Here is a 288,358-nt window from a genome sequence, read left to right as displayed (position 1 = left end):
TCGGGTGCACTTCAAGATTTTGGTTACCACCTTTAAAGCGCTCCATGGCTTAGGACCCGGGTACTTACAGGACCGCCTGCTGTTACCTTGTGCCTCCCACCGACACGTACACTCACACAGAGAGGGCCTTCTCAGGGTGCCGTCCGCCAAGCAATGTCAGCTGGCGGCCCCCAGGGGAAGGGCCTTCTCTGTTGGAGCTCCTACGCTCTGGAATGAACTTCCCCCGGTTTACGTCAATTGCCTGATCTTCGGACCTTTCGGCGTGAGCTGAAAACGCACCTATTTATTCAAGCGGGACTGGATTGAAATTTTATTGGGGTATTTATGTTTTAAGATTTTAAATGGTTTTAAAATTTTGGCCACATTATAATATTTCTTTTTAACTTCTTTTTAATGTTTATATATTGAATTTTTACTTGGCTGTACACCGCCCTGAGTCCTCCAGGAGAAGGGCGGTATAAAAATCGAAATAAATAAATAAATAAATAAATAAATAAATAAATAAACAGTTAAAGGGACTGGATATACATAGCCAGAAGCTAATGGGAGATGTGAGGTTTTTAAGGAATAGTTAGGCAATCATTTGTCTCAGATGATATCACTATCTGCCATGGACAGGTAGTTGGACTAGAAGACCTCCAAAGTTCTTACTGTCCTCATGATGATTCTGTGAGATGTTTGAGGAACCACTCTTGATAATCACTGAAAAGCCCTGGAAGACTGGCAAGATCCTGGAATACTCAAGAACAAATGTTTTCCCCATTAAAAAGCAAACCAACAAACCTATCAGCTTGATGTCTGTACTGGATAAAGTCTATGGAGATTCTCAGTCATCCAGATCATGGTTGTCCCAAAGGTGCCTTTTCAAGAGGCAACTGGACTTTCTGGGTTTTTTTTTCTTTGAAGACATTCTTCTTGGATGAGAAGTGAAATGTCTTCAAAGAAAAAAACAGAAAAACTAGTTGGCTCTTGAAAAGGTCTGGACAAGGTCTTCAAACAGATTATCTTCAAGGTCTTCAAACAGATTATCAAGAAGCATGTTTGTGAAGACATGGATTAGCATCCTACATTCAATATGAGCAAGCAAAATTTTGTCACAAACAAGATTGTGCTGGTATAAACTTTGATAGAGTTACTAGCTTACTAGAAGAGTGGAATGATGTAGACATTCAGCAGAGTGCCTTGTGATATTCTCCTTAAAAGTGGTAAAATATGGACTAAAAGTTCTACTGCTAGATAGGTTCACAGCTAACTATATGGCGTGTGTGTGTGTGTGTGTAAAGTGTGTTCATTAATCATTCTACTTCATCTTAAAGGGGAGCATTGAATGAATGGGGCTCTTAGAGGAAAGTATTGAGTGAAGTGCCTTGAATCTTGAGAGGTTCAATGTTTTTTATCAATGTTTTGTATGAGGGTGTTTAAGGAACACTTACAAAGTTTGCAAGTGAGGCAAAACTGGGAAAGGTGGTCAATATTTGGGAAGGAAGAGAGATTAAAAAAGAACTAGGCAGGCTCGATCAAAAGGATGAAATAAATTGGATAAAGTTAAATTGGAGAAATGTTTTGCAATTGGGAAATTAAGACATAAGGCATAAATATAAGGTAGGGAAGATTTGTCTTGGCAGCAGTATAAGCAAAAGGGATCTGGTCTCCAAGTTGATATTTCAGGCTAAGAAAACAGGAGAACTGATTTGGTAACTAGTGAAACAGACTGGCACATGAAATGGAGAGGTCCCCTTCATTGGAGACCTTCAAATAGAGCCTGGATAATCATCTCTCAAAGAAGTGATAAAGACTTGAGTGATAAAGAATTGAGAAGGAGGCTGGGTAGATGTCTTTCAAAGTACGCTTTGAAAGTATGCTTATTGTTCATCTCATGGATGGAGGCTCAAATAGGCCTTCACTTTAGAATCAATTGATAGAGGTCAACCTACAAATATTTTTAATTGAACTGATTGCAATTTTAATGACCCAGTATTAATTCAACCAAAGATGGATAACTAGGAAAATTTTAAAAAGATGGGCCAGCCCAGTGGTGGGTTTCAAAAATTGTTACTACCAGTTCTGTGGGTGTGACTTGGTGGGCGTGGCATGGCTTGGTGGGTGTGGCTTGGTGGGCATGGCAGGGGAAGGATACTGTGATATCTCCATTCCCTCCCCACTACGGGTGAAGGACACTGCAAAATCTCCATTCCCACCCCAATCCAGGGAAAGGTTACTGCAAAATCCCCATTTCCTCCCAATCAGCTGGGACTTGGGAGGCAGAGAATAGATGGGGGCGGGACCAGTCAGAATTTTTACTACCAGTTCTCCAGAACCGGTTCCGCTACCGGTTCTCCAGAACTGGTCAGAACCTGCTGAAACTCACCTCCGGGCCAGCCCCACCAACTTTTTGCAAGCATGATTTGCAAGGACAAATGACTGTTAGTCAAACTAAAACTACAGCAGCTCTTTATTGCCTTATAATAATGTCATGTACAAGTGAGAAGAAAGGAGAGAAGTCCAATTTTAATGGTAAAAAGCTCATGTGGAACAGAATCTTCTCCTTCCCTACCAGTTTCTTCCCCTCCCCTCATTTCCTGATGTTCTTCTCCTCAACTGAGCTTCAGTAACACTGGTGGGATAGTTCAGCACTCTTCCTCTGTTTTGCTATTAAATTCAGGCTCTCCTTTCTCCATTCCAGGAGATAAGATAATTATAAGTTCTAAAATACCTTTGCATGTTTGGCTCCAAGCACATAAAAATTCATCTATTTTGTATCTGGGCTTAGTTTAACCATCTGCAGTTTTATGATTTAGTGAAGCAGATTACATCTTTTGTGTTATGGTGTATTTATAGCATTTAAAGCTGGCGTAGAGAGGGTTGGACTTCAAAAATTTTAGCAAGGGTTTTCTGCCTGGTTGCTGGGTGGGCATGGCCATGGTGGGCATGGCCTAGTCGGCCACCTGCACCACGGCGGGGGTGGGGGGTTTGCCCTCCCCGGGCTCCGGAGGCTTTCCTTGAGACTCCAGGAGGGCGAAAACAACATCCCCAGGTTCCAGAGGCCCTCTGGAGGCCTTCCTGAACTTCCAGTAGGTCCTTCCCAAATTTCACCTACCCCGAGCCTCTGCGCGTGCCCTACACTTACATACATCCAAAACAGACTCCTGGGAGGGGCAGGGGGGGTGGAAGTGGCCAGCCAGGAGTGGGATTTGGGGGTTCTCTGAACTGCACAGAATCTTAGCTAGACATTCTCCCAAACACACACACCCCTGCAAACTCCCAGCAGCCCACCCCTGGGCATAGGGATTCAGACATCCAAAAGCAGAGATTACGTGTTGTACATCCTTCTTTTTGCATCCCATCCCATCCCATCCCATCCCATCATTGAACTAACAGCGATTGATGATACATCCTGGCAGGAAAATGACCCATCTAAGGCTAGACTCCCAAGGCATTCTTCTCGGCAGAGAGAAAGCTTCAATTTTAGAAGCCACCACCTTTAATTTTATCCAAGGAATATTTTTTGGGGGTTAAGGAGCTGTAAAGCTATTTGTTCATTGCTTTCATTCCTTAGCTCTTGTTTTCCCAGCATCTTTGGGGGTCGCTTCTTCCAATTTTTCCTTTGGTCCTTTCAATATTGTACAGTATTGTTTGTAAGAGTGCTATGAATTATATCTATATATATGTCCGTCAAAAGAACAAAGGTTCTTTAGGGAAGTTCAAGTGGCTACAGTCAGACTATTTCCACCTTTGCAAACGGACTTGGTCTCCCCAAAGGATAAAGCAGAAATGGGATAGGAAAAGCAACTCATTTTATGTTCTCATGTCTGGGCTATGACCAACTGTTCCCTTATCTGGAGCTGGCAAGGAGGGAAGAGAAACAGGATGTGAAATTATACTGAGCTTCCTGTTTCCTGAGCTTATCCATCTTGTCAGAAACTGATTTTGATCTGACCAAAATATTCTAAGCTTTCTAAACCAAACACAGTACAAAATAAACTTACCCTTCAAAATTAATAGACTTAAGTCCAGTGGAATGTATTAGGGATATAGGAAAAGACAGACATAACCCACTTACACTTAGGTAATATAACCCCACATACTCCAGTCCTTCTGTAAAATGGTGCCTTTGTGGACTACAGTTTCCATCAACTGCAAGTATGGAGTGAAGTTTCAATTCTTGCCTTGAGTTTTTTCTGAATGGCTGTCTTCCCTATTTTTCTTCTAACACACATGGAGGCAGGACGATCAAACCGCCAGTTTTCTGCTGGCGTTTAATCCTTGATTACTGCCATACACAAACATTACCATGCTACTATTTTATAAATATCATTTCAAAATGGATTAATAACTGATTAGCACTTTATGAGACACTGAAAGTCTAATGTATGCATTACATACCTCCTAGGGGTAGAATGTATGTTGGTTTGCATGATAATTTCTGGATTGGATAATTTAGCCTACAAAGAAGATGTCCAGGATCAGGGATGTCTACAGGGATGTCCCCATTTAAACCAGGGATGTCCACAGATTGTAATAAAAATGTCAAGATGGTGGTTGCAATGGTATGAGTGAAGATAGTGTACCAGTTACCATCTTTCCTAGATTGGGGTGGGGGGGAGTTCCAATAATAGCTCATGCCCTAGTCATTTGATATTGGATTTACTGCTATTGTGCTCTATGACCTTAAAGCCTACCCAGAAGCTTTAGCAGGTCCAGAAGCAGAATGGGCAATGATGGTGATCCCTCAATATGCTCATGTAACACCTCTGCTTCATGAGTTGCACTGATAGCCAATTTGCTTTTGGGGGAGATTCAGGATGCTCATTGCTACCTATAACCTTGTACATGGCATATGGCTTGGTTACATGAGGGACCACCAGTCTCCCACAATCTCTGCCAATCCAATCTGTCAGGATTGGCATGCTCTGAGTTCCATCCATTAAACAATGCCAACTGTCTAGACCCTGGTCCCTGGTGTGCCTTTTCTGTAGCAACATCTGCCTTAGGAATGAGGTTTCCCCTGAGATACCATACTTACATTTCAAAGGACCCTAAAAATGTGGCTCTTTGCCCAGGCCTTGGTAAGAACACTTGAGGTCTCTTTTCTCCTTTTCCCATAGGGGTGTGTTTTCTTTGCCATTTTTCTTGTATTGTAACTTGTTTTTAAATGTTCTGCAATTTGTAAATCCACCACAGTCATACACATTTAATAAATTCTACATATATGACAATAATCTATAGGAAATAGATGATTTCATGTAGCTTGGTAGAATATTAAAGATTGGGGGGGAAATAAATGTTGATACGTGCAAATGCCTATTTAAAAAAGTGATGAACAGTCTGTGGGAAGGAATAAATGAATGTCAGTTGAAATAATAAAAATTGCTGTGCATACAGTAAGAGCATGTTTCTGCCCACTGTGTTATATGGAGGTATTAGTTGAATGTGTCAGGAGAAACCTGCAATGAATCTAGTACAAATGGGCACTGTTCCCTCTAAACTGCGCGCGTGCGCAAATGCGCACTGCTGACACGGTCTCCGCGCACAGAAAATCTGTCCTGCGCAGCTAATCAACGCCTGTCAAATGACGTTGATTAGCTGCGCAGCACAGATTCGGCTAGCTAAAACTTTTAGCTAGCCAAATCTGTGCTGCGCAGCTAATCAACGTAATTTGGCAGGCGTTGATTAGCTGCGCAGGACAAATTCGGCTAGCTAAAAGTTTTAGCTAGCCGATTCTAACTAAAAGTTTTAGCTAGCCGAATCTGTGCTGCGGAGCTAATCAACGTCATTTGACAGGCGTTGATTAGCTGCCCAGCACAGATTCGGCTAGCTAAAAGTTTTAGCTAGCCGATTCTAGCTAAAAGTTTTAGCTAGCCGAATCTGTGCTGCGCAGCTAATCAACGTCATTTGACAGGCGTTGATTAGCTGCGCAGCACAGATTCGGCTAGCTAAAACTTTTAGCTAGCCGAATCTAGCTAAAAGTTTTAGCTAGCCGAATCTGTTTGATTCTTTTAATAAATCATGTGACTTGAATGGATGGATTTAATAAATGAATAATAATAATAATAATAATAAATAAATAAAATAATAATAATAATAAATAAATAAAATAAATGAATGGATTTAATAAATCATGTGACTTGAATGGATGCGATGCTGGCATGACCCGCACGTCTGATGTTGCTCACAGTGGTCCAAGGGACCGCTCAGGGAGTTAGTGTGCTTGCTCAGACTCGTGAAAAATTAGAGGGAACATTGCAAATGGGGTAATTAAGGGGTGTGGTGACACAAAAAGAAATAGGGTCAAGAATAAATGGATACAAAATAAATATGGATTCCACAAAGAAGTGGGTGACTAACTTGAAGCAAGTATCTTGTGGTGGTTTGGTCATAAAAAGAGAATGAATAAGGATCCAATTGTGAACCAAATACGTGAAGAAAGACGGAGCCAGTTTGGTCTAAAAATTAAGGCACAAGGATAGAAAGCCAGAGACCATGAGTTCAAGTCTCAGTTTAGTCATGAAAGTCAACTGAGTGACTTTGGGCCAGTCACTTTCTCTCAGCCCAACAACATGGGATTGTTGTTGTGAGGGAAATAGGTGGAGGAAAGTGTGTTGAGAATACTTGTTGCTTTATTTTGTTTAAAATAATAAAGGTGGGATACAAATAAATAAATATAAAGGAAGGAGAAAACCAAGAAAGTCATTCGTTGAATGGCATTGCTGAGGCCTTCCAAAGAGACTAAAAGGACAAGGCTTAAGTAGTGCAGATGTCAAAATTGATTTGTGAGTTTTAAAAAAGTATAATGAATTGGTAAAAGTATAATGAATTGTTATCTTTGCTTTCCTTCTCTTATTTTATGCCTTTAATTTTCCTTCTTCTTAATTTTCCATTTTCAGACTGTTGCTTATTCCAAAAAAGAACGTTCATGTATGAAAAATAGATGTGGAAGTTAAAAGTTCATAATTCTTGTTTGCAGTAGAGACTTGAGTAAGGTTAAATGGACAGAAGAAGGCTATTGGTGTTCAGGACTCAGTAGACGAAGGATGCAGATGGCCGCTAACCCTTCCGTTCTAGTGGGCCCATCCACCCACTTCCCTTTCGGTTGGGGACCCTTTGACTTTCACATATTTTCAAGGCTTCCTCTTTGGCTTAAAGTGGGAAGTGGCTTTGTATATTTAGTGTAGCTTAATTTTTGATCTTTTTTGGAAAAAAAAAACAACAACTTTGAATTCTGGAGAATTCAGCAGATTACATGTCTTCCTTTTACTGTATATCCGAAAGGCGAGAGGTGGAGGGGAATAGTTTTAGTGTCCAGATAGGGATGGGAAAGAAAAGTAAAAAGAAATAGGAGAAAGATTATTTTAATAGTATTGCTTAAGGATTGTTCTGTTGCCAGAAAACTTAAACATTGAGACAAGGATAAAGAGTAAAGATTGAGGAAATAATGGAAAAATCTTCACATTTCAGAATAGAATACAGAAGTATAGTTGGAAGGGACCTTGGGGGTCTTCTAGTCCAACCCGCTGCTCATTATGATTGCGTCTTCTAATGCTTTTTGGATTCAGAGTGCAGACTAACCAAAGAAGAGAAGATAGATTAAATAACATATATGCAGAAAGAGGTAAATATCTTTAGAAAAATGAAGTGAGAGGGAGAGAATGGAAGTAAATCTAAGTGATAACTATTGAAGAAAACAATCTAACCAGGGGTGAAATTTACTTACCTTCCTTAACAGCTCGGAAGTGCACGCACCGCACACATGCATCACATGCGCGCACAGACCTTCTGCGCATGCGCAGAAGATAAAAAACACATTACTTCCTGGTTTTAACCAGGAAGTAATGACACCCGGGCGGCCATCGATGCTCCGCCATCGTTACTGGATTGCTGAACTACCAGCCTCAATTGCTACCAGATCACATGATCCGGTCCAATCTGGTAGCATTTCACCCCTGAACCTAACCCAGTTTGGCTGTTTGATAACACCGCTATTGCAATTGCCCAAGACTCATAAAAGAAAATTAATTCCAAGGTTCCATTAGAATCAGCTAATGTTAGACAAATCAAAGTGGTAGCAGATCCATTGACCCTAATTTCTCGCAACTAAGTATTGGAGGAACTATATATACTCATTCACTAGCTGTGGCCACATAATACACCAAACCACTATATATAAAGACCTATATATATATATATATAAAGATCATCTGAACTCAGGTCTTGGATTGGGTAGAATGTGAAGTATTGTTTTTCCACCCAAAGTTTGTTCCTGGTTATGTGAATAATGACTGGAAGCAAACTTTTCAGTTGTAACTAAGGTGGTTATGTACTCCCACTTAATAGAGGATTATTTATTTATCTTATATGCCACCTATCTTGCCTAGAGCAGGGGTCCCCAACCTTGGCAACTTTAAGCCTGGTGGACTTCAACTCCCAGAATCCCCCAGCCAACGAATTCTGGGAGTTGAAGTCCTCCAGGCTTAAAGTTGCCAAGATTGGAGACCACTGGCCTAGAGGCAACTCCAGACAATTTACAATCAATTATTATTTAGCAAACAATGAGAATATGACAGACGAGAACAAAAGACCCAGGAGCAAATGGGCAACCAGCGCAGCTCACAGAACAACAGTGTAACATGAGGCACCTTTGGCATCCCAAGAACAGTCCAGGTGACTGCATTCTGCACCAGCGGTAGCAGACTCCTAATCCAGAAAAGAGTGCAACTGGCACACAACATGAAGTTGCGCAAAGGCACTCCTGGCCATGACTGCCACCTGTTCTTTGAGCAGGAATTGCAAACCTAGGAGAAGCCACAAGTTGCACACCAGGTCTGTCTGGGGCAGTGTAACCACATCTAGAACTAAAGGTAATGAAATCCTGGATCCTGAAACTCCATGCACCCAAAGCTACTCAGTGTTACTAGGGTTCAACTGAATTGTTTACAGTTCATTTGAAATCTGATTTAAGATTGAGTCCTTATGACAGAGATCATCAAGAGAATTGTGAACCCAACCTGCCTTCCCCAGACACTCAGCTGTAAGTCACATAGACTGCAGATATTCTGGTATATACCGTATATCAGGGGTGTCAAACTCAAGGCCCAGGGACCGGATCTGGCCCATGGGGGTGCTTAGATCTGGCCCACGGGGCCACCCTGGAAACAGTGAAGGACTGGCCTCTGGCAGTGAAAATGAGCTCGTGAGGGCTGTGGCTGGGCCTCCCGAGCTCTGTTTTCATTGCCAGAGGGCTGCAGGAGGCTGTCGCAGGTAAAAATGGAGCTTGGGAGCCCGTTTTCACTGGCAGAGCGCTTGAGCCACCACTGGCATCCCCAACATGAGTGACATTGAGCTGGCCATGCCCACCCTGACCACGCCCACTCCATCCCCCCAAGGTCAAACACAATCCTGATGTGGCCCTCAATGAAATCGAGTTTGATACCCCTGCTGTATATCCTTTTGTCTCAAAAAGGATCCTCCTGAAGAAGGGTACCCAACATTTAGCAGGCTCTTCTCCTGGGTCCCATCAGATAAAACTCCTTATGGGACCCATTCAGAGGTGAGATTCACTTACCTTCCCTACCGGTTCGTAAATGTGAGTGCGCACGCTAGCTTCACCTGCACGCGCCACCTTCCGTGCATGCTGAGGCTTCTTCACATGCTCTTTGCTTGCATGTGCCTTCCATGTATGCTCAGAGCATCCAAAACGTGGCTAAATAGGACGGCATTACATCCGGGCAGGTGAGCGGGGCCTACCGCAAACCAGACAGAATCCCACCACTGGACCCGTCCTTTTGTTATTGCTTTTGTGGTTTTAAACTTTATACGCTGCACAGAGTCATGGGAGATGAGCAACTTTACACATTATTTATATAAATAGCAACTAGCATGGTTAACTATGCTGCATTTCTATTTAAATAATCATTATTCTTTCTAAATTTGCAGTTTGATATAGAATGCACAGTTTAAGAAATATGTGACTAAATATGATAAATCCAAATATCTTTTGGTTGATGCATTTTTAAGTTACTCCCTAACTGTAGTAACTCTCTATCTTTGGAAGGCTTTCATCTGGATTGTGAAAAAGTCAGAATTTGCAGAAATGGTGACACTGACTTGTTTGAACAGAGAACAAACAACAGAAACTACTTTGTAAGATTAAAAGCTCTTTTTGTTGGAAAAAAAGAAAAAAAAATGAATTGATGATTTTTGGATTTAAAGATTAAGAATAACAAGGACTAAATGAAGGGGTGAATTAAATTCTTAAGAGGAAAGAGACAATAATGTAATTATCAGCTGAAAAGAAGGTTGGAAGTCATTTATGTGTTTCTTAATTTTGATTTTCTTTATATTTTCTTGCACCATTCTGGGTTCCCCCCCTCCTTTTCCCCTTTGGTTTCTTTGGTTTGTTATTGTATGAAAATATTTAATAAATAAATATATTTTTAAACACCTTCATCTGGGAAATTTGATGACCAGTGTTTGTTGTGGTGGTGGCAGTTTAGGTACAGATTCTTGAATTAGATAGATTTCCCCCTATTTTAGTTTTACTTTGCCGCTCTTTGATATGTTGCTAAATTAATGGATTTTGTTGGCTTGCTTATTTATAGGGATTGACATAACTAATAAAGGAGAATATTTGTAGTTCAGGGTTGAAATGAAGGTTCCTTGGTGCTCTGTTAGTGTGGTTGAATTGACATAAGCTGTTTTGAATATTGAAAAATGGAACAGCCATGTGAAAATGCCCTAAATAAGTATCTAAATAAACATTTAAAGTTAAACATTGGGAACTTCCTGGCCCTGGTGGTTTTAGTGGGGTCTCACACCAACTGCCTAGGAGTTCTGAGGGTTGACATTAAACCAGAAGGCTCTTTCTAAACATAATATACTTTTCCTTTACTGTAAGTGGCTACAAGGGGAAAATTAAACAGCAGTTTAACGTTCTAGTGGTTAGAAGCCAACAAAGAACAAAGAGAGTTTTTGAATGAGCAATGTTAAATGAATGACATACTTAGCCAGAAAAAAAATGCGAAATCATGGTGCTGGCATCTTTTCGACCAGATTGCAGGGCTAGAGAAAGGGGAAAAACTTCCCAGGAAACTTGAAGGGGGACAGGAAAAAGAGCCAATTCCCACCATACTCTTTTCTGGCTCCAGCAAAAAAATAGGTAGCCTACTTTGCTTTGACTGAAAAGCTTATGTATTATTTTAAATCAAGAGACTTTTATTTCTAAATTAATTGTATTGATATTATGTCAAGCTATGGCTCCTCTAGCCATGGTTTAGTGAATAAATCATGGCTAGATTTGCAAAACTCTCTAAGCTATAAAAGGTAAAGGTTCCCCACGCACATACGTGCTAGTCGTTCCTGATTCTAGGGGGCGGTACTCATCTCTGTTTCAAAGCTGAAGAGCCAGCGCTGTCCAAAGACGTCTCTGTGGCCATGTGGCCGGCATGACTAAATGCCAAAGGCGCACGGAATGCTGTTACCTTCCCACCAAATGTGGTCCCTATTTTTCTACTTGCATTTTTTACATGCTTTCGAACTGCTAGGTTGGCAGAAGCTGGGACAAGTAACGGGAGCTCAACCCATTACATGGCACTAGGGATTCCTAGTGCTGCCGTGTAATGGGGTGAGCTCCTGTTACTTGTCCCAGCTTCTGCCAACCTAGCAGTTTCAGAAGCCCGTAAAAATGCAAGTAGAAAAAATAGGGACCACCTTGGTGGGAAGGTAACAGCATTCCGTGCGCCTTTGGCACTGAGTCATGCTGGCCACATGACCACGGAGACGTCTTCGGACAGTGCTGGCTCTTCGGCTTTGAAATGGAGATGAGCACCGCCCCCTAGAGTCGGCAATGTCTAGCACGTATGTGCGAGGGGAACCTTTACCTTTACCTTAGGGATTCGAACCGCTGAACTGCTGACCTTTCAATCGACAAACTCAGCGTCTTAGCCACTGAGCCACTATGTCCCTCTATATATATACATACATACATACATACATACATACATACATACATACATACATACATACATATGTACGTACGTACACACTCTAAGCTATAGAGTATAGTTTACAAGCCATAGTAGCTTGGCTTGCACACGCCACAGTAAGCCCCAAACCAATCAGCAGCATTTGGCTATAGTCAGATGATGACTTTTCAAAATTTTGAATGTTTTTTTTATGCTTTTAATGTGGACTCCTCTGAGAAAACCTTGGTCTTGAAAGGCTAGATAATAACATTGAAGTACATGAAAATAAAATCTTCCTCCTCCTTGAAACCACCAGATATCCAGGTGAGTTGAATGCATGTACTTTATCTGGAAAAGCTTTCTTCAGCCTAATCTGAACATAAGTGATGAATTTGGTGCTTTTCTGCCACTAGCTCTCATTTCTGGTGCTCAGAATTCTTGTACAGCAGAAAGCCTTTCGAAATAACAAAGGCTTGATGCTGAGTGAGTTATTATAAAGATGACATTGAAAAGAAGACAGGAAATTCGGATTGACAGGTCTGCCTACATGTTAGTTCTCTGTGTTTCTTGTAAAGCTGTGATGAGGCAAGGATGCATATTTGCATTCAATCCCTGACCCAAACTTCCAAATTGCTAGAGACAGAAAGAAGTCAGGTCAATTACACTCATTTGTCTATCTGGCTTTTACCGAAATCATTCAGACAAGGAAAATTGCATTAGGTTGATTCTCTAAGGTATAATTTAGGCATGAGATGTTTACAATCAGGCCTCATTTACATTACTTCAGAGGGAGGAAAGATGGGCTTCTGTGAGATATTTCAATTGGTGGGTAATTTGCCAGTCTAAACACTTACATTGCTGCACTTAAGCAAATAATGGGACAGATTTTGCATATATAAATAATGTGAACAGCCCCCATGAATACTTGGGATTGAGGAAGTGGGGGGAAAATATGTTATAGAAAGTATGAGTATTTGTAATAAAGTGTTTGTAGACTGAAGGCTGAATAGGCATGAAATAGGAATGTGCACATTAAAAGGTGCTGTGATCCACAGCTATACTTTTGGAAAGAGTAGACAACCTGTGCCCTGTTTGGTCACCCTTTCATAAGTCACTATTTCCTTAATTAAGCTGAGAAATAAAACAACCATGGGTGGGCAAAAAAGCAGTGGGAGAGGGAGCAACTTCTGACTTCCTTCTGGCTTCCCCATTGACTTTACTTGTAGGAAGCTGTTAACTCATTCTTCCTCCTCCTTCCTCCTTCCTCCTCCTCCGTGGAATTCTCTGCCACTTTGCTAAGGGGATGGGGAACAAAGACAGCCATGGACTCTGAGGAAAATTGCATTCCTCACTTCCCATCCCGGCATGTCCCCAATCCGCCTGCTTTAGGGAGAAAGAGAGTTCATTGATTGATTGCCGGTGGCTCCCAACCAGCCCTGCCTCATGTCATTCCCTCATCCTTTATTTATTTATTTGTCGAGTATGTATTAGATACATATATATATTTATGTATGTATGTATGTATGTATGTATGTATGTATGTATGTAGAAGCATGTATTGAATACATAAAATGAATACAATTAAAGGGAACTTTAGGAGAGGGACAGTAAGCACACCAGTGCTCTTTTGCACGCCCCTTACAGACCTCTTACAGACACGGAACCACTGATTGGTTCAAAATTGGGAAAGGAGTTCGGCAAGGCTGTATACTATCACCCTACCTATTTAACTTATATGCAGAACACATCATGAGAAAGGCGGGGCTAGAGGCATCAAAAATTGGAATTAAGATTGCCGGAAGAAATATCAACAACCTCAGATATGCAGATGATACCACTCTAATGGCAGAAAGCGAAGAGGAACTAAAGAGTCTCTTGATGCGAGTGAAGGAGGAGAGTGCAAAAGTTGGCTTGAAACTCAACATTAAAAAAACTAAAATCATGGCATCCGTCCCTTTCAATTCCTGGCAGATAGATGGTGAAGAAATGGAGGTAGTGACAGATTTTATTTTCCTGGGCTCCAAGATTACCGCAGATGGGGACTGCAACCAAGAAATTAAAAGACGCTTGCTCCTGGGGAGGAAAGCTATGGCAAATCTAGACAGCATACTAAAAAGCAGAGACATCACCCTGCCAACTAAAGTGCATATAGTCAAAGCTGCAGTTTTCCCAGTTGCAATGTATGGCTGTGAAGGTTGGACCATAAGAAAGGCTGAGCGCCGAAGAATTGAGGCCTTTGAACTCTGGTGCTCGAGAAGACTCCTGCGAGTCCCTCGGACTGCAAGGCGAACAAACAAGTCCGTTCTAGAGGAGATCAACCCTGACTGCTCTTTAGAAGGCCAGATCCTGAAGATGAAACTGAAATACTTTGGCCACCTAATGAGAAAGGAGGACTCACTGGAGAAGAGCCTAATGCTGGGAAAGATTGAGGGCAAAAGAAGAAGGGGACGACAGAGAACAAGGTGGCTGGATGGAGTCACTGAAGCAGTAGGTGTGAGTTTAATTGGACTCCAGAGGATGGTAGAGGACAGGAAGGCCTGGAGGAATGTTGTACATGGGGTCGCAATGGGTCGGACACAACTTCGCAACTAACAACAATACAGACCTCTTAGGAATGGGGTGAGGTCAACGGTAGTTATATCTTCATTGTTAAGATATTTCAAATTTCAGCCCTCATTCCTGCTTGCCTTTGGCCAGCTTTGCTGCCAGCCAATTGGGTAAGAAAAAAGAATATGGCCCTCCCATCTTCCCTTATTTCATACAACCTAGGATTTCTGGGCATTGCAGTCGAAAGTGCCTTGGTGTTGAAGTGGTTACAGCTTTCCCAATTTTCATCCTCACAGGAGTTCCAGCATCCTGGAAGGTAACCATTTCAGTTACCTTGGTTCAATAATGCAATAGGCAATGAATGGGGGTGAGTGGGTAGAGATGTCCAGTTAATTAAAATCAATAGAAAGAGAACATAGTTCAAATCAGCCTTCTTTAATCTGATTGCCTCCAGCCCCTAGACTGCTGTGTTTCACATTTTTCACCCAAAACATGTTGATTCAAATGTGCATTATAGGGCCAACTTCATTCCACCGAGATGGCTGTTTTCAGAGTGTCAAAAATTTCAGAAGTTGCAGCCCCATCATGTCTGAATATGGAGGAATGCTACTTTAAATGCCAGTTTGGTTGAATAGGTTAAAACACTAGGCTAGAGACTGAGAGACTGCAAATTCTAATCCCACTTTAGCCATGAAAACCATTGGGGCCAATCACTTTTTCTTAGGCCAACTCACCTCACAAGGTGGTTGTTGTGAGAGGAGGAGGGGGAGGGGGAGGAGGAGATACATTCGGGCCTTGAGTTGTTAATAAAAATAATAAAAGTGGGATATCAATATAAAGAGTTTTAAGCAAGGCTACCCAGGAGTACCAAGGAGGTAACAAGTGATAGGATCTCAATGGAATGAAATTAGCCCTAATGCATAGTCAAATAAGCTTGTTCTTGGTGACAGAACGTGAAGAACAGCAGGAGAGATAAAATCTTGAGGTTACACTGGGTCAGACTTGAGTCTTTAAAAACATTGACATTACAGCCAGCTTGTGGTTCCTTCCATCTGAAACAATTCTAATTTATGCCAGCTGCAAAGGTCTGTGTAATGTTGATATCCATCCAGTGGGACCTGACCTCAGACTGCTGGCTAATTTTTCATCATTAGCAACTCAGTTGTGCTTGGGATGTTGTGTTCGGAATGGCTGTTCTAGTGATGGAAGGATTTTCAGTATATGGGAAAGGAACTCAACTTCTTGTTGGGTAGCCCTCAGTGTCAGCCATTAAAATGTTATTATAGGACAATCTCTGAAGCACATTTGTCTCCTTGTAGAATATCCAGCATGACAAAATATCCAGAAACAGAAGATGTGTCTCAATAGCTTTCCAAGTCATTTTAGGGCCACACTGAAAAGACAACAGGAGTTTTGCCATAATTGCAATGGAAACTAAAATTTCTTGACTATTATGTATTAAGGTGTAGGACAATTTATATAAAATGAGAAAGAAGTTGTTTGTAGCGTTGTGTGAAGGTGATGAATGGAATTCTTGTTTTGTTTTGCTTTCAAATGGCTCCTGAACCATCAGGAAACTACATGTGCTATTTCCTTTTTTAAAAAAAAAATCTGAGTTTTTTGTGTATACAAGCGCTAGGTGTGGAGAAGGTAGAATGAAGACACAACAAACAAAATGCTCTGCTGAGTGATTTGCTGCCCTAAGTGACCTGTCTGAGATGAACTTAAAGCATTTGTGTAAATAGAAAAGAATAGATTTTTTTTTATTGGCCAAGTGTGATTGGACACACAAGGAATTTGTCTTTATTTATTTATTTATTTATTTTTATTTTTGTCACAACAATATATGTAAGTATCATACAGAAAGGTTATATAGTATATAAAGGTATAAGCATATATATATATATAGGAAGAAGAAAAGAAAAACAATAGGACAGGAACGGTAGGCACGTTTGTGTGCTTATGCATGCCCCTTATGGTCCTCTTAGGAATGGGGTGAGGTCAATAGTAGAAAGTTTTTGGTTAAAGCTTTTAGGATTATGAAAAGAGACCACAGATTCAGGTAAAGTATTCCAAGCACTGATGATTCTGTTACAGAAGTCATATTTTCTGCAATCTAGATTAAAGCGGTTGACATTAAGTTTAAATCTATTGGTTGCTCTTGTATTATTGCAATTAAAGCTGAAGTAGTCTTTGACAGGAAGGACATTACAATAGATGATTCTATGAGTTAAACTTAGGTCTTGTCGAAGGCGACGGAGTTCCAAGTTTTCCAAGCCCAGGATTTCAAGTCTAGTGGGATAAGGTATTTTGTTGTTTACAGAGGAATGGAGAACTCTTCTTGTAAAATATTTCTGGACACGTTCAATTGTATTGATGTCAGAGATATGGTGAGGGTTCCAAACAGGTGAGCTGTATTCTAGAATTGGTCTAGCAAATGTTTTATATGCTCTGGTTAGTAGTGTAGTGTTTTTGGAAAAGAAGCTATGCAAGATTAGGTTTACAACTCTTAGAGCCTTTTTTGCTATGTATTTGCAGTGGGCTTTGGCACTTAGATCATTTGACATGAAAACTCCAAGGTCTTTAACGGGATGGGGGTCATCTGTAAGGTAATGTCCATCAAGCGAGTACTTAGTGTTTGGGTTCTTTTTTCCTATATGTAAGACTGAGCATTTGCTGGTTGAGATTTGGAGTTGCCAAGTTTTAGACCAAGCGGTTAGATGATCAAGGTCTTTTTGAATGATAGATGTATTATCAGTGGTGTTAAATAGTTTGACATCGTCAGCAAAGAGAACACAATTACTTGAGATATGGTCACAAAGATCATTAATGTATAGTATGAAGAGTGTTGGTCCAAGGACGCTGCCTTGAGGAACGCCACTCTTGACAGGAACAGGATTTGATAGAGCATTGCCAATTTTGACCACTTGTTGTCTGTTAGACAGAAAAGCAGATATCCATTTGTGAAGGGGTCCTGAAATGCCATAGGATTTTAGTTTTAGGAGAAGTTTATCGTGTACTACTGAGTCAAAAGCTTTGCAGAAGTCTATGTAGATTGCATCTATTGTTTTGCCTTGATCAAGATTTGTAGTCCATAAGTTTTTACAGTGGAGAAGTTGTAAGTTGCATGATAATTTTTTCCTGAAACCAAATTGTTTATTGGAGAGTAAGTTGTTTGCTTCTAAGTGTGAGGTAATGGATTGGTTGATGATTGATTCCATGACTTTGCAGGTGACGCAGCATAGAGAGATTGGTCTGTAATTTTTGACTAAGCTGGGGTCTCCTTTTTTGAAGATAGGGATGACTGTGGCAAGTGACCAAAGTTTGGGAAGGGAACTGGTAGTGAAAGCTTTATCAAAGATAATACTTAGGAGTTCTGCTATATTAATGGAAAGTTTTTTTAAGAAGTATGCACATAGTCCAGTGATTCCCAAAGTGTGAGCCGCGGCTCCCCAGGGAGCCGCGCTATCGTCATAAGGGCACCGCGAAATATTCAATTAATATCTGCGCCCGCTGGGTCTAACGCTGATGCGCCATTTCTGAAACGTCTAGTGCGCATGCGCAGTTACAAGTCAGATTTCTATTCGTTTGTTATCACCTTCTCAGTGCTCGCATAAGTTTTTGTTTGTTGGGCTAACTTAATAGTGTGGTGGTTAAGTTACTTTTCAAAAGCTATTTTTCTGATCACCCTAAAATGGACAAATTCTTATTAAACTTGAATAATCAAGATAGTGCTAAATCTATAGACGAAGTTCCACAAACTAGTGGCAAGGGTTCCGAGAAGCGAAAACGTCGTAAATATGACGACAGTTACTTGGATTTTGGCTTTACATCAATAAACGAAAATGATAAAGAGAGACCACAGTGTGTATTGTGCATGAAAGTTTTGGCACCGGAATGTATGCTTCCAAGTAAGTTAAAACGACATTTAGAAACCAACCATTCTAACTTTGTTGGTAAACCTCACAACTTTTTTAAAAGAAAGTTAATGGAATTAAAACAACAAAAAGGCAGCATTTATAAACATATGTCAATACCAAATAATGCTTTGCTAGCATCATACAAAGTTGCATATAGAGTTGCTAAGTGTAAAAAGCCCCATGCTATTGCTGAGCAACTGATTCTACCGGCTGCTGTAGATTTAGTGAACATTATGATTGGTGAGTCGGTGGGGAAACTACTTTCAAATGTCCCTTTGTCTAACAATACAATCAGTCGCAGAATTCAGCACATGGGGGAGGATCTCAATGCACAATTAATTGAAAAATTAAAAGGAAGTGAATATGGACTGCAACTCGATGAGGCCACAGACAATAATAAGGACGCACACTTGATTTGTTACGTACGGTTCTTAAATGGTAATTCAATCGTTGAGGACCTTCTCTTTTGTAAAAGTACAAAGGCTCAGGATTTGTTCGAGATCCTGAATATATTTATGGTTGAAAATAATTTAGACTGGACAAAGTGCGTTGGCGTCTGTACTGACGGTGGTCGTTCGATGTCCGGCTCTTATGGAGGATTGCAGGCGCTTATTCGAAACAAAGCTCCAGATTCAGTTTGGACCCATTGCATCATTCACAAAGAAGCACTTGCATCAAAGTATATAAGTCCTCCACTAAATATAGTTTTAGAACGTGTGGTAAATATAGTAAACTATATAAAAACACGGCCACTAAAAGCAAGATTTTTTAAAAGAATGTGTGAAGATATGGGAGGTGAATACACATCTTTGTTGTACTACTGCCACTCACGATGGCTTTCTCATGGGGTGTATTGTCTCGACGCTCCAATTACGGCAAGAAATATACACTTTCCTTGAAGAAGAAAAACATGAGTATGCCAAACACTTTGTAGAAACAGACTTTTTGATTAAACTCGCATACCTATGTGATATCTTTGAAAAGTTGAATGTGTTGAATCTCTCTTTACAAGGAGGCAATATGCACATTTTAAAGTTAACAGAAAAGATTTCAGCTTTCAGAAAAAAATTACAGCTATGGAAACTAAAAATTAATGAAGATGATCTTAATGATTGCTTTCCCTTGTTGCACCAGTTTTTAACCTCCAATGAAATCAGTTTGTCTTGCAATTTAAAATATCTTTTTGAAGATCATTTATCTCAGCTTATCAAATGGTTCGAAAAATACTTTGAAGCAGATAACATTGAAAAATTTACTTGGATTCAAGACCCATTTAGAGCCAAAGCTCCATCAGAATTTACCTCTACAGAAGAAGAATCTCTTATTGAGTTGTCTTGCGACACAACATTGAAGTTAAAATTTGTTAGCATGGAACTTTCTGATTTTTGGATATCAGTAAAAGAGGAATACCCACTGCTTAGTTGCAAAGCCCTAAGAATATTAATTCCTTTTGCAACGTCCTATTTGTGCGAAGCTGGGTTTTCGGCAGTCGCGGTAATAAAAAGTAAATATCGCTCAAAAATTAACGTCGAGCAAGAAATGAGAGTCGCTATTTCCAATTTTATTCCAAGATTTGAGAAGTTGTGCAGCGAACAACAAGCCCATCCATCCCATTAATAATTTTAAATCATTAAACGATGTTCAATAAATTGTGAATTTAAAGCTCGTATTTAATTTATTTTTCAATTAACCTAACCTTAACGATCTAAAAAGTAGATTTCCAAATCCTTAAAAAGACAAAAATTAAAAAAAAAATCGGATGTACCTATTAAGGGAGCCGCGGAAAAAATCTGAAGTGTTATGGGAGCCGCAAACCGAAAAAGATTGGGAACCTCTGACATAGTCCATCGGGTCCAATAGATAGCGATGGTTTTAAGTTATGAAGAGCTTTTCCAACGTTATCTTCTGTGAAATCTATATGAGTTAAGTCACCATAATCATTGCTGGCACGTTTGTGGAATGTCGGGTATGTGTTATCGGAGTTAACAAAAACTGAGCCAAAGAAAATGTTGAAGAGGTTGGCTTTAACTGTTTTGTCATTGCATTCTTTGTTGTTAGAATCTTTTAGTGGTGGGATGGATCTTGAGTCTTTAAGTTTATTGTTAACAAAATTATAAAAGGCACGATTGGAATTTGTGCGCAGAAGGTCCTCTTTTTGTTTGGTGTAGTAATTTGTGCATTCAGTTTTTATTTGGTTGCATATATTTCTGTAGCGGTTTTTGAAATTTGCTAAAAAGCCTTTTTTGTTTCTTTTCCAGAGGGATTTTTTTTTTATTGAAGCTTTTTTATTGATATGGGTAGTTTGCTTTTCCTGATCATGGTTGTCATTTGTGGTACATATAGTTTAATGACTCTATTGATTTCAAGTAGGAAAACTCTATAGTGGTCTTCAGCAGTTATGCAGTTTGCAAACAGATTTTGCCAGTCCAGAAATGAAAGATCGTTGTTTATGAGGTCGTAGTTGGCTTTTTTGAAGTTGTAGATGGGGATACTATTGTTATGACGATTTGAGTATGGACGTATATTGAGATGAAAATCAATCATGCAGTGGTCACTGTTGGAAAAAGGTTCTTTAATTTGTAGTCCATAAACTGAGTTTGGGTTGTTGCAGAAGATGAGATCAAGGCAGTTGTTTTATCTTGTATTGTTAGTTACACGTTGTTCAAGACCTAGGTTTGTAACAGCGTTGTATAGTGTAGTATGGATTGGATCAGTTGTACATTCATTAGTTATCCAGTTAATGAGAGGTAGATTTAGGTCGCCCAGGAAGATGAGAGGGTATGGGCAAGAGGTAGCCCATGTTAGCAGTGAGGTTAGCATATTTGCATGGGTAATGTCATAGTCAGGGGCTCTGTAGCATAGTAAGAATCGAAGAGTGGTGTTAAGGGATAGGTCGCATACAATAGTTTCAGGGAGAGAAAGTTTGTGCATATGTTTGTGCATTTGTCTTGGTGCATATGCTCTCAGTGTACATAAAAGAAAAGATACGTTCATCAAGAATCATAAGGTACAACACTTAATGATAGTCATAGGGTACAAATAAGCAATCAGGAAACAATATCAATATAAATCGTAAGAATACAAGCAACAAAGTTATAGTATGCAGTCGTAAGTGGAAGGAGATGGGTGATGGGAACGATGAGAAGATTGATGAGAAGATCGATAAACCAGTCATCCATTCAATCTGAACCTTGTAAGGTAAAGGTAAAGGTTCCCCTCGCACATATGTATTAGTCGTTCCTGACTCTAGGGGGCGATGCTCATCTCCATTTCAAAGCTGAAGAGCCAGCACTGTCCAAAGACATTTCCGTGGTCATGTGGCCAGCATGACTAAACACCAAAGGCGCACAGAATGCTGTTACCTTCCCATCAAAGGTGGTCCCTATTTTTCTACTTGCATTTTTTACGTGCTTTCGAACTGCTAGGTTGGCAGAAGCTGGGACAAGTAAAGGGAGCTTACTCCGTTACGCGGCACTAGAGATTTGGACCACTGAACTGCCGACCTTTTGATCGACAAGCTCAGCATCTTAGCCACTGAGCTATCGCGTCCCTCTTTATCTTTACCTGGACCTTGAGTTCTAGGCATATCCTGGAACACTTGCTGAAGGGAATTTGCCCAGTTCTGTGTTGTCTTTCATGGTTTAATTAAAACTTTATATTATTTTTTTTCTAGGTTTATTTCCCAATAGTTATGATTGGTCATTTCTGGGCTTTCTGATGTTTTAAATTTTTAATTATTTTGCTTCTATTAGTGCTGCTATGCTCATTTGCCTATTTCTCAGATTTTTTTAAATAGCTGTTTTGAGAGCAATTTATTGTTTTTTTTAATGGACATTATTAGCCTGGCTCCGTTGTAGAGAGAAATGTCTAGCTAAAATGTTTTGATAGCTGGCAAATAAATAAATAAGGCAGTGGAGGCATACAGGCCACACTATCCTTGCTTCCTCTCAAAAATGCAGGACTTAGTGGAGTTTGTTGCTTAGTTCATAAATAGACAACCCAAATCAGAGTTTCTATGTATCTATAAAATATAGCTCATGAAAATAAGATTCAGAAAAACCAGCAATGTTTTTTTATACAGACAGACTACATTGTGTTTCAAAACCAGACAAGAAATCAACTTATTTACAAAAGCACCTGAAGGCAGGACAAGAAACAATGGATGGAAACTAATCAATGAGAGAAGCAACCTGGAATTAAGGAGAAACTTCCTAACAGTGAGGACAATTAACCAGTGGAACATCTTGCCTTCAGAAATTGTGGGTGCTTCATCATTGGAGGTTTTTAAGAAGAGAATGGACAGTCACTTGTCTGAAATGGTATAGGATCTCCTCCTTGAGCAGGGGGTTGGACTAGAACACCTCCAAGGCCCCTTCCAGCTCTATTCTGATGAAATGCCACAGGATGTCCTCTTGTTTCTCTGATTTGTAAATTAGGATCAAAAAGGACATTAAAACAGAGGACTGGTACAAGGAGGATAAGCATAAATCTGCTAATCAGTTTCTCTACTCCTCTGTGTTATACTCATTGAAGAACATAGCATGTTAAATGCAAAATACATTATATTTCATTTCTTAGAGAAGATACACATACTTCAGGCAGCAGCAACACTGTTATTCATTTTGGTTTCCAGAAAAGTGGCTAATTACAAATACAGTCATAGTGTGCCAGGAAAACATGCTCCCTGGCATCTGAAGCCATGTGCAACTAAATTCTTGCCATTTAAGGATGAATTGGTTTATAGTCTTCATGCCTGTTACGTTTCAACTTGCCTCAGATGGCCTACTTCAGTCTGGGGTCTTCTTCAAGCACGGATTATTGGGTTAGAAACACTGTTTTCTGGAATGTTCCAGTCCTCAACCTCCAAGAACATCTGTCAAATGTTTTATTGTCATTCATCCTGAGGTTCTGAAATTAAATCTTTGGGACACCTCACCTATGAGGGACCAAGAAAATGCCTGGGTTATTTCGTAGTCAGCGTATTATTACTTTTTTCTTTAGATTTGCTTGTCCCAATAATTGAAAAAGCCATGGCAGTGATCTATAGCCTATTGACATTGTTTATCATTATAAATGACCCTTCAGTGCTGTTAAGGATATGGTGGGCTCAGTGACAACAGTTCACCACACAGTTTTAATTTCTGTCGAATCCAAATGTATGAGAAGACGGTCACATTCAGAAGCAATGTCATTTGTTTTCTTCCTGTCACTTGCAGCAGCAGTGAATAATGGAGTCAAAGCTGCACTTGATCTTGGCACCAAGCTATTTCAAAAACCTGTGGAAGTTTATTGCTCTGTCTGCTGAAAGATCTTTCAGCCATTTCATAAAACCATGAAAATGATAAACTTATCTTGGCAGAGATCTCTTGGGCTTTACATTATATCATACTATTCTGTCTCTTATTCATTTCCTCAGAACCAAATGAAGTCAGATAGTAAATGTGTAGTTTCCTCTGAAAAGTACAATTATGTATTTTGGTCCCTACTTTTTTTGATAATGTCTGGTAGAACTTTATCATAAGTGAGATAACAATGAAACAAATCAATCAATCAGTAAATTAATCTTGGCATCGGAACCCAAGTTCTATTAAATCAAACTTGATGTCTTGTAGATGTGTTGGGAAGGCGTTTTTTACATTTTCAGGCAGCAGAGTCATTGACTTTTAGAACAGTAGTCCTAACACATTATTATGTCCTGTAATAGCCCGGGAACAGGTAGCCCACAAAATAAGATGCAACACTAGATTTAACACTCAGAATGCTGCCCAAGAGTGAAAAGTTATTGATTTGATGAGGAACAGTAATTGTAAAGCTGTAGTGTTCAAGTGGACCGTATTAGTGGAGGAAAAAATAAGGCTATTGGGGAAAAGAAAGAACAGTCATGAGAATCCACTTTCTCTACAAACTTCAGTGATTATTCAAAGTTACTGTAGAGACTTGGTTAAATGCATTCTTCAGAACAGGAAAGGACACAAGACCAGGAAGATCCAGAGTGGTTAATGAGCTAGTTCAAGATGCTAATAAAGACAAGAAGGTTGTTGTTTTTTAATGGAAATCTTGCCCAAATAAAAAAAAAGGAACAAGCAAACAGTAAATAAAAGAGGCTGGAAAACAGATGCAGCTTGATTAAGTAAAAAAAAAAATGTCTTGGAGCTGCCATGGATGTGCACGCTGCACCTACATCCAGAGTGTGACATATAATGGTGGGTGATCATAGAATCACATTGGAAGGGACCTGCTAAGTAGTCTAGTTCAATTGCCTGTCTAGGACAGGAATCCTTATACCATCCCAAACAAATGGCTGCCCAACCTTTGGTTGAAAACTCTCAGTGATGGAGCATCTGATTCCAGGAAGCAGGTGATTCCATTGCTTAATTGCTTCCATGATCAGGAACTAGCACTAGCACTAGCTCCTAGATTTATATACCACTTCATAGTGCTTTACAGCACTCTCTAAATGATTGCCACTAACAATCTGAGTCCTAATCTTACTGACTTCAGAAGGATGGAAGGCTTAGTCAACCTTCAACCCCATCAGGATCGAACTCCAGCCTGCAGACAGAGTTACCTGCCATACTGCATTCTAACCACTGCATCCCATAGCTTCTCAACCTTCTCCTTATTTTGAATTTGGATCTCCCTCTGTAAAGATCCCATCTGTATTATTTGTAACCTCAGAAGCCATGGGAAATCAACATCCATAATCTTCCTTATGACAACCCTTCAAATATTGAAAGTTACTACCATGTCTCTTCTTAGCCTTTTCTTCCTTAGGGTAAACATACCCAATTCTTTTGATCATTTATCAAGGATTTATCCCCCTCCCCCGCTATCTTCATTACATTTCTGTGCATTCTTTACCATTCCTCAGCTTCTTCTTTTACCGTAGCAACCAAAATTGGATAGAGCAGAGGTTCCCAATCTTTTTCGGTTTGCGGCTCCCATAACACTTCAGATTTTTTCCGCGGCTCCCTTAATAGGTACATCCGATTTTTTTTTTTAATTTTTGTCTTTTTAAGGATTTGGAAATCTACTTTTTAGATCGTTAAGGTTAGGTTAATTGAAAAATAAATTAAATACGAGCTTTAAATTCACAATTTATTGAACATCGTTTAATGATTTAAAATTATTAATGGGATGGATGGGCTTGTTGTTCGCTGCACAACTTCTCAAATCTTGGAATAAAATTGGAAATAGCGACTCTCATTTCTTGCTCGACGTTAATTTTTGAGCGATATTTACTTTTTATTACCGCGACTGCCGAAAACCCAGCTTCGCACAAATAGGACGTTGCAAAAGGAATTAATATTCTTAGGGCTTTGCAACTAAGCAGTGGGTATTCCTCTTTTACTGATATCCAAAAATCAGAAAGTTCCATGCTAACAAATTTTAACTTCAATGTTGTGTCGCAAGACAACTCAATAAGAGATTCTTCTTCTGTAGAGGTAAATTCTGATGGAGCTTTGGCTCTAAATGGGTCTTGAATCCAAGTAAATTTTTCAATGTTATCTGCTTCAAAGTATTTTTGAAACCATTTGATAAGCTGAGATAAATGATCTTCAAAAAGAGATTTTAAATTGCAAGACAAACTGATTTCATTGGAGGTTAAAAACTGGTGCAACAAGGGAAAGCAATCATTAAGATCATCTTCATTAATTTTTAGTTTCCATAGCTGTAATTTTTTTCTGAAAGCTGAAATCTTTTCTGTTAACTTTAAAATGTGCATATTGCCTCCTTGTAAAGAGAGATTCAACACATTCAACTTTTCAAAGATATCACATAGGTATGCGAGTTTAATCAAAAAGTCTGTTTCTACAAAGTGTTTGGCATACTCATGTTTTTCTTCTTCAAGGAAAGTGTATATTTCTTGCCGTAATTGGAACGTACGAGACAATACACCCCCACGAGAAAGCCATCGTGAGTGGCAGTAGTACAACAAAGATGTGTATTCACCTCCCATATCTTCACACATTCTTTTAAAAAATCTTGCTTTTAGTGGCCGTGTTTTTATATAGTTTACTATATTTACCACACGTTCTAAAACTATATTTAGTGGAGGACTTATATACTTTGATGCAAGTGCTTCTTTGTGAATGATGCAATGGGTCCAAACTGAATCTGGAGCTTTGTTTCGAATAAGCGCCTGCAATCCTCCATAAGAGCCGGACATCGAATCCACCACCGCCAGTACAGACGCCAACGCACTTTGTCCAGTCTAAATTATTTTCAACCATAAATATATTCAGGATCTCGAACAAATCCTGAGCCTTTGTACTTCCAGTAATACTTTTACAAAAGAGAAGGTCCTCAACGATTGAATTACCATCTAAGAACCGTACGTAACAAATCAAGTGTGCGTCCTTATTATTGTCTGTGGCCTCATCGAGTTGCAGTCCATATTCACTTCCTTTTAATTTTTCAATTAATTGTGCATTGAGATCCTCCCCCATGTGCTGAATTCTGCGACTGATTGTATTGTTAGACAAAGGGACATTTGAAAGTAGTTTCACGACTCACCAATCATAATGTTCACTAAATCTACAGCAGCCGGTAGAATGAGTTGCTCAGCAATAGTATGGGGCTTTTACACTTAGCAACTCTATATGCAACTTTGTATGATGCTAGCAAAGCATTATTTGGTATTGACATATGTTTATAAATGCTGCCTTTTTGTTGTTTTAATTCCATTAACTTTCTTTTAAAAAAGTTGTGAGGTTTACCAACAAAGTTAGAATGGTTGGTTTCTAAATGTCGTTTTAACTTACTTGGAAGCATACATTCCGGTGCCAAAACTTTCATGCACAATACACACTGTGGTCTCTCTTTATCATTTTCGCTTATTGATGTAAAGCCAAAATCCAAGTAACTGTCGCCATATTTACGACGCCGCTTCTCGGAACCCTTGCCACTAGTTTGTGGAACTTCGTCTATAGATTTAGCACTATCTTGATTATTCAAGTTTAATAAGAATTTGTCCATTTTAGGGTGATCAGAAAAATAGCTTTTGAAAAGTAACTTAACCACCACACTATTAAGTTAGCCCAACAAACAAAAACTTATGCGAGCACTGAGAAGGTGATAACAAACGAATAGAAATCTGACTTGTAACTGCGCATGCGCACTAGACGTTTCAGAAATGGCGCATCAGCGTTAGACCCAGCGGGCGCAGATATTAATTGAATATTTCGCGGCGCCCTTATGACGATAGCGCGGCTCCCTGGGGAGCCGCGGCTCACACTTTGGGAATCACTGGGATAGAGTATTCCAAGTGCACTGCAGTCTGATCAGTGTAGAATACAGCAAGCTATCATTTCCCATTATTTTGACACTATACATTTGTTGATACAGCTCAAGACTGCACTAGCTCTTTCAGCACCTCAGCACACTATTGGCTAATGCTTAATCTATAGCCTATCAGGACCAGAAATTCTTCCTATAGGTAATGTAGACCATGAGCCAGGAATTAAAAGTTTTTTCAGTGACACTGAAGCCAACAGTTCGCCACCAGAATTCTCTTCCATAAATCTAATTTGAAGGTATGGTCAAAACACTGTGTTCTAAACCCTTTTGTTCTTTCTGCCTAGCAACCCAAAATCTTTCTATCCTTACTAGGCATTTTCTGGCATGTCTCTCATCCCAACAGAAAACAGAAAAAAGAGAAAGTGGTCAGTGGGTTATTTGGGTCAGCTTCTTCATCACATGTTGGCTTTTTGTCTTGCCTTACAAGACACTTGCCTTGATATCTTGTCTGGTCTTCAGACTGCTAACTGTTCCTGTGAACAAATCTCCCTTCACAATCACATGTCATAATCACAAAAAAATGTCTTCTGCATTTTTACACAAGTCTGAAAATCTCCCCCTCCTATCCATAGGAGATTAAACTCTTCTCCGGAAGTCTTTATGGGGAGGACTTGAAATTGGTTTTTCAAGGATTACTTCCTGGTTCTGTTCATTCTGAGTTACATGGTGCCAGCTCTCCTCCTCCAAGATATTTACTTTATGTGTAATACTCCTTCATCTGTTCTTTCTGGAGATATTCTTCTGCCATATCCAGAAACTTCTTATCTTCTCCCCATGTGCTCATACATATCTCCAGCCTCTTCATTTTCTCTACCAGCATTGCAACAAGTTTGCACTTGCTGCAGATGCAGTTGGAATCAAATATTCTCCTTCATTGGTAGTTGGAATCTCCTCAGGTTAGAATAAAACCTGGTCAGCAGGTTGATGGTCAGCATCATCTTGATGGTCAGCATCGTATACCCTTCTTTTATGGATCTAGGCGCTACTTCAGATTGTACAAGTGTGAATAGTTCCTCCCTTTACATACTCTCTTGTCTAAACTCTCCTGGCCAAACCCCCCATGCCCCCCACCCCCACAGAACACAACACAATCCCCAAACCAAATCCTGCTGGAACCTCCATGTCTCATGAGTCTGCCGAGTTCTGTACCACATTCTGGCCCAAATGCTAAGAGTGTCCTAGCCTCAGGAGCTGGCCTTCTTCTAGAGTGACCCTGATCTGCCCTGCCTTCTTCCATCAGCTGCTACCAACCTGCTTCTTCTGTGTGGTCTCTTTGTTCTCCTTTTGCTATGAGCTCTCTTGGTTACTCAAGTTCCCCAGGATGGGATCTATTTGGCCTGAAGACGTGAATTTGGTAAGATTAGCTGAAGTCTCCTTCCTTATCCCAGGAACATAGCAATGACCAGGTGGAGCTCCACTCCCTTTTTTTTTTTTCAGAGAAAACAAATGCAAAATAGAAGTTAAAATTCCTTTTCTCATACATTGTCAATTCACCACTTTCTCCTCACATTGGATTTATATACTCTTGGGCTTTCTTTTTATTCCTAACATATGAAAAGAACTCACCTATATCATTTTTGGTATCCCTAACCAGTCTCAGCTCACTCTGAGTTTTGGTTTTTCTGGCAGAGTTCCTACAGTTTCTGGAAACCACCTGTCATTACTTTCATTTTCTACATATGTCTCTTTTTCTCTTCAATATTTTAGAGAATTCTACATTTAGCCTTCCACCATCTTTCCTTCCTGTGGAAATTATTTGCAATTGTATCTTCAGTACAGTGTTTTGTAGGATTTCTTCCTGGGTATTCAGGGTCTCTAAGGATTTGAAGCCATTGACTCTTACTTATCTCTCCTTACTTACTTATCTCTTACTTATCTCTCCTTATCTCCCATAAATTAATTAATAGGTTTTCAAATAACTCCAAGCTCCTGCTTTTATTAGGGCATCATTCGGAACCCTGACAGCTAATCAGTTTGTGGCTTGCCTGTTACAATATAGCCTCTGTTCAATTGGATTTTGCAAGATTAAATATTATTTCAAACTGCAGTCCAATATAGAAATGGAGCAGCCTTCCCTTACACTACCTGTAAAATAAATGTGCCCATCAACACTTGGCAAAAAAAACCACAAACTCTTAAAGGCAGTCCTCGACTTACAACGGTTCATTTAGTGACCGAAGTTACAATAGCACTGAAAAAAGTGACTTATCGTTTTTTATACTTACGACCATTGCAGCATCCCCAGGCTCATGTGATTTACGTTCAGATGCTTGGCAACTGGTTCCTGTTGCAAATCTCCATTATCACTGTTAATGATAACTGTTGCAAATCTCCATTATCATCTCCTTCTCCTTCTCCTTCTCTTTCACCACCTCCTCCTCCTCCTCCTCCTCCTCCTCCTGCTGTCATATCTGATCAAATATGAAATTTTAATTAAACTGAAATCACTCTACAATATATGAAATGATAAGGGTAATATCATCACCTCTTAAAATATCCCACCACTCAGCTAACATGTCCTTTAGCACAGTTAGAGAAAAGCTCTTGACCATCAAATCCTGCTATTCCATCATGGCTTCATTGAGTATCCCCATTGATGGAGTTATTCAGATGCTGCCCTTACAGGGTAGGCTGTGCTAATGGCTTTTTAGATCGGAAAGGGAGATAAGGCAGAAAACATATGTTTTCTTACAAGTATCTTCATTCGTAGGATAAGCTTCACAAATCCCATAGATGTCCTAGAACCCGCATAACCATTCACCATTACAATCAAATTAACAATTCAATTGTTTTGTGCTTCCAAATTAGCAGAAAGCTCGATCAGGGTATCAGAGACCCCAATCCCAGTGGGCAATTTCAACAACTGTATAATCATTTTCTTATCCTTTACCCTTATACCAATACAGTGTAAAATGCTTGACGAAAATTGTGCAAAACTGCAGTGAATACAGCTATTTGTTCTCCCCTCTACCTCTTTACTGACATAGATGGCTCTTAGATGAATGGAGGGAAACAGGAGAGCTGGTGATTAGCTATAGCTTAATTTCCCAGACATTTTAAGCCTTTTTAGTTTATTTCCAATGTGGATACTATAACTTACTTCTAAATCTACCATCGTTATTTTTAATACAGTTAAACATATGTATAATTTATATATTATACATTTATAATGTAAAGTATATATTATACTTTATAATCTAAAGTAGTGGTAGTCAACCTGGTCCCTACCGCCCACTAGTGGGTGTTCCAGCTTTCATGGTGGGCGGTACGGGTTTTGTCCAATACTGAAGCACTTTCCTTTTTTTTAATTTAATTGACTTTTTAAAAAAATTTCATAGCATTATTTAAAAACATTTTCATTAGGTTTTCATAAAATTCCCCATGACAATTTAAATTTCGGAAAATATACTATTTGTATCACCCACGCGTAAGTTTAGTTCATGCTACGTAAGTGAAACTAAATGGCGCTATAGTGCAACCGCAAACAAAGGAGCCTCGTCCCAGAATAGCTTGGCATCTCCCCCCACACCACCCGGCTGTAACAGACAAGCAGAGCTGGTAGCTGGCACCCCCCTGCCCCAAACCCAGTCCACGATGCGCAAGAGGCATGCGCAGACAACGATACACGGTGCATTACTGTGGAACCGGTGGGTGGTTAGAAAAATTTACTACTAACAGAGAGACAAAAGTGGGCAGTAGGTATAAAAAGGTTGACTACCCCTGCTCTAAAGAATAAATAATCTTTCTAGGGAAAAACTGCAGGGTAAAATATGGACTACCAAAAATATTATGACTTGATTAATATATATTGATCATATTTGGTTTTTTGTTTTTAAGTGAGATGGGGGGGAGAGGGAGGGAGAGAGGGAGGGAGAGGGTGAGAAGAGGGGGAGGCAGGGAGGGCGGGAGGGAGAGAGAGAGAGAGAGAGAGAGAGAGAGAGAGAGAGATCTGTATTGTTTATTTCTGTCTGAACAAAACAGAGACAACCCAGTTGTTATAAAACACTTTTTGGGGATTCTTAAGATCAGGCACAACTATGTACATTTCACAGTTCAAGTGACAGAAATAAAAGACCTGACAAAATGTCAACAAGCACAATTTAACTCCCCCCAATCAATTGGAAAGCCAGCTTTATAGCTGTGTCTTCCTTTAAAGTAAAAGCCTAACATGTGCATTGGGGGATGGCTGCAGTTAGTGCCAGACTATTAAGCTATTAAGCAGTTGTCAGATGGGTAGAAAAAGGGAAGCCTCTGTATCAGAATGGGACAGCAATTGCATTCCCTTTCTGACAGCCCTTCTGCTTCAGGCATCCTGGCCTTTGCCTCCAGAAATATGGACGCAAAAGTCAATTTCTCCATTTCTTTTCCCCTGACAACACACTTTGGTAAAGCAAATGCTTCTGCACATTTATTGAATTCCTAGAGAATATTTGATGCCTGTGGATCTGAAGTACTGAGGGTTTGCTTCTACACTTTTACATAAGGCAAATATTGCACAAAACAAAGTTCTGGAGATCTTCAAAACCTTGATATGCTAAAATATCATCCATCTCCTTCCACTTATGACTGTATGATTGTAACTTTGTTGCTTGTATCCTTATGATTTATACAGACATTGATTGTTCCCTGATTGCTTATTTGTACCCTATGACTATCATTAAGTCTTGTACCTTATGATTCTTGACAAATGTATCTTTTCTTTTATGTACACTGAGAGCATATGCACCCAGACAAATTCCTTGTGTGCCCAATCGCCCTTGGCCAATAAAAAATTCTATTCTATTATATACAGTTCTTGCTCTGAAATACCTCCCCCATTTGAAAAACAGAGCACAAGCCAGTAGCTTACAATTCTAAAATATTAAACCCACCTTTAAATGCAGAATTTATTGAAAATCTTGCAAATTCCATAGTTGGGAATCCCATGAGCGGCTACAATTAAATATGTGGTGTAATTTATGCCACAGACCATTTATCATCATACTAGAATATTATCATTGTGAGAGGGAAAAGTATGCAAAAAGTATTTAGAAGGAAAGACTTAAAAATGTTTATGGAAACTCATGACTTACCATGAATATTATCTTTGAGAATGCCTTGATATTGATATGGGATCAATTTTACCATTGGTTAGAAAAAAGATATAAACAATTGATAGTTATGTAAGAAAATAGTATAATTAGAATATTGTACTTGTGAAAAAATTGTAATAGATTAAGTTGAAATGAAGAAAGAAGAAACAACCAAAAAATGGAACCATGAATAAAACACCGAGATGTCACATGGAAGGAATGACTGATGTATTAAAAGTTTGTTTATTATATATATGTTTTCTGAGGTTTTCACGGGTGTTTGTATGTAGGTCTTTGGTTGTTCGGGTTTTCTCCCGTGTAAAATTGGAAGTGTCTTGGCGACGTTTCGACGAAGTCTCATTCGTCATCTTCAGGCTTCAGCTTCGTGCTTCTGGGAGCAAATTTGCTCCCAGAAGCACGAAGCTGAAGTCTGAAGATGACGAATGAGACTTCGAAACGTCGCCAAGACACTTCCAATTTTACGGAGAAAACCCGAATAACCAAAGACCTACACACACACACACACACACACACACACACACACACACACATATATATATATATATGAACTATCAGAACTATCGCCAAAACTGAACACTTTAACAACAGAATAATCAGAGAAGGCATCGAGATAGAAAACGCCCACACAGCATGAACAAACGAGATGATACCTCCCGCCTACCAGCCATTTGAAACCCGCCCTTATTGACAAACGAGTCCCTAACACGAGGAATGACACCAGACCCACACTCACGAGGTCCACACAGGATGTCACCACCACACATCCACCCAGAAAGCAGACCCAAACCCACACTGATCATGAAGCACGACCAAGAAGCCAGACCGCAGCTGCAACATTAGCCATTTCAAACCCCTCCAATCCATACATGCAGCAGATTGACACCCACTATGAAGATGTAGCACGACCACTAACACGAAGCCAAACAACAGCAATGTAGCTCACCAGCTCAAATCCCCCTGCAACTCAGACTAATCTGAGCACAACCAAGCCCCCACCCAAACAGGACACACCCCCAGGCAATCAGAGCACAAAAAAAACCCCATCCAATCAGAGCACAGCCAAGCTCCCACCCAATCAGTTCAAACCCCCACTAGCAGTTAAAAAGGAAGAAACAGCTGCAATCACACATTGCTCCCAGAAGCACGAAGCTGAAGCCTGAAGATGACGAATGAGACTTCGTCGAAACGTCACCAAGACACTTCCAATTTTACATGGGAGAAAACTTGAACAACCAAAGACCTACACACACACACACACACACACACACACACACACACACACACACACACATATATATATATATATGAACTATCAGAACTATCGCCAAAACTGAACACTTTAACAACAGAATAATCAGAGAAGCCATCGAGATAGAAAAATGCCCACACAGCATGAACAAACGAGATGATACCTCCCGTCTACCAGCCATTTGGAAACCCGCCCTTATTGACAAACGAGTCCCTAACACGAGGAATGACACCAGACCCACACTCACGAGGTCCACACAGGATGTCACCACCACACTTCCACCCAGAAAGCAGACCCAAACCCACACTGATCAGGAAGCACGACCAAGGACCAGAAGCCAGACCGCAGCTGCAACATTAGCCATTTCAAAACCCCTCCAATCCATACATGCAGCAGATTGACACCCACTATGAAGATGTAGCACGAACACGAAGCCAAACAACAGCAATGCAGCTCACCACCTCAAATCCCCCTGCAACTCAGACTAATCTGAGCACAACCAAGCCCCCACCCAAACAGGACACACCCCCAGCCAATCAGAGCACAAAAAACCCCATCCAATCAGAGCACAGCCAAGCTCCCACCCAATCAGTTCAAACCCCCACTAGCAGTTAAAAAGGAAGAAACAGCTGCAATCACACATTGCTCCCAGAAGCACGAAGCTGAAGCCTGAAGATGACGAATGAGACTTCGTCGAAACGTCACCAAGACACTTCCAATTTTACATGGGAGAAAACCCGAACAACCAAAGACCTACATATATATATATATATGAACTATCAGAACTATCGCCAAAACTGAACACTTTAACAACAGAATAATCAGAGAAGCCATCGAGATAGAAAAACGCCCACACAGCATGAACAAACGAGATGATACCTCCCACCTACCAGCCATTTGGAAACCCGCCCTTATTGACAAACGAGTCCCTAACACGAGGAATGACACCAGACTCACATTCACGAGGTCCACACAGGATGTCACCACCACACATGCACCCAGAAAGCAAACCCAAACCCACACTAATCATGAAGCATGACCAAGGACCAGAAGCCAGATCACAGCTGCAACATTAGCCATTTCAAACGCCTCCAATCCATACATGCAGCAGACTGACACCCACTATGAAAATCTAGCACGACCACAAACACGAAGCCAAACAACAGCAATGCAGCTCACCAGCTCAAATCCCCTGCAACTCAGACTAATCTGAGCACAACCAAGCCCCCACCCAAACAGGACACACCCCCAGCCAATCAGAGCACAAAAACCCCATCCAATCAGAGCACAGCCAAGCTCCCACCCAATCAGTTCAAACCCCACTAGCAGTTAAAAGGAAGAAACAGCTGCAATCACACATTGCTCCCAGAAGCACGGTTGAAGCCTGAAGATGACGAATGAGACTTCGTCGAAACGTCACCAAGACACTTCCAATTTTACATGGGAGAAAACTTGAACAACCAAAGACCTACACACACACACACACACACACACACACACACACACACACACACACACATATATATATATATATGAACTATCAGAACTATCGCCAAAACTGAACACTTTAACAACAGAATAATCAGAGAAGCCATCGAGATAGAAAAACGCCCACACAGCATGAACAAACGAGATGATACCTCCCACCTACCAGCCATTTGGAAACCCGCCCTTATTGACAAACGAGTCCCTAACACGAGGAATGACACCAGACTCACATTCACGAGGTCCACACAGGATGTCACCACCACACATGCACCCAGAAAGCAGACCCAAACCCACACTAATCATGAAGCATGACCAAGGACCAGAAGCCAGATCACAGCTGCAACATTAGCCATTTCAAACGCCTCCAATCCATACATGCAGCAGATTGACACCCACTATGAAAATCTAGCACGACCACAAACACGAAGCCAAACAACAGCAATGCAGCTCACCAGCTCAAATCGCCCTGCAACTCAGACTAATCTGAGCACAACCAAGCCCCCACCCAAACAGGACACACCCCCAGCCAATCAGAGCACAAAAAAACCCCATCCAATCAGAGCACAGCCAAGCTCCCACCCAATCAGTTCAAACCCCCACTAGCAGTTAAAAAGGAAGAAACAGCTGCAATCACACATTGCTCCCAGAAGCACGAAGCTGAAGTCTGAAGATGACGAATGAGACTTCGTCGAAACGTCGCCAAGACACTTCCAATTTTACGCGGGAGAAAACCCGAATAACCAAAGACCTACAAACAAACATTCGCGAAAACCTCAGAAAACATATATATGTGTGAGTGTGTGTGTGTGTGTGTGTGTGTGTGTGTATGTATATGTATATGTATATGTATATGTATATGTATATGTATATGTATATGTATATGTATATGTATATATATAAAGATATTATAAGATTTGCGAAATGTGATAAAAAACACATTTATCCCAATAGTAAGCTACTAATGCCTGCCCTTCTTCCAGAATAGTTTTTGCTGCTCTTGTTTAATAATAGAGGGTTTCTCTAGGGCTGGTAATGATCCTGCACTACCCTCAATTTAATTTTACAACATCAGATCATTAATAATTTCAAGTGGCTGAGAAAGTCTCTTCTTTCTCCACTCCATCTATGGAAGTCACAATAGGAGGTAGCTCCGTTTACCACCAACTATATAAACCACAGAGTCTTTTGGCCTAGTAAAGGCTAACCAATATGTTATTGCACAAACATTTGCAAGCTGTACCTTGCTTTATTTAAAAGTGGGAACAAAGATAGCATCACAATTCTCCATAGATAGCCAAGGCTTGCTTTCTTCTGTCATCAGATGAGCAAGAGCTTGTTTTTGCAAATCTTTTCATGTGAAGAACCCTGTTCATTGCCATCAATGCCCTTCTGCTTTTTATGTAGGTCAAACTAATCCATTTCTATGCAAGTGGTAATAAAAGAGCTATCATCATAGGACATACAATTGGAGATGGTTTGCTAATCTTAGGCTAATATCACTACTTCCTTCCTGTCATTCCCTAAAAGCTCAGTTCAAGTGTACACAACCTCATTCAAATAAATAAGCACGTCACGGAAGACAATATTTTATAAAACCAAGAAGCTGAACAGGAGAAAGAGAAGTATTTAATTATTTATTTTATATCATTTATACAGCTACCCATACCATAGCAATGACTCTGAGTGCGGTATGTGGATTAAATCCAACCAAAAAAGGATCAGCCATTCAAATAGCAAAAGTCAAGATTGCGGAAATCGTTCCATTGACCAAGAATGACAACAAAAACTAATTAACCAGCAGAGCTCACTCAACCTCTGGGCCCAAAAGCTTGAGGGAACACCCAGGTCTTCAAAGCCTTATGGAAGCCTAACAGGGTCAAGACCCCTCAGATCTCAAGAGAGATGCTATTCCACAGGGCAGGCTCTGTAAGACAGAAGGCATGATTCCTGGGTCCAGCAAGAAGATATTGCTTGGTGGAAGGGACCCAGAGCATAATCTCCTTCTTAGTTCTGGTGGGTGAGCAGAAATAATGAGAAACAGGCAATCCTGCAAACAGCCTGGCCCTGTGCCATGTAGGGCTTTATAAATGATGACTGGCACCTTGCATTGCATTCAGAGGCCCACATGTAGCTCACAAAGCAGCAACGTTATAGGAGCGTAACATGGAATGCCAAGAATTGTCTGCAGCAGTGCATTCTGGTCCAGCTAAACACTTTTCAAAGGGAACCTCCTGTACATTACCTCAAATATGATCTGGATGGCAAAGAAGGAAACTGAAACCGATTAATCACTTTCAAGAGAAAGGTTGGTATACAGGTAGACCTTGACCGACAACCGTTCTTTACCAACGGTTCAAAGTTACAACAGCAATAAAAAAAAGTGACTTACAACTGGTTCTCCCACTTTCAACTGTTGCTGCATTCCCTCAAGGATTCTAGCACTTGGTAGTTGACACCTATTTACAATGGTTGCAGTGCAATGGTAGGTTTCAATTTTTTTTACTACATGTTCTGCGGGTGTGGCTTGGTGAGCATGGCAGAGGAAGGATACTGTAAAATCTCCATTCCCACCCCACTCCAGGGAAAGGTTACTGCAAAATCCCCATTTCCTCCCGATCAGCTGGGAATTGGGAGGCAGAGAATAGATGGGGGCAGGGCCAGTCAGAGGTGGTATTTACTGGTTCTCCAAATTACTCAAAATTTCCTCTACCGGTTCTCCAGAACTGGTCAGAACCTGCTGAAACCCATCTCTGTTGCGGTGTCTTGGGGATCACATGATCATCGTTTACAATCTTCCCAGCCAACTTCTGATAAACAATGGGGAAAGCCAGATTTGCTTAACGACTACTTAACAACAGTAGTCGTTATTTACTTAACAACCATGGCAAAAAAAGGTCATAAAATCAGACATGACTCACTTAACAACTGTCTTTCTCAGCAACAGAGATTCTGATCCCAATGGTGGTTGTAAGTCAAAGACTGCAAGTAGTGGTTAACATCTGAGTAGAAAATCTATGGTATTCCAGGCATTGCTGATCTATAGATCCCAACATCACTATTGGCTATGCTGGCTAGAGCAAGCCAGGTAATTATAGTGCAACAGCGTGTTGACAGTCAATGGAGATTCTCAGTCATCCAGGTCATAGTTGTCCCAAAGGTGCTTTTTCAAAAGACAACTGGAATTTCTTGTTTTTCCTTTGAAGACGCTTCACTTCTCATCCAAGAAGCTTCTTGGATAAGAAGCGAAACATCTTCAAAAAAAAAAAAAAAGCAAGAAAGCCCAGTTGCCACTTGAAAAAGCACCTTTGGAACAGCATGTTGAATTTCCTCAACTCAAATTTATTGTGAACCATACCTTTAAAAGTTCCAGTTTCTTCTCTTCCCCACCCCCCCCAAACCACCAGTAGATATTCCTGGAATGATTCTCCTCTCATTGGGTTCTCCCATTATGCTATACCCTAATATGGTGTGTTTGGTTTTGTCCAGACTAAGTTATTTCATAGGATTGTTGCAATTGGGCTGACTCATACCCCAAGACCCCTTCTTCAGTTGAAATAAAAGAAGTACAGGGTTCAAATGTGAGTGACTCTCAGTTTTTCGGCATCAAGAGCTCACAGCCATGAATCTGTTTTCTTTGCTCCCTGAACGAGAAAAGTTCAAGTTGATTTGTCATATTTTATGAGGATTAAGTGCCCTTCAGTGCAGATAAAAACTAATTGCAGGGCTGTTTCAAATTCAGATAAGAAGCTTCCCAGTGCACATCTCCCAGAACAAAAGAAAGAAGACATTAACTGCTTTTAGCCAGAGTTAAATGAACCACTGACCACAGAACTGCTGGGTTGTGGGTTGGTTGCTTAGCACCATTGCAGCCGAAAAGCTGACTGTCTTTCCGGGATACAATATCCACAGAGACTCATAGTAACCCAAAAGGCTGAGGGCTATCTAAAATGGATTCTTTTTCATTCTTGGCGTTTTAAAGGCAATTTCAGAATTCAGACACCAAGGAGACAAAAGTTAACGTGGCTTTGAAATGGTCAGTTGCATCAGCCAGGTGGCAAAGAAATAAAGGGTCAAGGTAAGCCTATAATGACTCCTAAGTGGAGGAGATGGGTTCAGTTACAAAGCAGATTCTGTTATCTCCTAGAGCTGTGATGGCCAATCTATGCTACGCGGGCCAGAGGTGGCACGCCTCTGAGGGCATGCGCACCATCGCCCCAGCTCAGCCAGCTGGTCGCCAGGTTCCCGAGGTGTGCATGCGCACCAGCCAGCTGGTTGTCGTGTTTCCAGCACTCTGGCGTGCATGTGCATGCCCGCACACCTTCCGGTTGGGGCACTCTGTTCCTAAAATGTTCGTCATCACTGTCTTAGAGGATGTAGAAATTATGTTTCCCTGGGCTTAATCAGTATAGGGCAGCTGCAGTGTCTACAGGTCTATGCTGACATCCAGTTTTTTTCTGAGATTTTCCCACCAAAGATTCTAGTTCAATTACCTTTGTGGGGGTTCCCTCCCCTCCCCTAAAGACTTGCAATTTGATGCCGGCAGCCCACCGCATCTCAATAATGTCCAGCTGTGTGTGCAGAGACTCTTACATAGGTGCTGCTTGTTCTGACCTGCGGCTTTGGTTTAGAGAAGAAGGCAGGGTGGAGACTAGATAAACATCAAGTTGCCCCAGGAAAGGTCATCCATCATCAGCAGAAACATCCCAATGCAGACCATTCAATCTGACAAGTAATGGCATGAAGTTGAACTAAAATATATACATTTAAAGAGCTGACAGATTTTTTTTAAAAAAAAAATGATTTAACGTATCTCCTTATTTTAGGATAGGGCTTATTGACCTTTTCTCTGTTTATGACAAATCTACAAATAGTAGGATGTAAAGACTGCAGTATTTGACCTTTTTATATGAAATTAGAGACAATAGGGAGAGTTTCTCTCTTCTTGACTAGCTCATCTTTCTGTATTACCTCCAGCTTTCAGTTCATTTCCTCCTGTCCAAGTGTACGCCTTGCAGGTACAGATAGGGGGGGAAAGCTTCTAGAAGGATCAATGGAAGCTTTTTCTCTGCTAACAAAATTAATTCTCAGTTTGGCTACAATTCCCCAAGGTATTTCTAGAAAAGGGAGAGAGGAAACATAGCTTGTTCCTCTCTTTTTCCCCCTCTCCTATGTTTAATTGCCATGGGGTACTGGCTAATAAAGAGAGTTACAGCATAAGGGGAAAGAAAGTTAACTCTTTCCCCCAAGAAATCCTCTTTGAGAACAACCTGCCTACAATTAAATTAAAAAGAAAAAAAAATCCATTGACACTCACAGGCACTTAAGTCTCTGGGAAAATTAACCTGGACCTGTGGAAAATTGATTTAGGGCTGGGGCATTCAAGCAAACAATCACAGCTCCTTGCTTGTGGAAAGTACATGAAGGATGTGATTAACCTAGCCTTTGGTCTCTTGCACGCTAAGTTGCCATTTTCCAAATTGTGTATTGTGAGAACAATAAGCTAAAGCCTCCTATGAACCCTGAAGACTCATCTGGCAATCCTCAAACTGGCAGCTTAGAGGCAAGGCTGATTTGCTGCAAGTTTCCTGCTTGGTGTTGCCTTCAACCCAGGGTCTCAATAACCTGAATGTTCATCCTAGCTTTAATGTAAGCATCACTCTGTGGGTTCCTAGAAAATCCCAGCAATTATAATTAGATGTTAATTATTTCACACTTCTTAATTATAATTCATAGTTTTCTACTAACGTGGAGTGACTTCTCAAATAATTTAAACCTACGCTACAAGTAAACATCAGATTGCTGCTACCAGATCTAGCCTGTAAAAATCCAGACAGCCACAAGATGAGAGCAAAGAGGAGAAAACAGCAATGGTGGTTGCCCGGATTTTTGCAGCCAAGCTAGGCAGCCTAATTAAATCAATATATATGGCTTGTGGTCAAAGGCCAGGAGTTTTGCAATCCATCAACATCTGCCACAGGACCCTTAGCTAATTTCAATCCTGGGATGAAATTGAGGAATGGGGTGGCAGTATTTGCTTTCATATACAGAAGCAACTTATTAGAAATTTATATGTGTGTATGTATGTACAGTATGTATGTATGTATGTACGTATGTATGTATGTACAGCAAGGTCAAAGAGTCCCCTGCTTATCTCTATTTCAAGCCATTGAGCCAGCGCTGTCCTAAGATATTCCCCTGGTCATGTGGCCAAAGTGGTACCTATTTATCTACTTGCATTTGTATGCATTCAAACTACTAGATTGGCAAGAGCAGCGGAGAGAACGGGAGCTTACCCCATCATGAGCTTCCATCTGATAAGCCCAGCGTCTTAACCACTGAGCCACCACAATGACATATATCATATATCATATTTAATGACTTACAACAAATGCTTAAGTGTCACAGACATAAGTGATTTTATATACATATACGTATATACATATACACATATATTTATACATCACTTATGTTATATCTGTGGCATTTAAGCATTTGTTCTTAGTCATTAAAGGTCAAAAGTGTATGTAAAATGTTGAATTGTGCACTATATTAAACTTTAAGAATGAATCCCTATATTTGAATTTGAATTCTACCTCGCAATATTGCTTTAATACTTCACCCATTTATATTATGCAGCAAATGTGAATAAATGCTTAAAGCTAGTGTTCCCAGTATGGCTCTAATCATTGACTTAATTGTAGAGGAGTGTCAGGAGAAAGATCAAGCTATTCAGATCTGCCAGAAAGAAAAGCAACATTAGATGACATTGGATGACACTCTACAAATGACATTACACTATGGAACCTCTATTAGTGTGAATGCAAAACACATGTTGTCCAGACTTGAAAAGGTCAAGGATTTATCTCAAAGTAGTGTCAGTGGCATCTGCTAAGTCTAGGAATGAAAACATTTAACTTTTGCAGAGTAATAATAACGAGTGCCCATATTTCTGACCTCCACAAACAGGCTAGATTTGAAAGATACTCATCATGTGTCTTTTATTAGCTTGCCAGTTTGTCTTTAGGAAGAACTGCTATAAGAAGTGAAGAAAAAAATCCACCTTGGACAGCTTTGTGTATTCCTGTTTTCTGACATAAGTCAGCTAGATAGCTCTTGCATAAAGCCCAAAAATATGGCACTTATTAGTTTAATGAACTGCAAACTTGGACAGATTTGGGATAATTGTGTACAAGTTAGGGCAGCCCTATTAATAGGCAAAGCAAATTAAGCACTTTGCAAGGCGGAATTTGGGCCTCTTGAAATGTAAGCAAATTTTTATGATAACTTATTCCAATATTGCATTTTTATTAGGAGAGGCAGAAAGGTGTAAAGCTGAGTCATTTCTGCCTCATACATCAAAAAACTAGAGCTAGCTTTGTATTATGTATTTTGGAGGTGGTCATTCAGGGCATCAAAATTGCAGTATATATAATTTAAGTCTGTTACAAAGGACGTTGGGTATCCAATATTTCTAAGCATGCTGGTTTGCATACTGGCTGTGTTATTCCTAAGTGTAGATGAGCTGATTTATTCACAGTTCTGCTGCAATCTATCAGTTGCTACAAAGCTAGTTTGTGTTTCGAGATACAACTTACAACCATTCATTTAGAGATCATTTGAAGTTACAACAGCACTGAACAAAATGATTTAGGACCAATTTTCACACTTACGACCTTTGCAGTGTCAGGTGATCAAAATTCAACACTTGGCAACTGGCATGTATTTTTGACTGTTGCTGTGTCGCAAGGTCATGTGACCACCTTTTTCAACCTTCTGACAAGCAGTCATTGGGTAAGCCAGGTTTACTTACCCAATGTAAGTAAACCTGGACTGCAGTGATTCACTTAACGAGGAAAGGAAAGGAAAGGAACAAGAAAATGGAGCAAAACTCACCCAACCGCTGTCTTGCTTAGCAACAGAAATTTGGAGTTCAACTGTCATAAGTCAAGGACTACCTGTAGTATGGCACTCTGGAACTTATTTCCCCTGTTCTTCTTCATAAAAAACACTAGGATTTTTTTCCTAGTCACCCAAACCAAAGTATATGTTATAGATATATAAATGTGGATAAATGGAGGGAATAGGAATGGGAATTTAATTGAACTATGAATATAATAGTAATTTATAACAATGCAGTTGTAACAAAGAATCACAAATCATCTTTAGGATTTGCAATTCAAATGTGGTATATAAAAAAGTAGTCATATAATATAAGCTTATTTAAAAAATGAAATAAACCTCAGTCTTTCATGATTAAAATATTTAATATCTTGTAGATATTGAGTCCTTTTAGAAATTCAAACCAAAAATTAAAATGTATCATAAGTGATACTGTAAATTAGATAATTATACCTAATCTTTAATATTAATTCCCATTGAGTTGCTATACCGAGTAGAGCAATATAAGGATTCTAGAAAAGGAAATCTGTATATGTGTATGTATGTGATTGTATTTGTATCAAAAAAGATAATAGCAACTGAAGCTATAATAGTCACATCATTTAGATACAGAAAAATGTTTCTCTCATTTGGGTTTTCCTTAATATGGCTACTTTCAGTCACAGGCAATTAGAAAAGCAGTTTATAAAAAGCAATGGCTTAGGGCAGGATTTAGAAATTGTTATGGACATTTTTTAGAAATGCAATCTTTGATAGGTAATTAGCTTTGACTTTTACTACTTTGTCTAATCAGTTTCTCAAGAACAAATAAGGAATCTGCTTATTAAAACTGTTGCCCCCCTCTCTTCTTTATTAATTGTTTTCAAAAAAAAAAAAAGCCTGAAGCAGTTTCAATCAAAAGTCAACAAGGCTTGATCTCTAGATCTCCAATGACCATCTGGAAAAGATGAGGATTCACATCAGTTAAGTGATAAATTGTTAAAAATACTTAGAATCAGATTCCAGTCATTGGAAGGTCCCACCTCTGACAATATGACGAGACACTGCCAATTTGTGAAAACATACCTTTGGGATTAAAACCCAGGTCTAAGAAGATAGATTACTCTAGTCTGTTATTTAAAGTAATATTTTTATTAGTCTTCTAAACTTATACAGAAATGTGGCCTCAACATTTATAACCTTCTAGTGCCTGGTTAAAAAAAAACTTCAAATGTTCACTGACCTTAACATATTTGGTTGACATTGCTTATATAGGCTGCCATCCAATGCTCATTTATCTTGAGAAAAAGTTTTCCAAGTAGTAACATATATAGGGTCACATTGTATACATTCTGTCTTTGCAGCAAATGCAGACGGTGCAGTTCCTTTCCTAATGAATTCATAGGTAATTAGATCAGAATTTCTCAACTTTAAAATGTTATGGACTTCAATTCCCAGAATTCCCTTACTGATATGCTGGCTGGTGAATTCTGGGAGTTAAAGTTCACACATCTTAAAAGTTGTCAAGGTTGAGAAACACTGAATTAAACAGGAAAAGCTGGTGACAGGCTCAGATTCACCCACCTGAACACAAATACACTCTCCACTCTCCTAGCAACATAACTTAAGTTCTACAGGTTCCTGTTTTGTTCATACTATTTTCATTTTCTAAGTTTTACTGCCATTTTATGTCGATTTTTTTTGTTTCTACCACATATTGTACCTATATGTGAGTTCTTTTTAATTCATCTTTGATGCATTTATATTTTCCTGATAAGCTGTTGGAACATTGCCTGGAAACATAAGATTGCAAGTAAATGGATACCAAGAACTACAAGATTTTGGAGAGAATCATACAAAGTTTTTCATTATATGCTGGATGTAAAATTACAGCAGATGTTATGAGAAAATAAAATTAGATTACTGGCAGTGGTTTGTGATTTATTAATGAAATGTTGTACACATTCCCCTGCCTGAAAAAATGCCCGTCTTTTCACTCAAATGTTCTTTCTGCTGTTATTTCTTCCTCATTGAGTGATTTCCTCCTGCATCATCTTCTCTGCTCAGTTTGCTTTGCAAGGCTCGGACCCACCCATCTATTTAATCCTCAATTTGTCCTCATTATAGTGATTTTGTTTTTTGCAGTAGCTGGTCTTTCTGAGATGCCTTCCCATTCAGCCTTTCTGCATCTTTCAAATATATATAAAACTTCAAACTCACCCTAAGTCACTTTTCATTTTTCCTATGTAATGTTGTATTATCAGCTTCCCCTCTATATCCATGATGGCGAACCAATCGCACACGTGCCCAAAGTGGCATGCGGAGCCATCTTGCCTGATACATGCAGCATCGCCCGTTCCTTTTCCAGGTTTCTGGTGCGCATGCACACGCAACGATTTTTGCTTGCATCAGAGCTGGTCTTCCGTTTTCCAGAGTGAGCATGCACACTGGCCAGCTGATTGGTGCATGCACATGCATGGCAGCAGTAGCCTGAGAGCTTGCCAGCCAGCGTACATGTGCATCCCAGAAATTGCAAGTACATTTTCCTGCATGCGCATGCCCCCAGGCAACTTCTATTCCTGATCTTGGCCCAGGGAAGCACTCGCGAGTGCACACACACACACACACACTAAGTGCTCCCTTTTCAGTACTCGGTGTCGAAAAGGTTCACCATCACTGCCCTATATCAAGCAAGATAGAGTTGAACTTTGATAGTAACTCAGCCAATAAGATTTGGGGGTGTTCATTATGACATGTAAATAAAATGCAGATCACATTGTTCTAGCTAAGGAATGTACTATGTGATTTCTCACGCTTTTAATTATTTACTGCTTCCACATTATTATGGAAGTGCCATAGAGAAAAAGTGGAGGGGAAACTAGATCCATTGCAGAGGTGGGTTTCAGCAGGTTCTGACCAGTTCTGAAGAACCGGTAGCAGAAATTTTGAATAGTTCGGAGAACCGATAGTAAAAATTCTGACTGGCCCCGCCCCCATCTATTCTCTGCCTTCCATGTCCCATGATTGGGAGGAAATGGGGATTTTGCAGTAACCTTCCCCTGGAGTGGGTTGGAAATAGAGATTTTACAGTATCCTTCCCCTGCCATGCCCACTAAGCCACACCCACCAAGCCATGCCATGCCCACCAAGCCACACCCACAGAACCAGTAGTAAAAAAAATTGAAATCCATCACTGATCCATAGCCATTTGGTTATCAAAAAATTGTTATCAGTTTCTTTTCCTAATTCTGGGAAACATTGCAATAATTGAGTCATAATAACTTTTTAAAAAACAAAAACAAAAACTCAGTTAAACCCAGAATTGGCAACATTTATTTAGAAAGCAGCACATGGTTTCTGGAATAAACACCTAACAATTGGGAAATGTCAAGGCAGACAGATGTTGCCAAGTTATTGTATTATTCTTCAAAAAGCAAAAGTAATGTGCAAGAAACGATAATGAACTAAATGGAAGTAGTAGACGCTAATGGGTCTTGCTTGAATTTGACTTTTCCTCCTTTTCTGACAATTTTGCTATTATACGTACTATATTAAAATGTAAACATTTAAATCTTAAGCATAATTATGTAAAAAGCTATTTTAATGATCAAAAATGTCACATAGATCCAAGCAAAACATTTTAAGAATGGAAACCTCTATGGTTTCATTGATCAGAAGCCCATACCCTAACAGACTTTCCATCTTCATTTTTTTTTAGGGTTGGATCATATAAGACGCTCATGGCAGATTAGCAATTTTCATTCACTTTGGTACCAAAAGCAGAATGACATTTAACAATTAGAATTAGTGCAATACTTTATCTTTCCAATTCTAGCATAAGAAGCATTATTTTAATCACAAGTAAAATGATTCTATCAGTAATTTACTCAGTGTCCAACAATACACGCCCTGGAACAATATTTTCCCAATATCACTGAAACGTTACTTATGGTTAAATGTTTCCCTTAAAATATATTTGGTGCTTTGAGTGATTCTTGGCACTAAAAAACCTGGTAGACTCCGTGTAGCATAATAAAAGTTCTTCGTTTAGAATACAAGGACTTCTGAAAGCAAAAACGTGATTCCAATCAAAAATCTCCTCAGGGCCCCAATAAATCACCATCTTGTTCAGTGAAGGCTGCAGCTCTGCACCCTCATGACCAGACTGATTGGACATGATTCCTCTGCTTTTGCAGTGAACTTATGTATTTATTTTATTTTATTTTATTTTATTTTATTTATTTATTTATTTTGTCAAGCATGTATTTTGTGACAGATACAAGTGTAAACATAATTATAAATACATGAAAAGGATATGAATAAAAGAAAACATTAGGTGCACAGGTGCGCTTATGCATGCCCCTTACAGACCTCTTAGGAATGGGATGAGGTCTACAGTAGACAGTCTAAGGTTAAAGTTTTGGGGATTTGGAGATGAAACCACAGAGTCAGGTAGTACATTCCAGGCATTGACAACTCTGTTACTGAAGTTGTATTTTCTGCAGTCTAGTTTGGATTGGTTTACCATGAGTTGGTATCTAGTTTGAGTTTGTATTGTTTTGGTTGAAGCTGAAGTAATCATTGGCTGGTAGGACATTGTAGCAGATGATTTTATGTACTATGCTTAGGTCAGACTGAAGACGGCAAAGTTCTAAGTTTTCTAAGCCCAAAATTTCGAGTCTGGTGGCATAAGATATTTTGTTGCAAGCAGAGGAGTGGAGGACTCTTCTTGTGAAATATCTCTGGACTTGTTCAATTGTATTAATGTCTGATATGCAGTGTGGGTTCCAGACAGATGAGCTGTATTCAAGAATTGGTCTGGCAAAAGTTTTGTATGCCCTAGTTTGCAGTTCAATATTACAGGAGAAGAAGCTACGCAAGATTTGGTTAACAAGTCTTAATGCTTTTTTAGCAATGCTATTACAGTGAGCTTTGGCACTTAGATCATTTGAGATGAGTACTGCAAGGTGGGATTTGTTGATAACAAAGCCCAGGACCAGCCTTTGGAGACTGTTGAGATCAAAAAGGCTTTGGGGAAGAAAAGGCTCAATGCCATTAAGGATTTGTATATTGCTGGAACCTTAGGTATTATTAGTGTTGACAGCACATAAAAACTGCCCGATTTCGCTTTAAGGTACCACCCCTACAAAAATTAAGGCCAATAATACCCTTGAATCTCTGATTTGTCTTCAGCTGAAGTGTTGCATATCAATCAGCCTATTACTTAGTATTTTTATTTCTGATTGTCAGGCCTTCTGGGGGATTTTTTTTATTTTTAGAAAGAAAAATAGACAGAACATTTTCCCCCCAACCATTTTCGCAGAATTGTGCAGAATACCCTGCCTGCAAGAAGATGTTCAAAGAGGCTGTTGTATTTTAGCACAGCTCTTGTAAAAGATGAAAGCACTCTTACAAGGAATGGAGCAGAAATAGGTATGGAAGCAGAAGTATAATAATAGGTTAATGTGGGGGGGGGGGGTAAGGGAGACAGTAAACCATCCAGGCTGTACTTTCTTCTCTCAAATCCAACCCAATCTCTGTATCAAACATTTCATGCCATATGTTTATGAACAAAGGAATTATGTCATGTATATGAAAAGGACCAAGAATAGGATTTAAAATGAATGTTTATGGGCACAAAATGGAGAGGGAGGCAGGGTTGGTAGCTCCTATAGACTGACACTTTATTTTGGTCATTGACCAATACAAATACAATCAGCAAAATGAACAACACAAAGCTGTTCCCTAACAACAAGAACTATTAGCAACCATTTGTGGGCGAAGCTTGCAAATAAGGTAGCAAAATAAATTTATCTTGATTATTTAACAGAAAGTGTCGATAAAAGCTATCAGATTGCCATGGAAATTTAAATAAAAAGGGGTAATCAGCTGGTGGCAAATGTGCTTGTAGAGCTGGCAAATCAGAAGAACATGAGCTGTGGTTTCTATGGCACCCATAACACAGGGGCAGTATTGGGTTTCATTGGGTTTGTCTATATTTTCCTTCCAGGACAGCCCTGGGGAGACAGTTCCTATATGCACAATCTAGTATTAACCCATGGCTTTTTCATCATATTTTTCCTTCTGAAGGTTCATGCAAAATAAACCAAAGTACAAGCAGTCCTTGACATACATCCTTCATTTAATGAGTCTTCAGAGTTACAATCGCACTGAAAAAGGTGACTTAAGTCCTCATACTTATGATCCCCACTGTCACATGATCAAAACTTGGGCAGCTGGCAACTGACATGTATTTAAGACAGTGGCAGCATCCCAGGGACACGTGATCACATCGATGACCTTCCCAGCCTGCTTCCTACAGGTAAAGTCAATGGAGGGAGCCAAATTTGGTTAATCATTTGGTTAATGATTCAGTAGTGATTCACTTAACCACTTTGCTTAACAATTATGGTCCTAGTTGTGGTTGTAAGTCAAGGGCTGCCTGTAAAACATACTCTATTCTAAATGCAATATCAAATCAACACTTTTGGCATAACAGCAATATAATGATTTCATGGCTGTGCTTTTATGTGTTGGAGTATAGACACTATTTCCCTTATCAGTGATGGTCACCTCTCTCTGATATACTACTTTTGAACTTGGCAGTCCAATGCGGAATCCCACACCAGAAAAGCAACCTCCATGATAGAGTCCCAAAGATACTTTTTCAAAAGATGACTGGACTTTGTTTTTCCTTGAAGACTTTTCATTTCTCTAGCAAGAAGCTTCCTTAGTTTTGACTGTCAGAACTGAGTCAGAACTGAAGAAGCTTCTTGGATGAGAAGCAAATGTCTTCAAGGACAAACAAAGTCCAGTTGCCTTTTGAAAAAGCACCTTTGGGATAACCATGACCAGGATGACTGAGAATCTCCATAAACATTTTTAACACGGTCTATGACATTGAAATGAATGATATTATTTTTTTTTTGCATTTATATCCCGCCCTTCTCCAAAGACTCAGGGCGGCTTACACTATGTCAAGCAATAATCTTCATCCATTTGTATATTATATACAAAGTCAACTTATTGCCCCCAACAATCTGGGTCCTCATTTTACCTACCTTATAAAGGATGGAAGGCTGAGTCAACCTTGGGCCTGGTGGGACTTGAACCTGCAGTAATTGCAAGCAGCTGCTGTTAATAACAGACTGCATTAGTCTGTTGAGCCACCAGAGGCCCAATACCACACTTTTCAAGTTTTTCTTTTTAACATGCTGTGGAATCAACATAACATGTCATTCCTAAGAGAGGCTAACTTTGCCAATGAGCAACACTTCCTGCCAACAAGCCTGTCACAAAGAAAAGTGGGTGGTCAGAGGGTGGCATGTCTCTTCGAACTTTAGTAGGGATTGACCTCACCCCATTCCTAAGAGGTCTGTAAGGGGTGTGCATAAGAGCACCAGCGTGCCTAGCTTTCCTGTCCTAATGTTCCCCTTGATTGTATCCAATGTGTATGGTTATTTCATGCTTATACTTATATATAAGTATACATGGATGTGCTGAGGAGTTTGGGCAATATCTGCACGATAAAATCGCTCAGATTTGGGAAGGTTTGGATTCCGAATGGGTAGGGTTGGGCGGGTTGGCGGCGGCTGGTCTTGAGGTTGCCATCTGGGAGGAGTTTGATACTGTGGCTCCTGAGGACATGGACAGGATACTGGGGAGACTGAATGCGACCACATGTTTATTGGACCCGTGTCCCTCCTGGCTGGTGCTGGCAACCCGGGAGGTGACACGAGGCTGGCTCCAGGGAATTGTCAATGCTTCTTTGATGGAAGGTGTCTTCCCTACCGCCCTGAAAGAGGTGGTGGTGAGGCCCCTCCTCAAGAAGCCCTCCCTGGATTCAGTAATTTTAGCAAATTATCGTCCTGTCTCTAACCATCGCTTTGTGGCGAAGGTTGTTGAGAGTATGGTGGCACGACAGTTCCTCCGGTACCTGGATGAAACTGTCTATTTTGACCCGTTCCAGTCCGGCTTCCGGCCTGGTCACAGCACAGAGACGGCCTTGGTCGCGTTGGTAGATGATCTCTGGAGGGCCCGGGGCAGAGGTTGTTCCTCTGTCCTGGTCCTTCTAGATCTTTCAGCGGCTTTTGATACCATCGACCATGGTATCTTGCTGCAGCGGCTCGGGGGGCTTAGGGTGGGGGGCACCGTTTTTCGGTGGTTCTCCTCCTAACTCTCGGACCGTTCGCAGACGGTGTTGGCAGGGGGGTAGAGGTCAGCCCCGAGGTACCTCCTGTGTGGGGTGCCACAGGGGTTGGTTCTCTCACCTCTTCTGTTCAACATCTATATGAAGCCGCTGGCCGAGATCATCCGTGGTTTTGGGGTGGGGTGTCATCTGTACGCTGACGACACCCAGCTGTACATCTCCACCCCTAACCACCCCAACGAGGCTGTTGAAGTGATGTCCCGGTGTCAGGAGGCCGTACGGATCTGGATGGGGAGAAACAGGCTCCAACTCAACCCTTCCAAGACCGAGTGGCTGTGGGTGCCAGCATCCCGGTACAGCCAGCTGACTCCATTGCTGACTGTTGGGGGCGAGTCGTTGGCCCCCACGGAGCGGGTTCGCAATCTGGGCATCCTCCTGGATGCATGGCTGTCATTTGAAGATTATTTGACGGCCGTCGCCAGGGGAGATTTTTATCAGGTTCACCTGATACGCCAGTTGCGTCCCTTTCTAGACCGGGCTTCCCTCTGCACAGTCACTCATGCCCTCGTTATGTCCCGCCTAGACTACTGCAGCGCTCTCTACATGGTGCTTCCCTTGAAGAGCACCCGGAAGCTTCAACTGGTCCAGAATGTGGCTGCGCGGGTGATAAAGGAAGCATCTCATAACTCCCATGTGACACCTCTCCTGCGCGGTCTGCACTGGTTTCTGGTAGTCTTTCAGGTGCAATTCAAGGTGCTGGTTACCACCTTTAAAGCGCTCCATGGCCGAGGACCGGGTTACTTACGGGACCGCCTACTACCACCGGTAGCCTGCCATCGACCTGTGCGCTCCCACAGGGAGGGCCTCCTCAGGGTGCCGTCGGTTAAGCAATGTCGGCTGGCGACCCCCAGGGGGAGGGCCTTCTCTGTGGGGGCTCCTGCCCTCTGGAATGAGCTGCCTCCGGGGCTTCGTCAACTCCCCGACCTCCGGACCTTCCGCCGCGAGCTGAAGACTCTTTTATTCCATCGTGCAGGGCTAGCTTCAATATAGCTTCAATATAATTTAAAATTTTTAATGGGGTTTTATTTATTTTATTTTAAATTTTAGCCATACATTGAATTAGTTTTTTAAATGATTTTTAACTTTTGTTATATGTGTTTTTATTGGCTGTAAACCGCCCTGAGTCCTTCAGGAGAAGGGCGGTATAAAAATCTAAATAATAATAATAATAATAATAACAACAACAACAACAACAACATTATTATTATTATATACTGTTGTGTTTGACAAAATAAATAAATACATAAATAAATAAATAATAAAATAAATTTACTTTTTAAACAATTCTGGAAAACTTATTTTTAGCATGGGGTACGGCATTTACTATACTCACTCAGCCCAGTTTCTCTGAAAGTTCTTTGCTAAAGAACTTTCCTCATCTTTGTTTTTCTCTGAAAAGAGAAGCAGATGGGATATTTTAAAATGTTATTATGGGGACTTCCTTGAAGTCATATTGCCAAAACTTTGTAGGTTTAATGTTCCTTAAAGGGTCAGTCACTCTTGATATTTTCACTCAATTCTGAAAAAACAAACAACCACACAGCTGGACATAAGTAGACAAGGTTAAATCGATTATTGAAGCAAATCTCAAACATTCAGTTTGATTATAATCTTCATGATAGATAATTCAGTGTATCGATACGTACATGTGTATTTGAAAGAAGATCCTTCTATGTATATGAGAGTTATTCCATGAAAAATGTCCTAAGGTTTCCATCCTTATTATTTAGGAATAAAACCACAAGAGTTGCTTGATCTGCATCATTTAACATCATAGGAATTGATTAATCATATTCCTTCTCAGTAAAAGTAATTTTTCCTTAAAACATCTTTCTCCAAAAGCCTTGTCATTTACCTGCACTCAGAAGGAAACAATTATTTTGGTAACTAGGTTTCAAATATAGTTGATAATAGTATACTGTATGTCATTTTGATTTTAACAATTCTTTGAGCATGGATGAATTCAACAAAACAGGAACCACTGGAGCAGGCCAGCATAATTTGAAGCCCTGTGGTGTGGCGTGTGGTGCCCCAAAGTTTCAGGCATGTGGCATTTTCTACCGGACGCTATGAATGTGGCTATTTGATGGAGGTTTTTGCAGAAAGCATTCTGTGTGGCCCTCATTATATCACTGCGTGATGGCTGGGTCAGGTCTCATATAAAGGAAGCAAAATATCTAAAAACAGGTGCATGCTGCCTTCCACCTTGATTACTAGGAATATCAGCAGTGTAAAACATTTTACGATTGCAGGTGGGCAAGATGCATTTTATTTGGTGTGTGACAGGGAACTGTGGGGTAGAACAATGCATTTCTAGCTGGCAGGTGAGCACTGATTGGCTGAGGGACCCCAGGATTCATGTGCTGGCCCAGGAAAAGCAAATTATAGCTGGCAATTGGCTCTTTTCCAGTGCTGTAGAGTAACAAGAGAATAATATCGAACTCTTCCCATATCGTCCCGGGAAAATACTCAGGATGGCCTATTTAGTTTTAGTAACAAAATCAGAAGACTTTGGCAATAAAAAGTCTGGTCTTCTCATAGTGTCTTCAAAATCTAAAAGGTGAAATGCCTCCTCCTAATATATTTCATAATGAATAGCCATAGAGCAGGGCTGTCAAGCTCGTGGGCCGCGGGCCGGATACATCACGCGTTGGCCACTCCCACCCCTGGTTTAGCGAATGGGAAAAAAGTCATGATACATCATGTGACACCGCCATGATGATGCGAGTTTAACAATCCTGCCATAGAACATATGACATTTCTCTACTTTTTCCCAAATTGTATGGCCCTTTTTCAAGGGCCTGAGTCTGTCATCTTTATAACTGTCTGGTTTGGTTCTGCAACCCAACAAGACAGACACAGACTTCAGAGGATAATTAGAACTGCAGAAAAAATAATTGCTACCAACCTGCCTTCCATTGAGGACCTGTATACTACACGAGTCAAAAAGAGGGCTGTGAAAATATTTACAGACCCCTCACATCCTGGACATAAACTGTTTCAACTCCTACCCTCAAAACAACTCTATAGAACACTGCACACCAGAACAACTAGACACAAGAACAGTTTTTTCCCGAACGCCATCCCTCTGCTAAACAAATAATTCCCTCAACCCTGTCAAACTATTTACTAAGACTGCACTACTATTAATCTTCTCATCATTTCCATCATCAATCTCCTTCCACTTATGACTGTATGACTGCAACCTTGTTGCTGGTATCCTTATGATTTATATTGACTGTTTCCTAATATGATTTGATTGCTTATTTGTTCCCTATGACTATCATTAACATTTGTACCTATGATTCTTGACGAATGTATCTTTTCTTTTATGTACACTGAGAACGTATGCACTAAGACAAATTCCTTGTGTGTCCAGTCACACTTGGCCAATAAAAATTCTATTCTATTCTATTCTATTCTATTCTATTCTATTCTATTCTATTCTATTCTATCATTATTTTAGACTTTTATTAGAATGGCTGCTCTTGATGTAATTCATGATAACATTTCAGTGGAGAACCTGAAACTTGAGGATTCACATGGCAGTGTATCTGAAGAAACATGTTTGGTTAGTGCATTTCAGACTTCTTTTCTTCTGTTAGAGATTCACCTGAGTATTGCCTACTCAGGTTTTGTTGGTTGGTGATAAGCAAGAGGTTATTGCAGTATAATTATTTTATTTTTCTGTGCCATTTGTAGTTTATCTTTTAATACACTATAGACCACCTTGTGTTTATTAATAGACTGAAAACACATTTGACATTAATAAACATTCGGTTTTGCATGTGACATTTCAAGTGACTTTTGAATACTCTCTTTTTGTATGGAAATCACTTAGGTGAATAAGAGAAATGGAAAAAAGTGAAACACAAACAAAAAACCTGTTGCTTTCCCTGTTCCAAACATGCCTTTCAGAGTTGCTTGCCTGGGTCGGAACCGTTCGGTTCGCCTTGATTTAATGTGTCTCGTGCTGGTTTCCTTTTCTTCAGCATCTAATAGGACAAAGTGGAACCAAATTAGGCACTGTTGGGGAGAACTGAAGCTGTTAGTGGTCAGGAGAATAAATGGCCTGCCCCCACAGAGATTTCTTTCTTTTTCTTCTCCAAGAGCTCTAATGCACCAATTCAACACACCTTATCCCTCAAAGTCATACAGCACTCACAGGCAATTGCACTGTCCTACTAATTAGAGTAGCAGGTTAGCAAAATGGCAGGAATGTAAGTTATTACAGAAGATGTCACCCACAGAAGAAAACAACTGACCCAAGGTGATGTGACATAGTTACAAAGCCAAGGCAATTCCTTTCAGTCGGGGAATTTGATGGAGGGAAGGGGAGGTGCATCGGTATAATTATGTGCCTTGTCTTCCTTCCTTCCATTTTTTTCCACAGCCACTAAAGAATCCTGCATGTTTTTTTAAAAAAAATATTCATCTACTTGTATCCCACTTTTATATTTTTTACAAATAGCTGAAGGTGGTGAACATATTGAATATAACTTCCTCCTCCTAGTTTCCCCACAGGTGAGTTGGGCTGAGAGAGAGTGCTTTGCCTAAAATACCACCTAGCCAACTTTCATGGATAAGGTGAACTACAGCTCATGGTCTCCCAGTCTCTAGCCTGGTGCTTTAACTACTAAACCAAACATCTGTTGCAACTTCTATTCAAGTATGTACTACTAAGGCAGAAGAACCTGCCACATTTCCAGGCCTCCATAATAAAAAGAGCATGTTTGTGTTATTAGGTGTTATATATTGCATGGCAAAATTCTGAAGAGGATCCGACTTTACTTTCCTACCAAATTGTATAAGTGGAAAGTCAACAGAAGACCAGTGAATTCTATATATTTTCTAATATATAGAAAATATATATTTTCTAATAACTGTTCAATTCTTCTCCTTCCAGTGGCAGATAATAAGGTACCTACATATTGAGAATAAACTAAACTCACTCCATTCCTGCCTCCTGCAATTGAAAGCACTGTCCACTTCTTCTGCAGTATAATCATGTGACAATAGGCCATGACTAGTATATTGCTAAAACAGTGAGTCCAGATGTTGAGCTGGAAAGGCCACTGGATTTTAAATACAAAGTTCTTGAAATTGAAAAGCTATCTTGGAGAGTCAGGAAAGCCAGAATACCCTCAAATGGATCAGCTGTGGTTGTAGGACTGCTGATTGGATCTCAATAGAGATCATGCCTGCTTCCTGTCTTAACTATGAATATGACATATGGTATGCATACCCAGCAAAGTCCTTAGGAATTTTCATGGAAATATTTCAATAAGAATTTCACTGCAACCTACAAACCATAAATCAGATAGACCTTTGCCTTGCAGATCTCAATAGCTGCTTGGGTACACATATTCCATTGGAAATCAAAGGGGTGGGAGAACAATGGTCCTGACAAGGCTTTAACCAATGAATTTATGTAATACTGTAGATGAGAACAAGATGTGCATAAATACAGATGTTTAGTCCACTAAATGTCTACTTCATCAGGTTCTTTAGAAAAGTTGGAAAGCTGCTTTGGATAATACGTTTCCAGTCCAACTAATGCAGAGCGCAAAGCAAACTTTTACATACAGTAATACCATCTGAAAGATAATACATGTAAATAAAATGTTATAAAGCTATTCCACAGTAAATTGATGTTCAATGTATCAATGAAATTCTCACTGCTGCCAAATTTTGTGACAGTATCTTCAAGACTTTGGGGGCTGCAAAAATAAGTCTGGAGGCTACATAGAGTGGCTACCTCTTTGCTTTAGTACAAATCATGAAACCAATTAGAGATTTCTGAAGAACCGCAAGCCCTGAAAAACTCAAGCAAAATTGAGTAAACTGTTAATAAACTATTGAGTAAATGGTAAACTGCATTTTAAAATCATTTCATAGATATCAGTACGAATAGTAAATTGCAATAGATGCAATTTACATAGACTTCTGTAAACTCTTCTTTTGACTCAGTGGTACATGACAAACTTCTTCTAAAACTAAAATCCTACGGCATCTCCGGACCCCTCCATAATTGGATAACAGCATTCCTGTCAAACAGACAAGTGGTCAAAATAGGCAGTGCCCTATCAAATCCCACTCCTGTCAATAACGGTGTCCCCCAAGGCAGCGTTCTAGGACCAACACTCTTCATATTATACATTAACGACCTCTGTGACCATATTATAAGTAATTGTGTTCTCTTCGCCGATGATGTTAAACTATTTAACACTACCAACAATGCAGCTACCCTTCAAAAAGACCTTGACTTTGTGTCAGAATGGTCAAAAATTTGGCAACTCCAAATCTCAACCAGCAAATGCTCTGTCTTACACATTGGAAAAAAGAATCAGAACACTAAATACAAGCTTGATGGACATTACCTTGTAGATGACCCTCACCCCGTCAAAGACCTTGGAGTTTTCATATCAAACGATCTAAATGCCAAAGCCCATTGCAACTACATCGCCAAAAAGGTTTAAGAGTTGTAAACTTAATCTTGCTTAGCTTCTTCTCCAGAAAGATTACACTACTAACCAGAGCATACAAAACATTTGCTAGACCAATTCTTGAATACAGCTCGCCTGTCTGGAACCCACACCTCATTTCAGACATTAATACAACTGAGCGTGTCCAGAAATATTTTACAAGAAGAGTTCTCCACTCCTCTGATCACAACTAAATACCTTATGCCACCAGACTTGAAATCCTGGGTTTAGAAAATTTAGAACTCCGCCGCCTTCGGCATGACCTGAGTATAACTCATAAAATCATCTGCTACAATGTCCTTCCTGTCGAAGACTACTTCAGCTTCAATCGCAACAATACACGAGCACACAATAGATTTAAACTTAATCAAGTCCAATCTTGATTGTAGAAAATATGACTTCAGTAACAGAGTTGTTAATGCCTGGAGTGCACTACCTGACTCTGTGGACTCTTCCCAAAATCCCCAAAGCTTTAACCAAAGACTATCTACTATTGATCTCACCCCATTCCTAAGAGGTCTATAAGGGGCATGCATAAGAGCACCAGCATGCCTACCGTTCCTGTCCTAATTTTCCCTTTGATTGTATCCAATCTCATATAGTTATTACATACTTATGATTATATTTATGCTTATATATCGTATAGTTATTTCATGCTTATGCTTATATATACTGTTGTGTTTGACAAAATAAATAAATAAATAAATAAATATAGTATACTACGATGTAATGCATCTTAGTCACATGTTACTTTACCATCCCCAGTTTTTATAATGCTTTAGTGATGGAATGTGTATGAATTTAGTCATGCTTAGAACAAACCCTTTCAAGTCATGGCTAACTAGATAAATGCTTTTACTGGAACTGCTCTAACACTGCATTGCTTTGACAAAAAGAATGAATAAAATACATGCCATTAAAACTATTTATTAAAGCACAAGATTTCCTATCCATTAATTTGTGTGACATTACTTTTTTAAAATAATGGGATGTTTCTCAGCCTTGCTTTCTTAAAGTATTATAGAGTATAAGGCCGTGATGGCGAACTTATGGCACACGCCCTCTGTGGGCACGCAAACCGTCACCCCAGTTTAGCTCTGCTGCACATCCTGGCAGCCAGCTGGTCTTTGGGTCTCTGCCGCGCATGTGCGGGGACTGAGCACATGGGGGGGCGCGTGCAGGGGGTAGGCGTGCATGCATTGAATTTTGGGGATTTGGGCATGTGCTCATTCCCATGCTCGCACGCTTTGAGCACTTGGTCCGGAAAAGGTTAGCCATCACTGGTATAAGGCAATCATTAAAACTTGTAGTTGTGAAGGTTAAATCTTAAAACCAAATACCAAGTGGGAAGTGCCTTTTAAAAAAAAATCAGTCTAAGGACACACCAGGATAAGTAGACTTGGTTTTCCCCATTCCTCTGATTCCAGCATAAAATACATCCAAGATTCTCAGCACTGTTTTGATCATGGATCTACTTTTCATATTTCTGTCCCTAAAATTCTTCTTGTCCAGGAAAGCAAATACAGACGAAATTGCCAAAATTATTTAACCAAAGGCCACCTATATTATCCATTTTCTTTGATGCAGGCTAGAGAAATGAACTCCAGGCTGCTTGGTTTTTGTTTTTTTTTTTGTTTACATTTATACCCCGCCCTTCTCCGAAGACTCAGGGCGGCTTACAATGTATAAGGCAATAGTCTCATTCTATTTGTATATTTTTTTTACAAAGTCAACTTATTTACAAAGTCAACTTATTGTCCCCCCAACAATCTGGGTCCTCATTTTACCTACCTTATAAAGGGTGGAAGGCTGAGTCAATCTTGGGCCAGGCTCGAACCTGCAGTAATTGCAGGCTCTGTGTTCTAATAACAGGCTTCTCTACTGCCTGAGCTATCCCGGCCTGAGCTATCCCGGTTTTTGTTTGTTGGTTGGTGGTTGGTTGGTTGGTTTTGGTTTTGCTTTTTATGGCTTGTCTTTTGGCTGATTTAATGGCAAAGATAGTTCTCAACTGGTTAAAAACTCAACCTTCTCTTTTGCAGGGGACAGGCTACAATGCAAAATACAAGACTAGTTTGTTATTCCAAAACTTGTCTATTTCAGGTGCAGCAGCTACTTTGAAATGGAAAGGAGGGTAAAAATGAGGGATCTACTGAGATCTGCAAAACTGAAATCTCCTGGTCACAATATTATTTGATCATTAGGAGGTTTGCATCATTGTCTGATTACCCCTGAAGCGTTACAATAAAAGCTAATAGTAGAATTGCAGTTCTAAAAATAGTTCACATTAGTTTACGTTATCTTCACCTTGCTCTTAAAAATCTTATCCAGGAGTTTCAGTACAGTGGTTCGTTTTATATTTTCTGGCATTTTCCTCCTTTCCTCTTTTTCTACATTTACCGAATCTAACATAACTTTAAATTCAATATAAATGATATTCAATATAATATATTTATAAATGTAAAATAATTTTTATAGACTTATCTAACTTAAATATGTTTCAATTTTGTCTTTTTGCATAAAAAGATGGAAACATTATTACTTGCCATTTTATTCTGAATCCTTTCTCCTCCTCTAATCATTATTTAATAACTTGCATCTACAAGTTTATACTGCTGCAGAAAACTGGGTTACGTTTGCCATAAATATTCTCTATGAAATTTCTATGATGATATTTTTTTCTTGAGCAGTTCTATGCACTCGAATCATAATATTCTGTATTATGTATTAATAATCAACAAGTGTATAATGACAAGTACAAGCTTGCATTCTGATTTAAGAAAACTTGCTACAGTGGGGTAATTTGGAGAAGAAGAGAAATTAAATTAATATACCGCTTGGAATACAGTATATCACCCTCATCTTATCTCTTACTCAGTGGTGGTATTCAGCCAGTTCTATCTAGTCTGAGCAAACCGGTAGCAACAGCTGAGGGAGGCTCTGCCCACCCACCTGGACGTCATCACGTCCTGTTTTTGACACTCTGTGCATGCGCGGAAGACTCTGCGCATGCACACACGCTCATATTTGGAACCGGTAGTGAAGGTAAATGAATACAACCCCCGCTCCTGCTTTAATCTTCATTCTGAAGAGAATCTTTTGGAACTGCTGAATTCTACTTTAGTTTATGAGGTGGAATGCTATATCCCATTTTGATATGATTCATCAGATTATAATTACCCCAATTATGGAGGCTGCTCCTCCAACTCCTCAAAGGTCAATACAACAAGAAATAATATTTGAAAGCATTAACCTCATTGTAGTTTTGGACAGTCAGTCTTGGTGAAATGTCAGTTAAGTGCACCTGGGGAAAAATCTGCCTCTCCAGACTTATTTTAGGGTCCTTCCATAGGTTAATCCAGATCAGTATCGCGCACACTCCTCCTCTTATTCTTGTGATGCTAAAGCAGTTCATCTGCTCTTTTGTGTCTGAGCTCAGATGCATCACAGGAGATGCAGGATGCATCACAGGAGAACCCCAAAGTAGAAAGATAGGCTCTTTCCCACTGGCAAAACTGCTTCATGGTGCCTCAGTTGTCCCCTGTGATGAGAGCGGGGTGCCCTGGCAGAATATCCAGTGGTGGGTTGCCCCCGATTCGGACTGGCTCCGTCCACTGACCCAAATGTCATCAAAACTCTTCTGCGCATGCGTGGGCACGATGCGAACCGGTAGTAAAGGTAAGTAGACCCCCACCTCTGAGGATATCAGTTTTGCATTCTCACACTGGCCAACTTGGGGGGCGGGGTGTTAATCAGTGTATGGGGAATAATATTTCTGTGAAAGCTGTGGCATGCACATTGATGTTTCATTATTATAAAATATCCATTTCCTTAATCTTTCTCTTCACAGGCTAAAGATATTAGAATTGCTGGTACATTTTGCATGTATCCCTTTAATTTTGACCTGAAATTTCAACCTGGCTTTCCTCATAACTGAATGTGGTAGCATTTTTTTTCCTAGTATCTAGGACTTGGAGTGTTACATAATATTTTAAACTGGTATTTTGCTTCATTTTTTTCTGTTTTGGAGTTTCTAAATCCTGTTTACCAGCTGTAAACTAAAATGTCTGCATTCAGTTTTCCAGCTCTATAATATGTAAGATTTATTTAATAGATCAGAATCAGAATGTACTTTATTCTCAGAAATCAATATGTGAGACCATTTTAAAAGGAATAGGTGGGTAACAAAGTTATAAAAATGAAACACGAGTACAAATATGATAAATATATGGGAGAGAGGATTATTATTATTATTTTATTTACACAAAATGACAGTATACACAGCAAACGAGATAACTATGCTGGATTTCGTATCACAGATCACTAGTCGAACACTTCCCAAGCGTTTAGGACTGCATGAATAATAATAATAATAATAATAATAATAATAATAATAATAATAATAATAATAATAATAATAATTATTATTATTATTATTATTTTATTTACACAAAATGACAGTATACACAGCAAACGAGATAACTATGCTAGATTTCGTATCACAGATCACTATCGAACACTTCCCAAGCGTTTAGGACTGCATGATGTATTGGCGAATTATGCAAGCAGATCCCAGTAAGGTGGCCTTCTGGTGACCAATGGTGATCTTGTCAGCTCCAATTGCTTTTAAGTGCTTGCCTAGGTCTTAAGGCACAGCTCCCAGTGTGCCAAGTACCACTGGAAGCACCTGCACTGGTTTATGCCAGAGTCTCTGCAATTCATTATTATTATTTTATTTACACAAAATGACAATATACACAAATACCACTGGAACCACCTGGACTGGTTTATGCCAGAGTCTCTGCAATTCATCATCATCATCATCATCATCATCATCATCATTATTATTATTATTATTATTATTATTATTATTATTATTATTATTATTATTATTATTCCTTCTTTTCTTGCCATCTTCTCTGGTAAGTAATTCCTGATAAGCTCTCTAAAGACTTCTTAAAGTACCAGTGGTTAAATTAACTTACAATACTAAATCATAATATTGTTTGGTTTGGTTTGTCTTAGCATATTATAAGAATCCTGCCATTAAGGTTTGTAAATAATTATTTATGTGTCAATGGTTTATGACAAGGGTGTCAAACTCAAGGCCCCGGCGGCCGAATCCAGCCCATAGGATGCTTAGATCTGGCCCGTCAGGCCGCCCTGGAAACAGTGAAGGACTGGCCCACAGTGCCTCTGCCAGTGAAAACGGAGCTCCGTTTTTGCTGGCAGAGGGTTACAGGAGGCTGTCACAGCCGAAAACGGAGCTCAGGAATCCATTTTCTCTTGTAGAGCACTGGGGCCACCATACGAGTGACGTCAAGCTGGCCATGCCCACCCTGGTCACACCCACTCCAGCCCCCTGAGGTCAAACACAACTCTGATACTGCCCTCAATGAAATCGAGTTTGACACCCCTGCTTTATGTGAACCCAGACAACTGTGATTGGTTAAACAAACTATAGCTAAGCAAACCATGGTTTAACACAATCAGTGAACCTGATTAGTGATTTGGTAGAACTACCAGATCTGGGCGGCAAAACCCTGGGTGACTACTAATGTTTTCTGAAAATTTGATAGTCCTAATCTGAATATCTTATTAAATGATCTGGTACATGTACCAAATTAAATCATGGATGTACAACTTTTTCTGGATGTACAACTTTTATTTTGTATAGCATGCTTGGCTAAGATTACGGTGCAAATAAAGAGGGAGTAGGTTAAAAGAAAAATAATAATTTATATTTAAATGTAATTAAAATGGAAACAATTTGGTGATAGTATTTGGAATGTCAGGAACCCATATTTTTATCTTTTTTGTGAAATTGGGCTAATGAGTCTTCTCTAACTCAGCTGGGTATCATAAAGTTTAATTAACTTATGCTTACAAATTACTCTGACACTTTCAAATAAAAGGTGTTAAACATAAGGTGCTATTATCTTCAAAACACTAATGTTTATTTCCTATCACAGTTGGGCTTAAAAACTGAAAATACAAATTCAAGCAATTAGGAGATTCACATTTTCTTTAAAAGAGTTAATAACTATATCAGGACTATGACTAGCATGAACAATGAGATAGAGAGAGACAAGGAAAGAATATTTGTATTTAATTTAGCACACATTTTCTATATACACAGCCTAGTCACTGCTGTTAGATATTAATTAGTGATCTAAAGAATGAAAAAGGCTAAGAAGAGGGTAAGCAAATTGGCAGGTGTTGGAATAAGATTAGACAATATCAGAAGACTTTCTTTTTCTAATATGGAGAAATTGTCCTGAATTCCTTCCAGTCTCTAATTTTAGTTTTGCCCTTGTGAAATTAACCATCAGAATCAGACAAAGGAATGCTCAGAAAATAAGATTTGGGGCTTTTCAACATCAACATGTTTCTTCTCTTAGCGGGAGACTTTTTGTACCGACAAAGTTGCAAGTCTAGTTTCCCAAAAAGAAACTGTCTGTTGATGCTGATATCACAATCTTTCATAGACAAACAGTTTAGATCTTACTTAAGATCTTCCAAAGGACAAGCATCAAGACAGAGGATGAAACAAACTATGGCTGTCAAGTTTCGAAAGAAGACTTTCATTGGTGGCTTATGTCTATCCTAACAACAACATGAACAGGATCATGATTAATAATAAGAGAAAAATAAAATGATTTTTCTTCTTCTTTTCTAGTTCCAGGCCTTTAGGGGACAGTACAATCCCATTATTAATTTTTTTCTACACAGGCATTTGCCGAACTAAAATATTACATTAGGTAAATCATTTTTTAGCATTCATATTTGTATGATTTAGTACTTAGTTACGATATTAAGGATAAAGAACTCCACCATTATGTGACCTACTAAAATATTTACAATTCCAGAAGCTTTGCAAGACACGAATTGTAAAAAAAAGGTTCTTTCTTTTCCTTCTGAATCAATTAGCCCAAAAAACTTAATATGCTATTATTCACCTCCCATTTCCTAAAGGGCAACATTCTGGCTCCGTGCCAGAGATGCTTCTCTTAGATACTTAATCTTACATAGAAAATTAACTCCAGAAAATCAGGGATTTAGCTATAAAGGGTCATTCAACTAAACCGAGTGGTTTCAGTTCAGCCAAGTAGAACAGTTATAGTAGGTATATATTGTTTTTTCAAAATTAAAAACAAATTCAGGAGTCTACATTTTCAGCAAAAGTATTGGTAGAATTGCTTCTTTGAAGAGTCCTTTTAGATGCTATTCCACCTGTATAACACAACATGTAAATATTGATAAACTTGTTCCTTAGTTAAAAAATACATGTTTTTTAAAGAAAAGTGTAAGCAACTCCAATCATTTTCTAAAATATGTAACCTCCTCCTTTCATTTTTTTTGTATGTCATACAATAGTAATAAATTTAATTCCACAAATTAAAAATTTACTCCTATGTAGAACATACTCTTCCTTGCATGCTGCACATAGGATGAGTCAAATCGCAAACACTATACACATATTTTTTTATTCACGTGCATGTTTGCACTTGTAATTGTTTGCTTATTTATTTTATCATTTTTGTACCTTGGGCCCAGTTTAAAGATTTGGGCAAGGTTGTTGTTGTTGTTAGTTGCGAAGTCGTGTCCGACCCATCGCGACCCCATGGACAACATTCCTCCAGGCCTTCCTGTCCTCTACCATCCTCTGGAGTCCATTTAAACTCATGCCTACTGCTTCAGTGACTCCATCCAGCCACCTTGTTCTCTGCCGTCCCCTTCTTCTTTTGCCCTCAACCTTTCCCAGTATTGGGCTCTTCTCCAGTGAGTCCTTCCTTCTCATTAGGTGGCCAAAATATTTGAGTTTCATCTTCAGGATTCAAAATGGAACAAAGAAGCCAACCCTACTCCCAACATGAATGCCACAAAGCAATAAACAAAGATTAAAAGCCCAGTAGAACAAAGGGATTTTGATCAGTTTACAAACACTAAGAGGGAAGGGAGGTTTTTGTTTCATTGAATATGAAATTTCAGGTCATCGGAGCCACAACAGAAGAGATCTGTTGCCTGGTCCATGTCCCCTCCCCACCCTGATCTCTGGGGTGCTCAGTAGGCTTTCCTGAGATGTTCTTATAGGATGGGCAGATTCAACCTTGGGAAAGATGCAACCCGATACTATTCTGTTTAGGGTTTTGTAGGTAATTACCAGCATTTGGAATTGCATCCTGAAACTTATTGGGAACCAATATGGGCTACTATGTTTTGAACTTCTGTATCTTCTCCAAAGCTGCTGCAGATCCAGCATTTTACAGTGTCTCATATGAGTGGTGATCACAGAATGAATTCAGGGGATAAAGGGGGAAAATGGTAAGGAGATATTATATTCTCCTTACCATGTCATATCTTCAGTGAGAGGCAGGGGAGGGAAAGGAAGATGGTGAGAAGATTGGGGATGGAGAAGTCAGTAGGCAAACTCAAGTAAGCCTTTTAGTTGGGTTAACTAGATGGCAGGGAAATAAGGGTGGGTTGTAATACTTTAATATTTTACATTAGCTTCATGAACATATCCTAAAGCCATTACGTTACTGGTCTGGTTTCAGCTTAGCACAAGATGTGAATGCATCACAGAGACTTGTAAACTTGGTTTATGGCAGGAGTAGGTGACATTTTGGTGGCTGCAGGCCAGCACTATTTAGTCTAAAGGATAACATGGATGTAGTAGCAAAACAAAATGTATGGTGTCCATCAAGCCAGGCTGAGATTTTTTTTCCTTTTATAAAGAAGTTTAGGAATTTTGTTTGTAAACTATGTTCAGGCTATTTCAGGACTTACACTAGTTGTTATGTATTTCCAAGCACAGAATGGCAGGAAACCCTGTTGTTTATATTCAGCAATTATGCTTTCAAATTTCAACAGCCTGGTCATTGAAAGCTCAGCGCTCACAACAATGGGATTCAGGTATTGTATGTGGAGCTACGACTGCAGAGTTTATAACCTCAGATTTAGCAGTTAAGTTTAATGGTTAAGTTTAGTGTGTGCAATTTGAGTCTATGGTTTGACATAATGTGTTGCCCTTGCCGTTATGGATATTATATCTGATAATCTTAAATAATCTCTTGAGAGAAATATGTGACATTATGTCTATTTGCTTGCATGAACAAGCTTTGATCTTAGGGAGGAAAGGCTAGGAAGGAAGCTGGCTGTCCAGAAAACCAATGTACACAAGTCTTAAAAAGTTAACTTGAATCAATGAGAACAAAGTGAAGGGGAATGGGAACACTAACAACTTGAAATGCTTCGGGCTAGTGTATGTTGAGGTGTAAAAATCTGGGTGACTTTTTTTTTCTGTATCACTTTGCCATCTTGTGGTTATCCATATTTTTCCAGCCAAGACATGGCAGCTCAGTGACAACCTCGATAACAAATAAGCAAGAAAAGGTTAGACGTAACTAGTGAACAATAGGTTTAAATCATCTTAGTGATATATCACCAACAATCTAGGGGTAAGAATCCTTGTTCTTCCAGAACAGTCGGCACATTTGAGATTTTGAGAACATGTCACAGGCATGGAGGGCTTCCCATTCTTGAAGAGCTGCTGTACACAATGTGGACAATCACAAAACTTTAATCTATCAAAAGCCGAATGGATAACGTTGTTCCCTATCTTATTTTCTAGATTCCTATGCAACTTGGATTGAGCCCCAGTTTATTTTTATCTCCTGTGTAGAGTTGTATATTTACAAACAAAGCACTGACTTGCCACTTTTAATTTCTGAGAATGCCTATAGCTCTTATGTGGAAACACTGTATTTCTTCTTAGAAATATGACATTGAAGGTCGGTGCTTGGATTTGTAGCATATCTATATTCTTGTATTTGATTAAAAATAAAAAAAGAGGTTTGTTTTTTTTAAAGGAACTCATTCCAAGTACAGATACAGAGTCTGGAGATAGCAAGGAAGTATCTGCAGGTACTTTGATTCCCATAGATACAAAATTGGGGATGTTAAATCTATGAAACATTCATTTTTTTACTTTAATAACTCTTATTTGAGAAACTTGATGACTTTTCCTATTTTATTCTCAAACCTAAGAATAGCCTTGCTGCATCAGGCTAAGCCTATCCCAGTTCGTAAAAGGATTCAATAGTCCCCGTTTAAAGGTCTCCTACAATGTTGTAGACAGCAACAGATATTTGTGATCAAGCAGTATTATGTTTCTAGGTCCCATGGTCATAATGCTGAATTAAAACAGCATTGTCCACCCCTTTTAGTTGACAGAAAACAATGGAAATTCCAGCAAGAAATTTCCTGCCCATATTGTCAATCCTGCTGCTACTGTCTCTATTCAGAATCCCTTTGGAGATGCTTTTAAATTATTTGTCCTGATTACAGCATGATAGGCTAAGCAACTATCTGACTCCTCCAGATTTACTGCTTCCCCCTCTCAAGCATGTTATCTGCCAATGGGAACACCATTAGCCAATCATGATACTGGAGCAGGAATAGTAAAGATTTGACATTAGGCATTTCTAGACTCTTATTTCTCCTTTTTCTAGACCTATTCTATCATAATGCTATTTAAAAAGGGGGGAAGGGCAAAAAAGGGGACTACTAACTAAGTTGCTGGTATATGTTTTATTCTTGTTTAGGATTTCTTTTCTATATGGTCACCTATCGCCAACTTGTGGATTTATCAGTCTTATCCTGAAGGCCCCCAGGTTGGCCCCCCAGGACCAGGTTGGTCCCTTTCAGTGGTTTCACAACTTCAGTCTGTTATCTTATTTCAGATGCTAGCAACATTATGTTCTAGTAGAATGGTGACAGAAGTTAATCAGCATCAGTCTGAAACACCAATAGATGTTTCCACGATTGGTTACTTGACTTTATCTCCAATGTCAAAATGACAAAATCTAACAGATTTTATACACCCTGAGGCTATCACTGGATAGAATTCAGAATAAGGGAGAAAATACTAATTTAACACCAGTACAGCTAAAGAAAGAAGAATGGAAAGAAGGCAACATCTTGATGAAAAATGAAGGGGGAAAAAGTGCTATTGTCAAGGACTGATTGTGTTGTGGTTCAGTGCAAGTGGCGGGCATAGCCATAATAATTTTGAAATTCTATACCAAGTCTTACCTACCCCTTTCATTTATCAACATTCCCTGTACTTTGAGAAACTACTTTCGGCAACAGTTCTTTCCAAGATGAATGAGATCTATTTGTAGACTGTTGATAAATGGTTTAACTAACAGTAGCAGCTTTTTATTGTAGAACAATATCTGGTTCTTACTAAACATGTTGAATTAAAAATCCCATAAACACCAGCCAGTTTTCAGCTAGGGATGTAAACATGCCGTTTCAAATGGTTTGTTAAACATTGCTGAATAGATGTCATACACTTTCCAAATTTAGCGAAACGCAGGGACTATTGACAGATGAATATGAAGCAAAGCCAGGTTGCACAACACCATACCTGGAGTTGTTTCTGGCAAAGCAGAAACAGAGCAGTACAGATCAGCATATTCTGAAATATTTTTCAGGCACCTTCATTGCTCTGGTGTTGATGACAGAAGCACAGCGAGACTGAATTAATTCACCTCTCCCTCATCTTACATGCTTCGCATAGTTGTCTGCTTAATTTATTCCTGACCCCCCCCAAACCCCAGACAGTCTGACCTTCTCTTCTTTGTTATCCTTTCTTGTAAAAATCCCTTTTTATGAGGAGGGAAGTACTTCAAGAGGATTGAGAGTTAACTTATTTTCACTGGGTGGGAGAGGGGCGACCAAGCAGCTGAATCTGAAGGTCGGTTGAAGATGATTTGTCTGAAATTAACGGTTGTTTGGCCAACTCAGTCCTTACAACTGATTGCAATGTTAATTTATGGCTGGATGAGAAAAGTTTTTGATTTCCTTGTCTTTGCACCCCCCCCTCCCTCCCTCCCTCCCTCCCTCTCTCTCTCTCTCTCTCTCCCCCCCGCCCATGAATCCTACATTCTTGCTTCCGAACATCAAAAAAGGCAAACACAAGAGTTATTTGTTAGCAAAAGGAGCTGCTATCAAGAGCCGCTTCTTTGTTTTTGGGACTGATGCAGCGATTGCCTTCCAGTTTGGGAGGTGGTGGGGGTGGGTGGGTGGGCGGGCGGGCGGGCTGGAGAGTGGCTTAAACTTAATCATATTCACATGACAAACCATAAATAAAGGAAAAACGAATACTGCAAAAAGAAAGAAAGAAAGAAAGAAAGAACCTCTCAGAAGTCGGAGCGAGCAGCTTGTCCACAGTTACAGGGAGGGGGAGAGGGAGGGAAGGAGAGAGAGAGAGAGAGAGAGAGAGAGAGAGAGAGAGAAGCTGTCAGACTTAGGGGAGGGCGCAGCTTTTCTCAGACGTTTGAGTTTTAACCCCATTGGAGACGCCGGTCCTGTAAGAAGGCAAAAAGGCTGCGGACAGCTTTGCAACAAAAGGCTCGGGACTTCCCTCTTGGCGTCTCTCAGGGTTCGAGACGCATTACATCCTCCGCAGGAAACAGGTTTTCCTCTTTTGCGGCTGCCACCCCCCACCCTCCCCTCCCCTCCCCTCCCCAATTGCACAGCCAAGGAACCTCATGCTCTGTGCAGCGCGACAGCCCAGGAGGCAGGATGGTTCCACGGGATCGGCGAGGCGCTAACCAGGTACCGTCACCGGATCGCGGCCGTGTTTTCCACCTCTTGGTGGTTTCCCTGGTGCTCCCGGTGCTCGGGCGTGGGCTGAAGGTGCAGCACAAGTTCGTCTCGCCCACCGCCACTAACAACTTCGCCCTGGATGGGTCGGGCGGCAGGATCTACCTGGCGGCGGTCAACCGGCTTTATCAACTCTCGGCTCCCAACCTGACCCTGGAGGTGGAAGAACAGGTGGGCCCCAAGGAGGACAACCCCTTGTGCCACGCTCCCCAGCTGCCCCAGGCGTCCTGCGAGCACGCCAAGAAACCGACCGACAACTACAACAAGCTGCTGCAGCCGGACCCGGAGCAAGGCATCCTGGTGGTCTGCGGTTCGATCTACCAAGGCTTCTGCCAGCTGCGGAGCATGGACAACATCTCGGTGGTGGCCGTCCCATTCCCGCCCCGGACAGGTGGAGGAGGCGAAGGGGGCGACCAGGTCACCGTCTTCCCCAGCATGCTCAACGTGGCGGCCAACCACGCCAACGCCTCCACTGTCGGCTTGGTGCTCAAGCAATCCGGCCAAGACACGAGGCTCCTGGTGGCCGCCACTTACACGGGCTTGGGCAGCCCGTTTTTCCCGCGCAACGCCAGTCTGGAAGATCACCGTTTCGAGAACACGCCCGAGATCGCCATTCGGGCTCTCAACGCCCGCGGGGACCTAGCTCGCCTCTTCACGTTCGACATCAACCCGTCCGACGACAACATCTTCAAAATCAAGCAGGGCGCCAAGGACCGGCACAAGCTCAGCTTCGTCCGCGCCTTCCTCCACCGGGGAAGCCAAGGCGCGTCGCCCTCTCGCCCGGTAGGGGGCGCCTCCGGAGGCCGGAGTTCTCCGGCGGGACCCGGGGGCCCCTATTCGTCCCGGGGATCCCAGGCTATCAAACCCGGCCGAGCACCGGCCGCTTTCCCGCCTTTGCCCCAGGGAATCCCGTTTAGCCGCCCGACGGCCTCCTATGCTTACTTGGCCCTCAACAGCGAGGCGAATGCGCGCGAAAAGGAGAGCCACTCGCACAGCCTCTTGGCTCGCATCTGCTTGGGGGACCCGGCTGAGACGACCCCTCTCAATAACAGCAGTGGCGGCGGCAACGGCGAGACCAAAAAGTTAACCGAGTCTTACATTCAAATGGCTCTACAATGTAGCCACCCCGGAGCCGGCGGGGTCACGCCGGGAGTCTCCACCGGGGATCTCTTCAACAGGCTGGTCTCCGTCTTTCCCGCTCGCGCCGCCCTACAGGTGGATCCCGGGAATCCTCCCTCGCCCCAGCCGGAGGAGCTGCTCTTCGGGGTGTTTGAGAAAGCTGCCTCCCCGGGTGCCGGGCTTGGCGGTCGACAGGCTCCGCCGCAGCCCTCGGCGCTCTGCGTCTTCCGCTTCGCGGAGATTGAGGACGCTATCAGGGTGGCCAGAAACTCATGCTTCGTGGCGCCGGACGCCGACCTGGTCACTGTGCTGGACAGCGTCGTGCAAGGGACCGGGCCTGCCTGCGAGAAGAGGAAAATCCAGGTAAGGACAGGGAATCCAGGAGGGCAGAAAAACCTGCCAGCGATCTGGGGTTGCTTCTCTCGAAAATAGCGTGGGACAAATTGACCAGCCTAGCTGATGCTTGACCTTTATGATCAGTTGCCTGGGTGTGTGAATCAAGCTAAATAGCGGTTTTGCCTGAGTGGGCAAGCTGTTGTGGTTTATAAATCGTGGTCTGTGGTTAGTATGTCCCAACCTAGTGGTTTATTCAGTAAATAAATAGATTAGGCAAACCATGGCTTAATGAGATTCAAGGCACTTTCTGGAAAGTACTACTAAGGACAGCCATCGGTGATGAATCTGAAAGTAGGACAAAGAAATGTTTCCCAAATTTTGGAAAATCCTCCAATAGTGATGAACTTCCCTCAGAGACTGGAAGATGCTGAACAAATATGGAAGACACTAAATTGGGAAAGGACCTCCAAGGCAAGTTTCTGGCCTAGCACTGCTGTTTTAGAATCAGAAATCAGCTCTCCAAGTTTTAGGAAGTTAGCCTTTGGATGAGTTATGGGGAAAAAATACCAAAGGAAATTGGCCTTTGATAAAAAACAACAACCTAAGAGTAAACTGTTAAGTTTATTATTGCATGAACTTTTTGAATCATAGCCTACAAAAGTTTATTTATTAATAAATTTCTTTGACCTTGAGGTGTCACAAGATGCTTTGCTATTTCAAAAAGCTTCTGTCATTAGCTCCTAAAGTTATATTCGAGACTTTCCTGATCATAAGACCAGCATTGGAAAATATACAGAAGAGGGCAGCCAAAGTAATCAAAGTATTGAAACACCTTCCGTCTGAGCAAGCAGTTTAGAAAAAAAAAGATTGGGACCACAATAGAATTGTGGTTAGTGGAAAAATGTTTTCCCGCATTTTCATTTTTCGTTATGGAAAACAATACCAAAAAAAAGGAGGGTTATTAAGCAGCAGGTATTTTTTAAGTGGTTGTGTGAGTTCTTGGCACAATACTATCTGTGATGTTTTAAAGACATTATTATGGACATTTTTCAGAGAATGAATCTAAGAGATAACTCCATGTTCAAAGGAAGCTACCCACAGTCACTTTGGATAGTGTGATGGGTGGTATATAAATTCAATCAATCACTCAGTCAATCAATCAAGGGTCAAGGCTTGAAGGATGACTGGTGCTTTCAGAACCTGCTTGTAAATTACCAGAATGTATCTGTGTGATTATATGCTAGTATTCTGGGATGTTAATATTGGGAAGTTTTGGCTCAACTGATATTGATGAATGATGACAGCTGCCCCAAGTCACGGGATGATGCAGTTGTATTTTAGCAACATTTTAGCAACAGTTTTCTTATCTTTGTCTTAAGGCCATGTTAAGTATTTACAAAAAGCATATTAGATTGTGTAAATATTTGCCACAAATATTTTGAGAGTTTTATTTAGTTCATGAAAGCCAGGGTCATATATTGGTGAAAGTATTAGACTAGGATGGCGAAGCTTACAAACTAGATCTGTTAGTGTTAGTTCTCATTGTTTCTTCTCAGCATCTGATATTTAAGGCTTACCACCTGTAATTCAGACATAATATTCAGCCATTGAGGCTTTAACTAAAATGTTACAAAACTGTCTTCTATGCAGTTTGTCTAATTTTGTTTTAAAGCCAACTGAGTTGGTGACCCTTACCATATTTAATGCCAGCAAATACTGTAATACAATTTTGCATTGTTTAAGATTGTGCTTCCATTTATCAGTCCTAAATAGCTCTGCATTTAGTTTTAATGGTATTTAATACTAACATTATGAAAGATAGAGAAAAAAAGTCTAATTATGCATTGACTAATTTTATATTCATCTGGTGTCTTCCCCCAAATCACCTTTGCTCTCAGTTAAAAATCTCCAAATATTTCTTGCAGGGACATGTTTCAGCTCCACAATATATTTTTACAGTCATAGATTTATAGAATGGCACCACAGTTATGCAATCTCCTTATAATTCTCTGGGTGGAATTCACTTTGTTTCTTTTGCAGAAGTTGCTTTGGATTGAAATTTCCATTGAGATATTATTCATTTATTATTATCCATTATTCCATGATTATTGCTGTCAGTTACTGCACACCAGGCTCCTATTAATGCTGAGTTTACTGCACCAACACAGTCACTTTGTACATTGAATTATATTTGCCATTTTAAAACTCCTTCAACTAGGAAAGACCATTGTGGAACTCATTGCAACCCCTGTTTCATTTTACATCCTGAATAAATTATCATTACAGTATAAGCTCACTTAGTTATCTTATTGTCCCAAAAGTGCTTTTTGGGACAATCATGACCTGGATGACTGAGAACCTCCATAGACTGAGAACCTTCTTATTGTATTTACCTAAATTATCATTTATTTTAATTTCCAAAGTCTACTTGGTATATCTCTTCAGTGTGAAATTCTCCATTTAACTGTATTGTTCTTTAGCAAGTTACCTACTGATGACTATATCTGTTCTCTTAATATAGATTTTTGTCAGTAGCTTTTGATGGTGGAATTTATTAAAGGCTTTCTAAAAGTTGTAATTGACTGATTTGATTGTGTGCCATCAAATTGTTGTCAATTCTTAGTGACCACATCAATTATTTCCATGATAATGTAGCCCTAACTTGATCTTTCTTCAAACAGCCGAATTATAATGGTGATGGCTTAAACATAGGTCATAAATAAGTTAAAATCTATGCAGATCTGATGAATTTAAAAACTGCACCTATATATAACTGATCTGAGATGGTCTGACCTTTCGAGAGCAATACCAAAAGGTTCGTCATACTTCTCCAAAAGGTTTAGGCTACTGTATTTGTTTAATGATACTGACCAAAAAATTGGAATGTTTTTCAGCAGCTTTCTGAGCAAATATTGTGGCAGTTTAGGGAACATATTATTGGAGGCAATTAGGAACCTAAAATTTGGGATATCAGAGCCCTGCTCTCTTTAGGATTTTACATAAAACACCAAGGAAATCAGAAAAGATAGCAGATAAACATTCTCTAGGACATTCCTCCTCCTCACAAAGGCACAGGCAAAGGTTATGGTAAGCTATCAAGCACAGCAGGATGCTGCTGCAGTCTCAGTTATGTCAAGGCACTTTTGACAAACAAGGAAGGGATCTGTTTTGCTTGCTTTTCATCATAGCATACAATTGAGTAATAATATTATTCATCCACAAATCAAATTAGATGCCTGCAGTGTGTGTCCTGAAATTATTTACATGTCATGCTGTAAAATGATGTGGAATGGGGAAAGAGTCTAATAAACATTTTGAAACTGACACCCTTAATTCTGGGGCCATGAACACTTTTCATACGCCTATCCTTCATCTGCTTTAAAAGATAGAATTTCTGGAGAAGATCACAAACTAAGCTGTAAATTATCCATACTTATAGCAGCAACTTGGTTTGGCAGAGAAGTTTGAGCATATAGTGTCTGTTAGAATAATGCTGTTGGTATGCTTGTTGACAAATTTTAAAAAGCGTACAAGGTTAATGGGATAGGATTTGCATGTTAGCTCCTATGTAGCAGAATTTGTCTTATTTATACTTTCTTAGGGTAGCTACTAGATCTGGGTTGAGAAACACTAGTTGGTATGAAAGAAATATAGAGAAGTCTAGCTGACAGTTAACTAGTGGTCACCCAGATTTTTGCAGTTCAGATTTGGTAATCCTGTGCTTGATTTATGATTTTTGATCATAAACATTATGATCATAATGTTTTCCACCATTTTACCTGGAAGTTAATTGACCTGAGGTTAGTCTTTGACTTACCACAGTTCATTTAGTGACCATTCGAAGTTACAGTGGCACTGAAAAAGTGACTTATGGCCATTTTTCACACTTACTATGTTGCAGCATTCCCATGGTCAAAATTCAGACACTTGGCTACTGACTCATATTTATGGTGGTTGCAGTCTACTGGGGTCATATGATCACCTTTTGTGACCTTCTGACAAGCAAAGTCTATGGGAAAGCCAGATTCATTTAACAACCATGTTGCTAACTTAACAATAGCAGTGATTCACTTAATAGCTGTGGCACGAAAGGTCGTAAAATGGGGCAAAATTCACTTAACAGCTGTCTCGTTTAGCAACAGAAATTGTTGGCTCTATTGGGGCTATAAGTGAAAGATTACTTGTAATATACTGCAGTAGCCTGTGATCCCTTTCTATGTATATCATATAAATATGATGTGGACATCATATTCATTTGGTACACCGCAGTTACATCGTTCTCTGGTACTTTCCTTATTGGCACAAACTAAAACGTACATCTGCTTCATATTTGGGCACATGGTAAATATTTAATAACTTGCAGTACACAGAGTATTTTTTTAGAAAAATGGGACAAACATGCATACCTTTTCCTTACCGATTGATATTCATATAGTATTCAGTGACCCTGGATATAGTGTGAAATTTAGATAAATTTATTTTCAATTTATAATGGAGCAAAATATACAGCATCGGGATGGTTTTTTGTACATAGATGCAAAAAAAAAAAAAAAAGAAAGAAAGAAAAAAGAAAATGTTCCTTGGCTTTTATTAGGACTCATTTTTTTCCATATTCTTTGTCCCAAGGAAACTAGTTGTGACTCAGAGTTATGTCTCCCTCTTCCTCATTTTTGGTTAGTCCTTATTGCACTGACGCTGAAGAAAGACAGCTCTGGGAACATGTGTTCCCTTACACATATTTCCTTCCCACATCCTCAGCCTGCACATTCCTGCAGTGGACAGCATTGGATGTATAAAATTCAGAGAGAAGGGACATAGACTGCCTTGTTTTATTGCTTTCAGGGTGAAAGTTTACTAGTACTATAATTTGTTACCAAGCTGACATAAATGGTAATGACAACTGCATATATCTATTCCCATTTTAAAAAGTTAAAAGTCAAGTCACAATAAGGTTGTTTTGTTTTCTTCTCTTCTGGGAAAGATGCATAGCATGGGTTTTTTTATTTCTTCTGGGAAAGATGCAGAGCACATTTTTATCTTAAGGGATCTTAAAACATCTGCTTGATTTCACAGCCAAGATAGACCAAGAACGCTTGGTGTCTGCTAAGAGTATCAAAAAGGTTTTCTGTGTTACCAAAATACATTTGGCATGGTGGCTTCGATGTTGTGGCCTTGTTGCAATAATTCATAGATCAACTTTAATAAGATTCAAGTCCAGATTTTAAGCAGCCAGAATCAAAACATTTTGACAACAGAATGTTGCATCAGTTAATTCCTTAAAACCAGATAGATTAAATATTGTTCTTCTTTGCAATCGCGTGATCTGCTGTAAAAAATTTTAAGTGGATATTTGGTTTTTTACAGTGGCTGAACTGTTTACTGCTAGAACCAGACATCCAGTTCTTTGTAGAGTTTAGCTTTTGAAATGAGCTGAAAGTGAAGACAAAGCTTTAATAAAAGTGTATATTTTTATTATCTGATTTCTAATTATGAATCTATAGTTGTCGTGTCTCTAACAGATATATTAATATGTAAGCAGTGCTTTCATTTTAAATATATTTCATTAGGACATGCTCATTTAGGATTGAAAGCAAAGATCAGAGCTTAGAGTTTTTGGAATCAAGAAGATCATATAATCTGCTTGTGTAGCTCCCCCCCAAAAAAATGTCCTGTATTTAGATATATGCACATATCAATCAATATGAAGTGAGGTACCTGGAAAAATTCTAGAGCAAACCGTAAAATTAACCTGTAAACACTGGAAACTGGTGTAGCTAGAAGACAGTGTTTAATTCACACTTTTGCTCATCAGTGGGATTAATTTACAGTACCTCCAACAGCTAGCTATCCAACGTCTACTCAGATACATCCCATGAAGAGGATCCTACTACCTCTCTGAGTAATACTTAACTGTTCTTACTGTTCAGAGGTTGAGAACCCTTCCTTTCAGTTTGAATCTCCCTTTGTGTAACTTTAAAAAATTATTCTTGTACTCTGGGGTGACAACCTTCTTCAGAGTGACCTCCTTTTAGCTACTTGAAGAAGGCTATCATATCCCCTTCGGGTTTCTCTTCTGAAAGCTAAATATATTCTTCTACTTCAACCTCTCTTCACAGAGCTTAGTTCTAATCCCCTGATCATCCTCAAAGTCCTGCTTTGAAATATTCTCATTTTTATGAATTATTCTTGAAATGTGATATTAGAGCTGGACATAATACTTGGTACAGACTGCCCAGTGCAGAATAGGATAGAATAGTTACATCTGTTAATATGGCCTTAAATTTTGTCTTTTTTCAATCATATTGTAATGCTTGTTCATGTTCAATTTGTATTCACCTGTCGTTTCCACAAATTGTGTTTTCATGGCCAATCTACACAGTCCAGGACTGAATCTTATGGCACCCTACTTGGCAGATCATTCTAATTTGATGAAGAACCATTGATAAGCTGTCTTTGAATATGAGGTCAAACCATCCACTTACTGTCATGCCATCTAGCTCAAATTTAATTGGATTGCTCAGAATCAGAATATCATTGAGTACTTTGTCAAATTATTGCGAAAATCAAGCTACATTATGCTGTTATACTGTATGTACTGTATATATGCATATGAAAAAATTACCTGATCAAAAACCCAAAATTAGGATATTTAATGTTATAGATTTTGTGAAAGAGTGTTTATTGGAGTTTCATTTTCTGTAGTACTTGTACATTGTTTATCTTTGAAGTCATGCACAATAGTTTATATTTTACCTCTCTTTTATCCTCATATCAGCCAGAAAGATTAGGCTACATTAAAAGATAGCTCCTAGTTCAAGCAGTAAGACTTCTTGTCAGTAAACAGAACCCAGATCTTCCTGGTCTTAGTCTAAAACTATATATTGCATCAAATACAGTTCAAGTTTATTATCTTATTTAATTGAAATTAGCTTAAAAAGACTTGCTTTTTAAAAGAATTCTCAAATATCCTATCATCCTGGAAAGATAGTATTTCAAATGACATGCTGAAATTAACATTAAACATAGGGTAATAGCCTACTGATCATCTTAATAGCATTTTTTAAAAAAATGAAAAACAATAGTTGTTTCGCTATTAGTGATAAAATGGCATCAAGTAAAAGGGCTTTTCTCCATTTGCATATTTTGTACTAAAGGCAGGTTTAGCTTATTTACTTGATTTTGGATAACCTATGTGATGACCTAGCTCTTTTAAGGTCTATAATGCTGGGAAAGGTAGAACAAAAGAGAAAAAGGAGAATCATTAGCAGCAAGATGGATATATCAGTTAGAGTGGCAGTGGGTAAATTATTGGAAGTTCTGAAGAACTAAGTGAATGAAAGATGGTACTGGAGAAAGTCTCTGTGTTGGCTGAGTGTCAATACTGACTCGTTGGTACATATTTGAAGACAAGATGATCTATAGCAGCAGTTCTCAACCTGTGGATCGGGACCCCGTTGGGGGTCGAATGACGATTTGCCAGGGGTCGCCTAAGACCATTGGAAATATGGGAAGTATACTTGCGAGTTGAAGAATCGCACTCCAGTGGTTGACTTCACAAGCCAGCTGCAGGCTCTTCAAATCGCTAGCCGAATTCGGCTTCAGGCGTGGTCAATTAAAAAAGAGAGAAATCTTTGCTCTGATGTCTCCCTCTCAAGTCAGCTGCAATCACTCCCAATCGCTAGCCTAATCTGGCTTCAGGCGCGATAAACTTAATAGGGGAGGAGTCTCCGCTTTAATGCCTCCGTCCTTAAGGCAATCGCAAGCAGTTCAGATCGCTAGCCAATACGGCTTCAGGTGCGATAAATTCAAAACGAAAATAATTTTATGGTTGAGGGCGCCACATCGTGGGGAATTGTATTAAAGGGGTTGCCACATTATGGGGAATTGTATTAAAGGGGTCGCAGCACTATAAAGGTTGAGAACCACTGATCTATAGCTTGCAAATGTGTGCGCATGCAGAGCATCCGTGATGACATCCAGGTGGGTCGGCAGAGCCTCCTGCTGCTGCCACTACCGATTCACCCGAATCAGGGTGAACCGGTAGAAACCCACCATTGAAGCAAACACTGAACATTCTTTAAAGTCTGATACCATTGATTGAGCAATATAGCATACTGCATTCCAATTCTGTATTAGAACCAGTTTGATGTAGTGGTTAAGGCAACAGTTAAAACTGGAAGATTATAAGTGCTGGTCCTGCTTTAGGCACAAAGCCAGTTGTGTGACCTTGAGCCAGTCATTTTCTCTCAGTCGTAGGAAGGAGGGAATGACAAATCACTTCTGAAAAATCTTGCCAAGAAAACTGCAAAGATTTGCCCAGGCAGCCACTAGAAGCCAATACTGATTCAAAGACACATATACACAAACAATTCTCTGTTACAGTTTTGTATACTGAATATGTGCTATTTTTGACTCCTAGTAGTTACATAGCTAGAAAGATGAATAGAGAGATCTTGTGTATTACCCAACATCATTTTGTGATTATTTCATTTTGGTAATAATAAATTGTCTACATAGTTTTAATAAAGAACTTCCTCAATATATTGAGTAGTTCTAGCATTTCAGAGGCTGTAAGGGCATTGGTAGCAAACACTATGGATAACAAGTGTTTTAAATTTCTGTATTGCTGTTCAAACTTTCTATGTGTACTTTTTTTTGGTAAAATCTAAGAAGTTTTAAAATGGTTCCCTTAACAGTTGATTAATTATGAGCCATAATATTACCAACTATTTTAAAATAACTATTGCTCCAAAGAGTTATTTTGTGATGAGAAGAAAAATCACATGTAAATATTTTGTTTCCCAGTAAACAAATATCTGCTAAAAATTGCTAAAAAAAAAAAAAAAAGATTGCTCCAATTATTTGCTTAATTGCTCTCATCCTGCACATCAACAGGGTTCTACTTAAAATTATACACTTTCTAGCACCAACTATCAAAAGGGAATTACCTATGGGAAAGCCAGATTCATTTAACAACCATGTTGCTAACTTAACAATAGCAGTGATTCACTTAATAGCTGTGGCACGAAAGGTCGTAAAATGGGGCAAAATTCACTTAACAGCTGTCTCGTTTAGCAACAGAAATTGTTGGCTCTATTGGGGCTATAAGTGAAAGATTACTTGTAATATACTGCAGTAGCCTGTGATCCCTTTCTATGTATATCATATAAATATGATGTGGACATATGTCCAAGCTGGCTTCCGAAGGTATCATAGCAATCACGACCATATTGCAAATCTGCACTGGATCTTTGAAAAATATCGTGCATATCAAAAGATCATTCACATTTGCTTCATTGGCTACAAGAAAGCCTTCTATTGTTATGAGCATGAGAAGCTACAGAGAGCCCTACAAGATCTGGGGATACCAACAGATCTGGTCAAGTTGGTGCAAGCACTGTACACAAATCAGGAAGCCACTATGTGAACACCATAAGGAGACACTGGTTGGTTTAAGATAGAGAAAAGAATGCAACAAGGTTGCATTCTCTCCCCGTTCTTATTCAACCTGATGCCAAAATGATCATGAGGAAACTAGATCCTAAAGAATCAAAAATTGGGGTCAACAATTTTCAATATGCTGATGATATAATCTTACTCTCAGAAACCAAAGAGGCCTGAACATATGATCAAAAAAATCAAAGAAGAAAGTTAGAATTTCAAAGTTGAGCATCAGAAAGATCAAGCTCTTGACCACTGCAAAGAAGGGAAACATCAAAATAGAAATTGATGAAGAGATAGAATGTGTGGAAAAATTCACTTTCCTAGGATCGCAGATAGCGGTGAATGCAGAAATAAAACATCGGATTGCACTGTGTCACACAGTAATGATGACCATGAGCCAAATATGGAAAAGTATTTGCAGCCTGGCAACCAAATACAGGTTAGTTTATTCTATTGTGTTCCCTGTAACTGCCTATGGTTGTGAAACTAGGACCTTAAAAAAGCAAAACGGGAAGAAGATGGATTTGCATGAACCGGAGAAGCTCCTGCATATTCCTTGGACAGCAAAGGTGACTAACAAGCAAGTACTGGAGCACATAACACCAGGCATGTCACTAGAAGACAAAATCACAAAACTGTATCTGACTTATTTTGGCCATGTCACGTGGCGGAATTCACTGGAGAAAGCAATTATGTTTGGAAGAGTTAGCAGTAACCAGGCCATCAAAGAACATAGTGGCTGAACACCATCAAGGCTGACACCAGCCAGAGCATAGAAAAACTCAAAAAAATAGTGCAAGATTGGAAGATGTGGAGAGAACTGTCCCATAGAATCACCAAGAGTTGGAATGGATAACATCATAATCATCGATGCCAAACCACCATCATGAGAAAAGCATAACTTTAACAGAAAACAACCTGGGTATTTGCTCCTTCAAAAAAATTAACCATTAACTTATCAGACTGTTTAAATTATTTAAGTGGAAGCAACATAGGCATCCCTCTCAAAATATATATGAGTCTTAATGCAAAATTCATTCATATATTTGACACCCATCAATTTACTAATTTATCAGAATATTTATCATGCAACTGTACTGCTTAAATAAATTGAAATGAAACTTATTGATAATCATTAAAAATACCCTTGAAATACATAATGACATATATTCAAATTCCAATAAATAAATTCCTTTAATTTTATGATTTTGTCCTAGTAGACATGCTAGGTCTTCCAATATTACATTAAAAATTACATGAGATAAAGAACATCCTTGATGAATTTGTGTTTCATTTTAATTACTAATGAAATAATCCTATTAATAATTTCCTTACATGAGGAAAAGGATTAAGATACTAAATTATAATACATGAAATAAATTATATAAGAAATCTTAATTTCTGCAACCGTTGAACCAAAGACATGATTTAAACCATATCAAAAGCTTTTTCTGCATCCATTGAAGCTAACATGACAGATTCATGTGTATCAGCGTAAAAGGCTACTACATTAACCAGAAACCTCGAAACCCTTTTTTAAAAAAAACTTTTAAAATCATAGCATCAAAATATAAGAGGGATATTGGGCAGTAACTTATTAACTGAAGAGAATCTTTGCATCTTCAAAGTTACAATGATAAAAGCTGCAAAGTATGAAACTGGCAGGTTTTTATTTTACAAATGTCTTATGAATTATTTAAAGAAGTATAGCAAGTATTTTCTCCTTAGTTTTTTATACCATTGCATAATTAATTTATCTGGTTTAGAGACCTTTCCAGATTTTATTGTATCAGTAATATAGATTTCTTGAGATATAAGAGATGCAATCATTATTCCTAACTATAAATCATAAATTTCTGGAGAAATCCATTTATTTATTTGCAGTCAAAGATCAATATTTTAAAAAATGTATACATAGCAATAAAATTGCTTAAATTTTAAAACTGATTTAAAAACACATGGAAACAAACAAGGCATAGCCACTGTATGCATCCAACTAATATAATAAAAGTAATAAGAAATTGTCATTTTAGCTCTGTAAAAGTAGCTAGCCAATCCAGGCTTTGGGCATGATTAAGCCCATTGACTTCTAATGACAATTACCACGGCGCTGAACCCGGCCAAGTTTCTGTCGAATTTTTCTCTTTTAAGAACTGCACAATGTTGGCCTTGGTTCAGACCCTAACATCTAACAAGAATGGATGAAGTAATTTTGTTCCTGTTCCTGACACAGTGGGAAATCCTGAAAGATTTACGTATTACATTTTAAAAAAATCTCTCTGACACATGTGTAATATATAATATTTATAGAATTCACAAAACTGAACATAAATTTCTTTATAATTAGTGTGATTTGTTCCTAAGGAATTTATCAATGATATTATTTTATTTTGTTTCAACACAATTCTAACACAATACCAATGAAGAAGAAAAATAATAGATCTCAAAAGAAACCAGCATGGATGCATAAAGAACTATCTGACAAATTGAAAGACAAAAAGGACAAATATAAAAAGTGGAAAGAGGGGCAAATAACTAAGGCAGAATATCAGCAAATAGCCCAAGCCTGTAAAGATGAAGTGAGGAAAGCTAAGGCTCACAATGAACAAAGGCTAGCGACAAAAGTAAAAAATAACAAAAAAAGCTTCTTCCAACATGTTAAAAACAAGAAAAAAGTCAAGGAAACAATTGGCCCATTGCTGGGAGAAAGTGGCAAGAAGATGACAAGCAACAGGGAGAAAGCAGATCTACTTAACTCATATTTTGCATCTGTCTTTACACAAAAGGAAAAAACAATCCAACCTATCAAAAACAGCACTACAAAAAACAGATTAGAAACACAAGTTAAAATAGGGAAGAAAATGGTAAGTGAACACCTGTCTACCCTAGACGAGTTCAAATCACCAGGACCGGATGGATTACACCCCAAGGTTCTGAAGGAACTGGCAGACGTGATCTCAGAACCACTGAACTATATCTTTCAAAGATCCTGGAGCACACGGGAGCTGCCAGAGGACTGGAAAAGAGCTGATGTAGTTCCCATCTTCAAAAAGGAAAAACAGATCCAGGAAACTACAGACCTATCAGTCTGACCTCAATACCGGGAAGATTCTGGAAAAGATAATCAAGCAACGAATCACCGAACACCTAGAAGCAAACAAAGTAATAACCAAAAGCCAACATGGGTTTGTCAAAACAGATCATGCCAGACTAATCTCATCGCATTCTTTGACAAAATGACAAAATTAGTAGACCAGAGCAATGCTGTCGATATAATTTACTTGGACTTCAGTAAAGCATTTGATAAAGTAGACCATAACCTACTACTACATAAAGTACAAAATGTGGGTTAGACAGCACCACCACCAGATGGATTCGTAACTGGCTGACCAACCGCACTCAACATGTAGTCCTCAACGGAACTACATCCACATGGAGGAAGTATGCAGTGGAGTACCCCAAGGCTCTGTTTTAGGCCCAGTACGCTTCACCATCTTCAGCAATGACTTGGAGGAGGGGATAGATGGGGAACTCATCAAATTTGCAGATGACACCAAGCTGGCAGGAATAGCCAACACTCCAGAAGATAGGCTCAAGTTACAGAAAGATCTTGACAGACTTGAACATTGGGCGCTATCTAACAAAATGAAATTCAACAGTGAAAAAGTAAGGTTCTACATTTAGGCCAAAAACAAAATGCACCAGTACCGTATATGTGGTACCTTGCTTAATAGTAGTACCTGTAAGAGGGATCTTGGAGTCCTAGTGGATAACCATTTAGATATGAGCCAGCAGTGTGCAGCAGCTGTTAAAAAAGCCAACACAGTTCGGGGCTGCATAAACAAGAATCAAGACCACGTGAAGTGTTAGTACCACTTTATAATGCCTTGGTAAGGCCACACTTGGAATACTGCATCCAGTTTTGGTCGCCACGATGTAAAAAAGATGTTGAGACTCTAGAAAGAGTGCAGAGAAGAGCAACAAAGATGATTAGAGGACTGGAGGCTAAAACATATGAAGAACGGTTGCAGGAACTGGGTATGTCTAGTTTAACAAAAAGAAGGACTAGGGGAGACATGATAGCTGTGTTCCAATATCTCAGGGGCTGCCACAAAGAAGAGGGAGTCAGGCTGTTCTCCAAAGCACCTGAGGGTAGAACAAGAAGCAATGGGTGGAAACTGATCAAAGAAAGAAGCAACTTAGAACTAAGGAGAAATTTCCTGACAGTTAGAACAATTAATAAGTGGAACGACTTGCCTTCAGAAGTTGTGAATGCTCCAACACTGGAAATTTTTAAGAAAATGTTGGATAACCATCTGACTGAGATGGTGTAGGGTTTCCTGCCTGGGCAGGGGGTTGGACTAGAAGGCCTCCAAGGTCCCTTCCAACTCTGTTGTTATGTTATGTTATGTTATGTTAATTCTTTGGATAAGCTGACCAGAGTCACCTTGTACGGGAGATGGGGGCATAAATTTTTTAATAAAAATAATAAAATAAAAATAATTGTTCAGGAGGCAAGAAGCAACCCCACTGTTGTGTAGTGATTTTCTTTGTTTTCCATTCTTTTCTTATTGGAAAAAAAAAGGTCTTTGCTTCTACTCAATATAAGAATTAATCTTAAAGCTGTAATGCTGAGTTTTGATAGCTGTGCTCTCTTTGAGCAAAGTACAAAATCAGTAATCCATGAAAATAATATCAGATCATAGTATAGATTCTAGTGGGGGCTATTTTTTTGAGAAGGGGTTTGAAATTTATAATTGGCGCTTTAAAAATGCTGCATTTTCATGTTCTGGTTAAATAATTCAATTTGCAAAGTTCTTTGAAAATTTTGTGTTGAACAACTTACAGTGCCAGGGTAGAAAATGCTACTAGTTCTGTTGGCTTTAATTTAATGCAGTGCTTCTCACACTGGAAGCCTCCCAGATCCCTGAAAGTCCCAAGACCCTTTTAGGGGAGTCTGCAAAGTCAAATAAATATATTTTAAAATTTCTCAAGTTTTAATTTCTAATTCAGTAAATATTGATAAAGCTCTTTGTAGTCCTCAACCATTTTTAAGAACGTGAAGGGGTCATGAGATCGGAACATTTCAGAACTGCTGATTTAATGTATTCATGTTTAAGTTAGGCCTTCTAAGAATCCGATAAGTTGTTTTTGTTTCCAACTTCTTAGAAAAATAGATTTTGCAGCATGTGCTTTTTTTCTGGTTTTGACTTTGAATACTACAAAATTATCCCAAGGGGGGAAAAATGTAATAGTACTTGTGGTATTACAATTAAAGTCTACTTTCCAATTGAAGTAACATTTGTTTGCAACTTTCTTTATCTTTACAGAATTTAACTGCTTGAAACTTTGTTTAAAATGTAGTCCCATGGACTAATTCTTTTTGCATGAAGTTATACTACTTATAGCATATGGAATACAGATATTCTGACTCTGACCACCATCCAATCTTGAAGCTCATTGAACCTTAAATCAATGTATAAGTGTTAGTAGGTTCAGTTGAGTTGTCAGATAAGAGTTCTGACAAAACCAAAGAATTAAGTAATTAATTCTAGTATTCTTTAGATACTGAATTATGCATAAGGGATTTATTTTAGCAAAGTAGAAAGAATACATAGATAATTTACACATTGGTACTTTGCATTTGAGAATAAAGGAATGATTGAACCTAATAGTCCAATTTTGGGCATGTCAGTTCAAATATAAATGCCAATGACTCATGAAAGGGAGTAATCCCAAATTAATAAAAACCAGAAGCCTGACTGACCTTCTAAAGTAACTCATAATATGGTTTTGTATACAGCAGGCATGAGCAACTTGCAGGCCCACAGCCCTGGACAGCTAGTAATGTTATTTGGAAAACTTCAACATTATTATGTGATTTATAAACATTAATTATATTATATATTTTATATGCTCTTCCTGTTCAATCAATGTGGCCCAGGCAAGGCAAAAAATTGAACAATCATAGTATACATGCAGTCCTCAACATATGACTATATGACGACCATGGAGTTGCCCATTATGGTTGTATGCCAAGATGGTTGAGAATTGGGTCGCTCACATGATTGACCTGATTTTATTATCTTTTTTTGCTGTGGTGATTAAGTGAACATGTTTTATAATGTATAATGTGCATATATACACATTAACAATAACAGTAACAGAGTTGGAAGGGACCTTAGAGGTCATCTAATCCAACCCCCTGCTCATGCAGGAGACCTATACTAGGGATTCGAACCACCAAAGTGCCAACCTTTTTGATCGATAAGCCACTGAGTATTAGCCACTGAGACACCTAGCCATGGCTATCATAATATGAACTCTGCAGTCATTAAACAACCACCAGAAAAACCATCATAAAATAGAATAGAATAGAATTTGTATTGGCCAAGTGTGATTGGACACACAAGGAATTTGTCTTGGTGCATATGCTCTCAGTGTACATAAAAGAAAAGATACCTTCATCAAGGTACAACACTTACAACACTTAATGATAGTCATAGGCTACAATTAAGCAATCAGGAAACAATATCAGTATAAATCATAAGGATGATGTCCCATGACCATGGAATGCTTCAAATGGTTGTAAATGTTGCTATGTTGCCAAATGCCTGAAGTGCAGTCACATGATGTAAGGATTGAGGGGCCCGACCATCACAACTTTGGAGTAATTGGTTAGACCAGTGGTTCTCAACCTTTATAGTGCTGCGACCCCTTTAATACAATTCCCCACGATGTGGCGACCCCTTTAATTCCCCACAATGTGGCGACCCCAACCATAAAATTATTTTCATTTTGAATTTATCGTGCCTGAAGCCGTATTGGCTAGCGATTGGGAGTGATTGCAGCTGGCTTGAGAGGAAGACATCAGAGCAAAGATTTCTCTCTTTTTTAATTCATCGCGCCTGAAGCCGAATTCGGCTAGCGATTTGAAGAGCCTGCAGCTGGCTTGTGGAGTCAATCATTGGAGCGCGATTCTTTGACTCGCAAGTATACTTCCCATATTTCTGATGGTCTTAGGCGACCCCTGGCAAATTGTCATTCGATCCTCAAGGGGGTCCCGACCCACAGGTTGAGAACCGCTGGGTTAGACAATAATGAGTTTTATAGTAATAAATTGCCAACAAAGTATATTGCTTGGATAAAACATTTTCATTGTGAATAAACTTGCGTTGGGAGTTAAATCTAAACCAAGAAATTGTTAACAAAGTAAAAATTGAATCCATGTGGGAATATGAGAAGAAATTTACTATGAAAATAAAATCAATCCTTTCATTGGATTGAGTTTTAAAGGAATACATTATTTTGAATAATTTGTTTACATTAATCCAGAAAATCAAAACTTAAGAGTTAATTTAAATTCGCCCTAGCTTTAATTTAAAGTTTAAACTAAAATTATTATAATAAATCCAAACATATTTTTCTGGGAAGTAACACCCATCAAAATATGTGGTGTTTCCTTTTGAGTAACCAAGATTAATGTTTTCTGTTTAAGAAATATGGGTTTATAAAATGATTTAGAATGTGCTAGCTTCATTATTCCTAGGGAGCACTTCCTTGCCTCTCATTCCTTTCCTTACCTCCTCACAAGTTGTAATTCTTGTGTATTTAGAGGTTATACCAAGGAATTGAGATCAAAGACTCAGATCATAGTTTCCATGGTTATATCTATGATTTGACACTTTAATTGACTTCTTAGCCATCTGCCATTCCTCCTTTATTTTTTAAGAAGGAACCTTTTATATTAAACAGGAGACATCAATGTATCAAAGAAAGGTCTCTCAAAAATTCTGGAGTACCTAAAGATTAACACATTTATTGTATCATAATATCATACTTTTCATTTACTAGAATCTATACCTTTTATTTACTAGAATCTGTCAGGTGCATTAAGTGTTATTTTACATTGACAAGTGTGAATGCAAAGATGTTCAATATTATTCTCACTTAGAAATTATTTATTGTTGCTCAACTGTGGCTAAAAAAGAAAAAGGGCCACTTGATTTTTAAAATAAACAGCATAAATTACCCCTGATGAAGCAATATTGAACAACATATGAACATAACATAACATAACATAACATAACATAACATAACATAACATAACATAACATAACATAACATAACATAACATAACAACAGAGTTGGAAGGGACCTTGGAGGCCTTCTAGTCCAACCCCCTGCCCAGGCAGGAAACCCTATACCATCTCAGTCAGATGGTTATCCAACATTTTCTTTAAAATTTCCAGTATTTCTCTCTTATTTGCTTTTTTTATGAGGAACAAAAGTCACAGAAATCATGTCTGGAAAAAAGTGATAACAAGAATCCTGATCAGGAATCTTTGAATTATTTCTTATTTTAAAAAACTGTGTTGGCCTGAGATTAAAAAAAAATCTAAAATAGCAATAGCACTTAGTCTTATATACCACTTCACAGTACTTTACAGCCCTCTCTAAGCGGTTTACAGAGTCAGCCTATTGCCCCCAACAATATGGGTCCTCTTAATGTATATATTGAAAGGACTTTAATTTGGAATACTTAATAGACATCTTAATAATAAGAACTGTAGTTCATTCGGATATTTTAATTTATATACAATAGTTTGGTAAAAAAATGTTTCTGTATTGCTTTTGACTGATTTGAAACTTGACTGTTCTAAACTTTTGGAAAAGAATTATAAATGAAACATTTGTCTCATGTATTTTTTCAGACTACAAAATTATGGTTCAAAACATACATTGGATTTAATGTATTTGATTTTGTAGAGTTTTGAGGAATGTGAATTAATTTATTTAAAAGTGACTAGATATAATCCCTCATTTTTGATCCCCCATTCAATTTTTGTTAGTCCTGTCACATGCACTCACTGTATTCATCACAAACACTACAAAAGGGGAAAAAAATGAGACAAGTCTAGTTCATCTAAATGTAAGATATGGTCCTATTCTCTAAACATTATTATTCTGGCAACTTTGCTCCTTATCTCCCTCCCCAAATAAAATATGACTCCTTACCTTCCTATTTATCTTCAAAAGTTTGTCTACTTTTAGGTTAAAGCTTGGGAAATGAGATTTATTAGAAAATAATTGTATAAATATGAATTTATATAAATTGCCACTTAGTTACCACTGTATAGATTACAAATTTATTTATTTATTTAAATTTATTATAGTCATCCAACTGGAATCTGACTGTGGGTGACATACAACACATCAGCTCTTAGTAGCACTTGGTCATGACAATTTTGACTTTTGCAATGACACTCTTGGCATCTTTCCACTCACTTCATTTCCCTCCTCTCCTCACGAAACTGAAGAGCTGCTTGAGATTGACAACTGAAAGGGTGTTTCCCAAAAACATTCTCATCTCATGTCCAAATATATTTGATCTTTATCATGTAGCTTTCCACCAGGAGTAGTCCATTTGTTTAAAATATTTAATTTGTTGGCAATTCTAGTTGAATTATAAAAGAAAATAGCATATGGCAAAGGCAGCAGAAGGAACAAACCAACCAGTTATTGTCAGCCAACAGACATGTGTCTCACCAGGTATTACTAAATTTGGGGATTATCCCACCTTTCTGACAGTTTGAACAAAAATGAAATCCTGATTTATATATTTCTGTTGGCCGTACAGGATTAGAAGCTGTACAGGATTAGAAGGGAAGATACAGTATGTATCTAGGAATCTTCCTAGATTCACAACACCTGTTTGAGGAGCATGTGGCAGTCATGGCTAGGAGGGCACAGCTTCATCTTCTGCTCCACTTGCACCCATTCCTGCATTGACAGGCCCTACTCACAGTCACTGATGCCCTGGTCACCTCCAGATTGGATTACTGCAGTGCACTCTACATGGGGTTGCCCTTGGAGAGTATTGGCAGTTTAAGCTGCTACAGCATGCATCAGTGTGGGCAATTATGTGCGCTCCTAGAGTAAGGCATGTTATATCTCTGCTCCGCAAGCTGGATTGATTGCCAGTTTTCTTCTGGGTCCAGTTCAAGATGCTGGTTTTCAACTCCTTCATGACATATGACTGAGTTATCTGAGGGACAACCTTCTCTGGTTACATCATCTCATCCCATTAGATCTGCCAGAATAGCATGTCGCGGTTATCATCAGAAGAATAACAGAGTTGGAAGAAAACTTGGAGGTCTTCTAGTCCCCTGCTCAAGCAGGAAACCGTATATCGTTTCAAACTAATGATTGTCCAATCTCTTTTTAAAAACTTCCAGTGTTGGAGCATCCACAACTTCTGGAAGCAAGTCGTTCTGCTGATTAATTGTTCTAACTGTCATTAAATTTCTCTTTAGTTCTAGGTTGTTTTTCTCCTTGATTAGTTTCCTCCATTGATTCTTTTCTGCCTTCAGTTAGGAAACCTCATGTGGTGGGTTCTAGGAGACATCCGTTCTCTACTGCCTGCCTCATGGAACTATATTCCCCTCAAAATTACATCAGCCCTTTTGCTATTCCAAAAAGCCCTTAAGACATGAATATGTTGTTAGGCCTGTGGCTCTCATGGAACCAGAGACTTATGGTACTCAGATGGCTCCATTGTTGAGGTGGATATTTTTATTCTCCCTTTCCTGGGATTTTTATTTCTATGTTTGTTTTCATTAGCTTTTTAAAAATTGGATTGTTGTATGCCAGCCACAGTTGCCTTTTGTAATATGGGCAGCTATGTATGTTTGATTAATAAATAATACAAAAATAAGAGAAAATGTCATTTTATTAAATAATGTAACACATGATTATGTATAAGTAAACCCGATCAAATGACTACAAAGATTTCATTTGTACATGGCTATTTTTTTGGAAGGGAATTATGCATACTGCTTCCAATGTAGTTTATTAGAAGCAGTATTAAGACTATAAGAAACGAAGTTTATTGTCAATCCAAAATTTTGTCCTCTGGGAAAGTTAGGCTCGAAGTCTATTACTAAAGCTTGAGCTGAACATAAATGAGAAACACAGCTTGAATGGTTAAAAAAGGGGTTCTCTTGAGAAAAGAGCAGCTAAGAAAATATGACCAGGATAATAGGGTAGAGTCTGAATAAATCAGATTACTTATTCCAAACAATTTCAATAGTGACATTTTAGCTGAGCTTTCTCAATTGGTGGAATGCCCTTGCAAAGAGGAGATTTGACTTAAGACTTCTGTCCCTGAGGAGCATAAGCAGAAAAATCGCATTTTCTGAGTAGAGTGATTTTAGAGAAACACAAAGGATTTTGTTTCTTAAACATATAATACTTTGACTGTAATAGCTTTTTCGGGGGCTATTGTTCCTTAATCCATCACTCTCTTAGTTCAAGGTTTTCACTGTATAAGCTTGAAGAATTATATTAACACATGAGGAAAAATCAACTTGACCAGTTTGATAGCAATATAAAAGATGCACATTTTTCAGAAAGGGTAGATGTTTCCCAAATAGCTCTGATTGCTTGGATACTTTGTGTTGTAGTTACCTGAAGATGATCCTAATGTTCTTTGAGAACAGCAAGTGCCTGCCCTGATAGCATTCATTGATTTAGCTGTGATGAAAATGTAGAAAATTCTCAAATGGTGCAAAATATGTCTGAATTTTAAAATAGATGCTATATTAACAATAGCAGGACATGTGAATCCTGTTCCATGGAGCTATCAAACTGAGAGGCTGGAGTGATTTCTAACAGTTCTTTATTCAATACTGCCTGTGAGGCAACCACACTCCCTGGCTGACATGGCCTTCCTTTTATAAGAAACTGATCAGCCCAACAACCAATTAGGAGAGAGTATTTTCCTATTCCAATAGAGGACCAGAATGAGAACCTCAACTGACAACTATACACTATATACAATTTAACAGTCATACCAAACATCACAAAGTGTTTGTTAGAATAAATTAGATTAAATTTTCTGTATTGATTTTTGAGTGATAATGTTTGCAAGAAAAGTTATTATTATTATAAAACTAATATATTTATTCAATGAATATATTGATCAGTTTCAATCAATTCAAATTTATAATTATTTTTACAGACACATATAGTTTTACACGCGCGCGCACACACACGCACACACAGATTTATTTATTTTTTTATTTTATTTTATTTATTATTCATATTTGTATACCGCCCTATCTCCCGAAGAACTCAGGGCGGTTCACAGGCACATAAAACATTTATATACAAATTAAGATCATCATTAAAAAACTTATTCTAATGCCCAATTATTAAAAAATATAAATATAAATATTAAAACCAATTTAAAACCCCTATAAATTTAAAATCTAAGCCAGTCCTGCACAGATGAATAAATGTGTCTTGAGCTCGCGACGGAAGGTTCGGAGGTCCGGAAGTTGACGGAGTCCTGGGGGGAGTTCGTTCCAGAGGGTGGGAGCCCCCACAGAGAAGGCCCTTCCCCTGGGCGTCGCCAGACGACACTGCCTAGCTGACGGCACCCTGAGGAGTCCCTCTCTGTGAGAGCGCACGGGTCGGTGAGAGGTATTCGGTAGCAGTAGGCGGTCCCGTAGATAACCCGGCCCTATGCCATGAAGCGCTTTGAAGATGGTTACCAAAACCATCTATATACATATGTATAGTCTCATAATGCTTGAAGCTTCCAAAGCATTTAAAATTTAAAAATATTCATTAAAATGTTAAATATATTATTTTATTATTTTCTTCCAAATTTCAGACCTGTTTAAAAATAGTTTACTTCCAAACATTATTCTACATTGTGAATAAAAGAATAGATCTTTTTTCCCCAATATATATATGTCAACGTCATAATTTGTTTGGCAAAACTGAAAGAAGTAGAATAGAAACTTTTATTTTTTTAGAGCAACTGTAGATTAATTTTAACTGATTAATTTTAACTGTGGTTAACAAAATAAAGCAGATCAATAAGTTAAATTGTATATTTGAGGCTTTCTCTCTTTTTCTTCATCTTGTTGGAAAACATTTACTTATTTTTGATGTTTTGCTTGTAAACGTTTATGAAAAGTTGCAAAATTAAAAGAAAAAATATTTCAGAAGTTTTTTTTTTATACAAGAACTTTCTTGCCTTTTCCAAAGAGATCTTGACTGATATATGATTGAGTGGAAATAGACCTTAAAAATTTGAATCCAACATTATCATTACTAGTTAAGTGAGATTCATTTCCTGGGATTTTAATGGATAGGTAATTGCTTTCTTTTCTGCAGCTGAGATATTAAAGCTTAATAATGCTGATTTTGATATATTTATTTTGATTTCTGAAATTGTCAAGTGTATTTTAATTGTTAATCTATTATTTCTAATGCACTTCAAAATGTTAATGACTTTATATTTTATCTGTTTTAAATTACTGCTTCCCAGTCTCAAACTTCAATTCTATTCAATTTAGTAAGAATAACAAGGTGCCAAATACCATTAAAGTTTCCCCTACTTCTTTTAAAACATTTTGTTTAATCCAGCGATGAATTTAGCATGAAATAATGCTTGGTGGCTTAAATGATATTAAGTGGTGTATTCTGTTGTGAAAAAAATATGACAAAAATTCATCTTCCTAAAATCTTGTTCACATTCCAATATTTTTTCATTTACACATGTTCAAGTTAATTATTTTTGATATGAATTTGTAAAAGACATATCATTGTTAATTCTGCATTTCTCCTGCTTATATACAATAATTACATTTGCCTGATAGCCACTGGGGAGCAGGAATGATATGAACGATGGAAATTGCATGAATAGTACAGTAGGCTAAGAAGGATAGAGCTGTCTGTAAATTCTGTAAATACATCATATATTTTTATTAAGACTATTCATATATCCGTGTAATAACCAAGAGTTGTGCTAATATTGAAGGTTACCTTCCTTTTATTTTATATTATGGAAGCCAAGAAAACAACCACAAAGAAAAGTGTTCTCTTCTGAGACCTACAGCATTGTCAATGCTGTGACAAAAGCAGGAGTCTCCTTTCTTGCCCTAACCTCCTGAAATATATTTTATGTATTTTTGTAGGATAATAACTTTGTTTATGTATAAGTCTGGATTATTTGGTATGCTAATATCTAAAATATTAATTTTAATCCTTTTGGAATCCTCTCAGGTATTTAAGTCATAATTGCTCAAGGCTAGGCATAGGATAGAGCAGGGGTCTCCAACCTTGGCAATATTAAGACTTGTGGTCTTCAACTCCCAGAATTCCTCAGCCAACAAAGCTGGCTGAGGAATTCTGGGAGTTGAAGTCCACAAACCTTAAAGTTGCCAAGGATGGAGATCCCTAGGATAGAGCATTGTTCATTCTTTTGAATGATCTGTGGTGGGATTTGGACAGGGTATGTGAGATATTTTATCTGCAGTCTTCAGTAGTATAAACCATACTATCATTTTGAATTGTCTACAAGGATTGAAGATTGGAGATACTACTCTTCAGTGATTCTATTTCCTAAGGTTCTGTAGTTATTGTGTACTTCCACCTACTCATGGTCACTGAAGAGATTCCTGGTCGGCCTCCCCACTTAGTTTAGTATGTACCTGAGACTGTTGGGAGAGCCCATCTGTTGGTATAAATAATAATATATCATCAATAGCTGTTGATATCTAGCTGCATATCATCTCCCCAGGAGGCCACACTCAGAACACATTTTGACTCAATGTCTTTAAGCTATAGAGGGCTGAAATGGAAGAAATAGGCTTAGGCTTAAGATAGAACCTACAGCATACTTGCTCCTCTGCTTGTCCATATCAGATGGATAAATTCTAATCAGAATAGAAAGTAAAAGTAATTCACCAGCAACTTAAATTGCATTGAGAAGGAAATCAGTAATTGGTACAGCTCCTGCAACAGAGATATATGATTGGGCTGGCTAAATGTAAGCAGGAAAGCTTCTATATTTTTCACTAGTTGAATCTTCTGAGTAATATTCGGGGCAGCTCCAAGTATAATAATTTGCAATAGTTCAGGTTTGAAGTAATAAGGGTATAAGGGAAAGTAACCAGAATATCTCATTTCAGGATTGTTGTAACATATACCAGTTGGAGCTGGTTAAAAGCCCTCCTGTCCACAGCTTCCATTTGCCCTCAATTTTTAAAAAAAATGTCCCTCAAGGAGAGTGCAACCAAAGCTTTTAGACTTTTCCTGGAATTTGATTCTCAATGAACAGCTATTCTAATAAAAATAGATGGTGTGTGGCCCTAGAAACAGCCTTTCTCTGCTGTGACTCTTGTCACTCTGGAATAGCTTGCCTCTCAGAGTCAGGATGGTTCCCTCCCAATTAATATCCAGGAAGAGAATTAAAATTCAGATTTTCTCAGAGCCTCCAAAAATAATGTTCTGCTACTGTAGTTGAATTAGCCAGCAATTATGGAAATTATCGGTGTCATACTTTCATAATTGTTTTGTTTTTATAACAACATTTTGTGGATCATACTGAAATGTAAGCTGCCTCAAATTTATAGGCATACAGGGTTAAATATTGATTTATTTATGTATATATCCTTTATTATTTTTACAATTAACTCAAGGCCGGTGAACATAGCCCACATACCCTCCTCCTATTTTCCCCACAACAACAATGAAGAGAGAGTGACTGGCCCAAAGTCACCAAGCTGGCTTTCATGGCTAAAGTGGGACTAGAATTTATGGACTCTTGCCTTCTAGCTCGGTGCCTGACTCTCCAATTTGGTTCATTATATGAAAATAAGCAAATGACCAACACATTTGAGATATAAGATTTCAAATCTAACAGCTAAACATGTAACTGTAATCTTCTTATAGGTAAAAATAAATAAATAAATAATATAAATGTATAATAATATATAAATAAATATAATATAAACAAATAACATTTATAATTGTATTCCGAGAAGAGAAAACTCTGAATGTTGATTCTTTTGTAATGTTGAAGAACTCAGGTTTTTCAATATCAATTTTATATTTCCCTATATAATTAAAAACAGTTTGAAAGAAGTAAATTCTATTCTTATAGCACTTGGATGAAAGTCTAATACAATCATCAATAATTAAAAGCTTGCTTCCATTCTGTATGCATTGTTTTTATAATCAATGCCTAAGGAAAAGAATTACTCTATCATGAAACTAGTATACCTGATTCAAAATGCTAGATGTAAGTATATTCTTTCAAGTGATATTATTGAAAGCTATATAAAAATAATCTGAATATTATGATTTCATCTGAACAAGTTTAATTTTTTGTTTAAGATGTGAGAGCCATTTTCTATTTATTCTAAAGTGTATTCTTTTTTAAAAAAAATTTAATGTTGCAATTTAACTTTGTATCTTTGTTTTCTCCTTTTGTCATAGAACACAAATAGTATTCTCTTTATATGGCTACTATTTCATTCTAAATAAATTCTGCTGAGCCTATTTAGAGAAATGCACTTTGACTTCAATTTATTGCAAATTGAGTGGAAATAGAGAGAAAAATAAACTGCATATAGAATGAAAGAAACTTTTTGAAGTCTGCTCAGTTGAACAAATTATTTTAACTATTGTAATATATCTAAAGATTGTGAACTGAAGCAGCTATTTATTTTTTGCAAGGAATGGAGGTTGATTTCACTAGCTTTTGTGTAGTGAATCCTCATTTATAGCCAAAGTGATGACTCATTATCGGTTGATAGAAGCAATCAGTTACAGGTTGTCCTCAACTTATGTCCTGTCACTTAGCGACCATTCGAGTTATGATGGAACCCCCCCCCCCAAACTACTAACCACCCAATTTCAAAGTTTAAGTGGTTGTACACCTATACCCCATGCTCACATAACTGCATTTTGGGCACTTGGCAACTGGGTCAAAGCCATTTGTAGTGTCCTATGGCCACATGAAAGCAATTTCCAACTTTTTTGCCAGTTTCTGATATTTATTTCTGGTTTCTGGCAAAAACACTTGTTGGGTAAAATGGATTTACTTATCGACCATGGCATTTGCTTAACAACCACCAAAAACTGTAAATTGTAAAATTGGGTCTGGTCACATGGTGACCCATTTAACAACTGCAACAACCTACGGCCATAATTCCATACTCAATTATGGGTATAGGTTAAAGACTACTTGTAATAAGTTTATATTCACACATCTTGTTGTTAGATTTGAAATTCTAAAGCAAAGAAACAAAAATTTTTTTTATCAATTTAAATCAATTTAAATTTTAAAAAATAATTTAAAAATTAAATCTATATATCAATTGGGCTGTGAATGATCGGCCAATGGCTGATAAAGGATTCCTAGGTTATAGTCCATTACATTACACTACACTCAGTTTCTATTAGCTCCCTATGTTCCATCCAAAACAAAATATTACTTCAGATTTGGAAGTTCTCTCCTGGTTCATCCCTATCCTAACAGTTGAGGTGGGGGGAACTGTTTCAAGCTCACAACCCACAAAACAAAAAACAAAACTCCTTTTTTCCTGAGTGTCATTTTAACTCTTCTTCCTTTCTGTAGTTCTTCAGAAACAGATTTCCCAAAAGCTAATCTCTCTAGTTGAATTATTCTTCCCTACAGTAAAAGCTATAGTTAATTATCTGAAGTCTCTGGTTCAAGATTTAAGGGAGAGGGGGGATGAATATAAAGTAATTTAAATGGGATATATTTTTCTTTATCTCTAAGACCATTATTCTCTTGTTTTCTATTATAACTTTTTTTCCTTAATACTATAATAACTGAGTAATCCTCAACCTATAATCTGTCTGCAAGTTATACATGTTGAATATATTTAAGGTAAAGAAAACTCTGTTTTGAATCAAGCTCGGCTGGTGGCTACATACCTAAATGTGTCTGTGTTGTTACCTTGGCAACAAAAGGAAACTATTTTCTGTTGGCTTGTTCTGGGCCTTTTTATTTTTCAAATCTTGATCTGGATTACAGTACTGGGATTTTATAGCAGCTTCATCCAAGTTCTGATAAGGTCAGCCTGCTTTTTTTTTTTTTTTTTAGATCAACCAAGATCAAATTGGTGATGCCACTTGATGGGATGTGCTTAGCTACAATTGTATAAAATATGTGCACTTTTCATTTGGATATAATGAAGGCAGCTTTTCTTTTTATGCTCCGGTCAAATCAGAGTCGGGTTTTTCCCCCAAGTCAGTTTTTAAGTATCACATTCTGAAATATTCAGGTGCTTGAGAGATTTTTGCCTGCTGTCAGGGTTACAACCTGTAGGGAGCACTATCTTCCAATTCTTTTCCTATTCATATCCCATTAAGGAACTTAAATTAAAGTCAGGTCAGTGAAGTAACTTCATTTAGGGCAACCTTAATTCAGTTGTGCTATCCCTTTCTCACTAGGAAACTCTTCTGCTGTCTTACCTCATCATAGTTTAAGCCACAAACTTTCTACTTTGTTTTCTTTTTCTATTTGGAAAAGCAGTGGATGGTGAAAATGGAGGAGGGGGGAAGGATTGGTAAAAGGGAGTCATTTTAATGCATTACCTTTTATAACTAATATTTAAGGTAACAAAAGCCTCTTTGCTTTATTTCTAGCCCCAGTATTCATAGAAATAAAGATTCAAGAATTTTATATCATTCAGCAGGAATAGAATTCTATGTATGCTGTCAGCAGGTGAAGGAGAATTGGATTTAAATTAACATATATTATAGCCTTCCCAGATCTGAGCTTCAACTCTTAGAATTGACAGCAATGATCATGCTGAGTAAGAATCTCTTGTTAGGAAAGGCTGATAACATACGTTGGGAACAACTAAAACTATTAAGCTTTGGTTTCAAGAACATAATATCTAGGAAAGCTGAATTGCTATAATGATATACGTGCACAAGGATTTATGAAGTGAAAATTCACTGTATCTCATGAAAGATAAATACACTTTAGAAAAAGTGTCATGATTAAAACTCTTAAAATTTTAAAAAAGCCAAAAGTTCTCAGTTTGAACTATTTGCTAACTTATTACCGTAACTAAATATATTATCCAGGCAAACTGTCTTTCATTTCTCTAAGACTAAGATGACTATCTAAAACTAGGTAAGGAAAACTTCCTGAAAGCCATTCAGGGTTTTTCTAGCTAGTTTGAAATTAACTTTGAGGTGAATCTGTGGAATGTGAAGTGGCCCAGGCAATAGATATTATTTGTAAGCAGTTCCCCTTTCCCATTCATTGAGTTAAACCAGACCTGTTTTTAATAGGGGAACTGAGAGCAATGACATAAAAAGAATGGTAGCTTGGACATCCACCAGGGAAATCTTATATTGAATTGGATCAAGCCTAAACTAAAGCCCATTTTGAGCACTGTAATGAAGGCAACAAAGGTTTCTGATTCCTTTGCACCTGCATAGAACAGGCTGATATTGCTTTTGTGCACGTGTTGCATCCTCCAAGGAGTGTATTTGCACAATTAGGTTTCATGTACGAGCTACAACCATTCCTGAGTCAGTCAACCTGGCAACAGTTAAATCTCAAGGGCCTCTAATTCTTTAATAGTGGTCTGGAAATTTTACTTGATGCAAAATGCAGTAGCCAATCTGCTAACAAAAGCATATTAATGCCCAAGTTGAAAGAGTTGCTGATTGTTTTTCAGGCCCAATTTAAGATGAAGGATTTGACTTATAAAGCCCTAAACGGTTTACAGCTTGACAATTTGACATATCTGCTTAGTCACTAAATTAGAAGGCAAGGCCTGCTTAAAGAAACTCTTATTTTCTGAGGTCTGTTTCCCAAACAGATATAAAAGAGGGACTTTTCTTTCATTTTTTTTGCATTGAGTTATGCAATGTACTCTTTAAAAGCTGTCCTTAGCCCCCTTTTTTCATTTTAGGAAAGTGATTAAGATGTTCCTCTTTTGTAGGGTTTTTCCAGTTTGATTAATTAGTACTTTAATTGCTTTTCTCACATTTAAAAGAATATTTAGTAACCTTGATTTTCCTCAGGACAGAAAGATTACTAGGAAATATATATAGTTTGTTAATTACATTGTTTTATAGCTTTTCTGTTTGGAAAAGTAATTAAAGCCATTAAACTTACACAAACAATGTAAAGATAATAAGATGGCTGTGTCAAATGAAAGAGAAGATAGTAGCAAAAGAAATACTGTATTTTTCAGTACTCCGAAAGATGCTCCGGAATATAAGATGCACCTACCTTTTGGGGGGAGGAAAACAAGAAAAAAAATGTGCCTCTGCCTCCCAGCAATTTGCCTCCTTGCAGGAAAGAGCCCATTTCAGCTTCTATTTCAGCTTCAGCACAGCCTGATTAACAGAAGCAGCTGATTGTTGGTTGGATCGGCCTCCCGAAGAGCAGCTGTTTCAGGCAGCAGGGATTGCCATAGGCTATTGCCACTTCCGCGCCCCCCATTTTCCGGTGGGTGGGCAGGGCTACATGTGGTGTATAAGACTCACCCAAATTTTCACCCTCTTTTAGGGAGGAAAAAGTGTGTCATACTCTGAAAAATACAATAGTCATCTTGAATGCAATTCTAAAACATCGGCATTGACAAAATCACCATCAGTTTATTACAAAAGGCAGATTTGTTTGGAACAGCTTACATCCTTCAACAATACCTTTAGCGCCATCAAAGAACAATATCTATCTCTCCCTGGTCTTTGGAAAGGACTTGATAGGTGGATAAAAATGTCAAATCCAGTCCAAACATCTGGCTGATTGTGCTATGTGCTACAGTGTTAATAATTACAGGTAATCTTTGAGTTACGAATGAAATGGAGTCTGCCAATTACATTCGTAACCCAAGGATTCGTTAATTGGAACTTGTGAAATGAATGAGCACCATTCCTTTTTAAAAGTTGTGCCCACTAGATCTCCCACCTGGATTTCAGCAATTGAGCCGCCATGGAGCTGGAGAGTTTGGCATACCAGCCACCCTGTGCCCCTCACTTTGCTTTGCGTCTGGCAAGCAAGGGGCACAGGGAGGGCGGCACTCTAAGCTCTCCAGCTTTGCGCCAGTGCAATTGCTGAAATCCAGATGGGAGATCTGGCATGCAGGAAGGTGCCTGCAGGCCGCAACGGTTGCTCTGAGGCAGATACTCTTTGTCTACTGGAAGCAATGGAAAAGTGTTTTTGGCCTTGTATTTTCCACTTTCTGGCTTCAGAACAACAGATGAGACCTTGGAATGATACAAAGAGCTTTGTTGATTAGGATTTCATCCCCCTTTGTGATTCAACAAAAACAATTCTACTTCTGCAGAATAAAATTGCCTGATCGCCTTTCTTAAATACATTTGTGTATTTCAGAATTCACATGTTAAATATATTCTTAGTCTGAAAGTTTAATAATATAATGCTTGTTAGCATCAGTGTTGTCTCCTTGGTTTGACTTGTATTTTCTGTAAATCACTATGTAAACAAGAATAGCAATAGCACTTAGACTTATATACCATTTTCCAGTGCTTTACAGCCCTCTCTAAACTGTTTACAGAGTCAGCATATTGGCCTCAGCAATCTGAGTTCTCATTTTACCGACCTTGGAAGGATGGAAGGCTGAGTCAACCTTGAGGGGATGAGACCCAAACTGCCAAACTGCTGGCAGCCAATGATCAGCAGAAGTAGCCTGCAGTACTGCAGTCTAACCACTGTGCCACCGGAGCTCAGCATAGTAGTCACAGTGTATAAGTACAGTAGGAGCCTTTATGCATTATGTAGCCTTTGGTATATTTTTAGTATTTTCCTTGTTTTCTTTTCTATGAGAAAGAAGTCATATGTACATGACAATAAATGACTTTCCAAAAATCAACAACCCTGGAAGAGAGTATTGAACTTCATCTATATATATATAGTACTTAATATGATTGATTTTATCATTCTGACTTGCTTGTGTAGAGTAAACAGAAACCTCAATTTAGATGAAGATAGAAGCTTTATCTTTGCTGATTCGTTTCTCTTGTATGAAAGATTAGGTGAATTTGGGGCTAAGGTGTTTATATTCATAAGTGGAATGTATTGCCTACACTGCATATACTTTAGAATACTTTATACTTTATTAGCCAAGTGTAATTGAACATACAAGGAATTTGTCTTTGGTGCATATGCTCTCAGTGTACATAAAAAGACAAGATACATTCGTCAAGAATCTTAGGTACAACATTTAATGATAGTCAAAGGGAACAAATAAGCAATCAAATCATATTAGGATAAAATCAATATAAATCATAAGGATACAAACAACAAAGTTATAATCATAAGTTGATTATAACTCCATAAGTTGGAGGAGATGGGTGATAGGAATGATGAGAAGATTAATAGTAATAATGCACACTTAGTGAATAGTTTGGCAGCGTTGAAGGAACTATTTGTTTAGCAGAGTGATGGCATTCGGGAAAAAACTGTTTTTGTGTCTAGTTGTTCTGGTCTGCTGTGCTCTATAACATTGTTTTGAGGGTAGGAGATGAAACAATTTATGGCCAGGATGTGAAGGGTCTGTAAATATTTTCACAGCCCTCTTTTTGACTCATGCAGTATATAGGTCCTCAATGGAAGGCAGGTAGGTAGTAATCGGTTTTTCTACAGTTCTAATTATCCTCTGATAAGGGACGCGGTGGCTCAGTGGTCAAGACACTGAGGTTGTTGATCGAAAGATTGGTAGTTCAGTGGTTTAAATCCCTAGTGCTGTGTAATGGGGTGAGCTCCCATTACTTGTCCCAGCTTGTGCCAACCTGGCAGTTTGAAAGCACGTAAAAAATGCAAATAGAAAAATTGGGACCACCTTTGGTGGGAAGGTAACAGCATTCCGTGCACCTTTGGCGTTTAGTCATGCCAGCCACATGACCATGGAGACGTCTTCAGGCAGCGCTGGCTCTTTGACTTTGAAACAGAGATGAGCACTGCCCCCCAGATTTGGGAACTTTACCTTTACCTTAATTATCCTCTGAAGTCTGTGTCTGTCTGTGTCTGACAATTATAGAGGTGCAAATGACAGATTCAATATGAACCAAATTCCATTAAAACTTCCTCTCAGTGTATTGGCTTGCTAAGATTTTATAGTTAAAAATAGTCATTGCAGATATCATTATGAAAGAGGCATGAGACCATGAGGCTTTGCCAAGTGTCAAGCAGTGGCCAGCTGCCAGACAATTGGTTCTTTGAAGATCCAAGGACAATGAACACACTAGCAGAAAAAGAAATTTTATTAATAACTTAAACAGCCCAGAAGTAAACAAAAACATGAATGCATAACATAACATACCAAGCAAGATGCTCTTACTTCAGCGGTTCGAACCTCCCAGTGATAACAGCAGAGAGTCCCCAATGGCCAGGGTTGTTTTTTTTCCCCCCACAGCACTGAATGTTCAACCCTGTGACAAGGTTCAAAGCGCAATTTCAGGGTTTTTATTAAAACTTGGCACCATGATTTCATGGCACTGCTTCCATGGTCAGGAGATTGCAAGACTAGGCCTTGACTGAATAGTGCATAACTGTGGGATGGGAATGAAAGACTGAAAATTATCTTGATAAGCTGGTGCTTTGCAGCTGTGTGAAGATTTCCCCCACCTTGCCAGCAAAAGTAAAAAAAAAAATCAAACAAGCGGATTAAACATAGATCAGAACGAACCCTAAATTTATAGCGTTTCCTAAATATGAGGGAGAAATCAAAATACATCACTAAACTCCCTGAAATACAATAGTCTTTCACAGCGCCACTACACATGATTACTCTATTTGTAAGTATTTGCTGTATAGAATAGAATAGAATAGAATAGAATATAATTTTATTGGCCAAGTGTGATTGGACACACAAGGAATTTGTCTTGGTGCATATGCTCTCAGTGTACATAAAAGAAAAGATACGTTCATCAAGGTACAACATTTACAACACAATTGATGATCAATATATCAATATAAATCATAAGGATTGCCAGCAACAAGTTATAGTCATACAGTCATAAGTGGAAAGAGATTGGTGATGGGAACTATGAAACGATTAATAGTAGTGCAGATTCAGTAAATAGTCTGACAGTGTTGAGGGAATTATTTGTTTAGCAGAGTGATGGCCTTCGGGAAAAAACTGTTCTTGTGTCTAGTTGTTCTGGTGTGCAGTGCTCTATAGCTGCTTTGAGGGTAGGAGTTGAAACAGTTTATGTCCAGGATGCGAGGGATCTGCAAATATTTTCACGGCTCTCTTCTTGATTCGTGCAGTATACAGGTCCTCAATGGAAGGCAAGTTGGTAGCAATTATTTTTTCTGCAGTTCTAATTATCCTCTGAAGTCTGTGTTTTTCTTGTTGGGTTGCAGAACCGAACCAGACAGTTATAGAGGTGCAAATGACAGACTCAATAATTCCTCTGTAGAACTGGATCAGCAGCTCCTTGGGCAGTTTGAGCTTACTGAGTTGGCGCAGAAAGAACATTCTTTGTTGTCCTTTTTTAATGATGTTTTGATGTTAGCTGTCCATTTGAGATCTTGCGATATGATAGAACCCAGAAATTTGAAGGTTTCTACTGTTGATACTGTGTTGTCAAGTATTGTGAGAGGTGGAAGTATGGAAGGGTTTTTCCTAAAATCTACCACCATTTCTACGGTTTTGAGTGTGTTCAGTTCCAGATTGTTTTGGTTGCACCACAAGGATAGTCGTTCGACCTCTCGTCTATATGCGGATTCGTCATTGTCTCGAATGAGACCAATCACTGTTGTGTCATCTGCGAACTTCAGTAGCTTAACAAATGGATCATTGGAGATGCAGTCATTGGTATACAGAGAGAAGAGAAGTGGGGAGAGCACACAGCCTTGGGGGGCCCCTGTGCTAATTGTACAGGTATTTGATGTGATCTTGCTTAGCTTCACCTGCTGCTTCCTGTTTGTTAGGAAGCTTGTGATCCACTTACAAGTCTGTTCCGGTACCTGTAGCTGGTTTAGCTTAGTTAGAAGAATGTCTGGAATGATGGTATTGAATGCTGAACTAAAGTCTACAAAAGGACCCTTGCATAGGTCTTTGGAGACTCAAGATGTTGTAGGATGTAGTGCAGAGCCATATTAACAGCATCATCTGTTGATCTATTTGCTCGGTATGCAAATTGCAAGGGGTCTAAAAGCGGATTCGTGATGGTTTTCAGGTAGGAAAGCACTAGCCTTTCAAAGGTTTTCATGACTACAGATGTTAGAGCAACTGGTCTGTAGTCATTCAGTTCCTTGATGGTGGGCTTCTTGGCACTGGGATGATGGTAGGCGTTTGAAGCAAGAAGGAACATAGCACATCTCTAGTGATTTATTGAAAATATGGGTGAAGATGGGGCCAATTGGTCAGCACAGACTTTTAAGCAAGAAGGAGTTATCTTGTCTGGGCCTGGAGCTTTTCCTGGCTTTTGTCTGTGAAATAGGTCCTGCACTTCCTTTTCTGTGATCACTAGGGGTTGTGAACCCAATGAAATGGGGTCAGTTGTAGGAGGCTTGGCTGTTGTTGGTGTGTCTGAGATGGGGGTTGTGGAGATAGGTGGCTGTAGTTTCCTTTCAAACCTGCAGTAAAACTCATTCAGGTCATCTGCCAGTTGTTGATTACCTTCAGCCTGGGAAGGAGGTTTGCCATAGCCGGTGATATTTTTAAGAGTTTTCCACATGTTTGCTGGTTCATTTGCTGAAAATTGATTCTTTAGCTTTTCAGAGTAGCTTCTTTTTGCTGCTCTTATCTCCCTTGTTAGTGCATTTCTGGCCTGATTGTACAGCATTTTATCACCTTTTCTGTAGGCTTCCTCTTTGGAATGTCGTAGCTGCTTAAGTTTAGGTGTAAACCAAGGTTTGTTATTACTGTGTATTCGCAAGTTCCTTGTAGGTACACATAGGTCTTCACAGAAGCTGACATATGATGTTACAGTATCTGTGAGTTCATCCAGGTCTGCAGAGGTATCTTTAAAAATATTCCAATCAGTGCAGTCAAAACATGCCTGTAGCTTTAATTCTGATTCCTCCGTCCAGGTTTTCACTGATTTAATTATTGGTTTTATGGCTTTAAGTCTTTGCCTGTAAGCAGGTACAAGGTGAATCATGCAATGATCAGAGTGTCCTACAGCTGCACGTGGTAAAGACCGATAGGCATCTTTTAGTGTTGTGTAGCAGTGGTCTAGAGTATTCTTGCCTCTGGTGGGACAATTGACATGCTGAAAGTATTTTGGTAGTTCTTTCCTTAAGTTTGCCTTGTTTAGATCTCCCAAAACAATGGCCAGTGAATCAGGGTGTTTGGCTTCAGCCTCCATGATTTGGTCAGCTAGAGTTCGTAATGCCTCGTTTACACAGGCTTGTGGTGGGACATAAACAGCAATTAGAAGAAATGAGGAAAATTCACGAGGCGAATAGTAAGGTTTGCAGTTGATAATTAGAGTCTCTAAATTGTTGTCACAGAATTTGTAAATTATGTTAAAATCTTGACACCAGGTTGAATTAATATATAGGCATAAGCCTCCTCCTTTCTTTTACCAGATGTTTCTGGAATCCTGTCTGATCGTTCAATTTGAAATCCTGGAATGTTCAGGCTGCTATTTTCAATTGATTCATTTAACCAGGTTTCAGAGAAGCATAGGACTGCTGAATTGCGAAAATCAGAATAGTATTTGTTTAAGAGGAGTATTTCATCCATCTTATTTGCAAGTGAGCGTATATTTGTTAGGAAAATTGAAGGCAGAGGAGTTTTAGTGCGAGTTCTTAGCTTGATTAAGATCCCAGATCTTTTACCTCGTTTCCTTCGTTTCCGTCGTTTGGTTTTTTTAGTAATCCATGGCTCCGTGGGAATTGCCTCCTCCTGTGTTAGAATCTCCTCCGTGTTTGTAAAGACAGGCGGGGGTGAGATTAAAGAAAGCTGCTCCTTAAAGAAATGTTCCTTAATTTTTAGCAGATGGTCTCGTGAGTAGGAAATCCGTAGTGAGTCACAGAGAACAATTAGAAATAAAGAAACAATTAGAGAGCATTTCACCGAGGCAGCCTTCGTCGGCGCCATCTTAGGTGGGGGTGTATCATGGAACATCTGTTAAATAAAACAGTGAAAGGAATAGTGCTATACAATAATAAAAGGAAATTTGCCTACTTAAAGGAAGAAATGTAAATATTGCTTTAAAGATGAAAGCAGTTTTTAAAAGTGATATGATTAATGTAGAAATGAATAAGGTATTTTTGCAGAGAATTACAGTATTCTAAGTCGTGCTATGTTTCTTTTCTTTTTTTATTTTGTCACAACAGTATACACAAGCATCAACATAAATCAGCAAAATATCATATAAGCATATATATGAGCAAAAGTATGTAATAATTGAATTAATTTGATATAATGAAAGGAAACATTAGGGCAGGAATGGTAGGCACTTTTGTGCTCTTTTGCACGCCTCTTATAGTCCTCTTAGGAATGGGGTGAGGTCAACGGTAGACAGTTTTTGGTTAAAGCTTTTGGGAGTTTGAGAAGAGACCACAGAGTCAGGCAGTGTGTTCCAAGCGTTAACAACTCTGTTAAGTTTACAGTTGTAAATTAGGTTTACAACTCTTAGAGCCTTTTTTGCTATGTAGTTGCAGTAGGCTTTGGCACTTAGATCATTTGATATGTAAACTCCAAGGTCTTTAACAGGATGGGGGTCGTCTGTAAGGTAATGTCCATCAAGCTTGTACTTAGTGTTTGGGTTCTTTTTTCCAATATGTAAGACTGAGCATTTGCTGGTTGAGATTTGGAGTTGCCAAGTTTTAGACCAATTGGATACAAAGCCAAAGTCTTTTTGAAGGGTAGAAGTATTGTTGGTGGTGTTAAATAGTTTGACATCATCAGCAGAGAGAACACAATAACTTGAGATAAGGTCACAGAGATCATGTATGTATAGTATGAAGAGCGTTGGTCCAAGAACACTGCCTTGGGGAACGCCACTTTTGACAGGAACAGGATTTGATAGAGTGTTGCCAATTTTGACCACTTGTTGTCTGTTTGACAGGAAGGAATTTATCCAATTGTGAAGAGGTCCTGAAATGCCGTAGGATTTTAGTTTTAGGAGAAGTTTATCATTGCTTTGCAGAAGTCTATGTAGAAGTCTATGTAGATTGCATCTAATGGAGGAGGTATTCCTGGGAGGGGGATGTCTATGATAACTCCTGCCGCCAACTCGCCATCACCAACTCACCCCTGCCACCTTGCCATGGGACGCCTCACCCTGGCTAACTCATGATGGGGACGATTCACTGCAAGCCTGGGCCTTCCACTCTGCTTTCCAAAACCAGCCTGGCTTAAGGGAAGCAAAAGTTCCTGCCAGCCCACACTCCTTCTCCAAAGGCTTCCTTGCGTCACTTTCAAGACCCTTCTCACAAATGTTGGGCTAGGTGGGAGTCATTGTTCAAAACACACAGACCCACATACAAAAACACATACACCAGTGGTGGGATTCAAATTTTTTTACTACTGTTTCTGTGGGTGTGGCTTGGTGGACGTGGCAGAGGAAGGATACTGTAAAATCTCAACTTCCCACCCTACTCCAGGGGAAGGTTACTGCAAAATGCCCATTTCCTCCCAATCAGCTGGGAATCAGGAGGCAGAGAATAGATGGGGGAGGGGCTAGTCAGAGGTAGTATTTAGGCGGTATCTCCGAACTACTCAAAATTTCCGCTACCGGTTCTCCAGAACTGGTCAGAACCCTCTGACACACACCATTCCAAGCTTGGGGGCTTTTAATCTGCTAAACTGCCAATTGTTCTCAGCCTTGTGGAGAGAGAGATCTTCCATTTCAACTTATTGTGCTGGACCCTGACCGCTTCCAGGCAGGAAGAGGGGCAAACAGTGATGTGTTTTCCCCAAGGTGAGTTGGTCGAGGCATGGTGTTCCATGGCGAAGTGGTGGCGATGAGTTGCCCCATTCAGATCCCTGGCAGGGAAGAATGAAGAACACTGGGACTGGTCACCAAGAGCATATATAGGTAGTCCAGTAGTCCAGGTAGTTACAGTTGTCAGTCATGCTGGACATTAAGTGGGTCACTTCATGACCATCTCTTCTTTTGTGGTGGTCGTTAAGCAAATCACTGCAGTCATCTGCAAACATGACAGCCTACATGAATCCATTGTCTGCAATAGGCATTTTCTGCATATTTTAATGGGATTATTGTCCTACTTTATGAAGCAAAAAAAGAGAAATTCGATGAGTTCTGTGGTCAACCTCAAATGAACAAAACATGCAGGCAAAATGTACTGTTTGTGGCTAGAGAGTGGAATAGCAAAATTAGAAATAGTAAGGAGAAAAGTGTAGTTGGATCAATAAGCCCTTGGAAACAGAAATTAAGCAGGAAAACAACAATTGCTGTCAGTCCAATTATTTCTTCATTGTTAACACAATCTTCAAGTAACTGAAATGACGGCTGTCTATGCATATGGACATTATCGGATGGAGCACACAGAAATCAAATTGACTATCTTACTAGTTGAAGGAGATGGAAGACTGCAGTTATAACAGCAAAGTTGTAACTGACAATGGCTCAGCTCACAAATGGCTCACATGCAATTTCCAAGTCAAGCTAATATTGAAGAAAAGCCAACCGGTTTCCATCAGGATCACTTTGAAGTCTTGAACCTCGTTTAGGAATGATGAAATGAAATCAAAGAAGTTGTTAAGGATGAATGAGGAACGAGAATGCCAAGTATAAAATAACAGAAGAAAGCAAAACGGATTTTAAAATAATAGATATAAATTGCCAAGAAGAGAAGCCAAAACTAAGAAAGGCAATGATTTCAAAGAATTTTGAAGAATAATTAGAAGAGGCAAAAAATGGTATTATGACATCAGTAAAGACACTGAAAATGGAAACAGATAGAGAAAAACAAGGATAGACCTCTGAATTCAAAAGCTAGTTCCTATCTCAAATTGATATGCTGAATGATACCAATGGATAGATAGTAACTTTAATGGCAAATCAAATAAAGATGGAAGGAGCACATTAAAAGATTACATTGTAGAAATGTCAACATTCAAGATATCTCAGAATATATTCTCAATCTACAAGAAATTAGTCTATATGCAAATTCCAAAGAAAGGAGAATTAATACAGTGTGCAAACTATCATACAACATCTTTGATTTCACACCTTGGCAAAATAATTCTTAGGATCATCCAACCCAGATTAGAAGCATACCTGGAAAGGGAGATGCCAGATGCTCCAGTTGGTTTTAGAAAAGACCAAAAACAATAGCCGTTAGTGCTGATGTGTGAGGGGTAAGCGAGAAAGCCAGTGTACTAAAGCATGATCTTCACAAATTATAGAAAGGCCTTTGTTTGTATCAACCAGGTCAAGTTGTGGGATATTCTTAGGAAAAATAGGGATCCTGGAACTTTTCATTATAAAACCTATACACAGGACAATTATTTGCAATCTGGAGAGAACAATGAGAAACAGACTGGCTCCAGATCAGCAAAAAAATTGACACCAGGCCTGTATACTTGTAGGGCAGAAAGGGAAAAATCGATAAATTAAAAAAGAATCTTGAGCCACAAAAGAATACCTGGCATACCAATCAGCTGTTTGGTGGCTAGCAAAAAGGAGGGAGCACTGAAGCTGGAGCATGGAGATATTGAAAGGGCTTGGCATGTGTCTTTTTGGCAGCGATGGTGGATTCTTCTTGATGGCAGCATTGTTTGGTGGACATCAATTTACTGAGCTTTTTTAAAAAATCCAGCAGGTCTCCTTATTTATTCAAACTATATGCAGAAAATATATTGAGGGATGACGTTACTTCAGTCAGTAAATGAGGGCTACCTGTATTGGTTAGTTTATACATCACAGCAAAACCAAATTCTCTGGATTATTGTAAAGAAACCAGGCTGGTAATAAAGGCTATTTAGTCATTCGTACTTTGCTCCTAACTCCTACCTTGGTTAAGGAGTAGCCCAAAGTGAGATCCTTCTCCATTGGGGAAAGTGCTGGTCAGCTGAAAGTGGAATCCTTGCAGTTCTCCCAAATGAGAAATTAATAGTGTTGTAGGTTTAGTGACCACTTTATGATCTCTCCTTTATGATAACCCGTCCCTTGCAAATAAGGTTGCAAGCCTTACTTGCAAGTATTTCCGGACCCCTCCACAATTGGATAACAGCGTTCCTGTCAAACAGACAACAAGTGGTCAAAATAGGCAGTGCCCTATCAAATCCTGTTCCTGTCAATAGCGGCGTACCCCAAGGCAGCGTTCTTGGACCAACACTCTTCATATTATACATTAATGATCTCTGTGACCATATTATAAGTAATTGTGTTCTCTTCACTGACGATGTTAAACTATTTAACACTACCAACAATACAGCTACCCTTCAAAAAGACCTTGACTTTGTGTCGGAATGGTCAAAAACTTGGCAACTCCAAATCTCAACCAGGAAATGCTCTGTCTTACACATTGGAAAAAAGAATCTGAACACTAAATACAAGCTTGATGGACATTACCTTGTAGATGACCCTCACCCCTTCAAAGACCTTGGAGTTTTCATATCAAACGATCTAAGTGCCAAAGCCCACTGCAACTACATCGCAAAAAAGGCTTTGAGAGTTGTAAACTTAATCTTGCGTAGCTTCTTCTCCAGAAAGATTATATTACTAACCAGAGCATACAAAACATTTGCTAGACCAATTCTTGAATACAGCTCGCCTGTCTGGAACCCACACCTCATTTCGGACATTAATACAATTGAGTGTGTCCAGAAATATTTTACAATAAGAGTTCTCCACTCCTCTGATTACAACAAAATACCTTATGCCACCAGACTTGAAATCCTGGGTTTAGAATATTTAGAACTCCGCCGCCTTCGACATGACCTGAGTTTAACTCATAGAATCATCTGTTACAACGTCCTTCCTGTTGAAGACTACTTCACCTTCAATCACAATAATACACAAGGACACAATAGATTTAAGCTTAATGTGAACCGCTCCAATCTTGATTGCAAAAAATATGACTTCAGTAACAGAGTTGTTAATGCCTGGAATGCACTGCCTGACTCTGTGGTCTCTTCCCAAAATCCCCAAAGCTTTAACCAAAAACTGTCTACTATTGACCTCACCCCATTCCTAACAGGTCTGTAAGGGGCATGCATAAGAGCACCAGCGTGCCTACCGTTCCTGTCCTAATGTTCCCTTTGATTGTATCCAATCTCATATAGTTATTACATACTTATGGTTATATTTATGCTTATATATTGTATAGTTATTTCATGCTTATGCTTATATATACTGTTGTGACAAATAAAATTAAAAAAGCCAGGCAACCTTATGGCTGTTTTCAAGGACACCTCTGATGCAGCTGCTCCTTCTTCCAGGCACCCCTTCTATTAGATATAATTCACATATCTGATACTTAATTGCTTGCCTTATATGCTTGGCCTGCATTGCATTACTTGTGATTTATTACCTAATTGATTCTGTACAAGATTTGTATGCTAATTTTCCCCAATGCAATCAACTGAACATGAGAGTTAAAATAAAATAAAGTCTTTTTGGGGAAATTGGAACTGTGTGTCAGTGGATACTTTTATGAAGTAAAATTATACAGCAGGATAGAGTAATACTGCTGCACCATTAAAGAATATGGGCAAAGTTTAAACGTATCTAGTTAGCTTGTAAATGTTACCGGAGACTTTCATAATATATACGGTAACTACTTAATGTTGCAGAGTAATTCAACATGAATATACCCAATTTAAAATGTTATTTACTCTCCAGAAAATGCACATATTAAAATATATATTTTAATTGTTTGTCTGCATCCATAGGGATTAAAGTAGCTTTTAAGTTTTATTTTCCACCCATCTCCTAGCGTGGAATTTGCCCTTTCCACAATGCTACCCACTGAGTCAACATCTTCATTGAGCTATCTAATATGATCCCTTTTCCCTTAATCACTGACATTTCAGACCCCATCAGAATATGTGTGAAATTAGCATTACTTGCCACAGATGTTCATAGCTTTATTCTTACTTCAACTGAGCTACATTTGTCAAATGATCATTTTACCCAGTGCAAAGATATGCTTTTGAGACGCATATTTTCATTACAGATTTTTGTTGATTTGAATAGGTTGGTATCATCTGTAAACTTTGCTACCGTGTAGTCTCTCAGGCCCTGGCACATATCTTGTTACTCAATTTGTTTTAGTAGTTTCAGTACTCTCCCAGAGATAGTCAGTGCAAGCTTAAGCATCTGTCCTATATTTTCTGTAGAAATTGTAGATGCAAATAATTAATTTAGTTTCTTTGCCATATCCTCCTTGAATGTCCTTAAAATGTGTACATTAAATAGAACAAGTGAACATTAAAAAAATATATGTATCTCTGTTTTAGATCACTGTGTATCATAAAACAAGAGTCTAGCTTACTCCTAATTGTCTTTTCAATTAGGAATGGGTTATTTTATTTATTTATTTATTTATTTATTTATTTATTTATTATTTATTTATTTATTTATTTTGTCACAACAGTATATATAAGCATAAGCATGAAAATAACTATATAATATATAAGCATATATATGAGCATAAGTATGTAATAGCTATATTAATTGGATATAATGAAAGGAAACAATAGGACAGGAACGGTCTGCATGTGCATGCTCTTATGCACGCCCCTTATAGACCTCTTAGAAATGGGGTGAGGTCAATAGTAGAGAGTTTTTGGTTAAAGCTTTGGGGATTTTGAGAAGAGACCACAGAGTCAGGTAGTGTGTTCCAAGTATTAATAACTCTGTTACAGAAGTCATATTTTCTGTAATCAAGATTGAAGCGGTTAACATTGAGTTTAAATCTATTGTTTGCTCTTGTATTGTTGTGATTGAAGGTGAAGTAGTCTTCAACAGGAAGGACATTGCAATAGATGATTCTATGAGTTAAACACAGGTCCTGTCGAAGGCGGCGGAGTTCTAAGTTTTCTAAATCCAAGATTTCAAGTCCGGTGGCATAAGGTATTTTGTTGTATTCAGAGGAGTGGAGAACTCTTCTTGTAAAATATTTCTGGACATGTTCAATTGTATTGATGTCTGAAATGTGATATGGGTTCCAGACAGACGAGCTGTATTCAAGAATTGGTCTAGCAGATGTTTTATAAGCTCTGTTTAGTAGTGTAATCTTTCTGGAGAAGAAGCTACGTAAGATTAGGTTTACAATTCTTAAAGCCTTTTTTGCGATGTAGTTGCAGTGGGCTTTGGCACTTAGATCATTTGATATGAAAACTCCAAGGTCTTTAACAGGGTGGGGGTCATCTGTAAGGTAATGTCCATCGAGTTTGCATTTAGTGTTTAAATTCTTTTTTCCAATGTGGTTGTGATTTGGAGTTGCCAAGTTTTTGACCATTCCGACACAAAGTTGAGGTCTTTTTGAAGGGTAGCTGTATTGTTGGTAGTGTTAAATAGTTTGACATTATCAGCGAAGAGAACACAATTACTTTTAATATGGTCACAGAGATCATTAATGTATAATATGAAGAGTGTTGGTCCAAGAACACTGCCTTGGGGAACGCCGCTATTGACAGGAACAGGATTTGATAGGGCACTGCCTATTTTGACCACTTGTTGTCTGTTTGACAGGAACGCTGTTATCCAATTGTCGAGGGGTCCAGAAATGCCGTAGGATTTTAGTTTTAGGAGAAGTTGTCATGTACCACTGAGTCAAAAGCTTTACAGAAGTCTATGTAAATTGCATCTATTGTTTTGCCTTGATCAAGATTTGTAGTCCATATGTTTTTGCAGTGAAGAAGTTGTAAGTTACATGATTTTTTTTTTAAACCAAATTGTTTATTAGAGAATAGATTGTTTCTAAGTGGAGGGTAATGGATTGGTTGATGATAGATTCCATAACTTTACAGGTGACACAGCATAGAGAGAGATGTCTGTAATTTTCAACTAGGCTGGGGTCTCCTTTTTTGAAGACAGGGATGACCGTGGCTATGCACCTTTGCTATTTATATTTAGAATATAGGGTTCTTGGAATATAGCATTTCTATGCCATTATATTCCAAACCAGAACTAGTTTGATCCTGTGATTAAGGCACCAAGCTAGAAACCGGGAGACTGTGAGTTCTAGTCCTGAATTAGGCTGGGTGACTTTGAGCAAAGCATTCCTCAGCCCAACTCATCTCACAGGGTGTTGTGTGGAAAATAGGAGAGGAAGAAGTATTAGGTATGATTGCTGCCTTGAGTTGTTTATAAAAATAATAAAGGTGGGATAAAAATAAATAGCATAGCTGAAAATGACATACATAAAAACAAAAGATTAAAAATAACAGTACTCAGTAATATGCATTTTAAGAGCATTGATTAATATGGCTAGATGCAACACCTAACAATCCTGAATGCTGTATTCCAGTTTTTACTTCTTCATAGAAATTCATTAGGGAAAATATAGTCATTGTATATGAGGCCAAGCTGCTCCAAAAAAATAGCAGTATTGGCAGGAAGGTCCTGTCATGGGATACTTGCAGAAGGATTCCTTTGGAGATGAGACCTTCAGGGCTTTTCCCTCTTATCTAACTAGATGAAAATAGCATTTCAAGCTCACAACTTGCAGCTCCTCCTGGACTCACAGCATATGCTGGGAAAAAAAGTAGAGCTTATGGCCAGGAGAATCTTTGCTTAATTAAATCTTATGTGCCAGTTTGGAACCATTTTTGGATCAGAAAGTGTTGTATATGGTCATTTGTCATCTGAACTCTGGACTATGACAACTTGTTCTATCTAGAACTAAACCATGAAGACTTAACATTTCAGGAGAGTATTTGGGACTGCAATCATTATGTTTAGTGGAGGCCTATTTCACTAGTCCTGATAGTCTTGATCATGTAGTCAATGATTACGTTCATTGATGTAATTTTAGAATCTTCATGAATTGAATGGTACATAAGACACAATGAATAATATAAATAAATAAAATTATATCCACTAATATATAGTGGATATAATTTTATTTATTTAATATCTCAGGGGCTGCCATAAAGAAGAGGGAGTCAGTCTGAGGGTAGAACAAGAAGCAATGGGTGGAAACTGATCAAGGAAAGAAGCAACTTAGAACTAAGGAGAAATTTCCTGACAGTTAGAACAATTAATAAGTGAAACGACTTGCCTGCAGAAGTTGTGAATGCTCCAACACTGGAAATTTTAAAGAAAATGTTGGATAACCATCTGTCTGAGATGGTGTAGGGTTTCCTGCCTGGGGAGGTGGTTGGACTAGAAGGCCTCCAAGGTCCCTTCCAACTCTGTTGTTATATTATATTATATTCTTTTCTTTTCAGTTGCAACCAGAACAACTGGACTGTGGTGCAGCACATCTCCAACATCCGTTATCAATTTTGCATCCAATCAAGGCTAAACCAGTGTTTACTTCACCAGGCCTTACATCGGTGGCCGTCTCCAGTATCAATAATTACACAGTTGTATTTTTAGGAACAGCAAATGGAAGACTGCTTAAGGTAAAATGAACTGGATATCAAAAAGTTATGGGTGTTTTTGCAATTAACAATGGAGTATCTTTTTGATTGTGAATCTCCCCTTTCTAAATGTCATGTTGATAGGTTTAGCTCAGTGGTGGGCTGCAACCGGTTTTACAACCGGTTCTGTGATGCATGCTTTGTGTGCGCATGCCTAACACACTTGCGTGCAGTGTTCAAAATACAATAATTTGAAGCTCAGCTGCTTACCTTCTAAGACAGCCCTGGTAAGTAGAACAGTGGAGGCATGGAAATATAGGGCAGGATAGGGCAGGGCAGTGGGCGAGGCCAGCTGATCGTTGGAACTACCGGTTTGGTTGAATCGGTCTGAACCGGCAGCAGCCCACCACTGGTTTAGCTCATGCTAAGCAGTTGTAGTTTGTAAACCATAACATAATATGAATGAACCAAGCTAACTGTGATTTATTCAGCAAATTATTATTTGATTTATGGTCAAAATGACTAACTTTCTTCATTAATCAGTTTTCTAATGAGGCATTTATTTTCCATACTAATTATTCTTTCTTATCTCCCATCTCTTAAGGATTTAATGAACTCTGTTCAGTGATATTTTCATGTTCTTCATATTTTTGTGGAAGAAACTGCAAGCCTTCTGTAGTATTGATAAATTTTCTGAACAGCCTGTGTATGCTTATGAAACAGCATATCCTCTAAACCAGTGGTTCTCAACCTTTATAGTGCTGCGACCCCTTTAATACAATTCCCCACGATGTGGTGACCCCTTTAATACAATTCCCCACAATGTGGCGACCCCAACCATAAAATTATTTTGGTTTTGAATTTATCGTGCCTGAAGCCGTATTGGCTAGCGATCTGAACTGCTTGCGATTGCCTTGAGGACGGAGGCATTAAAGCGGAGACTTGAAGCCAGATTAGGCTAGCGATTGGGAGTGATTGCAGCTGGCTTGAGAGGGAGACATCAGAGCAAAGATTTCTCTCTTCGGCTAGCGATTTGAAGAGCCTGCAGCTGGCTTGTGGAGTCAACCATTGGAGCGCGATTCTTCAACTCGCAAGTATACTTCCCATATTTCCGATGGTCTTAGGCGACCCCTGACAAATTGTCATTCGACCCCCAACGGGGTCGCGACCCACAGGTTGAGAACCACTACTCTAAACAGCATATTTTACTTTAAATAATTTTTTAAAAAAAAATAGAATTTCTTTTAACAACAAAAGGAAGTGAACCTTGCAGAAATTTTAGTTCCCATAATAAGTGTAGTAGCTGTATCTGCCCAAACAAGACAGTAGACTGCCTAAGGAATATCTTTGTTCTTGGCAAATGAAGATACTGTCTACATTGCAGGGAGCCTTGATTCTATTTTTAACACTAGCAAAATCATATTATCTATTTCTTAGCTTAGGAGACATTGTCTCCTAGGCAGTCAAGACTAGTGCTGAGCCTACAGCTTACATTTCATAATCATACCTACATGATAGTTAATAGAAGAGAACATATTGCCCACTGTAGTTGGGTTACACTACATTTCCTATCCTCTAGATCAGTGGTCACCAACTGGTGGTCCGTGGACCACAGGTGGTCTGTGACAAAATTTTGGTGGTCCGTAGAAAAATTATTTGCATTTTTTATATTGCACTAAATACTATTTATCTTTTTAAAAAATTCATATTAGTGGTCCGCGGGATTTAAAATTATGAATTTAGTGGTCCCTGAGGTCCGAAAGGTTGGTGACCCCTGCTCTAGATCAGGGATGTCAAAATGGTGGCCTGCGGGCCGGATGCATCACATGCAGGCCATGCCCATCCTAGCTCCCCAGATAGGAAAAACGTCATGAAACGTCACGTGACGGCAACGTGATGCCGCGAGTTTGACACCCGTGCTCTAGATAATTCAGTTGATTGTATTCATCTAGCTTTCCTTAATAGGAAATTTGGTCCATCATACATCCCTGGAATATAATAAATGTTATTGTAGATAATAGTTTGAGCAAGCCAAATAATAATTCTGTTCTCCAGTGTTCAAATATGTTTATGAGGTACAAAATATGGAATAACAGAGTTGGAAGGGGCCTTGGAGGTCTTCTAATCTAACCCCCTCCTCAAGCAGGAAACCATTCTGGACAAATGGCTGTCCAATCTCTTGTTAAAAACCTCCAGTGATGGAGCACCCACAACTTCTGGAGGCAAGCTGTTCCACTGATTAATTGTTCTCACTTTCAGGCAATTTCTCCTTAGTTCCAGATTGGATTTCTCCTTGATAAGCTTTCATCCATTACTTCTTGTCCTGCCCTTAGATGCTTTGGAGAACTCCCTCTTTTCTCAGATATTGAAAGTCTGCTATTATGTCACCCCTAGTCCTTTTATTCATTAGACTAGATATAGCCTTTAAAGCGCTCCATGGCTTAGGGCCTGGGTACCTACGGGACCGCCTGCTGTTACCACATGCCTCCCACCGACCTGTACGCCTCACAGAGAAGGACTTCTCAGGGTGCCGTCCGCCAAACAATGTCGGCTGGCGGCCCCCAGGGGAAGGGCCTTCTCTGTGGGGGCTCCCACACTCTGGAACGAGTTTCCCCCAGGTTTACGCCAAATACCTGACCTTCGGACTTTTCGCCGCGAACTGAAGACACACCTTTTTATCCGCGCGGGGCTGGCTTAAATTGAATTTTAAATGTCAAATTTTATTAATTTTAAATGGGTTTTTTTAGTGTATGGTAAATTTTTAAATGGTCAGGCTAATTTAAATAAGTTTTTTAAATTGCATCTTAATTGTATTTTGTATTGTTTGTTTTATTCTGCCTGTACACCGCCCTGAGTCCTTCGGGAGAAGGGCGGTATAAAAATCAAATAAATAAAAAAAAATTAAAAATAGCCAGTTCCTGCAACTGATGGGCAAAGTTACGCTGATGCAGCTTATTTGATTACAATCCTGTTGATAAAATTAAAGAATTCGTGTTTGGGAAATGTAAGACTGGCCTGGCATATTAATCCAAGATTCTCTTAACTCAAAACAGAAAAATTAATCACTCATCAAAGTGATCATCACACAGGCTTTCATTCTTCAATAAAGAAGGAATTAGTTGTTCCTTTAAGTTGCATATGGATATACAATATCTTCTAATTCTTAACTTTTAATCAGCAGTTGAGGCTAGCGTGTAATCAAGATGTTATTTAATATATTGTCGGAATAAATGCTCGTACTTAAAATGTTATTGCACAGCTTTTAGTTATTAACAGTGCCTATTTATACATTTTTCCTCTCTTGATTGGTACTTGTGAAAAATACACTTGCAGTGGTCAATGCCTCATTGGTTATAGTAATTGCTGAACTAAAGAGTGTGCAATATGCCTGTTTTATCCATGTTGAAACAATACATTGGAGACCAAAATTTAAGGCACCATTATGGTCTCTATCCCAGCAACAGCCAGCAGCTGCCATAACTTCACTGCATGCTGTTTGCTGAGGAAAGAGCTCTGTGTCAGCCAATTGCTGCTTACACCTATGCCTGCTAAATAGATGCTACCCTCTCATGGAAAGACATAACTAGAAACTGGTTTATATCAATCTGAAGATAATAACACGTAATGTAGAATATTAGATCAGAGTAGGAAGAGAAAAGAAGGGAATCTGATTTCTTTCCTGCTTTGAAAATGTTCCAAGCAGGTGAAAAAGATAGCTGAGGTTCTCTCTCTGGTTTGATATTTGCCCAGAGGCCCAGTTTACACAACTGAAGTGCTAGGTAACTGGCCTCAGAGTCAGCTGCGCAGGCAATGAATGTGAACTACATTCCTCACCCAGCTTATATTCACACAGCAATAACAGCTCTGTTTCCATTATCATATCAGAAATGGCAGCCTTATCTGCTGAACCTCCATTAGAAAAAGATTCCTAGCTCTTTTACTCCTAGGATAATTTGTTGAGATAGCTATAATCTAATTGTACTCCACAGCTGCACAACCAGAAGCCTTTTTACCTTGGGGGCTCCTTCTTATTTGGCACGGAATACGGAATATTTGAGTGATAATTCAGGTTTCCCATCCAAGACAAGACAGTAAAAGGAGGATAGGCGATGTTTAGCCAGTTCCTAAGCAGCAATTATAATTTCCTATCACATAGGCAATTAATATGGTCCAGTAAATGATAAAGTACGCCAGACGAAGGCATATCACAAGGGCCGTTATCAGTGGCACATTCAAGAGAGTCATTAACAGAACAAAAGTAAATGTAAAGGAGCAACACTTCCAGTGTTCCATAAAATATATTGCAAATTAAAACTGTAAGACGAACCAAGGCATATGTCTGAAATATAGTTTTGTTAAACCTTGATTAGCTTAAATAATGCATGACTGACTAATTCCAGTCTAAAAACAACATTGGAAATTTGGGGGAAGGGGGGATTTTTAAAAAATGCTTTAATATACTGTATACAGTAGAAGATGAAAGAAAATTTAAAAAGGAAGAAGAAAGGAAATAAGAAAGAATCTGTTTGTGTATGTATATTTAATTAAGATATTCAGGACTGATCATACCAAATGATACGGATCAATCTTTCCATGATGTCCAGAAAGACCCACTCCATAAGCAGAGAAGGAAGATGTGTGATCAAGTCATTAGTGTCTTTCCCTATGCCTCACGCTTAATAAACCCATGAATATAGTTCTACGTATATTCATAAGTTTCAGATGGTTGTTATATAATTCCCAATTAGATTGACAGTTTAAAACTGTATTTTCTTCTTAAAACCACATTAACAAATCAATACACATTAAATCAAAAAGAAAAATATTGAATCAAGGCCATATCATGTGGATAGTTTTTCCCTTGATCGTTGTCCAGCAGCATAATATGTAACTGTTATTAAACATTCTGAAGTATTCAGTAAACATCAACAAAATTAAGATGATCTTAAATTCGTGAGAAAACAATATACTTCAAGATGCTTAACCATTGATTTACTTACATGGGTTATTTCAACTCTTTAATCCAAGGTTCTTGCAAGTAATTGCTCTACGGCTTAGCAATGTTCTTTAATTGCATATTAAAAATACTTCCAGTTTTAGAATAACCCAGCACATATTTCAATCCTGTTAGCAATTCAAGAATTTTATACTGTGTTTCCCTGAAAATAAGACCCTGTCTTATATTTTTTTGAACCTTGAAATAAGGCAATTTTTAAAAGCCCGATTGGGCTTATTATCAGGGGATGTCTTATTTTGGGGGAAACAGGGTATGCTTCTAATGGATGGTTTAGTTTACAATAGCCACCATTTTCTTACTTCATGCTCTTGTGTTATCAAGTTAAAGATGAAATGAATTTTTGCACTTAATATTTTTCAAGATTCCATAGTTCTTGCTACTGTTTTCTTAACACCTTTTATAGGTTCATTTTCTTTCTTGTCTTTTTCCTCAAAATTTATGACACTGGAGGTTATATAAAATGTTCTCTTTTTACAGATTAATCTGAACAGTTCCATGGAGGTTATAAGCAGGGAGTCAATTATGGTGGCTTACGGTGAACCTGTCCATCCTATTATGCAGTTTGATCCATCTGATTCCAGTTATCTGTATTTAATGACTTCTCATCAGGTAAACCCAAACCCACCTTTCTATGAACTTTGAATTTAATCAGTTAGGGAGTTTCTCCAAACTATTTCTACATCAACCTTTTCACTGCTGAACAGATGGTATAGTGGGACAGTATTTCTTATAACATATTATAAATATTTCCAAAATGATTGTTGGTTTTATTAGCCTGTCTTGAAATTTATATTTTTGCATATTTTTGTATGTATTGTCATTGTTGCCAAATTATTGCTCCATCATTCCTCATCACTGATACTATACTTTGTAGAGATGGTTAAGGGCTGTGGAATATCACATTTTTCTTGCTTGGGTAGATCATGGAAATGCAGAGATAATTACTGGACATATTTTTTAAGTTTGTCAGCATAGCTTTTGAGATCTTATTGGCATAGTGAGACAGGATTTTTCTCAAACAAGCCATAATGAGAGGATTCATGTTTCATAGCAAGTCTAAAAAGAAAGAAATCATTATTTAAGAGTCTATGTGAATCAACCTATTGAATGCTTCTTATAAGCAGATTTAATACACTTTTAATCTGCCCTTGATGGTGTATTAGATGGAACAAGGTAGAAAATAAAACATTACTATCAATACAGTTAAGACTGATGGTTCACTATGAGATAAAAACAATGTATTCAAAACACAGCAGAGACCAGATCTTAGAAAGGCATGTTTGTACTATGATTGTTGCAAGGGGGGAAAGTTGGCTGATATGTTTGTCTTGTATAATTATGCTTTCCTACTGTTTGTGTTCAATTACGGTGGTGATAGGTAGACTATTGGGATTCTCAGGTTGGGGGCAGATTCACCCAGAGAAAATCTATGTGGTCACTAAGAGTTAGTACAAGTTTGATGGTATATCATTGGATAACAAAAAAAATTTCAAAAGTTTTTCTTTCTTGAAGGAAGGTTATGACAGACCCCTTTGAACTAAATACAAATATAATTTCAGAATGATTTATTATGTAGGATCCTTGAGAAATAGAACTTAACTCTTTGTTATTTTAATGTATTTAATCACATAATATTTCTGATATGATGCATGAATTCAACAGGACTAAAAGCGTTTTGCTGTTGATTTTTGTTAGTACTCAGTACCGAATTCATCTTATTTCATTGTCCAACAATAGTCAGGCACCATTGATAGACAATTGCCCCAATACTGTTTTTCTATTGTGGCAATATCCTGGTGAAAACTTTCACCATGTTTGTCACTTAGTGCACTTAGATTTTTGGGAAAGAAGTCCAAGTGTGAATACAGAAAATGAATCTTCAGTGACATGTTACACTTCATGGCATTGTATGGTCTTGTTATGACCCAGGCCCAAGTAGGTAGTAGGAAACTCAGTCCGTGAAGAAACAAACAAACTTTATTCGAACAGCTAAGAATTACTTCATTCCCAGCGTAGTTCAACTAAATTAAAACAAATTCCTCCCAACACAAATTTCTCAGTCCTATCGCAAACCTTGGTCCAATTAGGCAAACTGCCAAAGGCCTTTCTTGGCAAACATTCAGAATGTTTATTCAGAAGTCATAAAAATAAATGCAAGTCGTAGAAGCAGAAGATGCAGCTACCAACATTGTTTTCCGGCAAAGCCCAAACACCATTGCTGGTCTGTTTTAAGCCTTATGGGAGGGGCCAGTCATCTCTTGGCCCTACTCCCGAGTTGTCTTTTTTGCTTGATCTGCTCTTGCCTTCTGGCTCCTCCTGTTCCTCTGCCTTACTACTATCAGTCTCTGGAGGCTCTGGAGTCTGCACCTCACTCCCGATGGCCCTGGCCTCACCTCAGCCTCATCGCTGTCCAACTCTGTTGCCAGCTCCGCAGGCTGCTGGTGGACCACAACAAGTCTCAGAAGTTTGTCAGTCAGTTGAATGCAGTTTGCTGCTCTGTCTTCTTCTTAATCTTTATTTCATCTTCTACTGTTTTGGCTGTCAAAGGAGATACAAAGTTCTGGCTCTTTCTCTTTTGATGGCCTCACACATCGTTATTTGATGCTGTTGTAGTGTGTCTTTGATGTTGTCTCTCCATCTTCTTCTGGATCTTCCTCGTATCCTTTGACCTTCTCCTCTTTTTGCATATGCCTTGTATGGTATGGAATTCCAAGACATCCTCTCAAGATCAGCAAACCACTTTATTTGCTGTTTTGTATGTAGTTTTAAGATTGGTTCTATGCCAATTCTTTCTCTTACAATCTCATTTCTGATTTTATCTTTTCTGGTCACTCCAGCAGCTTTCCTCAAATATCTTGTTTCTGTGATGACCAACCTTCATTTATGTTTTATTGTAAGTGTTGGTGTTTGGCACTGGTAATATAAAGTGGGAAAGAATATGCTTTGTATGAGATGCTTTTTTGTGCTGCTCAGTATGCCTTATGTTGTAGGAGTGGAGCTAGCTGTCCCAATACTTGGTTTGCCTTACTGCATCATATGTTAATTTTTATTTATTTATTTTATTTATTTATTATTTAAATTTATATACCGCCCTATCTCCCAAAGGACTCAGGGCGGTTCACAGGCATATAAAACATCGATACACAAAATTAAAATAATCTTTAAAAAACTTATTCCAATGCCCTATCATTAAAAATAGAAATATAACTATTAAAATCAATTTAAAACCCCTATAAAATTTAAAATCTAAGCCAGTCCTGCACAGATGAATAAATGTGTCTTGAGCTCGCGACGGAAGGTACGAAGGTCCGGAAGTTGACGGAGTCCTGGGGGGAGCTCGTTCCAGAGGGCGGGAGCCCCCACAGAGAAGGCCCTTCCCCTGGGCGTCGCCAGACGACACTGCCTAGCTGACGGCACCCTGAGGAGTCCCTCCCTGTGAGAGCGCACGGGTCGGTGAGAGGTATCTGGTCGCAGTAGGCGGTCCCGTAGATAACCCGGCCCTATGCCATGGAGCGCTTTAAAGGTGGTCACCAAAATCTTCATCCATTTTACCATCTTCTCTCTTCATCCATTTTACCATCTTCGATGAATGTTGTTCCTAGATATTTGAACTTTGATAGTTGTTTTATGCTTGTTCCCCCACTACTATGTTTAAGTTGGTTTCAGTTATGTTTAAGTTGGTGCTCTGTAGTTGCCAAGCAAATTCTCAATAACATCTTTGAATGCTTTCCAGGCAATTTTCTTGGGCCCCACTAACAGATCTTCGGACCGCTTGTCATTGATGGTATATCTGATCTGTGGACCAAGAAAAATGCCTTCCTTAATTTTGGCATCAGCTATTCTTGGAAACATCTGTCTCAAAGAACAAAAAACATCTTCCTTGTTCAGCGCTTTCACAAAATGTTTCATCAGTCTGAGTTTTATATGAAGCAGGAGCAAAAATATCTTTGTCTGGTCAACAAGTGGTTCGTGTGCCAATTATTGTGCCATGATTTTCTGTCCTAGAACCAACTTATTTTGGAATGGTGTTTCTTTTGAATGTAATGCAACTCTCTTGCACAGCTGTCCTATTTGCATATGTAACAACAATACTTGGCATATCTAAGCAGTAGAGCCACTACTTTTAGATCTGCACAAATATTCCAGTTCTACTTAGTGCTTCAGCAACAGTTCCATGTTTTTGTACATTTCTTTCATATATGCAGCATAGGCAACAGATACTGAAACATTAAACATTGCCATTGTTTAAATACAGAAGATTTCTACAAAATGGTATGTCATTTTTTCTAGTCTAAATTACAGATTATTCTCATGATTAGCTGCCCAAAATATATAGAATACACCCAAAAGTATACAGGAAGCAAAATCTTTATTTTCCAGTGTTATCTATCAATAAAATGAATTTGGTATTCCTTTCAAGCTTCAGTGTTTTAACTGATAATTTTCAGTTTAGTATTTAACCTCTGTGCTGTAATTCCCTAATTAATGAATATTTCCAGTATACAAAACTGATAACTTGTTCCTAAATCATTCATCCCATAACCATTTTTGATCAAAATAGTTTATTGGTAGTCCTTGCTTAACAACTATAATTGGGACCAGAAAATCCATTGTTAAGTGATGCAGTTGTTACGTGAGATATCACATGACAATTTCACTTCCATCATGATCATTAATTGCCAGCTTCTCCATTGACTTTGCTTATCAGAAGCTGACTGTAAAGTATGCAATCACATGACCAGTCTTCATCATGTGGCCATTGGGATGTGACAACAGTTATAAGTGCGACACCATTTTAAAAGTTATTTTTTTCAGTGCCGCCATAACTTTAAACAGTCGCTAATAGGCAGTCATTAAGTGAGGACTATCTGTACTTAAAAAACAAAATGAAAATGATCTTGAATTGAGCTCCTGGTAATTACATGAACATATTATTTAGTTGTCTTGGAAGTAATATGAAATTGGTTTGCAGTTACCTTTTTCTGGGTTTTGTTTTTCAACTAATAGCCCTGAATTTAGTTTCTGATCCAAGTACTAATCAAATCCAACCTTGCTTAGTTTCCAAGCCTATAAAAGCTTGAGCAGGTGTTGCCATCTGCTGAGATATAGTGTAAGCCATATTTATCTATTATTAGCAATAATACTTAACATGGCAACTGTCAAGGGAAGAGGAATGGGATATTCTGCTTGCAATATAATCACAATATGTTCTATGTAAACTACATAAGGCAAGATTAAACTTTAAAATTACAAGATGTAATAATATGGTGGAAGCCATGCAACATTTGTGTCTGTACCCTCACAGAATGCCTTTTGTTGTTAGGAATGACATCTTTAAAATGAAAAAAATATATGAAAATTTAATAAATAAATAAAGTATAGGGAAAAACATGCCAAGTCCTTTGTAAATATCAAACAAACATTTATTTGTGAGAGAAATCATATTCCCTGGGTGAAGAATTTCAACTGCCCAGAGATATTGCCAACCTGTGTCAGAATGATTTGTCAATCTGGTTTTGTTTATTGGAGGAAATACCTTCTGAGTGCATTCATATAAATGTATGTGGAACTAAGGCCATCAGGGAGCAGTATAATTCTGAATGAGGTCAATGTTATTGCAAATACAAAAGGCTTATCTTACATTTGAATATGGTTTAGACAAATAACTGAAGTGATTGATCCAAATGGCAGACTATGGCAGCATTGAATTAAATTCTTCTCAGATCTAACATTTATAAAACAAAGGCATCTTAAGAGGGTAAACAGTGTTTGAGGTCTGTAAAAATCCAAATTTATGCTTAGCAGGAAGCATCCATGGATGTTTTTGAGCCAATTTCCATCTCTCATTTTCATTTACCGGTATATCTGCAGTGTAAAACAAAAAATGCTGTTCTCAGATATTGGAAGAAATATGCACCAAATATATTACCCATAAAAGAGCCCACTAGCTTTTCGCAAATACCTAAAAGCAAATTGCAGGTACTGATATTAATCATTTTCTCTTCTTGAACATTTTATAGTATTTTGCATTTTTAGGCAAATTATACTTGTTTATATACCTTTTATTAATCAAATGTTTTTTTAACCACTTACTGTGGTTCATGCAGCAGAACCTAGTTCTACCTAAATAACGAAGCTATATTATTAAAGTGTGTATGCATGCATGTCAGTGTTTCTCTCCCCCAACCCCCCCATCTGTGTGTGTGTGTGTGTGTGTAGGGTATGAAAAACAATTTCTAGGCAGTTTTTTAAAAAAAAAACTATATTTAAAAAAACAAACTGTCATGGAAAGAAAAAAAAAGCAAAAGGCAGCAATTTTAAAGAACTTATTAAAAGAAATACAGAATTTCTTTATCAAGTTCTTTTGTTTAATTTTTTCCCCAAATAGGATGTTAGCATTCTGTTAAAATATACATTTTTCCGTTTCTTCCTATATTCAGAAAATATGGATAATAAAATAATTTATTTTTGTTAGTTTAAAATAATTAAAATAAAAATCATGTTAAATTGTTATGCCTCTTTTCATCTTAGACATGCATGCAAACGCTTCAGTCAATGAATTTGTATTACAATTCTTTGCTAACCTACCCCCTCCTCCATATTTTTAGGCAGCATGAACTATATAGCAGCAAATCTCAGTATCTTCTGTAAATAAACTAGACATGAATATAAAAAGAGCATGTGTTCATCATTTTAAAACCAGGCAAAAAAAAACAAAACCCAACTATATAGTGGTGTGGGGGGAGGAAGTGGACTGGTCCTAAACCTTTTAAGATTCCAAGAGCAAAAACCCACTCTCTCTGACTATTTATCAAATAAAAATAAATAAATAAGTATAACATTCAACCCATTATCCATGGATGGATGACTAGCTAAATTATCTCTGCTGGGGCTCATTTATATGTGTGTCTACTGTATATAATTCAAAGAATATTGTGTAAAGCAAAAAAAAAATGACAGAGTTCTATTATAAGCTGTATAAAGCTGTTCTTTTTGGAGGGGAGAAGCTCTGCTTATAACAATTTAATGATCACTAAATCTGGCAGATGAGCCGCCTACTAGCCAACATTTCAATTTTCTAAGTCTAAGGTTTGAGATCAACTAGCATCTCATCCGTATTGGAATAAAAAGAACAGGTAATGCTGGGTGCCATCCATGTTCTGGTGATAGTTGTTTGTAATCTTTCAGTCAGCCTGGATAAGTATAAAGTGCTCTGTTGCTGAAGTTAACTAAACAAGAGTCTGCTAATAATAGTTTGATTATTTAAAGTTGTTGTCTTGATTTTTTTTTGTTACACAGATTGCTCGTGTGAAAGTAGCTGCTTGTGACCAATACACTAAATGTACAGACTGCTTGGCTGCAGCTGATGCTTACTGTGGATGGTGTACCTTGGAGACCAGGTGGAATATTTTTGCATTTTATAACCCTCTGACAATTCTGTTCAATTCTGAACAGATAATGATTACTTAATGTTATTGTAAACTTTCACCAGATTCACTGATTTGTACAGTAATAAATAGTTGACGCAGACTTCACAGCTTATGTGAATATAAATACAATCAAGACATTGTTGGATAAATAGCATTTGAACAATTTTTAGTTTTTTATGAGACTTCACACATAAGCTCAATTATTTTGTGGGGTGAAATCAATAAGTAGACGTGTATTATATTGGGCATGAGATAGTCTAAGGCAGCATTGATTTTGAACATAATAAAAACTCATGCAATCCATAATTATATCTTAGTATAAAATTATCTCTCATATGTATTATGTCATTTCTTTTTTCACTTCAAATCTGATAGCTGTCTTGTTGAGACTGTTTGGGATGAGTTTGACCCTGTGGCTCCCGAGGACATGGACAGGTTATTGGGGAGGTTGAATGCCACCACATGTTTACTGGACCCGTGCCCCTCCTGGCTGGTACTGGCCACACAGGAGGTGACACGAGGCTGGCTCCAGGGAATTACCAATGTTTCTTTGTTGGAGGGGTCTTTCCTGCCGCCTTGAAAGAGGCGGTGGTGAGACCTCTCCTCAAGAAGCCTTCCCTGGACCCAGCTGTTTTAAGTAATTATCGTCCGGTCTCCAACCTTCGCTTTGTGGCGAAGGTTGTAGAGAGTGTGGTGGCACATCAATTACCCCGGTACCTGGATGAAACTGTCTATCTAGACCCGTTCCAGTCCGGCTTTCGGCCCAGATATAGCACGGAGACGGCTTTGGTCGCGTTGGTTGATGATCTCTGGAGGGCCAGGGATAGGGGTTGTTCCTCTGCCTTGGTCCTATTAGACCTCTCAGCGGCTTTTGTTACCATCGACCATGGTATCTTGCTGCACCGGTTGGAGGGATTGGGAATGGGAGGCACCGTTTATCGGTGGTTCTCCTCCTATCTCTCTGATCGGTCGCAGACGGTGTTGACAGGAGGGCAGAGGTCGACCCCGAGGCACCTCACTTGTGGGGTGCCACAGGGGTCGATTCTCTCGCCCCTCCTGTTCAACATTATTTATTATTTATTATTTATTAAATTTTTTATACCGCCCTTCTCCCGAAGGACTCAGGGTAGTGTACAGCCAAAGATAAAACACAATACATATACAATTAAAACCAACAATTAAAACCTAGCAAATTACAAAAGGCTGATAATTAAAAGTTTAAATTTAAAATTATAAAAGAATTTTAAAAACCCAATAAAAACCCCAGTTTAAGATTAAAACTATTAAAACCATTATGCCAGTCCCGCTTGAATAAATAAATATGTTTTTAGCTCACGACGGAAGGTCCGAAGATCAGGCACTTGACGTAGGCCATCTATATGAAGCCGCTGGGTGAGATCATCAGTGGTTTCGGTGTGAGGTACCAACTGTACGCTGATGATACTCAACTGTACTTTTCCACACCGGGCCACCCCAACGAAGCTATCGAAGTGCTGTCCCAGTGTCTGGAGGCCGTACGGGTCTGGATGGGGAGAAACAGGCTCAAGCTCAATCCCTCCAAGACAGAGTGGCTGTGGATGCCGGCACCCCAGTACAGTCAGCTGCAACTGCGGCTGACTGTTGGGGGCGAGTCATTGGCCCCAATGGTAAGGTGCGCAACTTGGGTGTTCTCCTGGATGGACGGCTGTCTTTTGAAGACCATTTGACGGCCGTCTCCAGGAGAGCTTTTTACCAGGTTCGCCTGGTTCACCAGTTGCGCCCCTTCCTAGACCGGGATGCCCTATGCACGGTCACTCATGCTCTCGTGACATCTCGCCTGGATTACTGCAATGCTCTCTACATGGGGCTTCCCTTGAAGAGCACCCGGAGGCTCCAGTTAGTCCAGAATGCGGCTGCGCGGGTGATAGAGGGAGCCCCTCGTGGCTCCCATGTGACACCACTCCTGCACAGACTGCACTGGCTACCTGTGGCCTTTCGGGTGCGCTTCAAGGTTCAAAGTGCTCCATGGCTTAGGGCCGGGTTACTTACTAGACCGTCTGCTGCCACCGATTGCCTCCCACCGACCCGTGCGCTCTCACAGGGAGGGACTCCTTAGGGTGCCGTCCGCCAGGCAGTGCCGACTGGCGACACCCAGGGGAAGGGCCTTCTCTGTGGGGGCTCTCACCCTCTGGAATGAACTTCCCCCAGGACTCCGCCAACTTCCTGACCTTTGAACCTTTCGCCGCGAGCTTAAGACACATCTATTTATCTGCGCAGGACTGGACTAAAATTTTAATTTTAAATTTAGTTTTTAATGGGGTTTTATTATTTTAATTATAATTTTAAATCTCGGCCTAATTCAATAAGTTTTTTAATTAGTGTTTTATCTTGTATTATATTTGTGTTTTTATCAGGCTGTAAACCGCCCTGAGTCCCTTGGGAGATAGGGCGGTATAAAAATTTGATTAAATAAATAAATAAATAAATAAATAAATAAATAAATAAATAGGATAAGTCAAAATGTTCTTTTAAAAATTCTATATAACACTAAGGTTTCTCTTAGCATAGGAAAAGTCATGGATAGCATGCATATTTTGGACTAGTCAAAAATCTTTGCAGGAAATAGGACAGAGCCACAACAATAAATTTACGTTTTTGAAGAATATTTTAAGAGAGTCTAGGGCAGTGGTTCTCAACCTGTTGGTCAGGACCCTGTTGGGGGTCGAATGACAATTTGCCAGGGGTCGCCTAAGACCATAGGAAATATGGGAAGTATACTAGCGAGTTGAAGAATCGCGCTCCAATGGTTGACTCCGCAAGCCAGCTGCAGGCTCTTCAAATCGCTAGCCAAATTCAGCTTCAGGCGTGATCAATTAAAAAAGAGAGAAATCTTTGCTCTGAAGTCTCCCTCTCAAGCCAGCTGCAATCACTAATCTGGTTTCAGGCGCGATAAACTTAATAGGGGAGGAGTCTCCGCTTTAATGCCTCCGTCCTCAAGGCAGTTGCAAGCAGTTCAGATTGCTAGCCAATATGGCTTCAAGCGCGATAAATTCAAAACGAAAAATTTTTTATGGTTGGGGTCGCCACATCATGGGGAATTGTATTAAAGGGGTCGCCACATCGTGGGGAATTGTATTAAAGGGGTCACAGCACTATAAAGGTTGAGAACCACTGGTCTAGGGTAAACAGAAATAAGACACAGGAAACAGAGAAAACATTGAATAACTACCTGACGTTCTTTTAAGTCAGCAAAGTTCAAAAGCTGGCCATCTTATTTCCATGAATTTAACAGCCTTTTTTTTTCTCTGTATCTTTGTGGGGAAATACCCAGCCAGGGAGGATGGAAGGCTCAAGGACGGAGTTAGCCTGGAGTCACTGCACAACAGTAGTGGGTTTCACTTACCTTCGCTACCGGTTCGGATGTGTGAGCATGCATGCTTGCTTTGCTCACTCATGGCACTTCTGCACATGCGCAGTGTCCATGATGATGTCTGGGCTGGTGGGTGGAGCCTCCCACTGGCACCACTACTGGTTCGAACCGGGGCGGACTGGTAGAAACTCAACACTGCTGAGCAACCACAAAAGACTGACCCCTCTATATGCCTTGGAGCTATAGCTGTGATGGCAAACCTATGGCATGCATGCCACAGGTGGCACGCGGAACCATATCTGTGGGCACACGAGTGTTGCCCTAGCTCAATTCCAGCATGTATGTGTGCACCGGCCAGCTGATTTGTGGGCCTTCCGGGCTCACTGGAAGTCAGGAAATGGCCTCTGGGGGGTGGGGAATGATGTTTTCACCCTCCCCAGGCTCCTAGAAAATGTCTGGAGCCAGGGTAGGGCAAAAAATGGGCCTACCGGGCCCACCATGTCATTGTATGCCAAAAGCAGGGGGTGGGGCACATTGAATTATGGGTGTGGGCACGCGCATGTGTGACACCCCCCCCCCGCACTCCCCCTGTTTTTGGCACATGACAGCAAAAAGGTTAACCATCACTGAGCTATAGCTATTCGTTCCCAAGGGAAGGCTGCCAGTCTGGAGTGATTCTTGATAGGCAGAAAAGAATAAGTCAGTTAGCTTGAACTCTGCATGTGTGGGTCTGGTTGTTCATGCTTGACAACCTTAGATGTAAAAAAAAAATATAAAGATAAAAGAGAAGGCAAACAATGGAAAAATATATGAATCACTCCTAATCGTATCTCCTGTGTTTTGATCCTGAGGTTAACATTTTAAGATAATGGGTATCATACTTAGTGAAACAACAAACATGAAAGTAGTTTTTCAGGAAAATTAATAATTGGTTTTCTTCTAAAGGTCTGGTGTCATAAATGTTCTACTTGTTTTAGGTGTTCACTACAGCATGAATGCACCCATTCGGAAGAGTCCTATTTCTGGATCAGTGCCAATGAGGGAGTACAACAATGCCCTTCAATGACCACAATGCCTTCAGAAATAAATATCGAGAATGAAAATGAGGTACGTGAAGTAGGAATTGCAATGTCTGTGAATAGATTCTCTTAAGCAAAGGGAACTGATTGTAAAACATTATGAACAATATGTAAATAATTTATCTTCCTCCCCCCCACATCTCATTCTGTAACAGTAACTCTCAGCAGTGTGCAAGGATTACAACAACAGCAACTATAAACAATGTTCCATGTCGCCCAAGGTAAACAATAAATCCCAATCATAAAAAGTCACATCAGCAGCATAGTGTAACAGCCTTGTGAAAGGTAGTCAGGGTCAGAGCCATCTAGATCTCTGCAGAGGATATTGTTCCACTGGGCAAGTGTTGACACATAGAAGGCATCTTGTAATTTTAATGAATAGAATGAATAGAATTTTATTGGCCAAGTGTGATTGGACACACAAGGAATTTGTCTTGGTGCATATGCTCTCAGTGTACATAAAAGAAAAGATACGTTCATCAAGGTACAACATTTACAACACAATTGATGATCAATATATCAATATAAATCATAAGGATTGCCAGCAACAAGTTATAGTCATACAGTCATAAGTGGAAAGAGATTGGTGATGGGAACTATGAAACGATTAATAGTAGTGCAGATTCAGTAAATAGTCTGACAGTGTTGAGGGAATTATTTGTTTAGCAGAGTGATGGCCTTCGGGAAAAAACTGTTCTTGTGTCTAGTTGTTCTGGTGTGCAGTGCTCTATAGCGTCGTTTTGAGGGTAGGAGTTGAAACAGTTTATGTCCAGGATGCGAGGGATCTGCAAATATTTTCACGGCCCTCTTCTTGATTCGTGCAGTATACAGGTCCTCAATGGAAGGCAGGTTGGTAGCAATTATTTTTTCTGCAGTTCTAATTATCCTCTGAAGTCTGTGTTTTTCTTGTTGGGTTGCAGAACCGAACCAGACAGTTATAGAGGTGCAAATGACAGACTCAATAATTCCTCTGTAGAATTGGATCAGCAGCTCCTTGGGCAGTTTGAGCTTACTGAGTTGGCGCAAAAAGAACATTCTTTGTTGTCCTTTTTTAATGATGTTTTTGATGTTAGCTGTCCATTTGAGATCTTGCGATATGATAGAACCCAGAAATTTGAAGGTTTCTACTGTGTTGTCAAGTATTGTGAGAGGTGGAAGTATGGAAGGGTTTTTCCTAAAGTCTACCACCATTTCTACGGTTTTGAGTGTGTTCAGTTCCAGATTGTTTTGGTTGCACCACAAGGCTAGTCGTTCGACCTCTCGTCCATATGTGGATTCGTCATTGTCTCGAATGAGACCAATCACTGTTGTGTCATCTGTGAACTTCAGTAGCTTAACAGATGGATCGTTGGAGATGCAGTCATTGGTATACAGAGAGAAGAGAAGAGGGGAGAGCACACAGCCTTGGGGGGCCCCTGTGCTAATTGTACAGGTATTTGATGTGATCTTGCTTAGCTTCACCTGCTGCTTCCTGTTTGTTAGGAAGCTTGTGATCCACTTACAAGTCTGTTCCGGTACCTGTAGCTGGTTTAGCTTAGTTAGAAGAATGTCTGGAATGATGGTATTGAATGCTGAACTAAAGTCTACAAAAAGGACCCTTGCATAGGTCTTTGGAGACTCAAGATGTTGTAGGATGTAGTGCAGAGCCATATTAACAGCATCATCTGTTGATCTATTTGCTCGGTATGCAAATTGCAAGGGGTCTAAGAGCGGATTCGTGATGGTTTTCAGGTAGGAAAGCACTAGCCTTTCAAAGGTTTTCATGACTACAGATGTTAGAGCAACTGGTCTGTAGTCATTCAGTTCCTTGATGGTGGGCTTCTTCGGCACTGGGATGATGGTAGAGCGTTTGAAGCAAGAAGGAACATAGCACATCTCTAGTGATTTATTGAAAATATGGGTGAAGATGGGGGCCAATTGGTCAGCACAGACTTTTAAGCAAGAAGGAGTTATCTTGTCTGGGCCTGGAGCTTTTCCTGGCTTTTGTCTGTGAAATAGGTCTTGCACTTCCTTTTCTGTGATCACTAGGGGTTGTGAACCCAATGAAATGGGGTCAGTTGTAGGAGGCTTGGCTGTTGTTGGTGTGTCTGAGATGGGGGCTGTAGTTTCCTTTCAAACCTGCAGTAAAACTCATTCAGGTCATCTGCCAGTTGTTGATTACCTTCAGCCTGGGAAGGAGGTTTGCCATAGCCGGTGATATTTTTAAGAGTTTTCCACATGTTTGCTGGTTCATTTGCTGAAAACTGATTCTTTAGCTTTTCAGAGTAGCTTCTTTTTGCTGCTCTTATCTCCCTTGTTAGTGCATTTCTGGCCTGATTGTACAGCATTTTATCACCTTTTCTGTAGGCTTCCTCTTTGGAATGTCGTAGCTGCTTAAGTTTAGGTGTAAACCAAGGTTTGTTGTTACTGTGTATTCGCAAGTTCCTTGTAGGTACACATAGGTCTTCACAGAAGCTGACATATGATGTTACAGTATCTGTGAGTTCATCCAGGTCTGCAGAGGTATCTTTAAAATATTCCAATCAGTGCAGTCAAAACATGCCTGTAGCTTTAATTCTGATTCCTCCGTCCAGGTTTTCACTGATTTAATTATTGGTTTTGTGGCTTTAAGTCTTTGCCTGTAAGCAGGTACAAGGTGAATCATGCAATGATCAGAGTGTCCTACAGCTGCACGTGATAAAGACCGATAGGCATCTTTTAGTGTTGTGTAGCAGTGGTCTAGAGTATTCTTGCCTCTGGTGGGACAATTGACATGCTGAAAGTATTTTGGTAGTTCTTTCCTTAAGTTTGCCTTGTTTAGATCTCCCAAAACAATGGCCAGTGAATCAGGGTGTTTGGCTTCAGCCTCCATGATTTGGTCAGCTAGAGTTCGTAATGCCTTGTTTACACAGGCTTGTGGTGGGACATAAACAGCAATTAGAAGAAATGAGGAAAATTCATGAGGCGAATAGTAAGGTTTGCAGTTGATAATTAGAGTCTTTAAATTGTTGTCACAGAATTTGTAAATTATGTTAAAATCTTGACACCAGGTTGAATTAATATATAGGCATAAGCCTCCTCCTTTCTTTTTACCAGATGTTTCTGGAATCCTGTCTGATCGTTCAATTTGAAATCCTGGAATGTTCAGGCTGCTATTTTCAATTGATTCCTTTAACCAGGTTTCAGAGAAGCATAGGACTGCTGAATTGCGAAAATCAGAATAGTATTTGTTTAAGAGGAGTATTTCATCCATCTTATTTGCAAGTGAGCGTATATTTGTTAGGAAAATTGAAGGCAGAGGAGTTTTAATGCGAGTTCTTAGTTTGATTAAGATCCCAGATCGTTTACCTCTTTTCCTTCGTTTCCATCGTTTGGTTTTTTTAGTAATCCATAGCTCCGTGGGAATTGCCTCCTCCTGTGTTAGAATCTCCTCCGTGTTTGTAAAGACAGGCGGGGGTGAGATTAAAGAAAGCTGCTCCTTAAAGAAATGTTCCTTAATTTTTAGCAGATGGTCTCGTGAGTAGGAAATCCGTAGTGAGTCACAGAGAACAATTAGAAATAAAGAAACAATTAGAGAGCATTTCACCGAGGCAGCCTTCGTCGGCGCCATCTTAGCTTAGCATCTTAACATTTTACCGACACAATCTCTGAATATTCGGCTGCACTTGTTATTTTTACTCAACGGAGCAGCAGCTTTCTTCCAAACAAAGTTTAATCTAAAAATACAGTATTTTATTTATTTATTTATTTATTTATTTTGTCACAACAATATATGTAGGTATCATACAAAAAGATTATATAGTAAATAAACTTATTTATTAAATAAACTTATTCAGGGGGGTGCCGCGGACTTTATAGGCATTACGGAAACCTGGTTGGGTGCAGAAGGGGGCGTGCCCCTGGTGCAGATGTGCCCACCAGGTTTCCGTGCATTTCATCAGCCGAGAGCCCAGGGTAGGGGTGGGGGGGTGGCGGTTGTGATTAGAGAGAGTCTGGAGCCGAGGGAGACCACTGTACCTCAGATAGTCGGGTGTGAATCCCTCCTTGTGAAGTGGGGCCATAGATGTCAGATGGGCTTGCTGGTCGCGTACCTGGCTCCTTGCTACGTGACAGCTGCCCTGCCCGAGCTCCTGGAGGTGCTTGCTGGGGTGGCAGTTGAAACCCCCAGACTTTTAGTCATGGGGGACTTTAACTTGCCTTCTTCCGGCTCGTCATCGACAGCAGCTCGGGAGTTCATGGCTTCCATGACGGCCTTAGACCTGACGCAAGTAGTTGATGGCCCTACCCACACCGGGGGTGGTACACTCGATTTGATTTTTGTCTCTGGTCAGTGGTCGAGAGATCTGGACTTAAAGGAAATAGTCACCGAACCTTTGTCATGGTCAGATCACTCTCTCCTTCGCCTAGACTTTCTGACCGCCACCCAACACCGCAGGGAGACGGAGCCAATGCGTTGGTTCTGTCCCAGGCGCCTGATGGACCCGGAGAGGTTCCGGACGGAGCTTGGGCCATTCCCTGAGGGTCTGGCTCACGGCACGTCTGAGGAACTTGTTGCGGCCTGGGAACGGGCCGTGGCGGGGGCCTTAGATCGTGTCGTGCCTTTGCGGCCTCTGACCCGGCGCAGGTCCCAACCGGCTCCCTGGTTCTCCGAGGAGCTGAGGGGGATGAAGCGCCAGAGAAGACGCCTAGAGAGTTCCTGGAGGTCTAGCCGTTCAGAGGCTGATCGGACACTAGTGAAGTCCTATACAAGGACTTACCTAGTGGCATTGAGGGAAGCGAGGCGTTGCTACGCCTCCTCCCTCATTGCGTCGGCAGATAACCACCCAGCCGCCCTGTTCCGGGTGACTCGTTCCCTTCTTCACCAGGGGGAGCGGGATGACCCGCTGCAGGGACGTGCTGAGGAGTTTAACGGTTATCTATACGATAAAATCGTTCAGCTTCGGGACGGGTTGGACCAAGATTGTGGTGACTCAGGTGAGGCGTCCGAGGGTGGTCTTGGTGACATTGTCTGGGATGAGTTTGACCCTGTGGCTCCCGAGGACATGGACAGGTTGTTGGGTAGACTGAATGCCACCACGTGTTTACTGGACCCGTGCCCCTCCTGGCTGGTGCTGGCCACTCAGGAGGTGACACGAGGCTGGCTCCAGGCGATTACGATCGCTTCTTTGGTGGAGGGTGTCTTTCCGGCCGCCTTGAAAGAGGCGGTGGTGAGACCCCTCCTTAAGAAGCCTTCCCTGGACCCGGCTGTTTTAGGTAATTATCGTCCAGTCTCCAACCCGCCGCGGCGAAGGTTGTAGAAATATGGTGGCATATCAGTTTCCCCTGCACCTGGATGAAACCGTCTATCTAGACCCGTTCCAGTCCGGTTTCGGCCCGGTTACAGCACAGAGCCGGCTTTGGTCGCGTTGGTGGATGATCTCTGGAGGGCCAGGGATAGGGGTTGTTCCTCTGCCCTGGTCCTATTAGACCTCTCAGCGGCTTTCGATACCATCGACCATGGTATCCTGCTGCGCCGGCTGGAGGGATTGGGAGTGGGAGGCACCGTTTATCGGTGGTTCTCCTCCTATCTCTCCGACCGTCGCAGTCGGTGTTGACAGGGGCAGAGGTCGACCCGAGGCGCCTCACTTGTGGGGTGCCGCGGGGTCGATCCTCTCGCCTTCTGTTCTTTATCTACATGAAGCCGCTGGGTGAGATCATCAGTGGTTTCGGCGTGAGGTATCAGCTGTATGCGGATGACACCCAGCTGTACCTTTCCACGCTGGACCACCCCAACGAAGCTATCGAAGTGCTGTCCCGGTGTCTGGAGGCTGTACGGGTCTGGATGGGGAGAAACAGGCTCAAGCTCAATCCCTCCAAGACAGAGTGGCTGTGGATGCCGGCATCCCGGTACAGTCAGCTAAATCCGCGGCTGACCATCGGTGGCGAGTCATTGGCCTCGATGGAGGGGGTGCGCAACTTAGGCGTCCTCCTGGATGAATGGCTGTCTTTGGAAGATCATTTGACGGCCGTCTCCAGGAGAGCGTTTTACCAGGTTCGCCTGGTGCGCCAGTTGCGCCCCTTTCTAGACCGGGATGCCCTGTGCACAGTCACCCACGCATTCGTGACGTCTCGCCTGGATTACTGCAATGCTCTCTACATGGGGCTCCCCTTGAAGGGCATCCGGAGGCTGCAGTTAGTCCAGAATGCGGCTGCGCGGGTGATAGAGGGAGCCCCTCATGGCTCCCGTATAACACCCATCCTGCGCAGACTGCACTGGCTGCCTGTGGCCTTCCGGGTGCGCTTCAAGGTTTTGGTGACCACCTTTAAAGCGCTCCATGGCATAGGGCCGGGTTATCTACGGGACCGCCTGCTGCTACCGAATACCTCTCACCGACCCGTGCGCTCTCACAGAGAGGGACTCCTCAGGGTGCCGTCAGCGAGGCAATGTCGTCTGGCGACGCCCAGGGGAAGGGCCTTCTCTGTGGGGGCTCCCACCCTCTGGAATGAACTGCCCCCAGGACTTCGTCAGCTTCCGGACCTTAGGACCTTCCGCCGCGAGCTTAAAACATATTTATTTAACTGCGCAGGACTGAGTTAGATTTTAGTTAGTGGGTTTTACCTTGGGTTTTAATTTTTATATTTTTAACTAGGGCTTTTGAATAAGTTTTTTAATTGTTTTTAGAATTGTATTTATTGTATTTTTTGCTTTTAAATGCCTGTAAACCGCCCTGAGTCCTTTGGGAGATAGGGCGGTATATAAATATAAACAATAAAATAAAATAAATAAATAAATAAACACATATATGGGTAAATATAAGGAGGTATAAGCATATATATAGGAAGGAGAAAAGAAAAACAATAGGACAGGAACGGTAGGCACATTTGTGCGCTTATGCATGCCCCTTATGGTCCTCTTAGGAATGGGGTGAGGTCAATAGTAGAAAGTTTTTGGATAAAACTTTTAGGATTATGGGAAGAGACCACAGAGTCAGGTAAAGTATTCCAAGCACTGATGATTCTGTTACAGAAGTTATATTTTCTGCAATCTAGATTAAAGCGGTTGACATTAAGTTTAAATCTATTAGTTGCTCTAGTATTTTCAAAACCTGTTTGTCAATGTAATTTAATTTTTGGTTAATCTATTACAATGAGGAAATTTTGTTGTTCACTTTTATAGGGTATGATAATCCAAATAAATGGGAACATTCCAAATATGAACGGAATGGATATAGCTTGCAATTATGGAAATAATATCCAAACCACTGCTAGAATTCATCCCCAATCTCACAACCAAGTAATTTACTGCAGTTTTCTTCCCAGAGAAAGTTATCCAGACTTTCCATTAAATCAAGGTATGTATGAAAAATGGTGTTTTAAATAATGATGATGTAATAATGACATTAAAGAGTTTCTTAATTAAATTAAACTTTCTTAATTTTAATTTGTATTTAGTATTTGCATTTATTCAGGTAATGCTCCTATAATTGAGACATGTTTCATTAGATCAATGATGGATTTCTGAAAGCTTGCTTTGTTGAAATGTATTTGCTGGTTTCTATACATACTCTGCATTTAGGTCAGTCCTAAGTTCTGCCCTAAAAAATTCTGTGGGGAAAAATACCCTAGGTATTTATACTGATTAAACTGCACAGGTATACACAATTCCTTATAAATGCACAAGAAGTACTGTGAACCAAAGATAAATTTAAAAAAAACTTTGATTCTTTCCTTTCAATATTTGAGACACATTTGCACATTGCACAATTTTTTTATGCCTCTATTTTTATATTTATCTCATCCAAAATAATATAAATTGACTGTAACAGAAAGTCACATTAAAAATTGCTCCACCCTCCTCTCAGGCAGACACCCCAGTAATTCACATAACCATGGAGGGAGGAGTATATTACAACTGGACTTGTAAATTTCTGGTTTTATAGCCACATTCAACAAAAGTAGTTTTAGCCATTCTGTGGAGTTGATTCCTGGTCTTGTCTACCTGGTGGGGCTGAGAAGTTGCCAAAAAAGGAATGAGAGAATGGATATAGATAGTAGTGAATTTATTCTTATTTTATTTATTTGTATATCACCTTTATTATTGTTACAAAGAACCCAAGGCAGCAAACATATCCAACATATCTTCCTCCTCCTATTTTCAGCACAACAGTAATCCTGTGAGGAAATTCAGCTGAGAGAGTGACTGGCTCAAAGTCACCCAGTTGGCTTTCATGGCTAAGGAGGAATTTGAACTCAGTTTCCTGCTTTGAGTGAATTTATTAAAAAAAAAAGTTCATGCTTCTTTGAGTGAGGGAATGATATCATCAGTCTTAAAAGATATAGTAGTATCTTCTGAACAAGCTGTTATTATGGCAAGTCAAATTTTCCTTGCACAACATCTCTGATCAGAAATTACACAAGTCTTCCCCAGCCCAGATATGATAGCATCAACTGCAAAATGCCTCAAACATGGAGTATAACATAAATGTCAGTTTACATAAGACAGGACATACATCTGCAGGATATTTGGGATGGTGTCATCCCTTCAAATTAGACCAGATCAGGAAACAGACTCCACAGAATTTACTGGAACTCTTTTTAATTTAATTAATTAATTTTAATTAAATTAAAATTATTTAATTTAATATGGTAACAGAATCTTGAAACTCTGACAATATTTTGTTCCCTCCCTCTTATCCAGATAGTCCTCAACTTATGACTGTAATTGAGCCCAAAATTTACGTTGCTAAGCAAGCCAGTTGTTAAGTGAGTTTTTCCCCATGTTACGACCTTTTTTTGTTAAAGTTCTTGAGTGAATTATTGCAGTTGTTAAGTTAGTAAAATGGTTGTTCAGTGAATCTGGCTTTTCCTTTGGCTTGGCTTGTCAGAAGATTGCAAAACATGATCATATGTCCCCAGGATACTGCAACTGTCATAAATACATCCAAGTTACAAGCGTCTATATTTTGATCATATGATCATGGGGATGCTGCAACAGTCGTAAGTGTGAAAAACAGTCATAAGTCTTTTTTTCAATGCCTTTGTAATGTCAAGCAGTCACTAAACCAATGATTGTAAGTTGAGGACAATCTGTACCAAAGAGAGTTAAGAGTTAAGCTAGTTGAAGTTTCTTTCTCATGGTCTCTTCCTTGAATCATATTTTGCTAACTGTCCCCATAGACTTTTTCCAGGGCCACTTTCCTGATTCAATATAGACTGTCTCAATTCGATGTGAATCAGATATTTTCTAGGTGGAACATGTTGAGTCATGTAAAAAAAAACACCTTATCTAAAGTATTGAACACGTGTCCTATGGCTATCTCATTCATTAACGTTACTGGCATATACAGTTTTTCAGCCTGAAAGTTAAATTACAAGTTTCAAATCACCAATTATTTGTTTCATTTTGTGTAGTGAAAGTAATTTGTTATAGTCATACAATAGTGAATAAATCTATTTATAAAGTTTGAATCCGTTTATCTTGGTTACAGTTCAGGAGTCTTTCCAAAACGAATACTTTATATGAAAATTCTGACTCTTCAAACTACTGTATTTATGTTAAATAATGATACATGAAAAATTGCTTCAAAATAAAGGATGAATGATTATGTCAACTCCATTTGGTTCATTTTCAAAATTCTTTGAATCTCAATTTTATTCCAGCCAATTTTATACAAAAAAGAGATGTTTCTAATGCATTTTAGGTACAAGCATCATTCCAAAATTTTAAAATGTAAATATATTTTTCTGTATATTCTGATTCACGTATCAGTTTCTCAATATTTAAAACAAGCATATCATTTTTTTAACTAACAAACAAATCATCATAAAGATTATTTACATACCTAACACATAATCATTCACAAAATATGTATTGCCAGCTTTTCCTGTTTCATATATTAATTTGTATTTGTAATGTAACAAAATAATCTTGGGAGTATTTGGTGAAATTGAACTCTTGAGAAACTTCATGTCTTGAGTAAACAACAGTTTTGAATTTTTTTCTTTTTTTCAGACATTAATGTTGTCTTGAAAGTAAACTATGAAAAGAGTTCCCTTGTGACATGCTTTTTTGGGGGTTGTTTGTTTCAGATCATGTAATTATTCAAACTGCAGTACAGGTCAACGGAAAAAACATTGTGTGGGCCAATTTCACCATCTATGATTGCAAGAGAACTGGAAATATTTATCCAAAGACAGCGTAAGTGAACTCATGGCCTGTAAATTATAGAGAAAGGCAAGTTGCTTAGCTTTGGTTTGCATCAGAATCCACTGGTCAGGAATCCCTTTATCTTTGTTGGTGGTTTCAATTTAAGCAGGAGGAAATATTCAACATTTTAATTTTTTTAGATAGAGGCTTTTGAACTGTGAGTTGCAACTCCTTGGGAATTGCAATATTGTTTGTTATAGCACTTTTACAAAGTACTCAGTATATCCATAAAAATCTGTTACATCCAAAATTTCAGGAAACATTTTAACTTGTCTTGATTAATTGTTATGGATGGAGTTTTTTATGCAGTTATTGGCGTATTGGATATTGGCGGTTCATTGACATGGAACACAAATAATTGCATTTGTCTTCTGTCATAAATATTCATATTCCTGCAGCATCCCTGCCAGCAAGGCATGTAACACTGTATTTGTAGTGTCTGAAGTGTCTGAAGGAGTGTATATGCTTTTGTAGCTCAAGAGTTTTTTCCTGTAATTTTAACAAATGTTAAAGCAATTACTAGTATGCTTGCTACTAAGGGAAGAAGCAATTCTTCTGACAGATCTCTGTTGACACTTCTTTGAATATAAAATTTCTGACAAAAATCTCTCCTCAAATTTTGGAGCAGAGTACAAATTAATACAAAGATTTAAGAGCTCCAGTTTGGCCTAATGGTTAAGGCACCAGTCTAGAAAATAGGAGACTGTGAGTTCTAATCCTGCCTCAGCCATGAAAACCAGCTGGGTGACTTTGGGCCAGTCACTTTCTCTCAGCCCAACCCATCTTACAGGGTTGTTATTGTGGAGACAATAGGATACAATACTATTGGATATGTTTGCTGCCTTGAGTTATATGAAAAAATTATAAAGACAGGATACAAATAAACAAACAAATATGAGAAGTCTATAAATATATTGAAGTCTGTATGAGACAGGACTATAAATCCATAAAAAGCAAATACTGATGAAAAATAAATGTGGAATGAAAAATATGAGTAGCTGTCTCAGAAATGAAAACTAGGAATCATGCAAAAATAATCAAATTCATCTTTCTAATTAAAAAAAATGATTTTGACTGTGACAATTTATGATTGCTGGAACAGGTTCTTTTTAAAGTTATAAAGTTTATAAAGTTTTTGTAAAACAGTTATTACTGTTTCATTTGATAAATAGATAAAATTATTACTAATTTTTTTCCCCAATGCTCATTCCAGTGAAATTTTTATTCTGAGGTAAGAGATGGCAGAAGCAGAAACACATTTATTTTTTAAGTGGTCACAGTACCAAACAGTTGGGAAACCTTGTTGTAGATTTACTAAGCTAGAATCACTTTGTTATCTACAAGGTATTTTGGATGCTGGGCAGGATTGGCAGGAAAGATGACATAACCTGCCAAGAATTGCAGAGACTGGGTTTTAGAGTATTTCAGACCATCTGGATGTGTTGATGGTTTGGGGCAATTTTTCCTTTTCCCATGATAATATTCTTGACTGAAAGCTTTAGAGTTAACCCTCAGAAAGCTGTTATAAGGAACAAACAACTATATTTTTGAGATTGTTCAATTTATATGTGGATATAGTTGAGTATCATGTTTGGCTTAATTTTAATTCCATCAGTTATTAATAGTGTGGCAGAAGCTATTTTTCACATGATTTTTCTTGTTATCCTTTTAAAGCAATTTATTTTGGGTTGTTAGGAGTTATAGATAGTAACAAATGCAATCTAAGGTGCCCTGAAATACAATCTCTTTCAGTATAAATTTAAAAATTCTAAGTCAAGAACAAGCAGATTTTTTCACAAAATGGCTTGCCAATCCCAAAGTATGATACCAATTATATTAATACATTATACTAAACCAAGTTTAACTATAATTTATTGAATTAACCAAAAAAAATTCTCATCCCTAAGCCAAACTAACTGTTTACAGTAGAAATGAGAAAGGGGATGTTTTATTCTACAGGAATAATAGCAAAAATAGTAAGCAAAAATGTGGAAAAAAGACATAATAAAAATAGAAAGCAAACGACAGAGCAGAAATAGGGCTACATAATAAATAGATTAGATCTATTCTAAAAGAATAAATTGCTTGCATGGGCTAATACTGAAATTACTCAAATAATATTCTTTAGAATTAAAAAGTAGATTAGAATGGCTGGAAACATGCTATTTTTTACATATGATCTTGTTTGCTGAATTTAAGTTGGTCATAAATATCTGAAAAGTGCAATTCATAGTTCAGGAATCCTTCTCTACAATAATTTGATATACTATTTTGGATTACATAATTTATGATTGCTCCTCCTGCTTAAAATAAAACCACCACCACAACCAACAACAACAATATATATGTGATTACATTAGAAGGGCATGGGCTGAACTGCGGGGTCCTTGATGGCATCCATGAACACCAATGAGCAGTCCAAAGATGTGATGAAAGCTCTTTAATTAACTAACACAAGGATAGACTTCACCAAAATTATGGGTGGGAGATGTCAGTGTCCAAAAACACTAGAGAATTCCTGGAAACTTGGAACTCAGACAAATCAACCATCAACAGGCACATTGAGATAGACAACATCTACATACCATTCAAAAGAGACAGTCAAAAAGCTATAAATCCACAACACCCCTTGATGAGCAATCAGCATCTAAATAAGTAAAGCAGTAAACAATAGCCTAATCAAGGAACCACCAAGAACACTCCCACCAACACTGACAGGGCAAGCCACCTGAATATAAGCAATGAACAAGCCCCACTACCTTCTAGTACTGTAGTGGCCACAGTGTTTAGATGCAGTATTGCAGGCTAACTCTGTCCATAGCCAGGAGTTCAATCCTGACCAGTTCAAAGCTGACTCAGCTTTCCATTCTTCCAAGGTCAGTAAAATGAGAACCCAGACTGTTGGGGGCAGTATGCTGACATTTGTAAACCTGTCAGAGAGTGCTGTAAAGCACTATGGAGCAATATATAAGTCTAAATGCTATTGCTATTTCTGTGTTACCTAGCTGGGTAATAAAATGTCTTTAAGAAGACAACCAAGCTCAGAAAGCACCAAAGATCTCATAGATGTAATAAAATTTGTTTGCTTATCAGACATAATAGTGAAGGCTATGGTGGCTGTTCCACCATACATATAGACAGACAATTTAAAATATTTTAGATTTTTGATAGTTTTACTATAAGCCATAACAGAATTTGCAGTTTCATAAAGAAAACAAAGCTTCAAAGAAGAGACTGCTATCCTTACTAAATGTAGTTTCTTTTATATATTTCAGATGTATCAGTTGCCTTTCAGCTAAATGGAAATGTTATTGGTGCCCTAGGAGAAGCTCCTGTGTATCCAATGTGACTGAATGTGAGAATTCAGTACAGATTACTGTAAGGCACATAACAGTATAGTTTATTTTTTTTAATTCTTGTTTTGTATAATAATTGCTGCCAACAAAGGCTTTTTAAGAAATATTATAGAAACTCTTATGTTCAGAAAATGTTGCATATCGCCGGGGGGTGGGGGGGAGAGGGGAGTGTTGGAGGATTGGATCTGGATGCCTTTCATAGCATGCTTTCAAATCACTGAGATTTCCAGTGCTCTACATCTTATTCTATTTATAGATTGCCCAATTCCATTACAACTGTGTGCGGCATAAAATATACAAAATTTAAAATAAAACAATCTACACAAAAAGAATATCTGGAGAAAAACTACTAAATGTTTCACAGATCAAACAACTCACAAGAGGCCCATCTGCTACTCTAGCCAGGTTTTAAAGACGTATTGGCTTATATAATCTTTTGGGGCTGGGGAAAGGTGAGACTGCGAAGAACTTGTGAATCCCACACATCAGGGATTTCTGCTTAGGTAGCTGGACCCAAATACAGAAAAAAGAGAAGAATCAAACACTTAAAATATTTCTTATAGCAGCTATCTAAAGGCCATCTCTCCAGAGCGGGGAAAGAAGACAGCTATCTATGGACCAATAAGAGCAGATAAATAATTATATTTTGCCAGCTTTATCCCTACAATGTGATTCCTAGTGTGGACTTTTATTCATACTCAATTGGGTCCACTCTGTACCTTTTAATGGTGCTCTAACCATCTCTTACGATGTTTCATCTTCCAGTCCCTTGGAAAACCAAGAAGCATCATAGAATTGGCTCATAGTGATAAGCTACATAGGAGCAATCCAGACCAAGACATGCCCATTGTGACCAAGGTCTCACTTAAACCACTAATCAGATCCTAGGCCTGGCAATATTTGCTCCACCCAACTGTTTATTCTTGGTGGTAGTGCTTAACTCTGGTTCCTAAGTCCCAGGTGATTCTCTGATTTCTCTCAGGTGTTCCTTGTTTTTCACTTTAAGCTTGCTTCCATTGGACTTATCTCTTATACCTAGTGCTTTGCCTCATTTATTGCAGAACGTGTTTGCGGACTTTAATACTACTTGACCAACACTGTGCTCCAAAGAATCCTAGAACGATGTTTCAGACTTTTTAAAAAATAGAATAGAATAAAATTCTTTATTGGCCAAGTGTGATTGGACACACAAGGAATTTGTCTTGGTGAACATGCTCGGATATGTTCATCAAGAGTCATAAGGTAGAACACTTGATAGTCATAGGATACAAATAAGCAATCAAATCATATTAGGAAACAGTCATATCATACAGTCATAAGTCATAAGTGGAAGGAGGTGGGTGGTTGGAACGATGAGAAGATTAATAGTAGTGCAGACTTAGTAAATAGTTTGACAGTGTTAAGGGAATTATTTGTTTAGCAGAGAGATAGCTATAAGCATATCTGTTTTGGAACCACTCTCCCTTCTCTGGATCTACAGCTGCCTGCAAAGCAGTTACTGCTAACAACTAAAAGTCCTCAGATTCACAGATGAGCCATCAAAGCTTCTCTACCTTCTGATTTATTCCTGTGGTAGGCTGAAAAAAGTTGTTGGAACACTCCAGCAGCCATCACTATTTCTGTATATCTGATAAAAAAAATCCAGAAAGTTTGACTAGATTAGTCTCTTCCTTTCCCCTTTACTCTAATCAGAAAAATACAAAACCATCTGTTTATATCTTTTTTCAGTTGCCTGCAAATCTGGGTAAAGTCCAATTTACCAGCTGAGAAGCTTTAATAGGAATACCAAGATAACCCAAGGAGTCAGAACAAATCCGATTGCTTATTACATTATTACTGGGGATCCAGTGGCATCAAGTCTGATATGTTCCAAATTATAAAATAACCAGATAGAATGCCAGATTTATATATTATTGAAATAAGATTGGAAACTGGGTTCTGAATTATGAATTCTGGGAAACCCAGAATAACTCTTTCACTGAAGAAACTTGCAATGAATTTTTTTGTCAAGAGATTTATGTTTAATGTGCATAACTTGTTCCTTCCTATTCTTATGATGGAGAATTGGTGATTTTACTGCAGCTCTCTTGTAGTCCTTTAAGCTGCTGGCAGCTTGACATTTAGAGCTTCTATTGCTGAAAACTGAATGGTTTGAAACAGTGATTTTAGTATATCGAATAGATTAGTTCTGTATCATCTAGACCTTCTTACTAGAGATAAAGTTCTCCTTCAACCACACATCTTTTCTCCCAAAGGTTATATTTTTTTAACTAAAAATCCAGATATGGTTAACTGAATTCTACTGTGGATTCAAACTTGGTATTTATTTATGTTTTTGATACAATCTGCAACCTCTGACCATAAATTTGCTTATGCTGAATAAAGAAATTGTTGCTTTTAGGACTCTTTCTCAAGAAGCTTCTTTGTGGATAGCTGTCTTCTCCTTGAAAACATTGTTCACTAAGCATATGATGCTTTCTGCTTTAGAATCTCAAATTAACTTTTTATAGAAATTATATACTTTCTGATAGCTTCTTGACTCTCACTTCATCTTATGATGCTTACACTGTCAATAAAAAAAACCTGCTTAACACATATAGTCCTCAGATTATGACAGCAATTGGGACTGAAACTTCCATCATTGAGCAGTGTGATAGCAAAGTGTGAGTTCATATGGCTGCATCACTTAGCGATGGCAATTCCAGGACTCCCCATTACTGTCATTTAGAGAGGATCTAACTGGGTGTGTTAAGTAAGGCTCTTTCCCACTGGCTTCCCACAAGCATAGTCAATGGGAAAGCCAGCATGAAGTCCTATGCAGCTTGCAAGCAGGCCAGTGGAAAGGTAAGATGCACAAGTGACAACCACAGCTGTGGAGATGTGTGCTGTGGGTGGTGAGGCCAGATTTATCCCACGAAAAAGCTGTACATTCCAGAGTGACTTGTGACCTTCCCTGCTGACTTCTTCATCTAATATCTATCAAATGAAATATCTATCAAAAGTATCATGTTACACTCTTGATAATTATGCAATGCCATTAATACGGTTGTATAGCAATATGGTTTATATTCCAATTATAGGGGGCACGGTAGCCTAGCAGGTAAGACACAGGGCTTATCAGTCAAAAGGTTGACAGTTCAAGACCCAAGTACCATTTGACGGGGTGAACTCCTATACTTGCCTCAGCTCCTGCCAACCTAGCGACTTGAAAGCATGTAAATGCAAGTAGATAAATAGATACCAATTAGGTGGAATTCAGAACACTTTGGCATATAGTCATGCTGGCTACGTGACCAAAGAAGCATCTTCAGACAGCTCTGACTCCCTTGGCTAGGAAATGGAAATAGGCACTGCTCCCTAGAATGAGACACAACTGGACAAGGGGAAACCTTTACCTTTACCTTTTCTATTCCAAATATGTCAGTAACTGGAGAAAATCTGGTGTGATGTTCCTTTGGAACCCCCTATATCTCTAGAGTATCACAAGTTCCTTCCTACTTTTTCTGCTTTTCTTGGCTTTGGCCACTTTTCACTTATTGACTGGTTCCACTGTCTCTTCTAACATCCAATTTGCTATCTTCTGTTTCTTGATGTTTGGCGGTCTCTTTTCCATTGATCCTCAATAATGTGGTGTCTGAAAGTTCCAGCTTCAAAGCAATTCCCAGTGTTTTTGAAATGGGTCATCGTATGCTCAAGATCACATCAGAGAAAAACTGGTTGGTTTTGTTCTTCCACTTTAGCTTGACTTGACTTGGAACTTACACATCAGAGGATCGTAATGTGTTCCACAGTAGGACTCTCACTGTCCTACAACTTTCCACCTCCTTGTACCAATAATATAATCAATTTTGACTTCTGTGTACGCCATTAGATGATGTCTTTTGCTGTTTGAAGAGTGTGTTAGCACTGAAGAAATCACTGCTTGAAGAAGCTGAAAATCTTTCTTCTGCATTCATTTCTGTTCCCAAGGCCAAACACTTCAACTACATTTTCTTCCTTATTGTTTCCAACTTTGGCATTCAAATCTTCAACCACAAACACCATATCTTGCTTGCATGTTCTATCAATTTGAGATTGACCTTAATAATAAAGGGTATCAATCTCTTCTTCATGTCAGTTATTTGAGCAAAAACCTGAATAATTCTCATTCTAAAGAATTGATATTATTTGGTCATTGACTGCATTGTATCTGGGTATTGTCTTTGCTATATCCTTCATGATTTTAAAAGTAATATCATTCTTTATTTGCATCCTCAGTAATAAATAATATGACCTTCTGATTGAAAGTGTCTACTTTCAGTTCATTTCAATGCAATGATACCTAAATTGTCATTTCATTTCATTTTGTTCATTTCATCTGTTGAGCTTTCTTCTGTTCATATTTTTTTACATTCTTTGTTCTCATTGTAATTCTCTCTTCACAACTTGGGGTCAAAATATCCTAGCATCCTCTATCTGTGGCTGTTAACACCAGCTTGATAGCACATAATAAATCAATGGCAACATCAGCAATTAGACTTCCCAAAGGCTTTAATCTAGCTATGTCATAAACACCATTACTACTCTGATTAAGAATAGGCTACTTTATTGTAAAAATAAGCATTAAAAGCTAATTTTAGGGTGCTTTTAGGAAATGCACATCTCATCAAAGTAGAAACTATACCAATTTATAACAAAGGTACATGTACTAACTAACTTATCTATTTTAAATATTTATATCAATTAAAAGTCATGGTGAAATCCCAGGCTCACCTGAAAACTAAATATAATGTATACATTTATAATAGATCCAATAAGGTTCATCCTTCATTTCGTGGTATCCTTCAGTATTGGAGAGTAAATGTGAAGCTTGTTTTGATCAGTTGCTTGTCTATGGCACAAGCTTCTCCTGCTCATTGTATTGTATCCATCATGTTGTTTCTCCTCATTTCAATGTCCCGAGTGCATTTTTAAAAACCTGTCTAGTTGCAATAATTAGAGTCTTTTTGGAAAGCAGCTTCACAGTCTCAGATCATAAGCACTGTTTAAATACAGAACCTTAGTAATAGATTTCTAAAGGATTAAACAACCAAATGTGCAACGGCATTTTCCAGTTCAGGTACACTCAGGGTGCCATACCCGCTGTGGAGCTGAATATACCAGGTTCATCCATCTAGAATGTAGTTGCTAGAATGATTAAACATAAGTATGCATGGTTTGCAGCATTCTGTTGATTTCCTTAGACTGAAAACAAAAGACTGAAGCATAGAAAGGGAGCAACTGAGTTATGATTTAGTAGATTAACCCTTAATATACATTGGAAGTTAACACCGGGCCTGTTAGTGATGATCTTCAATAACCATTTCTGCTTTACAGACATTTTTAACAATAAAATGTTCTTCATTTGTTATACACCCTTAAATGTAAACTAGGTCATGGTAATTTTTCCTCACTTTAGCAAGTGCTTTACAAACAGAAGAGGACTTTCACATATTAAAATGGCAAGTACCATTTTAAAACTAAGAGCCTATTTTTCATTGCTTGGTGTGGAAAAAGCACTGGAGGTGTTATTTAGTTGGGTCATGAAATGTCTGCAAGAAAACAACCAAGCACCCCAAAAAGTTTTTAATTTACTTTTGGACAGACCTCCGTATTAAAATTTTCAAATCTGAAATCAGACCTAATGAAAATTCAGTACAGCACTAATTCATAGTAACCTGTCGTTTTAAGAGATTTTAAAATCTCTTGGAGCGTAAGCATATATTTAAGTAGCAATAAGTTTGATTCAAATAGATAGAGGCTTTTTGATTGGGGGGGGTTTAGTTTAGAAGAGAGAACAATTAGCATTTTCTTTAGCTTGTATGGTAGAAAAAAACCATTCTGCTTCTCAATTCCATTATTCTTCCTCATTCCCTTGTTATGAGCACAGCAAAACTGCTTTCATCCTACTGAAGAGAAGCCCTTACTTGCAACTAAAGCTTTATGTACATATTGGACATGTTGAATTTGGATTGCAGAAAATGGCTTTGCCAGTCTAAGTGAAGATTTTTAAAGTTATTATTTTATAATAACTGGAAGTGCAAGTGTTTTTAAGTTAAGCACCCAGTGGCCTATATTATTTGTTCTGACAGCTGTAGAATCCTATCATTTTCAATGATATTTAATTTTGCTACTTCTTGATGTAGGAGAGCAACCATTAATTTGCAGGAAAGACTAATAGCATTTTAAATGAATCGGGAACTAAGCAATTCAGAGAAGTTTTAAAAAGCAGGGCTTCATTTTTCCCCCTTTTTCAGTGATATTTTGGGTAATGTTTTTTTGTGGTTTGATGTCTTATCTATTTTTCAGCTAAAGCACTTGACATTTCCTCTTGTAAGCAAAGATCTATAGTGTCACTGGGAAATGGAAGAATGATGATAATGGAATTAGCCAGACTGAACATTTACAAAAAAGGGAAATTTTTGAACATTCAATTTTTTTCCCTGTGTCACCCCCAAATGAAATACCCACTAAATTTTCACAAGGCAGGAGATGGAATTGTAGATAGCTAAATTGTTCTGTAGTGTTCTGAAGTGGCTGCTTTTACATCAAGCATGCAGACATGCCCTTCCCTTCTGGATTTGCTTTTGTTCAAATTGAGGAGGCTTATGGGTCAGAATCCTGCCATGTCTCTCAGTTAATTTACTTCTTTACTTGCAGTCCCCTGAAAGTACTAAAATAACCCAAATGATGAAGTGCGCCTTTACCATAAACCCTATGTCTGATCCATTTACTTATGCTTACTTAAATTCTATTGTATATTTGGAGGAAGAATGGTGAAAGAAATTTTTACATCGTGGAATTACCTTTCATTTTCTGCCTGAAAGTTTGAATATTTGAATCATGTTACACAGAAATAAGAGAAATAACACAGTGTCCTCTTATATGGAGAGATGGGCGGCATATACATTTTATAAATAAATAAAATTGAAAATGCTATGAAAGTTTTTGGATAAAACTTTTAGGACTATGGGAAGAGACCACAGAGTCAGGTAAAGTATTCCAAGCACTGATGATTCTGTTACAGAAGTCATATTTTCTGCAATCTAGATTAAAGCGGTTGACATTAAGTTTAAATCTATTGGTTGCTCTAGTATTATTGCAATTAAAGCTGAAGTAGTCTTTAACAGGAAGGACATTACAATAGATGATTCTGTGAATTAAGCTTAGGTCTTGTCGAAGGCGACGGAGTTCCAAGTTTTCTAAGCCTAGTATTTCAAGTCTGGTGGGATAGGGTATTTTATTGTTTTCAGAGGAATGGATTAAAATGAAATTAAATTAATTAAATTAAATTAAATTAAAATGAAAGTAGTGATTACTAAACTCAATTCAGTCCTCAGCAAACTTATTTTATTAAAACAGCTGAGAATTAATTCATTCTCAGCTTCGTCCAAAACAAAATTCTTAATAACCAGTCCGTCGGCCTTATCACCAACCTTTGATGACTTTAGCAACCTGCCAAAGGCTTTTCTTGGCAAAAACCCCACTAAGTTCAAGAGATGCTGACAAGAAGCACGGAAATCAACGTTGCTTTCCTACAAAGAACACAACGGCTCGTTGCTGCTCTTTTAAGCCTTCTGGGAGTGGCCAATCATCTTCTGTCCTTTTTTCTTCAGCTGCTCTTGCCTTCTGGCAGCTCTTCCCATGTGTGCGCTAGGAACAGGCTCCTCCTGTTCCTCTGCCTCTCTGCTGTCTGCCTCTGGAGGGTCTGGAGTCCGCACGTTGCTCCCAGATGGCCCTGGCCCCATCTCTGCCTCCAATGCAGAGCCCTCATCTGGGCCTTCCCCTGACTTCAGGACTGGCCCATTGTCCTCCCCAGCCTCCTCACTGTCCGACTCTGCTGCCAGGTCTGCAGGCTGCTGGCCGACCACGACAGCTATGCTTTTCCTAGATAGGATTAACTTGGCTATGTGTTCTTTATACTTGGAACATCTGCATTAGATTATTTCAGTGTACTCCATGGTGGGTTACTACAGAACATTGCATTGTGTTACATCATTGAAAATGGCAATTAGAGCATATAATACCTGCTCTGAAGGTACCTATAAAGGCATACAAAGCCCATATTAAGTTTTAGTAGTGGGATATCTGTCAGAGAATGCGCTATTCCTGTCTGTCACCTCGAGGGTATCACAATTTGCTATGCAACCACATAAAAGAAATTATTCTTCATGCAAGCACCCCCTCTCCTTTGAGGTTTTATCATTGGTTTAAGATAAATCGATTTGCTCCAGATTTTAAAGAAATTGATGGTCTTGTGCCTTTTATCCCATTTTCTTACAATCTCCTGTGTTATCTTCTTACTCATTTTTACATCAAGTTTTAAGAGGGATTTTACTGAATTATTTATTGTTAAATTTGAAATATGTTGGCCCATTATAAAATGTTTTTGGAATGCTTCTAAGTTTAGCATTGTTTTCTAACTGAAATTATATAGAAAATAGTAATTAATTATCTAATGGTTTTGAATTAAGCAGTGATTTGAATGGGGGCTGCAAGTGCTCTGGGTTCATGTATGTCTGTGTGCATATACACATATCCAAAACTCAGCAGGTCTCAATATGTCAGCAATTTCAGTGTTTTTAATTTGTTTTTAATTATTTTGATCCCTGAAATATCATTTGGTATCCCATATTTTATTTATTTATTGAATGAAATTATTTGCCACCCATCTCATCTGGTGCTCATGTATGCCAAGTAGTCCACCCTAGGGTGGATTCACCAAGACTTTTGATGGTAATGTAATTGTCTGCATAAGGGAAATGATGTGATGCAGGGGTGTCAAACTCGATTTCATTCAGGGTTGTGACCTTGGGGGAGGGGCGGAGTGGGTGTGGCCAGGGTGGACATGGCCAGCTCGACATCTTGTGTCGGGTCTGCCTGTGGCAGCCCGAGAGCTCTGCCAGAGAAAAAGGGCTCCTGAGCTTCGTTTTTGGCTGCAACTACCTCCTACAACCCTCTACCAGTGAAAACGGAGCTCGGGAGGACCTGCGTGTGGCCGCCTGAGCTCCATTTTCATTGGCAGAGGCATTGCAGGCCAGTCCTTCACTGTTTCCAGGGCAGCCCCATGGGCCAGATCAAAGCATTCTGCAGGCCGGATCAGGCCCCCAGGCCTTGATTTTGTCACCCCTGATGTAATGGCTAGAATAAGCTCCTGATCAAATTGGTTTATATCCTCCTCTTTATTTGTCTCATTGGTGTATTTACTTAATATATAAATCTTTAAGTTGCATTTCTCTTCTCAGGACATACTAAAAATACTAAAGCAATTAAATTCATATCAACTTCTATTTTTAAAAAATTAGCTACCAAACAAAACAAAAACCACAGTAACAAGTTAAGAGTAAAATAATCTTTTAATCGTCTTTTTGTAATATGAAAATTATAAAGAACTTCAGTGCAGAATAATAACATCTGAGACGTAACTCTTTTTATCATTGAAGACCAACCAAAAGAAAAAAAAAATTCGGGCGCTTTGTAAAATACTTCCCAAAACAGGAAATTCCATAATTTTGTGGTCTCTAAAGGTTTCTATATAAAGTAGCATCAAGGCCTACATTCTTTCTAATGGATATTTGAATATATCTGATATAGACTGATTCTGTTTTTGGGTTTTCCTATATGCATAATAACATATATCCCAAAATAGTAGGAAACCTTGCAGTACATTTGAAAAATTGTGGCCAGAGGCCATCCTAAACCTGATTTTAGAAAACAAAGCCAGTCATTTAAATCGGACATAGCAGCAAATGAGTAGCTAGTGCATTGGATGCAGAAACTGGTATCTTGTCACCTTAGCATAGTGATGGCTAACCTTTTTCTCTTAGTGTTCCAAAAGTGCACGCACAGATGCAAGACAGTGTGCTCATGCCGACACCCATAATGCAATGCACGGTCCCTGTGCATGCATGCACAACCCATCTCACACCCACGCATGCACACCCAACTCCCCCCACGCGCATGCGTGCAAGAGGTGAATTCAAAAATTTTAGCAACCTGCAGAATGGTGGGGAGGGGTGTTTTCGCCTTCCCCAGGCTCTGGAGGCTTTTCTCGAGCCTCCAGGAGGGCAAAAACGGCTTCTCCTGGCCTCCAAAGGCCTTCCAGAGGCCAGAAATGGGCCCATTTTTGCACTTCTGGAATGCACGCACTGCACCCCCATGCTCCCCCCACCCCATGCCCATGCGCACGCACCCCCCCCATATATATGCACATGTCTCCCGCCCCCTGCACATCCCGAAAATCAGCTGGCCGGCATGCACATGAACAGTGGAGCTTAGCTGGGGGACGGCTCATGTGCCCGCAGAGAGGGCTCTGCGTGCCAGCTGTGGCACACATGCCATAGGTTCGCCATCACGGCCTTAGCGTATTACACCTTCCAATATCTAATCTGAGCTGTTCTTCTCCAATTCAAATGTCTGAAGCATCCCTGAAGAGGAAGTGTAGAGTTTTTTGCAGCAATCTACTCTGGATGCAAGCAGTCACACTGTATTGACATATCAGTCTTGCTTCTGTGGAGTATGATGATGGACCTTCAAAAACACCTCACCTGAGCTGCACTCCAATTCAAGGAAGATTTCAGTATGGGCCAGGAAAAACCTGTGAAGACTCTAGCAGGAACTTTCTGATTCTATACAAAACACACCGTATCTTTGTTAGCAGGATTCAATTATTTTCTTCTGATGAAACAGTGGGTATAATAGCTACTTCATATTGACAGCTGAGGAGAGCATATGGTTTTCCATTTAATTTGTGAACAAATTAATTTCACTGTGAAAAATCCCAGATTGATAACAGAGTTGCCTGAAGTCAGGAAGCTGAGTGTTCATCTATGGCTATATAATGAAGAAAAAAAGAAATCACACAAGCCAATCAAGTTTCACACCTTGGGGAGAATGTTGGTGAAGTTTCTTTTGCTTTCACACTAAAATGTGCTGAGACTCTGCAAGCAAAGGTGTCATTTCTTACCAAACATTCACTTGGCATCTGTCCATTAAGTTCACAATTTACACTATTTCCCAGTGTACTTTTAAAGTTGAAAATTTGGGTAACATTAATATAATGCAGTTTTGTATAGGAATAAGATCATATATTATAGTGGAACTGATTTTATACTAAAATTAAACTATTTCTATTATGTATAGAATTGTCAATGTGGGAGTGCTCTAAACTAATAAGAATAACTTGTGACAACACCAATTTTTGTAGCTTGGTTCAGCTATCTCAATGTTAAGAAGGTTGAATTGTTTCCACCCTGACCTTCAATTCTTTCACTTGTTTCCTGAAATACAGAACAATACTGATTGTCCACAGATTGTGCCTGTTTCTCTTGCACCAGTATCCACAGGGACTTTTCAGGACATTACAATCATTTTGAGAAATGCTGCTTTTATAAAGGTAATAAAATAGACTTTGTAAAAAAAAAAGAAGAAAGAGAAGGTAGATCCTATGTTTGCACCTGAAGTCAGATAATTGAGATTATTAAATTAAGTTAATATATGACATGTGTTTTCCAGTGGTGGGTTTCAAAACCCGGCACTACTGTTCGCGGTCGCTTTGATGGCGCACAGTGCTTTTGTGCATGTGCAGATCATTTTTGATGACGTCTGGGCGAGTGGGCAGAGCCTCCTGCCACTGCCACTACTGGTTCACCTGAACCAGGGCGAACTGGGAACAACCCACCACTGGTGTTTTCCCTTAGCGAATCTTAACAGAAGAATGACAAGTGACTGAGAGGGCTAAGTAGGAAAGAAAGAATATGCTCCATAAAAAGCATTTACTTGAGATTTCTTAGATGTAATTCAATGATAGTCATGATAGTCATACTATACATGCATTCAGAATATTGCAAAAGGTTCATTTGCAGGGAAAATGTGCTTCTAAATGTGAAGAATCTTTTTTTCCTGATATATTACTCAGTGAATTTTGCAGGCATACAATTCTCACAAGAGAAGTTTGCTATACTGAGTTTTGGATATCCTCATGACTGAAAAAAGGGAAATGTAGCTCGTTAAAAGCAGAAAGTAGTAAAATCTATCCTAGAAATTAAACCAAGATGCAAAAATTTAAAGTTATCATCCTATGTCTTTCAATTAATGGAGAAGATTCCCCCCTTTTGCCTATCTAAATACTGTCTCATGCTACACTGGGGCAATTTTTGATTTGAGATCACATCAAAGTGAAGTTTCTAATAATCTTACTGTATATTCTCCCTTTCCTCATTATCTCTTCATATACTCACGTATTGCTCCTATTCTTTGCAGTGATTGCTAAGTAGGAGTAAAAAAATACAGTGTTATTAATGTACTTTTGAAAAGATCATTTGGTTATCAGTATGTAGGAAAAGAGGTGTGATATACTCTATATATTAGATTCAGTACAAACAGAAGGAATTTACAAATATCTAACTACTGGATTTAAAGCTGAAAATTTAAGACATGATAATGAAACTTTCAATAATTGAAATACATGTTACGTCTTGCCTTCCTAGGAAACTATTTACAGATATACAGTAAATTGGATTTGTGTGGTTTGTGCTAGTTTGTCTGTCTATTTTTGTCTAATTTTACTGGCATCACCTTTTAACACCCTAGGCAGGAATATTTTGTAATTATGAGAACATTTAACAGAGAGGATATTATCTTATTTATTCAAAGATGTATTTCTTCTATGCTTATATTTGGGTGTCCCATCTCTGAGCTACGGGAAATTTAATATATTTTAATTTAAAATATATAAAATATTTAGTAGTTTCAAGAAGCTTGTTGGAATTAAGCTGCATAATCATTACTAGTATTGTTATAATAAATGATATTGAATAATTGAGTTCAGAACTTGGCTCATTGATTTATCAATGTATAAGAAAATAAATACCTAAAAATCATCCCTTTCCTGTTAGAAAGTATGTAAAATATTATTACTCTACAGTTTTCTCCTTACATTTTTACTGTTTAGGAAATGCCTTTGGAGTGTCACTTTGAAACTGAAAGTGATACGATATTTGAGGCTCAGTGGCTAAATACATCTGCTATTCAGTGTACTAATGTGTTGGTGAGTTCATGACCGATTATTTTAATATTTTTAGAGTTTTCTGTTTATAAATACCATAGTAGCATGTCACAGACCATGTGCATACTATTGTATCAAGTCACACTTTCCACCTAAAATTTCAGTCTAGTCCAGTTCCATGAACTGTATATGTTCTCTTCCAAAGCTGCTCTTTCTAATAGGAACTTCAATTTATCTTGATGTATGTAAATACCTTATTTGCATACTTATTTCAGTTTATACACCATGCATTTCCAAACAGGCTGATTCAAGAATGATTAAAATTAACAGAAAAACCAGCTTGTAACAAAAAATAGTGCAAATCTGGTCCGCCATCATTCAAATAGTGGCATTTTATTTCTTCACCCCTGAGTGTTTTTACCACAGTCCAGAAACACAATAGAAAGAGGATGGTCCATACTCCAGTTTTTTCCAACTCAACTGTGGGATCCCTTCATTCCTTTAGTGGTAGAACCTACATCAAGCGTTCTCTCACCAGACACACAGCTTCAGCTCAGAGAAAGTCGTCTCAGAGGTTTTCCAGCCCCAGTGCAATATAAGCTTTCCAAAGTGATGTCCAGCATCTTAGGCTGCACTCAGAAATTAATTGACAATTACAGCAATTCCCATAATAGTGGTGTTATATAAGTGAATTTCAGTATGCTACCTGGGCTGCAGCTGAAGGTTTTGAATGATCTTCATAGGCACTCTGCATGTAGAATATATCGTAGTGGTCTACGACCTAAGAGAAAATGGTGAGGTAGCACCAGTGGTGGAATTCAAATTTTTTTACTACCGGTTTTGTGGGCATGGCTTGGTGGGCGTGGCTTGGTGGGCATGGCAGGGGAAGGATATTGCAAAATCTCCATTCCCACCCCACTCCAGGGGAAGCATACTGCAAAATCCCCATTCCCTCCCCACTCTGGGGCCAGCCAGAGGTGGTATTTGCTGGTTCTCCAAACTACTCAAAATTTCCACTACTGGTTCTCCAGAACCTGCTGGATTTCACCCCTAGGTAGCACCCTCTAGACACAGGATCCTCTAAACACAATTCTACTGCATCTCCTGCCCAGCTCATAACTGGATATTACTTATAAATTGATTATATTCTCCCAATGATCCACATAGATGTTAAACAGTAAAAGAAAACGGACAAAGGTCAATGGCAGCAAGAAGTAGAGTGTCTGAGAGTTTGATCTCTTCTTCACCCATCAAGTAAAACTGACCATATGAAGAGAACAGTTGGGAGTAACTTGCTACCCGAAAATCTTCATTTTTCCAGCCCCTCTGTAAGAGTCCCCCACCCGCATGGAGGGGAAGGGAAAATCTTTTGCAGCAGCAGCATCTTATAACTTACCCTATGGCTTCCACAATAACTTTCTGGGGAAGCTGACAGCGAAGATTGCAAATGGCAATCAGGTGATTACGGAGGCACTTGGCAACCAGTTATAAGTACAAACAAGTTGCCAAGTGCCTGAAATGCAATCATGTGACCATGGAGATAGTGCAGAGGTCGTAACTTTAAGGACAGTTGTAAATAATTTTTCCTGAGTCTCTCATAACTTCAAACAGTCATTAAGCAAAGGGCTGTAAGTCAATGATTACCATGTTTTCCCCAAAATAAGACCCTGTCTTATATTTTTTTGAACCTGAAATAAGTGCTTGGCCTTGTTTTTGGGGAGGTCTTATTATTTTGGGGCGTGTGGAGCAAGATGGGGCTCCTCTTGCCGTCTTGCCGATTTCCAGCTCTGTCTCCCTAACCCTAACCAGATGAAATGGCGGGGACCAGCTTTGCATGCATTTAAATATTTTCAGGGGGGGCTTATTTTTGGGTGGGCTTATTTTAGCCCATGCGCTCAAAAGCCTGACTGGGCTTATTATCAGGGGGTGTCTTATTTTAGGGGAAACAGGGTATCTGTATGGTATTTGTTTAGCCCATTCTCCTGGTTTCTTCTGTCGAATATGTGTATCTTGTAATACAGAAATGCTTTCACAGTAAAAAATTAATTTACATGTTTTGGTCTGCTGGTTCAGTAAATGAGACAACTCTCTTCTCTGTTTTTATGCAGCTTCATACCTTCGAGAAAAGACACTTATTTCTGGTAAATCTTCAGTTGAAAGGAAGACCTGAAAAATTTATTGACAGTCCACAGATGATGACAGGTTTGACATAAATTTGGTTTGCCTTTCATCACTTTCTAATTTGACTGTTTCATCTATAAAAGGCTTACATGTTTTTCACTAATTGGTCTTCATTTTATAGTCTCCTGAAGTAGGTTAGAGTTTGTAAAGCCGAGAAATACAGTATTTCAATATATAGAATTCATATCTGTATGCAAATAATCTTGGTTCTTGTTCAAAAGTCTTAAGTGGGTTTCATATAGTTGCTAGCAAACTATGCATATTGGTAAAAATAACACTTGCTATTCTATTTAGAATGTATTTTCTCAGTCAGCTTCAGGATATCTGCATATTGTTAAGTTTATATCGATAAGACATATGGGACAAATGTATTTTGGAATGGAATGGAATTTATTATTATAATACAAGATATATGGTATCCAACAGTTTAAGGCTGATTTACATTTCACTTTGGGCCTGTTTTTATTTTTTATTTCAAATTGATTGAAGCTTCGATACCACCTTGGTAAGGTATGAGGGTATTGTTTATCTAGCTGAACTTTGTAATATCCACAACAAATGTTCTTTCAGAATAGTGGCAGAACTCGGATAACAATTGTATTTGTGAATCATAGATCTTTAAATAGCTATTAACTATAATACGCAAATAAAAAATGTATATGCGGGTTTTAATTACAAAATCCTGAAGATATTGGGAATGTCAATATTTGTTATTGAGTGGGTCTTGATGAAACTTTGCTTTGTTTCAAAATGCTTTTTCTAGTCTATAGATTAGTTGAAATCCAATTCTGTACCATATTTCACCAAGTATTAGTAGAGACTGTTGGTTAATGAGAGTCTCTTATTTCAGGGACAAATTATTTTTGAATGATACATACAGTGTTTACACCAATGTTGAAAGTTATTGGTTGTTATTGGTTTAAGATGGCTTGTAAACCACCAAAAGATATTCTGAACTAATTTTTTTTATTTATACAATTTATTTATTTAGAAAATGAATATGACTGCCCCATCTTAAATATATCTCTGGGTAACTAACAACCAATTTAAAAAGTAAAAAGAATTCATAGCCAAGTAAGGTTACTCAATATGGAGAAAAACCACAGCACTTCTTTAATAATAAAGAATTGTGAGGATCACATAACAATTTGAGGGCAGAACAAACAAAACCAAACTTGACAGCCTTAGAACATAAGAAATAACCTCGCCCACTTTCAATGAACTGTTTACCATTATACCTTGAGCACTTTTTTCCTCAACAGTCACTGCTAGCTCTGGTACCATTCCTTTGTATGAGTAGTTAGGATTTTTGCCAACAATGTGCATCTCTTTACATTTGCTTACATTGAATGGTATCTACCATTTGGATGCCTACTGTACTTCCCTAATGTACAGAAATCCATTTAGAGAATAAGGAAACAGCCAGGTGTTCATTGCCTGTGAAAAGCTAACAGCTTTGGGGCCATCCAATTCACCAAAGGAATGCTCTTCCACAGAGTAGATGCTGCTACTGAGACGACATGATTCCAGCAAAATTACATTTTTTGAAGGAAGAGACCTGGAGCTTACCCTATTTATTAAGATCAAGTACAAAAAAAAAGTAACAGGAGAAAGGCTATCCACAGCAAGTTCCCTGGCCCTATGCCATAGATATCTTTATAGGTGATGAACAGGACCTTGAATTTTTCACCCAAAAGACTTAATGAAAAATCTTTGATGAGGGACTTTCTTAAAGGCTTCTTCAAAATCTGTGTAATTGATGTCTACTGACTCACCCTTATCCACATGCTTATTAACATCCTTAATAAACTCTAGTAAATTAGTTAGACAGGATCATGCTTAGTGAAACCATGTTGGGTATCCTTGAGCATGGGTTGTGTCTCTAGATGTTTGGTAGTATACTAGCTGTTTCCACTGTCCTCCCCAGGACAGATGTTAAACTGACAGGCCTAGAATTTCCTGGATTTCCCCAGGAGCCATTCTTAAAAATTGGAGTTACATTGGCCAACTTCCAATTCTCAACTACAGAGGCCAAAAATAGAAACAGGTTACATATTTCAGTTAAGAGGTCCACAGTCCCAGCTTTAAGGTCCTTAATAACCCTTGGATAGATACCATCTGGGCCTGGTGACTTGTTGATATTCAGTTTTGTAATAAGGACTAACACCTATTCTTGTGTCACCATTATACAGCTCAGTTTTCCTGATTCCCTTCCCTTCCTTTTGATGGCAAGTTAGTGAAATGTTCACACTACATGAGGATTTTAAATAATGTTTGCTATTGAAAAAATACATTTTGTTTCCTAACTGGATGCTGTAGTGCAGAGCTGATTTTCATGCAGTGGTCTAGAATTTTAAAAACATAGCACAGCGTGACAAAGGGAATGCTTAAGTACTAAATTATGTCGTAAAAGGGAGAAGTGCCAAGAATTATTGGGAAAGCTTTAGGATTACAACAGAAAACTCCTGTGCAAACTCTTATTCTTCTGTCAGATTTTAAATGTTATGTCGCTGGAAAGGGGGAGAGATCGTGCATATGTCAATTTTAGCATGCGCTGTCTGTTTTTTTCAGTGGAAATTTACAATTGTGCTATTGGAAGTGCCGATTGTTCTCAGTGTCTTGGGAGAGAAGATCTTGGTCATCAGTGCATTTGGAACGAAATCACTTCTAACTGCAGATTAAATACTGAAGCCTCCCAGATCCCAGCCATGTGTCCTCCTCCTGAAATTAGGAAGGTAAAATTTGGATTCACTACAGTATTCATTGTATTTCAGCTCTGAGGCTTTAAAGTAAAAGACAAGTGGTTTATATACAAGACTTCTATATACAGACATACACGTGGTAGACACATACCAGGCAAGTAATCAATCTTCAACTCTACACGGAGAGCTACAATGCAGATAGAAGATGACGAGGAGAGAGATACATGAGGAGAGAGAGAGAGAGAGATGCCCTCTAATGGCCTCCCTTATATAGACAGCTTCTTAAAGTGGGAATAACCCTGCTGACTCATTCTCATTTCATCATCTCAGTTTAGCTTTAAATCATCATTACCCTGACATGATTTTTGTAACAGATATGTTAAGCTAGCTATAAATGATAGAAACAACGAATATCATGTAAACATAAAACCTTTTATAAGAAAGGAAAATCATGGATCACAGTTTTCAAATGAGATATCTCCTGAAGCCTGAGATGGGAATATAAACATTTTTATAACCTGATCCAAAAACTGGAAGTTTATGGGAATTATGCTCATTAATTTTAAGGGAAATTATATGTCATTCCTTCTACTTTAAATGATCCAGATTCATTAAAGTTGTATGGCATTATTATACCAGTTCAAATCTTCCAAACACTAGCTTTCATCCAGGAAGAAATCAAGCAACCATAAATTTCCTTTTTTTATGGGTAGAAGAATTAATATTGTTTAAAAAAATAAATAAAGAGCCAGGTTACTTGAGAAAAAAAAATGTGTTCACACAAGATCGATTATCAACATATAAATATTTTTCGTCCAGGAGATAATGTATAGACATATAGAACCGCAGTGTTGAAAGAGGCCACTGAGTCTAACCTTCTGCTTAATGCCAGAATCCAAATTAAAGGATTCTATTCAGGTGTGTACCTGTGTTCCATTTCAACACTTCCGAGAAAGAAGAGTCTTTTGCTTCCTGGGTAATCAGTTCCATCTCACACTTTTCGTACTTTTAGGACTTTTTAAAAAAAATACCACTCAGAATGTACCTTCCTGTCTCTTAGGTCTATTATTGTAGCCCCACTGTCTGGAATGGGAAAGGACAGGACCTCCTTCTAGGAATAGGTGTTACCTTTTCAAGTATTTGAAGAATGCTGTCATATCCAATCCAGTCATCTTAAATCTAAAAACAGTCAGCTCCTTCAATTTCTCTAAACAGACTTTGATTTCCTGATCGTTCTTGTTGCACTTCTCTGCAATACGCTGTTCCAATACCATTGAATACTTTCAAAATTATGGTACTTTATGCTAGGGATCCCCAACCCTTAGCCCGCGGCCCACTGGTGAGTCGCAGCCCATTTGGAACTGGGCCATGTGAGAGCTGGTGATGATTGCTCTCACACCTCCACTTGCACAAGCAGTGGGTGCTTGCACTCATGTGTGAAGCTCCCTTTTTGTAGCAGCAGGTGTGCACGTGCACAGTAGCAATAGCAATAGCACTTAGACTTATATACTGCTTTACAGTGCTTTACAGCCCTCTCTAAGCAGTTTACAGAGTCAGCCTATTTCCCCCAACAATCTGGGTCCTCATTTTACCCACCTCAGAAGGTTGGAAGCCTGAGTCAACCTTGAGCTTGGTTGGATTTGAACTTCCAAATTGCAGGCAGCTGGCAGGCAGCAGAAGTAGGCTGCAGTACTGCACTCTAACCACTGCACCACCGAGGCAGTAGGTGCATGTGCGCCTACCACTGTCATGGAACCATCCCCTCTTCCCACCCACTGGACTGCCAACATTTTTTTTTTTTTGAATTTATATCCCGCCCTTCTCCGAAGACTCAGGGCGGCTTACATTGTGTTAAGCAATAGTCTTCATCCATTTGTATATTATATACAAAGTCAACTTTTATTGCCCCCAACAATCTGGGTCCTCATTTTACCTACTTATAAAGGATGGAAGGCTGAGTCAACCTTGGGCCTGGTGGGACTTGAACCTGCAGTAATTGCAAGCAGCTGTGTTAATAACAGACTGCTTAGTCTGTTGAGCCACCAGAGGCCCAACAGTTGGGGAAAGGTTGGGGACCACTGCTCTATGAAAAATGAGTTGCTCTATTCAAGATGGAGAGTGGTCAAAGCAGATTAAAATGGAACAATGACCCCAAAGATGATTTGGAAATAGTGCTGAGATGTGGCCAAAAATTAACTAACTAACTTTGTTTGTTTGTTTGTTTGTATTACATATACTGTAGATACCACCCATCTCACTCTCATTTCGCTTCTTCACAGCCATATCGTGCTGTTGCCTCATTTTGTTTCCAATTTACCGCTAAGATCTTTTTCCCTCTTGTGAGAGACAGTAGCTGTTTCTTTTAACTCCACCATGCTCTTATCAGGAGATTCAGGCAACAAATGTATTGCTTCCACTGAAGTTTTTAATTTCAATCATGAAAAAGAACATTTAAAATAAGCAATTCCAAATTAGTCACTTTCTCTGTCTCTGGTATCTTTAATGATTCGGGAATAAAAATAGCTTTGCAATTTTTTCAGTAGTGTCTTCTTTAGCTTTTCTATCAGCCTATTCTTCTCCACTTATTGAAAACAGTAGAAGTGGCTATCTTCTCTTGAGTCTCACCTAGAACCCATAATTCACCAATATCTGCTTTCACTTAAAAAAGAAGCTTTCCGCTACCCACTTAGGTACCAAAATAAGGAGCTAGCTTCCAAAGCTGATTTGGAACTTGAAGTCATGATTCAGAAACTAAATTAAATTTACTTTATAATGCATTACCTTTTTAGTACTCATTGGCACATAGAACAAAAGAAACGTGTGGGTAATGCTACATGCCCATGCTTATTTCACATTTGCAGCCCAAGAGAAGAAAAGGCAGAAAAGAGATAAAAACAACAACACATACTTGTGCAGCAAGATGCACCATGAAGTATTCACAGGAACATGAACAGCATGCGTAACCATCTTACGCAATCTCTTCCGTTGATACCTTTGCATAGTTATTGACTTGTAGTGTTCTTCTTTCCTTTAATTATATTTATCTATGAGCTGGAGGGATGGGTAAAATGCTACTTGAGTGCCCAGATTATCATTCTTTCTCTGAAAGTTTTCAAAAATCTCAGGTAGTACAGGTAGTCCTCGATTTACGACCACAGTTGAGCCCAAAATTTCTACTGCTAATGTGAGATGTTTGTTAAGTGAGTTTCGCTCCATTTTAAGACCTCTCTTGCCATAGTTGTTAAGTGAACCACTGCAGTTGTTAAGTTCGTAACACAGCTGTTAAGTGAATCTGGCTTCCCCATTGACTTTACTTGTTACAAAAGGTTATTTACATGACCTTGGAACACTGCAACTGTAATAAATATGAACCAGTGGCTAAGCAACCGACCGTTGATCACATGGCCATGGGGATGCTGCAATGGTTGTAAGTGTGAAAAATGGTCATCAGTCACTTTTTTCAGTGCCATTGCAACTAAATGAACTGTTGTAAATCGAGGACTACTTGTATGGTTATAGATGCTTCTTTGAAGTGTCATTTATATGTACTGAAAGGAAGGGATTCCTTCCTAAACTTGCATTTGCTGCAAATACATGCCTGGTTGTTTTCAAGAAAAACAGGCCTTTGCAGATCAAGTTGCAGCATCCTAATCATTCATCTACGCTTTTTGCTTCTCAGCACGGCAGTACTTGAAAAGATTTCATTTAATATCCATATTTTTATATTGCCAAGTAAATTTTTTAACTTTAAAGGAAAATCTGATTATCGTTTTCCATGCTGGAGTTCTAATCACTTGTCCCTGTCAGTTCTTTCTTTGGGCTAATTCCCTGGAATCTGGCTGCCTTATATTCCTCTTAATGCAGTCTCTGATTATTCCTCCAGAAGCACTCACTCCTATTTTTTTTTTAACATTGAAAAGAGAAACATGTGGCTCCAACTATTTGGTGCTTTGCAGAATTTGTCAGTATAGATTAGCCATCATGACTGCAACAAATTATTTATTTATTTATTAGATTTTTATACCGCCCTTCTCCCGAAGGACTCAGGGCGGTGAACAGCCAAGTAAAAACAACTAGTACATAGACAAAATTAAAAACATTAAAAAACTAATTATAAACTGGCCAATTAAAATTAACACTAAAATAAGCAATCCTAAAAATTATAGCTTCCATTCATCAAAATGGTTACTTTATGTATGTCTGTATGTGAATACATGCTCTATAAGCTGTTTCTGTTTTTTGGCTTTCCTTCTTTATAATTTTGTGTAGTTTTTAGGGTTTAAAAAAAAAGAATCAGCCACTCTATCACTCACAATAAGTAACCAGGAAGTTGCAGCACACACCTTGCAATCAGCAATTATTCAGGACATGAACTTTCCAACCCTCATAGTTCACCATGCAGTCCTTCAGATCAAATAGCCTCTTCCTTTTCCTCTTGTTGAATTCATATGTCACATTCCTTGTTAGCTATGGTATGATGAATGTGTGGTATGATCAATATCCTCATCTGTGTCAGTAGCTCAGCTTTTTGATGCACATAAAACTGGTAACATATATCTGAATTCTCTTGTCTCTAATCAAAATGTGTGAAGGCAAATACAGGTAGTCCCCAACTTACAATCACAATTGAGCTCAAAACATTTGTTGCTAAGCAAGATATTTGTTAAGTGAGTTTTGCCCCATTTTATGATTTTTCTTGCCACATTTGTTAAGTGACTCACTGCAGCTGCCAAATTAGTCACACGGTTGTTAAGGAAATCTGACTTCCCCATTAACTTTGTTGGTCAGAAAGTTGCTAAAGGTTAGTGACCCTGGGATGTTGCAACTGCCATGAGTACAAGACTGTTGCCAAGCATCTGAATTTTGATCATGTGACCAGGGGAATACTGCAGCAGTCGTTAAGTGTGAAAAACGGTCAGAAGTCACTTTTTTTAGTACTGTTGCAATTTTGAATAGTCACTAAGTAAACTGTTGAAAGTCGAGGACTAATTGTATACAGTTTATTTAGTAATCTTTATATAGAAAACTAGCTGCATATTAAAGAATTCTAATGCACAAAATAGTTAATTCAGAAAAAGCTAAACAACCCAGGGAATTTAGAGTTGGTAGGTTCCTCATCTGTTCAAAATCAAGTAGCTAATTTATTACTAATATTTAAAATATGTTTTCGTTTCTTTGGTCTAACAGTGCAGAGGAAATGCTAATGAGGCCCACTCAATTCCACTGTACAGTGTAGGAAACCGAGCCCCTTGCTCTCTGCCAAAAGCAACTAGTGAAAACAAATCATTAGCATTAGCATTATTAGACTAGGTTGCTATTTCCTTAGCAGATGCTGTATATTCCATTTCAAAAATAAACAAGGATTTTTTTTTAGTGTCTCTATAGTTGTCCTGAGAGGAAGAAGATGAGGACAACTGTAGCCCTATTGGAGCAGTGAAGTCAGGGACATTATCAAGTTTAAGCAGCTTGGCAGAAGAAAACACCTCCGCTGATGACCTTCTGCCCTGGCTGACATCCTGTTATGTTGGCAGCAGTTAGAGGGAAAGGCAAGCTTTAGGCCTTGTAACTGAACTTCCAGGAAGGAAGGCTGCTGTTCCTTTGCTATTCCTTTATAGTTGATTTTATAGATTTGTCACAAAATGGCAAATTGTCACAAAATGACGAATAACTTACAATTTTCTAATTGTAGGTTATTACGGTAACTCAGACATCCTGTGAAATCAGTGACTTTGGTTCACGGAAAAAAACAAGTGGTGATAAATTAAATCTCCCCTGAGATTTGGTATTGTTGTAAAATATCGTTGCAGCTTCTGACCATCACACTTACAAAACGGGTAATTCCATTGTAGATAATGTAGATGTTAGGGAATGACGGTACTGAATCAATTGTGAATAATCTTCTCACAAATGATTTTATTGATCATGGTAGAATTTTAGAAGGTCAGTTGTACAGACTTTGCTTCCATCCAAAAATGTTACAGTTTATCTATACTTTTATTGGCTAATCTTGTTGCTTTTCACATTCCTTTCACATTATTATGAAATGATGTTTTAGCAGAATGAAGTAAAGTAAAGGAGTCCCTGGGGGCTTTACTCTGCTAGTTGTATGCCAACTTTAGGGAGCAGTGCTCATCTTTGTTTCATTAAGCCATTGAGCCAGCACTATCCAAAGATGGTCAGGTGGCCACCAAAACATCATGCCGCAGCACTAAGGGTATGGCAAAACACAGAGCACTGTTACCTTCCCACCAAAGTGGTACCTATTTATCTACTCACATTTACATGCTTTTGAACTGCTAGCTTGGCAGTAGCTGAGGCAGATGACGGGAGCTATCTTCCTCATGTGATTATAGGACTCGAACCAGCAGAGTATAGACCTTCTCTGACATCTTTTAAGCCACTGAATCCCCACACCTCTAGCAGGATGAGAGGTAGTATAAAATTGAGCCATACAAAGTTTAAATCATACATGAATGTTAACAATATGGCTTATCTATTAAAGCAAATACAAAAAAATTCTCCCCTTTTTTTTCAACTGTTTTCATTAAGTTTCCTTTGAACTTGCAGATTGAGCCTCTGGATGGACCCTTGGAAGGAGGAACTCAGGTCACAATTCGAGGGAGAAATCTTGGCCGTAGATTCAGTGATGTTGTTAATGCTGTCAAGATAGGAAATGTGAAATGCTCCCCACTTCAGGACAGATATATAGTCTCCGAGGAGTGAGTAATTCAAGCTAAATTATTTTGAAATCAAGCACATGGGAAGGGTTGATTTTGTCCTTTTCAGCGGATTGATCCTTTCTTACTTCAGGGTTCAGGTACAGTATGTGATGGTTTTGGTATACAGCTGCGTAGAGGATTACATGAATCTGTTAATATGTAAATTGATAACAGGATATTCAGTCCTTAACTTCTGTTACTGTTACTACTAACTGCTACTATTTGCCTACTGACCCAGTGAATGAAACCATCTAGTGCAAACAACCAGACCCACACTCGAAGAATTCAGTTAGCTGTTTTATTACTGAAATGTTCTCAAACTGATGGTTTGCACCTGAGACTATTTATTTATTTATTTTGTCAAGCACGTATATATAAGTATAAACATGATTTGAATACATGAAATGAATACAAATAAAGGGAATAATAGGACAGGGATGGTAGGCAGGCTAGTGTGCTTATGCACACCCCTTACAGACCTCTTAGGAATGGGGTGAGGTCAACAGTAGACAGTCTTAAGTTAAAATTTTGGGGATTTGGGGATGAAACCACAGAATCAGGTAGTGCATTCCAGGCATTGACCACTCTGTTGCTGAAGTCGTATTTTCTGCAATAGAGATATGGTTCAACTTCATTCAAGAGGGGTTGGATTTCACCTCTTACACCCACATAGGAATTCTAGACTAAGTTCCCATTTGACTCCTCCCCTGGCTGTCTCCCTTGACTGACAGACTCCCCCTCTAGTCTGTCACCTATAGAAACTATCTGTGCCACACCATTTCCAGAAGAAATGTCTGTCTGTCTCTTTCTTTCTTTCTTTCTTTCTTTCTTTCTTTCTTTCTTTCTTTCTTTCTTTCTTTCACACATGCACACGCGCGCGCGCGCGCACACACACACACATGTATTATGTATGTATGTATGTATATATAATCTTTTCATTTTTAATGAGGAAATTCCTTCAAAATTATAGGTAACAAAACTAAAACTTAAAATTTGAAGCATTCTCATCTCATTCAAGCTCTTTATGCTATATGTTATTATTCTGATTGAAAAAAAAACATAATTTCATTGGGTTTTTTAAAACGCACAGATAACATAAGTAAGGAAATCACTTTTTATATAAAGTAATACCTCACTGACAAGCATAAGTTGTTCTTTAGTTAGCTGTCTTTGTGTAACAAAGGACTGTAATCCACAAAATTCAGAGCTTCCTCATCTCTTATAGACAGGGAGGAACTTAGGATGACAAGTGTAATAAAACTTACACAGCTGCTCCTCATGCTGTCACAGTTTAGAAACAATTTCTGCAGTTCTATCAATTTTTCCCCCTAGCTTCACATCCACATACTTTTTGCAGTTGTCTTCATTATTGAAACTAGACAGGCTTCACAGACCAGCTAAGGTGACTTGTCTACATCCTGCTTTGGAATGAAATCATCCATATAGGAAAAATTCTATTTTATTCTGTAAATGGAATACTCAGTCAAGAACCAAGGTTAAAAAGTTTAGCAAATAAGCAAGCTAGAATTACTGACTCTTTGTTGTTCTGTTACTAAAAGCACTTTAACTACATTTAACTACGAAAGATACACAGATTATATATTATGGAGAGTTGATGAATATAGGTAGGGATAAGTATGCATGAATTAAGAAAAAGGAAAAATATACATAGCCATGCCAAAAATGCATCATAATTGAAATAAATGTATGTGACTGAATGCCTAAACATGCTTATTACAGCTTAGTATTGTCCCTGATACATTTTCTACTTCTGGGTATTTATGAATTAAAGCAACATTACACTTATAACTTCCTACAATGGCCCTTCAATTTTCTGGCCAAGTATTATGTTTTAAAACTTTCCCCATCATAGCCATTGTTGCAGCTTTTTCTTCAGCATAAATAATATTTACACTGATAGCAATAATATTGACCAGAAATGACATTCGTTCTTTCTTGTATGCAGGAGAAGGGGACATTTCCCAACATTTATATGTAGGGTACTGTTTATCCTACAGAAATTATTCCTATTTCTCTGTTTTGCAACTTGTGTGACAGAATAAAGTTGAATACACAGCATCAGTGATGAATGGGGATATGCTGACTGTCCCAATGGCTACCATTTTCAGTTTTTAAACCACCCCTCCCCCCCAACACTCCTGGCTAAGTATATTATGCATTCACCACAACATTATTATTTTACAATAGAGTAGAAAACACTTAGTACACACTTACACTTAATAGAAAACAAAAATCCTTGCTGTATCTGGTAATAGCAGATACAATACAATATTGAGGTTATTGAAGTTGTCCAAAAAACACAGTGTGGTTCCTGGAAAAATTCTTCATGGAAATGAAAAATGCATAAACAGCATATTGGACAAAGGACTAATGAAAAAATTACGGTTCAATTAATTAAAGAACTGCCGTGGTTTTTGGTCCAGACATTCTTTACATTTAAAATCCTAATCCAAGCAGAAGCTAGCAGCGCATTTAAATCACAAAATTGCTTTTTAAAAAGATTTTTTAAATTTGCAAAATAGAGGGAAAAAATGAGAAAAACCTAAAAGATGAAAAAAGAAAACAAACCCACAAAAACCAGCAACTAAAATAAACAACAAGATTATATAATATATCAACCGAAAACCATTCAGGACATGTTTGAAAGATATCACCAAACTTTGACCAAACAGAACAATATTGTTGAATCATTTTGTTAGCTCCATAGTTCATGAATTGAAAGCAAGTACAAATCAGTTGAATCAAGATGTTAAATATGGAGTTACCTGGAAAAATCAGATGAATTCAGATTTGTTTGTATATAATTCAAAGTACATTCGTGTGACCATGTTCATATCTACATGATCTATGCATATTAAGAAACATGGAGTTAGTAAACCATCACAGGGAAATAATGGGACTACAAGGACACATATTACTATTTTTAAAAAAATGTTTTGTTTTTTTAGTCAACTACACATTTCCAGAATGAACGACAATGGCCAGATTTTTACAAATCTGTAATTATAAGAATTATAACAGAATTTGGTAACAGAATTTCAGAAATATCAATATGTATGAGTGGCAAACAGCTGAAATGGGCATATAGATTCTGACTTTTTGTCCATTCCTAAATACCCTGTTTTGCGTAGATTGCTATATATAATTTCAGGTTGTTACATTGCTTCAGAATTATCAAGGGTAATAAAGAATTCGAAGCAGAATAATATTATGTGGCTTGTTTTTTCAATAAGAAATGCTCATGAGGCTCACATGGGGCATAGAGGCATTCTTGGAAATAAAAATAATACAATATTCCAGCTTTTCAAAAATGTAAATGTTCTTTAAAAATAAAACAAAAACAATACTCAAAGAGCCATAAGTTCATATTTTGTCTATCCTTGACATATTTTGTAGTCTGGTCACACTTCTTATTTTTCAGTCAAAACCTCTTTTTTTACACAGAATTGTTTGTTGGACTGGAGAAGCAACAGAAGAATTTTCTGATGTGGTGACAGTTAATGTGAGCAAAGAAGGGAAATCCAAGGAACGATTTGCTTATATAGTATGTAATTTCTGCTAACTGAATTCTTAATTGTGAATTGTCATAAGGAAAAATTGTGATTTCCAGTGATATGCATAAACAAATGTGAAATATATCGTTAATTAATAAAGATATATTAAAATTTAAATATGCCTTATCAACTGAGTACTTGAGAATTAAAGAGACTATCCAAATCCTCTGTGTCGCTAAGATATCCAGATCTACCTACTTTTACAGTGATACCCTAAACATGCACATTACACTAAAATGATTCTTAAAATAAACAGGTTATCCTATTCTATGTAAAGTATGTTTTTTTGATAGATCTGTGAGTTTTGTTGTTGTTTTTTCCATCAGGCCAGAAAGAAGCTTTTGGAAAAGTAATTTAAATCAGGTGGAAGGAATTGACAAGTTATGTTAAGTTAATGTTGGGGTGGGGGGGGGAATTTAAAGATTCAGTGCTACTGAAATTATATTAGCATAGATATCACGTGGAAGGAAAAACTCACAATTAGATTCCAATTTTTTTGTAAACATACGGTAACCAATACTTTTGGTTACCTTAATGAAGGTAACTGTCATCCAGTTCACGGTGTCTGATTCAGGTGGGACAAAAATGAAAAGACAAGCTATTAAGGACAACTGTTTCCAAATTTTTATTTATTTATTTATTTTATTTGTCACAACATTATATATATAAGCATAAGCATGAAATAACTATACGATATATAAGCATAAATATAATCATAAGTATGTAATAACTATATGAGATTGGATACAATCAAAGGGAAAATTAGGACAGGAACGGTAGGCACGCTGTTGCTCTTATGCATGCCCCTTATAGACCTCTTAGGAATGGGGTGAGGTCAATAGTAGATAGTCTGGTTAAAGCTTTGGGGATTTTGGGAAGAGTCCACAGAATCAGGTAGTGCATTCCAGGCATTAACAATTCTGTTACTGAAGTCATATTTTCTGCAATCAAGATTGGAGCGGTTCACATTAAGCTTAAATCTATTGTGTGCTCGTGTATTGTTGTGAAGTTTTACATTAATCTTGTAAGTAACGTAACAATGATATCATTCAATAGTAATTTCTATACCATGCAGTACTAAATCACTGTGATTGATTTGCAAGTAATTAACTTAGAATTATGTTTTCCTGTGATATTTTTAACATCTTTAATTTGTCATTGGAGAATGATAATAGGACTTGTCACAAGTAATTTTTTTTAATGTTTGCAGCATTTACATTTCTGAACTGAGATGTCACTACAAACTAGGAAACCAATGTATGTTCTCGACATTCCTCTTTTTTGTCTTTTTTAGCTTCCAGTAGTGAAATCTATGTCTCCATCTGTTGGACCAAAAGCTGGCGGTACCAAAGTAACTATCACAGGAAATAATCTTAGTATAGGATCCAAGCTTCGAGTTTTGCTGAATACTACAAAAGAATGCAAAGACATCAGGTAAATACTGCTCAGAATAAAACATGATGCAGCTGTGAAGGTTAGAAATTATACTTTTCATAAAAGAAAACTAATCAAATAAGAAAGTTTTCTAAGAAATATGTTTTCCAAAGTATAAATTGGATTTGCAGTTGAGCTGATAAATATTGGGCTTTTCTATAAATTTATCATTACTCACATTAATTTTCCAATGTTTAAAGGAAATTCTTTTGATGGATACCCTAGACTTGGTATTAGTGCTATATGATTTTGTTATATAACTGTTTTGTAATAATAAACAAGGTTGAGAATATCCTGGTGCTTTCGGCTTCGTGCTTGTGCAAGCAAAGCATGATCGGAGCTGCCGTCTCTCTATAAATACTGGTTGGGAGGTGGGGAGAGTTGCTGTGAGCGGGTTGGTTGGCTGTGTGGTTGTATCTTGATTGGTAGATGGAGTGGCTGGTTTTTTGTTTTTTTTCCTGACTGTGTTCTTGAGTTCTGCGATGCGTGCATTTATTCTCCTATTAGTTTGTCCAATGTACGTGGCTGGGCAGATTTTGCATGATATTTCATAGACTCCTTGGTTTTCTAGATGGATCTTGTCTTTGGGGTTTCTTAAGATGTTGGCTATTTTTTGGTCTGTGCAGAAGGCTGTCTTGATGTTGTGTTTGTGGAGAATTTTGCTGATTTTATCTGTGGTGCCTTTGATGTACAGGAGGAGGGCGATGCTGTTCTGTGTCTTGGTTCTTGGGCGGTGTCTCCTTTTGGATTAGGTTGGTAATTGTGTTTCTTTGGAATCCATTAGAAATTAATATGTTTGTGAGAGTGTAATTCAGTTTTCAGGTGGTCTTTGTTGGCTAGACGTTTGGTTCTGGAGATGAGGGTCTTGGCTATGGAGTTCATCTGTGCAGGGTGGTGATGTGGTTGTGCGTTTAAGTGTGTGTTTTTTTCTGGTAGATGATGTGTCCTAGGGAGCCGTTTTTTTTGGATATTAAGATGTCCAGAAAGCGGAGTTGGTTGTTAGCTTCTATTTCCATAGTGAATTGTATTTTGGGGTATAGGCTGTTGAGATGTTTGAGGAAGTTGCCCAGTTTCTCCTTTCCATGTGGCCAAATTACAAAAGTGTCATCTACGTATCTAAGCCAGAGTTTGGGTTTGAGTTCAGATTTATCTAAAGCATTGGTTTCAAAGTATTCCATGTATAGGTTTGCAATGATGGGTGAGAGGGGTGATCCCATGGGTGCTCCTTCTATCTGTTTGTATCTTTGTCCATTATGGATGAAGTATGTGTTGGTTAGGCAGTGGTTGGTTAGATCTAGGATGTGTTTGGGGGCAGGTTGTATTTGTTTTGGATAGCTCTCAAGGCTTCTTTAATAGGCACTTTGGTGAAGAGGGATATGACATCAAAGCTCACGAGTAGGTCGCTGGGTTGTAGGTTTTGTTTCTTTATTGTTTCTATGAAGTGGAAGGAGTTTTGTAGGTGTGAGGTGATGGATTCTGCATAGGGCTGAAGTTGTTTGGCAAGGACTTTGGCAAGACTTTGTAGAGGTGAGCCTATAAAGCTGACTATGGGTCTGAGTGGTGTTCCTTCTTTGTGTATCCTGGGGAGGCCATAAAGCTTGGGGCATCTGGATGTTTCTCTCTGGGGATGATTCTTTGCTGGATCTCTTCACTGATGGGGGAGGCTTTTATTTTGGATTTGGTGGTTTGGTGGACATGTAGGTCTTGGCATATTCGGGTCTTTTCCCGTGTAAGGTTGAGAGTATCCTGGTGACGTTTCGAGGAGGTCTCACTCATCACCTTCAGGCTGTTGCTTTCGGCTTCGTGCTTGTGTGAGCAAAGCATGGTCGGAGCTGCCGTCTCTATAAATACTGGTGGGGAGATGGGGAGTGTTGCTGTGAGCGGGTTGGTTGGCTGTGTGGTTGTATCTTGATTGGTAGATGGACTGGGTGTTTGCAGATTGGTCGAGGTGGGGTGTGTTGCTGTGAGCGGGTTGGTTGGCTGTGTGGTTGCATCATGATTGGTAGATGGAATGGGTGTTTGCAGATTGGTCGGCTGTTTTGTAGTATCCTGTGTGGGTGTGGTCCTAGTCTTTTGTTCCTGAGCTTTGATGTCGTGGCCTCTGGAGTTCTGTGAGGTGATGTCTTGAATGGATGGTTGTGATGCAGCATCCCGGGTTTTGGTTTGGCTCCGAGTCTGAGGTCGTGTCATGTGTTCCTGGCGTGTGTCAGCTTGCTTTGTATGAGGATCGGAGGGGGGCACAGCAGCCAGTGGTGCCAATATGGTCTGGGTTCTGGATGGTGGTTGTGTTTCGTCTGTGGGATGGATTTGGGTTTGAATCTGGTGAGGATGATTGGTGGTGGCGTTGTGTGTTATCTTTGGTCCAGTGTCAATTTTCATGGCTGGGACTCATTTGTTGACTAAGGCTAGTTTCCAGAGGTCTGGTAGGCGGGAGGTGTCATCCCATTTGTTCATGTTGTGGCGGTGTTTCTCTATTTCGATGGCTTCCAACAAGAGAATAATTATGGAAGCTATCGAAATAGACAAACACCCCCACAACATGAACAAACGTGATGACACCTCCTGCCAATCATCCTCACCAGATTCAAACCCAAACCCATCCCACAGACGAAACACAACCACCATCCAGAAGCCAGACCATGCTGCTGCACCCCCCTCCGATCCCCTCACAAGGCAAGCTGACACATGCCAGAAACACATGACAAGACCTCGGACTCGGAGCCAAACCAAAACCAGGATGCTTCATCACAACCATCTGCTCAGGACATCACATCACAGAATTCCAGAGGCCACAACACCAAAGCTCAGGACGTTACAACACAACCTACCACCCAAGATGTTACAGCACAAGACTTAGGAGGTCACATTCCCAGAACTTAGGACATTTCCAGGAAGCCCATTACCACTACAGGAGGTCACATTCCCAAAACTCAGGATATTTCCAGGAAGCCCATTAACCAGGTTGTTACAACACAAAAGACTAATGGACACACAACTAGGACCACACCCACACAGGATGCTACAAAACAGCTGACTAATCTGCAAACACCCACTCCATCTACCAATCAAGATGCAACCACACAGCCAACCAACTCGCTTACAGCAACACTCCCCACCTCCCCACCAGTATTTATAGAGAGACGGCAGCTCCGGCCACGCTTTGCTCGCACAAGCACGAAGCTGAAAGCACCCGCCTGAAGATGATGAGTGAGACCTTGTTGAATCGTCGCCAAGATACTCTCAACCTTACACGGGTAAAAACCCGAATATGCCAAGATCTACATATATATATGATATGCCAAGACCTACATATATATATATGAGTTAGAAAATCAAGGAGTATATGAAATCCCATGCATCATCTGCAGCACCACCTACATTGGACAAACCAACAGAAGAATAAGTGCACACATTGAAGAACATAAGAACTCAGTCAAAAAAGAGGAACCAACTTCTTCCCTGGTCCAACACCTTAAAGCCACAGGACATAAAATTGATTTTAAAAATACCAGAACTATCGCCAAAACTGAACACTTTAACAACAGTATAATCAGAGAAGCCATCGAGATAGAAAAACGCCCTCACAGCATGAATAAACGAGATGATACCTCCCGCCTACCAGCCATTTGGAAACCCGCCCTTATCGACAAATGAGTCCCTAACATGAAGAATGACGCAAGACCCACACTCATGAGTGCCACACAGCATGTTACCACCACACATCCATGGAGAAAGCAAACTCAAACCCACACCGATGATGAAGCACGACCACGGACCAGAAGCCAGACTGCAGCTGCATCATTAGCCATTTCAAACCCCTCTAATCCATACATGCAGCAGACTGACACCCACCATGAAGATGTAGCACGACCACGAAGCCAAACAACAGCAATGCAGCTCACCAACTCAAATCCCCCTGCATCTCAGACCAACCTGAGCACAACCAAGCCCCCCCCAAACAGAACACACCCCCATCCAATCAGAGCACAGCCAACCCCACCATCCAATCAGAGCACAGCCAAACCCCCACCCAATCAGAACACAGCCAAGCTCCCAACCAATCAGTTCAAACCCCCACTAGCGTAAAAGGAAGAAACAGCTGTGATCACACATTTCTCCTAGAAGCACGAAGCTGTAAACACCTAGCCTGATGATGACGAATGGGATTTCGTCGAAACTTCGACACTTCCAATTTTACGCGGGAGAAAACCCGAATAACCAAAGACCTACATACACACACACACACACACACATATATACACATACACACACACACATACATACATACTGTTGTGCCTCGCCCACCCTCCTCTCCTCAGCCGGGCCCCTCCCATCTCCTGCTATCTGAGCCAGAGACTGATAGTGAAGAAGAATGGCCTGGCATGCCTCCAGCCCCCAGCCCTGGCACCATGCCCGGACAGAATGAACAAACAAACCTCCCTCCTACAGCGTGTGAGCACCAAGCCAGCCACGAGCTAGAATTGCCAGCAGCAGAGCAGGAGGACGAAAAGACACAGTGGACGGATCCCCGCTTCCGGAGAATGGAGAGGCGATGTCAGCAAAAGGAAGGGAGGGCAGGCCTGGATAAGTGCTGAGTCATGGAGCCACACGCCATGGCATATATAAAGGATCTGCTTTTTGGCATTCCTTGAGTCAAGCAAAGTCTCATCTGGTTGCTAAAGTCACACCTTGGATTCCTGCCTGCCCTGAGAACTCTGACAGGAATTTGGCAAAGCTGCAGAGGCTTCGTGGCCACGCTTGATACAGACTTCCCAGACCTGGCCGTCAGAGGAGGAGTGGGACACGACACATATATACATACATATATCACAATTTCCAAATAATCTGCAAATGCTAAAACTTTCAAAAACAAAAATGAGAAAGCAATGTTTCTTGGGGTTCTCTGAACTTGGATTTAGTATTGAAGAACAGAGTTGGAAGGACCTTGGAGGTCTTCTAGTCCAGCTCCCTGCTTAGGCAGGAAACCCTTTCTTTTTTTATATGAATTTGTTTGTTTGTTTTTGTTTGTTTGTTTATTAAATTGATATGCCACCAATATCACAATCAAGCAACTCTGGGCAGCCTTCAATGAATACCAAGCACCCAACAATCCAACCCTGAGTTAGATATATTCTTCACTATTCTTCCTTTTTTTGTCACAGTTTCATAAGCCTTTATTACTTGTAAACGTTCAATGCATTCTTACTGTAGAATTGGGCATGTCCATGAGTTATATTCAGAAATGCTTATTTTTTCTTTATAGTCGCACTGATACCACCATCATTTGTACCATGCCAAGTATGGAAACTATTACCCATGTGGTTGTCTGTGTCCAATTTGAAGACAAGTCTTGCATTGGTTCTAATAACTTTCAGTATGAGAAAAATCCAAGTATAACAGATATCAACCCCAAAAAGAGTCCAATCAGGTAAGATATCTCTCTGTCAGATGTTGTAGAAGTGGTCTGGATTAAGTCTAGTGTATTCATGGAAGTTGTGTATATTATTCTGAAGTTCAGATTATAGTAAAGAGGCAACTTCCATGCCTATTTTAACTGGTATAGAGACAAGGACCTGGCATGCTAATCAGAAAGCAACCACTGTTTGCAATCCCATGGGGCGATTTCCAATCTCTTGGAATGATAGCACAGGAAGTCTTCATGCTTTCTGATGATTCGTTCTAAGTACATCAAAGCAGAGACTGACTCCATTTCACCTTCTCTTTTGCGTCCTGGTAAAGGGTTGTCCCCACATACCCATTCTTCACTGAAATTTGGGTAATGCAATAAACTTTGTACAATAAGGATTGTTGGAATCCAGTCATTGATGCAACTGAATGGGGCAAAGGGCCAGATTCATAAAGTGCTAAGGCAAAATGTGACCTACAATCTTGGTATAGTGCTCATTGAAGGGGCCAAGTAAGACCTGGTGCAGATCAATGAGAACAGGGCCTGGTTTCTCAGAAATATCTTGCTCATATGACGGTCTTCAAGAATTTTTTTTCTCAACACAACTGGCTGGGAAATAGTTTGGTCACCCAAAACACTCTCAGATCTAGAACCTTGTTGTTGGTGTTGTTAGTTGCGAAGTCATGTCCAACCCATCATGACTCCATGGACAATGTTCTTCCAGGCCTTCCTGTCCTCTACCATCTTCTGGAGTCCAGTTAAGCTCACGCCTACTGCTTCAGTGACTCCATCCAGCCACCTCATTCTCTGCCGTCCACTTCTTTTTCCCTCAATCTTTCCCAGCATTAGGCTCTTCTCCAATGAGTCCTTCCTTCTCATTAGGTGGCCAAAGTATTTCAGTTTCATCTTTAGATTCTGGCCTTCTAAAGAGCAGTCAGGATTGATCTTCTTTAGGACTGACTGGTTTGATTGCCTTGCAGTCCAAGGGACTCGCAGGAGTCTTCTCCTGCACCATAGTTCAAAGGCCTCAATTCTTTGGCGCTCAGTCTTTCTTATGGTCCAACTTTCACAGCCATATATTGCAACCAGGAAAACCATAGCCTTGACTATGTGCACTTTTGTTGGCAGAGTGATGTCTCTGTTTTTTAGTATGCTGTCTAGATTTGCCATAGCTTTCTAAAATGTTATAAACAATATTGGTTCAACTTCTGAAAAAAGCTGCATTTTATTAACCATTTTTTATGGAAGGAATTATTTTTACCCCCATAACCCTTTGCTCCATATGCTGTATTCATTCAACATAGTTGGAAAGATTTCCTGTGAAAAGTACAGTTGATGAGTCAAGCACTTGTTCACTCTTAACCCAGTTTCAACTAGGAGTACCAACTCCAAGTAATAAGAAAAAATGTTAATTTTATATGCTTCAAATCATATAAAAACTTCAGGCAAATCCATATAAAATAGTATTATTTTATTGGTCCTTGTGTCTTATATAGGTTGCATTTTTTTATTAAGAAACTAGTATATTTGCTCTTAAAATACATTGCCTTTGATGTCATTTCTTCTTCAAGGCCTCCGGGCTCCTGTTCCTTTCTGAATGTCTATGAATTCACTCCCTTCTTAGTACTTATTTAAGTATAAAAGTGTAATGTGAATAAAGAAACGAGCAAGTGTATCTCAAGACCATGTCACTCAGAGTGTGCGCGTATAAGGCCAAGGCTCCTGATCTTTACTAGTTCTTTAAAGGGAATTTTGACTTTTAATTACAGAGACCAAGTTTTAACATGCGTAAAAAATCTTTGAAAGTAAGCAGTGATGACACTTCCAGTTCTCACTGCTTGATGTAAAATTATCTTAATTGTTTTATTCTGAGGATCAAGAGAAGTAGCTCAAAAATGTATGTCAGCAGCTACAAAATGTAGCAGCTTATGCTTGGCAAAAATGTACGTTTAAGATTGAAATAAATATAATGCTAAATGATATTGTACCAACAGCACCAGTACTGAAGTCAAATCAAAAACTCAATCAAAGACCGTAATGAAATGCTTAGGAATGATCACCATATTACAGTTTCCATTTGTTTCGCTGTTTTTCCTTGCTAGGGTGCTATAGTTTCATTTCACAATTATCAAAGTAGATTTTTTTCTTCAAATAAGCCGTATCCCCCAAACGTTTATGCAAAAATGATATGAGCGACAAAATGTTTCTGAAAATAGATAAAGTACAGCATATTAGGGCTTAGAGAAGCTTAAATGATTGGTGAAGTCCAATATGGGATATTCTGGTTTGAGTACTTTTGAGGCCAGATAGATATATTGTTATATTCAGATTTCCTAATGAGCCAATAGTGTGAAACCAGATGGGACATGAAGTGTGTGAAATAATAAAAAGTTGGATGCAAGAGAAAGCCTGGATAAAGGTTTTTGGCAACCCATGGAGATAGGCCATTCCCCTTTTTTGCTCTCAAAGCCAGTGGCATATTCTAGGGTCATTTCATTATTTCCTTTAATAGATTCCACAGAGGAAGTTCCACATTTAGCTGACTAAAGGCAGCTTTTAAGAGGAAAAGTATTCAAACTTACTGTTTACTCATAAGCAGCTGCTACTGGAGGTTTTGGATTGGCAGCAAGACAAAAAAACAAAAATATCCAAACTGTTTCCATTCAAGTTCAGGGGTGAAATGTTTCTTGGTTAATTGATAATCTTCTGCTCCAGTGGCTTCTTAAATACTCCTGGATGCTATACAATATCACTGATTGTCTTGGCCTCAGTCTGCTGTTAGCAAATGTCTAGAAGCAAATCATACTCCTCTTATGATTCGGCTGGTTTATGTATTTCTGAGACCTGGTTGGGTGAAGCCAAGAGTAGTCATTGTAAAGATTTCCCAGGAATTTTTCAGGACCTTCAATAGCCACTGCTCCAGAGAATGAGGAGCATGTTAATAAGACTATAGGAAATCATAAATACCGTATTTTTCGGAAACCAACCCCCCCCAAAAAAAGTGGGTGGAAATGTCTGTGCATCTTATAGAGCGAATATTGTGGTGGGGGGAGGGGGTTGGTGTGGTGCCAATCAGCTGTTCTAGGTGGCGAGGATTGCTGCCGCCGCCTATCACCACCGCCACCACACGTTCACGGTGATCAGTGGCAAACGGGCTGTGCCGGCGATGAATGGCAAGTGGGCCGCAGCAAATGGGCCACAGCTGCAGCAAACGGGCCACAGTGAATACGCCATGGTGGCGGCAAACGGGCAGCAGAGGCAGAGGCCAAATTTGTTCTTGTTTTCCTCCTCTAAAGCTAATATGCGTCTTATAGTCTGGAGTGTCTTATAGTCCGAAAAATACGGTATCTGATACAAACATTATTATGAAGAAATGATGAAATGTGTGCTGTAACATCATGACCCCAATACCTGGCCTTTTGTATTTGCATCCAGATACAAATATGTAATCCATGTGGTTTGAACCCTTTTCATTTTATTTTCATATACATGTGGAAGCCTTGTCTTAGTTACATGTAAATCTTACATACAGTCTATATACTTGGAAAGTACGTGGATAAAACAATCCACGTGTCCTTTATAAAATATCTGCACTAAGTCAATAAAATATTATATATTGATGTCCATTAAAAACCTTATTCTTCTATTTAAAACAGCAGAAGTTTGTCAAGTCTTCCTAAAAGGGTGGGGGGAAACTATTTTTGTCAAGTGAACGTTGTGACAAAGATTCAGGGACAAATGTAAATTTCTATGTCCTTGAATCTAAGTCTTGTTTTTCATAATATAGATACTTACGTAATATAGATACTTACGTACTGGGTACTTACGGGACCGCCTTCTGTTACCTCATGCCTCCCACCGACCCGTACGCTCGCACAGAGAGGGCCTTCTCAGGGTGCCGTCCGCCAGACAATGTCGGCTGGCGACCCCCAGAGGAAGATCCTTCTCTGTGGGGGCCCCCACTCTTTGGAACGAACTTCCCCCTGGTTTACGTCAAATTCCTGACCTTCGGACTTTTCGCCGTGAACTGAAAACATATTTGTTTGTTCGTGCGGGGCTTTCTTAAATTGTTTAATTTTAAATTTTAAATTTTTTCTCTGGTTTTAATTGGGGTTTTTAGATTCTTAATTCTTAATTATTTCGGCCATACTGTATAATAAGTTTTTTAATTGTATTTTAACTGTATATTGTTCTTTTTTATCCTGGCTGTACACCGCCCTGAGTCCTTCGGGAGAAGGGCGGTTTATAAATCCAATAAATAATAATAATAATAATAATAATAATAATAATAATAATAATAATAATAATAATAATAATAATAATAATAATTATAATAATAATGGGGAAATGTACGTATTTAATATTTCATAAAAATATTTATTCTATAAAGAATTGCTATTAGGACTGTGCAAATTTATTTCATATAATTTACTTATTAGGCGTATATCTCCCATATATAGCACTCCCCCTTCAATTTTTCATCTAATCCCTTACCTTTCTGTTTCCCTTTATTCTGATTTAATAGCGGAGGCAGAACCATCACCGTGGAAGGAAATGGATTTTTGATGGCTCAGAGTGTGTCAATGGTTGTTCGTGCTGTTGGAAAAGAACAAATGGTAAGTCTTCATCAGTGAAAAAGTAAGGAGCAAAATGTGTAGAAATGAAATGCAGGAAAACCTGCATAAACTTTGTCTAAGCATCTTTAAAATATTTACTCAGTAAGTGCAGAATCCTCAGTTTTACTTTGTTTTTATAGACGATTTTACTGTCATGTTATTAAGCAGTTTATGATTCCACATGTATCTTTTATCATGACATTTCAGTAAGTATTCAGAAAGCAATCAAATGTGCCAGGGTTTATATTTGAGCCTTCCTTTGCCATCAGCATCACAGTTTCGTTGTTATGAGATTCAAAATATATGTGTGAATTGTTAAAGGCTAATGAGATATTTTTTGGAGACACTGGTTTCACCACCCATTGCCATTATTTTTCTATTTATAAAATGTTTGGATTGTAAAGTTTTAAGTTCGTGGGAATTTAATTCCATTGGGAATTGGGGAGGGGATCTGTTGCTTAAAATTACTATCGCATAGTTCTTTTTTTCTGGAGATAATTTAGTGCTCATATGCAGAGGTCTGATTTTTTTGCTGTCAGCTGTATAAAATAAATATAAAATCAAATGCCATGCATATTTCCCCTACTCTAGTTAACCTCATGTATAGTAGTTAGGCTAAAAGAAAATGAGCTACTTGGTGGGGGGTGAATGCTGGTTCCTCATTAGAGAAAATTCTAAAGAAAGCAAGTTTTAGCATTGGGTGCTTTCTTTTCAGTTATATCCTATGGACTAGAATTTGTGGTTTGAGTTATATGGCTTCTGCCGTTATAATATTTATGATACTGATCAGTGCTTCTTCCCTTTTTTATTTTCATATATTATGAACAAAGAAATGCAGTTAAAGTTTTTGCAGAATTGAATTCTCTCTGTGTTTTTTCTGTTCAATATTTTTTAAGTGTTCAGGAATACTTAGTCTTTGCTTCTGTTTATCTAACATCTCTTACCTTCTGTTATCTGTAAGCCCCAAAGGTGCTTTTTCAAAAGGCAACTGGACTTTGTTTTTCTTTGAAGACACTTCATTTCTCATCCAAGAAGCTTCTTCAGTTTTGACTGAATGGTGAATCCCCATAGACATCCCCATCAGTAAAGTTGAATTACACTGTAGTTTTTCAGTTTATATCGGCCGTTGATAGATGCATCTATTTTTGTTATGGCAAATGCAAATTTTTAAAATTGTTGGCAACTTTGTAGAATCTCTTTTGTCTATGTTTGATTTGCTTGCTTTCTTCTGTTTTTAGAACTGTAAAGTTCACTCGGACACTGTGATTACCTGCCCTTCTCCAGCTGCCTCCAATCTTACTGGAAGCAAGCCTGCATTAGTGGACTTCTTCATCAATGGACTCCTGTATACCGACGAGAGCCTTTTCCCCTCTGAATACCCTGAGGAAGCTGTACATGTTAGCAAATTCCACATGGAGTACTATACAGATCCCCAGTTCTTCACAGCCAATAAAGAGAAATTGATTAAACATCATCCTGGAGAGCCTTTCACCCTTGTTATACATGTAAGAATTTGGAATATATGGGTCAGAGGTGAGATTCAGCAGGTTCTGACAGTTCTGGAGAACCGGTAGTGGAATTTTTGAGTAGTTCGGAGAACCGGTAGTAAAAATTCTAACTGGCCCCACCCCCGTCTAATCTCTGCCTCCCAAGTCCCAGCTGAACGGGAGGAAATGGGGATTTTGCAGTAACCTTCCCCTAGAGTGGGGTGGGAATGGAGATTTTACAGTATCCTTCCCCTGCCACGCCCACCAAGCCACACCCATAGAACCGGTAGTAAAAAAATTTGAACCCCACCACTGATATGGACACCTAGAGAGAGGAGGATGCTTTATGTGAAAATATTTAAGCCTCCAAGGGAATCTTGAGAAGGCAACATTGTCTGGCATAGGCAGATTGTCACCTTTAATCATTACATTGATTACGAGTTGGAGAAGGAAGACTTGGCTTAATTAAACAGTAAAAATTTAGCCATGAGCATTCAAATAAAAGTTTGTTCTTTTTCCAACAACTTAAGGATATGGGTAAATAAAAACTGTCACAAGGGAACAAATGTATGACTGAATAGTAATTGGAAAAACATTCTTTTTCCCAAAAAACACCAACCTGCTCATTCTAATAGCTTCCCTTTAATAAAGAAGAAAATTTTGATAAAGTAATAGGTTGATCAAGGAAAAAATGCTATTTTGGTTACTGAAAGTCTTCACTAAGCTTCAGGAGTACCGGACAATGTATTCATCAGTAACCATCAGTATTCATCAGGCAATGTAAGCACTACCTTCCCTCATTCTGTTTTCCCCCAGATTATTCTTCATCTGTTTCCCATTAGGTTTCAATATTAACTATCAGGTAAAGATCAAAAGCACAATTTGCGTTCAAGGCTTTTTAGCTCAAGTTTTCTATTCTGGGAATTTGAAAGAGATTGGTAAACAACTCCTGTTTTTAATATGCATTAATATCTTAGCTAAAATAGAAAAATAAAGAGGATGGGAAGAGGCTTCTATATTTGTGCCTTGAAAAAAAAATGAAAGCTGCTATCAGAGCTTTGAAGTCAATAAAGTTCAGAAAAGTTGAGGGCTGAATTTAGCAGAACCATGTTGCTCTTCTTTATTTTTCTTATTAGAAAGAGCCTGATAACCTCGGTCTGGAAAGCAACGAATATGAAGTTAAAATTGGCCTAATTTCCTGTGAGATCCAAATTGTTTCTGACAAAATCATTCACTGTTCAGTCAATGAATCTTTGAGCACTTCAGAAAGAAAACTCCCTGTTACGGTAAGTGATATGAGTCTGAAAGCATGTGCCAACATGTATATAATTTGATTTTTAGCCCATCTAGTCTCTTATGCCCCATGGAATTTGGCTTCTATTACAAAGTCCAAGTAAAAATTTAAAAATAATATTTTGTCTTTGGCATCTATGATGAAAGAGAATAATATCAAAACATTAATGAAAACGTTCAAAGGTTATAAATATGGTGCCACAAAAAAAGATAGCTTTATGGCATCTTAAAAACGAATAGGTTTACTATAAAATAATATTATTATGGTTAATAATTATCATAGCAAAATAAACGTATTAGACCTTAAGACAAGGATATGCAACTTTTCTTGATTTAAAGGCTATAATAGGTTTTGCACAGTGACAAGGACTGCATGTCCAAAGTAGTGAGAATGAAGGGGCGAAAATTTCAGGGGTTTTGTCTTTTAAACCACTCATCTGTTCTTGAGTGGACTCCGAGAGACCCAAAAAGGCTGCTGATTGGCTACAGCCAGTCCCCAGAACACACATTTTACAATCACGTTTTATAGGTTGCATGAGATCCTTCTTACATGAGATTAAAGAATCCATGAGATTCCTCTTACATCCCCAGGGCTGGACATGGTTTTATCATTCTAAGTTATCAGGAACTGCTGGAATTTCATTCAACACTATCTTTATATACACAGGTTGCTCACCCCATGTTAAAAATCTTTTAAAATATGATCTGAGAGGAAAAGGAAAACCTCAAGGATTGCATCCAGTGATCTGGGAATTGTTAAATATTGTTGAGTATAATAATAATAATAATAATAATAATAATAATAATAATAATAATAATAATAATAATAATAATAATAATAATAATAATAATAATAATATTTTAGTTTGTATACCGCCCTTCTCCCGAAGGACTCAGGGCGGTGAACAGCCAAAATAAAATACAAAAGAAACAATACATACAATACTAAAAAACAACCCTTAAAAAACTTATTCAAATGGCCAAATTTAAAATGTAAATTTTAAATTTACAGTATTGTCTTCTGAGCATCAAAATACACAAAGTCTATAAAGATTTGACGTTCTTGCTTCAGACACAGATGGCACTTTTGATCAAGGAAGAGAAGGGATTCTCTGTGAATGTGGAGATTCATTGTACTTTATGCTTTAAAGCTGTCCCTCTAATGAACAATATTCATCACAGCCTCTTTTTCAATCATCCCACCTGAGGCTGGAAATGATGTTTTGGATTTATTTCCCGTAGAAGCCAGAGGATAGGTAAAAATCCAATTGAGTTGCTCACACTGTGTAAAATCCTGTGCTTTTGTTTCCTAGGCTTTCGAGGATAACATTTGTCCATTTAGCAAGCTGCAATTTGCTTATTGTATTTGTCCTAACCTTTCTGATGCTTTTATTCTTTAATATTTTAATGTATTTTTTATTATTATGTTGCTGTGCCTCAACGTTGGTAAATGGAAATGGTTATTAAAGAGATTATGGACTCTGCTTCAGTGGATTATACAGGCAGAGTTTTGACAGCCATCTATCAAGGTTGCTTTCATTTGGATTCCTGCAGTGAACAGGGAGCAGACAATACCCATAACTTTCCCCCATATTTGTACTTCTTATTAAAAAGGGCCACATAAATTAATTTAAATTAAATTAAATTGAAATATCTAAATATCTTAAAATGTTGGTGCACTTTTGAAAAGCTGAGAGAAATATCTATTGTACATACTCTTAAATAAGCCCATTTATGAATAAGCCAAACTCTATTTGGGGGATGTATTCTGGCACTTAAAATTCTTGATTTATTCCAGAGTTTCTATGGTAATAAGTAAATAATTAGAAGGAACACAGGTGGGCTGCAGTTGAGAATATTGATGTAGATTTAACTTCTATACAATATTTTCCTCTATCCCCCATGTCTGTAAATAACAATAGTTCCCACATATGGAAGAAACTAAAGGAGACATACTCAGGGATATCACTGGGATGAAGATTAAATCTGCTCCCTCTCCATGCTTTTCTTATTACCCAGAATAGAAAGCCACATGATTCTGACTAAAACTCTCTAAGTTTCTCTTTGCCTGTTAAAAATATAATGCTTAAGTGTTACCAAACATTTACAAAGGGTGAGAAGAGAGGGAGAAGTAAGTACGGTAATTCAAACAGAAAAGGAAGAGAGAGAAAAAGAAGTATCTTCACATGCCATTTGTAATGAAAAGCTTCCAATGAAAGACCAGAAAGATTTTATCAAAGTGACTGGTTCTATCCAAAATGCATAATGGGATGGAATAATTAAAAATCATAGAATGTGGTTTGTTCCAAGTGGCAATAATTTAATGATGAATTGTAAGTCCTGGCTACCATTAATAATTGTATAATCTATGTGGTAACCTTTAGTAGTGTCAAATTTTGTTCTTTCTCTGAACACACACACACACACACACACACACACACACAAGAATAACAGAGTTATAATGGATCTTGGAAGTCTTCTAGTCCATACAGTGGAAGAAACAGTTGCTCTTAGTAAGAAGTACTTTCAAGAATTTTCAGGACTGGCTGTGATATTAATTTTGGGATTAGGAATTTGGTCAGACTTTTAACTCAATAACAGATGCTACACCCCAACTTTGATTGCAACACTTCCTTATCAGATTTACCCCTTCTATTTCCATTACAATTCTGAGTAGCCTCTACCAATAGGGTTACAAGGTTTTGAAAAAGTAACGAATATTAATTTGGATTAAGATGGGCAAGGGAAAGTTTGAATTGTGCCATAGTAAAAATGATGGAATTAGACCCTGTCAAGTGCATTTCAAAATTAAGGCTTCAAAGAATACATCTAACATAATGTACAATGTATTTTCAACACCCAGTGTTATACTTACCAGCAATTATCATCTAAATAGCAATAGCACTTAGACTTATATACCGCTTCACAGTGTTTTACAGCCCTCTCAGCAGTTTACAGAGTCAAGATATTGCCCCCTGTACCCATCTCAGAAAGTCGGGATTCTAGGCACTGCTCTCTCATGTTGTAAATTTCTTTTTCTTGTGTACAAGCTTTCTTCAATATGTGATTGACTTTGTGATTTTTATGAGTATTTCTGGGCTATGTCACTTAATTGTTCTGTATATCTTACTTTTCATACTGTTCAAACATTGGCTTCTTCAGGGGTAACAGACAGAGATTTATCTCCATGGTCTAATAGTATATGGTATAGTTTTTTTCTGTTTGCTCACTGCAAATTCCAGTTGTCCCCTTTTTCAGTAAATGTATTCATATTAAATTGGCAGAAAAAATTGTTTTTATTGAAAGAGATAAAAAGAGAGGGAGGAGTAAGGATAAAATCATTCTGTGAAGTGCAACATTTTATAAACATAAGATGAAAACTAAGCCAATGCATCTGAGAAAAGTTTTTCATTTTTAGGGTCTTTATATATTGAATTCCATTGCCAAAGCAAAACCAACAAATATTAGCATTATGAATTTCCTGATATTTTGCTAATAAAATCAGATGTTAATCATTACAAGGGAGATGAGATTTGTGACTGCAGGAGCAGCATATATGTAATTCCATGTACAATTTGTTCAACTGAAAAATAGTTTATGCTGTGTTAGCAACTTATCCAACCCCAGGTTAGTCATATCACATCAGCTGATGTATGGGTGAAATATGGGTGATTTTTCAAACATTTGTCATCTATATTATAAGGCTTGTCTAACAACACGAATGACAAGTTTTAGAAAATATATTCTTCATCTCAAACTGGTTGGTTGGTAGGTAGATAACTAGGTACAGTAGGGAGAGAGAGAAAAAAAGGGAAAGAGGGAGAGACTGAGAGAGATGCAGTTACAGTGCAGTACAGGTGGTCCCTGACTTACAACCAAAATTGAGCCCGAAATTTCTATTTTTAAGTGAGACATTTGTTAAGTGAGTTTTGCCCCATTTAACGACTTTGCTTGCCACAGTTGTTAAGTGTATCACTGCAGCTGATAAGTTAGTAACCTGGTTGTTAAGTGAAACTGGCTTCCCCATTGACTTTGCTTGTCAGAAGGTTACAAAAGGTGACCCTGGGACTCAGCAAAGGTCATAAATATGAACAGTTGCCAAGCATCTGAATTTTGATTATATGATCATGGAGATGCTGCAAAGATCGTAACTGTGAAAAGCGGTCATAAGTCACATTTTTCAGTGCCGTTGTAACTTTGAACAGAGCAAGCAAAGTCGTAAAATGGGACAAAACTCACTTAACAAATGTCTCACTTAAAAATAGAAATTTTGGGCTCAATTTTGGTCGTAAGTCAAGGACCACCTGTTCTGTACTGTAACTGCATCTCTCTCAGTCTCTCTGTCTCAACTTTAAATGAACTGTTGTAAATTGAGGTCTACCTGTATTAATTTTTGGAAGAGGAAATCCCAGAATCGGTACTACTGAAGCTCTGAAGCCACAGCTAAGTTCCATTGCTGAGCCCTGATTCTATAATATTTAGACGACGTGGTGTTCCTTCTCTTCTCCTTTGCAGGCATTCATTGACATCTAGTACAAAGTCTGTGTCATTCCTTCCAAGGTCATCACTGCCTCTTTTCCTCTTTTTCTCAATGCTATTTTTCTCAATGCTTGGAACGCTTTTCTTAGATGTCCATGTCAGGTTTCTTTCCATGAATCCATTTAGCTTCTGTCTATAATAGAAGATGGAAGCTATTATTGCTGAATTAGAAAGGACAGCCATCATAGTAATAATAAGGAAAAGTGGGATTGTGATGCAACAATAACAAGGACCGTCTGCTGCTACCGAATACCTCTCACCGACCCGTGCGCTCTCACAGAGAGGGACTCCTCAGGGTGCCGTCGGCCAGACAGTGCCGGCTGGCGACACCCAGGGGAAGGGCCTACTCTGTGGGGGCTCCCACCCTCTGGAACGAGCTTCCCCCAGGACTTCGCCAACTTCCCGACCTCCGAACCTTTCGCCGCGAGCTTAAGACACATCTATTTATTTGTGCAGGACTGGACTAGATTTTAAATTCAAATTGGTTTTAATGGGGATTTTATTATTTTTATTATTATTTTTATTTTAATTATTTTAATTATTCGACCAATTATAATAAGTTTTTTAATGGATGTTTTATTTGTATTTATATGTATGTTTTTATCTGGTTGTGAACCGCCCTGAGTCCCTAGGGAGATAGGGCGGTATAAAAATATGAAAAATAAAATAAATAAATAAATAAATAAAAATAAATAAACTGGAAGCCATGGATTCTCTGTCCATTTCTGTTGGATATTAAGCCTACTTTTAAAAGTTACACCTAGTACTTACAACTATTGATGAGAATAAGCAGTCATTTAAGTTTCAGTCCAAATCAGACTTAGCCATTGCTTGGAAGTGTTAACCCATTCCTCTGCAATATATTATCTACTCAAAATCTTCCCCTTGTCCCAGCTATTATTTACTTCTGATTTGTTTTATTATTTATTTATTTTATTTATTTAATTAGATTTTTATACCGCCCTTCTCCTGAAGGACTCAGGGCGGTTTACAGCCAGATAAAACAGAACAGAATAAATACAAGATAAAATAATATTTAAAAAACTTATTAAATTTGGCCCAGATTAAAATATATTTAAAACAGTTAAAAATATATAAAAAACCAGATAAAATCTAAAATTCTATGCCAGTCCTGCGCGAATAAATAAATATGTTTTCAGCTCGCGGCGAGCTGTTGTTGTCAGTAATATCCTTGGGAACAAATCACAGTTGTAAAGGATTTATGGTAGAATAATAGGCCAGAAGGAAAGGGTTATCCCTTCTGCGTACATTGCCATTGCAAACCTGATTAGGTGTCTGTGCAATCACTTTAAAAAGCAAACATAATATATATAGAGAGAGAGAGAGCCGCAGTGGCGCAGTGGTTAGAATGCAGTACTGCAGTCTATTTCTGCTGACTGCCAGCTGACTGCAATTTGGCAATTCTTAATCTCACCCGTTCATGGTTGACTCAGCCTTCCATCCTTCCGAGGTCAGTAAAATGAGGACCCAGATTGTTGGGGGCAATATCCTTACTCTGTAAAACCGCTTAGAGAGGGCTGTAAAAGCACTGTGAAGTGGTATATAAGTCTAAGAGCTATTGCCAATGTGCCAATGGTTCAGATCTTTTGTCTGTAGAACACCTCTCTGCTGTTCACTTAAATGACCGTCTTTTTTTTCACCCTTCTCCATGAGTCTGAAAAAGTGTGCAACTGCTTTAAAAAGTCATCTTTTTGAAATTAGCACAATTCAAGTAAAGTCCTGGAAAAAGAGACTCCTTTAAAGAATAGCACAGAGGCACTGTGCTTAGGGGCATGCAATGCAAGGTCCAAATAATTTTAGACTTCACAGCTATAATATTGCTTATAAATACTCTCCGTTTACTGTTTCATTTTTTCCCCCTTCTTGCTTCTACTTATTTTTTATTCTCTCCATTCATCTTACAATCAAAACTCTATCAGTGGAGAAGGTTTTTTTTTTTTAAATAAAACTGTGAAAACTGCCAAGATTTTGTTTTTGTTGGCTGCCTTATTCCCTGTATTGTAATAGGCTGGAATGTTCTGCCAGTTTTTAAAAGCTATGAATAAAGCTGCATGTTATCCTTATCTAATTAAAGGAGGATATGGAAAGTTCATTTTATTTAATCGCTATAATACATATTGATTTTTGCCTTCAAAATCTGAAGGCTAAAATCATGTTTGTCCTGTATTTAAGATACAGTATGTAAATAAATCAGTTTCTTCACCTGAATCTTCCTCTGGACACTTCTTGATATGCTGAAGTAGCCAACAGTGAGTTACTGTACTAACTAACTAACTAACTCTATGAGTGGGAAACCAGATAAAAACATACCTGGCCATTATAAGCGCAAAGGACAGAGGGAAACAAAGAGAGTATCAAGTAGTCCATTAAGTAGTATGAGCTGAAAAAACTAAACATTGGCATTTTTAGAATTTTGGCTTTATAACTAATTATTAACTGCGCTTGCTGGAATTCTGTTGGCTTTCAGCTTTCTTCAACACATTCTATTTATTCTGAGTTCTTGGATCTTATGAGCCTATTATATGGATCCATTCCTGCCTTGAGCTGAATCATGCTGCTTGCTGGAAATGACTGTACTGGAAATTATTAGACGTAATTTCCTAGTCACCTATTTCTCATATCTCTACTGCTGTTTAACTCCCAAATTCATCAGTAGGTGCAAATTATTTCATTTCTTTCTCTTTAATTTCCTTTCCATTTTACCAACATAATATCATTGACCAAAAGATATCTTTGATCAAAACTGCATGAAGAATGATAGGGATACAATATTGTTCAATATAGAACAATATAGACTTTCTGGGCCAATAATGGGGGTTGGGAGGCATTTTGTTACAGTGCTTCATCTACTTCTTCATCAGGTGGTTCTAGTTAGTGTTGAGGGAAGAGTTAGGACCCACAGGCCTTCACTAATGGGGTGACTTAAAGTTCAATACTCTCTCTTCTCCTGATTAACATTTACAAGACTCCATTAGATGAAGTTCTCTGTCAGTTCATGGCTTGGTATCATCAGCATATTGATATTACCCAGTTTAACAAGTGCAAGTTATTTAGGAACTGACTCAGCATCTGGTGGCTGCTTGGGTCTGAATGGGAAAGAATAGACTTTAACTCAGTCCTGACCGAAGTGGTTATTGTTGTTTAGTCTCCCGGTATTGTGGCCCGCCAGACGGAGCTAGCAGCAGACTCGTATGGTGAAGAGGTTGGGGAAGAACTTGGGCCAGTTCTGGAGCATCACAAACAGAGAAAGAGCCAGCCACCGGAGAGGCAGCTGCCTTTGAAGTCAGAGATGAGTGAGGAGGAGGAACAGCTCGGCCTATTCCAGATGTGCGTATGCACAGAGCAGATAGGAGAGGTGAACAATGGAGGACAAGGAGTCAACTCGGGTAGCAAAGCAAACGACGATGCTGAATGGGCCCTCCCTGGCTGGGGAATAAATAGGAGGAAAGGGGAGTGGTGGTCGTAGCAAACAACCGTTTGCATTTCTGGAGATTTTTCTCATTGTGTTTGGTGTGACAGAGACTGCCTTGCCAGAACTGAGGTTTGTTTATTTGAATTGACTTAACTTGCAGCCTTTCGGCTGGGAGCTCACTGCCTTGCAATTGTCGTAACAAGCTGATAAGGCCTATTGCTTCAGTTAACTCCTTGCAGGACTCTTGCCTGGACTTTGTGGGTGACTGCAGTTAATTCACAAGGTGTGAATTAACTGCAAAGAGGGTTTTTTTCTTTGTGAGGAGTCTGTTTCTTGCTTCTGCGTTGGAACACCCGGTTCATGACATTACCATTGTTTGTCTTGAATGGGGTTACATTTCCCCCTTCAAGAGATATGCACAATTTTGGGAGTCCTTCTGCTCCTCCTGCTCCTCAAAGAGCCGGTGGCAGCTGTGACCAGGGCGATCTTTGTACAGATACATCTTTTGTGCCAGTTGTGCCTCTTCCTTGATCAGGAGACTCTTCAGACGGTCAGCCACACCCTGGTCATTTCACATCTGGACTGTTTCAATGAACTCTACCTGGGGCTTGAAGACCATCCAGAAACTAAAAATGATTCAAAATGACTTGAGCAGTAATGGAGATTCCTTGTCATGCCCGTGTGGCAGCACTGCTATGAAGGCAGCATTGGCGACAGTTGGCTTCCAGTGCAGTTTCAAGGTGCTGCTTGTTATCGTTTGTTATCTTTAAAACTCATCATGGCATAGAGCCTGGCTATCTGAGGGACCACCATTCTCCCATTGTTTCAGTCTTCCCAGGACATTTGGGCAGAGTGAGTATGCTTGAGATCCCCTCAATTCAACATTATTATCTGGGAAGGCAAGGAAGCATCTCTTCTCTGTCTACGCCCCTGCCCATCCCCCAAAATGGAGGGCACCCATTCTCATTTTAGGGTTCATAAAAGCCCTTAAAATATTTCTTTGATCCAAAGCCAGAGGTTAATAGGAGGGGGTGTGTGTTTTATAGTAGCTGTTGTAATTACAGGATGTCTTGTTTTGCTTATGTTTTTTATTGTTGTAACTTTGTATTAGATTTTGTAAACCACACAAGGTCTATTACAGGGGAGTATTAGAACAAACAAATTAAATAATGAATTAAAATCATTAGTAGTAATAATGGTTATTATTTTAATTTGGAAATGTAATAAGTCTGTAGAGACTCTCAATCATCCAGGTCATGGTTGTCCCAAAAGCACTTTTTCAAGAGGTATCTTTCTTTTGAAGACGTTTTGCTTCTCATCCAAGAAGCTTCTTCAGCTCTGACAGGATAGTGGGGATCCTTCCATTCCCCATTATCCTGTCAGAGTTGAAGAAGCTTCTTGGATGAGAAGCAAAACGCCTTCAGAAGGAAAAACAAGAAAGTACAGTTGCCTTCTGAAAAAGCATCTTTGGAAATGCAATGGATAAACTTCAAAGCAAAATAAAATTTGCTGAAAGTAAGTAAGTTACTTTATAGATATATTCATATTTGGGATGCAGACAGTTCCTGAAAGGGGACCTATACTTTTAAAAATAAACATAACAGAAAAAATAACCTAAAGAAGTTGACATATTTTCTACAAGGATTCTTTGCTGATTAGAAATATTAACTTTACTCTTTTACTTTATATCCTAGTAGTATTATCATGTAACCTCTGTGCAGCTGTTTCCATTTTTTTGCCAATCTGTCTGAGGATCGTTATCCCCAAGCTCATTATTCTTTGTACACATATACAGGCCGATGATAACAGTTGTCAGATCTGGAAATGCTAATCAAAATAAGTCTTGCTCTTAAGTTACATTATTGTGATTATTGCAAAATTAGAAACTATATACTTTGCTAAGTTCAGGCATTTGTGTCAAGCATCTTGCCCTTGTAATGTGATTTCTTTATTTCTTCTTTCTTTTCATTAAATAACTGGGCGATAGCTTCTCTCTGTTCTTTCTTAGATCCAAGTTGGAAAATTCAATCAAACAATTGCTATGTTGCATCTTGGAGGAAGTGAAACAGCTATCACAGTTTCAATAGTCATCTGTAGCATCTTACTCCTGTTCTCTATTGTAGGTAAGAAACCATACTGACTCCAAGTGTGTTAAGCATGCATTTTCAACACACTGAAATTATTAATATCTATAAAATAATGTACTTGCCTTAATAGGAGATTGGGTGGGCAACATTTATGTGATGGCCACTTTGTCAGTAATTATTTGTGGATTTAAGGATTTTTTTAAAATGTTGACCTTAGTGAGAAGGCAAAGCAGCAAGGCAGGAACATGATGACATCATACATGTGAGCAGAACACAGCTTTGTAGATTTCTTCTCTATTTCAGTATGGGAGTCTCTTGTTTTTCCCTTTTTCTAGACTGGTATGTCCAGACTCTTAGTATACCATAATTGTGTCGTTTCATCATTTAAAGTGGCAGGAAATTAAAATATTAAGATTTGACAATTATTTGGTGGCTCTGGAACATGCAGAAAATAATCTCGTGAATGGCACGTAGAATATCAGCTGTCCACTCCTGTACAAATTTAAACTAAATATCGATATTTCAATATATTCTGGAAATGGAACATCATAACTTGCCGAGAAACATGAAAAATGAATTATATCATTCCATATATATCTGTCCTTGCAAACCATCTTTGGTTCTACCCTGTCCATATATCACTTCTTACAGGCCTTTTGACTTTTTTAAGCTTCTCTGTATTTTCTTTCTGAGTACATTGCCTAATCTACCTATCCTTTTTCTCAGTCTCCCACTTTGTTTTTTAGCCATTCACTCTTCTTTCATATACTTTATTTCCCAATTCAGTCTTCATTCTCTTTTTATCACCAGACTATCTTAACATTCAACTCTCACTGTTTATTCATTCCACATTCATTCAACACCCATTCATTCTTGACTCTTCTCATTTTACCACACATGTTACCTAAGTACCTTATTCTGGTTATAATTCAACTTTTATGTTCCTCCTGACATATCCAATTCTAATTTCCATATAACAAAGGGAATAGAGCCACAATCTGATACACAACCATTTTTACTTCTTGCAGCAAATATTCATTTCTCAAAGATATCACATATTACCTATCACTTTTCTAGTGTAATTTGTACATCTTAATATTCCTCCAACTGTTTCCCCATCTTTAGGAAACATTATTTCTAGGTACTCAAATTCATTTATTTTGATATATGCATTATTTCTATTACCTATCACTCTTATTGTATTCAACAACCAAGCTTTAACTCTATAATTGCAGAAAAAGTCATTATCAGTCAAGTTTCTTTGTTTTACCAGATGCTTTCTCTAGGTCAGTAAACATACAATAAACTGTCATTCATACATTTCTGCTAAAGGGAAACATCTACTTTGCACACTTCCCAAATGTTAGTTATCTGCATGTCTCAATCGGGTTTCTATTATATGGCTTGTTAGGCACACTTAATAATTAATTGTCCTGCAACTTTTGAATTTATACCTGCAGCATTACTTTTTTAAAACATTCTCATAGAAGATATAATTTCATTTTCATCCATTTTTTTTTTGGACTTTAATGTTTCATTAATTCCACTCATTAACATATCATTATCATTCGGATAAAATGTCTAAAATGTTCCTTGGCTCACTAACATTTATTTCTCACTTTTAGTTCTTAATACCATCCATTCTGCTGGAGGCTGCTTGTTTAGCCTTTTCGCCCATTTGCAAAACAATTTTCATTCATGTCAGAATCATTGCATTTTCTCTTTCTCTATAACCTTATCGTTCCTTACGCTTTTTAACATCCTTTGGCATTATACTTTTCTCAGTCCTGCCATGTATAAAGTTTTCTATCATGCTCATTTTTGCAGCATTGTTCCTGCATATATACATTCTTTATATGTATTTATTGTTCTCCACAGCTACTTAGTATGTTATCATTTGACCAGACATCCTTTTCCAAATTTTCTATCAGTGCAGTTCCAGAGTTTTCAGTGCATTCTGTAACAGAGAACTTTTCATTCATCCAAAGAATATCCACATCATCTTTCCTTGGGTCCAATTTTTTTTTCATTCTTTTAGGACAGAGGTCTGCAAACTTGGCTCTTTTAAGACTTGTGGACTTCAACTCACAGAACTTTGCTGGCTGAGGAACTCTGGTAGTTGAAGTCCACATGTCTTAAATGAGCCAAGTTTGCGGACCCCTGTTTTAGGAGATTAATCTATTTTATAATCCTTTTTCAAACAGGATATGTATTTTCTTTCCATTATTTCATTCTTGTTTTTAAATTTCTCTTTCCTCACTATTTTCCTTCCTATGATTTACCTTAATACTTCCAAAATGGCCTTTCCTTCAATCAGAACATCTTATTATCTTTTTAGCACTCATTAATTTTCTCAGTTTCATCATAAACAAACCAAATCAATCATGCTTTTAGATATAGACCGATTCATTTTTTTGCCATTTATAAGTTATGGAAAAACAGAGATCTTTTATGCTCTGAATCATTTAAGCACATTCAAAACATAACTAAATTAATGTTAATATTTATTGCTTTAATATTTTTCATTGTTTTTAATGATTGTAAACTGTCTAGAGTTGCCTCCAGAATGCGATGGACAGCATATAAATTGAATTAATTAATTAATTAATGAACAAACAAACAAACTCTGCTTTTCCCTAAATTATCTTTGGTTCTTCTAGCACTGCCATTCTGTGAAGCATAACATACACCTATCATCAACCTAGAGATTCCTACTTTTAATGTACAAGCATAACCTAAATCACATCAATTTATACTTTCTGACATAAATTTTATCCCTTTTATTCATATTTAAATTACCTTCCTATAATATATTTCATGGTTTATTTTATTTATTTATTTATTTGTCAAATACAACAGTATATATAAGCATGAAATAACCACACGAATTGGATACAGTCAAAAGGAACATTAGGACAGGAACGGTAGGGACGCTGGTGCTCTTATGCACCCCCCTTACAGACCTCTTAGGAATGGGGTGAGGTCAACAGTAGACAGTCTTTGGTTAAAGCTTTGGGGATTTGGGGAAGAGACCACAGAGTTAAGTCCACTTCTTGAGATAATATCTCCTTTATTCAGATCTGCTATATTTTCCCCCTTTCTCTTACTTTAAGAGTGGCATCTGCTTTTCTTCCATATCATTTGTTAATTTATGCTTTATAATCATTTTTTTTTAATTATTTGTTTTGTGACTGAGTCCGTGTTGACTACTGTTGACTGTACGGACAAGTCCCTGCAGTTTTCTTGGCAATGGAAATGGTTTGCCCTTGCCTCTTTCTGAGGCTGAGTATGACGAGCACTCAAAGCTACCCAGACTTTTTAGGGAAACTAGCAGAAAAGATTGCAAATATCAATCATGTGATCCTGGATCAGTTGGCAATTGGTCCTAAGTACAAACAGGTTGTCAAGTACCCAAATCACAATCACATGACCACAAATGGGCTGGGACAGCCGGAACTCTGAGGACTGATTATAACCACCGTTTGTTCAATGCTATCATAACAATTATATAACTTTACATAACAATTGCTGACCAAATGGTCATAGGTCGAGAACTGCCTGTATACTGTTTCCTATATCCAACTGACTTGGAAGTATATACTATATATTGCAAGGTTGCAAGAGAAAGTTTTTATTTCTTGGAACAAAGCTACCATCAGATATACTACATTACACAGATTTAAATCTATTAAGTGGATCAGATTGGTTTACAATAAATCCTTATATAAAATCCACGCATTTACTTAATAAGGTAGTTATTTTACAGTTATGGTTTCTAGTTGTTTTAATTATATACAATTAATATTATTATTTTTCTTTATTCACTTTATAACTTGCTTTTCTGCCCCACAAGCCAAAGCTATTCATAAAACTTATAGAAATTTGTTAAGCAAATATAAATACAATTTATTTTTATTGTATTTTTACTAAATAATAATCCTCTAATTAAAATTATGTTTAACTTTCTCATTTCATTGTTTTTAGTCATTCATTCTGGGCATAAATTTGTCTTGCATATTGTGATGTGCTGTTAAATTCTGCCAAGTTTTGCTGCAGGCTACATATTAATGAGCCTGATTATAATGTTAATATTTTTCTGTGCCAAAATAGTTAATATTGTGCCAGAATTAATACAAAGATAGATTCTGAGAGGTTTTATCAGATGTTCACAGTCATTAGATCAATTTACATGTAACATAAAGAGTATAAGCAATAGATTCATGTAATCTGCTTTTTCTCCCTCTGTTCTGATTGCAAGGAGGTGACAGTAAACATTAGCTTCCACTGTTATACATTGATTTTTTTTAATGTTTGAATTAGAAATTATCTTTAACATTCAGTAGGAAATTTCAAGTGCACTAGCAAGATTGAAAATTATCTCAGAAGAAAGCAGTGTGTTCTATAATGATGCATGTGAACAACATGTGTGTAAACCAGGGGTGAAATGCTACCAGTTCTGGCTGGTTCTCCCGAACCGGTAGTAAAAAATGCTACCAGTTCACCCAAACCAGTAGTAAAAAAAATGGTAAAAAAAAAAGATTGCGCAGCACAGCTGATGGTTGAAACTTTTTTTTATACTTTTAAAGCATTTTTTACCACCAGTTCACCAGAACGGTAGTAAAAAAATGCTTAAAAATGTTTTTAAAAAAAAGTTCCGACGGTCAGCTGTGCGACAATCAGCTGTGCTACATGATTTATATTCGCTAGAAAGCAGGAAATCCTGCTTTCTAGCAAATCTAAATTGTGCGGCACAGCTGTTCCCCCCCGCGCTGTTCTACTTACCTTTGCCGACTTAGAAAAGGCTTCTTGGCGCCTACAGTGTGCATGCATGCAAAAGCGAACCAGCAGCAGTCTTCAGAGCATTTCACCCCTGGTGTAAACATATAGTAACCAGGAGTCAAATTGACTCAAGGAAGCATATATTTAATCTTATATTCTCTTTAATATACTTTATATTTCCTTAATTCTTCTTTGCAACTAGTGCTTGTTTCAGTATACCCAGACCTAACTATTTGCCTTGGTTCAGAAAGACTAGTCATAATTAGTTGAAAATGGTAGCAGAAGCTTCCACTCTCATTCTAAGAGAAGAAAGGAAGAAGTAGCAATTAAATTTATGCTGGTAGTGCTAAGCTAGGGAGCATGTATGGTTTCAGATGGCATTGAAATGCAACTGTGGGATCCTTCAGAAAGGTCCTTACTAGACCAGTTGCAGATTTTGGTTCAGGATTATAAAGTAGATAAGTTGCCTACTTTTATGCTAAGGTATAGTTTGGCATGAAAGGGATGTGGTGGCTCAGTGGCTAAGATGCTGAGCTTGTCGATCAGAAGGTCGGCAGTTCAGCGGTTTGAATCCCTAGTGCTGCTGTGTAACGAGGTGAGCTCCTGTTACTTGTCCCAGCTTCTGCCAACCTAGCAGTTCGAAAGCATGTGAGGAATGCAAGTAGAAAAATAGGGACCATCTTTAGTGGGAAGGTAACAGTGCGCCTTTGGCGTTTAGTCGTGCTGGCCACATGACCACAGAGACGTCTTTGGACAGCGCTGGCTCTTCAGCTTTGAAATGGAGTTGAGCACTGCCCCCTAGAGTCGGGAATGACTAGCATATATGTGTGAGGGGAACCTTTACCTTTACCTTTATAGTTTGGCATTATGCTTTTTATCACAGTATGCCATTCTGTCTTTGACTGTGCAGAGATTTAATAAAATAAATGCGATTGCACACAATAAGATACCTCTTAATTGATGCAAGATTTTCTGTTGTTTCTAGATCCATTTCAAATCCATAGTACAATTTTTTTTAAGTCCCTTGAAGCTTGGGGAAAAGTTCTTGGGAAAAACACCTATTTTCATCTATAGCTCTTCAGATTTTGAACTGCTTCCCAGAACTACTCTTAGTTCTTTATTATCTGATTTGTTAGTGAATAACAGAGAGAGAACTTTTCAGTCCTGGTGACTAGTTTGGAGTGCTCTTGCAAGAGATACTCATTTGGGATTCAATGAGAGGTCATCTGGTGTTAAGCAAACACCTTCTCCTCTTCCAAGTCTTTTTAGGGTTGGGGGAGGTTTACAAAAAAAATCTGACTTTCATTTATTTTATTAAAATTATAGCTTTTGATTTTATTTTAATATTTTATTTTATGGCATTTGGAATCTAAATAATAACAAAATAATAATAAATAAATGACACATTTAATATTTGAAGATGCATGGATTATCCATGTACTTCATAGTTTAGTTATTTATTACGTGAATTAAACGGGTTAAATTTAATGGGTGATATACCTAACATTATTGTCATTCAGTCTTTTCTGAAATTTTTTGATTCATCAAACATAGTTTCTTAAGGATGGCTTATCAGTAATTGCTTGCTATAAACTATTGCTTGTGTCATCAGTGATAGTATCTAGCCACCTGCTCTTCTGACAGCCCTGTTTTCAATTGTCTTTAATTTCTCCAATTAAAGAGGAGAATTTTTAATTATTCCTACTTTCACACTAAAGTATATGTCCAGAGTGTTTAAAATCTAGTTTCACTACTAGTACTTCCAGGGAACAGTTTAGCTTTATTTCAGCTAATATTTAACTAATATTCAGCTAATATTTAATACATTTAATACATATTGACATCTAAATACAGGTATATTCTTCTGGTGTTTGGTATTTTCTCAAATATCACAATTGGTGTCTTCTGTAGGAAGAACAATTAAACTTCCTAATCCTCTGGAAACATCTTTTGATGCAAAACTCAATGAACTAAATCTCAAACCCAGCTCTGATAATTGTTTGTCTTTCCAATTGATTGAAAAGCTATTATAGCAGCAGCTATTATAACTTCTGGAATAGTAGATTATATTATGTGTACTTTTATTTAACAAATAATCATAAATCCAGTGCTAGTTTAATACAAAACATTCAGTTGTTATTTTGGCTTTGGGGTCACTTTTTCCCATTCTGTGTTCCAGCGCTGTTTGTGTTTTGCACCAAAAGTCGACGGGCAGAGCGTTACTGGCAAAAAACTCTGCTGCAGATGGAAGAGATGGAGTCCCAGATTCGGGAAGAAATCCGTAAAGGTAAGTGTCTGTACTTGGGCAGAATGGAGGAGTCCACTGACAGCAAAGAAATTTGTCTTCTGGAACTCTCAAAACAAAACTTATGTATATGATAATTTAGGCAGGAGTGAAATCCAGCAGGTTCTGGAGAACTGGTAGTGGAAATTTTAAGTAGTTCGGAAAACTGGTAGCAGAAATTTTGAGTAGTTCGGAGAACTGGCAAATGCTACCTCTGGCTGGCCCAAGAGTGGGGTGGGAATGGAGATTCAATATCCTTCCCCCTGGAGTGGAGTGGGAATGGAGATTTTGCAGTATCCTTCCTCTGCCATGCCCACCAAGCCATGCCCACAGAATCGGTAGTAAAAAAAAATTGGATTTCACCACTGCATTTGGGTCTGAGTTATGACCTTTAAAGCCCTTAATGGTATAGGTCATCCTGCTAGGAGAAGCCCATTCTACTTGGGCCACAAGTAAGGTCTACTTTGGATCCCATTGGTCAAAGAATTCTAACTATCAGGATCCAGAAGAAGCGCCTTCCCTGTTGCAGCACCTACCCTTTGATACATCTTACCTCTAGGGTAAAATCTGCCCTCACCCTCCTATCCTTCCGTGAGCGCCTGAAGACTTGGGTCTGCCATTTGGCTGAGATTAAATGGGGGAGTTCCACACTGGAGGTGGCTGGTGGATTGATGGCAAACTACACCTTTTCTCCCCACTTGTTCTCTGCCCTCCACCCATCTTTTTGGTTATCACTTTGATGTATTCTCGTTGTGTTCTGAAAAGCTGACAACCCAGTTTTTGACACCTGAATGCTGTGCAACAGGATGAGCTCCCATTACTTACCCCACCTCCTGCCCAATTAGCAATTCAAAAACATATAAATGTGAGTAGTTAAAGAGGTACCAATACAGTGGGAAGGTAACAGTATTGCGTGTGCCTTGGTGTATAGTCATGATGGTCACATAACCATGGAAATGTCTTCAGACAATGCTGGTTCTCTCTGCTAAGAAACGGAGATGAGCACTGCCCCCCTAGAGTTGGACACAACTGGAAAATGGAAAACTTTACTTTTAGAGTAATCCAATAGCAAGATAGACAACAAAAAAATTAACAAATAAATAAATCATTTGAACTGCAGAAAGTTAGCTGATATAAAAAACAGATAACAATGACATTTAGACTTGTGAATGAAATCAGATTTTTGGAGAACTGCAAAATGCATTTTTCCTTGGAAAGTGTGAAACTGTATTATTTTGAGAGAAGAGAAACTGAAATTGTACATCCTCAAAATTTCTTTTCAGCTGGCTATGTTTGTGAACTTGAGTTTGGCTATTTTGAAAGGATAAGACACAGTCTAAATTGAAAAATGTGTTCATTGGCATTATAAATTGATAAACAATCAAAAGAATATTTATCTTTCTTGGGTGTTTTTCAGAACAAAGATACTAAAGCCATTGTTGGCTATCTTGTGTATGGCTTAAACTTTTGGTTACTTTGGGAAATTTATATTGTGTAGAATCCACTGATAAAAAGAGTTAAACAAGCATTGCATATTGTTGGCTGCAGAAATCTATAAAAACGTCTTAGCCCATTAATCTGCCTAGTTATAAAGGGATTTTGTTTGGGAGATAATTAACATGAAAAATTTGCTGCAGATTAAGTAGAATAATACACTGTTGGTATATTCAGAACAAGTTATACATTGAATGAAAGTGGCTTATTCTCTTCATTATGGTTTCCTTTGATCAGGTTTTGCTGAACTTCAGACAGATATGACAGATCTTACCAAGGAATTAAATCGCAGCCAAGGAATCCCATTTCTTGAATATAAATACTTCGTGACTCGCACTTTCTTTCCCAAAGTAAGACAAAGTAATTACTACTATTATTTATGTATAAGTCTTATATGCCACTTTATTTAGCTCACTCTGAGTAGCGTACAACTTGCAAATCTTTATTTTCAGATTATAAACAGGTTTTAAAAATCTAACCATACATTATAAATTGTCATTTTTGATGATTTTAAGCTCTATGTATTTATGCATATATGTGTCAGTTTTTGTCAAGCTGTCAGGGGTGTGACTGCTATAAATATGTATCATTCTGATACACAGCACGCACAAAAAGTATATTAATTTTTCACAAAGCAGACTTTTTACCACTTTTAGCTTTAGAAAATTACTAAAATGTATGGCAAGTATCTGATGAGCACTTCTTTAAAAATGGACATCTGTGAGAAACTGTAGGCTTATATCTTTTGGTGGGACTTATCTATTCCCCCTTTAAAGGGGGGGTTTAGCTCACGCTGGTAAAAGCCTGTTATTAAGAACACAGTAGCCTGCAATTACTGCAGGTTCGAGCCCGGCCCAAGGTTGACTCAGCCTTCCATCCTTTATAAGGTAGGTAAAATGAGGACCCAGATTGTTGGGGGGGCAATAAGTTGACTTTGTAAAAATATACAAATAGAATGAGACTATTGCCTTATACACTGTAAGCCGCCCTGAGTCTTCGGAGAAGGGCGGGGTATAAATGTAAAAAAAAACAACAAACAAACAAACAATAAAGACCAGTTGTTTCCCCTACATTTCTGGAAACTTTAATTTTAGAAACAGAATAAATGAAAGCAGATAAAATATAAGCAACTACATTCTATCCAAAGACATTCTGAATGCAAAACTCAAAAAGTTTTTTTTCCCTCCAGATCACTCAAACTTTAGGCAATTCTACAAGTGTAGGAGAATAAATCAGTTCTATTCTTTTAGTATTTTTTAAGGTACAATGGTGCAGATATCCCAAAGCCACTGTGTGTGGATTAGTCCTGAATAATTGTCTCTTTGCTGGGGAAGCCTGAATGTTGGACGATTGAGTTCATGATCTCAATATTGTGAAAGCTTTGTTTTTCCAAAACGTGCCTTGTCAAAAGTTGTTCTATTTGTTCATTCAGAAGTCTGCAGCTAGGGGTTTAAAGGTTCCATAAGGCACATAAAGTTATTGATAAATTTACCACCAGAGCCATGATGGCAGTTATAATGCAATTTTGCAGGCTAACGAGCCGAAGTGGCCCAGTGGTTAGAGTGCAATACTGCAGGCTACTTCAACTGACTGCTAGCTGCAGTTCAGCAGTTCAAATCTCAAGGTTGAATCAGCCTTCCATCCTTCCGAGGTGGGTAAAATGAGGACCCAGATTGTTGGGGGCAATAGGCCGACTCTGTAAACTGCTTAGAGAGGGATATAAAAGCACTATGAAGCAGTATTTAAGTCTAAGTGATATTGCTATTGCTATTGATAATTCTGCATACAGCCAGGAATTTGATCCTGGCCGGCTCAAGGTTGATTCAGCCTTCCATCCTTCAGAGGTCAGTAAAATGAGGACCCAGATTGTTGGGAGCATTAGGCTGACTCTGTAAACCACTTAGAGATTTCAATTAAAGATTAAAGCAGTATGAAGCGGCATATAAGTCCTAAGTGCTATTGCTATTTTTTTTCTAATGAGTTGTCTCATGTCATGGCATCTCCTTATAGCTGTCGAACAGTAATGCTCTATTAACGTACAATTTTGCAAAGACATGAAGAATTAAACTAAGTCTCTTTTTTTGCTAAATTGAAAATTCTTGCTTCCTCTGTTTATTTTTCCTAGTGTTCTTCTCTCTATGAGGAGCGATACATACTGCCTTCCCAGCACCTCAATTCCCAGATGGGGTCTCAAATCCAGGAAACTCACCCATTATTGTTGGGGGAATGGAAAGTATGTAATTCTTTGGTAAATCCAGCTTAACTATTATACCCACCATAGTACTGATCAGCTCATTTTATTATGAGTGCTTAAGAATATGATATATTTGGGATAGTGGAAAAGAAAAAAAACCCAGAGTAGCTAGTTTCTTCTCAAGGAAATAGAAGAAACTGGCGAAATCTCTTTATGACTTGTACAGAATTGGAACATTCTGTGTTTGTGTTTGTGAAAATACATGATATAGTGTAACAATAATTACTGTATATTCAGTCTTTGACTTATTCCTGAAGATATTAGTTAATATCAGTGATTTATTTGCATTCTTTACATCTGTGGTTCTTGTCCATAAAGTCCAAAGTAATTCATTTTAGCCAAAGAATTCAGTCTGATATAAGCCCACATGGTTACTACTTCCATTATTCTAAAAATAGTGCTTAGTGATTCAAGTTTAATTTTTAAAAAAGTGTGTGGATGCAATGCAAGGAATTCTATTGCTGCTTTCTTTTCTTTAAGGTAAAGCCAAATCATACAAATCATAATGAAATCTCTATTAGATTTACCTTTAAAAGGGTTCTGACTAAATTGGAGGAGCTTTGACATAATGGAGTTCAAGCATCTAGTTTAAAAATCAGATAATATACATATCTGATTAATTAGGCTCATAATAGGAAATTCAATATTAATTTCCTTTGTTTGGATACTAGGATGTCATGTCTTAATATTGGTTTCAGTGTGGTTATTGGCAGGTTTATTTTGTAGATTATGTGATGAAAGAAAAATATGAAGCATTCGGTTCTCATCCAAATTGCTAATTTTTCCTTAGATTCCTGAAAACTGTCGACCAAATATGGAAGAAGGAATTGCATTGTTCTCCACCTTACTTAACAACAAGCACTTTCTCATTGTGTTTGTCCATGCTCTTGAGCAGCAAAAGGATTTTGCTGTACGAGACAGGTATGACTCTTTGAAATCTTAAGCTAACATAAGATAACACAAATTTAATTCAAGGTGGCTATAGCTGTTATTCTAAAAAATTAAATGAGTCTATACTGGGCTTTTTTTCATTGAAAACGCTTTCTGAAAAATAGAATGTTTTTTCTATGTTTTTCTGTACTGTTGTTTTTTAAAACCTAGTATTTGTGCTTGTAGAAAAACATTTTATTTAATTATTTAATAAACTGGAGCATAGTTATGATCGTTACAAAACAAAAATCTTTGTAACTATATAGGTAATCCTCAATGCACAACCAGTTGTTTAGTGATTGTCCTGAGTTACAACAGTTTCAGAAAGGATACTTTACAGCCTTCTGGCCATCATAAAATGACACACACAGACAGGATAAATGACTGCATTTCAAGTGCTTGGCAAAAGATTTATATTTCAATTTGTTGCAATGTCCCATAATCATGTGACCACAATTTGCAGCCTTTTTTTTTTTGCTAATTTATGGCAAAAAAGACCTTGGGAGAATGGAATCAAACTTACAGCTGCGTGAGTCATTTAACAATCACCGTAAAAACATTTGTAAAATTGGGATGTAATTTTTAATTCCATTTTAAAGTCCATTTTGGTAATCTGCAGGGGAATTCATTCATCTTCAGTAAGAACTGAAGTAAAGTGTTAAAAAGCCCAAGCACTTCACAGACCAAATGTTTCGTTTAAAGTAGCCATCTTGTTTCATAGTAATTGACCTCCAAAATCTTGTTTTGAGTTTGAAATGTAAACATGACAGAGTTGTTTTCCTACCCAAGAGCATCTTTCTAATTAACTTCAAATCTTTCGTTAAATCTAATCACAAAGCCTTAGCATTTATAAACTTTTCAAAGGCAATTCTAAAATCACCCTTTTGCTGTAGATTGCAAAAAATGGCAAGAAAAAAAAGAAAAGAAAAGACGTACAAAGCTGGAAGCATGTAGTTTTCTTTCTTTTTAAACAAATTGGAGAGACCCTCAACCAGCAGATTTGTGGTTCCAAAGGATTTCAATCTTAAAGAAACAAAAAGTGATTTAAAAGATTAAGTTTGGTTGAACCCTGAGGCCATGAAAGGCTGATTTACAGCTTGATGGAACCCACAACTCCCAGGTGATCACAAGAGGCTGCAGAAATATCTATTTCTTCCAGTTACTCACAAAAATCAGCACCCCAGAGTATTTATGGGCAATCTCTAGTTCACTTGTTATTCCAGAGAGAACTTTGGCAGCCTATATCCCACATCAACCTTTTGGCCTTTTTACCCTAATGCCCTGCAATCTGTGAAATGGGAAAAAATGTGAGTGTTAGTTTGCCTTACCTCACTAACTTTTAAACACATACTTGGGGAGCAGCCTTGATAACAAGTTGAGCATATATGGCTTGCCAACTTTTGTTAGAAGAACCATTCAATGCTCACAACATCACAGATGCTCAGATTTTGAACCACATGGAAAATCGATAGTATAGAAAATTTCTTGTAGCTGCTCAAATTTAGAAATGGCTGAATGACAGATGGTAAGGTTATATTACCTTATACTAAAAAAATAGGGGGGGTTTCAAAAGGAGCTAAGTAGAAGGACCATTCCCTGAACCATTTCCATTTTTATTATTAATGTAGATCTGAACAAGTAGCCTGGACTCTCAAGGGCTGTATCTGCAATGAAATATATCTTTCTTTAGAAATCAAATGCTCCTGCTGTTCTTGTCTTGCTTTAAAAACATTGCCGTGCTGTAGCTCAACTTGCAGGTGTTAACCTTCTCTATTATTATCCCCCTTTTTTCTTGTAACGATTGGCATCCATTTCTGTCAAAGGATGGCATAATACAATGTGATTATGCACAGCTGTGATACATATGGCTTGAAACATCAACACTTTTGAGGAGCTTTGTGAAAGCAATTTGGAAGGTTACCATGGTTTTAATTTCTGTTCATGTTGATTGATGAATCACATGTGGTATTATCAGTCTCAGTTATTATTCATTAACTCTTTTTTCAGATGCAATCTGGCCTCCTTGCTTACTGTTGCATTGCATGGGAAACTGGAGTACTACACCAGCATCATGAAGGACCTCTTGGTAGATCTCATTGATGCTTCCGCTTCTAAAAACCCCAAGCTTATGCTGAGAAGGACAGAATCTGTGGTTGAGAAGATGCTGACCAACTGGATGTCCATCTGCATGTACAGCTTCCTCAGAGTAAGAGACTGGGAAGTGAAAACTTCCCTAATTGTGGCAGGCATCCTTATGGTTGAGTATATAAAAAACTGGCAATATATAGCTTTCCATTTTATGCACTTTAATACTGGTTGTCTAATAGATTGTTATCTAATATTCAGTGTTGTCAAAGCATGACAACTGACAAAACAGAAATATGACTTTCTTTTTTAAAAAAAAAATCATAGATCCTGGAGAAATTTTAACCCTGAAGTGATTAATTTAAATTTAGGACAGGCAACATTCCATCATATTATTATGATACTTCACATCACAAGAACAGATAGTGTACTAAATTAGTCTGATATGTCAACTTGTATCTACTGGAGGATTATCGTTTGGAAGTTCTGCATTGCATTTTAGTTGTCTTCCATTCAGGGATTGTTGTATTCATGCAGTTTTCTATTACTCCACACACACACACCCAAATAAGCTAGATTTGTCATTATTATAACCTTCCCAGCAACATCTTTGAACATGTAAGACTTTAGGGGTTGTGAGCTGCTTGGACCACCCAGAAAACTGAGGAACTATTAAATTGCTAAAAGTCAAAAAAAAACAAAAACTAATACATAAGCAGCTGTGGAATTTAAAAATACAATGTAAAGATTTCAACAAGCAATAACCCTTTCAACACTGCAGTGGAATTCATATGTTGCAATACATGAAACTTCACTTTTATCATTATAATGTAGTTAAAACAGTAATTTGCATACCAAGAAAAGGCCTTTCTAGTAGGCCAACTTAATATTTAGCAGATCTTTATTTATTTATTTATTATTTTATTTATCGTATTTATATACCGTCCTATCTCCCTAGGGACTCAGGGCGGTTCACAGGCAGATAAAAAAGTACAAATAAATACAGAATAAAATAACAATTAAAAAACTTATTCTACACAGCCAAATAATTAAAAAAGCAATATAAATAATAAAACCCATTAAAACCAATATAAATTTAAAATCTAGTCCAGTCCTGCGCAGATGAATAAATATGTTTTAAGCTCATGAAGGTTCGGAGATCCGGAAGTTGGCGAAGTCCTGGGGGGAGTTCGTTCCAGAGGGTGGGAGCCCCCACAGAGAAGGCCCTTCCCCTGGGTGTCGCCAAACGACACTGTCTAGCAGACGGCACCCTGAGGCACCCACGTCTTTAAGCTGCAAAGATTAGCTTTTCTACACAAAAAGATTTCTAATTGGTGATGCTATGGAATTTCCATATTCAGTTCTTTATTATTCAGATTTTGTTTCAGAATCACTCCATTTTTTTGTAAAAATAATTTAATTAGGACTATTCACATTGGCCACATTTCTCTTCAAGAAGCTTTGTCTGCTTTTAGAAAACTACTAATTGGTGTTTCCATAGCCATGCTAACCTAATAAATCCAAGTATAAGATGCAGCCATTTATGCAAATCTCAGTAATGGGCTCAATTTACAAAATAAATACAGAATAAAATAACAATTAAAAACTTATTCTACACAGCCAAATAATTAAAAAGCAATATAAATAATAAATAAATGCTTTTAGTGCAAAAGACCATTGTATGCTTAATATTAGCCATTCAATAAACTGGGAATGGGGGGAAAGTAAGAAACAAGTTGGATTTAAGAAAAAACTGGTGCTAATATCTAGTGATCTTGCATAAAGTCATTGTAAGAAAGCAGAAACCTCTCCTGAGAGAAAAGAACTCAGTTGGAATCTGATACCACCAAAGCTGACTGCCTAATATCTCCTGAAGGGGAATATAAAGCAACAGTATATAATTTTCTGGAAGGAAATCAAGTTTTATCCTATGGGATTTGAGTAGGATATCTTATAAAAGAAATTAATATCTGGAGCTTTCAGGTCTCTTTTTCTTTCAATTCCTTAATTCCAGTACAAGTGAAGAAAGAATTGTGCATTGACTAGCATTTTTAATACCATAGATCTTATTTTATGATCATATGAAGGCAGGAGACTTGTTTGGAAGAAGTATTCGAAGCACATAGAAATGATAAAAGATAAAAAGGTTGTAGTAGGAAACAATTAAAATCTAGTCCAGTCCTGCAGATGAATAATATGTTTTAAGCTCATGAAGGTTCGGAGATCCGGAAGTTGGCGAAGTCCTGGGGAGTTCGTTCCAGAGGGTGGGAGCCCCACAGAGAAGGCCCTTCCCTGGGTGTCGCCAACGACACTGTTCAGCAGACGGCACCCTGAGGCACCCACGTCTTTAAGCTGCAAAGATTAGCTTTTCTACACAAAAAGATTTCTAATTGGTGATGCTATGGAATTTCCATATTCAGTTCTTTATTATTCAGATTTTGTTTCAGAATCACTCCATTTTTTTGTAAAAATAATTTAATTAGGACTATTCACATTGGCCACATTTCTCTTCAAGAAGCTTTGTCTGCTTTTAGAAAACTACTAATTGGTGTTTCCATAGCCATGCTAACCTAATAAATCCAAGTATAAGATGCAGCCATTTATGCAAATCTCAGTAATGGGCTCAATTTACAAAATAAATACAGAATAAAATAACAATTAAAAACTTATTCTACACAGCCAAATAATTAAAAAGCAATATAAATAATAAAACCCATTAAAACCAATATAAATTTAAAATACAATGTAAAGATTTCAACAAGCAATAACCCTTTCAACACTGCAGTGGAATTCATATGTTGCAATACATGAAACTTCACTTTTATCATTATAATGTAGTTAAAACAGTAATTTGCATACCAAGAAAAGGCCTTTCTAGTAGGCCAACTTAATATTTAGCAGATCTTATTTATTTATTTATTTATTTATTATTTTATTATTCAGATTTTGTTTCAGAATCACTCCATTTTTTTGTAAAAATAATTTAATTAGGACTATTCACATTGGCCACATTTCTCTTCAAGAAGCTTTGTCTGCTTTTAGAAAACTACTAATTGGTGTTTCCATAGCCAGGCTAACCTAATAAATCCAAGTATAAGATGCAGCCATTTATGCAAATCTCAGTAATGGGCTCAATTTACAAATATTGTCTATATAATCTCAGCAGATACCAGCTTTCAAGAAATTCTTAAGTTTTAGTGTTCTTTGAAGGATTAAGCTTAGAGACTTTTTCAGAGGTAACTTAAATTTTAGCCATGCTCACCCTAATTGTTCACTGTCTTCATTCACTGAGGATTCCGCTATTTTTCTAATTCCTATAAAATTATTTCAGGAATCCTTCATTTGGTAAATACTCTACATGGGCTCCTTGAAGGGCATCCGGAGGCTGCAGTTAGTCCAGAATGCAGCTGTGATAGAGGGAGCCCCTCATGGCTCCCGAGTGACACCTATCCTGCAGGCTGCACTGGCTACTGTGGCCTTCCGGTGCGCTTCAAGGTGTTGGTGAGCGTCTTTAAAGCGCCCATGGCATAGGGCGGGTTACTTACGGGACCGCCTGCTGCTACCGAATACCTCTCACCGACCCGTGCGCTCTCACAGAGAGGGACTCCTCAGGGTGCCGTCGGCGCGACAGTGTCGTCTGGCGGCACCCAGGGGAAGGGCCTTCTCTGTGGGGGCTCCCGCCCTCTGGGACGAACTCCCCCCCGGACTTCGTCAACTTCCGGGCCTCCGAACCCTTCATGAGCTTAAAACTTACTTATTTATCTGCGCTGGACTGGGTTAGTTTTTTAAGTTATGGGTTTTTAATGGGTTTTATCTCTAAATTTTAATTGTGGCCAATTTAATAAGTTTTTTAATTGTATTTTAATTGTATTTATAGTGTATTGTGTATTTTTACTTGGCTGTGAACCGCCCTGAGTCCTTCGGGAGAAGGGCGGTATACAAATTTAAATAATAAATAAATAAATAAATAAATGCTTTTAGTGCAAAAGACCATTGTATGCTTAATATTAGCCATTCAATAAACTGGGAATGGGGGAAAAGTAAGAAACAAGTTGGGTTTAAGAAAAAACTGGTGCTAATATCTACTGATCTTGCATAAAGTCATTGTAAGAAAGCAGAAACCTCTCCTGAGAGAAAAGAACTCAGTTGGAATCTGATACCACCAAAGCTGACTGCCTAATATCTCCTGAAGGGGAATATAAAGCAACAGTATATAATTTTCTGGAAGGAAATCAAGTTTTATCCTATGGGATTTGAGTAGGATATCTTATAAAAGAAATTAATATCTGGAGCTTTCAGGCCTCTTTTTCTTTCAATTCCTTAATTCCAGTACAAGTGAAGAAAGAATTGTGCATTGACTAGCATTTTTAATACCATAGATCTTATTTTATGATCATATGAAGGCAGGAGACTTGTTTGGAAGAAGTATTCGAAGCACATAGAAATGATAAAAGATAAAAAGGTTGTAGTAGGAAACAATTTAAAATCCTAACCATTAATCTAAAACATGAAGTATATTTGTGCATCCTGCCCCCCCCTTTTTTAAATCTGAGATTATCCTAGCTATAAGAAAGAAAGAAAAAGACAGATTTTTACACAAACATTGATTCTTTATGTAAGGTGTGATAATATAGTAATTTTTTGTATTTTGCAGAGTAATTGGCTCAATCTGAAATAGCCTGCCAGTAAACTAGACAGTTTGAAAGAGCATTGATTTTGATAAGGATGAGACAGTGCTATCTTTCTGTCTGCTGTTCTTGTTATGCTAAAACTCAGTGTACATACTGTATCTACCTTAATTAGCAACCATTTGCAGTTACAACAGTGGTGAAAAAAGTAATTTTACAGCATACTTCCCACCCCTCTTAGCATATAGATTGAATAATTGAGGAGAGAGTATTATCCTTGACCACAGTGCTGATCTAACTTCAACTTGTAATATTAGAAGTTTTTGTAAGTATGGAATATTTCCTAAAATATCTTGGATGTTGACATCTGTACAGTATTGAATTTCATATACTCTTCCATCTTTTTTGAATCAGAAACGATCTGTCCACTAACATCACGTAGCACACTAAATTGAGATTGGAAACTCCATCCGAGTTCAGAAATCTTTGGAAGACTTTCTTGATAGTTCTGTATCTGTTTCCATTCTCACAATCTTTATAGATGTCATAATGCTGATTCTTGTTTCTTCTAACAGCCTCTAGAATTCTTTATTATGTTCTTTCATGAGATTGTTGTCTTTCTTGGCTTTGGCTTATCTTCTTGGCACTTTCCACCATGCCTTCAGTCATCCAGTTACTTTCTTCTGTTGTTGTTTTTTAAATCTTTGACAGTGTCTTTTCACATTTATCCTTAACAACTGATTTGTTTTCATTCCACAATTCCTATGGTTCCCTATCAGTGAAACACCAAACTGATTACTGATGTTTTCCTTGAAAATGGTACGTATATGTTCAAAATCATATCATGAAAACATGGCTGGCTTTGTTCTTCCACTTTTGTTTAACTTGGAAACTACACGTGAGCAATTTGCGCTCTGTTTGACAGTAAGACTCAGGCTACATCTTTGCTATTATCACTGAACTCTGTGTCTGCATTAATAGTATACTCTATTTGATTTCTCTGTACTTCATCTGATGTTGTTAAAGTATATAAACATTGATTTAGTTATTTAATGTTGGGTTAGCAACAGCGGTGGGATTCAAGTAATTTAACAACCGGTTCTCTGCCCTAATGATTTCTTCCAACAACCAGTTTACCAAACTGCTCAGAAAGTTAACAACCGGTTCTCCCGAAGTGGTGCAAACTGGCTGAATCCCACCACTGGTTAGCAATGAAGAAATCACTGATTGGCAGAAATTATTGCCCTAGTTCATTTTGATTTTCTTGGTGATACAGCCCAACTATATTTTCTTCCTTAATGTTTCTAATTTTGGCATGCCAATCATGAACCTCAAGCAAGTAATCTTGCTAGCATGTTCTGTTTATTTCAAATTGAATGTGGCTATAAAACTCATCACTTCCTCTTCTTCTTCATCAGTAGTTAAAACATAAACTTGTCATCTTAAAGAGATGTTCATGAAGAATGATTTATATTATTTGATCGCTGACTACATTGTGGACAAGCACTGTTCTTGCTGTATGAAAGCATTGCCATTCCTTTTTTTTTTTTTCATATCCAGAGTATGATCTTTTGTATAATTCCAGTCCACTTCAATCTGTGGTCATGTAAAATATCAGTGCATAAGTAATTAATTTCTTCTTTCACTATGTTGTGTTTTTCCATGTTCTTAAGTTCCATGTTTCACGGTAATCTTACAAATTTGAATTTTCTTTTCCTGCATGGCAACATCAGTTTCAATCTGGTCACGTCATAAATATTATTAGTACTCCAAAGGATCCTCAGGTCTTCTTTAAAAAGTCACTTCTTTAGTGAATGCAGTCCAACCCGAGGGGCCGATTATGCAGCACTACACTGTCAGTCACATTATGTTGTATGTTCATGTGGCTTTCTTAGTACAATACAGGCGTGATTTACCATTGCCTTCTCCCCTGCAGTATGAAATTATTGCCTTTATCAATACCATTAAAGGAATAATCCATTTCCAGCATCTTTCTATAGCCCTGCTACCAAAATATAAATGCTTGCTTGCTTGCTTTAACCAAGGCAACTGACACAACCTTCACTCCTTGAGTGACTCCTTGGGAGTGTATGCTTTTTCTGATTTAGCAAGTAAAAGTAGGAATGCTAGTAGAAAAGGAAATTCAGCAATGAATTGCTGTCCTTCACTTGTCTCTATTAAACCTGCAGGGATGGCACTGCTAAAGAGATTTATTTCTGAGGCAGCATCAAGACTGGCCGTTTGAATGGAACAAATTATGCCACCGTATTTTGGCTACCTTACAAACTGGAGCAGAGCGCAGTAAGGTGGCTGTCTTGATAAGCCTCTGTTTTAATTGAATACAATCTGTAGATTTTGAACCTACTTGTAAGAACTGAAATAAGTGTCTTTTTAATCCTCCTAGATGAGATACCAGGGATTATCCTATGCACAGAAAGAATAATTTTAAAATGGTGTTTGAAGCATCACAAATCTGTTTCTTTTTCAGACTTGGGAATAGTTGTAAATCATCCGGCTATTTGCTGTGTAGGAAACATTATAAAGCAGTGACATTTCTTATTGCTTTGGAACTAGTAAGTGAAGTCAAGCACAACTGAAAACAAAATTGCAAACCTCTGAGAAAGAGTACTGCCTTGCATTTAGTTTAGGAGAGACTTCTGGATATATCCAAAAGTTGTTTCTCCTAAGCTGGAGATGAATGTTGGAGGAGGACCATAAATTATTAGGACCATCAGAATATTTTAGATAAATACATTTATAAATATTTTTTCCGATTTTCTTATTAAAGTTGTCTTTTGCCAAAGCTGCTTTTTCAAGAGGCAACCTGGACTTTCTGGTTTTTCTTTGAAAACATTTTGCTTCTCATCCAAGCCGCTTCTTCAGCTCTGACTTTTACCACTTTTTCACAATATTTTTAACTATCCAATTCCAATAGTCTGTGATTCTCAACTGCCAGCATTTATCGATACGGCTCTCATTGATCTTTGTAAATCCTTCCATTTTAGTTCTCACTCTAATCTAATTGTAGCAGCAGATTTTTCTTCAAAAATCATTATCTTTTGGGATTTTTGGGTAGTAGAACAGCAAGCGTGCAGGGATTCATTCTGCTACCAGTATTGAATATCAATTGTGAGTGGTAGTATTTTCTTAAAAAATATTCTGCTGTAAGGAAAAATGACTTTTCAAATTTTATAGTGAGCCTAATTTTTAAAAAACCCTGCTTTTATTTTAGCAGGACCTTTTATCCAATATCTGAAAGAAAGGTTTTGTCCTCTGTTCTAGGGTTGATATTTAGTTGTAGCTATCCAGATTGTCTGTGTACCTATTCCAATCGCTGGATCCCTACAGTTTCTAGCTGAGCGAAGAATTCAGTATAACAAGCAAAATTTATCTTCTGTTGAGCTGCTAAGGAAAGATGGTAATGTTCCGGCATAAACAATCACAGTAACCAACATTATATCTTGCTGTAAAACTGTAAAACTTGGTCTGTCTTCAAGTACTTTACCCATTTCCAGTCTTCACTCCTTAATATATGACATAGCAAACTAGAAAGCTTCCTTTCTTGATGAAATTAGACAATTCAGCATATTGATTGATGGTATGTGCCTAAGAGATTCATCAGTTATTTGCTTTCCATCATCTGTTTCCAAAACTCTTTCATGAAGAGGGCAGTGTTAATGAATAAAAATTCAAAATAGACTTTCCAAAAATCAATTTTGTTTTATGGAACTATAACTCCACAGTGTTTTCATTACGTTGTTTAGTGGCTCATTTATATATGGTGACCGTAATGAGATTTTTATTCAATCTGTTGATGATACCATAACTTCTAATTCTACCCACACTTTTAATTTCCAAAGACCCATTTGGCAGATTTCTAGAATCACATAAAATAAATCATAACCTTTTGTAATTGTTGAAGGCTTGTTCCTCTTTCCAGTAGGGAAATGATTTTTTTAAAAATTATGAGTATCATCTTAATTTGTTCACACACACACACACACACGTCAAATATCTTCAAAATGTATCTCATTTGTTTCTGTGAAATATATCCACTCATGCAAGTTGTTTTTGTACAGATATTAACTAACTCTCTTGTAACATTAATCCATGAGACATATATGATGTTAGATCTGTTTTTAGTTTTTCCAATTATCCCCATTAATCACAACATCTATTTAAAACAGCTGCTGCAAAAGGTTCTTAACAATTGTGTGGGGGAAAAAATTCCTGCTGGTTACATTTTTCCTCATAAGTTAGCATTACATGATGTACACATTTGTTTTACATTAATGTCCTCCCAAACAATCCATCCATTTGTGTTCCACAACAGAAAATTGAAGCATGATCTTTTTAATAATGCAAACTTTCAAAATAGTCAATTGTAGTTATCCATCATGTAAGCAAAAGGCAACTGCAATGGCAAACCTATATTTCAATTTGTATGTTTATGTAAGATTCTGCCTATCTTCTTTGTTACTCCAATCAAGCTGTTCAACATTTAATAAGAAAATCTGTTTTGTTCTTAGTGCAGAGTAAATTGACTAGGCTAGCCTCAGTCCTTCATTGTCTGCTGATTTGATCAATCTGCAAGATTTCATTTGATTCATCAGACTTAATCAAAGTTATGGGTACTAACAGTGTGAATGTGTATATGTGTGAACAGCATGAATACATAGCTAGATCAATCTCATATATTTTATTTTATTTTTTATTTTTATTATTCGAATTTATATACCGCCCTATCTCCCAAAGGACTCAGGGCGGTTCACAGGCATATAAAACATCAATATCAATATACAAATTAAAATAATCCTTAAAAAACTTATTCTAGCGCCCGAATTATTAAAAATAGAAATATAAATATCAAATATAAAATATTAAAATCAATTTAAAACCCCTCTAAATTTAAAAATCTAAGCCAGTCCTGCACAGATGAATAAATGTGTCTTAAGCTCGCGACGGAAGGTTCGAAGGTCAGGAAGTTGACGGAGTCCTGGGGGGAGTTCGTTCCAGAGGGTGGGAGCCCCCACAGAGAAGGCCCTTCCCCTGGGCATCGCCAAACGACACTTTGGACATTTAAGAGTAAATTTATAATACCATTTCAGAATCTTTTTAACATTTCTAACATTTATAAAAAGATGAAGTTGTAAGGATCTTATTCTGTATTTAAGTATGAAAGAAATTGTGATGTTTCTCCAAGAGGCCTAGATTTACCATAGTCAGTGTACAGGTAGTCCTTACATATAGGCTGCCTTGCTTTGCAACTGCTTGAAGTTTTTAGAATAAAACATAATAGATTTTGTTTGTTTGCATCCAAAGCATTTTATAGCTCATTTTAACATAGTTCCATAACCTTGAGTTTAGATGGGATACAAACTTTTCTAACATTATGTTGATGATATACATATACTAAACCATGAAAACCTTGCTTTCTAGAATTAATACAATACATTGTGTTTGTACAACATGCTGTGCTTGAACCAGTTACTTCATAGCATAGCATAAAGTTGTCTTAGTATAAGAATAACATATAAATTTGCCTGATATTCTATTTTATGTTTTTTAAGTGGCCTTTTAAGTTGAGGCATATAGAGAAGCAGCTTGAAAATATCATATAAGGAATATTTGAAAGAAAGATGCCAATTTGCTATTTTTATTCATGCATGTTATTTTTATGTTCAGGGTTACTTTTAAAGAACCATATTACAGTCACCAGTCAAAATGTCTAATTAAGAAAACAAAAACAATTGATTTTTTTTTCCTTTTAAGGAAACCTATTAATCATTTTCTCACACAATAAAAAGCCAAGTCATTTCCAAACCTATTTCCCACAATAATTTTGTAAAACATTTGAAGCATTGCTATTTCATCAGCAATTGTTTTCTGTGCATTTCCTTTTTCCATTGTTAAATGTGTTTCTCAGCCCAAATAACACCCCCCCCCAAAAAATAATGTAATGACTACATTACATTGCCATTAAACCTGTTGCAAAATACTGCAGCAGTAGCTGGCTATTTTTTTTTTTTGCAGGAATATCTTTCAAAACAAAGTAGAAAAAACGCATGCACTCTGTTTAATCAGATGCAGTATATGTGATGCCATGGCAATAAATACCAGTTCTGTCAGTGCGGCCTTCTCATAAAGCACATTCACTAGCTTTGGAAGCAGCGGTATGATTGACACGTATTTTGTCTCTGAGACTTTAATAGATTTTGTGCGGAGGTTTAGCCTTGTTTGTTGGAGGACAGGGTGTTGATGTATTGGAGAAGGAACTTAAATCTGAATCTACTGTAGATCCAGAATGCATAACTGACCTTGATTTTTCAGAGGCTGGGTTTGAATTTAGTGTATAACTACTCACTAGGCCACTGTAGCTTCATAGCAAAATCAGCTTTCTCAGCAAGCATTCTGGAAACTTTATTCTCTCCAACTTTGTAAGTGAAGCTAAAGTAATAGTACTAAAAACACGAACCTCGGAGGGTGTTCCTGGACTGTTTGGAGAGTTCCTACTGCTACCCCTCAGAATAGATTATCCAACTATTCCAACTTTTCCTTCTGAAAGGAACAGAACAGTGGATAAAAGGAGGTAAGTGTTGGGGGTGGAAAAAACTCCCCATAAAATGAGAATGATTTAATGTCATAAACTGACCCATAATACCACTTTATTCTCATTTTATCAGAAGAGATTATGCTGATGAAAAATTAAATCTTGGCACTACAAAACAGATGGAATACATGCATGAGCAGCCGTGTTTATATTGTCCGAGACCAACTGAGTGAAAGCTAGTAATAACCTTGTTCCAGTAGTGATGTGTAATATTAGTACCCATCAAGTGGAGGAATTTGAATGAACAGATGTCAACCACGTGGAGTTCTAAAACACTTTTATAATAGCTGTACTAGAACAGTTAAATATTCAGAAGGGAGAGATGAAGTTGTATCACAAAATTAAATACACCCTTTAATGAATGAAACAAATACTACTATTAACTAATGACATTAAGAGGGCTTTCTGAAGTTGACATGAATTTAATCAGAAAAATTCCCTTTGCATTCTTTAAAAATCTAATACAGAAAATGTTAATAAAGTTACTGCTATCCAACTTGAATGTTGCCATATAAAGCAAGTACTGAATTGAAAGTTTGTGGAAATTTCATTTTTAAAAGTTAGTTAATTAGTTGGTTGGTTGGTTGGTTGGTTAGTTAATATAGCCACCCCACTCAAACCAGTGACTCTGAGCAGCAAACAATAATAAAAACAGTTAAAACAATTAAAACACAATACATAAAAGAAATGAAATACCATTAGCAGCCAAAAGATATTATACTCCATTGATGTCAACATAACCAGGAAATAGGGCCTTTCACATACTCAGGGCCCTGGGTCCTGGTACATAGCCATGTCTTCAAGGCCTTTCAAAAGGCCAACAGAGTAAGGTTCAATCTAATCTCTGGAGGGAGAATGTTCGATAGAGAAGGTGCATCTCCTGGTCCCTACAATTCTTGGCTGATGGAATCCAGAATGTATCAATCCTGGTGGGCCAGATTGGATGGGTAAAACAAATGGGAGAAGATGGTCGCTCAGATAACTCGGTCCCAAGCCATGAAGGGCTTTAAAACTGACAAGCAGTTAACTTGCATCTGGAAACACGCTGGCAAATAATGATGGCTCCAAAGCAATGATATTAATGTGTCATGTAGCTGACACTGTTTAGAATCTGTGCAGCTACATTCTGTCCTTGCTGAAGCTTCTATATGTGTCTCAAGGACAGCCCTATGTAGATTATGTTGCCCTACTCCAAATGGGAGGTTACAAGGGCATGAGAGATAATAAACAAAGCTTCCTGATCCAGGTATGGGTGCAACTGGTACACCCAAAGGGTGCAAATATCCTCATGGCTACCACCTGCTCCAGCAGGAGCTGTGAATCCAAGAAGACCCCAAATTGCACAGCAGGTTCATCTGAGACAGTGACACCTTATCCAGGAAGCATCCAAAGCCACAGTCTTGCTTGGGTTGAGGTTAAACCCATAGTGCCCCATCCAGGCTCCTCAGCCTCCAGGCATTGTAGTTGCACAGGATATTGAACAGAGCTAAATTGTATAGTTGTTCCTGTACTATAATTTTTCAGCCTGAATTCTTTCATGTTGGTTCTTAAACTTTCCCATAAGTGAATTATTATTATGTTTTGCTTTTATAGGGTGATAAGTAGCTCTTTTGGGCTACTTTGTAATACATTAGTATTACAACTAGAGGTGTGAATTACCCTTTGCATATATGGGCAATGTTATTTTTAAAAAGTCCATTGTTAGTTTATACTCAGAAAATCATAGCTTGTTATTTCATCTAATAGGAAACCGTTGGGGAGCCCTTTTTCCTGCTGTTGTGTGCAATTAAACAACAGATCAATAAAGGATCTATTGATGCCATCACTGGAAAAGCAAGATACACACTTAATGAAGAATGGTTATTGAGAGAGAACATTGAAGCAAAGCCAAGGGTAAGAATCTCCTTTTTTTTTTTTGTAATAAAAATGTGTTTTGCTACTTTCACAGGTGCCTATAAGGCTTTTATAACCAGGACACCTTAAGGTTTGAAAGCATGTTTGATGGATCCCTCTTCCTGAGTATGTACCTCTGTTCTTAAATTCAAAAATGCATCCTGTTCCTAAGCAACCACCACTAAGGTTACTTATTCCCTTGATAGACAAAGTGGCTGAAACTGTGACCAGAGACAAAAGGGACAGCAGGGATCAAATCATGATTTTTCTGAGAGTTCATTCAGTTAGCAAGGTCCCCTGAGATTAGAAAACTTCTTCCCAAACTAAATTAGTTTTTTTTTCCCACTTACAACTCTGGGGTTGTTGTTTTTCTCAAAAAAATAAGTCATTATTTTTTTTAGTAACAGCAGCCCCAATGACATGCCAATTCACCTTGAATTGGGGGACAATACTGACAAATACAGAAGTATTTGGGAGGGGAGCGTTTTCCAACTTCAGTGTATGTCAATTGTTCCACTCAGTCATCTAGCAAAGAAAGACTCCGGGCCCATTTTTTTTAATCACGAGTGTACTTTACTAAAGCTTAAGTGGTTGCCATAGTGAAGCTTGGATCTGGCGTTTTCGCATGCAAAATGGTACAATGAGCTTTTCCTTTTCCCCAGCCATCCCCCTATGTCCAATTGGGTGGTTGTATATTGTTTGGTAATGGACCCTCAGTTCTCGGCTTTTCCAGCTCTGCATTCCGATGAGTGACCTTGGGCTGCCTGGTGTTTCTGACGCCTCTGGCTGACATGGCTTGGTTTCCATCCCCCCCTCACAATTCCTCCATACATTCTACCCCCTCCACCCCTACCCATCCACTCCCGTTGCTACTGTCAGGCTGTCAGCTTGTGATGATTGGCTAGCAGAATGGCAGCCATGACAGTGTATTAGAAAATATAGATCTTGAAAATTGATCATGTCTAGTGAGATAACTAGCCAAACTCAAAATCATTGAGGTTGACAAGACAGGATGTACCTGAAGTACAGTTTTCTTAGGAATTATGTAGATTAGATGCTTCTTGTCCAAACTTTGCTACCTATTCTGTATATCAAATGATAGCAATTGTGCAAACATATATGAGATATGCAATTCTTAAAATGTCAGTGTTGCTAAGACCTGAAAGACAGAATATATATCGAATCATCAATTCATAGCTGATTGTAACTTACAGTTGTAAGTTATTCAAGGTTATGATGTTTTTAATACCAACATTGCAGAAATTGTACTTAAAAATTATGCTGTTTTAGAATTTTACTGAAAAATTATGCTGATTGTAAGTTGCTTTGTGTTAGGCAGAGGAATGTGTTAAATTCAGCCTGTTAGTAAATGCAGCAGTCAAATCTTTGCAAAATGAAAATTAAACTCTGCATTCAACTGCAGTTGTGTAAATCAAGAAGAGGTGTCCCAGAATCAGTGGGCTCACTCAGAAGCTACAATGGTGTAAATGAGAACAGCTTTGGGGCAGTGAACCCTTTGCCTTATTGCCTTATGCTTGTTCCTAACTGAACTATAATTTACAGTGCAGAATTGAAGGGCAGCTTTGTCTTTCATGAATAACCCCATAGGAATAAATTGGGGAAATGTAATTGAGTCTTTATTAGTGACTGAAATAAAAAAAAATGAATCTACAGTTCTGTTCAAAGATATCATTAATAGCACATAAACAGTCCATAATTGATTCTTTTTTGAAAATGCATATATAAAAAAATATTGCCATGATACAAGCAGAACTGTCTACAACTTGCAATATCTATGACAGTATATTGAGTAGTTGAGGTCAGGAACAGTGGTACAAACCCAACTTGCTGTCCTAACAATAATTACAATTCATTAAACTTTTATACTTCCCATCTCTTAACAGCTCTGGGTTATAAAACTTTCAGATATGTAGGACTGATTGTATGCAGTACAAAAAACATCATACAGGTATACCCTGCCTTACAACAGTTCATTTAGTGACCATTCGAAGTTACAATAGTGACTTCTCACTGCTTTTCACACTTATGACTGAGTGTTGCAGCATTCCAATGGTCATGTGATTAAAATTCCGTTGCTTGGCAACTGGTCAATATTTATGATGGTTGCCATATCCCAAGGTCATGTAAACACCTTTTGTTGCCTTCTGACAAGCAAGCTCAATCAGGAAGCCAGAATCACTTAACAACCATGTTACTAACTTAACAACTACAGTGATTAACTTAATAACTATCACAAGAAAAGTTGTAAAATAGGGCAACATTCACTTAACGACAGAAATTTTGGGCTCAATTGCAGTCCTAAATCAAGGACTAGCTGTATTTTGTTGTCTAAAAGAGAAAGCCAATTTGATGTGATGGCTGAGGTGTTGGATTAGAAACTGGAGACCAGGCTTCCTGTTATCCCTTGGTCATGAAAACCAGCTGGGCTTCTTTGGGCCAATCATTCTCTTTCATCCCAACCCATGTCACAGGTTGCTGTAGTATGCAAAATAGAAGTATTTTATATTATATTTTTATAATATAATATAATATAACATTTTATATTAATAAAATATTAATAATTAATTAATAATTAAATAATAATTAAATAAATAATTAATAATTATTAAAAATAATTAATAAGGGGCGTGCATAAGAGCACAAAAGTGCCTACCGTTCCTGTCCTATTGTTCCCTTCATCATATCAAATTGATATAGTTGATGCATATTTTTATACATATATGTATATTTTCTTTAAAATATGTTGTTTTATCTATGACAATTGTTTGTGTATTCTGTTGTGACAAAAGAAATAAAAAAAAAAAAGTTGGGAGCATTAGAAATGCTAATGTGAATTCAGTGAATTCTTCCAAAGGCAGAATAACAATAAAATAAAATGGTCTTGTGAAGACATACTCATAAGATATCACCAACTATACATTTGGAACACTTCTGTTTCACATTTTTTGTGAATATACTGTACATGATTATATGTAGTCACACTACTTCTAACCAGGGGTGAAATGCTACTGGTTTGGACTACAGTAGTTCAGGCGAACCAGTAGTAAAACAATGCTACCGATTCGGGTGAACCGGTATTTCTGACGATCAGTTGTGCTGCGTGATTTATATTTGCTAGAAAGTAGGAAATCCTGCTTTCTAGCGAATCTAAATTGCATGGCACAGCTGTTCCCCCCCACCCCGCTCTTCTACTTACCTTAAAAAAGGCTTCTTAAGCCTCCTTTTTCAGTGCTGCACGGTAGTGCCTGTGGTGCGCATGCACGCAAAGCACTCATTTGGTGCGCACCACACATGTGCGTGCGCAGCAAACCAGCAGCAGACTTTGGAGCATTTCACTACTGCTTCTAGCTGAATATTGTTTTAATGGAATGAAATCCTGAATAAAATTTTCAGGAATAGAATCTTGACATGTCCAGTTATCAAAAATAATCTTCAACTAATGTCTATTCCCAAACGATTAAAAAAAACACCATAGTTTTCTCTCTTGATGTCTTTTGCTCTTTTTGAGTCAACTAGCTAGTACATTATAGCTAGTTAATTCAAAAGGAGCACAAAAATGTAAGAGAGAACACTATGGTTTACAAATGCAAATTATCGTAAATATCTTCTTATTGCTACACATTCTGCATGGGCCTGATTATTCCAAAGAGCAAAATACATTGTAAAGCTTTCTTAAACTGTGTCATGTCCAACTGCATTTAAAGATGTATTTGATTGCTCTTCTGTATTTTTTTAAAAAATCCAACTATATTTAATAAGCGAAGATACAAGGCAGGGGGATTTTAGCAAAGCTTTCTCCCTAATGTGTTTTTTTTATGTGTGGGGTGTTTTTTGTCTTGTAGAGAAGTATTTCATCATATCAGCCCTCATTTGCAGTCTGAGGTAGTTAAGTTAAGACACATGTCTAGGTTTTATCTACTTATATTTATGAGAACTATGTCAATGCAGCAGTAGTAGCAACAAAGAGACACAGGAGCTCAGGTTGCTAAGTGTAATTTCTACTTAGTCCAGAGAACAGCCAAAGTCATTTATTATGTAGTACCTCTATGTTCCATCTCTCTCTCTCTCTCTCTCTTTCTCTCTCTCTCTCTCTCTCCCTCCCTCCCTCCCTCTCTCTCACACACACACACACAACACACACACGGAGAAAGACAGTGTCCAGCATCATTCTAAGACAAAGTAAGTGATCAGTTGCCATTCATTGTACCCATATTCACTGGTGCTAAAAATGAATTTATGGAAGAAAACGGCAAATGCATGATATGGTTCCTGTATTTCAGACCTTAAGTTCATAGACAGACAGTTCAAAGGGAGCTTACAGTGTTCTCATACTGCCTTGAATAAAACAGTCAATATTAATTTACTGAACTATAAATCAGTGCTTTTCACTAGCTTTAAAATTCATCTCTCTCCCACCAACCCCCTCTTTCTTTTAATATATGGTAGCTAGATTTGCCAAGAATTCTTGGAGTGTATGGTTCATAGGCTTTTTATGTATTATAACTTGTGCACATCACCTACAACCTTAGCAACCATCTTCCTCCACAGAATCTTAATGTGTCTTTCCAAGGCTGTGGAATGGACTCTCTGAGTGTTCGAGTAATGGATACAGATACTCTAAGTCAAGTTAAAGAGAAGATACTTGAAGCCTTTTGCAAGAATATTCCATACTCTCAATGGCCAAGAGTGGAAGATGTTGATCTAGGTAAGTAAGATGTTGCTGTTGTTGTTTTGTTCAGAAACACCAGTTTTTATCTTTTGGGTATGAATGCTCATCATATACTAGATAACGTTCAGACATGGGATATCTTCCCTTAATTTAAACGTTTAATAAATAGAGATGGCACTAAGGAGATACTGTACATCTGGTGGGACCCAGAAGAAGGGCCTTCTCCATGGTGGATCCCTCTTGTTGTGACCCAGGCCCAAGTAGGTAGTAATTGACACAATTAGTTCAAAAACAGACTTTATTAGAACAGAATTAACTCATTCTCAGCGTCGTCCAAACTAAATCAAAGCAAATTCTCCTAACACAATTTTTCAGTCTTATCACCAACCTTGGTCTAATTAGGCAAGCTGCCCAATGCTTTTCTTGGCAAAAGTCCAAAAACAGAAGACCCTGACAAGAAATAAATGCAGCAAGACAAGGAGCAAGGCTATTTGTTTTCCAGCAAAGAGCCCAAATGCCGTTGCTGGTCTTTTAAGCCTTATGGGAGGGGCCAATCATCTCTTGGCCCTACTCCCGAGTTGTCCTCTTTGCTTGAGCTGCTCTTGCCTTCTGGCAGCTCTTCTCATGCATGCATTAGGAACGGGCTCCTCCTATTCTGTTGCCTCACTACTGTCAGCCTCTGGAGGCTCCAGAATTCACACATAACTCCCCGATGGCCCTGGCCCCACCTCTACCTTTGATGCAGAGCCCTCATCCGGGCCTTCCCCAGCCTCCAGGACTGGCCCATGTTCTTCCTCAGCCTCGCTGTCTGACTCCGTTGCCAGCTCCGCAGGCTGCTGGCAGACCACAACACCTCTCTCTGGAACGTCATCCCCACCAGAGATTAGACTGGTCCCCACTCTAACACTCTTTCAAAAGGCCCTGAAGATGTGGTTCTGCCAGCGGGCCTGGGAAACCCAGAGCAGGATGGAGCCCATTAAATGGCTAGTATGAATGGGTGTTGTCACCGGGAGGGGGCGTTATTATTTTATTATTTTTCTTTTTATCATTTTTACTTCTTTTATATGGTGTTTTTATGTCCTTATAAGCCACACTGAGTCACCATGTGCGAGTAGGCGGCAATATAAATTTGGTAAATAAATAAATTATTGTTGAATGACCAAGCCATCAAATAAAACACTTGAGGGCTAAATCTCAGCAATGCCCCTGGTTGCGCCTCTTGGTCATGTTCAGCAAAATAGCAACTGGAACTTAAAGTACTGTTGCTAATAACTGCCAAAAAGTTAAAATGGAGATCTTGTCAGAAGTAAAGGTAGCAAGCTTTATTTCCCAATATAAATGCTAGGGGAATGTAGAGAAAATGGTGATGTTTACAGGGAGCTCAGCAGTTTCCCTCCTCCGAAATTTAAAAAAAAAAAAGTTCTGAGGGAAAATTGCCTTGGTTGAAATCAGAAAAAAAGAAAAGCTACCTTTACAATTAATTAATAGATTTTTAACTTTATTTACCTTCTCTTTCGTACGTTGTGCTTCAGAGTTCATGTCTGAAATTAACTGAATTTCTGTATAAATGCATTCAGGGTTAGACAGTACTTGAGCAAAAGCAATTGTACATTTATTTAAATCCAGGTAGTTGGAAATCAGAGTGCTGGAAAATCTTCCTGCAGATTTCTTTTCTTTGCATATTCTCTAAGTATGATATATATTTTATTTTTATTGGTATAGATGGGACAAAGAGGTCATAACATCCAAGTAGAGTACAGGGATTACAAATTATCTACTTGCAATGCTCTTAAAAGATTTCCTACCATGGTAACTCACATGTGAGTTTAATGGAATAAAAATGCTCTTTAAACCCCCAGAGCTCGCTACTGGAATACTCGTTTCCCAAATCACAAAATGTGGCATCAAAATAAGAAAAGCGATTTATATTCTCGCTAACTAACACTTGCTGTATTCCAGGCAACTTTCTTATTCGTTCCATTTTCTTTTTTTAGAATGGTTTGCCACAAGCACTGACAGTTACATCCTCCGGGACCTTGATGACACTTCCGTGATGGAAGATGGCAGGAAAAAACTGAACACCTTAGGACATTATAAGGTAAGAAGTGTCATTGCTCCAAGAATTTCTCTCCCTTTAAACCTAGCTTTCCTCAGAGACCCCAAGATTTGCTTCCTAAGCAGGATTAACAGAAGCAAAGCAGGAAGGTTGCCATAACTCCACAAGACCTTCTGGGGAATAGACATCTGCCCTGGCGAGAAATTCGTTAATATTGCAACACATCAAGACTAATTAAACACTTTTCATGCAAAACAAGATATTGCCGTGGAAGAAAAAGCTTCATTTTCCCAGTGGCTGCCATCCATCCATCCTAATTAAAATCATGCCATTCCTCTTCTTAACAGTAGTGTCAGAGTTCGCATTGATCTCTTAGGGGAGCAGGGGGTTGCCCACAAAAGAAGCTTGCTTTTTTTAAACTTCCTTTGTGAAAAATAATTTCAATTTCATTTGAAGTGACAGTCACATAATTTAGTCCTTTCTTCAAAGCATTTTCACACGCATATACTAATTTCATACAAATAGCCATGGGACTGAGCATGTACTACTTCTGGTTTCCCCCCCCCCTTCCATTCTGTTGTGCCCAATTGTGAGAGACTGCCTGGACAATTCCCTGCAGTTTTCTTGGGAATGTTTTTCAGAACTGGTTTGCCATTGCTGGCTTCCTAGAACTGTAAGAAAGTGAGTAGCCCAAGGTCACCCAGCTGGCTTTATGCCTAAGGCTCCCAGTCTCCCATTTTCTAGCCTCATGCCTTGATCACTACACTAAACTGGCTCTCATTACCTTTACGGTACCACAGCCTATTTCTTGGTACAATAGAAAAATGTGGGATAGACATTACCACCACCAGATGGAGTCACAGGTGGCTGACCAACTGCAGTCAGCATGTAGTCCTCAATGGAGCTACATCTGTGTGGAGGGAGGTACCTCAGGGTTCTGTCTTGGGCTTCATAAATGATCTAGACTAGGGAATAGAAGAGGAACTCATCAAATTTGAAGATGACACCAGGCCGGAGGGAATTACCAACACAATGGAAGATAGACTCAACATTCAGAAAGGTCTTAATAGACTTGAGCATTGGACCCTATCAAAAAAGAAGCAGTAGAGTGGTGGGAAAAGTAAGGTCCTGCATGTAGGCAGGAAAAACCAAATGCATTAATATAGAATAGGAGGCACCTGGCTCAACAGTAGTAACTAGGTAGGACTAGTGGACCACCACTTAAGTATGAGTCAGCAGTTTGCTGCAGCTGCCAAAAAAGCCAATACAGTTCTTAGGCTACATCAAGAGAGGGATATCGTCAATATTACAGGAAGTGACGGTACTGCTCTATGTTCCACTAATCAGGCCACACTTAGAATACTGCATCCAGAGACTGAGCCCAAGGAGTGCAGAGAAGAGGGACAAAAATGATAAGGGATCTGGAGGCTAAATCATACAATTACAGATTACAGATTAACAGAGTTGGAAAGGACTTTGTTAGTCATGCAATCCAACACCACCACCACCACCACCCGCCGCTTAATGAACTAAGTATGGGCTCAGTGGTGGGTTTCAAATTTTTTTACTACAGGTTCTGTGAGTGTGGCAGGGTGAGCATGGCTTGTTGGGCGTGGCAGGGGAAGGAATCTGTAAAACCTCCATTCCCTCCCCACTCCAGGGGAAGGATACTGCAAAATCCCCATTTCCTCCCAATTAGCTGGGATATGGGAGGCAGAGAATAGATGGGGGTGGGGCCAGTCAGAATTTTTACTACCGGTTCTCCGAACTGCTCAAAAACTACTCAAAATTTCTGCTACGGGTTCTCCAGAACTGGTCAGAATCTTCTGAAACCCACCTCTGGTTTAGCCTAACGAAGAGAAGACTCAGGGGAGGCATGATAGCAGTCTTCCAAAAGGGCTGTTACAGGGGAAAGGGTGTTAGTTTATTCTCGGTAGTACCTGACAAGAAGCAATGGGTAGAAGCACTGTCAGAGCGAGATTCAGCCTGGAAATAAGGAGGAATTTCCTAACAATGAGAATGATTAATCAATGGAACAGTTTATCTCCCGGAGTTGTGGGTGTTCCATCACTGGAGGTTTTCAAGAAAAGATTGGGCAACCAGTTGGTATAAGATCTCCTGCCTTGAGCTGGGGGTTGGACTAGAAGACCTCCAAAGTCCCTTCTAGCACTTTGATTCTATGATTCTATGTCTGTACTTGATCTCAATTAAACCCTTCCTACTTTTAAAGTTTATGTTTACCTATTCTTACCATGGCTATGTATGCGAACTAGTCTGTAGTTTAATATGTATTTCAAAAAAAACCTCCCCTCGTAGAATGCACAAGGAAAATGGTATAACAAAGAATCCATACGTAATTTGCAGAGAGCGCCTGCTATCAGAATATTACATTTCTGCCATCTCCTGTTCACAGATCTTTTGTGCAAAATCCACAGTGTTTCTATTATTCTGATGTAATGTTTTCCACGGGCATTTTGTCACAATTCATATAATGTAAGCCTCTGCCTGCTTATTTACAAAGTCTCTCTTTGCACAATGTAGCTTCTTCCTAAATGACGGCATGTTCAGGTTTGCATCCTTAAAGGTTACATTTAATTCACATTGTTGTCTTTGCAGATACCTTAATATTTCCATCAAAATGTAAAATGGGAATTCTTTTAATACTTACATGCATATTAAAGATGTGATGCAGCGTAATGTAGTTAAATTAGTCAAGCCTTTAAAATAACTGTAGAATCAATAAAATGAATTTGCAGCCAAGATTTATTATAAAGATCTGATAATGGGCAGGGGGACAAAGGAGAGAGTCTGACAGATTAACAGAGTTGAAAGAGACCTTATAGGTCATCCAGTCCAACCCCCCTGCCTAAGCAGGAGATCCTACACCATTTCTGACAAATGGCAGTCCAATCTTTTCTTGAAAGTCTCAAGTGATGAAGCTCCCACAACTTCTGAAGGCAAGCTGTTCCATTGGTTGATTGTTCTGACTGTCAGAAAATTTCTCCTTATTTCCAGGTTGAATCTCTCCTTGTTCAATTGCCATCCATTATTCCTTGTCTGGCCCTCAAGTGCCTTGGAAAATAGCTTGACCCCCCTCCTCTCTGTGGCAGCCCCTGAGATATTGGAACACTGCTTTTATGTGTCCCCTGGTCCTTCTCTTCACTAGACTAGCCATGCCCAGTTCCTGTAACCGTTCTTCATATGTTTTAGTCTCTAGTCCCCTAATCATCCTGTAAGCATGTAAGTCTGTAAGCATTTGTCAGCAGCAAGTTGCAGAAAAATGCATATACCCTAAAATGGAGATTCTAACGCTTTGCTAAATTTATTTGGTAAATGTCTCTCAGTCATTTTGCAGAAATGTCCCAATTTGCTCGTTCCCAATAAGATTCTGCTTCTCCCTCTGCCTCACAGATCCCTGATGGTGCCTCCCTAGCCATGAGTTTAACAGATAAAAAAGACAACACTTTAAGTCGAGGTAAGTCGACACTCATTTTCTTTCATAAATACCCTTGGATTTTTCAGGGAGAATTTTAAATTATTATCATTATTAAACATTCTATTTCATTAACTAAAAATTAATTACTGTGACAGTCATTTGTGGTTTAGCCCAATTTGGTTTTGTGTTACTGAATGAATATATTTCTTTTCTGAGGTTTTCGTGGGTGTTTGTATGTAGGTCTTTGATTATTCGGGTTTTCTCCCACGTAAAATTGGAAGTGTCTTGGCGACGTTTCGACGAAGTCTCATTCGTCATCTTCAGGCTTCAGCTTAGTGCTTCTGGGAGCAATGTGTGATCGCAGCTGTTTCTTCCTTTTAACTGCTAGTGGGGGTTTGAACTGATTGGGTGGGAGCTTGGCTGTGCTCTGATTGGATGGGGGTTTTTCTGTGCTCTGATTGGCTGGGGGTGTGTCCTGTGTTGGTGGGGGCTTGGTTGTGCTCAGTCTAGTCTGTGCTGCAGGGCTGCATAGCTGTTGTTTGGCTTTGTGGTCGTGCTACATCTTCATAGTGGGTGTCAGTCTGCTGCATGAATGGATTGGAGGGGTTTGAAATGGCTAATGTTGCAGCTGCGGTCTGGCTTCTGGTCCTTGGTCGTGCTTCATGATCAGTGTGGGTTTGGGTCTGCTTTCTGGGTGGATGTGCGGTGGTGACATCCTGTGTGGACCTTGTGAGTGTGGGTCTGGTGTCATTCCTCGTGTTAGGGACTCGTTTGTCAATAAGGGCGGGTTTCCAAATGGCTGGTAGGCGGGAGGTGTCATCTCGTTTGTTCATGCTGTGTGGGCGTTTTTCTATCTCAATGGCTTCTCTGATTATTCTGTTGTTAAAGTGTTCAGTTCAGTTCAGTAAAGTGCACGCATTGAAGAACACAAGAACTCATTCAAAAAAGAGGAACCAACTTCTTCCCTGGTCCAACACTTTAAAGTCACAGGACATGATATTGACTTTAAAAAGACCAGAACTATCGCCAAAACTGAACACTTTAACAACAGAATAATCAGAGAAGCCATTGAGATAGAAAAACGCCCACACAGCATGAACAAACGAGATGACACCTCCCGCCTACCAGCCATTTGGAAACCCGCCCTTATTGACAAACGAGTCCCTAACACGAGGAATGACACCAGACCCACACTCACAAGGTCCACACAGGATGTCACCACCGCACATCCACCCAGAAAGCAGACCCAAACCCACACTGATCATGAAGCACCACCAAGGACCAGAAGCCAGACCGCAGCTGCAACATTAGCCATTTCAAACCCCTCCAATCCATTCATGCAGCAGACTGACACCCACTATGAAGATGTAGCACGACCACAAAGCCAAACAACAGCTATGCAGCTCACCAGCTCAAATCCCCCTGCAGCACAGACTAGACTGAGCACAACCAAGCCCCCACCAACACAGGACATACCCCCAGCCAATCAGAGCACAGAAAACCCCATCCAATCAGAGCACAGCCAAGCTCCCACCCAATCAGTTCAAACCCCACTAGCAGTTAAAAGGAAGAAACAGCTGCGATCACACATTGCTCCCAGAAGCACGGTTGAAGCCTGAAGATGACGAATGAGACTTCGTCGAAACGTCGCCAAGACACTTCCAATTTTACACGGGAGAAAACCTGAACAACCAAAGACCTACATACAAACACCCGTGAAAACCTCAGAAAACAAATATATATATATTTGTTAAATATAAGGGATTTTTTTTTAACCAAAAGATGACATGAGAGGAAAAGAGTATGAACCCTTTCCCTAGTTTCTCAGTCTTCTACTTAATTTGCAGTCTCAAACAAAAGATGTATAGTTGAGTATCACAGATAGTCTAACTCAGAGGTCTTCAAACTTGGCAGCTTTAAGACTTGTGGACTTCAACTCCCAGAATTCTCCAGCCAGTTATGCTATGCTATGCTATGCTACGCTACGCTATGCTATGCTAGCTGGAGAATTCTGGGAGTTGAAGTCCACAAGTCTTAAAGCTGCCAAGTTTGAAGACCTCTGGTCTAACTCAATAAATTAGCATTGCCTACATTTTTTAAAAAATAGTGTTGCAACTTTTGAAAATACTACAGCTTTTTCTCAAATTTGCTGAACAAAGCATTCTGGAGGAAGAAATAAATGTGAGCTAACTTTATAATTGGAAGCAGAATTAATGGGTGGGAGGTTAAGTAATAGTGGATCCAGGGAGTATAAGGAATCAGAGCCCAAAGAAAAGGGAATTTTAACCCCTTCCCTCCAGCCATGAGCCCAATTAAAGAATTTTCCCATGTTCAGTTAGGAGGTGGAAAGTTAAACCTCAGATTCCATTACACTTTGGATCCAGTAAAAATTGGGCTCCAAAATCACTGATAATTTATCATTTATCATTTATTTATTTATAATTGATCATTTATGACCATAATACACATTTTTCCTCCTTTTTTTAAAAAAAGCTTTCTTTTGATGACTAGGCTTACATGTAATTTATCACTGACTAACCAATGAAAAGGAAAACAATACAAACTTGGAGGACAAACAGGCCTCCATAAATCATCTTAGCTGTATTTTGTTTTATTGATTATAGCTAAATAATCAATGTGGCTATATTTAAGGGGCCAAGAGGGAGGGCAGTTTTCATTTGGTAGTTTCAGACATAGCTGGATATGAAACTTTCAATGTGAGATTGGACCATAGGGATTAATTGAGACTGCTCTCGCTTATCTTCCTCCCTGTAGTTTAGCAGTGTTCCTTTCCAAGCTCCTTTACATTGCAGCTGAGCTGGCAATGGCATTCCCCAGGTTTATAGTTCTGTGAACTTCAGCCAGCCTTCTCTAGGACTGGAGTCAGAAGTGGCTCAGATGATCATAGCAACCGTGGATCTGGTCCAACTTATTCAGGGTCTAACTCACAAAGGAGTTTTTGTCTTGTGACAAGTCGTACAGGTTCATACCATGGGGAATGTCATGTCAAACCCCTTGTCATGTCCTTCTGTCCATAGAGTCTTCTGAGGCTACACCACTGCAGGGAAGTAGGACTTATTCAATTGCCTCACTCCAGGCAACCGATAGACCCAGTGCCATTTCAGAGGGAATTCGAAGTTTTTTTCTGAAGCCCTGATGCATAGTTTGGCCAAGACCTTGGTTGCAACTTGGAATGAGCACATGGAAGGGGTCTCGGACTGAAAATGATACACACTTTGGGGCATCTCCTGAGCTCACAGAAGAACTGTTAGCTACTTTTAGCTTAAGGGAACTTTTGTACAGTTGCAGTTTGTGTGCCAGTTGTGCCCATTCCTGGATCAGGAGGCCTTGCTCACAATCACTCATATATCTGTCACTTCCCAGTTAGATCGTTGCAATGTGCTGTACATGGGGCTGACTTTGAAAACCATCCAGAATTTACAATTGATCCAGAATGCGGCAGCGCACACACAGTCTCGTGTGCCCTTTGATTTATTGGCATTGCACTTCTGTTATGTGAGCTACCTTAGCTTCTAGTTTCTTTCCAGATGCAATTCAAAGTGCTGATTGTTACCTTTAAAGCCCTGCATAGAACGGGTCCAGGTTATTTGTGGAGCCACTTTTTCCTGAAGGTATCACTATCTTCCACTGAGCATTGAGACCTCTATGATTGTTTATGTATTTCGAAGTGTTTTATGGTTATGGCAGTGGTTTGCTCTCCAAGCTTGTTTCAATTTAGTTTCTGAACTTTTCATTACCAAACTAGGTAACATCATCAGCATTTCTTGTCCCATCCTCTTTAGTTTATAAATGTGTTTTATGGTGCTAGGCTTCTTTCCTTCCTTCCTTCCTTCCTTCCTTCCTTCCTTCCTTCCTTCCTTCCTTCCTTCCTTCCTTCCTTCCTTCCTTCTTTCCTTCCTTCCTTCCTTTTTACTACTCCTATTGCACATTAATTATCCATACTTTCTCCTATTCAACCACATTAGATTTGGTGTGTTATAAACCAAGACTTTATATCTGTTTGTATTTGGAAATCTCACAATATTTTAATCTGGTCATTTTTTTATTACTTTTTCAGTTATACATTCCCACCAATTTTTCATTGCTGGAACATAATCATTTTTACAGATGTTCCAGTCAACCATTTTGATTATTGTATTATTTCATTGCTTATGTGATCTTCTTGCACAAGCTGAGCATATGATCTGCTGTTTTCTCTATTTCTTTGTACAAGCTGCATATTGAATCATTTGATGATTTTTCAGTTCTGGCCTTGATTTCGTTAGTTTGAATAGCTTGCTCTTGAATTTGGGCCTTCAAATTCCTTTTTTAAATTTAAGCCATTGTCAGCTTTTATCTTATGCATTTCCCCTCAATCTTTTGTAGAAATTTATCATGAAATTAGTATTAGGGTAGTTGACATTTGGCATTTTTATTCACCTATTGACTCCTTCCGAGGATGATGGAGGAGGAGGAGGAGGAGGAAGAGGAGGAGGAGGTGGTGGTGGTTTAATCATGTAGTGCTGATCTGGCAGGATAGACATGCTCTAAGTCTTCTCAGCCAAAGTATGTCAGCTGGTGAGAATCACGAGAGGTGCCTTCTCTGCCATAAGTCCTGCCTCTGGAACATTCTCCCTCCAGATAATTAGAATGCCCCCTGCCCTACTGACCTTTTAGCAGGCTTTGAAAATCTGGCTATATGCCCAGGCCTGTGGTCCCAAGTGTTTGAAGGCCTCTGTTTCCTGGCTATGTTGACACCAATGAATTATAATATATTTGGCTGCTATATGTATTCATTTATTTTTATTGTACTCTAACGGTTTTAACTGTTTTTACGATTGTTTGCCATCCAGAGTCACTGGTTTGTCACGGGAAGCTATATAAATTGAATAGATAAATAAATAAATAAACTGATAAAGAATAATTGACCCTAGATCATTTAGTAAGTTAATAGTGTACAATAACTTTGGGCCTGAGTCTCCTTTATACCATTGGACATTGCCAAATTAAATCTCTTATTCAGTTTTAGGTTGACTTTATTAATGTCACCGCAGACAGGTATTTCTGTTTTCTGTTTGTTGCACGAAATATATGCATGGTGCACCAGTAATTTTTGTTCCCTTTATTTCTCCCTGAATCTCCCAAGGGAGCATTGTTAAGCAATAACATGTGTTTTGCACTGTGAATAGAGCTTAGAAAAACATATCTGAAAGGGGAACATAAACCCCGGTCCTCTTTCTAACTGCAATCTATTCCAATGTGAAAAGCTTTATTTATTTATCTGTTATCAAAGTTTATATCCTTCTCCAGCCCTAACATCTCTGGGCAGGTAACAAGAGAAAACATGCAAAGCAAGTAAAAAAAAGAGAGAGAGAAACATGTAACAAAGTGCTAAAAATTAAAAACCCAAAGTATATTTGAACAAAAGTTTCTTCTAATACTTCAGGATGTCCATAATTTACCATTTCTTTCTGAAATCTTATTACTAATATCATATATATATATAACATCAGAGTTGGAAGGGACCTTGGAGGCCTTCTAGTCCAACCCCCTGCCCAGGCAGGAAACCCTACACCATCTCAGTCAGATGGTTATCCAACATTTTCTTAAAAATTTCCAGTGTTGGAGCACTCACAACCCCTGCAGGCAAGTCGTTCCACTGATTAACCGTTCTAACTGTCAGGAAATTTCTCCTTAGTTCTAAGTTGCTTCTTTCCTTGATCAGTTTCCACCCATTGCTTCTTGTTCTACCCTCAGGTGCTCTGGAGAACAGCCCAACTCCCACTTCTCTGTGGCAGCCCCTGAGATATTGGAACACTGCTATCATGTCTCCCCTAGTCCTTCTTTTTGTTAAACTAGACATACCCAGTTCCTGCAACCGTTCTTCATATGTTTTATCCTCCAGTCCCCTAATCATCTTTGTTGCTCTTCTCTGCACTCTTTCTAGAGTCTCAACATCTTTTTTACATCGTGGCGACCAAAACTGGATGCAATATTCCAAGTGTGGCCTTACCAAGGCATTATAAAGTGGTACTAGCACTTCACGTGATCTTGATTCTATCCCTCTGTTTATGCAGCCCAGAACTGTGTTGGCTTTTTTAACAGCTGCTGCACACTGCTGGCTCATATCTAGATGGTTATCCACTAGGACTCCAAGATCCCTCTCACAGGTACTACTATTGAGCAAGGTACCACATATACGGTACTGGTGCATTTTGTTTTTTTGGCCTAAATGTAGAACCTTACTTTTTTCACTGTATATCCTCTGTATGGAGTTTATGGAACCCATTTGGTACCAGAATTTCCTTTAGTATTCACACAACCTATCTGTCAGTAGTGGTATTCACTTATCTTCACTACCGGTTGGGAACTGTGAGTGCATGCGCCACCTCTGTGCTTGCGCAGAGTGTCTGTGATGGCCTCTGGTTGGTGGGCAGAGCCTCCTGCCGCCACTACCGGTTTGACCGAACCGGGTATAACCGGTAGAATCCCACTGCTGCTATCTGTCCCTTCTAGTGGAAAATGTCTATGGAAGTTCTCAGTCACCCGAGTCCTGGTTGTCTAGTGGAGAATGGCTACATACCTTCAAAAGAGAAATGTAAGCCTCCAGCTTTATTGTCATGCTCGTCTTCTTTTCCTTGTGCATCTAGGAGTAGAATTGGTATCAGCCCTACAAGATTAAGAAATATATGCTCTGTGTGCCTCAAACTACTTTTATTAAGATCAGCTATAAAAATAGATTCTTGGAGGCTTGAACGTGCTCTTCCTCTAGCTCTTTTTTTTATCTTTGTGTGAATTTTGGGTGTGTCTGTCTTTTTGCTCCTCTCCCCTCATCTGAGCTTCTGCAGGGTTCATCTGTTCATTGCCTTGGTAATGGATCTTCCATCTTGTTACTCTCTACAATTGGGCAATTTGAGGTCCCATGGTTAGATACAGGTGTCAGGGTTCCAAGTAATACACTAATGAAAGAAAGCTCCGAGGCTTGAAGTTCCTCAAAGTTCCATTTTATTAGAGATGTCATATCTCTAATCTGGAAAAACCCGAATCTGAAAACTTCCAGGTTTTCCCTACCCAAAAGAAAGTCCAAGTCCCTGCCCAGCACCCAGATGTCCATCACACGGTCCAATCAAACATCGTCCCAACTAAAGATGCCTCCCAGTCACACCCCTCCAGGTGCAGGGCAAGATGTCCTTGACTCTCTGAGAAAGGAATGTTATTATGACCACACATCACCCCTGCTCCATACAATCCCATTTCCCAGTTTCCCACAGCAGTAAATGTGGCAGGCCTGAAGGCCCAATGCAAAAGACAGCTTCCAGGCCTGACAACAGGACGCTGAAACTCTTTTACTGTGGCCTCAGAGTTCCTCCTCTGCTGCCAAAAATCAGTGGCTTACTTTCTCATCATTTTGATAAAAACACACAAAAATAGCAGGGTAAACTCTATGGTAGGTTTAAAATAATCAAGTAAAGCAAATAGCCATTCCTCCTTCCTGCAAAACAAGAACATTCTGGCCCTACTCATACCACAACACAACACATTCTGCAGTACTACTGCTCCTCTAGTGGCCTTCAAAATAAAAAATAGCAATGGAACACCCCAAAAAATATACAGCTGTTACAGAAAAGATATCTGAGTCCTGGGAAAGTACCATAAGAAAGAAACACCAAACAACCCCACTTTGATTGGGTTAAATATACTGTGAAGTAGAGAGAGACTTTGACTGGATTTCAAAATTCCGCTACAAGACTTTCATTCCACTAAAGTATATCCCAAGACACCTTGTGGTTCCTGTTTTCTGACTTTGCCTACCTCAAAGGAAAAACCTTTGCCCTCAGCATTGTTAGAGAGGAAAAGAAAAGGATGGGAAAACTGAAATATGTTTTAAGCCTTCAAGCGATGCAGGGAAGAAGAGAGGGGAGGCGAGGGGAAAGGAAAGGAAAGGAAAGGAAAGGAAAGGAAAGGAAAGGAAAGGAAAGGAAAATTTGGGAGTTTGAGCTGGATATAGCAGATGGTCTGAGAATATTATCAGTGATTATAATCAAGCAAACCATGTGTTCACAGCTCTTTGTGTTTGCACCTGTATTGCCAGAGAGGCTGCTTTTGGGCGGGGAGGAGGGAACATTTTGGTCTGCCTTTTAAAGGTTGTTGTTTTAAGATTGAAGATGATAGCTCTGTTCCTCTTGGCTTTAATATTATATTTTAATTTTGTTGTTTTTCAGTTTGGATTCTGGTATTTTGTTTTGTGTATTGCCTAGGGGAGCTCTGTTAGAAAAGAAAGCTGGTAGAGAAATGAATTTATAAATAAATACTGTCAGGTATGTTTTCTCTGAGGAAATGGCAGTAATGGTAAAGGGTGGATTTTTCTATTCGAACTCCAAGAAAGAGACATAGATACCTATTATGCTATAGAAGCATGGAAATAAAACCATATGGGCTTACCCTATGGAAGGTTTGGCAGCTCTAAATTTTACAGTGGAGGTGCCTTTTATTTTCTTGGAGGTTTCCAGTATCCATTTGGCTGGTACAGATCCTTCCTAAAAAGTCTCATGGCGTAATAAATCCACCAGACTCTGAGAAATAATAACCCTCTTAAGGCATTATCACTTCAGGCTTGCAAGTTATTGTTACTTCAGTTAGGTTTATAATCCATATTTAAATTTTGCATTACAAGGTAAAGCTCCAAGGCAATCTAATCTTCATTCCCAAAGATGTTCTTTTGCTGTTCAAAATGAACACCCTCATGAAACTAAGAGAAATTTCTGTAGCTTGGAAGGAATTGACCTATCATGACATTGCTTTGTGGTGAGTGACTGGATTTTGCAAAGCTGGCGTGTCTGTGGCGGTTGGGGGGAAAAAATAAGATACAGTAATTTATGTTGGTGAATCCTACCATTCATCTAAACGCCTTCAGTGACATCCACAAAACTGAGTAGGATTGATGGCTAGACAAAAGAAAGACAGAAGAGAGACACTTAGCGCCCTGTTCACTGCAGCACATGACTTTCTTTGAATAGCAGCCAGAAATCTGAGGGAGAGAAAAAATACGTATATGGATGTCCAAAGAGCAGCAAACAGTATTTTGGCAGAGCTATAAGGAGGCCCAGGCCTGGAGCCATCCATAAATACAATATAACTTTGGTCATCAGACTAGATGTTATGAGGTCATTTTCTTTCCTTTTTCTAAACAGCCTGCTTCTTGACCCTTGTTCTTCAATGGCTGTCTTTTCTATTGTGACACATCAACCGTCAATCTCAGTCAAGTTCAGATCCTGAGCAAGAATGGTTTTTAGCTGGATAAGTGGTTTACCAGTAAGCAGGTCAAGTTTTCGGCAGTCACCATAGCACTATGGAACTGGAGCTGACCAACTGGTACTGGAACACCCGCAAACCTATTGATGGCAAATTTCAAAAGTCACCAGTGAAGAGGAACATAGCAACCATGCAGTGCTATTTTGTTTTTCCTTAGAAAATAAAACATGTGAACAAAAAGAATGAGGGGGGGGTGCATGCGTGCGTGCATGCTTGTCTGTCTGTATGTCTATCTTTCTGTCTGTCAGCCAGACATGAAAGTATTCTTATGGTGTAATCCAGGGATGTCCAAACTTGGCCCCTTGAAGAGTGGTGGACTTCAACTCCCAGAATTCCCTAGCCAGCAACTTGCTCATATTTATAGGTCATGCTGGCTGGGGAATTCTGGGAGTTGAAGTCCACCACTCTTCAAGGGGGCAAGTTTGGACACCCCTGGTGTAATCCATAATTTTTACCCAACATTTTCCTTCACAAGGGCAAAAAAAATGGCCTCTTCAATCTTTACTATATCATTTTAAAGCTTATCTGATCCTGGGGATGTACAGTGTCGGAAAGAATCAACTGCAGAGAATAGTAGAGAGGCTCAGGGTAAAACCCCATTTTTGGATTTCCTCCTCCAACAGACATCTCCTCTCTACCTCATGAGAAACAAAAAAAGGCCGCATTGGCTCCAGAACTCATTGTGTCTTTCATTGTTTGTATCTGGCATAAGGTAATGAGATGAGCAGCAAACTTCTGTTTATTTTTCTTGCTAATATAAGCAATTCACTCACAGCTTGCAGTGACCACACACAGTATAAATGTGTTTCAAGTATTTTGGATAACTTTTGCTGTAAATGAGTAGATATAAATATCCTGTTGCTGGAGCATGTGTGGAAGTATACTCTTACATTATTTTTTTTCCTGTACAGAATTCTATATTTCTATAACCAAAGCCTAATATAAATAATATTAGATTCAATAAACATTTAATATTTATGTTATATTAAATATGTACTCATAAACTTGATAACAAAAACTTGATTTGATTTAGTTTTCCTCTAATCAAACTTCTACTCCAGATATGTAACTAACTGCAGGTGGAAGAATTGATTAGACTCCTTTTAGTTATCAGGTGTAATCTGATTCTATCTAAAAATCTATTTAAGTGGTTTTCAAGGAACTGATAAATATTCAGTGATAAATGGCAGCCATAGAAGCTTAGAAATTGAAAAGCAAAACTGAAATCCAATATACTTTCCCATTTCAGGTTCATGCATCTAGATCTCAAACTATTAAAAAAAATACTTTTAAAAGCCAGGAAAAAATTATTTGACTCAGTTAATCTTTCATGGGATAATGGTACTCAGGTTCATGTTTGAACTCAATAAGTTGACATGGTGATCATTTTCAATAGTAGATATCCTTTACTCTTGAAAGAAAAAAAAACATGCAAAATAGTACCCTAAGCAAATTCTACCTTTGTTTTTCTCCTGTTTTTTTTTTCCAGTAAAAGATTTGGACACTGAAAAATACTTTCATTTGGTGAGTACTCTGTTCCAAGAACAGTCCAGGATGTTACTCTGCCATTCTAGGTGGGCCAGACAGATTTTCCTTAGAGAGGAAGTTTTTTCCCCCTTGGCTGCATTCTCTGTACAAAATAGCTATCCAGAAAAACAACCCACACACCAGAAAAATGACATGGTATAGATCAGATGTCAGCAACCCATGGCTCTGGAGCCATATGTGGCTCTTTGGACCCTCTGCTGCAGTTCCCTGTCCCATCACTGGTTGGCCTCACCCTCCCCTCCCAGTCACTCCTCGCCTGGCCTTGGAAATCCAAGAGATGCAGAGAGAGGGGGGGAAGAGGGAGAGCGGGAGAGAGAGACATAGATGCAGAGAGAGAGGAAGAGAGATATAGAGAGAGGGGGGAGAGAGACACAGAGGGGGGAGAGAGACAGAGAGATACAGAGAGAAGGGGGAGAGAGAGAGATAGAAAGAGTTTTTGTGGTTCCCGATGTTTTTTAACAACCAGTTCTCTGCCCTAATGACCAGCTGGGTAGACATAGCTAGGGGGTCATGTGACTGGGTAGGAGTGAGTGACATGGAGCTGGCCACGCCCACCCACGTTTTGTGGCTCCCTGTGGTTTTTTCTGTGGGAAACGGGTCCAAATGGCTCTTTGAGTGTTTAAGGTTGCAGACCCCTGGTATAGATAAATCACAACAACTTTATGCAAAGCTGAGGAAAGAATTACAAAAAATAATTCAATGGTTGGGAGGCAGGCCTGGCCCAGTGTAACTATAACCAAGTCTGTCCTAGTGAAACAAGCCCTCCCCCCTTTCTCCTGCCTTACAGTTTAGTAATGTATAATGTAAGGACAGTAAAGCTGCACATGGTTTATTGTAAAGGCAAATATAAGAATGCTTTCCATATGCACAGTGTATGTAGAATGATAAATTTGTCATCCAGTCAGTTTATTGGCCTAGGATCAGATTCACTGGGGAGGGGACAGTTTAGACTCTTGGGGTTCTTGTGTTGTTTGTGTAATAGGATAATAATTGAACACACAAATTTGGCAGAGAGAAGGAACGCATTCAATTTTTTTTCTAACTTTGTCTCAGTCATAATCCTGCATGTATTTCTAACATATTTTATCTTCCTGATGATTGCCAGTTATCAGTAAGGAAAGAATTGTTGTATCTAAGTGATGTTTTAAACAGCCGAATTCATTGTAAACTGAGTCTATTGCAAAATTCTTCATTCACTGAAAGAGAGAGGGGAAAGGAAAGGAGGAGGAAACAACCAATACAGCTGTGGCAATAGTATAAATTATATTTAATATTGTTCCATTGTTCATAATATCATTGCTCTGGTTTATAGCATAAAGAAATAGTCTTTCTTCTTTTTTAAAAAAGTAATGCTTTGTAGTCAGCTGTTATATTAAAAAAAGTTTGTAATTGTACATCATCTGTTGGTGAGTGGATTTGTTCTTTATTGTTATTGTTGTTTGGCCATTGTTCAGGTCCTTCCCACAGATGAACTAAATGAAAATAAAAAATCGTATCGACAAAGTCATAGAAAAAAAGTTCTTCCTGAAATTTACCTAACCAGACTGCTTTCCACAAAGGTAAGACATTAGAGGTGCATTGAGTGAAAAGATTGATATATATCCTTGGTATGAAATTATTGATCCCAGATGTCTGCTTTGGCATATTACAAATGGTCCAACGGACTAACAAAATCAAGTTCAACTAAAATTAACTCTGAATTACCCCATGTTTTACATTACATGAGAAAATAGCTATCCTTATGATTTAAAAAATGAAATTTTGTAGTGCAATTTTGTATACTTTTTCTGTAAATAAATTTTTCTTACATTTAATGGAACTTGTTTTTAGACAAGTGTGCATGAAATTAAATTGCATTTAGTAAAAAGTAAATGTAGTTTAATTTCATGGTAAATTGCATTTAGTAAGGAGCGCAGGGGCTCACATGGTTAGGACTTTGGATTAACAAGCAGCAAGCCTGTGTTCAAGACCCAAGTGCTGCCGTGGGACGGAGTGAGCTCCTGTCCTTTGCTCCAGCTCCTGCTAGGGACATGAAAGGAGCCCCCAATTAGGCACTGCCCGGGCATTGATGAAGTCACCAGCTAATCCTTTCAACCCAGAAGCACCTCAGTTCTTCTGACATGAGGTGCAATATGAGTAAAGAGTATATTTCATCGAACTCACCAGAAGTTCATTAATATTTTTATTACTATAATGTTGGATTAAGTCAACTCAGATTACTATGTTGATAAAAATCCAGATTTTTTAAAGTTTGTAAATTAAAAAGACAGTTTAGGATATTTCATTATTTTCTAATTTTGTGATACTTGGTTATATTCTATAACCTTGTGATACTAGGTTATATTCTAATATTGTTTAAATATTGCATTAATAATATTTAATTTGTATTAGATTATTACCCAGCTGTTTTCACCTTGAGTATTGTTTTATGATGTGTTACTAAGTTTTGGGCATAGTGAATCTGTATATCTATATATCATGACTGTGTTTTGAGGGTTATACAGAATTTCAAAATTACAAATCATAATTATAGACAGAACTGAATTCAAAAGAGACAAATTTAGTTCTTTCCCTACCTATTGTGTTTTTGTTAATGTTTGTGATTTCTTTACCTTACAGCTTTTTGTATTAAGCAGGTGAAGTGATTGAGTGAAGGATTAAGCTTTCTCTTTTTGATCCAAGACTACATATCATATGTAGATTAACAAATATGTGCTGACTAAATCCTTTATTCTACACCACATTATTTATTTAGCTAAGTTAGACCTCTGGTCCAATGGTCTATTTATGTGTCATATTTCTATAATAATCAATACCCAAAACAGTTAACAGTAAACATTAATTTTTCCAACACATAGCATAAGATAAAAATCAATTTGCTAGAAACACAGAAATAAATCTTAAAAATTCAATATAAATAGCATAGCATAAATATAGTATTACAGTAAAACAACTGCTACAAAAAAAATCAAAACTAACAGTTCAGTTATATTTTTAAAAAGCAAAGTGTTTTTACAAATGCATATAAGTTCAGTTTCTTATTTTGTCATTAAAATAACTGGAACGGGAAATATGATCGTATTTCTTCATCTTATGTGTTTTATACTCAAGAAAAACTTAGTTATCTACTGCAACAATGGTGAAGAGTCCCATCTACTTTGGGGGGGGAAACCATCAAGTATCAGTGCTAATGCTTTTAATGGACTTGGACACAGATGTTGGCTAGAAGCCAGTCTGTAATTCCAGTGCTTTGTGATTCATAATTGGAGGCGAAATCACAGAATTGCCAGGGGTCTATAGTTTTTCCCACTGTTTACCACACAGAACAATCACAGATGTGCTCTTAGATTCCAGAACCAGAGAAGGAGAAACTCAGTGCCAAAAAGGATTAAATGCTAACTAAAACTATACACAAAATTAACCCAACTCTCACGAAAGATTCTTCCCTCTTCACTCAATCAGTGTTATTTCAGATTTCTTCAACTTTATTTGAAAAATAGTTAAAGCTTATTAATATTTCATTCATCATTGTTGATCCTTTCTTAATGCAAGTGAAACATTTTTATTCTTCAGGGCACACTGCAAAAATTCCTGGATGACTTATTCAGAGCCATTCTGAGTATGCGAGATGACAAGCCACCTTTGGCAATTAAATATTTCTTTGATTTCTTGGAAGAGCAAGCAGAGAAACGAGGAATCTCTGACCCAGACACATTGCACATTTGGAAAACCAACAGGTTTGGAAAAGAAGTTCCATCATTTCTGTCTTATACAGGTCTGCTTCTGAACAAGTGCCTTTGATCCCCATGGTAGTTTCTCAGGAGGAAGCAAAGGTAGAAAATGAATGAGAGGAAACTGTAAAGGGAGCAGGAAATAATTGCAGAACTGCAGCTCAATGCTTTTCAAACTCACACCAAACAAATTCCAAGTTATTTAAAAACTTTATCCATTTTTTATCGCCACGATGTAAAAGAGAAGTTGAGACTCTAGAAAGAGTTCAGGGAAGGGCAACAAAGGTGATTAGAAGACTGGAGGCTAAAACATATAAAGAACGGTTGCTGGGATTGGGTATCTTTGGTTTAACAAAAAGAAGGACTAGGGTGACATGATAGCAGTGTTCCAATATCTCAGGGGTTGCTACAGAGAAGAGGGAGTCAAGCTATTCTCCAAAACACCTGAGGGTAGGACAAGAAGCAATGGGTGGAAACTAATCAAGGAGAGAAGCAACCTAGAACTAAGGAGAAATTTCCTGACACTTAGAACAATTAATCAGTGGAACAACTTGCCTCCAGAAGTTGTGAATCTTCCAACACTGGAAGTTTTAAGAAGTTGTTGGATAACCATTTGTCTGAAGTGGTGTAAGTTTCCTGCCTAAGCAGGGGGTTGAATTAGAAGACCTCCAAGGTCCCTTCCAAATCTGTTATTTTGTTCTGTTCAACGTTCAGAAATGGATAAATATTATGAAACGTCCATATAAATTTGTTTTTCTAGTACTTAGAAAATAACTATAGACTTTTTATTAAAACTGAGAAAAGATCCATTTGACATATAGATTACTTGATTGAATTGGCAGCCTTCAATACATTTTCACAGTCTTTTAGTACATACAGTATCTTCTTAAAGCAAGAAGATCTTAACCTTAAAGCTCAGCAAGGACATAGCCATTCATTTTCCACCAATGGACAGCACACTTCTGCAATTTAAAGGAACAAGTCTGTACAGGTAGTCCTCGACTAACGACTGCAATTGAGCCCAAAATTTCTTTTGCTAAATGAGACATTTGTTAAGTGAGCTTTGCCCATTTTATGATCTTTCTTTGTACAGTTGTTAACTGAATCTCTGCAGTTGTTAAGCTAGTAACACTGTTTTTGAGTGAATCTGGCTTCCCTATCGACTTTGCTCTTCAGAAGTTCAGAAAAGGTGATCACATGACCCTGGGAAACTGCAACTGTCATAAACATGAGTCATTTGCCAAGTGTCTGAATTTTTATTACATGACCATCGTCCAGTGGTCGTAAGTGTAAAAAACGGACATAGGTCACTTTTTTCCGTGCTATTGTAACTTTGAACATTCACTAAACGAACTGTTGAAAGTCAAGGACTACTTGTACGGAATCTTTCTTATGGTGCTGAAGCCATATGTTTTACTGAACTCTAAGAAGATTTTTTTTTCACTATAGAATCAACTTCTATAGAAGTTATAGGTTAATCCCTATATTTAACAAAAATATAAAAAAAGTTGGAATCCAAAATGGAAGAAGAATGTTTAGGCAATAAATGTGATGGTCAAAGATCATTCCCATTAGATCAATTTCATTGACGCAAAAACTGGCAAAATCAAAAACTAGATACCAACATTTAACCTATTTTTTAATTTATTTCACCTTGTGACGGAAAGATGTAAGAATGAACAAGATAACTATCACTCTGAATTTTTGTTCCTTAGCCTACCTCTGAGATTTTGGGTCAACATTCTGAAGAACCCCCAATTTGTCTTTGATATCGACAAAACTGACCACATAGATGCCTGTCTTTCTGTAATAGCTCAGGCCTTCATTGATGCCTGTTCCATCTCTGACCTGCAGTTGGGCAAGGTACGTAATGGCCAGTAAGGATGGTGTTTTCATCTACTCTTCCACTCAACAATATTTTACATTGTCTTGTGAATATTATATGTGTGGTAAACGATGTTAGGGGAGCAGGGAGCAAAGTTAACGTCCATGTTGCCTTATACACTGTAAGCCGCCCTGAGTCTTCGGAGAAGGGCGGGATATAAATATAAACAAAAAAAAATGTGAGGAAAATGAGAACCAAAATTGAAAATTTAACTGTTACACACACACACACACACACACACACACACACACACACACACACGTGATTCTGTTTCATCACTATTTAATGTGATTGTTCCAGTTGTGTCATTTATGTCATAAACAATAATGAGCAAATCACTAGGCAAGTCAGGCAAATTATTGACCATCTGAAAGTTTTATTCTACTTCCTTCAATAGTTTACTCCCTGGGTTAAGAGAAAGCAGCCACCATCTAAAGTTACTTCTAATCAGTATCACGATCTTTTTTGTAAGGTTAAAAAATAATGATAATAATGGAGTCACTTCGTACAGACAGCCCAAAATTGCAAGTCCCATCTCCCAGAATTATGACTTGAGCAATTTCGTGATAACCCAGAAAATAGATTACCATGAAATTGCTCAAGTCATAATTCTGTGAGATGGGACTTGCAATTTTGGGCTGTCTGTACAAAGTAGATTACTTTTTTTTTCTGCCTCGTGTCAATCTACAATGAGTTTTTGTATATAAGAGTTTTTTGACCCTTAAGAGAGTTGCAAATGCTTAGTAAGACATCTAATTTAGATCAGTGGCGGGTTTCAAAATTTTTTACTACCAGTTCTGTGGGTATGGCTTGGTGGGCATGGTATGGCTTGGTGGGAATGGAAGGGAAGGATACTATAAAATCTCCATTCCCATCCCACTCCAGGGGAAGGTTACTGCAAAATCCCCATTTCCTCCCGATTAGCTGGGACTTGGGAGGCAGAGAATAGATGGGGGCAGGGGCAGGCAGAATTTTTACTACTGGTTCTCCGAACTACTCAAAATTTCTACTACCAGTTCTCCAGAACTGGTCAGAACCTGCTGAAACCCCCCTCTGATTTAGAAGTTTGTTTTCTAATTGGGATCAGATGCTTTTTAATGCAGAATTGTCAGGTTGAAGTGCATGACCTGGCATTACTATAATCATAGCAACCTACTTCCTGGGAGCTGGACAATTTGGTACTTAGAATTAATTGCTACAATTATAGCCGCCTTTTTGCTGGGTGAGCATTTTTTGTTATTGTTGTTGTTGTTTTTATCAATGAACTTAATATGAGATTAGTTTGTTGAAAGACCAATCCTATTTTCTTATTAGGTATCTAGCCCTATACCATTTGAATTTTTCTATTTGGCTATCACAACCTTCTTACATATTGGCTTTCAAGGTAATCTGACACCAGGAAGCCTAACCTAATTTATGGATCCCAAGGAAACCTAATGCTGATTTATAGCCCTTTGAGTGCTACAGAGATTTAATTGTAACAAAAACCTGTTTTGCATTGTTATTGAAGTGAATCTGGAGAATTTAATAGAGGCACTTTGTTGAGGGCTATAATTTAATCCTTTAATTAGTCATCGATATAAATATAAATAAAAGTGAGCGTATATTATGTGTAATGTTATAGCATTGGATACCCAGTGATACATGTTTTAAAAAATAGTATTCTGCTTAGAAATTTAGCACTCTCCTGGAATAATGCTAGATTATATTTAAATATTCCTTTGGGAATACCGGTCTGTAGACTATTTTAATTAATTATATTTATCATGTGCTATAACCTGCATTGAATCATATATTGGGAAGCTAATGCAAAGATAACTGTTCATTTCAATTATAGCGATCTTTTGAACTTGCCAGTGCATATATTTATATTTTATCAGAAAATATTTTTCTTTCTTTTTTTAAAAGAAAAAATAATAATTAATCATTTAAAAAAATAATGGGCTCCCTCTGGATTTTTGCCTCTAGGATTCACCTACTAATAAATTATTATATGCTAAGGAGATTCCTGAATATAGAAAAATTGTACAGAAGTATTACAAACAGATCCATGATATGCCACCTCTTAGTGAACAGGAAATGAATGCCCATCTAGCAGAAGAATCCAGGGTAAGAAATATGTTTTATAAAGTATCAGTTTCAGATTTGTCTCCTATAACAATTTCTCCAAATCTTTTCACAAGCACTTTTAATCCCATACTAATTATGAGAATACAGATAGTCCTTGATTTACAACAGTTTATTGAGGGACTGTTTTTCACACTTATAACCACTGTAGAATCCCCATGGCCACGTCATCAAAATCCAGACAGTTGGCAACTGACTCATATTTATGATGGTTGCAGTGTCCCAGGGTCATGTGATCACCTTTTGCAACTTTCTGACAGGCAAAGTCAATGGGGAATCCAGATTTGCTTAAAAACATAACAGCTGAAGTGATTCATTTAACAACTGTGTCAAGAAAAGCCATAAAATGGGGCAAAACTTCGCTTAACAAATGCCTCACTTAATAACAGAAATTTTGGGCTCAATTGTGATTGTAAATCAAAGACTACCTGTATTGATTTCATGTCTAATTAAAAGCAATGTTTTTATATTCTAGACAAACAGTGTTCAAGAGTGCTGTATTAAGTATTATCAGGAATTCAACTAAAATTTGCTTGACTATAAATCACTAAAGAGATTTTCCTTGGCTACAATGCATTTTCATTTTTTTTCCTGCATTACTCACAAGTTATGTATGTCACATATTAATTAGCTGACTTTGAAAACAATCAGAGTTCAAATATGCTGATGCTGCACAGAGCACCATCCAAAGCAAGTACAATTCTAACTCAATTGATTCCTGTCAAAAAGAGTGGCTGTGATTTAGTGAAAATGGAAGTAACATTCTTTGTTTGTTTTATTCTTCATGAAGAAATATCGGAATGAGTTTAACACCAATGTTGCCATGACAGAGATTTATAAATACGCCAAGAGATACCGCAATCAGGTGAGTCACTTCCTTCGTCTGATAGGAAGAATTTGTTTTATCTGTCAGCTTTGTAGCTTGTAGCAACAAAGGTTGAGTGTAACTATGTTTGCAAATAGTGAAATAGTTCTGTGAAATACACGTGTCTTTATTATTATTATTATTATTATTATTATTATTATTATTATTATTATTATCATTATTTATTTGATTTTTATACCGCCCTTCTCCCGAAGGACTCAGGGCGGTGTACAGGCAAAAGTAAAAACAGACAATACAATATACAGTTTAAAATGCAAGTTAAAAAACTTATTATAATTGGCCTAAAACTTTAAAATGTATAAAAAACTAAAACCCCATTTAAAAATTAGTAGTAGAAAATTTAAAATCAATAAAATTTAAGCCAGCCCTGCGCGAATGAAAAGATATGTCTTCAGTTCGCGGCGAAAGGTCCGAAGGTCAGGTATTTGGCGTAAACCCGGGGGAAGTTCGTTCCAGAGTGTGGGAGCCCCCACAGAGAAGGACCTTCCCCTGGGGGCCGCCAGCCAACATTGCTTGGCGGACGGCACTCTGAGAAGTCCCTCTCTGTGAGAGCGTACGGGTCGGTGGGAGGCATGTGGTAACAGCAGGCGGTCCCGTAAGTACCCAGGCCCTAAGCCATGGAGCGCTTTAAAGGTCGTAACCAAAACCTTAAAGTGCACTCGAAAGGCCACAGGTAGCCAGTGCAGTCTGCGCAGGAGCGGTGTTACACGGGAGCTACGCAAAGCTCCCTCTATCACCCGCGCAGCTGCATTCTGGACTAACTGAAGCCTCTGAGTGCACCTCAAGGGGAGCACCATGTAGAGAGCATTACAATAATCCAAGCGAGAGGTAACGAGCGCATGAGTGACTGTGCACAAGGCATCCCGATCAAGGAAGGGGCGCAACTGCCGAACCAGGCGAACCTGGTGGAAGGCCCTCCTGGAGACGGCCGTCAAATGATCTTCAAACGACAGCCGTTCATCCAGGAGGACACCTAAGTTCCGCACCCTATCCTTTGGGGCCAATAACTCGCCTCCAACAGTCAGCTGCGGCTGCAGCTGACTGAATCAGGATGCCGGCATCCACAGCCACTCCGTCTTGGAGGGATTAAGCTTGAGCCTGTTTCTCCCCATCCAGACCCGTACGGCTTCCAAACACCGGGACAGCACTTCTACAACTTCATTGGGGTGGCCCGGGGTGGAAAAGTACAGCTGGGTGTCATCAGCGTACAGCTGGTATCTCACCCCGAAGCCACTGATGATCTCACCCAACAGCTTCATATAGATGTTGAACAGAAGGGGCGAGAGGATCAACCCCTGCGGCACCCCACAAGTGAGGCACCTCGCGGTCGACCTCTGCCCCCCTGTCAACACTGTCTGCGACCGGTCGGAGAGATAGGAGGAGAACCACCGATACACGGTGCCTCCCACTCCCAATCCCCCCAACCAGCGCAGCAAGATACCATGGTCGATGGTATCAAAAGCCGCTGAGAGGTCTAATAGGACCAGGGCAGAGGAATAACCCCTGTCCCTGGCCCTCCAGAGATCATCCACCAATGCGACCAAAGCTGTCTCCGTGCTGTATCCGGGTCGGAAGCCGGACTGGAACGGGTCTAGATAGACGGCTTCATCCAGGTATTGGGGTAGCTGTCGCGCCACAGTACTCTCTACAACCTTCGCAACGAAGCGAAGGTTGGAGACTGGACGATAATTACCCAAAATAGCTGGGTCCAGGGAGGGCTTCTTGAGGAGGGGTCTCACCACCGCCTCTTTCAAGGCGGCAGGGAAAACCCCTTCCAACAAAGAAGCGTTGATAATCCTCTGGAGCCAGCCTCGTGTCACCTCCTGAGTGGCCAGTACCAGCCAGGAAGGACACGGGTCCAGTAAACATGTAGTGGCGTGAAGCCTCCCCAACAACCTGTCCACGTCCTCAGGAGCCACAGGGTCAAACTCATCCCAAACAGACTCGACAAGGGGTGCCTCCTCTCCCTCGCTTGGATCATCCCAATTTCGGTCCAGACCGTCCCGGAGCTGAGCGATTTTATCGTATAGATAACCACTAAACTCCTCGGCACGTCCCTGCAAAGGGTCATCCCGCACCTCCTGATGAAGGAGGGAGCGGGTCACCCGAAACAGGGCGGCCGGGCGGTTATCTGCCGACGCAATGAGGGTGGAGGCGTAGGAACGCCTCGCCTCCCTCATTGCCACTAGGTAGGTCCTAGAATAGGACCTAACTAGTGTCCGATCAGCTTCGGAACGACTGGACCTCCAGGTGCTCTCTAGGCGTCTTCTCCAGCGTTTCATCTCCCTCAGCCCCTCAGAGAACCAAGGGGCCGGACGAGATCTGCGCCGGGTCAGAGGCTGCAAAGGCACAACACGGTCCAAGGCCCCAGCTGCGGCCTGATCCCAGGCCACGACTAGTTCCTCAGTCGTGCCGTGGGCCAGATCCTCAGGGAATGGCCCAAGCTCCGTCAGGAACCTCTCGGGGTCCATCAGGCGCCTGGGATGGAACCAACGTATAGGTTCCGTCTCCCTGCGATGGTGAGTGGCGGTTCGGAAGTCTAGGCGAAGGAGAAAATGATCGGACCATGACATCGGTTCTGTTACTAAATCATCTAATTCCATATCATTTAACCACTGTCCAGAGATATAAATCAGATCCAGCGTGCCTCCCCCCATGTGCGTAGGGCCATCATTTACTCGAATCAGGTCCAAGGCCGTCATGGAAGCCTGGAACTCTCGAGCTGCTGTCGATAACAAGCCAGCTGATGGCAGGTTGAAATCCCCCATGACTATCAGTCTGGGGGTCTCAACCGCCACAGCGGCTAGTACCTCCAACAGCTCGGGCAGGGCTGTAGTCACGCAGCAAGGAGCCAGGTACGCGATCAACAAGCCCAACTGATTCCTATGGCCCCACCTCACATAGAGGGATTCACAGCCAGCAATCTGAGGAACAGTGGCCTCCCTCGGCTCTAGATCTTCCTTAATAACAACCGCCACCCCCCCACCCCTACCTTGGGCCCTCGGCTGATGAAATGCTCGGAAACCTGGAGGGCACAGCTCAACAAGGGGGACCCCCCCCTCTGGACCCAACCAGGTCTCCGTAATGCCCATAAGGTCCGCGGACTCCCCCTGAATAAGATCGCAAATCAGGGGAGCTTTATTGGCCACGGACCGGGCATTACATAACATCAACCGAAGATCCAAGCTCTGAGGATCATGGCTGCCCAAGGAACGGGTAGGGACTGAGGGGCCGGAGCACGTGATCGCTTTCAGACATCGAGCACATGCTCCCAACTCTCGATACGCCCCCCCCGCCATATCTGCCTCTCCCACTTACCGTAAAGATTGAACAACCCACTAGTCCTGGAACAAAACCCTCCCCCCCTGCCTTCAGACCAGATGTAAAAGTGCCGCGAACAAGCACAGGGGCTGGATCCCTCCCCGACGGGTTAATCCCCCCACCCGTCGTATCCCTCCCTCCCCTTAAAAGACCCCTTTTTAAAAATCTATTTAAAAATCCCCAAAAATTCTTCTTGGCCGCATGCCACCTCTCTGGGTCCCAAGACCCTTCATTAAGGTAGGCTCTCGATAGCCTAGAGGGCCATTCCTGCGAGGCGGGGGAACCTCGCAGTTGTAATAGGTCGGTGGACGAATATCTCATGAGAATACCAAATTCAAGACAGCAGAAAGTGTACATCCCGAGCCGGTATAGATGTTAAGCAAGTTCTAGGCCCACAGACTAGTCCACTTCACCCCTATCCTCATCACAGATGGAGAAAGGGAGGCTAAGATGCCAAACCCACAATCCGTTGAAATCCGGGGAACAAAACCGGCCCAAGTCCAGATGATCCAGGAAACAGCCAAGGGGACCAGAGGTCCGGCCAAATCTAATGGCCTCCCTCCTAAAAGTTGGTACAATAATATCCTCCTCGGTTGCCGACCGCTAAGATGACATAATGTCCCTCGGAGTCCCGGGCTCACTCCATCCTGGGGAAGGGGCTCGTGCAGTTCGGTGGTCAGATGGAAAGCCACACGTACTAATACCATTGCCGCTAATGTTGTCACTGCCGCCGCTGTTCCTATGGCCGCCATTAATCACGCTGGATCTATGTTAAGTTCATGATCCAGCCTGCCGCAGATGGAAATTCTGAACATGCCGCCAATGTGCCGCTGATGACAAAAGCCTAAGCCGTTGATAGACATTACGGCGCAGGCTAGGCCTAACCAAGAGTCAGCTGGGGGGGGGGGAAATGGCCGATCTTTGGGCCCTCAAGAACTCAAGCCCGCACGGCCCACCACACTGCCGCTTGTTTAACTACTGATGTTTAACTACTGTACCAAAACCTGAACTTGCACTGAATTAATATTATTAATGTATAACATCATGAAGGATATTAATCCATATCCCTCATAATCTGGATTCAAAATATGAATCCAGATCATGAGGGAACAACATGTAGCTCCTGTTTGCAGCTTTCAGAATCAATTTGACATTGCAATTCAATAACATCTTTACTTATCTGAAATGATTGGAATATTCTTGATGTAATCAAGACTCTCAGCCACTCCACTTGTAAGTCAAATGTAAAAATGGCAGTTTCTACAAGGAGTGGCTATCAGAGTCACATGGATGATTTCAGTGATCCCTCCTTGTTCTGGAGAGATTATGCGTCCAGTTTTGGTCACCACACTATAAAAAAATATTTTTAGAAAGAGTGTGGGGAAGAGCAACCAAGGTGATTAGGGGACTGGAGGCTAAAACATACAATGAACAGTTGCAGGAACTGGGCATGGCTAGGCTAGTGAAGAAAAGGAACAGGGGAGACATGATAGCAGTGTTCCAATATTTGAGGGGCTGCCACAGAGAGGAGGGGGTCAAGCTACTTTCCAAAGCACCTGAAGGCCAGACAAGGAATAATGGATGGAAACTGAATAAGAAGAGATTCAACCTAGAAATGAGAAGGAACCTTCTGACAGTGAGAACAATTAACCAATCGAACAGCTTGCCTTCGGAAGTTGTGGGAGCTTCATCACCGGAAGCTTTCAAAAAGAGACCAGACTGCTATCTGTCAGAAATGGTATAGGATCTGCTTGGTCTGGGGGTTGGACTACATAACCTACAAGATCCCTTCCAACTCTGTTAATCTGTAATGCCAGTTCTGATCCAGAATCCAGCAGCAATTCTTCTTGGAAAAGCTGTGCTGCTAGCCAGCAGAAGCTGACAAGACATTTAGCTCACCATGGTGCTTACAGGAAATGTCCAATTTCATTCTATTTCTTCATGCAATTAATTTCTCAGATATTTACTTACTGATTTTTCCCCTTTGGCCTGGTTTATTTTTTTTATTGCCCCTATTAGTCCCAAATGCATACTTTTTTTTAATTTGGCCTTTGGACACCAATGACATTGTTACTTGAGCCCAAATTGTTCCCTTCCATGATCCATTTGCATAATCAGTAGATTTGAAAATTGCTAATAACTCAAATTATTTAATGCTTCTAGTAATAAGATCCACTGAGATAGTAAAATATTAGCTTTAGAGTAAAAGAAGCCACAAAATGCAGATCTTACATGGGTTTTCAGTTTTAAGGATGATAGTTTCTTTTCATATAAATACACCCAATAGTCCCTTCCTCTCCCTCCCCACACAACTGTTACATCTCAGACTTTTTACAGAAAATCTTTGAAAATACCATGAAAATAATATGCACAAACTGAAAAACACAGAATGGATTTGGTGTTATTTTTATTACCTAAAAACACCTGTTAAAGGGTAAATCTGAAAAATATTACACATAATTTTAGAGCACTGTTATCTAAGCCCAGCTGTTCTTAACATTCTGTGTAAAAATGCATTTTTGTACCAGGATCAATTGGGCAGCTTGTAGTTTCGTACTTGTTGTAGTCTATCACTTTGCCATAAGAATGAAGAATTCTCATTCTGCTACACTAACAGTACTTCCCTATATAGCCCACCTCAGATATTAAGTCCAATAGGACTTACTCCCATGCAAGTACAGTACAGTGCTTAAAAAGTCAAATGTACCTCATTTGGCAGCTCTTCTTTCTTTGGCTCAATGCAATGTACCTAAGCTTTATTAAGCTACAGTTTCTATTAGAAATAAATTGGGAAATCATACATTGCAGTTTAACATTAGGTTTCCAGTCAGTATCAACCCATATTTTATAGTTCTATGTCATAGTAAACTCAAAATATGTTATTTACAAAGAGTGTCATCAGACAAACACAATTAAAATCTTTCTAACATAAATAAAATAAAAAATGTAAGTGACCACCCAGCTTCAAAAATTCCAGTGGTGATATGCAGTGTGCATCTCCCTTTTTTCCATTCACAAAGAGGACACAGCCTAGGCATATCCCTTTCCTTTTCCCACACTTGTGGTCCTCTATCTACATTGTTTACATAGAAAGCAGGCTTATGGTCCTTGATGCTCTCTGAACTTGGTTATTTTCTTGAAGAGGGTTCATTATCCAAACTAGGTAACATCATCAGAGAACATATGGCATTACCTAGTTACAAGAAAACAACCAAGCTCAGAGAGCACCAAGGACCCCTAATTTCAACCCTGAGTGACAAATATTCTCCTTTAAACACCTATGGTCCCTCCACACCACCACCTGTCTTACTCCTCAGCTACACGAACAGTTTAACTACAGTCTGCAGTTGTGCTTTCTGCATCCCATCCCAAAGCCACAATGCTTCCCACTGTTGATCAGTTGCAAAAAAAACAGTATCAAAACAGTCTCCGGCTCCATAATTTCTGTTGTTCATTTGGTAACCTCCATATTGGTTGATCAAGTCATAAGAGATCCCACTTCACCCCTGCCTTTCCCACATGTCCTTAGATTTTAATGTTTGGTTTTAATTTATTTATGTTTAAACGTATATGTTTAGATACATTTTTATGACTGTAAGCCACCCAGAGTTATCATATGGTAAGCTGAGTGGCTAATAAATTTAATAAATAGATAGATAGATATTGCGGGTAGGGGAAGGTAAACGCATTTCCACAGCACTTTCACTCATTCAGTATAAGCTGCTTCTACTCAAAAGAAAACCAAAGATGTATTGCATGCATTTATTTAACAAATTCTATAAAGTCCCGCATCTCACAGGACACAGAGTGTCCTCACTGGGTCAAATATAATCTTAGTGACAATCAAAATAGTATAACCATCATTAAAATGGCACCAGGAGGGCCTTTTTCCAAGTTCGCTTGGTTCGCCAGTTGTGTCCCTTCCTTGACCGGGAGGCCTTATGCACAGTCACTCATGCTCTGGTTACGTCTCGGCTGGATTATTGCAATGCTCTCTACATGGGGCTGCCCTTGAGGTGCACCCGGAGGCTGCAGTTAGTCCAGAATGCAGCTGCGCGAGTGGTAATGGGAGCCGCTCGTGGCTCCCATGTAACACCACTGCTCCGTAGTCTGCACTGGCTTCCTGTAGTCTTTCGGGTGCACTTCAAGATCCTGGTTACCACCTTTAAATTGCTCCATGGCTTAGGACCCGGGTACTTACGAGATCGCCTGCTGTTACCTTCTGCCTCCCATCGACCCGTACGCTCTCACAGAGAGGGCCTTCTCAGGGTGCCGCCCGCCAAACAATGTCGGCTGGCGGCCCCCAGGAGTAGGGCCTTCTCTGTGGGAGCACCGACGCTCTGGAATGAACTCCCCCCGGCTTACGTCAAGTGCCTGATCTTCGGACCTTTCGTCGTGAGCTAAAAACATATTTATTCATTCAAGCAGGACTGGCATAAATAGTTGATTTTAAATTGGGGTTTTAGTAATATTTTAAATTTTTAAATCTTTTAAATTACCGGCCGTTTAGTAATAGTTTATTTTAATTTTTTTTAATTGTATATATTTTGTATTTTATTCCGGCTGTACACCGCCCTGAGTCCTTCGGGAGAAGGGCGGTATAAAAATTTAATAAAATAAATAAATAAATAAATAAATAAAACATTGAAGTGCAAATAAAAGTAAAAACATAGAAAGACCTAGGTTGCAGGAGAATACCAAATTTACATAATACGGCCACTGCCCAAGGAAGTAGGAGTTTAGCCACTGGGAAAAACAGCCTGCCCCTATGCACTGTGGAATTTTCACCATCTCAAATAGGAAACTAGAATATTTCTGACTTGGGCTGCATTGCCATAAAAGTGACACTTAGCTGCTGAAGGGAAAAGAAGGTGCAGGGTTGATCCAGTGGTAATGTCGGAGTCTTTTGTGGTAGTGCCCTTACTTCCAAGTAAAGATATATACCAGTTGGTGCAAAATGCAGCAGCCCGCATGGTTTTGTGCAGACCCTGGTGTGCACATGTATCACCTCTCCTGTGGGAGCTGCATTGGTTGCGGATTTGCTTCTGGGTGCAATTCAAGGTGCTGTTTGTCATCTTTAAAGCCCTTCATGGCTTGGGACCAGGTTATCTGAGAGACCGTCTCTTGCTGGTCACATCTACCCGACCCACCAGAGTGGGGAGGCAGGGAATGTTGTGGGTCCCATCCCTTAGGGAGATACACCTGGTGGGACCCAGAAGAAGGGCCTTCTCCGTGGTGGCTCCCTCTCTCTGGAACATCATTCCCCCAGAATGGACCCCACTCTAACACTCTTCCGGAAAGTGCTGAAGACCTGGTTCTGCCAGTGGACCTGGGGAACCCAGAGCAGGACTGAGCCCATTAAATGGCTCGTATGATCTGCTGTTGCCAGGGTGAGAGGTGGGGGGTGATTTTGTTATATTGTGCTATATTAATTTATTTGATTCTTTTTGTTAGTTTTTATTATTTTAAATGTGGTTTTATATTCTGTAAGGTGAATAGGCGGCAATATAAAATAAATGAATAAATAAATCTATGCTAATGCTAAAAGATAGCCATGCATATTCAAGGAGCAAAAATGTGAAGCTAAGCCACATGGCTTCCCCACTGAAGGCTTGTTCCCTGGTGGATAGTATCTCTAGAGGAAACTTCTCTGTCATTCCTCAGCCAAGCAGTATTCTGAATGCCTTTTCTGTCCTAGAATATAAATCAAAGAAGTTTGTAATTCTTCACAGCTAAAGCAGTTATTCTTTATAATTAAAGGGACAAGCAGCTACACTATCAATAATGATTTTCTATCATAATCCTTCTTCTCCTGACATTGCCTTTTTATTGTAATGGGCTGTGAGAATAACCTTGGGAAACAAAAGGAAGAGGCACAGATAAAACAAGACAAGAGATTTGGTTTCCTATCTGGTCTATCTCAAAGGATTGCAACTATACTTGTTTCTGGGTAAAAATAGTTCACATTTGAGCTATAAGAGCCATATAGGTCTGTGAGAGTGCCTGATTTCTAGTTAATTTCACAAGCACATCAGATTATCCAAATTAGTAAATTTCACAATTTTGATTTTTCTGCCCTGGACTCTGTAAGTAACAGAAAGCCTCAATGCCCTCTAACAGATTTTGTTCCTTTGTTCCCTCCTTGCCATTTTTTTTTTATTTTGCTGCTTTAGAATTATAAAGAAAGGAACATAGTGAAATCCCCTAATTAGGTAGCTAACTATCTTGTCAGGAACAGAAGGATGAAGTTAATTCACTCCAGAAGAGAAAGAAATTTCATGAAGTAGTTCATCCTGGGTTGGCTGAAAGTACGGTGGATAATGGTGGAACAAGTTGAAAATGCAAAGTACAGGCTAAAATAAAATTTAAGAAAAAGTAAATCACAATAAAGAAAGCAAAAGTAATTGAGAGAACTTGCGCTGGCTGAGGGATGTAATTTGTAAACCTGAAATACAAGTCAAATTGCAGAATAAGGACTCTTATTCCAATAGATCATTCATCTCTGCCAAGGACAATTCCTCTCCCCCCTCCCCCCCATCTGCAATGGTATAAGATGTTGCAAGAGGCAAAACCTTAAATAGTTTTCCTTCAATAAGAAAGGAAAAATAAGCAATGGAATAACATAGGAGGATTTCAAGGAAATGGTTACCTGGAATCTTCTAAAAGCATTAAGCTTCTTTCTCAAAAGCAGAATGTTAACAAGAAGGTACAACATTCATTCTCATAGACCACTGCTTCCCAAATTCCTAATGGCTATGGTTGCTGGAGAATCCTGAGAATTAAAAACCACGTATGTGGAAGTTGCCACTGTTGAAAAATACAAGTATAAATCATTATAGTAACAAGGAAATACAACAGTCGGTAATGTAGAAGAATGCTACTAAAAGATGGGTGGAAACCAGCTTAAACAGGTAGACGATTTTAAGAACTTGAATGACGTACATTGAATGGACCTAAAGCAAGTTCTAGTCTTGACACACTTTCCTGGAGAAAAAGCCATGAGTAGACATGCAGAAGACGGCACTGTGTGAATAAATACATTTTAAAAATCTCACGTTTGTTTAATTCCTTGTTTCCTCAGATAGTGAATGCGTTGGACTCCAACTCTGCCACAAGACGCACTCAGCTGCAGCACAAATTTGAGCAAGTGATTGCACTTATGGAAGACAATATTTACGAGTGCTGCAGTGAAGCATAGGTATCAGCCTGGACTTTCTTCCTGTATTTAGAAGTGACCTTCTCTGCAGTGCACTGTCTTTTAAGAAACACCCTAAGTCATTGTTTGTCAATAAGTACCCCACTGTATGTATATGATGATTAAGGAACCAACTTGATAGCAGATCTGCCCCATCTTACACTATCTGGAGAGGTGTCCACTAAACAGCTTGAAATTTACTTATAGGATCTGCACTGCGTGGCTCCCATAACTTATTTGCCCTCCTGCTCATCTTCAAAATGGCCATCTTTTACTTCATTCATTTTCCCGGGGAAAATCTTGGCACCCCAAAGGATATGGAGATAATGCTAAGGTTGTTGTGAGAAAAGCAGCAACAACTCAGGGAACAATGAATGAAGGTTTCAGAAGGCTCTGAGATCCACAAAGGAGTTCTCTGTCAACGGTGCCCCTCTTTCTTCTGTGTACTTTAAATATCAGGGAACCCATTTACTGTACACAGTTTGCTGCATTATATGTATTTTGTGCCTTTTATTTTTGTACTATATGTGTAACATAGCCACACCATCCTCCAACATTGGAAAGAGGTGGAGATGTCATAGGCTCCACAATGCAGTTCCTTCCCGAATAGACACGGCATGTGAAAGCACTTTATCTCATCACAAAAATGGCTGTTCCCTTGCTGAAGGGATTATTGTTACGTAGCAAACAAGAGTCAGAAAACAACCAATCAGTGCAGCTGTTCCCACTTCTCCAAACTTCCCAGATATTCCTATAAGTCAATTTGCACTCGGCAAATTCTCTGACTGCTCTTGGACTGCTGGAGGAATCATTTTCCATAGAAGGAAAAGTATACGTATACTGCAGGGGTCAAAGGAATGTGCTTTCTTCCCTTATTCTGCCCCTGTTAGTTCAAAGGGTATATATCTATATCTATATAGGGCTGAACTCTCAGCTCGGCTTAAGCCCAAAGTTCATAACAGTTGGTTTAATGTAAGGCCGCTGTTAATTTTCACTAGAACAAAAATAATGGTATGTATTTCCGTTCCAATTTCTATCTGAAGGGAACTTTTTTGTGCAGTGTCCTGCATTTGCCAAAATCATTGCAAAGTGTCATGTGTTGCTAACTTTGATGCCTGAAATGTTTCCTTTATCCTTACATTGTCCTCTCTGTTGTGAAGGAGAGAATATCAGTAGTTCTAGTACTCTCAAAATTCCCCTTTGGTACCTTAGGTAGTTGCCTTCAGGCAATAGATGTTTTGTATAAGAAGATGAAAACTCATCACAAACACTGACGCCGACACACGCCCTTGACAATGCCAAGCTCATGAACTGCCAAATAATGCTCAAAGCATACCACACTACCTCACCAAAAACAAGGGAGGAGTTGCCACAGTTTTGAGGCTGAGTTGATTGTGGGGTGAATTTCAGTTTTTTAATCAAAATCTTGTCCTTGACGGTTACCTTACTTCAGATATAACTTTCCAAAATGCCTAGCGTGAGTATATTATTTGAGGAACTGATATGCCATGATGGATTTTATATATTGCTATATTGAAATACAGATTTTATCCAGGGCAAAAATAAAGAGGAATATAGAAGACCTGAAAACAGAACTTCAAAAAGTTACACTCACTGAAGAAATGTACATGTATTTGCCAAGAGACTGGTTGTGGAAGAGAAATTTAAGAATGTAGCTGGGCTACATTTAACTTGACAGAAGTTGTTTGTTTCCTTCAAAATTATTATTATTTTTAATTGTGAGGAGCTGCCCAGTTACACACATACTTAAGGAAAACTCAGGAATGGGAGCGGGGGGGTGGACGGGACCCTATTCTGAATGACCATGTCTGCAGAGGAGGGAAATAGATTGAAATTGAAGCAGGTTTAACAAATGTGCTAGTTTTGTCTGTGCAGGAAGCTGTAATTTTGGCATCAACAGCCTAGTTCCTACGTAGACTTGGATGAGCAGAAAGCTCTTAGCTAATATGACTGATCTTCCTTTCCCCCTGGAAGGTCCTATCCTGGGTATGACTAGAGGTAGTTGTGAGTGTTCCAAGCTGTGTGCTTGGTGCATAAGTGTGATGGCCTATGCTTTGTTATTTAATTCTTTGTTCAAATATTTGCTTCAGTCACTGAAAAGAAATAAGTTGTTTGCAAGGTGAAAACTGAGGGGAGCCCAACTTTATTGTAATATATATATATATATATATAATAACTTTGTCAAGTTATTTGTGAGTGTTTTTCCGCTTTACCTGGTGTTTAATGGAAGTGGCAAAAGGTGCTGGGGGATATCTTTGTAATAAAACAAGTTGATCAAATTTGTGTGGTAGTATGTCCATTCAGGCAAATTCTCATCCTTTTAGACAATTAAAATAAGTAGCACAAAGTTTGTCAAGCTGTAAAAGCCACTGAAATAGTCCATCTGGGCAAAGTTTAGTCTTGTGGGATTTATTACTCTGAGATCCACAAAGATGAATTAAGCCTAAAACTAAAAAACTAAAAAAGGACATTGTTTATGAGAATTCATATTTGTAGGAATCTTGACTTTATTCATTCTTTAGCATTGTTCCCCATATTCCATATCCCTCCTTTAGGATAATCTACTGAAAAATAGAGGAGCTTCTTCTGTCCAACAAAAGGAATAACTAGCATATAATAGGACATGTTTTTTTTAAAAAATAGTTTGCCTTTCAGACCATATATATAAGAGAAAAACTAGAAGCTGCACTTAAAATTTGGAGAAACGGTAACACAACTACATCATGTAGTTTGGTTAACAACATTATGATTTTCATAGTTTTTCTGGTTTCTTTGGCAGGTGGTGTAGAGCTTTGTTGTTTTTTTAACTGTGATGGCCTTATTTTATCAAGATTTGGTGATATTTTTCACTACAAAATGATATGAAACTGTGTCACTGCTTTTTGGCACTATACTGTGAAAGAGGGCTCTAGAGACCAAACAGGTTGTACATCCCTGCCTTGAATAGTCTAATTAACAAAAAGGCTCGCTTGGCATTACAGAGAGGTTGGGAACAAACACCTGGAAAACTTGAATTCATGATTTTAAAAAATCCTGGGGCTCTTACAAGACATGCTGATGCATTCATTTATGACAAAATTGAAAAATAATTCCATCCCTAAGGTGAGTTAAACTTCAGATAAATAGCATCCGGCAAGCTGCCTGTCATATGCACAGTATCTGCAGAGGAGATTTTCTCTGATATCCAATAAACCTGTGAGCAGATGCCCACACAATGACCTTTCAGCTCTACAGAAATACATACCCCAGACAATTTTAGGGGGTCAATGGCTTCTTCATGAAAGGACGGAAATACAGTTCATGTTTTCTCAACATGGGGTATACTGACAAGCTAGAGAGATCAGTATTCAAGATACCTTAGAGGATATTCCCTGCTTTAACAAAAACCTGTACTACTAGAAGATGAAATTATATCAGCACTCTGGTCATTGGTAAGTCAGAAGGCCACAGGAACTGATGGAATACTCAATGAAATATGGCAAGCAAGAGAAGAATTCTTCAAGAGTCTAACTGAGGTAGGAGAGAAAATCTGGAGAATGATATTGTGGTCAACCAGTTGGAAGAAATGAATGTACATTCCAATTCCAAGAAAGAGACTGAACAGAGTGTGCAAAGTATCATACAATATCTTTAGTTTCACACGCAGTTACACAATGACAATATATCCTGTGACTTTTGTAAACTGTATCCTCAACATGATAGGTTCTCCAGTGCAATAAATATTAACTGCTATCCAAATGAAAAAATGAGCTGATTAATTACTTGAAGATGGAGTACCCATTTCTAATCTTATACAAATGCCTGTTTCAGCCAGTCCATCGGAACATCAAGATTCCCTATCAGGAAGTTGACTGATTGATCCTGGCTGTACTGCTGTGGTTATTGTCATACACTGAAGTGCTTAAAATTATCCCACATTTGTCAATTTAAATTTGTCTTGGCTAAAGTGTTTGTTTTACCAGAATGGGGTAGATATGAATGATTTTTGAAGGCTAATATCTAGAAGTTCTAGATACGCCCTCATTTGGATAACAGTAAATCTCTAGAATATGCTTTACCTATATACTACAAAAACTTGTGTATCTGTTGGTTTGTAACCTTAAATTGTGTGAAATTATGCATCATAGAGAAACCATTTTTGAACCAATGTACTTTAAATAAACTAATTTACAGAATGCCAGAACCCCTTAGTCCCATGGGAATAAAATTTATGGCCATTTCAGTACGATCCTTACTGCTGCTTCAGTGCTTCCACAGTCAGCTGCAATCACATGATCATTTTGCCTCCAGTAATTGGGGAGGGCTTTTAAGAGGTGATTATTTTTTATGATGTCTAATTGTGTAGTTTCTTTTTTATAATGTTTAATTGTTAAGAGGGGAATGAGGAAATAGACTAAGTGGATCTTGGCTTATTAATGAGATTGGAAGATTTAGAGATGAGTTTATAGAAAATAGGTGAAATATGGAATGAAGATTATGCTTATAATTTTAGAGACAATGATCAGTTGCTAACAAAGCCCCCTTCAGACTTTTTGCAAAAAACTAAGAAAAATGCAATTCTGATTTTGAGATTTGATGATTAGAATTATATGGGATTACAGAATAATATAGACTATCACTGAGTTTAGAATAAGAGTTGGATGTGTTTTTTATTTATGTCTGTAGCAAAGAAAGTCAGAAGTCATTTTTTCGTTTTGTTTTCCTTTCCTTTTTTTTACTTTTGCTTCTTGTTTGATGCTTTACTTTTTTTCTATTTTCCGTCTTTGCTTACTTTGTGTTTATGTTTTAAAATTTAATAGAATCATATTTTTTATATGGTAACTAAGTTGTATGGTGTCATTCATAGTGGCTTTTGGTGACAGTACACTATACTTTTAATAAAAACATGTTGGCCAGTGAAATCAATCACACTAAAAGTGCTAGCTGGTCTGATATTAGCACGGATGCTTTGTCTTCCTTTGCATCTGGTCATTCTAAGATAGAGCTTTATAGAAACAGACAAATTGGTCAGAACAGAATAACAGAGTTGAAAGGGACCTTGGAGGTCGTCTAGTCCAAACCCCTGCTCAAGCAGAAGACCCTGTACCATTTCAGACAAATGGTTGTCCAACTTCTTCTTAAAAAACCCCAGTGTTGGAGCACCCAAAACGTCTAGAGGCAAGTCGTTCCACTGATTAATTATTCTCCTTAGTTCTAGGTTGGTCTTCTCCTTGATCTATGGTCAAATCAGCATACACATCTGCCAGGAATTGCTTGTTTGGATTTAGGTTTCAAGACTTCCTAACCCTACCTTTATTTTTATCCAAATGAACATACTTGACATTTTGGATTTTTTTGGAAGGTGGGGGGAGTAAAACACAGAGATTCAACCCAAAAAAGTTTTGTATTGTTTCACAGCATAACAAGCTAATATTTTTACAATAGAGAGAACTAACAGGCAACTAAAATTCAGCTGGGGCCATAGATTATTTCCAGTTGCTATTATTACAATGGGATTGTCGAAGAAGAATACAATCCTCAACCCAATTATATCTGCATCAGTCAGGATACTGAGCCAGCTTGCAGTCAAGGAAAACATTTTCCCTCGTTTCTCACCAGGGCCTATAAGGATGACAGATACACAGGAGGGGGTGGGATAGTGACAGGTGTTGATGTTCATGATTTTCAACACATAAAGTATCTCTGTTATCTGATTCCAGTTTGTACTTCTTCCAAAAGTGTGTTGTAAAAGGAAAAACTTTCATAGTGCTACATAGGTGATCTGATGCTACATGTACCGTTTTGGGTCTTAGCTCTACAATGCCTGTGGTCGTCAGTGATGGGCGTGTATATATTTTCTATCAGCTAGAAGTACAACTTAGAGAGTTACAAGTAAAAGTAAAACTTAGTAAGTTATATAGATCAAATGGCTTAAATTACTCAACTATACATATGGATTTTTAATTAGCTGCTTAGAAATTAAAATGCAGCTTAGCCTACTGGGATAAGTGAACACTCCTTATCCATTGCTGCTTAAAAGATACAAACATGGTTGCCCTCATACAATAACTCTTGATTGAATTTTGTTAATTAATTCTATGTTATTCTTTCCTTTGTACTGGAAGAATGCCATATACTTTCAGCTAAGTTATATTTTACCCAATTGGCACTTATCATTGTTCCAATTAACAAGGGCAAGGGAAAATTGAATGCATCGCAGCTGGGGCCATGTTCAAATTTCAAATAAGCTTTTTGCAAGAATAAAAACAATCTAGGACAAAAAGGAAATAATTCATTTTGTATGGCACAGTCCAGAGAATGCCCCAGGTCTGATATCACTTCCCACGTGAATCTTTCATTTTAGCTTACCTAACACAATTGATGAAGTTTTATTCAAATTTCTAGACAATTGGCTGGCTAACTTGGTAATAGACATTCTTGGGAGATCAAAAATTTGAGTTATATGCTAGCATAAATCCGTTCTGAATTTAAGGCATATTTTCATAACTCTTCCCATTTAGTTGGTTTTGATGATGGCTTTCATATATGTAGAAATGTCCTTGAGTACTGTATTTAGCTCCAGGCACCACACTTTCTGAGAATTTGAAATAAGTTCAGAGAAGGACAAGAGCCTAATCAGGGAACTAGAAATTAGGATGGAAGTTGAAAGAATTGAACAAGCTCTCTTGTGTGAAAGACCAGACCCTCAAGAAATTAGAATAGAATAGAATAGAATAGAATAGAATAGAATAGAATAGAATAGAATAGAATAGAATAGAATAGAATAGGGTTTTTTTACTGGTCAAGTGTGATTGGACACACAAGGAATTTGTCTTGGTGCATATGCTCTCAGTGTACATAAAAGAAAAGATACCTTCATCAAGAATCTTTAAGGTACAACACTTAATGATAGATGGGGCACAAATAAGCAATCAGGAAACAATATCAATATAAATCATAAGGATACAAGCAACAAAGTTACAGTCAGACAGTCATAAGTGGAAGGAGTGTAGATTAAATAAGCATCAACATCACTCAAGTGGATTCAATTTAGTTCTCTTGTGGCTATGTAGGGATTCCAGGCTGATCCCCCTTTTCACTCTGCCCCAGGTTCTGCCATCCATTCTCCTGCACATGAGAAGAGCAGACTTCAAAACCTTGAAAGGCCATTATATAGAAGGTCAAGCCTTTTCTCCATCATTCTATAGAGCATGGAATAACAGGTTTATGTTTCAGCAAGGTGGATTCCAATTTAATTTTTTCAGTGAGCATTCACTCGAGGGGTTCAAACAGAGACTATTTAACTCACTGTCCCAGATGCTTTAATTTGGATTCACTAAACAAGGTATTGGACATTGATGTGAATCTACTCTTCTAGCTCTGAATCTATTTTATTCCGAAGGAATAATAACACTTAGAATTCATTCCCCCTGTTTTGTTCCAATGTTATTTACGTGGCTAGATACAAAGAAGGCAATCTGGTTTTACTCTTGATAATTAAAATGTTGCTTTATTGGGAAAATAATGTTTACATTCTAATAGCCCAGTATAACTCCATCAGATCTGAGATTAAAATAGCTTTTCTGAAAATAGAGATGTGTTTAGAAGCACTCATAGCTCAAAAACAGCACATGTTTTGCACAAAAGTTGTAGATTTAATCCCTGGCATATTCAACTATAAGAGAAAAGGCTGGAGGTGATGTGATACATTAGAGAGTTTCTCTTGATTTCCACTTCTTGAGTAGATGGATGAATAGCCTGGCCAAGGATAAAGTGGTAATGCTTCCACATGAATTAGATATAAATTAAATTATAAATTAAATAAATTAGATAGGGCTTTTAGACTTCTGCTTGAACATAGCATTGACTTTCATGTCAGAATATTCCAACATGACTTCCTACAAAGGTAAAGGTAAAGGTTCCCCTTGCACATATGTGCTAGTCGTTCCCGACTCTAGGTGGTGGTGCTTATCTGTGTTTCAAAGCCGAAGAGCCAGCGCTGTCCAAAGATATCTCCGTGGTCATGTGGCCAGCATGACTAAACACCAAAGGTGCACAGAACGCTGTTACCTTCCTACCAAAAGTGGTTCTTATTTTTCTACTTGCATTTTTTCTTACATGCTTTCGAACTGCTAGGTTGGCAGAAGCTGGGACAAGTAACGGGAGCTCACCCTGTTACGCGGCACTAGGGATACAACACTAGGGATACAGGAATACTCACTCCTATACAGTAAAACAATTTTTTTACAATCTTGTTTATTGCAGATCCTTGGTCTCCTAATCTGCTCTTGCATAACATTAGATTCCCTCAAAACAATATGTGTGAAAGACGTTTCATTGTCATACACAAGCTTTTTCAGGAAGATGTCTATCAACTTGAAACCAGACTCCTGTCTGCATTTGCTTGTGCATTTCCATGTGAATTTAACTTTCTGCAAATCTGGCATCCATCTAGATTACAAGAAAGAATTTAACTTGACCTCCACTCTGTGGACTCAACTAGGTTTTAATATGTCTTCCCTCTTAATGGCCTTTTGCCCTCAATGGTTGGTTATATTGGATAGGTGAGGCTGGTCTCTTGTCTTCTGTCCTTTATAAATTATTTTATTTATTTATTTATTTATTTCATCAAGCATGTATTAGATAACAGATATAGATATAAACATAATTATGAATACATGAAATGGATATAAATAAGAGGGAACATTAGGACAGGGATGGTAGGCACACTGGTGCACTTATGCACACTCCTTAAAGACATCTTAGGAATAGGGTGAGGTCAACAGTAGACAGTCTAAGATTAAAGTTTTGGGGGTTTGGGGATGAAACCACAGAATCAGGTAGTGCATTCCAGGCATTGACCACTCTGTTGCCGAAGTCGTATTTTCTGCAATCAAGTTTGGAGTGGTTCACTTTAAGTTTGTATCTATTGTGTACTTGCGTATTGTTGTGGTTGAAGGTGAAGTAATCATTGACAAGTAGGACATCATAGCAAATAATTTTATGTACTACCCTTACGTCAGACCGAAGGAGGCATAATTCTAAGTTGTCTAAGCCCAAAATTTCAAGTCTGGTGGGATAAGGTATTCTATTGCAGGTAGGGGAATGGAGGACTCTTCTTGTGAAATATCTCTGGACTCGTTCAATTGTATTAATGTCTGATATGCAGTGTGAGTTCCAGACAGATGAGGTGTATTCAAGAATTGGTCTAGCAAATGTTTTGTATGCTCTAGTTAGTAGTACAATATTACCAGAGAAGAAGCTACACAAGATTAGGTTAACAAATTTTAATGCCTTTTTGGGGATGCTGTTACAGTGAGGTCTGGCACTTAGGTCATTTGAGACGAGTACTCCAAGGTCCTTGACCGAGTGAGGGTACAAGGTCATATGCATCCAGCTTGTATTTCGTGTTTTGATTTTTTATTTTGATTTTTGCCAAAATGTAAGACAGAGCATTTGTTGGCTGAGATTTGGAGTTGCCAATTGTTTGACCATTCTGACAGATAGTCAAGGTCTTTTTGAAAGGTAGCAGTATTGTCGGTGGTATTGAATAGTGTTTGTCTCCCAAGGAAACAGATCAGGAACATTTTTGTGGTCATGCTGGCTAACTTTCAGTGTCTTTAAGTCTTCTACTGAGCATCAGTTTGTCTAGGCAAGGGGTTGGATATCATTGCCCCAACAGCCTGTCCTTGTATGCAAGCTTACGGCTGCAAGAAGGTGCTAAGACTTCATTTGCATCCAATGAATTTTAGCTGATAGGCTGTCATAATATAGTCTTTATAGAAATAACATTTCTAGTATTTCCTGCTTCAATTTGCAGCTTTACAAAGAAATCGAATATTTCAGACCTCTGTATCAAGAAGCTGGGTTCTTGCCAACATTCCCCACACTGTCAAGTTTAGACACTGTTGAAAAGCAGCTCCTAATCACAATCAACTGACTTAACAGCATTTGAGCAAGGCAAACAGATGGGACCCCATCATTTGGCATCCAAGACTTAACATCACTGGATTTTGCTGAAGGTTTTTGCTCACAGCTTTTGGTTCCTCCTCCTTAGCATCTGTTGAAAGGAATCGGGGGATGGGGAAGAAAAAGAGAGAGAAATATAGATGAGTCATTTACTTGTGTTTACAAGTGAAGCCGACCCATATGGGGCTATTTAATCTCTCCCTCCTCCTTTAGCCAGAGGGCCTAATTTGTCGCGCACAAGCGCACGCACACACACACCATAATCCACTGACAGAGAGCAAGACCTGCCTCCAGCAGCTGGATATATTTTTCTTGCACAACCCAGAGGTGAATAGGCCATCGGAATTAAGGAACTTGAATACGAATAAGTATCCATTTCTAAAGAATTCTGTACTGGAACTTGATGAAAGCCAATACACCTCCTTTCCCTCCCCAATAAAGACATAAATCAGGTTCTTTGCTTCGGGAACGGCTGAAGCAGGATTAAAGAAAGCTGTAGTCCTGAGTTTTGATGAGATGATCTTCTGGTAATCAAACACTCAAGTCAAGGACTTAAAAGACCCTTGGGGTGAAGCTCAACTCCTGGTGATGTTAATGGCACATCTGTAGAATTGTCTTGGCAATGATACAGGGATTATTTGTTACTGGTTTCTTCAGGGATGTTTGATTAAGTTCCTAATCTAGTCTAAAGTATAGTACATCCCTGGGAGTTTTCAGATAGCCTGGGAGATGGAAAAATGTATTGTCTGAAGGTGCCCTATAACTGTGAGGCAGTGATGGGCCTCTGTGGCTCAGACTGCTAATGCAGTCTGTTATTAACAGCAGCTGCTTGCAATTACTGCAGGTTCTAGTCCCACCAGGCCCAAGGTTGACTCAGCCTTCCATCCTTTATAAGGTAGGTAAAATGAGGACCCAGATTGTTGGGGGCAAATAAGTTGACTTTGTATATAAATATACAAATAGGATGAAGACTATTGCTAACATAGTGTAAGCCGCCCTGAGTCTCTGGAGAAGGGCGGGATATAAATGCAAATTAAAAACAAAAAGAAGGATCTGCTTCATGAGCTGCAGTTGATTTATCTACTAATGCGCCTTCCAAAAATGTAAGACTCTTTAACATCCTTGTTAGTCTACTGAAATATATTCTATGAGGGTTCTCCTGGAATTTTTTCCCCAAAGCTATAATTGATCCACAATCCTGTTTAAAACAATGAAAAGGGAAATATTCCAACTTTCTTTTTTTTTTTTATTGAAAAAGTTTTAGAACAACAATTAAATTTTTTCCCCTCCCCCACCTTCCCCCCTCCCTCCATAACCCCCTCCCTTCCCCCGACTTCCCGGAGCAAACACAAGGTATAGTTCATTAAACAAACAGTCATACATTAAATTTTTAAAATCTAACACAATTATAATCCTTCTCTCCCACATAACCTGACTTCTTCCATTAAAATCAAAAACAACATCCTTCATTCAAAGGCAATCCGAAATTTCTTAATCTGATATCTATTTTGAATATAATCAATCCAGTTCTTCCATTCATTTAAATATTTTTCTTGAGTACTGTCTTTCAAGAAGGCTGAAATTTTAGCCATCTCAGCCAAATTGGAAACTTTCAATATCCATTCTTCTATTGTGGGTAATTCTTTTTTCTTCCAATATTGTCCAATCAACAGTCTTGCTGCTGTTATTAAGTTCAAAATCAACTTAGTCTCAATCACTGTACAGTCCGTTGTTATTCCCAAAAGAAAAAATTGCGGTAGGAACTTTATCTTCTTCTTCAGAACATTCTGCATAATCCACCAGATTCTTATCCAGAAAGACTTAATTTTCTTACAAGTCCACCATACGAAATATTCCAACTTTCCATTAGGGACTAGCAAAAAAAAAAAAATTATTTCAAGATAGTTTCAGCACTTAAGTAAGGTGTATTTGCACCAACTTTTTACAACTCATATCCTATTGTATGTGTGTATGTATATATATATATATTTGTTTTCTGAGGTTTTCACGGGTGTTTGTATATAGGTCTTTGGTTGTTCGGGTTTTCTCCCGTGTAAGATTGTGTCGAAGTCTCATTCGTCATCTTCAGGCTTCAGCTTCGTGCTTCTGGGAGCAATGTGTGATCGCAGCTGTTTCTTCCTTTTAACTGCTAGTGGGGGTTTGAACTGATTGGGTGGGAGCTTGGCTGTGCTCTGATTGGATGGGGTTTTTTCTGTGCTCTGATTGGCTGGGGGTGTGTCCTGTGTTGGTGGGGGCTTGGTTGTGCTCAGTCTAGTCTGTGCTGCAGGGGGATTTGAGCTGGTGAGCTGCACTGCTGCTGTTTGGCTTCGTGTTGACTTTAAAAAGACCAGAACTATCGCCAAAACTGAACACTTTAACAACAGAATAATCAGAGAAGCCATCGAGATAGAAAAACGCCCACACAGCATGAACAAACGAGATGATACCTCCCGCCTACCAGCCATTTGGAAACCTGCCCTTATTGACAAACGTGTCCCTAACACGAGGAATGACACCAGACCCACACTCACGAGGTCCACACAGGATGTCACCACCACACATCCACCCAGAAAGCACACCCAAACCCACACTGATCAGGAAGCACGACCAAGGACCAGAAGCCAGACCGCAGCTGCAACATTAGCCATTTCAAACCCCTCCAATCCATACATGCAGCAGACTGACACCCACTATGAAGATGTAGCACGACCACGAACACGAAGCCAAACAGCAGCAGTGCAGCTCACCAGCTCAAATCCCCCTGCAGCACAGATTAGACTGAGCACAACCAAGCCCCCACCAACACAGGACACACCCCCAGCCAATCAGAGCACAGAAAAAACCCCATCCAATCAGAGCACAGCCAAGCTCCCACCCAATCAGTTCAAACCCCCACTAGCAGTTAAAAGGAAGAAACAGCTGCGATCACACATTGCTCCCAGAAGCACGAAGCTGAAGCCTGAAGATGACGAATGAGACTTTGTCGAAACGTCGCCAAGACACTTCCAATTTTACATGGGATAAAACCCGAACAACCAAAGACCTATATATATATATATATATATATATATATATTTGTTATTTGATTTGGTCTCCTGATTATATCCTTTTCACCATGTTATTGATGTTTTAAATGATGTCAATGTGTTTTTGTAAGATACATGGCACCAATCATATCTTCTATTTCTCCACTACACTTTTATCCAACAAGATCTTCTTTTTGAATTGGATTTTCCCACCCCACCCCACATTAGGAATTACATTGATATGCTGTGTATTATTATAGAGACAGACTACACAGAGCCAACACATATTCGATAGCCCTCCAATAAATAAGCTACTTTTTATTGTAGTGATTATCATAGATTATAACTAACTTTTAATGAATTACAGTTATGCTAAGGAGGATTAGAGAGCTGAGATTTAGTAGACATTGAGAGCCATTGAGTAGGAAATGAAGGGAGGGAGGGAGGGAGGGAGGAAGAAAGGAAGGAAGGAAGGAAGGAAGGAAGGAAGGAAGGAAGGAAGGAAGGAAGGAAGGAAGGAAGGAAGGAAGTCCTCCAAGGTAGAGATAAATGGAATGTTTAAAGCGAAGTTGCTGAGTGCAACATGAACAGATTAACTGAAAATCTTGCCTATTCCTTCTCTAATATTAAGACACACCCTTCCACATTAAGAAGCCCACACATTCTTCAGCATCTGCTCCCTATACTATGAGAATTTGATGGAGGGCTGCCTACATCTTGCTAGAGGGAGACAAAAAAAAACATCTGATAGCTTCCCTTTCCCTTTGCATCCCAAAACCAGCTGGCATTGCATTTGCAAGTAACTTTGGCAGTGACTGTGGGATGGAAGCAGTGGTGGGATTCAAATAATTCAACAACTGGTTCTCTGCCCTAATGATTTCTTCCAACAACCAATTCACCGAACTGCTGAGAAAGTTAACAACCGGTTCTCCCGAAGTGGTGCAAACTGACTGAAACCCACCACTGGATGGAACCCTCCACCATATCTGAGGCTACAAGAGAGACTAGGTCTCTCCATTACTTTTTTGTGTTGCCCTCCAGCACAGAGAAGAAGAATACCTGGGAGTTTGAAAGTGGCTCACACCAGTGCACCCAGTTCTTTGCATTGCTGCCATGCTCCTGCATCTTGCCTAGTTACAATCCTGGTAAGCTAATCATGAATGCTCTCTCCCCAAAGTTCTCATAACTGCATTCTATATGTCCCTACTTGGTTCTGGGCACTTCCCGACCCCAAAGCTACCCAGTCATCCCACCAAGCTCATAGGCAGAAGGGCTGAGGGACAGTGGTGGGTTTCAATTTTTTTTACTACCGGTTCTGTGGGTATGGCATGGGTATGGCTTGGTGGGCGTTGGCTTGGTGGATGTGGCAGGGGAAGGATATTGTAAAATCTCCATTCCCACCCCACTCCAGGGGAAGGTTACTGTAAAATCCCCATTTCCTCCCGATCAGCTGGGACTCAGGAGGCAGAGAATAGATGGAGGCGGGGTCAGTCAGAATTTTTACTACTGGTTCTCCGAATTCCTCAAAATTTCTGCTACCAGTTCACCAGAACTGGTCAGAAGCTGTTGAAACCACCTCTGCTGAGGGGCAAACGGAGTCAGAGATTATAAGAGCGTGATCATCTCATCGCACAGTGCGTGATTGATGGACTTGCATCAAAGAATTGCTGACTGGGGTGTAGGTGTAGGTGGGGTTAAAAAATATATTTTTCAAATTTATTTTCAGTTTCTCTTATTCTTTTCTGAATCTGAATCTGAGAAAGAGATATAGCTTCTATTGGAGCAAGGGCAAGGTTAAAAAAAAAAGTAAGTCAAAATGGCAGCCATCATGGCAATATCAAAGCTTTTATGTGTGATGTTAATCACGTCCAAAAAGGGGCCTCACATTTATTTATTAAGAAAATGTATATGGTAGCCCAGTTCACCCATGGTGATTCTGGTCAGCTTACAGAAGTAAAATCCAAATACAAAACTCTCAACTCTCTCACTCCCGCCGCCCAGACAATCATCAAACTAACTACTGGATGAGCTTTTTATCACCCTGGAGTCACCAGGAACACTGGCAAAACCAGGCCTTCAGGGCCTTTCAAAAGAATATCAAGGTGAGGGCCAATCTTACTTCCATGGAGATAATATTCCACAAGGAGGGAGCTACCACAGAGAAGGCCATTCTTCTTAGTCCCACCAGATGGACCTTCTTAAGAGAAGGGACCCATAAGATACCCTGCCTCCCCATTCTGAAGGGTCAAGTAGATGAATTTGAAACATTTGGGAAATCATCGCCCTTGGTATTCTTCCTAGTTTTGCCACACAGATAACAATGTGGCAGCCCCCAAGGCAGTTTTCTGTTGTCTGTTACCCAACAGTAAAGATGGAAGACAAGTGTTTAGGACAGGGCTGTCAAACTCCTGGCCCACAGGCCGGATGCGTCACGCGCTAGCCACACCCACACCCGTTTTAGCAAAGTGGGGGGGGAAGTCCCAATAGTCATGTGATGCCGCCGCGATGATGTAAATTTGACACCCCTGGTTTAGGATATCAAATATTTTATAATTGTACTGAATAAACATGACATAAGTTAATACCTGAACAACTTGGCTTTCTTGGGGAAAAAATGTTCAGATCAGCAACCCCTTCTTCCAGCAAAGCCCCTCTTTGCCTCCATCAAACTAGTAGAATTATTTAAAACTGGAGAAATAATCAAGATGTAAATTTATGTAAGATTAAATGGATCGTTATATGGCTTCCAGCATTGCCACCAATGGGTGGCCCATTGGAAATCTGCAAACTCAAAAAACGGTCACAGCTGGATGGCCTTTGAGTCCTTCAGAAAGCCAAGAAACTGCTTCAGTCTAGGTTTCAATGAGATCTAGAAACTTAATCCAATTGTTTACAAGCCATTGCCAGAACAATGATTTGTAAAATCAGCACACTAGGAAACAAAAACAAGGGAAGAGTCAACGCCTTTCTTCCTCACCAATGCCGCTAACCCCAAGGTGACAGGAAAACATTTTAAACCTAACTTTTCCCATCACCGCACCCCCACGTTAAAAGTGACATGCTTCCTTCTTCCTTTTTCCTGCCTATCACACCAGGCCTCCACATCTCTGTGAGACAAACATCAGCAGGCAGCCAACATTTCTTCCCAATTTCTACTTTCTTGCTGATCTGTCCTCCCGTGGTGGCAATGCCTGTGGTCATGTTTGCAAAATGCACAGATAGACCTTTTCCTCCGGATCAAGGGCTCTTTGTAGGTCTCCTTCGCTTGCTTTGCTTCGAAGGCTTCTGATTAGCATCTTAATTGAGAGGGCTGAGGTGGCAGCTGCTAATTATTCTCCTGCAAGTCATCCTGCCAGCATGACTAGGAACAGGTGGCAGCAAGGCTGAATTTAGCTCGCAAGCTCTCGTGCACAGGCGGGTGGGGGAGGGCCAACTAATGAGAGGTTTCTGCCATAAGAGAAATCTTATGGCCCAGTTCTAGTGCACCCCCCCTCCCCCGGCCACACTGCCCCTCAGAGCCAGAATAAATGGCAGCTATTATTGAGTTAAATTGAACTTCCTAGTTGCTACCTTGTGCCTAGCAATAGTTTCCCCCTCAGCTTATATCAGGGCTGGGCCTAAAGCAGGGGTTCCAAACCTGGCCACGTTAAGACTTGTGGATTTCAATTCCCAGAATTCTTTAGTCAGCCATGCTGACTGGGTAATTCTGGGAATTGGAGTCCACAAGTCTTAAAGTTGTCAAGTTTGGGGACCCCTGCCCTAAGTTTAGACAAGAAGAGCCTTAGTTCCTGCAGCATCGCAGGGTGGGGCAGGAATGGCCTACCTGTTTCAGGTAGGTGATAGCAATGATAATTGTCTGAATGTCTTAAGTATCCCCAAGCTGCCTCCACAGCTTTTAATTTCATCAATCATGGTATTATATGACCACCTAGGAGTATTAGAAAGGAGGCTCTGTGGAATGGCAGTTCCAGTTAGGAGTGGCCGGGGTACCACAAGGTTGTTAGATACTACAGAGTTACCCACTCTTCCTCCCATCATCACTCCTGCTACTTCACATCTATATGATTCCATTGAGGAGTTCATCAGACACCATGGGGTCAAATACTACCAATATGCTGCTGAGTCTCATGTATAACATCTTGGCCTTGAGCAAAGATGGGATGTGGTAGATCTCCCTGGGGCTTTTAGGATCTAGATGGGGAATATCAGGTCCAGACACAATTCCAGAAAAAAGGAATGGCTGTAGAAATGGGGATAACTTTGCCTTCCTCAGGCAGAGCTGGTTTGCAATCTGGGAGCCTTTTGGAACTCACAGCTCCTGCTTGAAGAACTGAGAACAGCTGGGACCAAGATGGCTTTACTGATTATGGTGCAGTGTTTATGAATGTTCTTGGACTGGGAGTCCCAACTTATTGTCACCAGTGCCTTTGTCATCTCCCATTTGGATTATTACAATCCACTCTCCATGGGGCTGCCGTTGAAAACCATCCAGAAACTTCATCTGGTCCTACTTAAGTAGAAATGGGAAGTTTCAAACTTCTCCCTGCAGTAGTTACCAGTTGGCTTTTTGTATCGCTCAGGACATGTACAGTATATCTACAAGACCATATACTCTGAGTGGCCTCTGCCCCTCCAGTAAGATGGGGATGATCAGGTTTACTCCAGGGCCCTTCTCTTCCCTTCCCTTCCCCTTCCTCATCTACAGAGCCTAAGGAATGGAGCCTTCTCTTTGCTGTTTCTTCTTTACAATAGCCTCCCACCCAAGATCAAACTATACTCCACCCTGTTATGGTTTACAAGAGTTGTGAAAAACTGGCTTTTTAAGAAGGTCCATGGGAATCTCCCCCTCTAGTCTGGGTTGAATGTGTGGTTTTCATCAGCTAGATTAGTTTCTTGTTTGTTTGTTTGTTTTGGTTCTTAATATTTTCAATTATTGTTTTATTTCAGTTCACTTTAATTTTGTTTTGATCCTTTTACTGTAGAAAAGACTCTGCTTAGAGTCCCATTAGATTGGAGTGGTATATGGAAGGAAGGAAGGAAGGAAGGAAGGAAGGAAGGAAGGAAGGAAGGAAGGATGGTGCATTTGGATGTTGCTGCATGTCAACATTGTGAAAGCATATTAAAGCAGTTTGATAGTATCTACCAGGCTATCCTGTAATCCTGAAGTATTGGACTTAAATCACCAACCATTATATCTATCCTGGTGGGAAGTTATGGGAAATGCAATTCTTGTAAAATTAATCTGAAAGAACACAAACTGGGGACAGCTGGGCTAAATCCTGGAAACCCTCGTGCCTGTCAGTGCAGACATCACTAGCAATGATCTAACTTCACATAAGGCTGCATTTAGGAGGGTTTTTTTTCCCTGTGATAACAACCATCAGTTATGTCTGCAAGAAATGCAAGGGGAGGGCTACTTATGAATATTAAAGAATCTATGCATTAAAGTGACTACTACTCTTAAACCAGTGAAAACTTTTTCAAGCTCCTGCAGAAGCCTTTAAAAAAGGCTATTTTAATGAATATCAGAGTGCTATGTGCTCATGTAAGAGCCAAACCACTTCTTCTTAATCATTTTCAAAGTATGCATGACCTTAATATTCATCATGTCATGACGGCTACATTGAGTAACCCACATGTATGTGGGAGCCATAATAAAGAAAGTAGACATAACAGAAGGCCTGTAATCAGCTTGGCATGATACTTAAGGTCCCGGATTTTGGAGCCTCAAAGTCCAGCCCCCATTCAATACAATTCATTGAATGATTTGTAACCAGTCAGTATTCCCCAGTCCAACATCTCACAGGGTTGTTCTGAAGCTAAAAGTCTTGAGCAATTAGTGCAACGATGAGATCAGACCACAATAAGGACATCACATTTCAGTGGAGACCATTTGGACATTGGGTTATGACCAGTGGTGGGATTCAGCCAGTTTGCACCACTTCGAGAGAACTGGTTGTTAACTTTCTGAGCAGTTTGGCAAATTGGTTGTTGGAAGAAATCATTGGGGCAGAGAACCGGTTGTTAAATCACTTGAATCCCACCACTGGTTGTGACTCCTCAGAAGATATCGATCCAGCTGGCCCCTTTTATCAGAAGGGGTGCTATGCTCTGAATCCTGAACTTGCACAATATTCCTGTTCTACGTAGCAGCCCAAATACCTTGGAGGACAATGGAACTTCGGCACAGAGCTTAACCTAGAATGGGGAGGTTTTATAGGAGCAAACAACTGCAAAACAACTGGAAAATATACAAATGTCTAGTATTTTTACTTGTTATTACGAGTTAATGCCATTTAATTTAACACACTTGCAAAGAAAGTTGCCAATTACAGGCCAGATATCCTGGTGCTTTTATACTAGGATAATTAACATGCAGGAGCCCAGCAAGGTACTCGTATGCTTAGTCCTTGCCATTTTCTAAAAGTCCCCATATTCCTCAGTACCAGCTATTGTTAACAATCAGCAGTAAACTGGCACATGGGAAGTTTAATTTATGGCATTTTCTCTCTTAATTGGCATCTGTTTTGCAACATAATTAGTTTTAATGGGGCTGTTTCCCACTGAAATAGTTGGAACAAGGTGACAGGAATTCAACTACTATTGAACGTGTACATATGTATGTACATGCGTGTGCATGCATGCATGTACATATGTAATACAATTCCGAGATCTGGGCTGCAGTAATCCAGATGATGTGATCCAAATCATAGCTGAGAGTCATAGAATCGTCTCTGTCTCTCCTTGCAGCCTTGCAGATTTTTTGCAGGCCCGATCTTTGGTCTCAGTCCAAGTGTTCAGGGTGGCAGCCCTTTGTAGGTTTTCCTGGTAGTGAGTGAGCCCCCCCAAAATTGGACTTCTTATTCCTAAATAAAATATCACGATCAGCCTGTGCACTCTTCATTCGGTTGAGAGGGAACAAGATGCAGTTATGCCGGTGGTGGCCGGGCAGTTTTGGGACGTAGGGGATATGAAGGAGTGGGTGAAAGATGTTAGGTCAGATGCTCAGCGAGCTGCAAGCCAAGAGCACTCCCGTTTTGCTGAAATGTCTGTTCACAGCGGGCTTTGTGTATGTGAACGATTCTCAAGATTGTTGGGGTCATGGGAGCTTTGTGGGTGGATTGTCAGGCTGCCAGATTTGCGCAGGAGATTTCAGAAGAGAGCAGGAAAGGAAGAAACTTCTGGGTAACCAGGAATTTCTCAAATAAAGCAGACCAAATGCCTCCACTTGTGAGTTCCCATTGGATGCCAGCCATTGGTTGAATGAAACAAGGTTGCCAGATGTTCCTTGCTTTGGATGATCCTTCTTTCTGGGTCTTAAAGAGTGTAGGAGCTTCACGTTTCT

At 38.8% G+C, this 288,358-nt stretch overlaps 1 protein-coding gene across 1 annotated transcript; it reads left to right on the top strand.

The window, feature by feature from the left end:
* The first annotated feature begins 70,411 nt into the window (after positions 1-70,411).
* On the top strand, positions 70,412-272,296 carry PLXND1 (plexin D1). The gene is made up of 36 exons (XM_058171611.1): positions 70,412-72,280; positions 117,847-118,023; positions 123,476-123,607; positions 130,298-130,398; positions 134,755-134,884; positions 141,992-142,166; positions 144,904-145,012; positions 148,297-148,399; positions 159,686-159,790; positions 161,348-161,443; positions 163,510-163,603; positions 166,154-166,317; positions 172,852-173,003; positions 176,469-176,568; positions 177,873-178,012; positions 183,276-183,440; positions 187,945-188,035; positions 189,274-189,540; positions 190,659-190,808; positions 200,796-200,910; positions 207,833-207,940; positions 209,669-209,781; positions 211,557-211,664; positions 212,476-212,606; positions 214,623-214,821; positions 227,685-227,831; positions 232,401-232,557; positions 234,516-234,619; positions 237,989-238,052; positions 248,815-248,849; positions 250,328-250,432; positions 252,447-252,610; positions 254,320-254,467; positions 256,458-256,598; positions 257,407-257,481; positions 267,905-272,296. Exons 1-36 carry the CDS (start codon positions 70,718-70,720, stop codon positions 268,019-268,021), a joined length of 6,045 nt encoding a protein of 2,014 aa, XP_058027594.1. The 5' UTR covers positions 70,412-70,717; the 3' UTR covers positions 268,022-272,296.
* Positions 272,297-288,358: the final 16,062 nt, after the last annotated feature.

This window comes from Ahaetulla prasina, chromosome 2 (genome assembly GCF_028640845.1).
Source record: "Ahaetulla prasina isolate Xishuangbanna chromosome 2, ASM2864084v1, whole genome shotgun sequence".
Lineage (NCBI taxonomy): Eukaryota > Metazoa > Chordata > Lepidosauria > Squamata > Colubridae > Ahaetulla > Ahaetulla prasina.
The sequence above is the reverse complement of the archived record's forward strand: the minus strand, read 5'-3'. Positions and strand labels throughout refer to the sequence as shown.

Bases quoted from the DNA above. Each gene is read 5' to 3' on its own strand.
- PLXND1 (XM_058171611.1), top strand. From the start codon at position 70,718: ATGGTTCCACGGGATCGGCGAGGCGCTAACCAGGTACCGTCACCGGAT. The intron at 166,318-172,851 runs GTAAAATTTGGA...TTGAACTTGCAG, and splicing joins CTCCTCCTGAAATTAGGAAG to ATTGAGCCTCTGGATGGACC. The intron at 207,941-209,668 runs GTAAGTGTCTGT...TCCTTTGATCAG, and splicing joins TCGGGAAGAAATCCGTAAAG to GTTTTGCTGAACTTCAGACA.